The 270,436-nt window shown below is 59.8% G+C and overlaps 10 protein-coding genes across 38 annotated transcripts in view; 8 read left to right on the plus strand and 2 right to left on the minus strand.

The window, feature by feature from the left end:
* The first annotated feature begins 999 nt into the window (after positions 1–999).
* Positions 1,000–49,674, plus strand: NOTCH1 (notch receptor 1). 2 transcript variants are annotated; one of them, XM_058524463.1, is made up of 34 exons: positions 1,000–1,282; positions 2,999–3,080; positions 21,722–21,984; positions 22,653–22,991; positions 25,366–25,488; positions 25,995–26,228; positions 26,668–26,823; positions 26,993–27,178; positions 27,547–27,660; positions 28,651–28,764; positions 29,071–29,304; positions 29,380–29,490; positions 30,167–30,359; positions 31,763–31,908; positions 32,182–32,295; positions 34,133–34,252; positions 34,638–34,790; positions 35,558–35,786; positions 36,452–36,653; positions 37,330–37,483; positions 37,632–37,816; positions 38,314–38,446; positions 38,729–38,986; positions 39,071–39,183; positions 39,917–40,488; positions 40,985–41,413; positions 42,014–42,162; positions 42,882–43,098; positions 43,698–43,785; positions 43,890–44,055; positions 44,635–44,930; positions 46,163–46,310; positions 46,397–46,494; positions 47,865–49,674. In XM_058524463.1, the coding sequence occupies exons 1-34, from the start codon at positions 1,222–1,224 to the stop codon at positions 49,383–49,385; spliced, it is 7,701 nt and encodes a 2,566-aa protein (XP_058380446.1). In that variant the 5' UTR covers positions 1,000–1,221; the 3' UTR covers positions 49,386–49,674. The 2 variants fall into 2 exon arrangements, with proteins under 2 accessions (XP_058380446.1, XP_058380447.1); XM_058524464.1 differs by lacking the exon at positions 34,133–34,252.
* Positions 49,675–62,307: 12,633 nt separating this feature from the next.
* On the plus strand, positions 62,308–97,994 carry SEC16A (SEC16 homolog A, endoplasmic reticulum export factor). 3 transcript variants are annotated; one of them, XM_058524465.1, is made up of 31 exons: positions 62,308–62,498; positions 66,952–70,599; positions 72,688–72,824; positions 75,986–76,083; positions 77,192–77,315; positions 77,836–78,034; positions 78,154–78,328; positions 79,792–79,934; positions 80,588–80,649; positions 80,753–80,891; positions 81,316–81,555; positions 82,836–82,933; positions 83,357–83,438; positions 83,649–83,766; positions 83,966–84,077; positions 84,260–84,365; positions 84,983–85,123; positions 86,455–86,568; positions 86,829–87,021; positions 87,607–87,852; positions 88,421–88,503; positions 89,447–89,599; positions 91,428–91,508; positions 91,713–91,769; positions 91,900–92,011; positions 92,432–92,569; positions 92,841–92,935; positions 93,585–93,659; positions 94,183–94,242; positions 95,133–95,210; positions 96,227–97,994. In XM_058524465.1, exons 2-31 carry the CDS (start codon positions 67,021–67,023, stop codon positions 96,293–96,295), a joined length of 7,107 nt encoding a protein of 2,368 aa, XP_058380448.1. In that variant the 5' UTR covers positions 62,308–62,498; positions 66,952–67,020; the 3' UTR covers positions 96,296–97,994. The 3 variants fall into 3 exon arrangements, with proteins under 3 accessions (XP_058380448.1, XP_058380450.1, XP_058380449.1); XM_058524466.1 differs by lacking the exon at positions 62,308–62,498 and adding an exon at positions 62,944–63,095; XM_058524467.1 differs by lacking the exon at positions 94,183–94,242.
* A 986-nt stretch (positions 97,995–98,980) lies between these two features.
* On the plus strand, positions 98,981–114,527 carry INPP5E (inositol polyphosphate-5-phosphatase E). 3 transcript variants are annotated; one of them, XM_058524477.1, is made up of 11 exons: positions 98,981–99,041; positions 99,854–100,931; positions 106,043–106,166; positions 108,180–108,277; positions 109,174–109,298; positions 109,486–109,605; positions 110,003–110,110; positions 110,931–111,092; positions 111,293–111,408; positions 112,084–112,220; positions 112,785–114,527. In XM_058524477.1, the coding sequence occupies exons 2-11, from the start codon at positions 100,087–100,089 to the stop codon at positions 112,915–112,917; spliced, it is 1,968 nt and encodes a 655-aa protein (XP_058380460.1). In that variant the 5' UTR covers positions 98,981–99,041; positions 99,854–100,086; the 3' UTR covers positions 112,918–114,527. The 3 variants fall into 3 exon arrangements, with proteins under 3 accessions (XP_058380460.1, XP_058380461.1, XP_058380462.1); XM_058524478.1 differs by having other exon boundaries at positions 112,084–112,178; XM_058524479.1 differs by lacking the exon at positions 109,486–109,605.
* A 2,063-nt stretch (positions 114,528–116,590) lies between these two features.
* Positions 116,591–126,470, minus strand: PMPCA (peptidase, mitochondrial processing subunit alpha). 2 transcript variants are annotated; one of them, XM_058524480.1, is made up of 13 exons: positions 126,372–126,470; positions 124,863–125,065; positions 124,356–124,435; positions 124,028–124,110; positions 122,402–122,496; positions 121,437–121,537; positions 120,745–121,008; positions 120,312–120,404; positions 120,113–120,231; positions 119,910–120,000; positions 119,694–119,756; positions 117,798–117,942; positions 116,591–116,860 (listed from the first exon to the last, which is right to left on the minus strand). In XM_058524480.1, the coding sequence occupies exons 1-13, from the start codon at positions 126,440–126,442 to the stop codon at positions 116,691–116,693; spliced, it is 1,578 nt and encodes a 525-aa protein (XP_058380463.1). In that variant the 5' UTR covers positions 126,443–126,470; the 3' UTR covers positions 116,591–116,690. The 2 variants fall into 2 exon arrangements, with proteins under 2 accessions (XP_058380463.1, XP_058380464.1); XM_058524481.1 differs by lacking the exons at positions 124,863–125,065; positions 126,372–126,470 and having other exon boundaries at positions 122,402–122,494; positions 124,356–124,411.
* Positions 126,471–126,637: 167 nt separating this feature from the next.
* ENTR1 (endosome associated trafficking regulator 1) lies at positions 126,638–132,840 on the plus strand. 5 transcript variants are annotated; one of them, XM_058524482.1, is made up of 10 exons: positions 126,638–126,743; positions 126,828–126,977; positions 127,701–127,769; positions 128,520–128,635; positions 128,935–129,342; positions 130,376–130,449; positions 130,897–131,008; positions 131,323–131,385; positions 131,855–131,994; positions 132,551–132,840. In XM_058524482.1, exons 1-10 carry the CDS (start codon positions 126,674–126,676, stop codon positions 132,648–132,650), a joined length of 1,302 nt encoding a protein of 433 aa, XP_058380465.1. In that variant the 5' UTR covers positions 126,638–126,673; the 3' UTR covers positions 132,651–132,840. The 5 variants fall into 5 exon arrangements, with proteins under 5 accessions (XP_058380465.1, XP_058380466.1, XP_058380467.1 ...); XM_058524483.1 differs by lacking the exon at positions 127,701–127,769; XM_058524484.1 differs by lacking the exon at positions 126,828–126,977.
* Positions 132,841–135,158: 2,318 nt separating this feature from the next.
* SNAPC4 (small nuclear RNA activating complex polypeptide 4) lies at positions 135,159–158,570 on the plus strand. Of its 8 annotated transcripts, none has more exons than XM_058524476.1 (23): positions 135,845–136,234; positions 137,211–137,257; positions 138,480–138,647; positions 138,794–138,919; positions 139,479–139,557; positions 140,137–140,218; positions 141,171–141,275; positions 141,361–141,433; positions 141,791–141,955; positions 145,167–145,314; positions 145,580–145,686; positions 145,850–145,944; positions 147,906–148,000; positions 149,079–149,158; positions 149,501–149,980; positions 150,968–151,051; positions 151,289–151,532; positions 151,760–151,830; positions 152,359–152,469; positions 153,308–153,335; positions 153,963–155,695; positions 157,118–157,242; positions 158,111–158,560. In XM_058524476.1, exons 1-22 carry the CDS (start codon positions 136,105–136,107, stop codon positions 157,232–157,234), a joined length of 4,368 nt encoding a protein of 1,455 aa, XP_058380459.1. In that variant the 5' UTR covers positions 135,845–136,104; the 3' UTR covers positions 157,235–157,242; positions 158,111–158,560. The 8 variants fall into 8 exon arrangements, with proteins under 8 accessions (XP_058380454.1, XP_058380456.1, XP_058380452.1 ...); XM_058524475.1 differs by having other exon boundaries at positions 158,256–158,558; XM_058524471.1 differs by lacking the exon at positions 158,111–158,560 and adding an exon at positions 135,159–135,201 and having other exon boundaries at positions 136,089–136,234; positions 153,963–157,208.
* Positions 158,571–160,611: 2,041 nt separating this feature from the next.
* On the plus strand, positions 160,612–171,003 carry CARD9 (caspase recruitment domain family member 9). 6 transcript variants are annotated; one of them, XM_058524496.1, is made up of 13 exons: positions 160,612–161,367; positions 162,861–163,074; positions 163,475–163,612; positions 164,398–164,702; positions 164,856–165,035; positions 165,131–165,274; positions 165,609–165,734; positions 167,318–167,509; positions 167,961–168,002; positions 168,369–168,417; positions 169,866–169,942; positions 170,503–170,603; positions 170,698–171,003. In XM_058524496.1, exons 2-13 carry the CDS (start codon positions 162,891–162,893, stop codon positions 170,795–170,797), a joined length of 1,638 nt encoding a protein of 545 aa, XP_058380479.1. In that variant the 5' UTR covers positions 160,612–161,367; positions 162,861–162,890; the 3' UTR covers positions 170,798–171,003. The 6 variants fall into 6 exon arrangements, 5 of the variants coding, with proteins under 5 accessions (XP_058380479.1, XP_058380480.1, XP_058380477.1 ...); XM_058524497.1 differs by having other exon boundaries at positions 170,503–170,579; XM_058524494.1 differs by lacking the exon at positions 160,612–161,367 and having other exon boundaries at positions 162,937–163,612.
* Positions 171,004–171,034: 31 nt separating this feature from the next.
* On the plus strand, positions 171,035–173,270 carry DNLZ (DNL-type zinc finger). Its single transcript, XM_058524499.1, has 3 exons — positions 171,035–171,370; positions 172,023–172,162; positions 173,013–173,270. Exons 1-3 carry the CDS (start codon positions 171,119–171,121, stop codon positions 173,179–173,181), a joined length of 561 nt encoding a protein of 186 aa, XP_058380482.1. The 5' UTR covers positions 171,035–171,118; the 3' UTR covers positions 173,182–173,270.
* A 4,524-nt stretch (positions 173,271–177,794) lies between these two features.
* On the minus strand, positions 177,795–212,901 carry GPSM1 (G protein signaling modulator 1). 7 transcript variants are annotated; one of them, XM_058524490.1, is made up of 16 exons: positions 212,644–212,901; positions 212,331–212,377; positions 211,532–212,226; positions 202,678–202,899; positions 201,558–201,693; positions 200,549–200,691; positions 199,763–199,886; positions 199,457–199,572; positions 198,522–198,677; positions 197,484–197,592; positions 196,063–196,186; positions 189,035–189,105; positions 188,042–188,221; positions 181,187–181,343; positions 180,557–180,765; positions 179,468–180,051 (listed from the first exon to the last, which is right to left on the minus strand). In XM_058524490.1, exons 3-16 carry the CDS (start codon positions 211,873–211,875, stop codon positions 179,515–179,517), a joined length of 2,628 nt encoding a protein of 875 aa, XP_058380473.1. In that variant the 5' UTR covers positions 211,876–212,226; positions 212,331–212,377; positions 212,644–212,901; the 3' UTR covers positions 179,468–179,514. The 7 variants fall into 7 exon arrangements, with proteins under 7 accessions (XP_058380474.1, XP_058380476.1, XP_058380473.1 ...); XM_058524489.1 differs by having other exon boundaries at positions 212,331–212,402; XM_058524491.1 differs by lacking the exon at positions 179,468–180,051 and adding an exon at positions 177,795–179,453 and having other exon boundaries at positions 211,532–212,377; positions 212,644–212,900.
* Positions 212,902–232,055: 19,154 nt separating this feature from the next.
* The window catches only part of CCDC187 (coiled-coil domain containing 187), a 47,438-nt gene continuing 9,057 nt past the window's right edge, over positions 232,056–270,436 (plus strand). Inside the window, exons 1-22 of the mRNA XM_058524690.1 lie at positions 232,056–232,135; positions 232,197–232,369; positions 232,785–233,285; positions 234,588–234,713; positions 237,653–237,748; positions 238,162–238,320; positions 242,109–242,420; positions 242,944–243,998; positions 244,241–244,335; positions 247,605–248,176; positions 248,617–248,704; positions 252,878–252,987; positions 258,881–258,963; positions 259,368–259,481; positions 260,667–260,788; positions 260,911–261,128; positions 261,444–261,517; positions 265,532–265,633; positions 266,319–266,446; positions 267,295–267,382; positions 268,885–269,031; positions 270,001–270,164. Coding sequence (XP_058380673.1) covers positions 232,056–232,135; positions 232,197–232,369; positions 232,785–233,285; positions 234,588–234,713; positions 237,653–237,748; positions 238,162–238,320; positions 242,109–242,420; positions 242,944–243,998; positions 244,241–244,335; positions 247,605–248,176; positions 248,617–248,704; positions 252,878–252,987; positions 258,881–258,963; positions 259,368–259,481; positions 260,667–260,788; positions 260,911–261,128; positions 261,444–261,517; positions 265,532–265,633; positions 266,319–266,446; positions 267,295–267,382; positions 268,885–269,031; positions 270,001–270,164 — 4,607 coding nt within the window. The remainder of the gene's footprint in view (positions 232,136–232,196; positions 232,370–232,784; positions 233,286–234,587; positions 234,714–237,652; positions 237,749–238,161; positions 238,321–242,108; positions 242,421–242,943; positions 243,999–244,240; positions 244,336–247,604; positions 248,177–248,616; positions 248,705–252,877; positions 252,988–258,880; positions 258,964–259,367; positions 259,482–260,666; positions 260,789–260,910; positions 261,129–261,443; positions 261,518–265,531; positions 265,634–266,318; positions 266,447–267,294; positions 267,383–268,884; positions 269,032–270,000; positions 270,165–270,436) is intronic.

The following is a 270,436-nucleotide window of genomic DNA, read 5'->3' on the forward strand; positions in this document are numbered from 1 at the left end:
CGTAGGGACTATGGCAGGCGTTTTGGACGTCCAGAGCTTAACCTGGCTTGGCACAGGATGCCCAAATCTGGTACTGCGGCGGAGAAACAAATCACCTGGAAGGAGCACTTGGGGGGGCCCTGGGCAGCACCGGCGCTCGCGGCGGGTCTACCTGACCAGCGCGCGCTTTGCGGGGCACGTTAGGCGGGAGGCGCCAGAAGGGGCACGATAGTGACCAAGGAGCATCTAGAGGCAGGTCCCTCCTGAGGAGCGGGTGCGCAATCCGTCCGGCCAGGTGTTGGCTCCAAGCTGTTCCTTGGGGTACCCAGAGCCCCTTTCCAGAGGCTGCGGCTGCAGCGCCACCATATCTCAGGTCAAGTGCCCGGGACGTCACAGCCAGGGGTGTCTGGCCTCGGTCTCCCGGAGGCTTAAAGCTGCGACCGTGGGGCTCCTGGCAGTGGAGCCCCTGGGCGAGGGGCGCACCCACGGCTGCCGAGGGCGGGGCTGCTTCCAGAGCCCCTCTCCTGAGCCCGGGGTCCCCCCAAACTTGGCCTCGGTCGCTCCTCCCCACCTCCCTGGGCCCAGGTCCCGGTGGCGCACGGCCCCCCACAGGCTCTCCTTTCCCCACTCCGCCCGCGCCTCTTCTGCTATTGAGATGCAAATCTTTGCTATTGTCGCCGGACGCGGCAGCAGCCAGAGCCGGATCCTTCCGCAGTCTCGGACCAAACTTTTGGCCCCTGAAAACTTTCCAACAAGAAGTAGTCCCCAAGGCCGGCCCCCGAAGCCCTCCGCACCGCCGCGGCCCCCAACGCCGGAGGACCCGGGCTCCGGACGCGCGCCCCAGCCCGAAGAGGCGCAGGGCTGGTCGGAGCGTGCGGAGGGGCGCGGCCAGCGAAAGGGCGAGGGGTGCGGAGGGATCGGCGGGGGCGGGGCCCCGGGAGGCGGGGCCGGCGGGGCGGGGGCGGAGCGCACGGCCGCCTGCGCCTCACTAGTGCCTCGGCCGCGGGAGGGAGTGCAGGGGCGTGGGGCGCGGGCGCGAGCGCAGCGAAAGAACGAGTCGGGGCGTGGAGCCGGGCCCGGAGGCCGCGAGAGCACAGCGCCGCCCGCCAGCTAGGAAGGAGAGGGCAGTAGCAGGCAGCTGCCGCCCGTGAGACCGTCCGGCGCGCGCGTGTGTGCGCCCGAGCCTCGCCGGCCCGGCGCAGGAGGCCGCCACCGGGCGCAGCGGGCAGCCGGCGGGCAGGCATGCCGCCACTCCTGGCGCCCCTGCTCTGCCTGGCGCTGCTGCCTGCGCTCGCCGCACGAGGTAGGCGCCCGTGCGCCCGCGAACCCGCAACTTTCCGCGCCTTCGGAAACTTTGGCGGCGCCCTACGCGCGCGCTCCGGGTGGCTGGGAACAGGCGGCCAGGGTGGGGAGGGGGGCCGGGCGCCCCGGAGCGGGGGAAGGGGGTACAGAGTCCCGGGCTGGGAGAGAAGGACTGACCCTCCTCCGCGCCGCCTGCCCTGCCGGGGCGGACTCGCGCTGCCCGCGCCTGGAGCCGGGTTTGAAGCCCGGCGTGGGAGGCTGGGGGCCCCGGAGGCCCAGCCCTGGGCTCGCCCTTCACCAGCCGCTCCTGGGGCTCGCCGCCGGGGCGGGCGGGCGAACTGCCTACTATTTTTCGATTTGAATCGAGTCGGTTTTGGTTTCCTGTTGCTTTGGGGGCCATTTATCTTTTTTCTTCGCCTCTGGCCCGCGCCGGGAGCGGATGTTGGGGCGCGCAGTGTGGGGTCCGGGGCGCTGCGTTCGCGGCCTGGCGTGGTTGCTGAGCAAGGTGGGCAGCGGGGCGCGAGGCGGGCCCGGCCTCCTGCCCGTTCCGAGAGATCGCGCAGGGCTGGTCGAGGGGCGCGAACCCAGGGATCCCTGGGCTCCTAGCCGCCCCGCCCGCCGGTGTCCCCCACACGCCGGATGGCCGCCCCCTATCCTGGCTTGCAGACAGTTTGCGGGGGAGTGCGGGGGTGCGGAAGACTCCGCTGCAACTGGTGGGACTTTCACTTTGTCGAGTTCAAGTTTGGAAATCTTACAGAAGTGGAGAGTGGGACTTGGCAAGGGGGCGCGTATTCCTCTCTCCACTTCCCGTCGAAGGGGGCTGCGAGGAATCTAGTGTGATTAATTTTTCTCTTTCCTTAAAATGTTGGAGGTGAGAATTAGTTTCCCATTTCCAGAAGGTAGGGTTCTATGTCACACCCGGTCCCTGCCCCGGTGAGGGGCTTAATTTACACAGCCCTGGTAAGATGGGGAGGAGGGGCTTGATTAATTGATCCTTTCTTGGGGATGGGGTCGAATTCCTTCCAAATGGGGCGTTTTCATCCCCCTCCCCTGGGTGTGGCAGAGGGCTGCCCCTAAAGATGCCTGCCCGCAGGAGCAGGTATTGGGTGTCTGTGCAGGCAGGGCCAGGTCCCCAGGGTGCAGTCCTGGTGCCCCAGGAGGCGGCCCTGGCATGACAATGGGCTGCTCTGATTCCCCGGCCAGCGCTTTGTTGGCGGGCGGGGCGGCCGGCCTTGCAGCTGTCGCATTTTCCCACGAGCGGGGGAGCTGAGTGTGGCCACCCCCCCCCAGCACTGCCCCCTCGCAGAACGTGTTTGAACAGCAAGACAATCCCGGTGGCTGGATAGGGGCCCCAGCCCAGCCCAGCTCCCCAGTGAAGACGGGGTGGGGGGGCGCGGAGTTTGGGAGAATGGCCCAGGATCATCTCAGCTTTTCTCCACTGCTGTCCAGGGGGCATTTCAGGCCACCTCACCCCATTTTGAGCATGACCCGTCTACCTGCCACCCAGCCAGCCTGTTCCTCCTCTGCAGTCCATTTCTGACTACAGAACTCTGGGCAGAGTATTGAAGCCTTGGGGTTCAGGCCGGGGCTTCCTGGGGCCCCGGGGCCCAAGCAACCCCAGGACAGGGCAGAGCCTGCATGGTGAGGGGTGGGCGGTGCCCTGGGGGTGGGCCCTTCCCGGAGCTGAGGGCTGACCTCTCCTCTCGCCCCTCCCCAGGCCTGCAATGCTCCCACCCCGGCGAGAGCTGCTTGAATGGCGGGAAGTGTGAAGTGCTTGCCAACGGCACTGAAGCCTGCGTGTGAGTACGCCCCTGCGGGGACCTGTTGCTTTTGTCGGGAGCAGAGCCCCTGCCTTCTGTGGCGGCCGGCAGGGACAGAACACTAGGCCATTGTCTTCTGGAGATGGCCCAGAAGGCTGGGCGCAGTCACGTGCTACTTTTATTGGACAAAGTCTGGCAATTACTTAATCACCAGCAATTATGCTGCGTGTGGAGCTGGTCTGGCCACTGGAGGTTTGAGCACTTTTTTGTGGGCCCCCTTGGGCTCCTGGGGGGCTAGGTGAGAATTCCTGGTAACCCATTTCTTCCTAAGTCCCTGAGAAACAACTGAGCTGCCAGGAAGGCTCTGGAGCATTTGTAGAGGAGCCCAGCCCCCACCACCCTGCCAGCTGGGGAGCATCTCTCCATCTCTCTTGGGCAGGTGAGCTTCTCCCCCGGGCAAGTGATGCCTCCTCCGGGCAGGTGAGCATCTCCCCCGGGCAAGTGATGCCTCCTCCGGGCAGGTGAGCATCTTCCCCAGGCAGATGAGCATCTCCCCCTGGCAGGTGATGCCTCCCCCGGGCAGATGAGCATCTCCCCCTGGCAGGTGATGCCTCCTCCGGGCAGGTGAGCATCTTCCCCAGGCAGATGAGCATCTCCCCCTGGCAGGTGATGCCTCCCCCGGGCAGATGAGCATCTCCCCCTGGCAGGTGATGCCTCCTCCGGGCAGGTGAGCATCTCCCCCGGGCAGGTGAGCATCTCCCCCCCCCCCCGGGCAGGTGATGCCTCCTCCAGGCAGGTGAGCCTCTCCTCCGGCAGGTGATGCCTCTTCCAGGCAGGCAATGCTTCTTAGCAAGGAATTAGCTGTTTCAAAGTCAAACCCACCCTTCTCAGCGCTCTGCCTTCCCCAGCTCACTCCCCTCTGGCCTCAGGTGAGGTTGGGGAGAAAAGTTGGAACTCGTCTTGTTGGTGGCGCTGACCTCCCTGGGTTGTGGGGATGGGAGTACCTGCCAGAACTTTGTTTCCCGTCCTGGCATCTGCACCTCCAACTCCCTAACCACCTGGCCCTTCACCCTCCCAGCCTTGGGTCTTCAGCTGTGAAAAGGGGGGTGCGTGCCTGGTTCGCCCTGACTCGGGCAGGGAATCGGTTTAGAATCGCTGCCCACCTGCCCGTGAGTACCAGTCAGCCTCAGGGAAGTTTTTCTGCTGTGCCTGGTGCCCTTCAACTTGAGTTTGTTCCTGATGGGAATAATGAGGAGGTGCTTGGTGGCTGGAGAAAGGTCCCCCCCTCCCCCCGGCCCCGGAGGCTGCAGAGGAAGAAGTGGCTCCCCAGCCGGGTCGGCGCGCCCTCATTCCAACTGCTGAGGGCCCATTCCCTTGACAACCCCCAGCCCAGGCTCATTGCCTGCCCAGCCAGCGGGCAAGCAACCCCCTCCTTCTGCTGCCCCCCACCCCTACCCCACACTGAAGCCAATTAAGCAGGTCTGTGAGCAGTTTAGTGGACAAAGCGGATTGTGTCTTTGTGAAACACTAATGAATGCACACTACTTTTTTTTTTTTTTTTTGCGTTTTTGGGGCCTTTTTCTTCTCCTGCAGAAGCCTCACCGACGCTTGATGCCCTAAATCTTGTTTCCTTTCATTCAGAGACCGACAGCTGGGATTCAGTGGAAGTGCAGTGGCTATTGTTGGGGGAGGCGGATTAATGCTGTCTGATTAATTATGCGTGGCTTCCCAGAATGCATGACTCCCTTCCCCACCCGCCACGGCGCACTCCAGCTCCGACGTTGCCCCTCGCCCCTGGGGGGCAGGTGAGAGTCTCCATGCTTCTGCAGAGGCTGTGGGAGGCAGGAAGGAGAGCTGTGCTGGGGCAAGAGGGAGCAGTCCCTTCTCAGTGCCACCAGGGAGGAAGGACAGCCTGGCCCAGAGGACGCTGGGGTCTCCCTGGGCCAAAGCCCGCACTACATGCCACCTGGGCCAGAAAGGGGATGCCTTGGGGTACAGGCTGTTGCAGGGCCCCCCCGGCCCAGCGTCAGGGTAAGGCCCTTCAGGGGGACAGAGCAATGGTTCAGTGTGCTCTCCCACCCCCAAAACCTGGGCTACTTGAGGGTTCTGCCAGGCCGTGGACCAGGGCTGGGGTGCCGGCCTTGTCTCCTCCCTGGGGCCTGGTGCCCCCTCCTCCTTGGCGGGAAGCCTGCCTCAGTCTGGTCTGGCACTCAGCCGAGCTCGGCCCACAGAGACCCCATTGTGCACACCCCACAGATCCACTTGGAAGATGGAACGGAAGCGCAGTCCTCAGAGGCCCCACCTCTGGGCGGCACCGTGTGGGGGCTGGGGACCAGAGCAGGGACGGGCCCCAGCCAGGCCCGGCTGTGGAGAGGCTCGGGTCCCCACTCGCAGTACAGTTTGGGGGTGTTGTGGCCACTCCGGGTAGCGCCCCGGCTCCCTCTGCTCCTTGGGCCCGTGCTTCCTGCTTGCGCCCACCATTCCCTGGAGGCCCCAGGGGGTCTGCCAGTGTGGGAGGCCCGGCTCTTCCGGCTGAGCGGGGAGGCCACCTTTTTCCTTCGAAGATGTCAAGGGGCTTCTGGCGTACCAACTTGGATGTGAATCCCAACTCTGCATCGTCCAGCCAGGACCCTTGGAAAGTTCTTTGACTTTCCATGCTGGTTTGCTGACTCCCCGTGGACAGGGCGTGGGAAACTGATGTCGTGGTGCCGGGCTCATTAGTACCTGGTGAATCATCTCTTTCCACCCCAAAGCAGAGGAACCTTCCCCAGAAGCCGCTAGTCAGGTGGCTGCCGGGCTCGGGGTCAGAAGACGTTTCCGTTGGTGCAAATGCTTCCCAGGAAGTCACAGAGCGGCCAAGGCCTGGTCGGCTGGTGGCCGCCGAGGAAGGGTTTTGCGGCATGTCCGCATCGGCGGACTGCCGTCTCTGGTGGGAGGCTGGTGGTCCCAAGGGCAGGCCAAGCTGGGTCATTGTGGCGCTCTGCCCGTCTCCAGCCTCCTTGCCGGCCCCTCAGTGCCGAGGGGGCATACTGAAGCGGGCTCCTCCTCTTCTTTTGACTGGGGTGGAGGTGGGAGGCCTGTGGGGACTGTTGTCTGTCTGGGAGAGTCTGCATTCTCGGTCTGAAAGGCTTTTCAGGGGCTTCCCGGCTCCGGGCTGGGGCGGAGGCCCTGGGTGCCTGCGGTACTGCCCCTCCTGCGAAAAAGTCAGAATCTCACTGGGGCGTCTCCCAGGTGAGCGCAGGAGCAGCTGAGCCGTCAAGCCCAGAGCACGGGGAAGAAGGTCTGGCTGGCTGGTGGCTGGTGGGCGTTAGCTTTGGACCGTCCTGTGTCAAGGCCTGGCTCTGCCACAGTGACCTTGGGCCATCAGGTCACCTGCACTCAGATTCCTCGTCTGTAACGCAGGCTGATACAGATTGATCTCTCGGTGCGTAAGGCTTGCGTAAGAGCCCTGGGCAGCAGGCCCCGGGCATGTGTTTCCTCCCTGCCTTCTCCTTTTGAGCTGACGGTGCTGGTTTCAAGATCCTCATTCTTGAATGTTTAGTTGGCTGAACAGTTAATTCAGAGAAAGGTGCTGCCTGGTGGGCCCAGCCCTATGTACTGCCTGGGGAGGGCTCACTGATTCCGAGGATCTTATCACCCAAGACGGCTCCAACCAGCAGCCCTCTTTGCTTCCTTCCACAGACACTTCTGAGTGCCTGCTGTGTGCTGGGTTCTGTTCCAGGCGTTGGCACAGGGGTCAGACACAACCACTGACCTCATGGAGTTGACTTTCTAGTGTGGGGGAGGGCAGGAGAGGCAATAACACGTGTGACACGTCAGGTAGAAGGTGAGCACAGTGGGGAGGCCTCGCCCTGAATGTGGCCTGACGTGGCTCCCAGCAACCCTGTAACGCTCTACAGATCAGGCACGGGAAAGTAAGTGGGAGCACAGAGAAGTCAGTGCTTGGCCACGGGATCACACAGCACAGAGTAGCCCAGCCCTGCCTCTCTTTTTCTCCAAAGCGTGTGTTCCTAACCACTGCGCCCTCCTGCCCTGCCCCGCCCCGCCCCAGACCCACCCTGGCTGCTCTGTGAGGAAGCAGAGCTGGGACTAGGACTAGGACTTCCCTTTAAAGGAGGAGGCTCAGGGGCTCAGGCGGAAAGTGACTCGGCGGTGGCGGAGGGACGGAATGTTATGCGTCTTCTGTCACCTGGTCCGGCTGTTTCCATTGAGTCACCTGCCAGTCTGGGGCGAGGCTGGGGGAGGAACAGGTTAATTCTCATCCTCACCCTAGGCCGAGAGCAAGGAGGTCTGCTGCGGGACTTCCTCTGTTTATGCCTTGCTCCGCGTCAAGGACGCGGGGTTAGAAAAACACATGTTCAGTGCACAGCGTCAACTAGAAAGTCTCACCTGCTGAAACCGCCTGTGTGGAGACGTCAAGGAACACACGTTCTTTGAAGGAAGGTGCCTCCTTGGGCCAGGCCCTGCCTCTGAACAGCAGCCAACATTTTTTCCATTGAAAAAAAAATAATATTTTTTTTAAAAGAGAAAGAAAACTTTGCCCTTAGCAGGAAGAGGGTGGAGCCAGGCTCTACAGCAGGACGGCTGAGCCGGGTCTGGGCGGCTGGGGGCTCAGGCTGGGTGCTGGGACCCCAGAGGCTGGGTGGCAGGGGAGGGGGTCCGCGGGGCGCCACTGCTGTGCTCCCCCAGTGCCAGGTCGCAGCCCGAAGGCCCTGTGGGAGCCGGGACTGGCTTCCTTCCTCATTCACTGCGCCTTGGGTGGCAGACGGGGCCCACTGGGCAGTGCCCGGCCGGGCCAAGAGGTCACACCCTCCTGGGGCGGGGAGGGCACCTCTCCTGTTTCGTGTCTCGCCTATAAATAGTGAAAGGATGTGGCTCTGCAGAGCCCATTGAGCCTCTAGATTGCTTTCCTCAATAACGTAACAGTGATAACTCCGCGCACAGACAGCTGCTTTTATCCAGCATCATAAAACCCCGGCAGACAGTGTGCTCAATGGCTCACACCCCTTCCAAGTGGTGGCCAGCTCTGCTTTTTTTTAATCCCCGGTTTACAGGTGGGAAAAACTGAGGCTGAGAGGTGCAGAGGCTGGGCAAGGGGGTAGGGATCTGAGGCCAGCTCTCGTCAGCTTGTGTCTTCATGTGCAGGCATGTCCAGAACTTTCCAGAGGCTTTAATGAGCGGCTGGCTTTGGGGCATTGTGACTGTGGCCAGGATGTGTTTGATGGTCCTGAAGGTTCCTGGCGGGGCCAGGGCATCTCTGGTGGGGCATGTGAGCCCCACCCCATGCCCCACCATGGACGGTCCAGAAGATATAGCGCCAACCTGGCTCTGGTTTGCTCTGCCCCCTCAGACACGTGTCTCCTGCCTGGGCCTCAGTTTCCACCCCCGTATGTGAGGCAGTTGGGTTAGGTGGCCCTGAGCTCCCTTCCAGCTGTGTCCCTTCCAGCAGGACCCTGAGACAGGCCTGCAGTTGCTGGGTGGTGGCGGTGGGCAGCAGCGTGGTGGGGGTGGAGGTGCCGGGGAGTCAGGCCTGGCCAGGTGGCAGGGCAGGTTCTGCTGGTCTGGGGCCAGCTCTGGGCTCTGGTGTTCTCACCACCTGGCCCACCGGGCTGGGAATGCACCTGCTGGGGAGGGCGCAGTGACCCATAGGTGCTCCGGAGGAGGGACGGGCGGGCAGTGGAATGCCCTTTTCCGAAGTGGCTTCAGTCTGCTTCTCCTGGCATCTCCTTGGGGCCTCGCCCCCCCCCCCACCCTGCTGAGAACACAAGGCCGTGGAGACTAGATTTGGGCGGGAATGGATAGATACATAGGTATTTTGGTGGTAAATTACACAAATCATAAATTTTGCAATTTTAGCTTAAAATATACACTTCAACTACGTTTAGGACATTCACAAAGTTGTGCGACCATCACCTCCATCTGCTCCTGGAACTTGTACATCCCCCCAAACAGAAACCCCATACCCATTAGCAGACACTCCCTGTCCCTTCCCCCAGCCCCTGGCAAGTACTGATCTACCCTCTGTCTCTGTGGATTTGCCTGTTCTGGACATTTCCTGTGGATGGAATCATACAACGTGTGGCCTCTCTCGTCCGGCTTCTTTCACTCAGCCTGGTTCCAGGGTTCGTCCACCCTGTAGCATGTGTCCGTGCGTCACTCTGAGCACTGGACGTTACCCACCTAAGGCTGTCAGAGATTGGCCAGCGGTGGGGATCAGCGTCCAAGTCCTTGTGCAGTCTTGGACAGAAGTGCAGAAGAGGTGGGTGTTGGGGGTGGCAGATGTCTGGAAGGCTTCCTGAAAGAATTAGTGCTCATTTCTAGGCCTGTGTGGCTGCCTACATAGCACGATGGAGCCCCCTTGAGTGGGGCCTGGTGTGTCCCTGGGTGAATCAGTTAGGATGCTCTGGTGTGTCTGTGGCCCCCGGCCTGCTCAGGGCTCCGTGTCAGCTCGCAGCCTCGGCTGCTGCCCTTTGTAGCAGCTCCTGTCCCCAGGCCTCAGCTCACACCAGCCACCAAGCGTCCACTGGCCCAGAGGAGGAGCACGCAGGGCTGCAGAGCCGAGCGCCCCACATGCCTGGCGCTGCAGGAATGCCGGGGGAGAGAGTTTTTGTTGTGTGCTTGCTAGGTGCCGGGGCTGGAGGCAGGCAGGGCAGACACAGGCTCCACCTGTGCAGTGGAGGAGACGTGATGTTTCAAAACCAGACTGCAGGGCAGACGCCTGAATTGCCTACTGGCACGAGGCTTGGTGCCGTGGGAACGCCCCGCCTGGGCGCGCCAGGCCTGCTGCAGCCTTGGAGTGAGTCCACCGCAGAGATGGCAGGCAGACAGGCTGGAGGGGTCAGTAGGCAGTGCAGCCCCAGGCAGGAGGGGCAGCGAGGGCCTGGGGCAGTGCTGGGAAGTAAGGCTTTGCAGGTATGTGGGGAGCAGGGCCTGGACCCTTGGCCCCTGCCCACACCATCTGCCTGCTTCGTGGTCTTCCCCTAGGGTCGGGGGACACACCTTTCCCTAGACCCTCAGGGTCAGCTCAGAGGTGCTGGGCATGCCCCTGGCGAGAGGCACTCGGCCCTGTGTCAGATGAGAAGGGACTGGGGGCCCAGCCCGGCCCCTGCTCTGAGATGCAGACGAGGTCCCGCAAGTTGCCCTCGGGGCTCAGAGAGGCTGCAGAGCGGTCCCTCCTGGTCAGGCGGTCAATGTTAGTGTCTGGACACTTGCTCATCCCCAGTGGGATGTGGTTAGGTGGTCCCGGCATTGGAGGTTGGGGGGCTTTCTATGCCTCTCTGAGACCTGTGGAATTCTGGAAACAGAAACCTCCTCCTCAGTGTTTCTCTGTTGAGTGGTCCCTTCTTGCTGCAAGTCTCCCCCCCCCCCCACCCCTGCCCCCGGGGTGGAAGCATTCTGAGGAAGGTGGCCCGCTCAGCCTCCCCAAGCACAGGGACAGGGATGGGGACTTCGAGTCATTAACACTTTAGGGTGAATTAGTTAGGTTAGGCATTGCCCTCTCCGCACTCCCTCCCTGATGCAAAGCTGCTGTTTTGAGTGAGCGCCCGGCAGGTGGGTTGTGGACACCGCCAAAGGGCCTGGCCTCTCCCGTCAGGCAGCCCAACCCTCTCTGTGGGTCTTGGGCTCTCCTGGGCTGGGGGCTGTGTCTGGAGGGCTAACCTGGAGCCTCCCTCACCTGAGCAGGGGAGGCAGCCCTCTGGGCTCACAGCCTCCTGATTTCAGGTGGGCCTTAGGGGTGCACTGGGGAGGCCTTGCCTCCAGCGCCCATACTGCAATTCCCACCCCAAGAGTCACTTAGGCACGGCTGCCAGGCCCCGCCCGGTCTCAGTCTGGGAGTCCTCATGCAGTGAGCGCTGGGGCGGCTCAGGTCAGGTCAGGCCAGGCCCGAACACTGCCCGGGACCCTCCACCCAACGAGTTCGTCCCGCCAAGGTGGGGTCCCCCGACCACGGGACACTTGCTCACTCACCTGGCCCGCCTGCACAGGGCTGCTCAGGGACAGGTGTGCACCAGGTGGGAGCCACTCTCACCAGCGAGAGGTCAGGCTGAATCCTAGGTTGGTCACTGAGATTTTTACCAAAGAAATGGCAGTGTTACAGCTTCCTCTGTGCTGGGTCTGAGGCCGCGACAGACACGTGCTGGCCGTGCTCTAATGAGTGGATGAGAGGATTTGTCCCCGGCCTGTCCCGGCTTTCCCCGTCACTGCGCTGGGTGTCAGTCGTGTGTCTCTGAAGTGCTTGAATTGGTTGTTCTCTTAAGCTGGGTAAACTGTCCCCTTGTCAGTCTGTTGACACTGTTGGTTTGCTGAACAAACTCTTTCCCCCACAGGTAGTACCGAAGGCCAGCCTCACCCAGCCCGAGCCAAGGCCTCTGGCGGGCAGGTCTCGAGTCCTCATATTGATCTTAGCGGGAGTGCAGTGGATCCAGGAGAGGGGCTAGGGGTTTGAGAGGGGGCCACGAAACGTCTGAGACACCCCCACCTCACCTGAGGGCTCTTAGACCCAAATAGGGGGATACGCAGCTGGAGGCTGGGAACAAGCCCAACTGTGGTCTTCATGCCAAGGTGACACTCAGGCACTCAGCTGTTCCCTTCTCTGGGGACCCCTCAGGGGCTGAGGCAGCAGCTCAGCCCCTGGCCTCCTGTCCTCTTCACCCCATGATTGTGGCCCAACATGAGGCACAGCCGAGCCACAGGCGTCTGCCCAGGGGGCCACAGCTGGGAGGACCCAGCTAGACCCGCTGTGGACCCTTTGCGGACAGGCCCTGAGTTACTGAGCCCGCTAATGGGCCAAGCCCTGGGAGGTGCTGTCACCCGTTTATGCATCAGACTGGCCGCTGGGCCCCAGAAGCTGCCAGGAGGCAGCCGCACGGGCCTCGACCCTGGCCATGCTCTCCAGGCCATCGCGGGCCCACGGTGGGGCCAGGGCTGCTGCCGGCAGCCTCTGGAAAGATCCGTGCATGCGTGAGCAGCAGGGACCAGGTCGCCGGGCTTGGGGACCTGCCTCCCACCATTTCCTCTCAGTTTCAGTTGTCGATGAGCGGAAACTACACAGTTACTGGAAATGAGAGGTTTGGGGGAGAAGCCAGAGTTCTGAGTGTGTGTGTTTTTCCCTGACAGCTTTTCAGTAAGAGAAGGCTGGGTGGTGGGGAGGGTGCTCAGGCCCAGTGGAGACGGCGGCAGGGGACAGGCGGGGGCCCCGGCCGCACTTCCGCCCCTTGGGGCCTCTGTCTCCTCCTTCTTCCACCAAGGGCCTGGGTGAGGTGACTGCCTCTGGGCCATCTGGGCTGACCTCAGGGTCCTTCCACCCATCAACCAGGCTGGTCCTGGCTCCCGGGGGGTGGCCCACAGGCAGGTCCCCACCCCTCACTTCCCCCTCCAGTGGTCAGAATGAGGGCAGCCTCAGCCCTGTCTGATTGAGAGCCAGCCGGGGGAGGCCAGGCAGGGCTGCGTGTCCCGCCGTCCACGAGTGTTGGGGGCTCAGTCGTGGTGGCATCCTCCCGCAGTGGTCCAGGGCCCAGGGTCTGGCACAGCACAGGTGTGCATGCCTGGGCCTGGGGCAATGATGGGGGTGGGGGCTGGAGCCAGGTGGGCGCAGAGCCGGAAGTGGAGGCAGGAGGCAGGTGGATGCTCCAGGTTTCCAGGTTTCTGGAAGGCTTGGCCTCCAGCCTGCAGGGAGACGCAGTCCAAGCTGCTTGCCCCACCCTGGGCTTCCCGTTATAGCACGCTGCTCCCGCCGGGCCAGGATGGTGCCGCGTCAACAGCACGGGCTGTGGAATCTGCTTCCTCCCACCATGTGGGCTGTGTGGCTTCGAGCTGCTCGCCCACCTCTCTGAGCTCCCCTTCCTCCTGGAAGGATGGGGACTTGGCCTCGGTGAGGGGCAAGGGAAGCATCCAGGGAGCTCCTGGTGGGTAAAGGGGCGACCTTACTGCTCGTCTGTTATTTGTAATTCACATCTTGTTTTGAGATCATGTAGGCTCACGCGGCTGTAGGAAGTCACACAGGTCAGTCCATATGTTGCACTACTTGTTTCCGCGATGGGAACGTCAGTGAGTTTTACTCCACCCTGGAGCCCGTTCCTGATGCTCCAAGGCCCGTCCAGAAGGCTCTCCCAGAGACCAGCCCAGCCCTAAAGATTGGGCAAGGTCATGCAAAGGCAGAGGGTCAAGACAGCCCGAGAACCTCGCACTTGCCCCACAGGGAAAACCCCCCCTAGACGGCCCGAGACCCATGCCAGTTGGCCCAGGATGCCTGGGTGTCCCCGAGGTGTGACAGTATCCCCGAGTGTAACAGTGCAGGCCCCCCGGGCCTGGGCGCAGCTGGCCAGGTGCACTGTGGGCCTGTGTGCAAGCCCAGGGACATGGGGAGACCTGGGGGTCTGGTGGGGGTGGGGTGCTCAGCTGGTGTGAGCTCGAAGAGGAGGCCAGAGAGAAAGGGGCTGGTGACCGTTGCAGGATTGGGGTGACCTCTGGAGCCACCACTGAAGCCTGCACCCCATGCTGCAGCTTTGAGGCAGTCCACAGCCGGTTCTGCCGGCAACCTTGCCTCACGCCATCGAGGGGTGTCCTGGAAGCGGTGGAAGAATGCATGGGCGGCTGGCCAGGTGGGGGCTCTGTCCCCTTGTCCGCGGTGCCAATGGACGGGTAGAAAGGCCATGGGGGCACTATGGGTCAGGGTGGTGACAGGTGTCCAGTGCTGATGTGACCCTCCTACTGGACAGAAGGGGTTTGGAGGAGCCAGGGCCCAGGATTCCCAGGCCTCTCACCCAGAACTGCCCCCAGCCGGGGTGTTGTGTTTCAGCTGAGCTTGTGGGGATGTAGGAATGCATTGTCTGCTCCAGCCCCCCTACCCATCCCCCATATGGGGAGGGTCTGGGGAGATCAGATGGTCAGGTGAGAAATCCAGGCCACCAGGACGGGGCCGCTGGGGTGCAGGGGACACATACCCTCCCTCCTCTACCTGTGGAGCTCCTGCTGGCCCCTGAGCTGCCTCTGAGGGGGTGGTCCTGCTCTGACTGTCCTCATGGGGCCAGCAGCTGGCCCCTATCGGTGGCAGGAGAGGTTAAGAGCTGCATTCAGATCCAGGTGTCACCATGGGCTTGACCTGCCTGGGCCCCGGTTTTTTCGGTTTTCTCGTCTGTAGAATGGGCCTGTGCATGCCTGCGGGGCTTCTTCTCGAATCCAGTGACATGAAGCCGGCGGGGGGTGGGGGAGTGGCCCCATTTTCTTCATTCTGGGCCCCATGTGAGGGGTCCTTGGTGTCCTCCCCCTGCGTTCTCAACGAGACGCCGGACACGGAGCCAGGGCTGCCCCTGAGTGTCCACCCTGGTTGGCCAGGGGAGGACTGGAGCGTCGGTAGGCAGGCCTCTCCTTCCCCACACCCCCAGAGACAGCATCCACTCCTGCGAGCAGAGGCGAGAAGTTGCCAGAATTGTGTCTGGCTCTGGCTGGGAGCTCAGTCTGCAGTGCTGACTTAATTAATCGAGTTTTAGATTAAGCCCTCCATGCAGCCCCCAGTCTCACGCGCCTATCGATTCCTTCATGTTGTTGAGCGTCCAGGGATGCGGGGCTGGGCTCCTCCCTGCTCGGGAGCAGAGGCCCCATGCAGTTGTGGGGTCCCTGGCGGTAGGGGTGGCGGGCCCAAGAGGCTCGTCCACCTGGGTCTCGAGAGGCCGTTTGGGGTGGCGGGTGTTCAGGAGAGCCCAGGGGAGGGCACACATTCCAACTTTGTCTCCAGCTTCAGGCTCCATCTTTGGGGGACCGGGTGGGAAATTCCCCCCCAGTGCAGAGGGCAGCAGGCGTTTCTCATGCCCACTGGCCGGCCCATGGGGCTCCCTCACAGTAGCCGGTTCCCGGGAGACCCTGTGCTTGCTGGCTGTGCTTTTCACAGTGTTGGGAGGGGCTGGCCAAGCGGCGGCCCTCCGCACCCCATGGGTGGGCCTGGGTGGCCTCTGCCTACTGCAGCTGGGCCATCTCTGGGAAGCTGCTTGACCTCCGCACCGGCCTTGCCTTTCCATGCCTGCAGACGGGCACGCCACTTCCCACATCGAGGGTGGGGCAGCTCTGAGCGACATGGGGCACAATGAGCGTCGGGGGCATTGTTTTCCCTGCAGTGGGAAAGGTGGCTTCCCGGGAGGCCAGCTTCCGTCCCCCACACAAAGGGCTTCCCCGGAGCCAGGGAAGGAAGCCATCGCTCTTCCTGTACTTCCTGTTTCCAGCATATTTTAAACCATCCGAAGATGGAACCTGGGAAAAAGATTCAAGACAAAAGAGCTGAGAGTGCTGTGAGCAGCTGTTCGGGCCGGAAAGCCTGGCCCCGCAGCCCATGGGCATGCTCCCTACCCCCACCCGCCTGGACCCCACCGGTTCCTCCCATCTGCTGCCACCATTGTGCTCGGTGGAGCGACTCAAGTTTGGGATTGGGGTCTTTCTGCACCAGGCCTGGTGGCCCCTCATCTGGCCCCCGGCACCTGCAGCCCCTATGCCCGTTTCCTCCTTCCTGAGGCCCTGGGAGCCAGGGACAGGGCCCCCTGCTTGGCTTTGAGCGGCCCCAGCCAGCGGCTACAGAGACTGGAGGGGAGACCACAGCTCAGCCAGGCGCCGGCTGGTCCCTGCTGTAGTCACTTCCTGGGGCAGGAGGGGCCACACTGCAGCCCCCAAACCCGCACCTGCCCTGGGCACCCCCACCTCCGCACGAAGGGAGCCAGAAGCAGGAAGGGGAGAAGACTAGGAGATTGCAGAGGGCCGTCCTCTGGGTGCCCCTCGGAGCACAGCAGTCAATGGCCCAGGTCCTAGCCCATGCCTTGGACAGGTGTCTAGACAAAGGCTCCTGCAGGTTTGAAAGGAGCTTGGGGACTTCTCATGCTGTGGCTCTTTGTCGGGGGCTATGGGGAGGTGAGGGCAATGGGCAGTGAGGAGTTACCTGGGGCTCCCTCGCCCTGGTTCTCACATCTTCTGGGGGCTTTGTTCCCTGGAGCTGAGCTGTCCTGGCTATTGCCAGCGGGAAAGGACCCCAGGACCCCAGGTGGGGCACAGTGCGGGTGGCAGGCAGAGGTCACCACGCCCCCTGCCCAGCCTGCCATGAGCTCATCATCCCTTAGCAGCCCCTGCCTCCCGGAAAGCAGGTGGTCCCCTTGGGGTATTTGGACTGGCCTCTACCCAAGGAGGGGCTGAGGTCCCAAAACCCTCCTCCAGCCTTGGCCAGGGACAGAGTTGGGCTCTGTGTCCCCACCAGCTCTGGGGCAGGAGTCTGGGGACCCAGGGCCTGGTGCCCCTCTGACCTGCTCTTTCCTGGCCTTAGTCTCCCCCTTTGGCAAGGGGTTAGGAGCCTCCTCCGCCCGGTCTGCAGGTGGCCCCATTTGCCTGGGCTAGGACATGGGTGGTTCTGGCCTCCCCAGGCCAGGGGTCTCAGAACCTCCTGGCCAAGCTGCCCAGGGTGGGTGGGCCTGCGTGCCTGGCAGTGCCCCTGGCTTGGTGCCTGGTGTCGGTGGTGTGGGTGGAAGGCAGCGGGCCTCAGTGGGTCTTTGCCTAGCAGGACCAGGCTCTGGGGGAGGCCGAGGCGGCACCAAGACATCCACGCTGCCCCACCCCTTGTCACCAGCAGGCCCCAGAGACGATGAGTTGGTTGGAGTACAGAGCAGGAGCCCAGGGCCCCCAGGCTCTCCTTCCTGGACAGAAAGCTCGTGGAGGGGAAGCAGTGCCGCAGTGGGCCGGGCTTCTAGGCAGGCACTCCGCTGCAGGCAGAGCCGGGGCCTCTGGTTGTGGCAGGTGGGATCCCCAGGCCCCGCCTCCCCCTGAGCAGGCAGCTTCGGGACGGGTGTCTGGGGAAGAGATAGTCCCCCTTTATTGCTTGTGAGTAACCACTCTGCTACGGTGGGGTGGGGGGCACGACTTGGGACTTCGGAGGTGGCGGGAAGATGGGCTAAGAGTAGGCGCTGAGGAGGTGCACAGGGAGGCCCTGTGGAGGGGCAGGTGTTTGGGGCAGGTGTCTTGCCTTCCCTGCCGTCCCTGGGGGCAGTTCTGCTCAGGACAGGTGGAACTGGTTATGGACAAGACAGCTTATTACAGCCAGGTGCCTCCTTCCACCACAGTGCCCAGGGGTGCAGTCTGCCGGGCGGGGTGTGCAGGGGGCCAGGGACGTGCAGGGCTGTCCTTCTGCGCTAGGAGGTGCGGCCCCTGCTCACCTTTGGGATGTAGGCCCTGGGCCCTGCAGACGACGTTCCTTGCACACGGCTCTTCTCCTGCATGTTCTGGGAAGGCTTTGTGTCCCGTGGCTTTCCTTGAAGAGGTGCACCTCCCACGTGCCGTAAACATGTTCCCAGGGACTCGTCGATAAATTGCGGGGGAATCAAATCCAGCATTGGTTACAGGGGGAGTTCCCTCCACCAGGTGGTCAGGTCACCAGTGATACCTCAGATATGCACAAGGGCCCTCCGTGAGCACATGTGGTCCCCTTAACCCCCCACTGCGCTCAGGGGAAACTGAGGCCCAGGCGGGCAGTGCCTGTCTGCACCACACAGCGGCTGGTGGCAGAGAGGGGTGGAGGGCCCCTCTCCCTCCCCCAAAAGCTCCTCTGATGAACTGCATTTCACCTGTCCATCTGCGCAGGCCCCAGGAACATGCCCCCTGGGGTTCCTCCTCTGGATGGAAGGAGGGGCTGCATGTCCCTGACTCCCCAGCTGCCAAGGTATGGGGCCGCACTCCACCTTGCTGTGCCCCTTGCTCTGCCCAGCTGGACCGTAAATTCCTTGAGGGCAGAACTAAGCAAATCCCTCTTCCTCCTTACTTAGTCCCTCCCCTCTCTTTCCTCATTTGGGGCAGAGGGAGCTGTCATCTGTCCCCTGGGGGTGGCAGATGGCCGCTTAGCTTAGAAAGGAAAACAGCACAATTTAGAATTAGTCCCGGGTGAAAGGTCGCAGCAACATCTGCCTCCGGATGCATTCTGGAGTCGCATTTCTATGGAGCACGCTGGCGGGGGAGGGCGCTGGCGGGGAGGGCGGGAGCCGGCACAGTGGAAATGTTGAGGCTGAGAACAAAGCGCAAGGCCGAGGCTGTGGGAGAGCAGGCACAGCAGCCATTTGGCACTGCTCCTGGGGCAGGCTTCTGCCGGAAGCCCGACCCCCTCCGCAGCCCTTCTCCTGGAGCCCCCAGCCCCACCTATCACTCACCTGCTGCTGGCCAGGACAGGAGTGTGGGATGGGAGAGAAGGCAAGTGCAGGAGCAGATGCTGGGTGACCTCCTTCAGGAGGGGAGCAAGGAAGGCAGAGCCATCAAGAGGGCCCTCTCCCACTGGCCACTCCCACCTACCTGCCAGGACAGGCGTCAAGGGTGGAATGGCCGTGAGGGGCTTGGTCACCAGCGCTGGTGGCCCTAGCCATGTCTGAGCAGGGGCCTCCCAGTCCCTCCGCCTTCTCAGGGAAATCTGGGCGCTGTGGGCAGAGGAGGCAGCAGGTGTCTGTCCTTGGGAAGCTCCTGTGCTGTGGCCACGTTGGAAGACAGGTGCAGAGGAGAGAGGTGGCACAGGCTGGAGGTTGCCCAGAGCTGGAGCAGGAGCCCAGGAGTGGGGGCAGGACTCCCCCAAAGTGGGACTGGCCCAAAGCTGCCCCCCACCTGCCCTCAGGCCCAGACCCCGCACGCCAGACCCTGGATGCACCTTGCACCCGGCGCTCCCCCACCTCCAGGGCTGCCCCTCCCTCATGGCCCTGTCTGTCCCACAGCTGGGGTGCCGGTGGTGGCTGGCGGCCGTGCCCAGCCTGAGAGCTGGCCCAGGATGGGCAGCGTGCCTTCCTGGCCGTATCCGCCAGGCCTGGGCGGCAGTGGGGAAGACAATGGGCCCTCTCAGCTGCCGCGTTCCCCCACGGAGGAGCCTCCTTGCCTCTTGCCCCACCCACCGGGGTTGGCGGCCCGCCGCGCCCAACCAGGAGCAGCTGCTGCCCGCGTCCCCGGTCACAGGCGCACCTGCTCCCCAGCCGCCCTTTGTCCATGCTGCTGATGCCTGATTCATTGGGCGTAGTTTCCCTCTCGCTGGCCCAGCATAATGCAGCCTCGTTGGCTGGGATGCGCCCGGTCCAGGCGGATTCTCCCACAGTCCTCCACGCTGGGGTCCCCAGGCAGGACGGAGGGTGGTGGAAGAGTGTGGGGCCGTTTGCGGGGACACTGCCCTGTGGCTGGAGGGTCCAGGGTGTGCCTTCTGGTCCACTTGAGGACACCCAGCGCCTCCCAACACACTGGGGCACTGAGCAGAGGATTGCTTTAGTGGTGGGGGCCCCAGGGTGTCCCCTCAGGAACCAGTGATGAAGGCCCAGCCCACGTGAAGGATGGCACTGGGCAGCCTCATGTGGATTCCTCCCAAAGTCGGGGGTGGGCTTGCCCTATCTTGCCCACCCGGGTGGGCTTCTCACCCTTCGGAGCCGGCGGGGCGGGGGCCGTGCAGAGAGCGAGAGGGAGGCGTGGATGGGGCGAGCTCCCACCTCACTTCGATGACCCAGCCCTCTGTCCGGCACCACCGCCTGCCTGCTCCGTCAGCGGCTGGGAAAGAGAAAAGAGCCTTTTCTCCAAGTGGGAGCGGTGGCCAGCTCCTGCCTAACAATGGAGGGCATTGATAGGTTGGGGGAGGTGCTGCCTCTGTGTCATCGTCCTCACCCTCCGCCTATGCTCCGAGTTCCCAGTGCCGTCCAGGCAGGGACTAGGCGGCCAGAAACTGGACCCACGCGCAGTGGGGGCCGTGCCACTTTCCCCAGACTCCTGGATTGTGGCCTTGAAGGAGCCCACGGTCCAGGGCAGCCGGCTGCCCTCAGGGGTGTGCTCCCAGGGTCTGTGCCCATCACCAAAGCCAGCCGCCCCGCTTCCTGAGCAGGCTGGGCGGGAGCCACTGCTCAGGCCTGAGTTACTCCCGAGTTACACTCCCGAGGAGGGCAACTTGTTTTCTTTAAGCAGTTGGTTTGGGACTTTTGGCTTCTGGCAGCAGATGGTGGGCCAGAGTGGCCATTTTGCGTCTTCCCTATCCGCGCTACCCAAGCCGCAGCCACAGATAACAGCCTTCAGGGAGACAGAGGCCTCCCAGGCCACAGGAACAGGGGAGCAGCCCAGCTGCTGAGGAACATGCAGACCCCAGCCCCCCAAACCGGCGCCCCCCCCCCCGGGGGAGGGCCTCTCCAGGGGCCACCCAGCAGGCAGATTTGATTTTGGCCCCTGGAGTGGGTGGCGGGGGAGGGAGTGAGGACTGGTGGGCTGGCATCTATCAGGTGCCAGTGCTGAGGGACGGCTCCCTCCTGGGTGGGTTTGGAAGGCGAGATGGTTCCATCCTCAAGAGAGCCCCTTCTTCATCCAGGGGACCTGAGGGCCCCCGCCAGCCGCCCCATGGCTGTCAGGCAGGAGGAGGCCCTGCCCACTGAGAGCTCAGAGCTGTGGGTACAGCATCACGGCCGCCTTCCCAAGCCGCCGTGGGCCGAGGGCTGGGCCGGGGGCACGTTCTGCCTCAGAGGCTCCGAGGCTGGGAAGAGCGATGCCTGGCTGGTCCCAGAGCCTGTACTGAGCTCTCCCGTGAGGACAAGGCCACGAAGTGACCTCAGCGGGCAGTTTACAGCCCAGGCTCTAGAAGCTGGACCAACAGGTGTCCAAGGGGGCTCCTGGGGTGAGGCACTGAGCCCGGCCCTGCAGGGAACACGTAAGACCGGGTAGGGGAGCAGAGGCAGCACACCCGCTCCGGCTCCTCTGCCCTTGTCAAACCTGAGCAGTGTGTTCTGGGGGAGGACACAGACCTTCCAGACATGGTGGCTCTCGGACCCCCGGGCCAGCCCACAAAGCTCAGGAAGGATGCTTCTGCTGGCACCTCGACTCCTCCAGCTGTAGAGTGGTTGCAACATCTGTCCCCCGCTGATGCGGCCTGGACACCTGTTGTGAAGACTTGACCCAAGAGGGAAAAGCCAGGTCTGGGCACTAAGTGTGAGTGGGGAAGGGGTGCCAACCTGCACTCCCACGAGATCCCCAGGGTGTAAGACCCCTGACAGGAAGAGTTCCACGTGGAAAAGAAAGTGGGAAGCCAATCCATCTAGTGTCTGCAGGCCTTTCCACGTTTGCTGTCGTGTTGGTAGTGAAAGGAGAAAAAAGTTGTGAACTCTGATTACCCAAATAATGCATGTTCATTACAGAAAAGCTAGAGAGGCAAAAAGCAGACGAGCCCCAAAACAAAAGAGTGTACGGAGTGCTCATTCTCATCTGCTGGAGAATGGCTGTGGCTGGTCCGCGTGGCCCCTTCTCTGTGGCCCTCTGAGGTGCAGGCGTGGATGCCTCTGAGTGCTGAGATCCAGGCGGGTCCTGCTGCACATTTTGGTCTCTAGCCCGTTCTCCCAATTAACATAATCATTCTTTTCTTTTTTTATTGAGGGGAGATTCACTTAATATAAAATTAACCACTTTAAAGTGCAGCTCTGTGGCATTTGGCTCTTTCACAATGTTGTGCAACCACCACCTCTGTCTGGTCCCAGAAGGCTTCCATCGCCCCTCAAGGAGCCCCGAGTTCCCCCCCAGCAGGAGTCGCCCAGTTTTATGCTTGCACCTGGGTTGGGGCCCGGCCACAGCTGGCGCTCCCAGGGACAGCTGTGGCCCCGACGGGCGCGGGTGCTGGGTGGCGGGGGCGGTGGTTGGGGAGCCGGGGAACTAACCACTCTGGCGTGTCTGCACAGCTGCAGCGGGGCCTTCGCGGGCCAGCGGTGCCAGGCGCCCAACCCCTGCCTCAGCGCCCCCTGCAAGAACGGCGGGACGTGCCGCACAGCGGACCGCGGTGGCATGGTGGACTACGCCTGCAGCTGCCCCCTGGGCTTCTCTGGCCCCCTCTGCCTGACGCCCCAAGACAACGCCTGCCTTGCCAACCCCTGCCGCAATGGCGGCACGTGCGACCTGGTCACGCTCACCGACTACAAGTGCCGCTGCCCCCCAGGCTGGTCAGGTGAGTGCGGCGGGCGGACAGGCAGATAGTGGGGTGGCTGCCCTGAGGACTTTCAGCCCTCGTGAGGGGTGGGCAGACCCTGGCCCTCCCCACCTGCCCACGTAACATGATATGCTTGGTAGATGCCAGGCCCCCGGCTGAGAGGGGGTTCAGGGCTTTCCTCAGGCCATTGGGGTCTCTGATCCAGAATAACTCAGAACTCCCTCCCCTTTCCCTTTCTAGCACTGGAGTTGTCTGGTTTTCAGTTGCTCGCTGCAGGGCCCCCGGCCCTCACTCCCTGCCTCTGTGTCCTACCCGGTCCCCACCGTTTTGCCAGGGCTGCACTGGCTCTGTCAGGAGCTGTGATGTTGGGGCAAGGCCCTAGAACGTAGTTGCAAAGAGCACGGGCTCTGGAGGGAGACAGAGGGGTCAGGTCTCCAGGCCACCTCACCCCCAAACTGGCCGTTTGCCCTGGGATGGTTACTTAGCCTCTCGGAACCTCGGGTCCCTTGTCTGCAGAATGATGGCTGTGTCCTGGGCGGCAGGGTCCTGAGGATTAGACATGACACTGTCAGGTCCATCCCAGGCTGGCCCCTCCAGGGTGCCTGGAAGCTGCCCACGGCTCTGGAGGCCCCAGCCGTGGGGAGCAGGAGGCCGGCATGACCCTCTCGCTGCCCCTCACCCACCAGGGAAGACGTGCCAGCAGGCTGACCCCTGCGCCTCCAACCCCTGTGCCAACGGCGGCCAGTGCCTGCCCTTCGAGGCCTCGTACATCTGCGGCTGCCCAGCCGGCTTCCATGGCCCCACCTGTAGGCAGGACGTCAACGAGTGCAGCCAGAACCCCGGGCTCTGCCGCAACGGCGGCACCTGCCACAATGAGGTCGGCTCCTACCGCTGCGCCTGCCGCGCCACCCACACTGGCCCCCACTGCGAGCTGCCCTACGTGCCCTGCAGCCCCTCCCCCTGCCAGAATGGAGGCACCTGCCGTCCCACGGGGGACACCACCCACGAGTGCGCCTGCCTGCCAGGTACTGCCCCGAGGATCTCCCATGTGGGATGTGGCCGTGTCCCCCGCTGCCCAGGGCAGGCCCCAAGGGAGGGCCAGGGTGCAAGAATGGGGTGCCCAGTGGGCAGGCCGGGCCAGGTGGGATGAGGGTATGTCCCGCTGAGCCTGAGGGGTTAGGAGGCAGCCTTGGGTGTGGTGTGGGGGGCGGATCTGGAATGGGGGTACCGTTAGGGGGAGGCACTACCGAAGTCCCCTACCTGCCCACTTCTGCCCCGGCTGGGGCCTGCTGTGACCAGACAGCTGGGCCCATCACCCCAGTGCTCCTTCCCTGTGCCACGGACCCAGGGTCCCTGCATCCCCAAGGCGAGCTCCTCGGTGGGCTACAGCCTGGGCGAGTCTGGATGGATGGGCATGCTCTCTGCCCCGGGCGCCCCTGCCCTCACGGCCCCTGGCACCTTGTCCCTGCTCTGGGCCTCCCAGGGCGGTGGGCACGATCCTACTTCAAGCCACCCTCGAGTCCCCCTCATCTTGCGTTTCCTGAAATCTATGAGCAAGTTACAGAACTCGCTGCTGCTGCTGGGGGCACCCTTGCTGTACGACCCCGGGGCTTCCCCTATTTCCTGGGGTGGGGGAGCAGCGGGGCCGGGCTGGACTTACCCCATCACTTCCCTTCTCCTGGCCCCACTCGTCTCCTGTGGGGGGTGGAGGTGACGGGCAGGCACAGCCCCCGGGCCCCCAGCGGCTCCACTGTCCCTGTGGTACGTATCAGTCTTTCCACCGCAGTTTTTATTTGAGTAAATCTTGCTGCTGATGATCTAAAAATAATAGTAATGACGAAGAGGTTTGGAAACCTCTAGTCTGTCAGCTGCACATTGTGCGGTTAGGCCGGAACGGAGTGGGGGGGACAAGGAAGGGGAATTGGTGGGGGGAGTCCTGGGGTTTGGCTGCTGGGGGCGCACAGGACCCACTGACCTGGAGGTGACCCAAGGGTTGCCCCAGCCCCCACGCTGCCCCAGCCCGGCCCCTGCAGAGAGGAAGAGCTCTGCCCGCCGGCCGGCCAGCCGCCAAGCCCTGGGCCTCTGCGTGCAGACACCAGGCGCGTGCGTTTCCTGCGTGTCGCTGGGCCCTCCCTCGCCACCAGCCTGCCCCGGTGCTGCTGGGCGCTCGGCCGTCTCTGGGGGACTGAGGGCTGAGCTCTCTTGCTAGGCCCAACTCTGGGCTCTGGGTTCACATGTTCTCTGGGTGGCCATGTGACCTCGAGCTTAGAACCTCATGTCCGGCCTCATGGGTCAAGAGGGCCCTGCCCTCGTGGGGCCCTGGTGAGGGCTGGGGGAAAGGGGGTGTGTGTGGGCCCCGCCAGAGGACGCCCCATGCATGGAGCTGCCATTGGCCCTGCCTGGGGCAGGTGGGGCGAGGACCTCCGGTGAGGGCGAGCCCGGCCCGTGAGCCCCACCCCACGTTACAACGACACTCTCCGAGGCGTAGGGGCAGTGGCACTCAGGACCCACCATCACATGAGTGGGGCCTGGAGCCCGGCTCTGATTTGGGGTGCTCCCCCCAAACAACTGTCTGATTTGCATTTTCATTCTTACTAGCTGCCTGCTTTTGCTCCAGGGTAGCTGCTGGGGTGGGGGGGGCCTCTGAGGGAGGGGCCTGAACAGCTCCGTTCTCCGAGGGCAGGAGAGAGGTTCAAAGGCACTCCGGGAGGGGCGTTAATTAGTAACCGGCTGCAGGTTTGGCCATTGCCTGACGCACCTTTCTGGGTTGATCATTGAACCAGCGGGAGTTGGGCGGATTAATGGCTGAGTGACTGGCCGAGGAGGTGATGTGGTGGAGGCTGGCCCCAGGCTGGGGGGAGGAGGTGGGCACCACACATCTGGTCCTGGGAAGCTGGGGCTGTGTCTGCACTCCCCCCAGGACTGCCCACCTGGGTGCTGCCCCCTCCAGATCCCAGCTCGGAGGCCTCCCCAGCCCCAGTGCAGCCCTGTAAGATGGGGTATTTGTGGCTGCCCACTGGGGTGTTATAGAGAGCCCCCAGCACAGTGCCTGGCCCGTGGGCAGCGCTCAGTTACGGAGCCGCTGGGACTCTGTTGCACGGAAGGGTTTTTAGAACAGAACCTCCAGAGCCCAGTGTTCCTGAGTCGCTGGTCTGTTCAGCCAGCCTTGTACAAAATGACTCTTCAGAGAGGAGCGGGGCGGGCAGGGGATGGGACGTGGACCCCAGGGGCCCCAAGGTGGTGGGCATCAGAGGGCAGCTATGGAGGGCGGCTCTCCGTCCAGAGTGGGGTGTCGTGCGTCCAGCCAAAAAGAGGCTGGAGCGCAGCGGGGCGGGCAGGGGCCTCGGCACGTGCTGCCCGTGGGCGGGGCTGACTGCCTCCTGGCTCCTCCTGCCGCAGGCTTTACTGGCCAGAACTGCGAGGAAAATATCGACGACTGTCCAGGAAACAGCTGCAAGAACGGGGGCGCCTGCGTGGACGGCGTGAACACCTACAACTGCCGCTGCCCACCAGAGTGGACAGGCACGGACCAGGGAACACCACGCGCTTGCTACACCACGTGCCGGGAGGGAGTGGGGGATGGCCCGAGAGCCTGATTTAGGCCTGAGGATGACGTGACCTGGGCAGCCTCTCTATTCTGGGGGTCTGAAGCCCCCACCCCAGTGGTCAGCACAGACGTGGCATCAGCTGGTCTGTGTGGGCCGTTTGCAGCCTGGTGCCAGGCAGCTCTATGCCAGAATCAGGTCCCCAGGTTTGAGCCGAGCTTGCTGGGCAGGATGCAGCCCCTGCCCTCAGGGGCTCACCTCTGGGGATGGACAAGCATGTGTAGACCCCAATGCACCTAGGCCCACAATGAGAGCAGCGAGGCAGAAGCCCCCTCTGGTGCCGGGAGTGCAGAGGAAGGAGTGATTGATTCAGTCTGGTGGTGGGTAGAGGAGTCCACCTAGGGAGGCTTCCTGGTGGAGGCGGACCCTGCACCTTGTGGGCGAGGGTCTCAGCCTATGGCTGAGGGGTCCCGGCCCCCACAGGTCAGTACTGCACCGAGGATGTGGATGAGTGCCAGCTCATGCCCAACGCCTGCCAGAACGGTGGGACCTGCCACAACAGCCACGGGGGCTACAACTGTGTGTGCGTCAACGGCTGGACGGGCGAGGACTGCAGCGAGAACATCGACGACTGTGCCAGCGCCTCCTGCTTTCACGGTGCCACCTGCCACGACCGGGTGGCCTCCTTCTACTGCGAGTGTCCCCACGGCCGCACAGGTGAGCGCCCAAGGCCCGGCCGCGGACAGGGGAGCGTGGGGGGATGCAGGTTATGGTGGGTCTCGCTGCCCTTGACTGAGCGCCCGGGGCTGGGTGGGACAGGTGTACGGCACCTGCCTCCGTGGGCTCTCGTGGGCCAGGCCTGGCGTGCATGACCTCGCTCAGACGCACAGACTGTGGCTCTTCAGGGCTTCCAAGGTTAACCCGAAAGGGGCCTTTCTGGCCTCAAGAGGCCAGGGCAGTGCCCGCGGTCGGGCCTGCTGGTGACGAACCTCCCGGAACAGCCTGAGTGTTGTGGGATGCTTAACGGGGCCACTCGACGGCATCGCCGTGGAGGCCCCTCCCTTGGGAGTCTGGGGGTGTGGACCCCAGCTGTGGGCAGCTCACCATTCGCAGGCGGGGGTGGGGCAGTGCCCTGCTGACCACAGCTGCCCCCCAGGTCTGCTGTGCCACCTGAACGACGCCTGCATCAGCAACCCCTGCAATGAGGGCTCCAACTGCGACACCAACCCTGTCAACGGCAAGGCCATCTGTACCTGCCCCTCGGGCTACACGGGCCCGGCCTGCAGCCAGGACGTGGACGAGTGCTCACTGGGTACGCACGGGGCGGGGTGCGCCGTCGGGAACGGCAGGGGCTGGGGGTCCATTAGGAAAAGCTCCGCCCTCAGAGGGTCCCTAGTCTGATGGGGGAGGCAGGCTCGCCTGGAGTGTTCTGGAGGCTGGGGTGCCCGAGCAGCCCTCACCTGTGCTGTGCCCCCGCCCAGGTGCCAACCCCTGTGAACACGCGGGCAAGTGCATCAACACTCTGGGCTCATTCGAGTGCCAGTGTCTGCAGGGCTACAGTGGCCCGCGCTGTGAGATCGATGTCAACGAATGCGTCTCGAACCCGTGTCAGAACGATGCCACCTGTCTGGACCAGATCGGGGAGTTCCAGTGCATCTGCATGCCCGGTGCGCGGCCAGCCTTCTGCCGTCGGGCTGACGCAGCCCGACGTAGGGAGGGGAAGCTGAGTCGAGGCAGACAGCCCCTGGGATGGCCCCCAGCTGTATCTCTTCCTCTACGGCCTCCATGCCCACCCAGGCCACAGCCTCCACGGGTATCTGGGGAAACCGAGGCCAGACCCACAAGACACAGCCGAGAGCGGGGCCAGAGCTGGGTAGATGGTCGGCCCCGGGTGCCAGGGGAGCTGCAGGAGAGCGGGTGGGGGGTCCGGGGCCTTTGCCTCTGCCGGCGGCTGGAGCTGGGTGTCGGGTCTGTGTCCTGAGCCCTTGGCTGTGGTGGGGGCCCTCCAGCCCCCCTGACCGTCCCCCACCCCCAGGCTACGAGGGTGTGCACTGCGAGGTGAACACGGACGAGTGCGCCAGCAGCCCCTGCCTCCAGAACGGCCACTGCCTGGACAAGATCAACGAGTTTGTGTGCGAGTGCCCCACGGGTGAGCCTGGCCCCACGTGTCCGGCAAGCCCCACGCCCCCTCCAGGAGTCCCCCGAGGGGCTGCCGCCAAGCCCCACGCCCCCTCCGGGAGAGTCCCCCGCGGGGCTGACGCCGAGCCCCACGCCCCCTCCGGGAGAGTCCCCCGAGGGGCTGCCGCCGAGCCCCCATGTCCCCTTCGGGAGAGTCCTCTGCAGGGTGGTGGACCCAGGCCTGGGCCTCGTCGTGTAGGAACCCCTCCCGCTCTCCCTGAGGAGTACCGGGAGGATCCCCAGGGCTGGGTTGGGGAGCAAGGGTGTCACCTCGGGAGCGGAGGGGTGTTTCCGGGCTTCCCTCTACGGGCAAGGCCAGGCCAGGCAGGGGTTCCTGGCCCCCACCTGGCAGGGTGTGCTTGCCCAGGGCCCGGCCAGCCGCCTTTTTGCTGCTGGGGTTCCCCTGGAGAGAAGGAGCAGCAGTGTGCTCCCTGGGCCCCTGAGCAGCTTAGGCGGGAGGAGGCGTTAGCCTGGCTCTCTGAGGGCTCACGGCTGGAGGGGAGCCAGCTTGCCCTGTCTGCCTCGCTGGCCTGTGGTGGACACAATGGCCAGAGGGCTTGAGGAGCCTGAGGAAGCCCCAATCTATTGCAGGGGAGGGCTGGGGGGTGCCAAGCCTGGAGAGGCATTGTGGCTCAGAGCCTTGGGCCTCCCGAGATGGAAATCAGCTGTCCAGACACTGAGCAGGGGAACCCCATTCACAGCCAGCACAACTGTAGCCATAGCAACGGGAGTCAGTCTGGGGAGAAGACCCTTCTCTGAGGGTGCTGGGAGGGGTTTGACCCAAAGGGCGGGAGCTGAAGGGGCAAGAAGAGAAATCGGGCGGGGAAGGTCTGTCGAGTCCTGGCCCAAGTGCGCTCTCAGGGAGCCCATCCAAGCATTCCCTGCCCCGGTCTGGCCGGGGCTCGGCCGTGGGGCCGCCATGCCTGTCACGTCTGACTGCCACCCCTCTCGCTGGCCGCAGGCTTCACTGGCCACCTGTGCCAGTATGACGTGGATGAATGTGCGAGCACACCTTGCAAGAATGGCGCCAAGTGTCTGGACGGGCCCAACACCTACACCTGCGTGTGCACAGAAGGTGGGGGGGCTGGGGAGCTGCCCAACTGTCAGGCCAAGGGAAAGGAGGAAAAGTGGGCCTGTGAGGTCCAGGAGAGGCGCACAGGAGATCAGGGCCCCTCGGTCTGGGGTTGCTAGTCCAGGAACCAAGTGCACGGCTCAGCTCTGACCCTGGGCAGTAGAGGGGCATCCATAGATGAAAGGCACCCCCAGTGTTCCCTGGCAGGAGCACAGGTGACCCAGGTCTGGTTGGTGGTGTCTCAGGGCAAGGAAGGGCCACCTGCCCAGGGGGCGGCCACCCTGAGCTCCCCTGGCACCCGCCCTGCAGGCTACACGGGGCCCCACTGTGAGGTGGACATCGACGAGTGCAGCCCCGACCCCTGCCACTACGGCTCCTGCAAGGACGGCGTGGCCACCTTCACCTGCCTGTGCCGGCCCGGCTACACGGGCCACCACTGCGAGACCAACATCAACGAGTGCCACAGCCAGCCCTGCCACCACGGGGGCACCTGCCAGGACCGCGACAACGCCTACCTCTGCTTCTGCCTCAAGGGGACCACAGGTGCCTGTCCAGGGCTGGGCGGGAGGGTGGGGGCTCGGGGCTCGGGAGCTGACCACCGTGTGCCCCCACCCCCAGGACCCAACTGTGAGATCAACCTGGACGACTGCGCCAGCAACCCCTGCGACTCGGGCACGTGTCTAGACAAGATTGACGGCTACGAGTGTGCGTGCGAGCCAGGCTACACGGGTGAGTGGCCCCAAGGTCGGGAGCCAGCCAGGCTCTGTCCCTCCGAGCTCTTGTCACAGCCTTACCGCAGGGGCCAAGGCTTTGCTCAGAAGTCAAGATCACTGACGGCCCAGGGCCCTGACGGACCACATCTCGGGGGCCCGAGGACCAGGTGGCCCTGGCTCTCAGGCTGCCAGCCTCGGCCGACTGCAGCAGAGACGGTGGGAGGACTGGGGCTCCGGCCAGCGCGGGGACGGGCATCCTCGGGCCTCCTGTCCCTGCTCAGAGCCCAGCAGGCTTAGCGCGGAGCCAGGCCCCGGGCACATTTCTGCCCCTGCTCTCGCCCCTGAGCACGCCCCTGGCCTTTCTGGGCCTCAGGTTGTGTTCACTCAGAGCAGATACCACGGTCTCTGCCCCTGGGGCGGCCGGAAGGAGGATTCGTGTGAGTGCGCAGCAGCGCCGGGCAGAGCGCGGGCACAGGGCGCGGATGGTGGAGCGCTCACGCGGCATGCTGTCGTGCCTGGTTTACTCCTCCGGAGGACCCGGGGAGAGGCGTTGATGCTCGTCCCAGTTCAAAGATAAGCTGAGGCTCAGAGGGGCTGTAACCTGCTCGCTGAGACGCCTCCTCTTCTGTGGGGCCCTGGGCGTTTGGGGGGGCCCTGGGCGTGTGCGTCTGAGCGCCCGCCCCCGCCCACAGGGAGCATGTGCAGCATCAACATTGATGAGTGCGCGGGGAACCCCTGTCACAACGGGGGCACCTGTGAGGACGGCGTCAACAGCTTCACCTGCCGCTGCCCCGAGGGCTACCACGACCCCACCTGCCTGTCCGAGGTCAACGAGTGTAACAGCGACCCCTGCATCCACGGGGCCTGCCGGGACAGCCTCAACGGGTACGGCACGCGGGGCGGGGGCGCGGGGGCATGTCCACCCAAGCGTTGCGCATCCGTGGAAGCTCTGCCTCAGGAGGCGGCTTGCGTGGTGACGGGCGGGGGCCGGGCCAGGGAGGTGCCTGGGCAAAGCTCCAGACGAGCCGGAAGTGGGCCCGGGCGGGGTGGTTGTCTGTAGCCTTGGGCTGCGTGTCATCGTGGGCACACCGTCCGCTCAGGAGGCAGGTCTTAAGTGGCCCCTGGAGCACGTTTGTGCAGCCAGCGAGCGTGTCTGTGATATTGTGACATAATGGGAGATCAATATTTTGGTCTTTATCTTGGCTGTTGAAAGAGCTCCAATCTATAAAAGCAGGAGGAGTGTCTTTCACCCATCAGAGGCCCTTTCAGCCACACCTGAGTTTATGTTAATGAGGTGGCTGAGGTCTCCTGCCATGGGGCTGGGTGGGGGGACTGGCCCGTGATTATTGGTTCCGCCTTTCAGGAGGGGAGTGGGCTGGAGGTCGAGCTAGTCACCGCCAGCCAGGGATTTAGTCAGCCTTGCCTACATGGTGAACTTCCGTGAAAGTGCTGACTGAACAAGCTGGAGCTTCCAGGCAGGACCGCAGAGGTGCTGGGAGGGTGGTGTGCCGCGAGGGCAGACGCTCCTGCGTCTCTCCCATCTGGCTGTGCCTGAGATTAACCTTTTATAATAAACCACTAGTCCAGTAAGTAAGCTATTCCCGAGTTCTGTGAGCCGTTCTAGCAAATTCTCGAACTTGTGGAGTGGTCTTTGGAATGCCCAGTCATAGCTGGTCAGTCAGAAGAGCCGGTGACAACTCAGGACTGCGATGGGCATCTGATGGGGGTCAGTCTGTGGGGCTGGACCCTTCACCTGTGGGGTCTGTGCTACCTCCGGGTAGTCAGTGCCGGAAATGAATTGTAGGACAGCTAGTGGGGGTCCTGAGAGCTGGAGACGTGGTTGGTGTGGGAAGACTCCCACGGGTGGTCTCGGAAGTACTAGAATGTAGAGAAGAAACAGAAGCTTACCTTTCGATTCCGACACCCACTATGTGCCCAGCACTGCTCTGTCCAGATGGGGTCGTGGACGTGGGCAGGGACCCCATGTCTTTGTTTTGCACACAGAAGGTGAGCACTTTGTTCAAGGCCACACAGTGAGTGGGTGGTGGAGGGCCTTCTGACCACTGCTCTGGACTGGGTGCTGTCCCAAATCTAGTGTAACCAAACCCTAGCCACCGTCTTGGGCAAGGTGAGTGCTATTGCCTCCACTGTAAAGGACTCTGAGGGTCAGAGTGGACTGGTGCCTTCATATCATTGGACCATAGGATGGTGGCAAAGCCAGGAGTGCCCACAGCCCAGGCCTACACTTCTTGGGCCACACCTGAGCTGCAGTGTGGTCACCTCTACAGATACAAGTGTGACTGTGACCCTGGGTGGAGTGGGGCAAACTGTGACATCAACAACAACGAGTGTGAGTCGAACCCATGCGTCAACGGCGGCACCTGCAGAGACATGACCAGCGGCTACGTGTGCACGTGCCGGGAAGGCTTCAGTGGTGAGCAGGGCGGGGGGGCCTCTGCTGCACAGCGGCCCTCCTAGGGGGCAGTGCAGAGCCAGGATGCAGGTCCAGCGAGCGCCACCCTCGGCGTCTCCCTCCCCTGAGAGACGCCTGCTGCCGCTGGTGCAGACCCGCTGGGTTTGGCTGCAGGCCTCACGGCTCAGTGCAGAGCTCTTCCTCTGCTTCAGGAGACGAGGAGGGGCCGGCGGCGGGGCCCTGCCGCGGCACCCGGCGTGGTGGACACGCTGCCTGCTGTCCCTCTCTCTCCAGGCCCCAACTGCCAGACCAACATCAACGAGTGCTCGTCCAACCCGTGTCTGAACCAGGGCACGTGTATCGACGACGTGGCCGGGTACAAGTGCAACTGCCTGCTGCCCTACACAGGTGGGGGCAGGGCCTCTGCAGGTCCTGGGCGGCCTTAGGGAGGAGATGGCTGCGGGTGCCCTGGTAGCTAAGAGGTGCGCAGTGGCTGCCTTGAAGCTGGCCTTGTCTGCGTTGCTCACCAGGCGTTCCCGTGGGTTCTGCTCTGTGCTTGGAGCCTTAGGCCCAGCCGTGTTCAGGCTCACTCTGCGGGTGCCACTGCCACATGAGCTCACGAACATACAGGCTGCTTGGGAGGAGGGTGTAGTATGAGTCTGTCCCAAACATCTTATGTGGCAGACCCACCTGGGAGGTGGGGAGGTGGGACCCTCGGCGGCACAGCCGGGAGCTGGGCCTGGGCTAGTGGCCTCCATGTTCTGGTGTCCACACTGCCATGGGCCCTCGGGGCCAGGCCGCCCTCCCCATCCACTGGCTAGGCCTGAGGGATTCTTTTGACAGCAGGCCCTCTTTGTGTAGGGGAACAAGGAGCCCTCTGTTCGCACTGAGCAGGGGCGGGAGACGTTTTCCTGGGCGGCCCAGACCCTGCGATTGGTTCAGCCAAGGGGATCGTGGGAAATGGTCCCGTCCGTAGAAGAGATTTGCAAAGTGTCAAAAAATAAAAGTCTACAACCTGTAGGGCCACCGAGCCTCACTGGGAGTAGGCAGGGGGTGCTGCCCCTGGGGATGGTTATAGACCTTGGAGGTCCCAAGAGGACCCTGCCTGATCCGGCAGGCCTGGGTGGGGGCCCAGGCATGTGGTTTCCGTGACATCAGGCAGCCTGTGGGCAGAGCAGTGTTTTCTTTGACCAAAGCCTAGGGACCTGGGTTTTCTCTCCTGTGTCGGCGAGGAAACTCCCCCCTGGTGGCCGCCCAGGGGCCTCCGCGCCCGGGGTGCAGCCGAGTCCCTTTCGGACACGTTGATATCGGAGGCTGGAGGGCCTGGCGGGGAGGAGCCGGCCTGTGCTGACCCGCTTCCCGTCTGCCCGCTTCCTGCTTCCCTTTGCACAATTGTCGGAAACTCTGGCGAATTTCCTGCCTGCCCAGGTCACCGTGGAAACCGATAGAAAGAAAGGCTCTGGAAAATGGCAGCAGCAGGCCCGGGAGATAACGGGAGGCAGGGAAGATAACACTTCCTCACTTCCTCGGGAATCAGCCCCCACGGGCCGTAAACAGGAAAGCCATCCATCGCGCTTTCATGGGGAAAAAGTCGCCTGGGGTGCACTTGATCCTAGCCAGACTCCCCACCTGGTCCCAGAGCTCCTAACACTGTGACCGATGCTCCCCAATAAGTAGGATGTGCTTGGGGCTGAGGCTGGCATGTCACCCCCAGCAGAATGGAGGGCTTGTCCCCTGCTGTCTCAGCCTTTGTTCAATGGCCTCCTGTGATGGGGCAGTGGCTGCCTGTGACACAGAGCCACGGAAGCTCCCTGGCTTCCGGCTCAGTGCAGGGCCCTTTGCCCCCGGGAGATGGACGAGCAGCAGGCGTGAGGACGGGAGCAGGCCCCAGGCCCCTGTGATGTGCTGGAGGGGCTGCCAGCCCTGGGCTGGTCCTTGCCCCTCCGGTGCTCCTGGTGGGTGAGGCCCAGCTGCGTCCTGTAGCCGAGGGGGGAGTCTGGCGGTTCAGGAGCCAGGCTTTTGTCTGGTTTGTCTTCAGCCCCCAGTTCGGGTCCTGACTCAGCCAGGAGCTCACCCAGGGTCCCAGTGCTGGGCCAGTTGCGCCCCCGCAGGCCCAGCCGAGTGTGCTCTGACAGTGGAATGACCAGCAGGGGGTGCCCACAGTGGCCTCTGTTGGGAGATGCTATGGGGGGTCGACCCACTGGCCGGGCTCCCTGGTCTCACTGCCTGTTCCTCTGCCCCTCAGGGGCCACATGTGAGGTGGTGCTGGCCCCGTGTGCCCCCGGGCCCTGCAGAAATGGTGGTGAGTGCAAGGAGTCTGAAGACTATGAGAGCTTTTCCTGCGTCTGCCCCACGGGCTGGCAAGGTGAGGCCGGCCTGCTCCCTGCAGCCCTGGCTTGGGCCAAGTCCCAGGAGGGGCTGGGACAGGGAGGGTAGGAGGTCCAGGGAGTGGCTCCAAGGCATGAGGTAGTGAGCTCCCCATCTTTGGAAATGAGCAAGTGGGCAGCAGAGCCACCTGCAGGGGCCCTCTAGAAGCAAGAATTGACCTCGCAGGGCGTTTCCCTCTCTGGATTTCTACACCCTGCTTCGCCCAGAATTGGGGGACATCAAGTCGGGAGCCCTTCCTTCCTGGGGTGTTCCCAGAGGACCAGCCTGGGGCTGAGAAGGCCCCTCTCTTGGGGGGGTAATGGGGCAGAGGCCTGGGCGGGGGGGGGGTGCTGAACTGACGGCCCCCTCCTCCTCCTCCCCAGGGCAGACCTGTGAGATCGACATCAATGAGTGCGTGAAGAGCCCGTGCCGCCACGGCGCCTCCTGCCAGAACACCAATGGCGGCTACCGCTGCCACTGCCAGGCCGGCTACACGGGCCGCAACTGCGAGGCGGACATTGATGACTGCCGGCCGAGTGAGTGCCCCGGCCAGCCAGGGCCTGGATGGGTGGGCAACAGGCCCGCCTTGTGGTGGCCAGGCCAGCTGTGTCCCCCTCTGAGATGCCTTCAGACCTGTTTGCCTGGGCGGACATCAGGGCAGGGAGCTTGTCGGTGTCAGACGGGAGAGTGGAGGTGGCGCTGTGCCAGCCATTGCGCCCTGAGAGGCCAAGCCCTCGGCTCGGTCCTGGCCGGCAGGGAGCCCAGGTCAGATGCTGGAGGAGGTTCTGGGGAGGTGGCTGCTGCTTACAGAGCATCACTGTGGGCCTTGTGTGGACTGAGTGAGGTGGTTCCAGAAGGCTCCGGATCCAGGCTGTCTGGCTTCAAGCCCATCCCAGAATCTCCCAGCCGGATTCCAGTAGCTCTACCCGCCGCACAGCACCTGGTCTCAGGCCGCGTGGTCCTTATTAGACCTTGTCGTGACCCAGTGAGGAGCAGCGCTCTCAGGCCCCTGCCCTTGGTCACAGAACACTGAGAACCAGAGAAGCAGAGTGTCTTCTCTGGCGTCACCCAGTGAGCAGGGAAGGCTGTGACACCCACCTCGCTCGGTCTGACTGTTAAACCTGCACGTTCTCTCCCTGCCCTGCAGCCTGGGGCCTGGGAACATGTGGGGGACCGTGCCCCCCAAGCACGAGCGAAGGGCCGTGATGCAGCCTGGCAGTGCCGGGAGCCATCCCAACCTCAGTGCCCCTGGCAGTGGGGGTGGCACCCGCCGCTCAGGCCTCCCCCCCCTGTTTCCTCCCAGACCCGTGCCACAACGGGGGCTCCTGCACAGACGGCATCAACACGGCCTTCTGCGACTGCCTGCCTGGCTTCCAGGGTGCCTTCTGCGAGGAGGACATCAACGAGTGTGCCAGCAACCCGTGCCGCAACGGCGCCAACTGCACCGACTGTGTGGACAGCTACACCTGCACCTGCCCCACGGGCTTCAGCGGGATCCACTGCGAGAACAACACACCCGACTGCACGGAGAGGTGTGGGGGCGCGGTGCGGGGAAGGAGACAGGCCGTGGGGCCATGCACAGTGTCTGGCAACCTGATGCACCAAGCAGGTGTCTGCCTGGTCGGCACTGGGTGCTGGCTGAGTCGAGTCAGACATTGTTCATTGTGTTGCAGTGTTGCTCCTAAAAGGGCCATTGTCCCTTGGCCATTGTGAGAACCAGGAACACTCGTAGTTTATTCTGAAGAACTGGTGTGCTTCTTTCTATCGGACAAGAACTTTGTAACGCATCTTGTTTTCTTTTCTCCTTGGCTGCCAGGAAGCTCAGCATTGAATGTTGTTCTCATCCTTGGTTTCTGACATAATTATTTCCCACACTATCTATGCAGGTTCTGGTTTCTTCCTCGTTTTATCTTAAACACTATCTACCTGTGTGTGTTATAAAGCTCCTCTGAGCAAGAGGAGAAGGAAGGCGGAGGAAGGGTGTGTGAGTGGTGTGAGAGTCTGAGGCCCCTGGCCCTGTGTTGGAGCTTCTGGTGTTGGCCTCCCTGAGGTCAGCCAGGCTACTCCTGGCCTGTTCTGGCCGTCAGGCCCCTTTGGCCACAGTCCAAGTCGAGGAGTAGCTGTCCGAGTGGGAGTGCCTGCTCGGGCAGGGTCCCGTGCACCCCTCACCCTCCTTCCTGCTGCCTGCCCACCCCAGCTCCTGCTTCAACGGCGGCACCTGCGTGGATGGCATCAACTCCTTCACCTGTCTGTGTCCTCCCGGCTTCACGGGCAGCTACTGCCAGCACGACGTCAACGAGTGTGACTCGCGGCCCTGCCTGCACGGCGGCACCTGCCAGGACAGCTACGGCACCTACAAGTGCACCTGCCCACAGGGCTACACCGGCCTCAACTGCCAGGTGAGTGAGCGGGCGGCAGGGGCCCGGCAGGGGTGGCCGAGGCGGGACACGGGCCTGCAGGATGTCACAACAGCCACCCTCCCAGGCCCACTTGCATCGGCTCAGCGTGAGGGGGAGCCAGGCTGAGGGTGGGGGTGGCCATGGTCACGTGGCTCCTGGGGTTCTGGATTGCCAGCCCCGTGCCCAGCCCTGGGCTGTGCTGCCACCTACGGAATCAGAGGGGGCGAACCGGGGCTGTCCAGGTCGGGTGGCAGAGGTTCACGGAGCGAGAGCAGGGACTGGGTGACTTGGGGGAACACAGCCTCGCTGATGATTTTATGCAAAACATGTAAAAGTATTAAGGATTTGTGTCTATTGAAGATTTTCACATAAAACATCCATTACAAAAACTTCAACAAAGTTGTGTACTTCTGGAAAAAATCTTCCTTCAAGGAAAGGCAGCTGTTGGCCTGAATCTGGCAAGGGCACAGAGAGAGACCCCTGCCCCAGCCCCAGCCCCAGGCTGTTCCTGAGCCAGGGGAGCCCATGGTCCTCAGTTTCCACTTCTGTAGGATGGGGTCCGCCCCACCTTGGGCTGGTTCTCTGGCAGACATGTCTGTGCTGCCGGGTGGGCGGGCCCCGGTCAGGAGCCAGCCGGGTGGGGAGTGCGAGCAAGGCCGACCCCTGCCATCCCCAGAGCCTTGTGCGCTGGTGCGACTCCTCGCCCTGCAAGAACGGCGGCAAGTGCTGGCAGACCAACACCCAGTACCGCTGTGAGTGCCACAGCGGCTGGACCGGCCTCTACTGCGACGTGCCCAGCGTTTCCTGCGAGGTGGCCGCACGGCTGCAAGGTAATCAGCTGTGTCCCAGCCTGGCCCGGCTTCCCTGCACCCACCGGGCGTCAGCCACCTGAGGTCGGGAGGTTTGCTCTCTGGGCCTGAGGTGGTCCCCCAGGAGGGGAGCCCCGGCCTCACGCTCCCTCCACTGCGTACCCCGCAGACGTCAACGTTACCCACCTGTGCCGGAACGGAGGGCTTTGTAAGAACGAGGGCAACACACACCACTGCCACTGTCAGGCGGGCTACACGGGCAGCTACTGCGAGGACCAGGTGGACGAGTGCTCGCCCAGCCCCTGCCAGAATGGGGCCACCTGCACTGACTACCCTGGCGGCTACTCCTGCGAGGTGGGGACCCGGCCCGGGGTGGGTGGTGTGTGTCTGGTGTGAGTGTCATTGTGTGCCAGGCCTTGGGCTGGGGGCCAGCGTGGCAGGGAAGGCTAAACCCGACAGATGCGTACACCTTTCAGTCCCATTGAGAGCAGGGGTACTCAGGGAAGACTGCCTGGAGAATGTGTCCTGTGGGGGAGACTAGAAGAGGAAGGATACACTGAGAAGTGGGATAGGGTTTCCCTTCCCCCATATTGCGTCTGGGCTCAGCTGACCCTGTCCTGAGACCCCCACCTCTATCCCACAGGAAAGGGTCTACAACCCCTCTGGGCAGTGAATCTCAGCTTACCAGGGCCCTTCCCAGGGTCAGTGGGGCGGGGGCTCCCTCCATGTGAGGAACCCAGAGCTTCACTAGGCAAGAGGGCAGCTCATGTGTCTGCACAGGGTCGGGGGGGCCGCATCCCCACTGCCCTCTGAGCCATAGCCCCCCTCCCCTTGCCTGTCTCCCTGCACAGTGCGTGGCCGGCTACCACGGGGTGAACTGCTCTGAGGAGATCAACGAGTGCCTGTCCCACCCATGCCAGAATGGGGGCACCTGCATCGACCTCACCAACACCTACAAGTGTTCCTGTCCCCGGGGCACGCAGGGTGAGGGCTGGAACCCCAGGGACAGTGGGCAGGTCAGATGCCCTGCGACCGGCAGCAGCATCCAGCACCCAGCCAGAACCTCCTCCTCGTGGGGTGACAGGGAGGGAGCCTGGCTGGGCCACTGGGACATGGCAGCGTGTGGGGCATGGCCCCATCCCCAGCGTCCTGTTTCCTGGGCCTCTGTTGGCCCCAGTCCTGCCCACTCGTGGGGGGAGTGCCCTCGGGAGGGGCCAGGCCCACATGCGGCCAGCATAGGCCCCTGATGTCACTGGTTCCCTGCAGGCGTGCACTGCGAGATCAACGTGGACGACTGCAGCCCCCCCGTGGACCCCGTGTCTCGGGGCCCCAAGTGCTTTAACAACGGCACCTGTGTGGACCAGGTGGGCGGCTACAGCTGCACCTGCCCGCCCGGCTTCGTGGGTGAGCGCTGCGAGGGCGACGTTAACGAGTGTCTCTCCAACCCCTGCGACGCCCGAGGCACCCAGAACTGTGTGCAGCGTGTCAACGACTTCCACTGCGAGTGCCGCGCCGGCCACACCGGTGGGTCTGCTGGCTGGGGCGGGGGGGCAGGAGCAGGCAGGCACCGGGCAGGAGCGAGCTCCTCACACGCACACTCGTCCCCAGGGCGCCGCTGCGAGTCGGTCATCAATGGCTGCAAGGGGAAGCCCTGCAAGAACGGGGGCACCTGCGCCGTGGCCTCCAACACGGCCCGCGGCTTCATCTGCAGATGTCCAGCGGTGCGTGACCCAGAGGGCCAGCGGCCTCACCCCCAGCCCTGGGCAGCCCGAGGGCCCCCTGGTCTGAGGGAGGCAGGAGAAGCTCACTGCCACCTCGCACTGCGGGCCGGGCCCCCACTCAGCGCACCCAGAGCACCAGGGGGCCCCGAGCCTGGGCCTGCAGCCTGGCAGAGGGCAAGGCCGGCTTGAGCCTCTGGGCTCCATCATCCTTGTTCCCCTTGACGTCACGTCTTTTGTCAATAAGCTTTATCTTTAGAGCAGTTTTAGGTTTACAGAAAAATTGTGCAGAAGGTAGCGAGTTCCCATGTACCCCCTCCCCCACACAGCTCCTCCCCACTGTGTTAGCATCTGGCCTCTGGGTGCTACATTGTCCGGATTGAGGAGCCCCAGCTGGGACTGATACATTGTTACTGCTCTGACACACTGTTCTAAGTCAAGGCCGGTCGTATAGGTCAGGGTTGCTCCCGGTGCTGTGCAATCTTTGGATTGTCCCACGTCCACCATTACAGTATCATGCAGAGTTTCTCAGGCCCTAAAAATGCCCCGTGCTCCGCCTGTACGTCCTCCCTCCGTCCCTCCCAACCCCTGGTCCCCTGAGCTTTCCGTGTTGTGAGAATACTTCTTTAAAGGGTCATGCTGCCCAGGGAAAGGCTGCTGACCCGTCTCCCGGTGGGTGGTGCCGGCCCCCGAGGTGCCCAGGGAGCCAGCCCCACTGACCGCCCTCTCCCGGCAGGGCTTCGAGGGCGCCACGTGTGAGAATGACGCGCAGGCCTGCGGCAGCCTGCGCTGCCTCAACGGGGGCACCTGCATCTCGGGCCCGCGCAGCCCCACCTGCCTGTGCCTGGGCCCCTTCACCGGCCCCGAGTGCCAGTTCCCGGCCAGCAGCCCCTGCGTGAGCGGCAACCCCTGCTACAACCAGGGCAGCTGCGAGCCCACGCCCGAGAGCCCTTTTTACCGTTGCCTGTGCCCCGCCAAGTTCAACGGGCTCCTGTGTCACATCCTGGACTACAGCTTCGGGGGTGGCGTGGGCCTCGACATCCCCCCGCCGCAGATCGAGGAGGCCTGCGAGCTGCCCGAGTGCCGCGAGGAGGCCGGCAACAAGGTCTGCAGCCTCCGGTGCAACAACCACGCGTGCGGCTGGGACGGCGGCGACTGCTCCCTCAACTTCAACGACCCCTGGCAGAACTGCACGCAGTCGTTGCAGTGCTGGAAGTACTTCAGCAACGGCCACTGCGACAGCCAGTGCAACTCGGCCGGCTGCCTCTTTGACGCCTTCGACTGCCAGCGCGGGGAAGGCCAGTGCAAGTAAGGCCAGGGGACAGCCGCTCCTCGCCACGGTGCCCGGGGTTCACGGTGTAGGGAGAGCCGTCCTCTGTCCTGCAGTACAGGGGGAGAGCTGTCCCCTCTCCTGCGGTCCAGGGGGAGAGCTCTCCCCTCTCCTGCGGTCCAGGGGGAGAGCTCTCCCCTCTCCTGCGGTCCAGGGAGAGAGCTGTCCCCTCATGGCGCAGGGAGAGCCGTCCCCTCTCCTGCGGTCCAGGGAGAGAGCTGTCCTCCCGTGGAGCAGGGAGAGAGCTGTCCTCTCTCCTGCGGTCCAGGGAGAGAGTGTCCCCCCATGGAGCAGGGAGAGCAGGCGGAGGAAGGACCCTGAGCTCAAATGCAGAGCAGCATGGGCCCTGATGCTGGCCCAGGTCCCCGTGTGGACAGGGCGGGCATGTTTCCCTGGGTGTGGCCTGGGGAGGGCAGAGGGATGGAGGTGGCACGGGGCCCCTGGAGGGAGCCTGAGCGTTCCCTGCACCTTCAGCCCATTGTACGACCAGTACTGCAAGGACCACTTCAGCGACGGGCACTGCGACCAGGGCTGCAACAGCGCTGAGTGCGAGTGGGATGGTCTGGACTGCGCGGAGCACATGCCCGAGCGCCTGGCGGCTGGCACGCTGGTGGTGGTGGTGCTGCTGCCGCCTGAACAGCTGCGCAACAGCTCATTCCACTTCCTGCGGGAGCTCAGTCGCCTGCTGCACACCAATGTGGTCTTCAAGCGCGACGCCAACGGCCAGCAGATGATCTTCCCCTACTACGGCCGCGAGGAGGAGCTGCGCAAGCACCCCATCCGACGCTCTGTGGATGGCTGGGCTGCGCCCGGCACACTGCTTGGCCAGGTGAAGACCTCGCTGCTCCCGGGCGGCGGGGGCGGGCGCCAGCGCAGGGAGCTGGACCCCATGGACATCCGCGGGTGAGTGAGCTCCGAGCACCTTTCCTGGGACAGGCCCTCCCTGAGCCTCAGGGCTCCCCGCCCCGGGGTAGGTGGTGCTCTCCCCACTTGATGGTAAAAGAGACCGAGGTTCTGAGAAGACCTGGGACTTCCTAAGGCCTGCCACAGGTGAAGGGCAAAGGCAGCATTCCCGCCCAGGGCTCTTGACCCCACAGCCCACAGTCTGGGGCCTGGGGTCAGCTCCCGGAAGAGGGTCAGGCTCCTGAGGTCTCTGTCCTTCTGAGCTGAGGAATAGGGGTGCTTATGGCACATAAGAGAACCACAGAGAGTAGTAGGGCCAAAGTGGGAGAGCACTTTGAGGGGTGTCTGTGACGAGCACGTGCCGTGTGCCCGGCTGATTCTGTGCTTGACTCGATGGGCTGCCGGGGGTCCCTGCACCTCCGGGGTGCTTCCTGTGCAGACCCGGCTCCCTGCTGCCCCCTCGGGTTCTGGAAGCACACTCCCCGCACCTGTCGGGGTGATGCCGTCAGGGGCCAGAGCTGGTCTCGGGAGGCAGCCCACTGGGCAGGTGCAGGGAGGCAGCCTGTGGTCCGAGCCTCCTGACCTGGGCACATCCCCCAGGTCCATCGTCTACCTGGAAATTGACAACCGGCAGTGTGTCCAGTCGTCCTCGCAGTGCTTCCAGAGCGCCACAGATGTGGCCGCGTTCCTGGGCGCACTCGCCTCGCTGGGCAGCCTCAACATCCCCTACAAGATCGAGGCCGTGCAGAGTGAGTGGCTGCCCTGCTCCCCCAGCTGACCCCAAGGGTTGGCTTGCTTGTGTTTGGGGGGAGGCTGCTGGGAGAAGTTAGGTCCCCCAGGCCCCAAAACTCTCTGGCTTTTTGTGCCTTTTGCCACCAACGGGTGTACATTGTGCCATCCAGAGTCTGCAAAGTGCTTTTCTGGAATTTTCTGTTTGGCATGCCCTCCGTACCCTTAGTGACAGTTGTGGGTGTGGCTGGCCCCGGGGACCAGCACATCTCCAGAAAGGGGGAGCCTTTTTCTCTCCCCACCCATTTCTCCTGATTTTTCTTTGTTGGGTATTATTTCGAAATCATTACAGCTTTTTTAAAAAGAGAGCGAGGAAGAGAGTGAAGAATTGATCGGTGTCATGTGAAGTGTTGAAGTTTGTGTCTCGAAAATCCCCCTAAATCCTTTGTCTTAACAGCTCGATGCGAGCGCAGCGATTTGAAGTTGCTAATCCTCCTCCCTTAGAGAAGAAGAAAGTAAAAGCCGTCTCCAGATAGTCGGCTGGTGCAGGAGAGAATTTAGCGATAGTTTGCAATTCTGATTAATCGCGTAGAAAATGACCTTATTTTGGGGGGTGGGATGGAGGAGGATGGGTGAGGAGGTGCCCGGCCGCTGAGCCAGCCTGCTGCCCCCCGGCCGCTGGCCTGCCATAGCCGCCGCCTGATGTCCGGGCGCCCGCCCACGGCCCCTGTGCCCGCAGGTGAGAGCGTGGAGCCGCCCCCGCCCCCGCCGCTGCACTTCATGTACGTGGCCGTGGCCGCCTTTGTCCTGCTCTTCTTCGTGGGCTGCGGGGTGCTGCTGTCCCGCAAGCGACGGCGGCAGCATGGGCAGCTCTGGTTCCCCGAGGGCTTCAAGGTGTCGGAGGCCAGCAAGAAGAAGCGGCGGGAGCCCCTGGGCGAGGACTCCGTGGGCCTCAAGTTAGTGGACGCCACTGCAGCTTCTGGGGGTGCGGGAGTGTGGGGCCTGCCACTCCAGAACCACGGGCCCCCCCCCACATGCCGAGTGTGGTCTGGGGGGATTGGGGTTGTGGGGTCTGCCCCTCCAGACCCACGGTCCCCACCCTGCATGCCGTGTGTGGTCTGTGGGGATTGGGGTTGTGGGGTCTGCCCCTCCAGACCCACGGTCCCCACCCTGCATGCCGAGTGTGGTCTGGGGGGATTGGGGGTGCAGGGCCTGCTCCTCCAAACCCACGGGCCCCACCCTGCATACCGAGTGTGGTCTGGGGGATTGGGGGTGTGGGGTCTGCCCCTCCAGACCCACGGGCCCCACCCTGCATGCTGAGTGTGGTCTGGGGGGATTGGGGGTGCGGGGCCTGCCCCTCCAGACCCACGGTCCCCACCCTGCATGCCGAGTGTGGTCTGGGGGGATTGGGGGTGCAGGGCCTGCTCCTCAGACACACGGGCTCCACCCCGTATGCTGAGTGTGGTCTGAGGCACGGGCGGCCGCTTAAGCCATGGCCTGGGGGGTTTCCTGGGGAGTCCCGCTCAGTCTCACTTCCCCAACCCCTTGCCCCCAGGCCCCTGAAGAACGCCTCGGACGGTGCCCTCATGGACGACAACCAGAACGAGTGGGGTGATGAGGACCTGGAGACCAAGAAGTTCCGGGTGAGTCGGGCAGGCTCCAGGGCTTCCCTGGTGTCCCGTACCCTGCCTCCCGACCTCCCCCATCTCCGGCCCAACATGACTCTTCACTCAACCCCCTTGCTTAGTTTGAGGAGCCGGTGGTTCTTCCCGACCTGGACGACCAGACAGACCACCGGCAGTGGACCCAGCAGCACCTGGACGCCGCTGATCTGCGCGTGTCTGCCATGGCCCCCACGCCACCCCAGGGCGAGGCTGATGCCGACTGCATGGATGTCAACGTCCGCGGCCCAGGTAGGTGCTCCGCTGGCCACCCGCACCACGGCCAGGGGAACTTTTGTCCAGCAGCCAGCATAGCTTCTGACCACATAGCCCGCCTACTGCTCTCCCCTGAGCCCCCAGGGTCGGTGTTCTGAAAGCTTAGTGTGGGGCACAGGGTGCTCTCAGTCCTTATAGCAGGGGGAGTCCCAAGAGTCTTTCTGCCTTTTAGCTAGCCCCCTTCTCAGGTGTCTCTCCAGGCTCACTCTGCGCCGTAAGTTAATTTCTTCTGACATGCATCTTTGGAGGCATCCAACATGTTGATTTCCCAACTGCATGTTTGTTATGTTGTTTTTGTCTTGTGTGGATTGTCAGTGAAGATGGGACAGGTCAGGAAGCAGAGCCACGGGGGTCTCCATTGCCTACTGGCCAGTTGGCAACTGGACTTGGCTCTGTCCCTTGGGAAGCTCAGGTTGGTTTCGGTGGCCCTATGTGCATGGTCCCCGCAGGCACGACCACCCGCCAACTCAGGACCATTGTCAGGCTCCCCAGAGCCACTGCTGGCGGCCAGCCTTCCTGACTAAGTCCCCGCCCCCATCTCTGCCCTCACTGCAGATGGCTTCACGCCCCTCATGATCGCCTCCTGCAGCGGAGGGGGCCTGGAGACCGGCAACAGCGAAGAGGAGGAGGATGCACCGGCCGTCATCTCGGACTTCATCTACCAGGGCGCCAGTCTGCACAACCAGACCGACCGCACCGGAGAGACTGCCCTGCACCTGGCCGCCCGCTACTCACGCTCCGACGCGGCCAAGCGCCTGCTGGAGGCCAGCGCCGATGCCAACATTCAGGACAACATGGGGCGCACCCCACTGCATGCGGCCGTGTCTGCCGATGCGCAGGGCGTCTTCCAGGTGGGCAGCTGCTGCTGTGCACGCACCCTCCTGCCCACCCCAAGCTGCCTTCCCTCCTCTTGGTCTGGGCTGGTGACGGCTCACGTGGGCCCCGAGTGCTGGTCCCAAACATAGCCTAAGCAGAGACAGCTGGTGTCTTCATCCTCAGCCTTTGCACTGTGAACGGGGCACGAGGGTGTCAAACCCTGTCCATTGTCCTTGCAGGAGGCGGTCCAGCAGGGGCCGGGGACCTGCAGGGGGAGCCAGGCTGGAGGCGGTCCAGTAGGAGGCCAGGGACCTGCAGGGGGAGCCAGGGCCTCCTCACCGCCTACCCGAGACAGGCTCCCGGTCCTGCTGCAGCCACCCCTCACAGCCTCACGCCTCCTTCCGAGCCTTGGCCGGAGGCATAGCCTGTGGCGGTGAGAAGAAGGGTTTAGAGGCTGCTCGCAGCCTGCAGACCTGGGGCTTTGGCCCTCCCGGGGAGCCTGGGGCAGGGGTGGATTGAGGGATTTGGATGCCTGGGTCTCCAGGGAGTGGCACTGGCTGAGGCTCCTTTTGCAAGCCGCCAGCCAGTCCCCTGCTGCACGTCCCCAGGCTCGGGGCAGCCCTGCCTTGCACGGACGGGCAGGTGTGGTGGGGCACAAATGGGGGGAGTCATCACAGCTTTTGATGTGATAATTTTTAACATGTTGTCCTTGTACAGAATTAAGAAGTTGTGGTTAGCTGAAAGAGGACAGTGTAAATGAGCCCCCGGAGGAGGCCCAGCCGCGTTTGCTGCGGCGGCCTTTCTGGCAGAGAGAGACGTAAATTCCCCCCAGAGTGCTGTGCGGGAAGGAGGCCAACCCTGCACGCTGCTGGGTGCCCAGCTTTTTTCACCCACCAGCAAACGGTGACCATCCTTCCCTGTGACACAGGGTGGGGCAGCATCTAAAGGGCTGCCCGCACTTCTCCCACATGCCTGGACGGACACAGTGTGCTCAGCAGTTCTGAATGTAGCTCTGCTTCCTGTGGCCAGGCAGGGTCTTGACTCATCTGTGTCCTGGGGTGGTGGTGGCAGCCGGGCCCGTGGTGAGGATTAGATGAGGCCACACATGGTCGCCAAGGGGTTGGTCTGTGGGCAGTGCAGACTGCACTCTGCTCCGTGACTGTCCAGCCTTGCTGGAACCACTCAGACCCCTGGAGAGGCTTCATCCGTGTCAGACATTGGTTCCAGGCTCACGTTTGCCAAGCCTGAGACCTTCCCTGTCACCTAGATCCTGATCCGGAACCGAGCCACAGACCTGGACGCCCGCATGCATGACGGCACCACGCCACTGATCCTGGCTGCCCGCCTGGCTGTGGAGGGCATGCTGGAAGACCTCATTAACTCGCATGCCGACGTCAACGCCGTGGACGACCTGGGTAAGTTGGGGTGCGGCCTGGCCCTTGGTGGTCAGGCTCTCTGCCGACTGATCTGCCCCAACCCTCCCTCTGCTTCCCCGACGCAGGCAAGTCCGCCCTGCACTGGGCCGCCGCAGTGAACAACGTGGAGGCTGCCATCGTGCTCCTGAAGAATGGGGCCAACAAGGACATGCAGAACAACAAGGTGGGCTGGGGGCAGGTGCGGGACTGGGACATCACTTCACCCAGTGCCACTGCTTTCTGTCCTGGGACCCTCAAGCCGGTGACTTAGCTCCTGGGCCTCAGCATCCTGACCTATGAGGTCCCGGTGAGAACTCCTGGGCACGTAGACGCAGACCCTCAGCTCGGTGCCTGTGCGCCATAGCTCCTTCCTGCATTCAACCACTGTTCACTGATCACCTTCCAAGCCCAGGGCTGCCACCGCGGCAGGGCATGCGTCCCAGCACAGCAGATGGTGCGGCTACAGCTGTCGTATCTGTGTCACGTATCTGTGACGTGGACCTCCCCTCTGTCCTCGGCTGTCACCAAGCAGGGCAGGGTGACCCAGATGGTGCAGACTGAGCCAGAACGCTGGTGGGTTGGGGGGCTTGGTGCATTGTGAGGCCCCCAGATGTAAATGTGAACAGCCACCTTCTTGCATGTGGACCCGCCCCCTCACCTCGCTCACCATTGCCATGGTCTGTCCCCTGAGGCTAAGGAAGCTCTTTTTCCCTCCCCAACCCCAATCTGACCCCGTGGCTCCTGAACCTGTCCCTGGGTTCCCCTGGGCACTTGGCACAGAAGTGCAGGTGCCGCACCTGGCCCGTCCACACTCCACTGACCCCCAGTTGCTTTTTAAGCCGGGTCTCCCGCTCTCCTAGGTGAGGGGGCAGCAAGTGTTGGGCCCCAGGGGGCATGGTTGGACCCAGGCTCCTGAGTCCCCGGTGGGGCCAAGTCGTGACCCCACCTTGGTTGGGGAGACTGCCCTTTGGAGATGCAGGGACTGGCCAAAGGGCCTCGGGGCTGTGGCCAGTGCCTTGTGTGTGTGCCAGGCAGGCACCATCTAAGCCTTATCCCCCACGCAGCAGCCTTGCGGGGATATGTGGCATGTCCACTGTACAGACGAGAAAACTCAGGCCCAGGGAAGGAGCTAAGATGTCAGGGTCACTTGGGACCATCTGGATGGCGACCTCCCACCCCAGTGCCCATGGCTACGCTCGAGGGATCCCCAGACCCCTGAAGTTGCTGCAGTGTTTGTGTCTGTGCGGTGTTGGAGGGAAGGAAGAGACGCCACAGTTGGTTAGATTTCTGGTGGGGGTCTGTGACTCTCATAAAGGTAAAGCCCTACTGAGTTAGGGTATAGGGTCCCACAGACCCCCTCTGAGAGGGTCTCAGAAAATGTATTTAAAGTGTTTTTTAAAAAACAAGACGACTTAATCGGGCCAGGTAAGGGTAGGGCGCCGGGAGAGGTCGAGATGAGCTTCCACCCCTGAGGTGGGGGTGGGAGTCGAGCCGTTGGTCCCTCTGGTGACAGGACGTTGGTGAGGGTGACCCCTCCTCTCCCCGTTCCCCCAGGAGGAGACACCTCTGTTCCTGGCCGCCCGGGAGGGCAGCTACGAGACCGCCAAGGTGCTGCTGGATCACTTTGCCAACCGGGACATCACCGACCACATGGACCGCCTGCCACGCGACATCGCGCAGGAGCGCATGCACCACGACATCGTGCGGCTGCTGGATGAGTGCAGCCTGGTGCGCAGCCCGCAGCTGCACGGCGCCACCCTGGGCGGCACGCCCACCCTGTCACCCCCACTCTGCTCACCCAACGGCTACCTGGGCAACCTCAAGCCGACCGTGCAGGGTAAGAAGGCCCGCAAGCCCAGCACCAAGGGCCTGGCCTGCGGCGGCAAGGAGGCAAAGGACCTCAAAGCACGGAGGAAGAAGTCCCAGGATGGCAAGGGCTGCCTGCTGGATGGCTCGAGTGTGCTGTCGCCCGTGGACTCCCTCGAGTCGCCTCACGGCTACCTGTCGGACGTGGCCTCCCCGCCCCTGATGCCCTCCCCGTTCCAGCAGTCTCCATCTATGCCCCTCAACCACCTGCCCGGCATGCCTGACACCCACCTGGGTGTCAGCCACCTGAGCGTGGCGGCCAAGCCCGACATGGCAGCGCTGGGCGGGGGTGGCCGACTGGCCTTCGAAGCAGGTGCCCCGCGCCTCTCCCACCTGCCCGTGGCCTCCAGTACCAGCACGGTCCTGGGTACCGGCGGCAGCAGTGGGGTTGTGAATTTCACCGTGGGTGGGGCCACGGGCTTGAGTGGCCAGTGTGAGTGGCTGTCCCGGCTGCAGAACGGCCTGGTGCCCAACCAGTACAACCCGCTGCGAGGGAGCGTGGCGCCAAGCACCCTGAGCACGCAGGCCCCCGCCCTGCCGCATAGCATGATGGGCCCACTGCACGGTGGCCTCCCCGCCACTGCCCTGTCCCAGATGATGAGCTACCAGGCCCTGCCCACCACACGGCTGACCACCCAGCCTCACCTGGTGCAGACCCAGCAGCTACAGCAGGTACAGCAGCAGCAGCAGCAGCAAAACTTACAGATGCAGCAGCAACAGCAAAATTTACAGATGCAGCAGCAGAGCATGCAGCCGCAGCAAAACCTGCAGCCGCAGCCGCCCCAGCCGCACCTCAGCGTGAGCTCGGCTGCCAACAGCCACATGGGCCGGAGCTTCCTGGGTGGAGAGCCGAGCCAGGCGGACGTGCAGCCGCTGGGCCCCAGCAGCCTGGCAGTGCACACCATCCTGCAGCAGGACAGCCAGGTCCTGCCCACGTCACTGCCGTCCTCGCTGGCCCCGCCCATGACCACCGCCCAGTTCCTGACGCCGCCCTCCCAGCACAGTTACTCCTCCTCGCCCGTGGACAACACCCCCAGCCACCAGCTGCAGGTGCCCGAGCATCCCTTCCTCACCCCGTCCCCCGAGTCTCCCGACCAGTGGTCCAGCTCGTCGCCACATTCCAACATCTCCGATTGGTCCGAGGGCATCTCCAGCCCGCCCACCAGCATGCAGTCCCAGATCGCCCACATTCCGGAGGCCTTCAAGTAAACAGCCGGCGCCCTCCCGGGACCCCGAGCTTCCTTTCCCAAGCCTCGCTGGGGTGTTTGTGTGCGCTCCGCAGACGTCGGGACCCACCAAAGGAGGTTTTTTTTTTTTTAAGAAACGTGTTTTTATACAAAATAAGAGAACATGGATTTTAATTTTTTTTTTTAGTATTTATTTATGTACTTTTATTTTACATGGAAACACTGCCTTTTTATTTATATGTACTGTTTTCTATGGCACCAGGTAGCGAGTTTTATCTGTTCCAAGAAAATAAAGTAGTTCTCAGTTTTGACTTTCCTTACATATTTCTAAAACATAAACAAAGATTCATGATTTATAAATGCGATTTATTTATTTTTTTTTTTTTCAAAATCCGAAAAGAAATGATGTCGGAGAAGGGAGGTTCCAACTAGCAGTGTCCAAACACCTCCCGGGTGTCCAGGCCTGCTTCCGTTGCCCTGGAGCTCCCCACGCCCACGCCTCCCCAGACCCGTGCCCCGGCCTTACCGGCCCTCTGTGAGAGGATACACCTAGGGACGGGCAGAACATTCGCACCTTCGGCACACGGATTAATTTGCATCTAAAATGGGAAAATAAGGGCCGGCCCTGTGGCTTAGCGGTTAAGTGCGTGTGCTCCACTGCTGGCGGCCCGGGTTCGGATCCCGGGCGCGCACCAACGCACCGCTTCTCCAGCCATGCCGAGGCCGCGTCCCACATACAGCAACTAGAAGGATGTGCAGCTGTGACATACAACTATCTACTGGGGCTTTGGGGAGAAAAAATACATAAATAAAAATAAGTAAAATGGGAAAATAAGATGTAAAAGGATGAGGTTTACACATTGTGGTGTTTTCTTAGTGATTTTTAAAAAACTTGTTCTTGGGGTGACCTGAGAGTCCACTTCATGGTACAATCATGAATCTTTGTTGCAGGTTCAGTATTACGTAGTTCTTTGATCTCATAAGCTCCTTCCTTTTGGAAGCTCCTCTACCCCACACCCCCTTGCTGTTAAGCCTCATGTAGGGTGAAGAGTCGGAAGTGCGGCTGTGTGGTGCCCACCTTGGATGCCACATGGAGGAATCCTACCCTTTTCTGGGGAAGGACACTGCCTGGGCCGCCCCGTTGGAGGCCCAGCATCTCAGCTTGAGCAACGCCTTCCGGATTTGGCGGAGGACGGACTGGCGCTGTGGGGGCCTGGGCTCGGCTCGCAGGGCCAACTGCTGAAGGGCCCTGTTTTTATAGACTTGCCAGGGCAACCTACACTGAGGTTCTAGAACAACATAGCTGTGTCTGGCCTCGGTGCGTGGAGACCGCCCGTCCCAAGGCCTGGCACGGCTTGGTGGGGCAGTGCATTCGGGGTGACAGGAGCCTGCTCTCAAGTTGAGGGAGCATGTGCCCAGGGGAGGAGCAGGTTCTTGTGGTATCAAGTATAAGCCTGTGGCACAGTGTCTGTAAATACAACTTTAAAGGTGGATTTTGTTTAAAAAATCTGAATGGACAAGTCTGTCGGGGGTCATGCTGATGAGGGATGTCGGAACATGGCTCCACTCACAACCCAGGCCTCGGGACCCGGAGCTCCTAGGAGCGGAACGAGGAAGGTTCTGCCTCCGCCCTCGGTGCTCGGGCAGCCTCTCGGCGGGGGCAGAGGACGTTGTGCCGGCCCTAGTGGGCATGACCAGACGCGTCCTAACGTGTTGATTTTCAATGTGTTTATAAAATAGAGTGTAGTTTACAGAAAAAGGAAACTTTTTAAAAAAAAAGTTATCTACATGCAAAACTGTAGGTAATGAAAATGACGTATTTTTTTTCATCTTTTTTTTGTTAACTGATTTGCAATAAAAATGATGCTGTTGGTCATCCAGATTTTGCTAAACTCGGCTGTGGTGCGGGCTCACTTTCTGGGAGGGAGGGCAGGCCATTCTGCCCCTTCTGGCAGGAGAGCAATGGAGACACGACCGAGCCCTGGCCCACAGGTGCTGGGGCCACCCTGTCTCTTTCTTTTTTTTACTTTTTTTTTTTTTTGTGAGGAAGATCAGCCCTGTGGTAACATCTGCCAGTCCTCCTCTTTTTGCTGAGGAAGACTGGCCCTGGGCTAACATCCGTGCCCATTTTCCTCCACTTTATATGGGACGCCGCCGCAGCATGGCTTGCCAAGCGGTGCGTCGGTGCGCGCCCAGGATCCAAACCTGAGAACCCTGGGCTGCCGCAGCAGAGCGCACGCACTTAACAGCTTGCGCCACCGGGCCGGCCCCACACTGTCTCTTCAGAAGTTCTAGCGGTGTCTCTGCATCTACTGGGGCCAGGCCCTGTGCGGGGAGGCGGGGACACGGCAGTGAGCAGGGCCTATGCAGCCCATCGCAGGGGACTCGTATGTCTGGGGTGATGCACGTGGGGACACCAGGTTCTCGGCTCGCCCACCTGTCTGGACCACAGAAGGGTGAGGCACCACTTACCCAGCCTAGGGAGGCTGCCACAGGCAGGAGGGGCACGAGGAGTGGCCTGCAGGCCACAGGGAGAAATCCACACTCTAACCAAGGGCAAAGGGAGCCACAGAAGCATCCGAGCAGGGGCCTCTGGGGGTAACACGGCGAGTGGGGAAGGCTCCATAAACCCAGGGGGCCCCTGGCTGAGCAGTACTGTTGACTTGGGAATCCGAGCAGGGCCATCAGACCCAGCCCCTGCCAGGCACCCACATGGGCTTCCCCTTCTCCTGCCTGTGCTTCTGTCTCTACCTGGCCACACCCCTCCTCCCCATGTGGCCACGCCCCCAGACCGGTGGATTGAAACCATATCAGCAAAGCGAGAGTGATATGCCCCTTCTACTGCACTGGACCAGCCTATCCACGTGCAGGTGTGAACCCAAGGTTTCCTCACTGAGTTGGGATGCTTCTTTCCTGCCCAGCACAGTGCTGGGCACCAGGATATGTGGATGGGACAAGAGATCCAGGAAATGAAATAGGGCCAGTGGCCCAACTTTCATCTTTAGAGGAAGTGGACTCCGCCTGAATTCTGCCCAAAGAACTGCCCTGGAATTCCACTCCTGGGTGTGCACCCAAAAGAGGTGAGAACTGACTCAAGTCCACGTCCACACACGTTCACAGCAGCCAAGAGGTGGGAGCAGCCCCAGTGCCTGTCAGCTGATAAACGGATGAACAACATGTGGTGGATCCACAATGCCATGGTTAATTTTATGTGTCAGCTTGGCTGGGCCATGTGGCAAAACATGAAAGTGTTTCTGGATGAGATTAACATTTGAACCAGTGGACTGAGAAAAGCAGATGCCCTCCCCAATGTCGGTGGGCCTCATCCAATCAGTCGAAGGCCTGAACAGAACAAAAAGTCTGAGAAAAAGAGACATCCTCCTGCCTGACCACTTGAGCTGGAACATCAGTTTTTTCCTGCCTGTAGGCTTCTACTGAAACATCAGCTCTTCTTGGGTCTCGAGCCTGCTGACTTTCAGATTAAAGCTTACAACCATCGGCTTTCCTGGTTCTCAGGCCTTCAGACTCAGACTAGACTATACCATCGGCTCTCCTGGGTCTGCAGCTTGCTGACCACAAGGGACTTGGGACTTCTCGGCCTCCATAGTTATGTCAGCCAATTCCTTACAACAAATCTCTTTATATATACATACATCCTATAGGTTCTGTTTCTCTGGAGAACCCAGACTAGTACACACACAATGGACTGTTATCAGCCATGAAAAAGAACGAAGCACTGACACCCACTAGAGCATGGCCGAACCTTGAAAAAAAACATCATTCTGAGTGAAAGCAGGCAGACACAAGAGGCCATATAATGCGAGACTCAATTCGTATGAAATGTCCAGAACAGGTAAAATGTCCAAATCGGTAACAATAGAGACAGAAAGCAGATTGACGGTTCCCTGGCTGGGGCGGGGGGATGGGAAGCAACTACTTGACGGGTCTGGGGTTTTACTTTGGGGCGAGGAGATGTTCTGAACTCGCTAGAGGTGGTGGTTGCACAGCATTTTGAATGTACTAAATGCTACTGAATTGTTTGCTTCAAAGTGGTTGTTATGCTCTGTGAATTTTACTTCAATCAATTATTTTTTAAAAAGAGAGAAAGAACTCCTAGCACTGTTTGAACTTCCAAGAAATTCGTTCGGATTGTGGGATTCCCACAGACACAAGAGGCTGGGCCACGGGGAACTCGCTGGTCTTAAGGAGAATCTCTCTGCTCCCCAGAGTCTCTGGAGCCCCCAGCAGCCGGGAGGAAGCCCACAGAGGGGAACAATGCCATCTCTGAGCCTCAATCTTCTTGTGTTTGAGCTGGGCATGCTAAGAACCGAGCCCTGCACATCTCCTGGCAGGCAGGGACCTGGGGGAAGGCCAGCTACAGAGGGCTGCCCCGTGTGGAGCGGCGTGGGGAGCCTCTAGGCAGACAGGCTCTGCCCTCCCCGCTCAGCCCTCCCAGTCCTTCCTCAGGGACTCAATCCTTACCTATCCCCTGGGCTCTGAAGCACTGGTGGAGATTCCCTGGGCCCCAGAGGAACCCACCACAGGCTGAAGGGAAACCTGAGACCCACCCATTTTTCCCACCCATTTTTCCCACTAGGGCCCGGAGCTGCTCCCGCTGCCCCAGCTCCAGAGCCCCTGCTGCCAACCGGCCTCTGCCTCTAATTCCTGGACACAAAACCTGAGTCGGCTTCTTCCACCAGCTGCCACCCTCGGAAGGACCCCTGCCCAACCACCATGGATTTCTCAGGGAGGACACAGCCTCTCCCTCAGCGCTAAGCTCAGCCAAGACACCCCTAACTTGGGGGTCTGTTATGGGCTGAATTCTGCCCCCTAAAATTCATATGTTGAAGTCCTAGCTCCCAGGACCTCAGAACATGGCTCTATTTGGAGATGGGGTCTTTAGAGAGGTAACTAAGGTAAAATGAGGTCTTTAGGGTGGGCCTTAACCCAATCTGACTGGTGACCTTATAAGAAGAGGGGATTAGGACACAGACACACACAGAGGGATGACCATGTGAGGACACAGGGAGAAGACAGCTGTCTTCAAGCCCAGGAGAGAGGACTCAGGAGGAACCAGCCCTGCTCACACCTTGATCTCAGACTACCAGTCTCCAGGATGCGAGAACATTGATTTCTGTTAAGCCACCTGGGCTGTGGTACTTTGTTATTGCAGCCCCAGCAGACTGGTACAGGGTCCCCTTCATACCTCTCCAGTGCCAAATGCATGTCCCAGGGGCCACATCCCAGTAGCACCAGCCAGCCAGCCCAGGTGTCTGCCGTGGTTCCCTCTCTCTCCTCAGGGGGTCACACCCAGGAGGCTGGCATCTTGCTGTTTTCAGCACTCAAAATGCAGGCAGTCAGGACAAGGGCTGCCCGTCCTGATAGGCATGCCTCCTTCATGACTGCTCCCGTGGGGGGCTTTCCTCAATGCCTCAGGGATAATTAGAGCCACATCTTCCAACAGAAATATAATGCAAGCCACGTATGCAATTTTAAATATTTCAGTAGTCACATTACAAAAAATGAAAAGAAACAGGTGACGTTTATTTTAATAATACATCTTAGTTAGCCCAATGTATCCAAAATGTTATCGCAACATGTAATTGACATGGAAAGTTAATGAGATAGGTTACATTCTTTCCTTTTTGTACGATGTCACATTCTTTCCTTTTTGTACGATGTCTTTGAAACCCAGCGTGTGCTTTAGGCTTACAGTGCACCGCAGTTTCGACACACACAGTTCAGGTGCTCTGCCGCCACACGTGGCTCATGCCTAGAGCATTAGATGGCGCGGATTTAAATGATCAACGTGGCCTCCGGGCACCTCTCAGCACCACAGGGAAATCCGAGGCGTGTCATTGGCGTGGTGTCTTGCTCTACATTGTTCCAGAGTGAGCCCCAAATGAGGCTCTGGCCAGAGCAAAGAGGGGACCCAGGAGCCAGGAGGGCGGCACCAGGGCCCACAGGTTAAACAGACTGGCAGAGCTGCCCCGTGCTGAGAGACGAGCAGAGCGTCATGGCCTCAGCACTACTCAGCAGACCGTCAGCAGCCCGCTGCTCCCTTCCCCAAGAAAGTCTCCCTTCCAGAGAGGCTGCTTAGCAGTAGAGCTTATCTCCGAGTGCGGCTCCGTATCTCATCAGGGATCAATGATAAATCATTTGTGGGCCAGCCCAACCCAGAGACCACACCCAGGAGCCTTGCTGGAGGGGACAGAGCTGTCAGCACAGACAGACCACGGGGAGCTTCGCAGGGTCACTTCCTGTGGTGAATGCCCCACCACAGGGGTCCCTGGCATAACGCCAGAGGATTATTCTGTAAAAGTTTCAACCAGAAACCTAAACAATGTGGTCCAGCTTGGTCCCAGAACAAGTGGAGACCTAGAAGCACTGTGTCCCGAGGGGTGTTTGGTGGGAGGTCGGTGGGTTTGGGAAGCCCTGGGTCAGAGGATCCTTGACTGCAGGACCCCTTGGCCTTTGAAATGCTCGTGTGCACCGTGGGTCTCTAAGAGGGGAAGCTTGCGCAGCAGTTCCCAAATGGGCTCACCCTCGTTGCAGATAAAGGCCTGCTCCGAGCATCTCCATCTTAAAGATGTCCCACCAGGCTGCCCAGCTGTGCTTCCCCATCTGTGTCGTTCCACTTCTCACCTTCCCTGCAGCAGCCGCTGGACCCTAGCAGGGACTTGGCGTCCCTGAGCCTCAGTGTTAAAGTGGGTAAAGTGGGAACCACTCCGAGCCGACCTCCTGGGCTTGCAGTGGGGACCCGTAAGGTCACCAGCATAGAGCTCCTGGCGCACGGTAAGGGCTCAGGGATGCCACAGCCGTTGTTATCATTACACAATCTAGACCTGCGCTCTTTGCGCTCCCCCTGCGTGCCTGTGTGGGCTCGCTCAAGCCAGGCAGCGGCCCATTCAGTAGATTCTGTCACCATCCCTGTCCAGGTCGGAGAAACCCCGGGCTCAAAGAGGTGACAGTCTGCGCTACAAAAGCGTTATTTATGCATGATACAACAGGTGCCTCACGTGCAGGGCCTCAGAATTAAATTTTCGACATTTTTGACACAATCTTGGATGGATTTGTGGCCTGTTCCTGGACCACACGGCTTGTGATGCGTTACCAATGTTTATTATGAATCTATCATTTTTTATAGATGCATGGTATTTACTATGAATCTCTGTATCTTCGGCGAGATTGCATTGCATTTTGTGGAAAGTGTCCCCAGCCCCAGGTAACCATTTCACGACACTATAGCTCTTGCCACCTGTTTTGGCATTTCTTCATTTAAAAAAACAAGCCTTAGGGGCCGGCCCAGTGTATAGTGGTTAAGTTCTCGCGTTCTGCTTCGGCGGCCCGGGGTTTGCGGGTTCGGATCCCAGGTGCGGACCTGCACACCTCTTGTCAAGCCATGCTGTGGCAGCATCTCACATACAAAATAGAGGAAGATGGGCACAGATGTTAGCCCAGGGCTAATCTTCCTCAGCAAAAAGAGGAAGACTGGCAACGGATGTTAACTCAGGGCTGATCTTCCTCACCAAAAAAACAAAAAACAAAAAATGAGCCTCATAAAAGCGTGTGGCTTTAAGTTACTTATTCTCCACCAACCATTTCCTCATCTGTAAAATAAAAGGAACAAAAGCACACTGACCCTGCACAACATGCTCCCTGCCACACCCTGCTAAGGACCGCACCACTTCCCAGTGCCCCTAGTGGGTGTAGGATGATACGAATATGGATCCTCTTTATTAAAGGGCAACACTTACCAGCCCCCACAGCTGTGAGGATTAAATCACTGAGCACAGAGCTTGAAAAATGCATGTTCTCTGTTATTCCATTTATGGAGCACCGCTGGGTTCAGTAGACCCCCACCCCCAGGAGTCCAGAGAGGAATGATCCCGTGGAGAGGGCTGCAGTCGGGAGGTGATGTGGGGAGCCAAAAACTCCTCTGGCTGCATTGGAGCCAGATCCTGAAGGAGCTCAGGGTGTCCCAGACGCCAGCACCCTGAAGCCCAGAGCTGCCGCGGTTCTGGGAGGAGCCGCCAGCAGGGGCCCGAGGATTTGGAGGAGGCTCTCTGTCTCCCCCTACTGGCAGCGCCCTGCCAGTGCCCCCTTTGGCAAGCTGGTGGTCCCCATAGGGACTTCCACCAGGCGGCTCCACGGTTTATGCCTGCGCTTCACCTAATGCTCAGGGCCATCCCCTGCGACAGTGTTATCATCCCATTTCACAGATGGGGAAACTGAGGCTCAAAGAGGTAGGGGACGTCCTCAAGTTCACCCATTTGACCCAGGGCCGTGTGACGCCCCGGTCCATGTTCCCATAACCATCTGAGGGGTCACTTCCCCTCAGAGGACTGGGAGGGCCTGTAAAGCCTATATGGCTCAGCCCCCTCACTTCTCAGACAAGGACACTGATGCTCAGGGAGGGACTTGCCAAGGTCACTTTGCCAGGAGTTAATGCTGCAGCCAGCCTGGCACTTGGCAACCTGCAGATGTCGAAGTTCTTCCGGGTCCCACCCTAGGCCCTCTCCTCTTCCCAACCCACAGTCCCCCCAGGCCTCCAAGTCCACGCCTCTGACTTAAGTCACCACCAATGCTCCGGACTCTTGCCCTCCTGTCCCGTTCGTTCCTCGGCTGACGTGTGGAGAACCCATGCCGTGCCGAGGCTGTGGATGCAGCTGGCAGCAAGGGATCCCAGTTCTGCCCTCGGGGTCATCAGGGGTTCGGCTCTCCCCCGTCTGGTCCCAGCAGCCTTGCCACTTCCCTAAGGGGCCCAAGGCAACCTCTTGGGCTCCTGGCTCTTGCCAGCGCCTTGCCAGAGAGCCTGAGGGAGGCTAACTTCCTGGCTGAAAGCCCCTCAAAGCTTCCCTCACTATCAGAAGTCAGGTGCAAACCCCCTCGCAGGGCCTGCAGAGCCCCACGCAGTGCACACCCTCCAGACCCCACACTGTCTCCCGCTTTCTGGGTTTCTGCCCCTTGCCACTAAAGAGGCTTCTGTTTGCTTCAGCCATCAATGCTCCTTCTCCTCCATCCTTGCCTCTGCCCCATCCCCAGCGGGTGGGATTCAGGCCTTGCCGGGTGCCCTCACGGTGCCTCCCGCCCACACTGGGCACATGAGCAGCTGTCTGGTGTCCATGATCCCCAAGGTAGAGGCAGGCCTGTCTGTCCCACAGCTACAGCCCCAGCTGCTGGCAGTGCCTGGCACAGAGCAGGGCTCAGCAAACGTCTGCATACAGTGTTGTGAAGGTCTCCCAGGATTCTCCAGGGCCACACTCCAGCTCAGGGGACACTACGTAGTTTTTTCCGTGGCTCTGATTCTCTGTGGCCCCGGGTTGGTGTGGAATCAGTCCTGCCTTGGCTTTCTACTTAGACCCTATTGCTTACTTATTGCCTTATATGCTTAGCACTTGGCTCAATGATTAAAAAAAAATTCTCTGATACCTGCAAGGTGCCAGGCATGTTTTGAGATGCTGCAGATGAGAGGCAGTGCCATGCTCGTGCTAACGATGATGCTGACGGTGGTGACATTTGTTAAGCCTGGCCGGGTCAGGGCTTGGCCTGGACGTGACTTTCCTCCTGCAAGTGCCCCCAGGGGTCCAGGATGGCTCTGACAGTACTGGCTTTACACCCTGGGTCTGTACCCTCACGGAGGTGCCTCCTTTGCCCCACACTTGGCCTGGCCACACGCCACCAGCCAACCTGGAAGCACACCACCAGGTGCCCCACATCGCAGAGGCCTGATGCACAGGTGCCACAGAACAAACTCTAACGCACAGGTGTCTCTGCCTCCAGACCCGCTTTCTCCCAAGGGCACTGGCTCCCGCCCCTTTCGCTCCGACCACTTAGTCATCCTCAGCCCTTATCGCCTCCTCCTCCTAAAGCCCTCCCTGCCAGCTCTTTCTACCTCTGAGGCCCTAACACGCTTATTGCCTGGACCAGTCTGCAAGCCCTGTCTCACAAAGGCTGCCCCTTCCTCTCTTCCAGGCTGAGCTGGGCAGGCCTCCCTCCCGTGCCCGCAGCCTCAGCGCCCAGGACTGAGAGTGTGTGTCAGGGGCTGAGCAGAGTGCCTGGCGTGGAGCAGGCCTGTCCCACATACGTCCACAGGCCACACTTTATGTGGCTACTTTATGCCCAGAGGGAGTGAGGGGCAGAGGCTCACGGACCTGGGCCATCTGACCTTCACCTACACTGAGGCCCCCACCCCCAAGGGCTCCTTCGAGGACTGCCTGGCTGGTGGGTGGTCAGGAGAGAGCCACTCCACAATCTAAGAGACTACGAACCCCAGGCTGGGGCTGCTGACTGGAGGGTCCCCCTCCTACGATGTGCTCGCCGTCTAGACAAGCACCATCCAATGGAAATATAATGGCAACCCCATACGGAATTCTAAACTTCCTAGTAGCTACATTAAAAAAACAAAACACATAAAATAAATTTCAATAGTTTTATTTCACCCAGTATATCCAAAGGATTATCATTTCAACATGTAATAAAAAGTTATCAACACGATGTTTTACATTCTCGGCACATACCCTACACTGGGAGCCCAACTCGGTTTGGACCCGCCACCTGTCAGGCGCTCAGTGGTGGCCTCCTTGGACGGCACAGGCTAGCGGGGAGGCCGACTGACGAGATACCGAAAACAACATGACAGAGTGCAGTAACGACGAAAAGGAACAGCAGGGTTCTCGGGCACAGCCTTTGCCCACGGTTCCAACACGCGCGCAGCTGTGTCCTGTGTGCTCTGGGTGACATGACCACAGCTCTGGTCGTGGAGCTCCGAATGAGGAGCTACAATTGTGCCCCCAGGAAAGAGTGACTGATTCTAGCCCACCTAGGAGGGCTTCAGGGAGGTGGTGACATTTGTATCCAGGCTCCAAGTATGAACCAGAGGAGGGATCAGGAGAAAGGAGAGCAGAGTGGACATTGCTGGCAGAGGGAAGGGAGCCTAACCAAGAATAACGACGGCTGTCACGGCAGCACACCTCCTAGGCCCAAGCCCCTGCATGTTCTGTAGCCACAGTCACCCTATCTCCCAATTTGCCCTGAACAGTCGCAGTTCATGCCTGTTGTCCCAGCATACCCCTTTTCAGTCCCCAAATTGTCCAAATGCTCACCCTGTTGAACCCCAGGCTGACGAGGACCTGAGGCTCACGGAAGTTAAGGAAGCTAACAAAGGGCACACATCTAGGTAATAGGCTGGGCCTTAAAGCAGAGGGTCTGCGACTCGGAGCCCTGGCCTCCATCACCCAGAGGCTTGCTGGCTTGGCTATGGGCCCAGGAACTCTCTCCTCCACACCAGGCTACAAACGGCTGAGGACCTGAGGTTTTCACTCAGAGACTTAGCAGGAGAGAATAAGAGAGAGGAAGAAAGACCCAAGGCCCTTAGATCACTGTGCTGATCACAGCCTTCCTTAAAGCCACCCTGTAGAAGTCAACACAATGCTGCCTCTTTAAAGTCTCTGCCCCCGGGGCCCAGAGGTCTTGCATTTGCCCAGGGCAGGTTGGTTTCTGCAGTTTATGTTGTGTACAGGTTAGAGCCCGCCAGGGCCGGCTACAAGGTTAATCAGGACACCAGAGGAGCAAGTCCAGGCTCGGGCTCTTGGGCTCTTGGAACTCAACTTGAGAGTGAAGAGGAGCAAGCCCTGAACCTGAGAGAGTCCACGCCTTCGCCTCTGCTTTCCTCTCTTTGGGGAGGGTTACAATGACATCTCTCCCTGCTCAGTGGTTTGTTGGGACAAAGCGACTGCAGAGCAGTGACCACCAGGAAGAAGTGGATCAAGGCAGTGGGGCCCAGAGCTGAGTTCCACCACCACGTGTTACCTAACTGTGCTGAAACAGATTGGGAACTCGATTTCTGCAAGGCAAATGTTAGCTTAGCAGAGCGGCCACGTCAGATGGGCTGAAACTCTCCCCACACCCACCTGGGGCTAGGACAGCGTGGCTGCTCCCTCGCCAGCGTCACCGCAAACAAACAGCCGAATCACACTCCTTCCTTCTTCCCGGGCCTCTGGGTCCCACGGGTCACGAGGTGCCCTTCCACCCCTGGCAGGCCTCAGGTGCTGCAGCAGCAGGAGCAGCCACCGCCGGGAGCTCGGCTGCTGGGGGATGCAATTGGACAGGCACACTTGCCACCCTTCCTGCCCTCTGGAAGGAGCTGGGACAAGTGGGGCAGGCTGCTACTCTTCCCCGCCCTTGCCAGGCAGGTGTGCAGGTGAGTGCGCAGGGCCTGGCTGGCTGCTTCCTCACCTGCTGAGCCTCCCTTTTCTCACTGGGAAAATGAGGATACAAATGGCGGGCCCCTATTCGCTAAGATCCTGCATGGGGGGCCTCAGATGGTGCAGATGGTGCCTGCTGGGCGGGCACCGGGATGAGGCAGCAGCCTGGGGGAGGAGCTGGAGGCTGGGGCCCAGCAGCCCAGCCTGTCACTCAGTACCTTGGGGTTCGCGCTCAGTCAACACGAATAGCTACTCACAACGGCTGGGGAACACCGAATAGAGCCCCTGGCCTCGGTCCACCGGGCTCGGCGGTTTAGGGGACACGACTGGGCACAGAGCGGCTGCTCTCACTGGGAGAAGAGTCAGGGGCCTCGAGGGGCATCACGGCTGGCAAGAGGGCCGGGCGAGGCCGGGACGGAGTGTGTGCGCGGGGAGGCGCGGAGGGGCCGGCAGAGCCGGGAGGAGAGGGACTGGGGGGGCTGGGGGCTGAGGCCGGCGGCGCCTGTCCCTCCAGGGATCTGTGCGGAGCGGACGGGCACCGCTTCCCGAGAGCCAGGTGTGGACGGAAACGAAGCTCCGGGGCTGAACGCGAACCACCAGCCGTAACCAGGCAACCGGCGGGCCGCCGCGAGGTGCGCACGCGCAGTCCCTGGCGGCGGGCGCATGCGCGGTCGCCTCCCGCCCATCTCCCAGCCTTCGCGTGAACCCAACGGCAGAATGGGAGGAGTGCGCCTGCGCCGGGGCGCCGCTCGGGTTCCTGGCCCAGCCCAGTGGCCGTTCTCGATGCGTGCACCTGCAGGTTCTTCCCAGGGGGTCTGATTGAAGAATCCCGGCTCTTCTCACATCCTGAAACGAGAAAATCCTGGGAGAAGGAGCCCGCGTAACCGCGGCGACGTCCCAGGGCGGCCCTCGCGCGCCTGGCCGGGCAGGTGGGCGAGGGGCGGGGCCAAGGGATGGGCAGTGAAGGATGAACGCAGGCTGGGGGCTGGACTACGGGGCACGGGACGAAGGGATGGGGCGGTGAAGGACTGGACGCCGCCGGGGGGCTGGGCCAAGGGGCGGGGACATGGGGGCGGGACGAAGGGATGGGCGGTGCGGGAAGGACGCTGGAGGGGGCGGGGCTAATATAGGGGGCGGGGCGAAAGGATGGGGCAGTGAATGACTGGACGAAGGCGGGGGCGGGGCCAAGGGCAGACGGAGAGATGGGTTGGGAAGGACCGGAAGCGGGCTAGGGGCGGGGCTAAGGGGTGGGGCGTGGCGTCACGAGAACAGCTGCGGTGGGCGGGGCTGGTAGGCGTGGCCAACGGGCGTGGCGCGCGCTGACGTTGGGGCCGGACACGTCGGCGGCGCAGCGGCCGCGGCGACCGGAGCCGGATGTGCCAAGATGGTTGCTTCGGCTGCCGTTTCTGCGCTCGTCGCGACCGCCGGGCCGGCTTCCGCCCGCGGCTCCTGAAGGGTCGGGGCCCGGGGTCGCGGAGGGGCCGAGCGGGGGCCGGTGCGGGTCTTTGCCGCCCCGCGGCGCGCCGGTGAGGGCCGGCGTCAGGTGGAGGGAGGCTGCCGGGCTGGGCCCAGCCCCGAGCGGCCGGCGCGTCTCCGGGGTGCCGCCGGGGGTCGGGCGGGGGCGCCGGGGCCGGACGGGGGCCTGTGGGACCGGGGGTCCGGGGGAGCGGCCTGCCTGCTGCCCTCCGCCCGCTTGCTGCCCGGCCGTCAGGCTGACGTGGACCCACCTGTGTGGCCGGCCTCTTGGCGAGTGCCGGTCGGACTCCGCGGCGTTGACACTTGTCTTAGCTGGGACGGCCTCGGTGCGGGGTTGTGCGGGAGTGGCTGGAGGATAGGCCTGAACTGCAACTTTTTAAAGAGTAGGAACATTAGGAAATTTCTTTAACAGTTTAGCGTGTCCGTTGCGTCCTCGCTGGTTGAAAGGTTTCTGCTGAGCCGGGCTGGCGATGAGATTGATGTGCGTTTGAACCGAGGAGCAGCGCTGTTGCTATTTGTCGGTAGTTTCGTGGCAAGGTGACCAGGATGTTGCAACGGAGGTCGAGCGCTTGTGTTTCATATCAAGGGTTAGAGGAATGTGTAAACCAGCCTGCCCTTTTTGTGGTGAAAGTATAACAAATCGAGCGTCTGGACACGTCGCAGCCATTTAAAATCAGTTTTTGCGGCTTCACCTAAAAACACTTTTAAATGGCTTGGAGATTGAGCCTGTGTTGCTTATTAAGATTTTGTTCAAATACATACGATGCAAGTGTAAACCAGAGAGGTATTTCCCACCCTGGGATATGGCAAGAGGCAAAGTCAGTCACAGACAGTTGTTCCCAGAGTGATGCTTTTGCAGGTTTCAGCACAGCCACCCTCCTTGCAGTTTGTTTTCTCTGCCCTTGCTTAGGGTTCTGGGTGCTGTTATCTTACAGAGATAAGACAAGAGGCAAATAGCGCTTCCTTCTTGGTCCTTGTGACTCATTCACCCTTTATACCAGTTACTGCAGTAAGTCTCAGAATTGTACTGAAAGTTTTCGTTAGGGTAGTGTATAAATTTTAGTATGATTCCTTCTTCTGTAAACATCTTTCCTGAGTGTCAAGGTGTCCTTTTGGATCTGTCATTTTAGCAGTGTTAAGACTACCCCTTCTCTTTCAAAAACATCTAAATGTATTTGATTCTGCACTCAGGAAAATTGGAGTTTATTGTGTCTTTGTGTCAGATGTCCTGCAGTCTGACAGGGACATCACTCTAGCGGTCACGGTGAGGGAGATTGCAGGCAGAGGGTAGACTCACAGGTGCTTCTTGGCACTCCTGTTGGTTTACATACATACAGCTTGAGGCAGCGGCTCTGGGCAGAAAGGAGTGTGCGTCAAGCATCTCAGTTTAATAGCCAGGAATTTATATTGAAAATAAGTTGTGCATAAGTATTTCATATAGATACAAGGCAGTTTAATTGAAGAGCTAGGTTTATGAATAATGCATGTTTAAGAAGATCGGCTGGTCTCTTTGAAACAGTCTGCCTTTTTTAAAAAGTTAGATGACTTGAGGCTGCAGAATGAGTTAGTGGACAGAATAAAATTCCCTATAGTCGTGAAATAAATGATATGTGGTTGCATTGTTTTTCTACTGGTGAATAGAGAAAAAAGATCAAAAGAATAACATTCATGTCGCAAGATTGTTCCAAGTGAAATTGGTATATTGCTGAAAAGCTCTCAATTGTGAGGGGTGGGGGAGTAGAGGATGCTACTTTGTAGGGGAGTGATAGTGTTTGCTTATAAAACAGTCCTTACTTAGTCCAGGAGTTGAGAAAGTGATTTTAAGAAAGCTTCTTCAGGGAAAACATTTAAGTATAAACATGAAATTTAGATTTTGATAAGATTTCCTTATTAAACAGTGGCAGGGATTAGGGCATCCCTTAATCCACTGTGAGTAGAATTTCATAAGATTAAACCCAGAAGGGACCTTAGAAATCATCGTATTGATTCTCTCATTTTATAGATGAAGAAACTGCGTCACAGAAAGAGAAGTGGTGTGCCTGAGCCACTCAGCTGGAATCCCAGTCTTGCTCTCACAGTGACACCTGATGAAGTGATCCTCTAGGCCTGTGCTCAGTAGTGTTTGTCTTTTTTTGTTTTTTTTTTTTAAGCTGCTTAGAATGCTTGAGGGTCTTCTGCTTAAGCCTTACAAGGAGGAAGTCATGTCTTGGAAGATGTCTGTTTCACAAAGGGGAAGGCTCTACTTGTTCTTACCCTCCGTCCATATAAAGCTGAACTGTAACGTTCTTTGTTTTAAAACGATAGCTTAGAACCAAATGAAGCCTCTAATGCTGTTCCTAATATATTCCATTAAATTTGAGTGAGTTTCAAGCGCTTGTCCGTCAGAGAGTGTTCCCTCTTGGCCTAGGACAGAGTGTGTGTGGGCAGGAATGTAACAGATTAATAGGTTCATAGGACTAGTTTTCAGGTAGGGATAGGAACTTGCATTGGAAAATAACTTTACTTAAAATAATGTTCATAAGTATTTTATCTGAATATCAGAAAGATTTCCAAGGACGGAAACATTGTACAACTGCAGAAATGTGTGGAGTGAGCTCCAGAGTCCTTCCAGCACTTCTCCCTTTGCTGTTTACCCTTCTCTGGGATTGGTCAACTTCACCTGTTTGTTTGTGAGGGTGGTGCTGGGGAGAAGGACTGCTACATAGAAAGGACTTTGGAAAGAGATAGTACTTGGATTTTTGTCTTAAAAGTACAGGGACAGCCCGGTAGCACAAGCGGTTAAGTGCGTGCGCTCTGCTGCGGCAACCCGGGGTTCGCCAGTTCGGATCCCGGGCGTGCACCGACGCACCACTTGGCAAGCCATGCTGTGGCAGCGTCCCATATAAAGTGGAGGAAGATGGGCATGGATGTTAGCCCACGGCCGGTCTTCCTCAGCAAAAAGAGGAGGATTGGCAGATGTTAGCTCAGGGCCGATCCTCCTCACACACACACAAAAAAGTATAGATTAACTGTTCAAGATTATACTTAATGTATTTTACTAAAAAATAAACATCAACAAAAACGCTATAAAGAAGATTTTTGCCCCTTTGTTTTTTATAAAAGATCTGTTGGCACTCTGCCTATTATTGAAAATTTTTGAATCAAGTCAGCTGGTCAATTTTAAAGCTGCTTTGGGGTTTCCTTGGGATTTTCATTCCCGGCATAGTTGTTAGAACTCCACCAGTCGGAGGCAACTTGTTTTGCTAGTGGTATTCAACCAATCACAGTGCAAAAACTGAGACATTTTAGATAAATATATTTCTCATATTGAGTTTGCAGCTTCTGTTACTCTGTCCTTTATAATGCTGTTTCATTACAGAAAGTATAAGAGCAAATTTTAAACTCTTGTGTTCCTTTTGAGATTTAAAATTAGTCCGTATGAGAAGTATGATATGCAGTCTTAATAGAGGAGTTGGCTCTTTCTGGATCAGGTGATAATTTACAGGAAAATGTCAGGGAACTACGTACCTAGTAGTAAATCAGACTGGCGGTTAGGTTCTGCTTCGTTCCTGCCAGCTTGGTGAGGGCATCCTGGAGGCAGCGGGCATTCCAGGTGGGTCCTTCGCTGGGTCACATAACTGAATCCCAGAGAAGGGCAGTGACTTGTCTGAAGTCACTCAGCCACCTCAGGGCACAGCCAGCTTCTCCGCTCCTGTCCAGTGTTCTCACTCCGTGCACTCCTGCCCAGAGCATCCTGGAACAGGAGCTCCTCAAGGACGCGGTTCCCTGGGGAGGGATGTATCATCCCTCAGGACTTAACTGACGTGAAATTGTTTTCAGTCTTTTTCTTTTTTCTTAGTTTTCCTCATTGTAGCCAGGACTTTGAATATATGGATTTTGTGCTAATTTTTTCTTTTTCTTTTTCAGTTCAAATTAAGGAAAACCTATATCCTGCTTCTTCCTGTAAGCATCATCTAATTGTGCAAGAGCTCAGACATGCAGCCGCCGCCCCAGGCAGTCCCGGCAGGCATGGTCGGGCCACCTCCAGCCGCGAATCCTCAGAGCATGTTCTGGCCTAACAGCCCATATAGGAGACAAGCGAATAATAATGCACCAGTGGCTCCCATAACTTGCCCGTTGCAGCCGGTAACGGATCCATTTGCTTTTAGTAGACAGGGGCTCCAAAATACGTCTTTGGGCGGTTCGTCCAAAAGCAGCCTGCCCGTTTTGCAAGGCCCGGCCCCACCAGCATTTCTTCAGCGCCCTGGTTTGCCTGTGCCTCACACAAATGCCAGGGATAGCTCCCAAGGACCTTGCGAGCCTCTGCCGCGACCTCTATCGCAGCCCATGGCAGATGCCAGTCCATTTCCCAGTGTGTTGACCCCTTCAGCACCACCTGGGCCCGAGATGAACAGGAGTGCTGAGGTCGCTCCCAGCTCAGACCCTGAAGTTCAGACTCTACCGTGTCCTCCTCAGTACATTCCAGGAGTGAGTCCTGACAGTTCTCATGGGGGCCATCTGCAAGGGAATATGCCTGGGCCTGACAGACCTCTGAGTAGGCAGAACCCACACGACAGTGCTGCAGCACCAGTAGCGTCCCCTTTCTTCCCTCAGCCTCGTCAGCAAATGCCAGGGCAGTGCGGGCCAGTGCAGGGAGGCCCACAACCCTCAGGTCAACATTATTGGCCCTGCCCAGAAGGACCTGTTCGGAGCACAGTGCCCCATGCCTCCAGTGTCTCTCACTTCCCTGCTCCATCCAGCACGCATCAGGGTCCTAGCCACGAGCAACACAACCCACCAGTGTCTTTCCCAGGACCCTTGGCCAGTGACAGAAGAAATGAGATGGCCCACCTGCAAAGTGGAAACCACTCAGCCAATAACTTTGATCCTGAAAATGGGTTCAGGCAAAATTCCAGAATTGGGAATACTCGGGCAAGCCAAGAGTTCAAGCCGAATCCAGGAGTGAGTAAAGAGCAATTGCCAGATCCTGCTCTTGTTAATCCTCTCACTCAGGAAAGTAACCCAGAAAGCCATTTACACTATCTGCCAGGGGGCGGGACCAGCTGGGCCCTGCGTGAGGCAGACTCGGGAGCTCTCTCCGTGTTTTTCCAAGGGGGAGAGGCAGAAAATGAGGAGAACCTCTCATCTGAGGAAGCAGGCACTGCCGGTCAGTCTAACTTGGCTGGTTTCTTCCCCAGCCCTGGACTTGGCCGTCCTGCACACGTGGGAGCAGGTGGCATTGATCAGGCCTTTCTCAAAGCTTCCAGCAGTGAGACCGTGCAGCAGGGAGGAGACATGCAACCTTATTTTTCTCAGTCTGCAAGCATCCAGCAGGATAAACAAACCACTAAAAACGCTGCCCTTGACATGTGGGGTGACATAGCAAGTACAGGGGCTCGCAACACCAGCAGCTCACAGTGTGAGAATGTCGAGAACTTAGAGTTCGTACAGAATCAAGAAGTTCTGCCAAGTGAGCCCCTGAGTTTGGACCCTTCCTGCCCAAGTGATCAGCTCAGATATGGGCCTCTTCCTGGGCCAGCTGTCCCCAGGCTCAGTGCTGTGGGCCACGTTGGAGGTGGGGGCCCAAATTTTGAGGCCCCGGACGCAACACCGCACCCTGTGCGATCCGATAGCGTGTCATCCTCTTACAGCGGCAAGAGCCACAGGAGCCTTTCAAGCGCAGCCAGGCCCCAAGACTTGGTGGCCACCTTCATTCAGCAGGAAGTTGGAAAACCTGAAGATGAGGCTTCAGGGAGTTTTTTTAAGCAAATTGATTCTTCTCCCGTAGGAGGTGAGACAGATGAGACCACCATGAGCCACAGCAGCCTGTCCCAGCCCTTGACCCCAAGCCCCCCAAAACCTACAGGAATATTTCAGACAAGTGCAAATAGTTCTTTTGAACCAGTGAAATCCCACTTAGTTGGAGTAAAACCAGTTGAGGCAGATCGTGCCAATGTGGTGGGTGAAGTGAGGGGGACCCGTGCCCACCAGAAGAAGCGCAGACCGGCCACTGCACCACCCGATGCCTCCCCTGGCAACCTAGAGCAGCCACCAGACAACATGGAGACCCTCTTCACACCCCAGGTCTGCCCTCTGCCTTTCACCACACCTATGGAAGCCTCTTCTGGGCTTTCACACGCTGGGGGGCTGCCACTGGAAACTGTGCTGCCAACACCTGAAAAAAGGCCCCCGACCAGGGCTCAGGGAGCCGTCAAGTGTGAGAGCCCAGCAACGACTTTGTGGGCACAGAACGAGCTGCCAGATTTTGGAGGCAACGTCCTTCTAGCTCCAGCTGCTCCTGCACTTCACGTACCTGGGAAACCTCAGACATCGGAAGTCATCCAGCCTCCAGACGAGGGGGTGTCCAGTCAGCAGTCTCTTCAGAGTGGAGACAGCATTGGTGCTTCTGAGAACCTCGAGAATCCTCCCAAGATGGGAGAAGAAGAGGCCCTTCCGCTGCAGGCAGGTTCTGGTTACGCCAGTCTGTTATCCTCCCCGCCCACAGAATCGTTGCAGAATCAACCAGTCTTGATTGCCCAGCCTGATCAGAGCTATAATTTGGCTCAGCCCATTAATTTCTCTGTGTCCTTATCAAATCCTGATGAGAAGACTCTGTCCTGGAGAGAGGGTTTGGTGGGGGATAAATCCACGATAAGCAACTGGGCTGTTGGGAGTGATTCTGGAGAAAATGCTCCTTTGTCTGGAATTCCAGCTGGCTCTCTCATCTGCTCGCCTCTGCCTAACAATCTTGCCCAAAGTAATTTTCCACAAGTTTCTGGTACTTCTGAAATGGTTTCTAATCAACCTGGTAATTTGTTGGTTCAACCGCCATCTCATCCAGTTCCAAAGAATTCGATTCCAGAAAGTCCAAAGATTCATACTGCAGAGAAGGTCCTTCCTGAGTTGGTGAATAGCCCAGCTGGCAGCACAGGTGTGATGTTAGTGCCACCCACAAACAGTACCTTGGTGCCTAATAGTAATAAGGCACATCACTCCAGTCATCGGGAAGAAACTTTGGGAGCCCTGGACTTTACATTAAATAGGACTTTGGAAAATCCTGCAAGAATGTACAGCCCGTCCCATTCTGACGGCCCAGCCTCTTGTCAGCAAACCGTCGCCAATCATCCTAGACACCCTGGGTCTGGGGTGCATAACCCAGACCATTTCTACCAACAGGTGACGAAAGATGCCCAGGACCAGCGTGGCCCAGACAGAGCCCAGCAGGAGCCAGTGCCTCCTCCCCTGCAAGGGCCCAAAGCAACATTTCCAGAACTGTCAAACCCAGGAAGTCCACTAGTGCAAGGACAGCCCCACAGTTCAGCCCAGCCACCTACAAGTCCGGCTCCAGCTGACGCGGGTCCGCAGCCGCTGCCTCGGCCACCTCGGTCCTCCAGCGCATCAGTGGTGTCTACCAACTCAAGCCAGGCAGCCGTACGCTCGGACCAGCAGTGGCTGCAGCCGCCGCCTCCAGACTTGGCGTCCTACTACTATTACAGATCCCTGTATGACGGCTGCCAGTCCCAGTACCCCTCGCCGTACCCGCCGGACCCTGGCACAGCCTCCCTCTATTACCAGGTGGGCTTGAGCTCTCAGACTGTTGAGCCCTTTGACCAGGGTTTCTTTCTCTCGTGTTGTGCTCGGCAGGGTTTTGGTGGTCAATTCAGAAGTAAGCTGTAGTCCTGCCGCTGTGCAGAACGTCAGTCCCGTGCACTGTGTCATGAGAATAGTGCTCCTGGTCACAGCTTGCTCTGCCAAGCACAGCCCATCTCACACTACGCATTAGACCGTTGATACGCCTAGAATATCTGCTTGATTTTTGCCTAACACAGCATGCCCCAACTTATGTGATAGAAGGGCCCTTTGTTTCCTGTCCCACCTGTTGGCACTCTGTAGAACCAGAGTTCTGAGTTGCACACTTTGGGAAACTGGGATAGCCTCTTGAAGCTTCTGTGTGGTTTTGACATCAAAAACTTACCTAAGGGGGCCGGCCTCATGGCATAGCGGTTAAGTTTACGTGCTCGGCTTCGGTGGCCCGGGGTTCACTGGTTCGGATCCTGGGTGTGGACTTACGCACTGCTCATCAAGCCATGCTAAGGTGGCGTCCTGCATAGAGCAACTAGAAGGATGTACAACTATGACATATAACTATCTACTGGGGCTTTGGGGAGAAAAAAGGAGGAAGATTGGCAGCAGATGTTAGCTCAGGGCCAATCTTCCTCAAAAACAAAACAAAACCTAAGAAGCAACAGGAAAACTGTGGTCTTTTAAATCCGTCCTTCAGAATAAAAATATTTAGGGGAAAAAGTTAGGTGTGGAGTGTAATCCAAGTGAAACAGCCAAGTGGGGTGAATTCCATACACTTCTTTCAGATACGTGGTGATACGACAGCAGCGTGAGGGGCCCTGCTGTGCTGCACAGAAGACTCTTGCCTCTTTTCACAGTGACGCAAGCTCCTGAATGGGCTTTAAGTTAGGTCTATTGAATCCTGCATCAGTTTGAAAAAGTGTGGTCCACGTGGGCACGTTTGATTGTTACCTGCTTTTCATTACCCCCGAGGCAGAAGGATTGTGGACTAGGGAAGTTGAACACCACTGTCTTACAGGAGGCGACTGCTGGCCCCTCCAGAGGCCTTGCGGTCGGAAGATGCTGGGGGAGCAGGGCTGTGAAGTGCTGGGCTGGGTGGGGCGGCTGCCCCTGGTGATGAGAGGCCTATGCCCCCGTTGTGGGCTCTGAGCGTCTTTGTATGTGTGAACAGTTACACATCTAACCACTGGGACCTGTGAATTCCAGGTTCTAGAAGGAGCTCATGGGCTTTTCTTTCCACAGAAGAAAATTAAGCTCTGCTGAGATCCCGGGGGGTGCAGGCAGAGCATGTGGAGAGCCATGTACTGCTTGGGGTACTTTGTGCAGCGGCTGCTTCTGCATCCTGGGAGTTCCATCTGGGAGCCTGGCATCACTTCTCTGGGTGCCCACATCCTTACCCCTTGTCTCTGTGTCACCACAGTCTCCAGTAGCCGTCAAGAATAAGTCCATTTTACATAATTTCTTGTCCTCTGCCAGGTGACGGCAGAGAGTCAGGCTCTTAGACACGAAGGACTGATTCTGGCTTGTGCCTGAATCACCTCATCTCTGCTTCAGGTCTTCACGTGGCCACTCCTTAGAGACCGTGTGGCCACTCCTGAGAGACAGGGCTGTGGCGATTCCTTGCTTTGTAACGGGGCAAAAAGCCTTGTGAGAGTAAAGTATGATCCTCTTTTGGAGGCTGCCCGGAGTTTCAGGACCCATTCGAGTGGAGCCGGATTCTTTTGCTTACCTGAGATGGGTCTGAGACAGGACACAAGCCTGGTGAGTCATGGCATTCAAGACCTCGGGAAGCAGAAGCCTAACGGAGCCCTTGAGAGTCACTGTGGCCCTTTGGGGGTGCCTTCAGACATGCTGGCTGTCTTGTGGGCAGGGCCAGGGCAGTCCACTTTAGGAAGCTCCTACGGCCTGCCTGTGGCTGTGAATGTCGTCTTATAGGTTTTCTGTTGTTTTGCGTGGAGGAGGCCCCCAGTCCAGTGCTTTGTGGAGAGCTGTCGTCTGTCCTGTTTTGAGCTGTGCTAGTTGCTTGATGACTTGGCTCTTTATTGGTTTCTAATGTTGCACAAACCCTTCCTCCAACAGGATGTCTACGGCCTCTATGAGCCCAGATACAGGCCCTACGACAGTGCAGCGTCTGCCTACACCGAGAACTACCGCTACCCTGAGCTTGAGCGGCCCAGCTCCCGGGCAAGTCACTGCTCGGACCGGCCACCTGCCAGGTGAGTCATGTTTGTGTTGCTGGCTGTGGCAGTAACTTAGTGATTTGAAAAAGGCTGTGTTTGTAAAGAATTGTACAAACCTATTTATATGGGGTTACGTTTGGTCAGTGTAGACAGATTGCAGGATGCTTTTTTAAATTGATAAGCATGAACTAATAAGCAGGATGCTTTTTTAAACTAATAAGTGTGTTGGGCTGGCCTCGTGGCCTAGCGGTTAAGTGCGCGCGCTCCGCTACTGGCGGCCCGGGTTCGGATCCCGGGCGCGCACTGACGCATCGCTTCTCCGGCCATGCTGAGGCCGCGTCCCACATACACCAACTAGAAGAATGTGCAGGGCCGGCCCAGTGCCTTAGCGGTTAAGTGTGCGCGCTCTGCTGCTGGCGGCCCGGGTTCGGATCCCGGGCGCGCACCGACGCACCGCTTCTCCCGCCATGCTGAGGCCGTGTCCCACGTACAGCGGCTAGAAGGATGTGCAGCTATGACATACAACTATCTACTGGGGCTTTGGGGGAAAATAAATAAATAAAATTATAAAAAAAAATTAAAAAATAAACTAATAAGTGTGAACTAATAAGCATGCAGTCATCATCATACTGTCAGCTAGCATTTGGTCAGGCCAGACCCTGTGCAGCACCACCGGGAAGCCGCCACTGCCCTTGTGCAGGTTCCTCCCCAGAGTGGGCGATTGTCCCATCACCGAGGCACGCCTGTGGCTCTGGTGGTTTGCTGACGGAATGTTCAGGGTCCTTTGACTGCGGCAGCTTTTAACCCATGCAGACTGTTCCCCACTACTGGTCACAGAGATCCCATGACTCTTAGGCCACAATGCAGAGCTGGCCCATTGGCCTGAAACCCCTGTTCTTTCCTCAACACTGTCTCCTGTGCTGGAAGGCCCCTAGACGTCTCTGTCCTGCTTCTCTCTTACACTGACCAAGCATATCTCGGTTTTGTGATTACAGACGAGGGATTTTAAAAGAGCCCTGGCATCGTGCCCTCAGCCGAGTAAGAATTTAAGCAGGTCAGAGTCCTCCCACTCAGAGATGTTGGTAGAGTTGCAACGAGGTGGCGGGGCATGGAGCTTAGTAGCTTGTTCTGCTTTGCCTCCTTCCAAAGCCTTTACCTGCAACTGCTTGTGTCAGATTGGAGGAATAGCTTATCTCACGGTGTGGGTTTTGCTACAAGGATATATAGTTTCTTAAACTCATAATAGTCCGATCGCTGATGAAGACTTGCACACGCACTGCCTTTCAGTATCGTGGGCTCCTTGTGCTCGTTCTCAGAGTCTTTGATAGCTTGTCTGGAGACAGGCTCTGTCGCTGTGAGCTTTTGCTCGTTCAGCCGGCCTCTCTATACGTTGCTCCAGGGACACACTGACCTGCCGGTGGCCCAACATTCTAGATGCTGTGTGAGCAAGTTCCCACGGTTTTAGCTCCTCTGTATCATCGTATCACCTGGGAAGCGAGGTTTACAGTTAAAATAAGCATTCTGATTCAGTGAAAGCAATGGGCAGGCATTTTCTAGAACCTCTGAGAGGCCAGGGAGCGCAGAGGAGGGTGGAGCCAGGGCACGTTTGCCATTCAGCTTTCCCTCTGCTTGCCCGCCTGCCGATTTGAGTGGCAAGAGGCCACAGGGGGCTCCGTGTTGTTCAGAAGGCACCCAGCCAGAGGCTAGGGCAGCTTATGTAGGAGAGGTTGTGTCACCTGTCTGCAGGTTCTCCATCCTCGCAGTGTCTCATCACTTACTTCTGACAGCTCTGGAGCGTAACTTCCCCTTTTTCGTGCCTCGCTTTGGCTGGGGGTTGTACGTGCATGTGTCCGTGGGTGTGTGTGCATGTGCGTGCGTGCGTGTGTTGCACACAGATGTTTAGCATTAGCTTGTCTTTTGTGCATGGTGTGATCACATCCCTGTGGGAACTGCGTGAGGTGAGAACATACCTTTCCTCTTTGTGATTATCTTTCCCAGTAGGTGAGTGGGGTTGGTGAGGGCAGCGAGGAGGTGGCCTGTTCTGGGCTTTGCACTATGTCAGATCGTTCTTCCCAGTCCACCAATGGTGTGTGCAAGTGCTCTCACTCTGTGCAGAGGGGTGCGGTCCAGATTGCTCCTGTCCAGGGCCCTCGGGCCCGACAGGTGTTGTTCCTGTACCTGAGCAGCGGCAGGGATGCTGGGCCGGAGGGCCAGGCGCTCCTCACAGGCAGCAGCCCCACCGCATTCTCGGGAGCTGCGCCAGCCAAGCCCCCAGGCTCAGCTGAGTGAGACATTCCTGAAGGGGCATGAGAAAAGTCACGTTTTAAAAATCAAGTATTGTCTGAAACTTGCTATTAGAACAAAAACGCCGTTAAGCCCTTCCAGGAGTCTTACTGCCCCCAAAGTTCTGATACCTGATCTTGCGAAGTTCCGCTTTTCTGTGGTGAGGGTCAGAGTGTGGCTTGCCCTGTGAAGCCGGCCTTGATCAGGCACATGTTTCGAGTCCCACACCAGTAAGCGCTAAGGGACACGAGGGGCTGAGCCAGCCCAGGTGAGCACCTTAACCCACTCAGAGGACACATGGGGCATCTGTGTAGAGGGTATTGGAGTCGGCCTTAGGTTGGTTTTGATAGCTCTGTGCTTTTGCTTCTACTAAGTATGACATCAAACACTTGGGAACCTACCTTAGCATTGGGTTTTATAGGATATAGCACTAACACAAGAAAGGGTCAGTTCTTTTATGCTGAACAGCACTTAAATACTTGTTTTGGGCCGGCCCCGTGGCTTAGCGGTTAAGTGCGTGCGCTCCGTTGCAGGCGGCCCAGGTTCGGATCCCGGGTGCGCACAGACGCACTGCTTCTCCGGCCATGCTGAGGCCGCATCCCACATACAGCAACTAGGAGAATGTGCAACTATGACATACAGCTATCTACTGGAGCTTTGGGGGAAAGATAAATAAATAAATAAAATTATAAAAAAAAAAATACTTGTTTTAAGAGATACATTTTAATTAGCTATATGGTAGGGCATCCCATAATCTCATCATTACTGTTTCGGATCTTCTGATTAGAATTTTTTCACAACCAAAGTATGCTAACAAATGCCTGTTGCTCTGGGTATAATTTGTATTGACCGATATCTTGTCATACTTAAAGAAATAGGTAATTTTTTTTTAACAGCGTTGTGTGTTTTTTCAGGCAGGTGTATCCTGAAGGTTACTATAATTCCAGAAGTGGATGGAGCAGTCAGAGTGATTGCTATGCAAACTATTACTCCAGCCAGTACGATTACGGAGGTACGGTCGGGAGTGTGTGTCCTCCGCACCGCCAATGTAGCCGGGTGCAGTGGGCACCCTGTGGGGCTTCCTCAGGAGACTTGCTCTGTTGTTAGTCTCTTTATGCTTTTGTCCAAGAGCCAAAGTAGTTTAAAATAATCTGCATCTGGAAATAGTTATATTGCTATTTTTATTAAGAAATCATATCTTAATTATAGGATTAATGTGTCTTTATCATATTAGCGGTTTTCTTTGATTTTCTAGAAAAGCATAATTATCAGTAGTTCTAGAGCAGCCTTATCCATATGTGACTCTTTAAATTGATTCAGAAAAATATGATGAAAAACTGGCTCCTCAGTTGCACTGGCCACATGTGGCTGGCAGCTCACACGTCGGACAGTGCAGACATAGGACAGTTCTCATCAGTTCTGCAGGCGCTGCCCTGTCCGTTTGGATGCTTTCCTGTCAGGCAGTGTGTGCATTTCGGTGGCATGTCCCCTGAGCTGCCTTGCTGGTCACTTCTGCCGGGCTGTGTCCTGTGCTCTCAGTGCAGTGAGGCTCCCAGGCCTGCAGCCCCTTGGTTATCCCACACGGTTGCCCCGCCTTCTGCTTCCCACAGGCATCTTTTTCCTCTTTTGTATTTGCATCGCTTTAAACATAAAGTCTGCACACAGTTGCCCAAACCGGTACATCCAGTTTATGTATAATGTTATTGTGCTTTTTTAAAGTAGACTTTTAGTTTTGAGAGTATTTCTTAAAACTTTCACATTAGAGAAGAGAGATATAAGTAAAATTTATAGTCATGGGATTAACTATTAAAAAGTAGTAACTATGAACAAGAATTTAATGAAGATGTCTTCTGGCAGTTTTTTTTTCTTTTCAATCGTGTGTATTGAGAGAAAAACAGCCATTGGCCAGTAGGTATTATATGTATAGGCAAGACACAGCTGGGGGTCCCCGTTATCGCCCAACACTCCCCAGGCTCCTGCTAATATTTGGGAGGACAGTTTGGTTCCTCCAGAAGCTGTGAGGCATTCTTCGGTGCTGGGGTGGCATGGCTTCTCCAGTAAAGGCCAAAGGAGTGCCTTCTTTTGCATGTCATAGTAACCCATTCATCCCTTGCTTACAGATCCAGGTCGCTGGGATCGGTACCATGGGTCTAGATTCAGGGATCCCCGCACCTATGACCGGAGGTATTGGTATGATGCTGAATACGATCCATATAGGAAGGAAAGCTATGCTTACGGTGACAGGTTGGTACCGTACACTTTGATGAGGAGGGTTGGTTGTAAATCAGAGCCACATTATTGCGTTTCTGCCCTCGTGTCTTTGTCATTTACCTAAGAGCTACGGCTGTGTTTGGGTTCCTGGTGAGCAGTGATGTTGTGGTCTCTGTATGAAAGAGGACGATGAACCAGGCCCTCCGGTATTGCTCACTTTGGGCTGTTGGAGGAGGACCAGCCTTAGAATGAGCGTCTGGGAGTCAGTTCATTCTCCTCTTGGCCATGTCCGTGAGAGGCGTGGCTGTGCTTGGGATGAACTTGCAGCATGTTTCTCTCAGTCTTCAAGCAGAGTCTGAAGTGGGGCTTGGAATACGGCAACTCCACTCGAGGGTGGGCTTTGACCAGTGTTTTTCAGATCACGGCTCAGGAGGCATGATGGGAGGGTGAGGGGGCAGTGGTGACTTGGTAGGGGCTCTATTGTTGTGGAGTAAGTGAATGTCTGCCCTCCCAGATGCCCCTTTCCTTGCCTCTGCCCTGTTGCTTCCTCTAGGCCCGAGAAATACGATGACCACTGGAGGTACGACCCTCGCTTCACTGGGAGTTTTGACGATGACGCGGAGCCCCACAGGGACCTTTACGGGGAAGAAGTGGACAGGCGCAGCATCCACAGCGAGCACTCGGCGCAGAGCCTGCACAGTGCGCCCAGTGTGCAGAGCCGCCGCAGCAGCTTCAGCTCCCACTCGCATCAGGTGGGCTGGCAGGGCGAGACTCTCCCGTCAGCACGGTTCTGTTTGGAACCCAGTTATCCTCCCCCTGGAGCTCTGGCAGCGTGCCTGAAGTCTTCCCTGTCTGCTTTGTGTTTTCTAAGAGTCAGATTTACAGAAGTCACAATGTGACGGCCGGTTCCTATGAGGCCCCGCCTCCACCAGGCTCCTTCCATGGCGATTATGCCTATGGCACCTATGGCAGCAATTTCAACGGTGCCCAGGGCTTCCCAGAGTACGGCTACCCCACTGACGCTGGCTGGCCCACCGTGGAGCAAGGTGTGTGTGGTCAAGGCCCTGCGCGCTCACAGGTGCAGAGGGATGCCAAGTCACACCGAGGGGGTGGCTTCACACCAAGGGGGTGATGAGAAAGAGGGAGTGAGTTATAACTGTGATAAGAAGCTGTGATGGCCTGGCTTGGTCTTCCCTGCAGAGTAAGGACTGCTGTGTCACAGCATGTCTGTCCTTTGAATGACAGAGCTTGTCACAATGGGCTGATGGCATCCCTCAGGCTGCAGTTCGGCTCACAGGCCTGAGAGCTGCGCTGCCTGTCCATTATGTCCATTTCCGTGCAACTCTGAGTACAGGCTCACTGCCACGGGCTGGAGTGGGGCCTCATTGTGTCCGCAGTGCCGACCACACGGGTAAGCAGTTTTTGGAAGAAACTTCTAATTCCCTTTGCAAAACTGTCCATAGATGTGTCACATGTGCCACATTCTCAATTCCCTTCTAAAATGTTTGATCAAATACTGTTTCTTGGAAAACATACGTCAAGTTCTTATAACTGGACTTTCTTCTTAAAGTATTATTTCAATTAAAAATCTTACTTTATTTTTGACTTGAGGTGTTTTGCTTCTGATTTTCATTAGTGCTCTGTGGTACTCACAATCTGAAGCTGGGTTTGTAAAGGAAAGTGAAGGAGCACCCAGGAGGCGCGCACGCTGCTTCCGTGTAAAGAGTGCTTTGTGGTGGTTTTTTAAAGTGGGTTTTCATTTTAGAAGAGTTCTCATTTTTAATGACTTAAAATTTTTTCTGACATACTTAAGCTCTACTTTTGTGTGTGTGTGTGTGAAGAAGATCAGCCCTGAGCTAACATTCAATGCTAATCCTCTTTTTTTTTTGCTGAGAAAGATTGGCCCTGGGCTAACATCCGTGCCCATCTTCCTCTACTTTATGTGGGATGCCGCCACAGCATGGCTTGACAAGCGGTGCATCGGTGTGCACCCGGGATCCGAACCTGCAAACCTTGGGCCGCTGAAGTGGAGCGCACGCACTTAACCGCTGCACCACCGGGCTGGGCCCTGAAGCTCTACTGCTTCTTTTTTTGTGTGTGTGTGAGGAAGATCAGCCCTGAGCCAACATCTGATACCAAGCTGCCTCTTTTTTCTGAGGAAGACCGGCCCCGAGCCGACATCCGTGCCCATCCTCCTCCACCCTATATGCGACGCCGCCACAGCGTGGCTCGACAAGCGGTGTGTCGGTGCGCGCCTGGGATCCGAACCAGCGAACCCTGAGCCGCCACAGCGGAGCGCGCACTCAACCACTGGCGCCCCCAGGCCGGTCCCAAGCTCTGCTCCTTAATAGGATATTTATCAATTATTAACTTCCAGCTGAAAGGCAGTTTATTGTGATTCATCTACGATTCCAGCCATATGGGCACCTTGGAAGTTGAAGCTGTAGAGCTAGTTCAGAAGCATTAAGAAGTGACACTGATTGCTTCTTTTCACTTTATTTACATGCAGCTCCATCAAGACCGACTTCTCCTGAGAAATTCTCGGTGCCTCATGTCTGTGCCAGGTTTGGTCCTGGGGGTCAGCTCCTTAAAGTGATTCCAAATCTCCCTTCGGAGGGACAGCCTGCGTTGGTTGAAGTTCACAGCATGGAGGTAATTCCATGGGTGGAAATGCCACATCACAGTTCAGGCCGCACCCATACACTCTGTGCTTCACAGTTTGTGGTCTTCAAATTGTGCATTGTTGTCTCTGAAAACAAATGACCTTGGAAAAGGTTTGTTCCCATGAATCGTCAATTTATAGGGGTTTTTGTTGTATTTGATTATATGTCTTTCAGAAGTCAGCATTTAAGCATCTGCTTTGGGTATTTTGTTAGACTTGGGTTTATTGTATATTCATTTTCTATCTTATTTGCATTTCTGATTTTGGGGGAGGACCCTGTTCATGTTCATTTTACTGGTGATTTTGGATAATGAGTAGGGGTGCGTCATGATCTTGTGGCAGGTGCTGCTAGAGGCTGATGAGGGCGCCCTGTTCTGCAGCCGCAGCAAGCTCTTCTGTCACACAAGTTAGGGCCCTGCTTCAGCGTTTGGGGGGAACAATGGTTCTCGTTGCTTAAAATGAAGTTTGACAATCACTGTTGTGGACCAAACGTGCCCACGCCTGGGGATGGAGCCTTGGCCGCCCTGCATGGAGGGCAGGCATCCTCGGGGACAGCGTCTGTAACTCAGTCTGCCACTGTGGCCAGAGACGTGGGTCAGGCATTGACGTGAGCTGCTCTCTCTCTGCCCGCTTTCTTGCGCAGACCCTGCTGCAGCACACGCCGGAGCAGGAGGAGCTGCGGTCCTTCCCCGGGCCTCTCGGCAAGTACGTGCCCATGCGTGTCCGCAGCGCCCGTCTGCTGGCAGTCGCTGAGCTTGGCCTGGTAGCTGCGGTTGTGCTGTCCGCTGAGTGTGTGTTCTTTTTGCAGAGATGACACCCATAAGGTGGATGTGATTAATTTTGCACAGAACAAAGCTACGAAATGTTTGCAGAACGAAAATTTAATTGACAAAGAGTCTGCCAGTCTTCTTTGGAATTTTATTGTTCTATTATGCCGACAGAATGGGGTACGTTTCTTTACTTTGAGAATGGCTTTTCTGGTTGGTCTTTAGTCTTGGGAATCCTCGGTTCTCCCGAAGGAGCTGGGCGGGATTTCTGTCCCAGGCTGTGCACAGGGAGTGGTGCTGCTGTCCAGGGCTCACTCAGGAAGAGCATCTTAGCAGTGATTTGGGGAAGTGGGAGACGGGAAGGGTGTGTGGTCAGGGCTGAGGAACGCCGTTGTCAGCCTGTCCAGTCATATGTGGTCTGTCCATCTTGCTCCTGGCCGTGTTGGGAGTGGTGGTTTGTGCCCATGGTTTCATGTGCTCATCTGGGGAGACCTGTTCGGGGTCCTCACCTGAGCAGGACCGGGACCATCTTGTCACCCCTGTGGGAAATTCTCTTCGTGGTGAAGTCTCTCATTCTCTTTCCTGTCCTTGCTGACTCTCGCAGACCGTGGTGGGAACAGACATTGCAGAACTTTTGTTACGAGACCACAGAACAGCGTGGCTTCCTGGGAAGTCCCCCAATGAGGCCAACCTGATCGACTTCACCAACGAAGCCCTGGAGCAGGAAGAAGAGTCTGGGGAGGCTCAGCTCTCGTTTCTCTCTGACAGTCAGGCAGCCGCCACCAACACTCTTGAAAAGGAAACTGAGAGGTTCAGAGAGCTGCTGCTGTATGGCCGTAAGAAGGTAAGCAGGCCTGGAAGCTGTGGACTCCACAGGCGTGTCCTCTCGTCCACCACCAGTGGCATAGGTGCCAGGACACGGCATCGGCATCCTTACTGGAATGCAACGTTGTGGGTCTTGTTCCATGAAGAACGTCTGCCACCTTGTACGGCATCTCTCTGAAGGTGTTAATAGAGGTTTTCTTCTAAATATTGCCAGTGTCAAAGACTTGCAAGTTCAGTTTTCATTTATTCAACCAATAAACACATTTATTGAGCTCAGGCTATGCCCCCGCTGTGTATAATAAGTCTCAGGGATAAACATTTGCTGAGACAGAAATTAAACCTGTCCTCACAGTTAGGCATAAGCTTACAGTCTGTTAAGTGAAGTGGGTGCTGGGTGGGAGCATGTGCCGAGCCCGAGCTGGTCAGAGAGACACTGCAGGCAAGAGGGGGGCCGGGTGTTGACAGGATGAGTGGAGAGAGTGCCTCAGAAGCCACGCACAGGCATCTGCAGCATGGAAGCTCACTCTAGTGCAGATGGAGGAAGAGGTCAGACCGCCTGGGTTGGGACGGTGCATGCACAGGAGGGTGCGCCACGTGCTGTGGGCACGTTCCACGCATGCGTGGCTCTGGCGGCAGAGCTCTGGGAGGCCCAGAGTGTCTGGTGCTTCTCTGTCATGAACTGAGAAAGCTCATGTTTGATAAATAAATTATCTTAATGTGGATGATTTATAAGTGATTGAAATCATATGATCTGTTAGATTTGATGAACATTTACCCCGGCTGTGGCATTTTTGCCTTCCAGTCAGAAGTTTTCTAAATTATACCCCAGCTCATTTTGGATAAAGGGGAGGCTGCATTAGTAAAGGCTCTCTCCATGTTGAGAAGATGCTCATGGAGGCCTCACGTATTGTCTGGAACTGGGGAGTTAACGTTCATGTGGCGCTTCTTCCAGTGGAAAGGACAGTTTGGGGATGGCAGTACTGCTCTGTTGTCCCTATTTCTGATTGGTGGGCTTATTCTTTATGCTGCAAATAGATAATAAAAGCAGTGTGTATACACACAAACTTACTACCATGGAGACTTTGCAACTATGGAAAATAAATGAAAAATGGACTTTTCTTTCATTTCTGAACTGTGAACAAGTGTGTTTGGAGGCCTTTGTTTCATTTGCTTTTTATCTGCAGTTGAGTCCTGTCTTCTTTCCTGACAGCATGTAATGACACACAGTCCATTCCTTTTGTTTGCTTACATCACGGAAGCTCCTCTGATAATTCAGATACCCACTCAAATGCTTTGCAGGATGCTTTAGAGTCTGCGATGAAAAATGGCTTATGGGGTCACGCTCTGTTACTTGCAAGTAAGATGGACGGCCGGACGCATGCCAGAGTCATGACCAGGTAAGGAATCTGGCTGTGTGGACTGTCTGCGGGCATGTCCTGCTGGTCCAGTTGCAGAGCCTCGTCAGCTCTTGGAAGCACACAGTCGTTTGTGGTTCTTGCTGGAGAGAGCTGGGGCATCTCTGCACTGTGCTGTTGTCACACAAGGACACGGGCTTACTCGGCCCTCTTCCTTGAGTCGTATTGCTAAGGGATTTAAAAAAACTTTTATTATCTGCATGGTTTTTAATTCTATAAAGTTTCAGTGAATTCCTTAGCCTTCAAATCTTTCCCAGCTTTTCTTTAATATTGAGATGGCGCACTTGGCCTAGGTTGAGCATCAAGTCTGTCATTGAAGGGGCTGAGATGAAACCAGACTTGTTTTTGGATTTTCCTGTTTTTAAACCTGCCAAGTAAGCTCTGTCTGTCTTCCTGTCTGCCCAGGTTCGCCAATAGCCTTCCCATCAACGACCCTCTACAGACGGTCTACCAGCTGATGTCAGGCCGGATGCCTGCTGCGGCCACGGTCAGTGTGTGGGCCTCAGGCCGGTGCCCCCGCAGTGCAGCCTCCTGTTGGGTGCTAGCCCTTGGAAAGATTTCATCATGGGATAGAGGCCTGTGCTTCTTTCTCACTGTTGCTTTCTCGTGTTCCTCATTGAGCTCAACCATCACAAAATTAAGATGACACTCTTCCAAGGATAAGGGTTTATTTTGTTTTGCTTTTTTCTGATTGTAGTGTTGTGGAGATGAGAAGTGGGGAGACTGGAGGCCGCATCTTGCTATGGTTTTGTCCAACTTGAACAACAATGTGGATGTGGAATCCAGGACGATGGCCACGATGGGTGACACTCTAGGTGGGTCAGGTGCAGACATGGAGGTTGGGCCGTCGTGCAGTGGAGCATGGAGGACTTAATTGTGCCAGCGGTCGTCGGGGTGTTAAGGGCCACAAGACTTTTCCATTCATCGGCATATCTCTGGCGTCTCTGTTGGCATTTTTTGATCTCTGGGAGAACTCCCAGAGACTAAGACTTGCCCTGTTTTTTGTCTCTTCAGTTTCAAAAGGCCTCTTAGATGCTGCACACTTTTGCTACCTCATGGCCCAAGTTGGATTTGGGGTTTATACAAAGAAAACCACAAAACTTGTCTTAATTGGATCAAACCACAGGTGAGGAGTTGAGTAAACATAGTGGTATCTGTTTTCCTTTAGAAAGGAAACGTCCCCTCTTTTAGCCAGCCCAGAAACGGCACACGCGGAGCTGGAAGCAGTGGCCTCGTGTCTTTATCACGTGGTCTGACACACTTCTGGGTCACTTGCACAAAGATTAAAATAGCTCATTTCCTCAACAGTTTGCCATTTTTAAAGTTTGCGACCAATGAAGCTATTCAGAGGACAGAAGCCTATGAGTATGCTCAGTCCCTTGGGGCACGGACCTGCTCCTTACCCAGTTTCCAGGTACGTAGGAGCCATGCCAGTCTTCAGCGTTAACCTGGGGCTTTTGAACTCTTACACAAAAAATGACTCAGTGTTTCTGGAAATCTTGGGGAGACCTTGGCTCTGTGAGGCTCAAGAGCTCAGCTTGCTGAATTGAGGACTTGGTGTTTGGGTCTTACTATTTTACAGACTAAAAACCTTGAGTGTTCAGTTTCGAGCACTTTTCTCTCAGCTGTTTTTAGTATTACGGGGAGAGTGTTGTCTGACCCAGGATGGTGTGTGTGTGTAAAGCATCTGTGTACTGAAGTGCTCCTGGAGAGTGGTTACTGGGCAGTTTGCAGCTCCGTGGGAGTGGTTGTCCCGAGTGCTTGTTGAGTCCTGGCACTCGAGTCATGGGCCTGGTGGCTCTGCTAAGGGTGTGAAGAGAAAAAGTGAGTTTCTTAGAAGCTTTGTTGTTTACTTTGATTTGAAATATCTCAGGGATTGAGGACTAGTACTGTTGTGGGCAGGCATGGGGGAGACACAAGGAGCTGCATGAAACATCCAGAATAATCCTCAGCCTGCAGGGTGACTGTAGAGTGATGTTAGGAAGTTGAGGAAGACCCACATGATGGCTAAGCTTTGTTTGTTTGTTTTAGGTGTTTAAGTTCATCTACTCTTGCCGCCTGGCTGAAATGGGGCTTGCCACCCAAGCCTTTCATTACTGTGAAGTAATTGCTAAGAGCATCCTGATAGAACCTCACAAATACTCCCCGGTGCTGATTAGCCAGCTGGTCCAGGTAATGTCTTCTCGCGTGTCTTTCTTGCGTGCTGGACTGTGGGGAAGGTGTGGCACATCAGGATTGCTGGACCTGGGGGTGAGCTGTGATCATTGGGTGCTCATGACTATAGCACTGACTTCCAGAGCGAGTTAAGATACTTGAATGTTCTCAGGCAGGTATTTGGTGTTCCGCCTCTTAGCATAGGAATTCTTCAGATGCCTCATGCCAGTACAGAAACTTAGCAGTAAGCCTCAAAGTAGGAAGGACCCCGACTCCAGGACATTCGTGTCTCGAAGCAGTGAGTCCGGCGGTTAGCAGCGTAAGCCGTTCTCAAGTCCAGGCGCCTGGGCCTGGGTCCTGGCTGCACCACTGCCAGCCTCAGTTTCTTTTTTTGTGTGTGTGAGAGGAAGATCAGCCCTGAGCTAACATCTGCCAATCCTCCTCTTTTTGCTGGGGAAGACCGGCCCTGGGCTAATATTTGTGCCCATCTTCCTCTACTTTATATGGGATGCCTCCACAGCATGGCCTGACAAATGGTGCATCAGTGCACGCCCGGGATCTGAACCTGGGCCGCCAGCAGCAGAGTGCACACACTTAACCGCTACGCCATGGGGCCGGCCCCAACCAGCCTCAGTTTCTTGCTCTGTAAAATGGAGACGGTGTGACTGGCCTCCCAGAGCTTCGTGAGGTGTAAATAAGCCAGGAATGGACTGCGGCCAGCATGTTGTGACCCCTGGCACCAAAGGGCCGCATCAGTATGTCCCTCCCCCCAGGAGCTTCGTATTTGAAAATGTGCTCTTGTGATACCTAAAAAAGTTTTTTATTCTGGAAATTTTTAGACATCTACAAAAATAGAATAATGAATGAATTCTTGTCCTCGTTCTGCAGCTTCAGCAGAGGAAACAAGACCAAACTTGTTTCATCTGTCCCTGCCCACTGTCCCCTTCCATCCCCCCAGCTTACCCCCCACCGCCCGATCAGAGTGTATCCGTTTCTAGGTGAGTTCAGCGTTTTGGTCAGTAAAGTCAAGGCTGCGTAGTGAGGTGGTGGCAGCAGGCAAGGTCAGTTGCGGGTAGGCCTAGGTACTGCTGATCTCCACACACGAGTTAACAGATCACCTAGGGTGAGTCCCGGTGTTCCGGCTCTCTTTTTGATCACTCAGCATCATATAGGAATGTTTAAGGGCATGCCACAGAAGCACACTTCAGAAAAACTTACGTAGCTAATATAACTGTATCTCCAGTTTAAGACTGAAGATGCATTTGTTCCACGTTAGAATAGATGTAGAAAACACTGTTTTGCTTGCCATCCTTGGTGGTAATAGGCCTTTATTTTTCATGTGTCTCTAGGTTGCTTCCCAGTTACGACTCTTCGATCCTCAGCTGAAGGAGAAGCCGGAGGAGGAGTCCTGTGTGCAGCCTGCCTGGCTGGTCCAGCTGCAGCACGTGGAGAAGCAGGCCAAGGTGTGACTTGCTTTTAGTCCCGGGCCTGGATGGGGACATTCTGACGAGGCGGCTTGTGCCGTGTCGTTTTCACGCTGAAGGGCTTAGGTGTCAGCAGTACAGTCTTAGAGGTGTGAGTGTGTGTCAGAAGGCCCTCACTCCCAGGACAGGAAAGGCTGTCCTGAAGCGCAGACAGAGTGAGTCGGTCGGTGGGGATGGGTGCCGGGACGTGCTCCTGCGGCATCCGACTGTTGGGAGAGCGTGAAGTGTTTCTCCCCTAGGAGGGTGCCGTGGTGTGGACTCAGGACGGGGCCTTCCCCCAGCGCTGTCCCAGCACGCCGAGCTCCGAGGGGGCACAGTATGACAGCCCAGGACTCACTCAGCCACCGGGCCTGGGCACTGACAACCCGCTGCTGGTGCCACCTGTGCCCAGTGCTGACCGCTTGAGCCAGAGTGTGCGGCTGCTGCCATCAGGTGAGCCCTGCTCTGCTGGAGAATCAGTGGGCCCACATACCTTTCTCTCACGACAGCTGCCCCCAAACGTGGAACATTCTTGTTCTGCTGTCAGGAGAATCAGGGGATGTTTTGCACCATCACCTCAGTTTTCTCCTTCCTTCTCCCTTGGTGAGCCCATCGGTCTCATGGCTTTAAACATCTGTAGGAGTAGGTGGGTGGCCTGTTTGACCCCCATCCATGGAGGAAGGTGGAGGAGAAGACTCAGTGAATACAGGGCTCTGTGCCAGGTGGCTGCTGCCGGGGTGTGTTGGGGTCATGCTGTGGGTTCTGCTATGGGTTCAAGCCCATGCCCCCCATTACATTTAACAACGCCTCCCCTTGGCCCTAAGAAGTCTATGTTCTGCTTCTCCTCAAACCGCTGATGCCCCAGCGTCTTCTGCACTTTCTGCTTTGATGATTGGCTCTCCTGTCCCTTAATAAAAGAAATGTGGCTATCCAAAATAACATGTACTGAATCGTTCAGTAACACCAGTCGGCTTCTTCATGTGACTAGAGGTAGCCTCAGTAACCTTAGACTCTCTCTCCCCCACTCTCTCCGTGCAGCTCCACCAACGCTCCCTGATGACCAGCTGGCCGTCCCCGCCAGGGTGCCTATGTTCCCAGTGCCGCTGCCCCCGGGCCCTGTTGAGCCTGGGCCTGTCTGTGGATCCCCAGGGTCTGCACTTGGCTTTCCAGAGCCCTCTGGGCCTGATCCTGCAGCCCTGTACGCAGGGCCTGGCCTGCCACCCGGCGAACCATCTCTCCAGGAGAGTGAACCCCTGCTCCAGGATGCCAGGAGCCAGGACCCAGGTAGGTTTGCTGAGATGCCGTCCTGAGAGCAGAGCTCAGTTGGGTTTGGTATGGAAGGAGGAGATTGGTGGAAGCGACTTCAGTCTTTTTAACTTGAAATAAGTTACATTACTTAATGTATACTAAAAATTCTGGAAGTTTTAGGCTGAATGGGTTAACTGAGTATCAGTGCTAATTTCTTTTATGACTTGGTTCTTTGTTAGGATGTGAAGTGTAAGTGGATGTCCAGGGCATGTCAGGCTGGCCGTGAGGTGTGCCCTGGCTATGACCTTGTAAAGTCACCCTAACCCTATAGGCCTCCGTCTGAAAGTCATAGTTGGTGGTTCTTGTCCCTTGTCTCTGCCTGTCTTTTGTCTACTTGGACAAAGCAAAATGTAGACCAGGCTTTAAAAAAGAAACTATGTCCACATATTGGGGAACATTTTCAGTCTAAGTTTCTGAAGCGCTGGGGAGGCAGGGGCGAGGCGGGGAGCTGTGCCCTCGTGAGTGTGTCACCTCAGCGTCTCACTTCCTTGTGCTGTGTGCTCAGCGGCACTATGATCACAGTGGTTCTCTTTTTTTTTGGCAGGAGTGATGCCACAAGAGGCACCTGCTAGAAACTCGCTTTCAGAGCTAAGAGGAGAGGATTTTGGTGGAAAATTTGCTAATCTGGTATTCTCACATTTTTTTTTTCTAAGCTTTTTATTTTCCGTAAATTTATTGATTAGGTACCCAAACTCATTGTTCTTAAGTTCTAAGTAAAAAGATAGTAATGAAAATTGTGAGATTATTTTTCAAATTGTGTCTTGAATCCTTAAAATATGGAGTTGGTGAAAAATATTAATAGGGAAAAAGATAACTTAATAGTGTAAAATAGTTACTTTAAGGAGAAGAAATGCCCATCTATAATGAAACTGCCATGTTAATTTTAACTTTTCTAAAATGGAGAGCTTCCGTGATTTTTGCATCTCTTTTTCTACAGTAGAATCCCTAAAATTGTCACTGGTTCTCTTGAAATTGAGATTCATTTCATCAGACATGTTTGATATAAATACCACCTCTGTTTGCTCTTATCCCCACCAAGAGGGACAAACATCTTGATACAAACTGCATTCTGGGACCTTTTTTACAGATACCCAGCTTTTTATGGACATCCCATTAGTAGGCGATTGCTCTAGTATAAACCTTCTTTATGTGTTATACCATTAAAATATCCTGTCCCTGGAAAGGTAACAATAAGAGCTTGACTATATTGAAAACAGTGTCTTAACCCAGGGATAAATACTTTTAAAAATAATTATGTTTTCTAAAATTCCCACTCCCCTGCTCTAACCAATCTTATTCTCAGAGCATCTGCATATTCCATTTCTTCCAGCCCAGTAATTCCACTGAACTCCAGAATCCATGTTTCGAATACTGTCATGCTCCTTGATAAAGTTGCTCATTAAGTACGGGCTGGCTTTCCTTCAGGCACGCCCAAGGGGAAGCCAGGGGCTGCTCACACCAGTCCCCTCCTCACTTCACTCTCGTCGCTGTGGTAATTTGTCCACGGTGATGTTTTAAGGCTCCTGGGCAGGGCCCCCAGTGAGCCTGCTCCCCTGTTGCCTTGGGACAGGGCTCCTCCAGGATGTCGCAGGACTCTGAGGTCCCTCCAGGGTGGGAGTGTGCCAGCTCGGGTGCTCTGCAGCCTTCTCCATCTCTGACCTGCACTCCTGAAATGAAGAGACCCGTACAGACAGCCAAAAAAGAGGTCAAAGAGCCTAAGAAGGTAACATACAGCCCATCTCCAGCTGGGCGGGGGACTGGCGGCCCAGGGATCCCTGGATGGGGGCCCAGCTCCCACAGACAACTGTCCTCATACACTGGCAGCAAGGAAAATGCATTTGTTCCTTGTTTAATGAAGCCAAAAGTTTTTTGAAGTATAATAAGTGTGCAGTAAAGCATTTAAAACGTACACCAGCTTGATGGTCGTTTATGTGTCTGTGTCCACGTGTCACCACCACCCAGAGCAGAATTAGAACAGTTCCAGCCTCCCAGAGAGTCCCGTGTGTCCATGACTGTCAGTACCCACCCCCGAGGGCGACCTCTCTTCTGACTTCTGTCACCATCCATTAGTTTTGGCTGTTCTTGAACTTCACATAAGCGAAGTTCACTCTTTCTGACCGTGTATAGTGACATCCATTGTATGCGTGTGCCGCAGTTATTCGTGCTTTCCCCTAGTAGTGGACGATGGGTTTGTTTCAGTTTGGGGTTATTATAAATAAAGCAATTTGAGCGGTCTTGTGTGTGTCTTTTGGTGGCAGAGGCCCTCGTTTCTCTTGGGTAGTTGCTTAGGTCACAGGACATCTGATGTCTAGCTTTAGGATATGCTGCCAGACGGTTTTCCTAGGTGTTTGTACCCAGTGGCCCTTCCAGCAGCTGAGTGAGAGAGGTCCAGTTGTTCCACACTGTTGCCTGTGGTCCAGTCCTTGTCCTGTGTGCGTGCGATTGCTGGTCCTTTTCATTTTAGCCATTGTGCTAGAAGCCATGATACTTCACTGTGGGTTAGTTTGCCTTTCCCGATGGGTGGCGATGCGGAGCGCCTTTTCATACCGGTGACTACCCCTCTGTCTTCTTCTGTGTAGTGCTGGCTCTGGTCTGCTCCCATTTGGAATTGAGTTGTCAATAATTTGCAGGCGTTCTTTTTGTATTGTGGATACCAATCCTCTCTTAGATGGACGTACTGCAAATACCTTCTCCCAGTCTGTGAATTGCCTTTTTACTCTCTTAATGGTATCTTGTGAAGAACATGGTTCTTAATTTTAAGAGTTCAGCTCACCCAATTTTTCTTTAATGGCTAGTGTCTTAAGTGAACATAAATTTAATTCAAATGTGCACTAATCGTGAGACAGGATGTGGCACTTCCCAGAAGCTGTGAGCCCACAGGTTACCGCGGCCCCCAGTGCAGGTCTGCCTCCTGCTGCAGAGCTCAGAGAAGCAGAGGGGAGAGGGCGTGCATAGCTGCTGCTGCTGCTGCGTTTTCTTTCTGTTTTGAAGACGTGAAGTGTCCTATATGAAGAGTAAAGTCGATTTCCCTAACGCCTGAGGAAATTCCCGAATTCCTCCCTCATGGCCACGCAGAGGCACTTGTTTTGAGGGGGTCCCACACGGACTTTCCCAGCCCGCCTGCCCCTCCTCAGATGGAGAGAATGTCAGAGACTGTTCATCTGTCAGTATTTAGACATGAAGAGCTCCAAAAGGCGCTTTATTGTTCTTACTTTTTTTAATTGTGGTAAAATATACATAATTTACCACTTTAATGATTTTTAAGTGCACGGTTCTGTGGCATTAGATACATTCACAGTGTTGTGCAGACATCACCTCCCTCTGTCTCGAGGACTTTCTCATCTTCCTAAACTGAAACGCTGTCCCCGTTAAACACTCGCCCCCATCCCCTCCCCCAGCCCCTGGCACCCCCATCCCACTTCCTGTCTCTGTGGGTTTGACTCCTCTTGGTCCCTCGTATGAGTGGAGGCCTACAGGATTTGTCCTTCTGTGTTGGGCTCATTTCACTCAGCATGATGTCTTCAGGTTGTTCTGATGGTTTTTCTATTCAGAGTAGTGAATCCTGGTTCTCTCGTTGGCTACCTGGGAAAAAAAGGACAGAGGCTTATTTGCCAGATGACAAGAACAAATCGGTGAGTGTCGTAAAATGTGGCACTTGAGGAATCAGTATGTATTTTCATGATGTACTGTTGGTGTTGTTTGCACAATATATTTCATCTTCAGAATGAACCTGAATAGATGTTTTCTGAAGTTTTAAAGTGTCGTAAGTAATCAAACTCTAATTCTGTTCAGCTTTATCTACTGACTTATTTCTTTGCTTTTCACAATCATGGCAGATTGTCTGGGATGAAAAGAAGAACCGATGGGTGGACGTAAATGAGCCAGAAGAGGAGGTAAATTGGAATGTTAGGTATTTGCTATGACTAGAAGGAAAGCTCCTACAATAAAAGCTTCAGTCTGTGGAGTGTCCCAGTGGGTCTTGGGGCCATGAGCAGATTTCTGAAGCAGTTTTTCCCCCTGCAGAAGAAGGCTCCGCCCCCACCTCCAACCTCACTTCCCAAGGCTCCGCAAGCTGTCCCGCCAGGTCCTGGAGGGCCCCCCAGAGCCTCTGTGAACATGTTTTCTAGAAAAGCAGGTAACAAAGTCAAACCGGAAATTAAAGTTTGTTTGGATAATGTATTTGTCCTACAGATACACCAGAATTTAGTGGTTGTAACATATATATCAGAAGGTGGTTTGTCACGTTACAGAAGGGAATGCTAGTTTTATGCGGATAAATCCATGGGGGAAGATGCCAGTTCTCTAGAGCGTTAAAACAGTCCTCAGCAGACCGTCCGCTCTTAATGAGCAGAGCAGAGTCCCATCGATCAGAAATGCAGCACTGTAGCGTCATGGTGCGAAATGAGAACCTCACCCCAGGGCAGAAGCCAGGCAAATGTGCTCTGTGGAGAGGCGCCCTCTTCACGGCTGGGCCACTGCGGGCGTGAAGATGGAGCCAGGTGGAAGCCGGGTCACGTGGTGTGCCGACCTGAATTTGCTGCTCTCCCCGTCGCAGCTGGCAGCAGAGCACGCTACGTGGACATCTTAAACCCGGGGGGCGCCCGGCAGACTGAACCAGCTCTCGCGCCCGCGGAGTTGTTTGCTCCACTTGCTCCACTGCCAATCCCAGCTCACTTGTTTGGACCAAACCCAGGTAGGCAACACAGGAGCAGCACGTCTGCCAGCCACATGTTGGCCTCCTAAGCTGTGACCCTCTGTCTGAGAGCCTCCGGCCTTAATCTCCCTGTGAGAAGCATGGCCCAGCCAATGCGCAGAGAGCCCGAGGTCCGTCCTGCTCGTTGGTGGGCTTGTTCCCTTTTCCCCGGTGAGCGCGCAGCGTGAAGCTCTTGCCCGTGGACTGTTTGCACTGACACCCCAGAGATGTTCTGGACAGAACCAGGGCTCCCGCACTGTCTCCTTCACAGATGCAGAGGAAGCACCGCCTGCAGAGGGGGCCAGCAGGGAAGGGCAGGCACCAGCTGGGGGGCCGGCCAATCCAGAGCCTGCCTCAGAACCCAAGGTGAGCAGGTGCAGTGGGACAGGGGCGCTCAGGGAGAATTTGCCTCTTCACCCGGGAAAGTTGGCCCTAACCTTTTGTGAGTTATCCATTGTGTACGTAGAATCCTCCATTTCTGTCGGAAATCTCTTTCCTATTAAATATCCTTTAGGGAGTTGCAAGTTATAACCACGTACATGTTATGTGATAGTTTTATCTTACTGAAATCATACTAGTAAAGATTTTATTTTAATGTTCAAAACTTATATGTGAAATATAATCATTTAGAGGGTGGTCTCTGACGTTGGATAAACCTGGATTTCAATGCTGGCTCCCCATTAATTAGCTGTTTTAAGTTTAGGAAAGTCACTTAGCTTCTCTACGCCTCAGTTTCCTGCTCTGTGAAATGGGATAACAGTTACACCAGGTCCCAGGGCCATTGAGGGTCACACAGTAGGTGTAGCTGTTGCTATTGGAACCTGTCGGACATGTGACTATAATCTCCAGGCACACGCAGAGTATTTTCTTTCCGTGACTTCTCAGAAGGAGCAATTATACGTGGAGTAGACGGGTTTGTAACGTGGCCAGAGCAACGTTCCATGATATTCTGCCTTGTGTGGAGACTGATTCCCTAGAACTTGGTGGTTGCTGCATTTCTCCTCTTTCTCGGCAGGTGTCGAGTTCTGCAGCGTTGCTCCCTGGCACTGAAGTCCTGCCCTCTCGAGTGGACAGCTCCCAGGGAGGAGAGGTAAGGGGCGCCCAGACGAGAATGTCTGCCTGAGATCTAGGCTGAGGAAGCCCGTTTTTATTGTCCAAATGGATTCTTCCTTTAAAAACGAATGTTAATGAGTAAGAAAAGGCAGTTTAGAAACTTTTTAGAACTTGAAAGGTGTTGTATTCCTTAAAAAAAAAAATCATAGGTGTTTGAGCAAAATTGGGAGCTCCAGACAGAGCGCAAGGTTTGGGTTCTTGTCCCTCAGCCGCCTCCCTTGGCGTGGCACGTCACCTCTGGGATTTCTCAGGCGGCAGAGGCCAGGCTGGTCTAGGCCAAGGGCTGGAGAGACCCCCTCCCCCCCACTAATGTTTCTTAATGAAAACTGTACATTAAAATAGGAATTTTAAACTAACTCTAGCTTTTTTCCCATTTGAATTGTATTAATTCTAATGCCATCATAAAGCTCTTTGGAATTAAACTGACAGCTTGGAGCAGTGACATGCATGTTGATTTTTTTATTTGTCTGTATTTTGTGTGTGTTCTTGCTGTTTTGTAGCTTTCTCGCTGTAGTTCAATGAGTTCATTGTCACGTGAAGTAAGCCAGCATTTTAACCAGGTACCTATGGCTGGCAGTTTTCACTGAACCAGAGTTGAGTTGGGTCGCCCTTGTTTTCCTGTGAGAGTGCTGTGCTGGCTGTCAGTGTGCACTTTTTCACTAACGTCACCCACGGTCTCCCCAGCCAGTACGCGACCAAGGATGCAGTCTTCCTTTCTTTACACATTCTTAAAGGCGTCGTTCAGTATCCAGATACACGGACGACTGAATTGACGCCAAGATGCTCGTAGTGAACGGATGAGCTTTGTAACTGTGCTCTTTCTGAATTGGGTTTTTCCAATGCCTGGCCTTGGGTGGAGCCTCACCGCATGTGAGTGTGTTTCAGAAGCCCACCTGTGTCAGCACGCTCTCATTTGGAAGGAAGAATTGCTTTTCCTGAGCAAGCACAAGAAGGTTTATTTTGGGCCTGGCCGCGTGTAGCAGTGACCGCTGTCTTGTGGCCAGTCTGGGTGGGGACTAAAGGAATACTTCATCTTGTATGTGTGTCGTGGAACAAGCTTCTCCCATCGGCTCAGCAGAAGGGCTTCATCTGACTTTTATGTGCATATTAAACACTGGATTTTGTGCAGGATACTTGAGGTCTGAAGTAATCAAAATGCCTACTAACTGCTGACCTGACGCCAGTGTGGCGTCCTGGTGCTGTGCACGCCTCGTGTTTGCATGCTCTGGTTTCTAAAGCGTTTCACTCTGCATGGTGCTTTGATTTCTACCACTTTTCTGTGAACCATTAAATAATTAAATCCAGTGTTGTAAGAAGTATCTTCGACCTGCTTCTGTGCCTTATTTAAAAGTATTAGAAAACCTTATTCAGAAATACTGTCTCTATCTGCAAATGAAACAAACTGCTGTGTGACACTGCGTTGTTGAGATGGACTCTCTGTGCTTCTCAGGCTCCTGGTGATCCGCCCCCTGCAGGAGCCCTCCCTGGAGGAGCAGTGCCCTTCTACAACCCTGCTCAGTTTGCACAAGTAAGTGTCCTCGCTGTCTCCTCGGGGCGGGAAACGGGAGAAGGCCTTTCCTCCAACCCATGGCCCTAAGCTGCCTGCTGACCCCTTCTCCCATCTCTGCCGCTGCCCTTGGGTCAGTGCTCTGCTCTGGGTCCTGTGGTTTCCTGCTGACGTGCCCTGGTGTGGGTCTGACTCCCTCCCTGGTGCTGGCCTTGGCCGCCCTTCACCTGGTACCTCGTGTCCCTCCATCGAGAATGTTCTTGAATGTTTCCTTTTCTTTCTCTCCCTCTGCTTCCTCTCTTCTCCCTTCCTGGCTCTTGCCTGTAGGGTACTGACTGGCTGCCAGTGTGGGGGGAGCTGCATGGGGGAAGAGGTCGTGGGGGGAGGGTCTTGGCATTTGGAATGGAAAACCTCACCTGACCCCTGGGCTGTCCTGAGGCAGACCCTGCCCTTGTTGCCTGCTGTGCCTGGCCTCCTTACTCTGCACACGCTTCCCCCGGCTCCTGGCTGTCCTCTGCTTCGGGGCATCTGTAGCTGAGGCTGTTTCTCAGCCTGCCCCCAGGACTGCTGTGCCCCAGGTTAGCACCTGGTCGTCCACCTGCCTTCCCGCCTCGAGACTGGTTGTTGTCTTCTTCCCCCCGTTCCTTTACCTGTACTTGAGGCCTTTACAGAAGTCCCTCGACTTCCATTTCAGTCAGGATTTGTGGGGGAGTGAGAGTGAGGGCCTGTGTTGTGTCCCCTCTTTCCCTGGGCATTGTTCCCTGTGTCTTCCCTGGAGTCCTTAGACACTCCGCCCTGGGGATCGGCCTCACTTCTCCCCTCCCTGACGACACTACAGACGCCTTTCCAGGGAGCGCCAGGATTGGGTACTGACCTGGTCAGTTGTCATGGACTTGCAGAGACAAAGCAAGCAAACCATGCCGATTTGTTGAGATCAGTGTCTATTCTGGCTTGTTCCATGGACCTGCGTCCCGGGTTCTGCCCACCTCCGGGGAGGGACCTGCGGAAGTCACTGCTGTCTCCTCATCTTGTTTCAGGCCCCCACCACCTCGGCAGGTTCCAGGACTGGGAGGATTGGCCAGAGGAAATACCCAGCGTTGAGCTAGAATAGTCCCTGTTCTGCAGTAGCATCTGGAACCCTGAAATTATTCTCCACCAAGAACTCGGACTGATTGCCTGCGACCTCCCTCCTGTTCCCAAACGGACACAGCTGTGATGCACAGTGGTTACACTCAGCATTGCCTCCTCACCTCCTGTCTTTAGGAAGTCAATTCCACAGTTCCTTTAAGACGCTGGGTGAAGAGAGGGAATCTTTGACTCAGAATCTCTTGCCTGAACGACTGACTTGAGGATACAGCATTCTTAGTCATCTAAGAATGTTACGCCAAGTGAAGCTGGAAACGTCTTTGCTGCAGGAGGGACTTTGCTCTTCAGTAACCAGAGCGTCTCTCAAAACCTAGCAGTGGATTATCGCCACAATAGTCCCCTGGTTCCTTAAAGATGTGGGAAGAAAAGAGTGAGCCTTTGACTCCAGAGACAGAAACACCAGCGACTGCTCTGCAGCCAAAGGTAGTCAGCTCCCTGCCCGCGCTGTTTCTGAACCGAGAAGAGTGACTTAACGGGTCACAGTCTTCTTCAGTGTCTTAGAGGAAATGTGGAGCTAATTGAGCACTAATGCAGTTAGGTTCTGAGAGAGGCCCTGGGTACTGAGGTGCATTTCTCTCCTGTAGCAATGACGTTTCAGCTTCACTGAATTTTCTGTGGCCTAATTAGGACCATGAGGAGTTCATGAACCAAAGGGACTGGCTCTGCCCACTCACGAGGGCCGGCTCCACTGCTGGAAGAAGCCGTAGCAGAACTTGTGTTCTTAATGTGACTCGTCCAGATTAATCAACCAGTGTTAAAACTGTGACCGTAACTGATTTGATTTGGATTTTTTCAGAATGTGCACAGCCTGGTTAGACTCATTGTCAAGGAAACTGTATGGATTGCCATGCTCTTTCTAAAGTAGTGGATGCTGTACTTTCTCATGGCTGGTTTCTCTAGGGCAATCCAGTTGACTTACTTTCTCTCACCTGGTTGACCTCATTTAAGGAGTTGGTAACATCTTGAAGAAAGTGGCTTAAAATAATTCTTTGACAGAAGCTCTGGGATGTGATTTATTTCTGCCCCTGAATTTTTTCCACACTAAGATCTTCAGTAGCTAATATGTTGACTATCAGCCATATGAAACTGCAAAAGAAGACCTCCTCTTACTGGACTCCAAGCTTTAAGGCTGCATCGACTGTTCTTAAAACTGTTCACTTTCTTGTTGTCTGAAGAGACTGAAGAAAAGATTTAAATGTTTATAAAAATCATTAGGAAATATTTCTTTAGGTTCTGCTGGGGGCACATAGTTTGCTTGGTACTTTAAATCTAAGTGTAGGAATTGTGTAAATGTGGAATTAGCCCAGGTCCTTCCCATTTTTCTGGTTCACCTGATCATCTAGGAAAGACCCACAGATGTTTTCCAAAGTGTTTCATAGGTTTGTTGACCAGATCCATTTGTTCTTGTCACTTCGAGAAAGGCCGGCCTTGCTGACGGGCAGCCTCCTGTTTCCCGTGGTCAGCTCAGTGTGATTCCTGGGACCCGAGACGCTCCTGGCGCCCTCGGCTTCCTCCAGTCCAGCCCTGCCCTTTGTTCTCCGTCGACTGCCAGCCACTTTTGATTCAAGAAGCTTCCTCTGAGGCAGGAGCTGCTATTTTTCCTAAATGCAAATTGTTACACTGCAAATTGTTAAATAAAATATTTTGCGCTCTCAAGCACTTTCTCCTGTCGGTCCCTTTTGTTTATTGGCAGCGAGTGAGCCTCCCGGACCAGGGCACCCTAGGAGCCCCACCTGCACTTTTTTTTCTTTTTTTATATTCAGTATTTTATTTATTTGCCCAATGCCCCTGTAATCAGTGTCCCAGCCAGGATGCTGCTTCCTCAATCCTGCCATCTCCTCAGCCTGTAGCTTTCCAAGGGAAAGAAAAGGGTAATGAGTAGTCATGCTTTTTTTTTTTTTTTTTAATTATTGAGGTCGTTTTTGGCCTATAACATTGTGTAATTTCAGGTGTGCATTATTGTATATCAGTGTCTGTATAGACTGCCTAGAGTTCACCAACAGTCTAGTTTCTATGATCACCATACACACGTGCCTCTTTACCCCTTTCGCCCTCTCCCGGCCCCCTTCCCCTCTGGTAACCACTAATCCGTTCTCCTTACCTATGTGTTTATCTTCCACATGTGAGTGAAATCTTACCGTGTTTGTCTTTCTCTGACTGACTTTGTAAGACTTGAAACCTTACAACTCACCTGCACTCCCATGCAGCTTCTCCAGGAGGACGGGCTCTTGATGGGCTGGCGGGGAGGAGGGGCTCGTCTCCGTGATGGCGGTGGGTGGGTTTGCTGTGAAAACCCATCCTGATGGCAGTAAGCAATGAGGTCTCGGGAATACCTGCTCCCCGGGGAACCTGGGCAGCAATATGCGGAGTAGGAGGGTTGTCTTAGGATTTCATTGATAGGAAAGGTCAGAGGCAAGTCTACAGGGGCGGCCAGTAAATCAGGGGCTGGGGGCGGGGTAGGGTGGGCGGTCGCGGCCGCAGCCCCTGTGGCCCCAGAGAGGAAGGAAGCCGGAGGTGGGGGGTCCCCGGCGCAGGGCCCCCTGGCGCCCCTGGAGTCACCCTCCATTCTCGCGTTGCCAGGTGGGTCCTCCGGCCACCAGGGGCCGCCAGGGGCCGCTGCGGGCGCCGCGTCTGGGCCGCCCTGCCCGCCGGTTGCCGGGGAGCTGCCGCCCAGGCCCGCGGTCTGGGAGCGGGCGCCGCCGAGAGGTGCGGGCACGGGGGTCCTGGGCGCGGGGGGACCCCTGTGCAGGGGCGCAGGGTGCGGCGCGGAGTGACCCCTGGGCGCGGAGTCGGGGCGAGTTCAGAGCGCGGGGTCCCGGCGCGCGGTCGGCGGTCCTGGGCGGGGTCCGGCGCGGGGTGACCCCGGCACGCGGGGGTCCTGGGCGGTTCTGGCGCGGGGTGACCCCGGGGCACAGGGCGTCTTGGGCAGTTCTGGCGCGAGGTGACCCTGGGGCGCGGGGGTCGTGAGGCGCGGGTCTCGCTTACCCCACCGGCCCCCCAGCGGCTGCGCCACGGTCGTTGCACTGGAGAGCCCCGAGGCCGGCCGTGCTGGACCCTCAGGTCCTGAGTCGGGGCCTCCGCAGCCGGGGCCGCGGAGCTGCTCAGGGTCGCCCGCTCGCGGGGCGGGTCTGCGGGCGGCGATGGCGGTGGGCCGGCAGGTGAGCCAAGGGCCGCCGCCCAGCGGAGGAAGAGGCAGGCGGGACCCCGTCGAGGCAGCGCCTGTGAACTGGCCTGCACTGGCCTTCACCCTGGGGGCGGAATTCTTACTTGGTCATGCCGCTAGCACCCCACATGAGGGGCCAGCGCCCCACTGGGATGGTGGCCTCCGGTCTTAAGATGTGCGGCTTTCACCCACCTCCTAGGAGGAAGCAGCAGGGCGGAATGTCTAAACGCTTGTTTTTGCTGGACTGCTGCTGGCCTGTCCATTCCGTCACCCTGCACCATAGCTGTCCATTAGGAACATTAAATTGACATCAGGGCCACGGTCATGGACAGCTAATAGCACGGTTTCCCTTTAGGTACCTGTGAGGGGCCCCAGGACTTCAGAGCTTCCAGCCATGCAGCAACTGGCCCTGCCCCTACTGGACCACCCCAGGCCTGAAGGGGAGCCGCTGCCCGTTCTCTCCTCTGCGCCTTGCCCGGCGACATCTGACCACGCAACCCTGACGCTGGGCGTTGCCCGCAGCCCCAGGAGGAGCCGTCTCTGGGGTCGGCGAGGCTGCCACCTTCTGTGACGGCTGACCCCTGGACTATGCCGTCCAAGCCGGCGGGCCTGGGGCACTCAGAGGCGGTGCCCGAGCAACCCACCGCCCATGGGCATCTGCAGCCTGAAGGCAGAATGCTCAAGGGGCAGCTTCCAAGGACAGACGGAGACCTTGCCCCCTGCCCGGAGGAGCCCCTGCCCACTGACAGCTGTCAAGGCCCAGAGAACAGTGCAGTGCTCCCTCCGAACATTCCAGCAAACATCAACAGTGAGAACCCACAAGCTAAGACAAAACCCTTGACCCCAAAGCCGCCGACGAGGCCCAGGCTGGAGAGAGCGCTGTCTCTGGACGAGAAGGGCTGGAGGAGGAGGCGTTTTCGAACCAGCTACGAGGACCTGGCCGCCCGGAATGGGGCCAGCCCCTCCAGGGCCTCCTCCCAGGAGGAGGCCCCCGGGCCCCCCTCCCCCAGTGGCCCTCCACCCTGCCTGAGCACCTCCTTGCAGGAAATCCCTCCTTCCCGCAGGGCCCCGGGTGGTAGCCCCTCCTCGTGGGGTAACTGTCTTTCTGGAATGATCAGCACTTCCCTGGACCTCCTGCACCGGGATGGGGCTGCGGCCGGGAGCACCCCCAGGCTGGCCAGCGTGCTTCCCCCACGCCCAGCGCCCGCCATGGACCGGAACATGGTCTCCAACTCCCTGCGGACAGCCAACAAGGTGGACCCAGATCACGCCGACTACAAGCTCCGCCTGCAGACCAGGCTGTTCCGGGCCCACAGCAGCCTGGGCCCCGGCCGGCCTCCGAGCCCCCTGGCCTGCGATGACTGTTCCCTTCGCTCGGCCAAATCCTCCTTCAGCCTCCTGGCGCCCATCCTCGCCAAGGACGTCCGGAGCAGGTAGGGCTCCCAGGCAGGCGGCACCATGGCCTCTAGTTCAGCGTCGTAAGGTGAGGCATGCGAAGGTGTTCTCCTAAACACGTGCAAGGTGCGTGAACATGGAGACGAGAGCAGATCTTCCCTCACTAACCCCCATCCCCCAGCTCCTTCCAGAACTTTCCCTTGTATCTCAGCACACACTTGGCCCTCGTACCTGTGACATACGTGGTTTAGATCCACGGGTCACCTACACACCGTGCTTGGTCTTGTTTCCTCTTCCTGTGTCTTGCCGTGTCTTGGACAGCCTCTTTGTCAGTGTCTGCCCCGTGGTCTGTCCCGCTGCAGGACTGATTCTAAGATGCACTATTGAGCTGGGCTGTTACTTAACCTCCTTGCTAAGGACGAGCATTAGGGGGACACTAGTTGGTGAAGGACGGAGCACAGCAGCGAGCAGCCATGGATGTGCCCCGTGCATGCGCGTGCCGGGCACTTTTCCAGGACAGAGAGCTAGAAGTGAAATTGCTGGACAGAGAGTGAGGGCTGTTGGTGACTGTGACCAAGCCACACTGTGGGGAGGGTCCCTGGGGTCCACTCACTGGCAGGGAGGGGACAGCGGGCAGGGCCTGATCTGCTGCACTTTGCCTCCAGGAGTGTCCTGTGACTTCTCTTGTGTCCTGGGGTTCAGTTTGCTGAGCGCCCCATCGATCGGCCTCCCACTGGGCCCCCACAGCCCCGTGGACAAGGGAGGGCTCACATCACAGCCGATGCTTGGTTTCCGGGCATTATGGGGCTTTAATAATTAATCCATACTGACTTTTTTATGGCTTGAAAAGTAGCTGGGTGCTGCCCCCGATGTCTGCCCTCTGCTTGTGACTCCCAAATGCGCACTCACCCCTCCCTAGGCCAGAGCCATGAATCTGCCCGACTGGCGTCCCAGACACTTTTGGGCCCAGGGCATCCAAACCTGCGACCTCTTCTCTGAGCCTGGCCTTCTCCCAGGCCCCTCTGAGTGCCCGGGCTATAACTCAGAAAGTCGTCTTCCGCCCTCCCTCTCCTTCCTCCCCACAGTCCTGTCCATCCAGGCCAGCCGGGATGACAGCTCTCGAGGCTCCTGCTTCTCCCCACACCCCTCCCACCACGCTGGCCAGGACTCCACCCCCTACCAGGGCTGGGGGTGATGTTCCAAACATACATGAGGCCATGGCCCTGACTTGGGGGCCCCATGCCGCCCACTCTCTGATGTGGCACCCAAGGCCCAGGGTGAGCTGGCCCCACTTCCCTCGCCAGCCTCTTCTCTCATCGCCACCCCTGCCTGCCACACCTCCATTCTGGACTAGGCCAGCGCCAACCCCGCTGGACATGGGGCCGGGGGAGGGAGAGTGTGAGATGGTCGCTGTGTTGGTGTCCTGGGGCTGCTGTGACCACTTACCACACACTGGGCGGCTTAAAAGGACAGAAATTTACTCTCTTACAATTCTGGGGGCCCGAAGTCTAAAATCCCAGTGTAGGCAGAGTGGGGCTCCCTCCAGAGGCTCCAGGGTAGGACCTTCCTGCCTCTCCCAACTCCTGGTGGCTCCAGTCGCTCCTCTGCTTGTGCCGCATCCCACCGGTCTCTGCTCTGTCTCCACACTCCTTCTCCTGTGGGTGTGTCCTCTCCTCTTCTTAGAAGGACACCAGTCACTGGCTGTAGGCCTCACCCTAATCCAGGAGGATCTCATCTCAAGATCCTTAACTAATTACATCTGCAAAGACCCTTTTTCGGAATAAGGTCGCACTGGCAGGTTCTGGGGTGAGGAGGTGGACGGAAGGTAGTCCTTACCTCCCTCCGCCCTGGTGAGCCCAGCAGTGATGGCCAGGCAGGTGGTCCCTCTCCAGCACTGGAGTGAGGGCCCCTGCCCCCCACACTCCCTCCATCAGCACCGGAGGGTTGTTTATAGGACAAAACGGTGCCTTTGTTAAAATAATTCGTGTGTTCCTTGTAAAGAGCGAAATCTCTTCATGCGTTTGAAGTATTATTACACTGTTTAAGTTAAATGTAGTTTCTGTCGACTTGCCTGTTATATAAAATGAGAAGCGTGTCTCAGAATTGGACCCCCATTCATTGTTTTCAGACGAGCAGCAAACACTGGGTTGATGGGGGTTTCCCACCCCAGTTCTGCCTAAAGTCCCCCTGTTTCCAGACTCTCCTTGTGTTCAGGGGTCGGCACGCTTTTTCTGTAAAGGGCTGGATAGTAAATATTTCCATTTTGTGAGCCATATGGTGCCAAAAAGAAAAAAAGCAGTCACAGACCACACATACACCAACAGCCGTGGCTGTGTGTCAATAACAGTTTATTCAGGGACACTGAAATTTGAAGTTTACGTAATTTTCCTGTGTCATGAAATACAGTTTTTTCCCAGCCATTTAAAAGTGTAAAAACGATTCTTGGCCCGTGAGCTGTACACAAACAGGCCGGATCCGGCCCAGTCAGAGCCTCGAGTCCAGGGCTGGGAGGGCCGGGGGCTTTGGGAGACACGAGGAGCAGACGGGCTTGACAGTGACGCTTTCCCGGGAGCAGCGTGGGGCAGCGTCCGGCCCTGGACGCAGGAAAGGACTGTGTGGCTGCTCTCGGGTTTGGAAAAGAGAGCACCCCAGGCAGGGGAGCCGCAGCCCCAGCTGCCTGCTGGTGTTAGAACACGGTCGGCCTGTTAGGATTCTCAACGTGGAGGGTGTTTGAGGAGGTTCCCCCCTCCTGACATCATTTAATTTATGTCTCCGAAGCTTGGCAAGGGTTTGAGAATTTCTCACGCGAGTTCCTAAGATCCGGACTCTGGCTTTCAGTCGGTCAGCCATGGAGCCATGCCCCTAAGTGACCTTCAGAAATTGGTTCCTCTTTGCAAGACTAAGAAATAAGATTTTCTTAGCGAATTGGAATGAAAAGTCTAAGTCGGAAGTTTGAAAGACACTCTGGGTGTCTGTGAACTGATGATAGATTGACTCCACGCGTTCCCACCCCTGAGAACTCGATCCTGCCCGGTCCTGGCAGGATATCAGCATAAGCCCACAGTGACGAGAGCAGGGACTGGGGCATCCACAGGTGACAGGTTCTCCTTGTTCCAGAAGGTGGAGGCAGGAGGTAACTGATGTGCCAGACGGCTTGGGGGGTGCGTTTGGGGGCGATGCCCCCCGACAAGGGTGGGAGTGAACCCTGGGGCAGAGGTCCCAAGTGATCGGTTACACCAGGTCGTCCAGCCCCAGGGAAGAGCCCTCCACCTGCGCTGTTCCGAGCCCACCCTCGCAGCAGCCAGCTGCCCACCCTGTCTTCCCACACCGAAGCCCCCAGGGGCCAGGCCTCATCACATCACAGAACCCACTCAGCCTCTGGGGCTCCCTCTCAACCGACAGGACTGGGAGGGCCCGCACAGCGGGAGACGGGGGAGGCCTTGGAAGAAGCAGAACTTGCTGCATCTGTGAAACCAGAAAGCACGTCCTGCAAAGAGCAGCTGTTTGCAATTCCTGAAGATAAGTGGGATCCCACGTGGCTATTGGGTGACGGCTGAGAGGAGGGACATTCTGGTGGACTGATCAGGCCAATGCCATCTGAACCCACCAACCCATCTTGGTGTCACTCGGGGGGGACAGGACGCATGGAGCTTGTTGGGGCACGTCCGCCTGGGTGAGGGCACAGAATCTAATCAGCCTCCGGACGTCACAGACGCTCCGGAGACTTGTACAGGACGGATGGCCAGTGTCCCCAGTAGACGGGTGGCATGGGGGAAACAGGCCCGTCGTAGAGCTGAAGAGACCTAAGAGAGAAAACAGCCAGAGACGGAGGGGCCGCTGTCTGGGTCCTGACCTCGCGCTGGGTTGGATGAGGGCTCTGGAAGGAGGGCTCCGAGGAGCAGGAGGGCCGCGCGCAGTGCAGCTGGAAACACCGGAGGCTGCTGCGGGCCACTGCTGCGCGAGAAGCAGAGGGACAGTCAGGAGGAGCAGACAGCGCCACCTCCCCAGCTCGCGCCCCGCTCACTGAGGCGGACGCCTTTGAGGGACGCCTTCGAGGGAGCCGGGAAGGGCGGCAGGGGCCTGGGGGAGACCGAGCTGAATTTCTTCTCCTGCCACGACAGACAGCAGCGCCCGGGGCCATCTGCCAAGACGCAGCGCGGCGTGCAGACATCTTCTCCAGGGCGGGTCTGGTGGGACGGCGTGGGCCAGTGCCACCGCAGCCTGTTTTTGTGCAGTCCGCCAGCTAAGAACTGTTTTACGGTTTAAATGGCTGGAAAAAATCAAGACATTACAAATAATATTTCACAGTAAGTGAAAATCACATGAAAGGCAGATTCCAGTGTCTGTGAATGAAGTTTTACTGGCACACAGCCGCGCCCTCTTCTTCCATGTCAGCGGTGGCTGCTTTCAGCAGAGTTGAGCGGCTGTGGCAGAGACCGATGGCCCGAAAAGCTGAAAACACTACTGTCTGGCTCCTTACAGAAGAGTTTGCTGACCCCTGGAGCAGAGGAAACCAGTGTTGAGCGGGACGCTCCAGGCCAGGGCAGGGCCAGGGTGAAGGTTCTATTGTCTTCTGTTCTGGCCTTTGCAACACTATTTGACATTTTTAACCATTTGCATGTGTTATTCTATTACAATCTTAAAGTCGGTGGAAACTGTTGGGTCGCATGAGGATGGCTGTAGCCTGTGCTGCTGCTACGACCTCCCCGTCCTAGACTGCGAGATGACAGCCAGGGCCTCGCCCCAGAAAAGGTTGCATGTCCTCCCCCAAGTCGGCCTGTAGTCCAGAAGCCCACCTTGACCTCTACACCCCCGCTTGCCCTTAAGAGGTTCCACCAAAAAAGCCCCAAATGTCACCTTCTCGTCCCTTCTTGGGGGCAACTGAGAAAAGTTGAAGGCGTGCTGGTGTTTCTAGAACTGCACACGGCGGGTTTTCCAAGAGAGCAGGTGGACCACAGCGCTGTGCTCCATGAGAGCCGACAGGGTCTTTAGGAAACCCTGGCTCTGGGAGAGAGGCTCCCCAACTTGGGTTCCATGTTGCCTGGGGCCGAGACCCACAGGCATAACCCCAGATGTGTGTCCTTGCAGCCGGCCCCTCACTGGGTCCGTCTGCTCCGTCCCCGTGCTTAGTCTGCCCCTCTCTCCACAGGAGCTACCTGGAGGGGAGTCTCCTGGCGAGCGGGGCCCTGATGGGGGCGGAGGAGCTGGCCCGGTACTTCCCAGACCGGAACATGGCCCTCTACGTGGCCACCTGGAACATGCAGGGCCAGAAGGTAAGCGGGCCGCCCCACTCCCACTCGGGACGAGGCTGGGGTTCCTTCTAGATTCTGTCCCGGGGCCTCCAAGCCGCATGCTCTCTGCCTGCCCCTTCCCCACCTCCCCGGTCACCCCCAGAGAAGCCTCCTGGCCATAACACGGCTCCCTCACCCACCTCTCCACTGCCCGAGGGGTGTTAATGTGTTCCTTTCACATGCATGCTTTATTGTTTAGAGCACTTTTAGGTTCACAGCAAATTTGAGAGGAAGGTACAGACATTTCCTGTAGACCCCCTTCCCCCAGCCCCCAACAGCCTCCCCACTGCCTACACCTCCACAGGCCCTGGTTGCTATGATCGATGGACCTGCACTGACTTGTCACGGTCACCCAGAGCCTGTAGTTGACCTTGGGGTCACTCTTGGTGTACATTCTGTAGGTCCTGACAAACGTGTGTCAACCTTAAAAATAAAACAGCCAGTTATTTTACCAGCAAAAGGAGTTTATTTGGAAATAGCCAAAGAATTGCAATTCTCTGCTGCAATGCTATGGCAGCCCACAGGCAAGTCCAGCCATCAAAGGAGAGGAACGTCATTTTAAAGAGAGAAAGGAGGAAGCTGGGAGGGGCTGTTGTGAACAAAGTCCACTGGAGAAAAGCCGAGTTCAGGGTGGTGATGGTTTCTCGTTGGCCGAGTTGCTGGGGTCCTGGATTTCTGTCTGGGATGCAGTGACATTTCTTCCTGCAGTTGACCATCTTCCCGTGACTGACCTCGGCCCGGCTGCATGGGGCTCCCCCTTCTGGCTTCCTGACTCCATTTCACACGAGGTTTCCCTTGACTAATTCTCACTCGTGTGAGGACATGTGTCCGCCGTCACGCACCGGAGTAGCGTCAGGCTCGCTGTAGCGTTATCTGTGTCTGTTTCAAATTGTGGGTCTCCCGCAACAGCTGGCGGCTCCCCACCTGCCTATTCCCCCCAAACCCGCCTGGAGTCGCCTGCGAGCTGGGGTGCTCAGGAAGGCTTTGTGGATGAGATGAGAGGGAAGCCTCCAGCCACTCTGACCGCCACGGTCAACCCAGAGCTGGACAGGCCGGGGGTGGTTCGCATGCTGGGGGCGTTTGCTTCTGGGGGTGTCCCCATCCCTATCGGCTTTCTCTCCAGCTGACACAGTGAGGTCTGTGCGCAGGCTAGCAGGCTCCCTCCCCCTGCATGTGGGTGCTCTGATTTCTGGGCACCAGGAATGGACTTTTCTAGATGGGTGATCCTAATGCCCGGTGGAGTGAACGAGGTGATTGTTGCCACAAGTGGGGTCTCGGGCCATTCCCCAAGCACCTCCTGTCGCCTACGTGTGCCAAGGTGTTTAACAAAGACAGGATGGAAGGACTTCCCTTCCTGCGGCCGTGTCCCAGGCTGAGGTTCGGGGTGACAGGTGCTGGGGAGAAAACACGGCAGGGCTGCCATCAGGACAAGGTTTGGCTGATGTGACCAGAAGCCTGAGGAAACAGCGACCTGAAGGAGATGGGAGTAAGAGGAGGCCGGTGCCCAGGCTGGTGGCTCCGCCGTCCTCGGGGAGCCACCCCGCCCGTCCACGAGCGCGGCCCTCGTCCAGGGCCAAGAGGGCCAGAGCCGGGCAGCAGGTGGCGTCACTGGCAATGGGCTGGAGTGAAGCCACATGGTGGGGCAGTGAAGACAGTTGAGGGGTGCTCCCCTCCAGGACCCGCTGTGCCCCGGGCTGCAGTGAGGGGGACGTGGGGGGAGTGTCTCCACCCCATGTGCATGTTGGGGTGCACGTGCAACAGAGCAAACAGCAGCGTGCACAGGGGGCTCGTGGCGAGGGAGGCGGCACAGACACGGCCTTGGCGACGACAGACTGTGGGGTGGAGAGGCGGCCTGCCCCGACCCAGGGCTCCCTCAGACACATCCTGTCTGCAACCTCAGTTCCCCTCCTTCAGGAGAGGCCACGGGGCCCCAGGCCCAGGGTAGCCCGTGCGCTGGGCCTCTTTTGGCCCTTGCTAGGCGCTGCTTTTCCGCAGGAGCTGCCCCTAAACCTGGACGAGCTCCTGCTGCCCGCGGAGGCCGACTACGCCCAGGACCTATATGTCATCGGGGTCCAGGAGGGCTGCTCTGACAGGTAGGGTGCCCCCACCGCCTCACGTCTCCCTGGGAGCGGTGGTTCTGGGGTGGCCTTTGGGGCTGATGCCGCTGTGGCCCGAGACCCCCGTGTGGATGAGACACAGCCGCGGTCAAGCCTGGGCGGCATGCGGGAATCACTCTCTTCTCAGATGGAGACTTGGAGAATTTACAATCAATGAGATGACCTTGTAATAAAATAACTGATTAAGAGAGTACAAAGGCAGCAAAGAGCCGCTCGTCACTTAGTCCTCTCCAGGCTCCGAGCCTGACCCCTGCATGGTGTCGCTGACCCGCCCTGGGGTCCGTGGGGGCCGCTGCTCACCTGTTGTAGGTCTGGCAGTGTGTCCTGCGGGAGTTTTGTGAGTTCACCTGGTGAGGGGAGCGGCCTCTGGGTGGCGCACATTGTCCCGGCTCCTCATGCAGCAGCAGGAGGCCTGGCTGGAGCAGAGGTGCCCCGACCCTCGGGGATGCTGGGGGACGGGGCTCTGCTGCCCACAGGCCCTGGCCTTCAGGTGACGTGGCCCCGCTTCTGCCTGGCCTGGAACTTCTCCCTGGCCTCTGCCCAGGCGGGCCGGCAGCTCTTGCTCGAGCCTCCCCCCGGCTCGGGACCCGGCTCCGTGTGGCTGGAGTCTTTTCAAGGTAGCGGGTGACCCGGGCCTGTGCCCGTCACTGGGTGTCCGAGGAGGCCAGGCCTTGCGGGGAGCCCTGTCTCTGGCCCAGCAGGCCCAGCGGCCCCTGGTGTTGCTGCTCCGCCCTTGTCCCTGCAGGACGGGGAGGCCGGAGCGTGGGGCTCCGTCCCGGCGGCTCCTCGAGGGGCTCTCTGGGCGCAGTCCCGGGCGGCAGAGCCGGGAGGCTCTGGTCCCCTTCCCAGGCGGCCTCCGCTTCCTCCCGCAGGCGGGAGTGGGAGACGCGCCTGCAGGAGACGCTGGGTCCACACTACGTCATGCTCTACTCGGCGGCCCACGGGGCGCTTTACATGTCCGTGCTCATCCGCCGGGACCTCATCTGGTTCTGCTCAGGTAGGCCTCCCGGGCACCGAGCCCCCGTCACTGCGGCCCTGCCAGCCCTCGGCCCATCCGGGGCCGTGGACACGTGCGCACTGGACGCTGGCAGCGCAGCCACTCTGGGGGCCTTGGGGGCTACGGTGCAGTGGGCCCGACGGCAAGAGGCGTCCTGGCTGGGTCAGCCTGCCTTGTCCCCCTGCAGAGGTGGAGAGCTCCACGGTGACCACGCGCATCGGGTCCCAGATCAAAACCAAGGGCGCCCTGGGTGTGAGCTTCACCCTTTTCGGCACCTCCCTCCTCTTCATCACGTCCCACTTCACCTGTAAGTCACGCGCACCGCATCCCAGGCGCTGCTTAGGGGCACGCCTCCCCTCCCTGTCTGTCGAGAGGTAGTAGCCTTAAGAGGCGGTCTGGACGGCAGAGGGTGCTGGGTCCCTCAGCAGCCCCAGGCCCCACGAGGAGACCCTGGCACTGGCGACAGTGGCTTCCCGTCCTGCCCGGCCCCATTCTGAGCACTGAAAGCAGATCCGTCTGAAGGAAGGCGTCAGCACCTATGCAGCAGATAACTCGGTGGGCTGGGTCACTGTGTAGACGCTGCATGATTAGACCCTGCTGCGGGGCAGTGGGGGGTCATTACCCAGGACTGACCACCCAGGCATCCAGCCTGTGTTCAGAAACCTGCGTCTCGAGAGGTGCCCCCGCCCGCTCTGTTCTTGCAGCCGGAGACGGGAAGGTCAGCGAGAGGCTGGTGGACTACGCCAGGACCATCCAGGGCCTCGCCCTGCCCAAGAATGTGCCGGACACCAGCCCCTACCGCTCCGACTCTGGTGAGCCGTCGGGGCGCCTGGGGAGGCCTTCCCTTCCCCTCAAGGGGTGGCAGTTTCTGCCTTGTTCTCCAGATAGTTTAACAAACTGTTTAGAGCTTTTGAGAATCAAGGTCAGAAAAGTCTGGCAGGTCAGTAGCCAACCGAAATAAATTCTCTCTGGAAGGAGCTTGGCGCCCAGCTCCTCACTAGGGTGACCGCGCTGGCCCCCAGCGGCTGGGCAGACAGGTGTCCGCGAGGCCCCCAGCGGCTGGGCAGACAGGTGTCCGCGAGGCCCCCAGCGGCTGGGCAGACAGGTGTCCGCGAGGCCCCCCAGCGGCTGGGCAGACAGGTGTCCGCGAGGCCCCCAGCGGCTGGGCAGACAGGTGTCCGCGAGGCCGAGTGGCTTCTACGCAGAGCAGGCAGCGCTGGCCTGGGTCCTCGCCCCCCAGCCTCCTTCCTCACGACAGGGCCTCCTGCCCCCTGGCTGTGCTGTGCGGAGCTGAGGAGGGACGGAGGCGTGGGAAGTGTGTCCGCTCACTGTGAGCGTTTGGGCCTCTGTTTGCGGCTGAGACCATCTGTGAGGTTTCAAGATCGTATGTTGCTGTTTGAAATGAAAAAGAAAACCATGAACTCGAATGTCAACCCAGAAAGCTTCGGAGCACATGCCCCCCATGGCCCTGAGCCCCTGACAGACGGCCGGGGCTTTGACCGCATCCCTGGGGCGTCCTTGCCTCCTGTGGCTCTGGGGGTGGGGAGTGGGGGACACAGACCAATCCCTGTGCCTAAGGCCGGGCGAGCTTGGGAAGGGTCGGGCTCACGCATTCTCCGGCTCGTGTCCCAGCGGACGTTACCACCCGGTTCGACGGAGTCTTCTGGTTTGGAGACTTCAACTTCCGCCTGAGTGGGGGGCGCGTGGCCGTGGAGGCCATCCTGAAGCAGGACCTGGGGGCGAACGTGCCGGCCCTGCTGCAGCACGACCAGCTTACCCAGGAGATGAAGAAAGGTGAGGCCCCCTAGGAGGTGCAGACCACGAGGGAGGAGGTGTGGACTACCAAGAGGGAGGTACAGACACCCCTGGAAGGGGCAGTCTCCCCGGGGAGGAGATGAGGCCCCCACAGCACGAGGTGTGACCCCCACCCCGGAGGAGGTGCAGCCCGCAGCTCCATGCCAGCTGGGCTGAGGCAAGGCCGGTGCCTGCCCCAGGGTCCATCTTCAAGGGCTTCCAGGAGCCGGACATCCACTTTCTCCCATCGTATAAGTTTGACATCGGGAAAGACTCCTACGACACCACCTCCAAGCAGAGGACCCCCTCCTACACGGTGAGCCCGCGCCCGCGGCGCCCCCCCACCTCCCTGCGTGGCCGGCTCGGGGGCGGGGTTTGGACGCGCTCCTGTTTCAGAGCAGGGCCCTCTGTGGGCCACAGGCTTAGGACTAAAGTCAGGTGTGAGAGCGGTACTCCGGGAGCCCTGGGTGTGGTGCTCAGCTCTGGGCCAGGGACTGCACCTCTCTGGGTCTCGTGGTGTTGGGAGCAGTGCCCCTTCCAAGGGTTGTTCTGAAGGCTGGGACGCTGGCCCCTGCTGCTCTCAGAGGAGGCCTGGCATGCAGCACACGCCCCACACTCGTAGTTACTTGAGCCATTTGCTCGGCGCAGCACACTCGAGCCATTCGGGCGCAGTGTGCAGAGGGAGGCGGCCCCCACCAGACCCCAGGCCCCAGGCTGGGCATCTGCGGCTGGCTCTGGGCGAGCCATGGAGGTGGGGTGCAGGGTTTGCCCCTGGCTGCCCCTGTCTGCCCCACAGGGCTGGGTGGGGGCACACGTGGCTGGGTGAGGGGAAGGCACCCAGCACACCGAGCCCCTCCAGCGCCCGATGCCCCTCAGTAAAAGGGGCTCCCCAGGGGGCAGAGCTGACTCGGGGCGGGAGCAGCCGGGTGAGGGGTGGGCGGGCCAAGCTGTGCAGCACCGCATCGTCGGCCTGCCTCCGGCCTTCGTGCAGGACCGGGTCATGTACCGGAGCCGCCACAAGGGTGACATCTGTCCCATCAAGTATTCCTCCTGTGCTGGGATCAGGACGTCCGACCACCGCCCCGTGTACGGCCTGTTCCGAGTGAAAGTGAGGCCGGGGCGGGACAAGTCAGTATCCTTGTGGCACTGCCTCCCTCTCGGGCTCGGGGCTGGGGCTCAGGGCGGGGGCAGCGAGCACTCCGGAGGGTGTGGCATCCTTGGACCTGGGTGCACACCACTGTCTGGTTGCGTCCTGACACCCCAGATAGGGCAGGGTCTGGCAGCCCCACACAGGGGTGCTGGCTTTGGTTGATCTGAAGTGGCTGTCATGAGAGTGACTCTCAGAGGGTGGGGACCTCGCCTGGCCCCGTGCCCATGAGGCTGGCTGGACCCCCTCTGGGGCAGCAAGAAGGCAGCGTGGGCTATCCTGGAACTGGCCACAGGCGCAGGTGCAGGCCTGTTCAGGGCTAGGTCCTGTCTCTTCCTGATGCGACACAGGGCTGGCATGGGGTCGAGAGAGAGCCCCGCTCGCCCACAGCGTCTCTGCTCAGGGCCATGCCAGCGGTGTGGGTTTGGGGCGGCCTGGAGGGACCGGGGCCCTAGCCCTTCCCAGGCGCCGTGTGCTTGCAGGAAGCACCCGACTCCAGGCGGCCAGTGTCGGGGGCGCCCTCCTGACGGTTCTTTCCCCCACAGCATTCCGCTAGCTGCCGGCAAGTTTGACCGAGAACTGTACTTGATAGGAATTAAAAGACGGATTTCCAAAGAGATTCAGAGGCAGCAAGCACTGAAGAACCAGCACTCCAGCACTGTCTGTACCGTTTCTTGAGGAAGTTTGCGCAGGAGGGTTTGTCACCTACAGCCTGGGAGGATTTCTGATCCCAAAGCCCTGGCAGACGGAAGAGGTTGCAGTTCGGGGCGTCTTGCCCTTTTTGGGGTGTGATGAACCACTCTGTCGGCCGTCCTACCTTCTTACCAAGAGCCCAACAGGAGGCTGTGGCCTGGAGCGAGCACAGCCCTGAGGGACCAGTGTCCCTTCCTGGAGGGAACCAGCCCCTGCTTGTCCGCAACAGTCCTGACACGCCCGCGGAGCCTTCCCTCAGGGCCAGCCGACAGCTCCAGGCGCTCTGGTGGCAAGTCAAACGCCTAGTCGCCTAGTCGCCTAGTCGGGGTTGACCTAGAGCAGCGCGCGCTCTGCAGCCAGTGTTCTGCAGCCGCGCTGACAGACCCTCCCTCACGTCCTGATTGGTGTCTGCTGCCCGGGCCAGAGTTCGCAGCTGCTCCAGTCTGTAGATCTGCGTCCTCCCAGCGGCCCTCCTCTCCTGAGCACAGGTGGCCCGGCACCGGGGGAGGCTGCTCAGGGTCGGGTGACCCTGGGGCCTCAGATCCCACGGGGGCACACCAGGACAAGGCTGAGGCTGAGTCAGTAGAAGCCAACAGGAGGCCAGAGCCAGCCGACCTCCCAGGAGGGAACGCGGTGCCCAATGCTGGGCTAGGACGAGGAGGGCCCCAGCCAATGTTTCAGGGCCGCCTCCTGGTCTCGGGGGGCTGGGCTCCCCTCCAGCCACAAAACCACCTCCCTCTCCTGTCCTGGTTTCAGTGACTTCAGACCATTTGCTCAGCTAACATCAGCCACAAACGGCGTTCCTGTAAGTGGTGCGTTTCCTGGCCTGAGAAGCTGTTAGAATGTCGCCACCTCACCAACCTAGGCTGGTGCTCACCAACCACATCCTGGATGTCTTTCTTCAAGGGTTTAGGACCCATTATTGCTCTTCGCATCTTATCCCATCTCTTGAAAAAAACATAGGCTTTGAATGTGGGGAAAGCTAGGGGCATTCAATCTAGCCTTTTAAATTATTTATTTTTCCATATTTATATTTTTAAATAAATGCATATATTGAATCTTAAACTCTTCCTGGCCAAAGATTGAGTCCTCAAAAGAAACAGTCTGCATGCACACCCTGTTCTTACAATGTTCTTGCGAGAAAAGGCAGGATGTTGCTCTGTGTCCATCCTCTGCCCCCGGGCAGACGTGAGCCAGAAAGGGGCTTCCAGAGAAGCAAATACTTCAGACCTGAGGGAATCGTGAGGAAACGAAATGACGATTTCAAAGAATGGTGTATCCAACTTTTATTAGCGTCTGCTTCCAAAATGTGGAGTGTAAGTTTTAAAGCAATACACACTCAACCTTTTGATATGAATGGGAGAAATTCCATCAATGAGACGGCACAGCCAATCCCATCTAATGTCAAGAAACTTCAGATTGTACGTATGTGTAAAATTTTGCTCAAACCAATGTGCCATGGAGTTTCGAGTTAACTGAAAATCTGTTTACAGAGATTTTTGTGGTAATGAGGCTTGAAATGAGGATTTGAAGGACTCCTGCCAGGCATTCTCTCTGACCCACACCAGGGAAGCGATGTCAGTGTGACACGGTGCGGGGGGGGGGGGGGGGGGGGGTGTTCTGTTCGTGTGGCTCGAGGCCGAGCTTCCTGTCTCTGGGGGGCCATCATACACATCTAACTTTAGTCCCAAAGTTCAGCCAGGGACTAAAACCAGCCACTGGGTTTAGATCAATGGACTTTCATGTGGGAAGTTAGTTTAAAATGCGAATTAATGCAAATGAAGTTGGCCAGTGTCTGGAAAATAAGCTTCATAAAGAATTGTGAAACACGACCGTGTGAGGGTGGTTTGTAAATCCTTCTCAAACACGCTTCACTCCCGTCACCCCTCCAAGTGCATGCCGAGTTCCTCACAGGCCGGCTCTGGGGCCCAGGGGCGCGGGGGCGGCGGTGACCCAGCCAGCCTGTCCTCATCCTCGGTTAGGCTCAGAGCGGGTTGTGCAGGGGAGGGAAACGATGACAAAGCAGATGGGGGGAAGATGATGGGATGGGGGCTGGAAGGGTGGCCAGGGCAGGCCCTGAGGGCAACCTCTGGGTAAAGGGGCAGGAGGGAGGGAGAAGCCTGGGGGATGGTATCCAGGGAGAGGGCAGGGGCGGAGGCCGGCAGGGAAATAGAGAACGCTTGTGTTAGCACCAGCTTCCAAAACAGACACGTGTGTGTGGTTAGTGGCAGTTGCTAGAATGTTCCTCAAGCTGCTGGGGGGTCAGAAGTTCAACTCCAGCTCTGCAGGAGCTCTGATGGCCTAGGTGGGGTTCACCTCCTCATCTCTTCATGAACTATGTTCCCACCTTAATGCACATTTGCTGTGCAGCCAAACGTCTGCTGCCAGGTACCTGTCCCAGTGTGGTGACCAGGGGGAAAGTCTGTGACACCTGACAACGCACACTGTTGGACCACCTGCCATTTGACTCGGGCTGTCTCCCTCGGCTCCGCCCCCTGTGGACTGGGCATTACGCCCTGCGGAGAGCAGTGCAGGGCCTGGGGCAGACGCAAACAGTCGCTTAGTCTGGAATGTGAGCTGCAGAGGTAGATGACAATAGGCCCAGGCAAAACAAATGCATTAAGTAACAGGAGTACCGTTTAAATGTTTATTTGACTTCCTTTAACCTCCCTCCCTCTCCCATCTGTACTGCAGAGGCTGGGCTCTTAAAGTATGACTCGGCGACCACGCGCTTCTCCAACAGACGTGTGCAGCCCAATTCTGTGCCAGCCACTGCGACCTGACACGGTTTTGCAGCTTCCCAGGCCCCAGGCTCCCCTACATGGAACCCCAGGGTTCTATGGGTGTCTAACTTTGAGAACCACGAAGCTATCCTATATTACCAAAGTCATCTGACCTTTTGGTTCTCCCGAAACATCTGCACACCCACGGAATCTACAGCTCTTTAGTCTTCTCACCTTTTAAAATGTTTCCAGCCTTTGCTGTTACCACCCACCACCAATTCCAAGAAACCCCAACCCCGCCTCCGTGCATTCTGACACCTCTGAAATCAGAATGAGTCTTTCCATTGAAGGCAAGAGGCTTCACAATATTGGACAATTCTCGGGGAGAAAGGTCTCACTCACCCACTTCCGAGCCTTCTCTGTTTTAGGAAAGTTGCGAGTTACGTAACAATCCCTCCTGTAACCGAGAAGGAAGGAAACACTACCATCTTATCGCCACAGTGATAGCAGAGGGCCCCAGGGCACAGGCAGTGCTCTGTGAAGCGAGACATGCTCCTGCCTCACCCTGGGACCCGCCACGGTGGTCAGTGACCATCATGAGAAGCGGCAGCTTAGTGGGGGCAGCACAGGCCTCCCAGGATGCCAGGCAGGGTGACAGGCCCACCGGCCTCTGTCATGAGACCGCTTGCACCGACCCACTGAGTGACCGGTATAGCCTCAGGGGACCCACAGCGAGCCCGCCTGCTGAAACTCACGACCTGGGTTCCTACAGCTGCGCTGAACCTTTCTGCACTCCACCTTGTTTCTGGCTGGACTTAAGGTAAACCTTCATCTTTATTCCACTGATTGGCACATCCAAGCCTGAAGGAATGGAAACTGAGCTGTGCTCCAACGACATCCAATCTGTTCAAATTTGAGAAGAGTCCCACAGTCTGCACCGTTTATGAGTTTTTGCACTAAGTTCACATCCAGAAAACCTGTATAAAAATGCGCTCTATCCACAGCTCTCAGCCCGCGTGGGGTCCCGGAGGGCCTCTACCGGAAGAGCCGGTATGTCCTGGGCAGGCGCCCGTCTTTGCTCGACAGCGCCGCCTGGATGTGCTCGTAGGTCGGCAGGTCAGTCAAATCACCCAGCGCGGCCATGGCAGGCTTCCTGCGGAGCATTTGAGAAGCAACTCTCTTGATGTCTTCTGGCTTCACATTGCCTGGCACGGAGAACAAAGAGATGTCAGGGGACTGCCAGATGCCCACACTGACTCCGTCTGTCTCCAGGTCACAGCTGTGGTCACTAAACGGACTGAGTGGGGGGGGGGGTCACCATCTGCCATTACCCCCACCTGCGAGGGAGGGGTGCTGAGGACTCCAGAGGGTCCAGATGCAGCCGTGTGTGGAGTGCATAGGGAGTCAGGGGGAAACGAGTTTTTCTTGGTCAACAGGGACCATCAATGGTTTAAAATTACTCTCAAATGTGGAAGGACGTGCCACCCCAGGAGAGTTAACATAGTTAACAAGAAAGAGCTCCCCGTCTCATGAGTTAACTATATGATGGGTCTGCAGGGAAGGAAAACACAACAACCCTCAGGGCTGCAGGGACAGAAGGGTGAGGTCAGAAAGAGGGGCTGAAGGGCTGTGCAGCTGCACGTGCGGCCCGGCCTGCAGAGGAGGGCGCCTGGGAACCACCCCGGGAACACGCCAACCAGTAGGTGTTATTTTGCTACAGAAGACGAGGCCTTAGGGAACTGGGTACTGTCACACTCGAGGGTCTGAGGGGGTTCCCCAAGGGAGGACAAGGGTCCAGGCGTGGGGGGGCAAGCGCTGTCCCCAGCAGGACTCCAAGCCCAGGCGACGTGGACCTTTGAGAATCTGATGAAGCTAAGACAAACCTGTCCACACCGAGTCACAAGCAATAAAGTTTGACATATAACTGGAGAAAGTTCAAGTTCCTGAAGGTCACTCGTGGGAGGCCACGGAAATATGGGGCTGAGACACCTGCCACAGAGCCACAAAGGACAACAATCATCGGAGCTACTACCTCTCCACGTGCAGTACAGCACCGCACCGAGCAACTGTCTTCTGGGAGGGAGAGAAGACTCATCTGAGCCAAGTAGGCGTTCTCAGGCCCCAGGGGAGCACAGTACTCACGGATGAGCGCGCACAGCTCATGGGGCAGCTTTCTGGAACATGTGGCCAGCACTTGTCTCCCCACGTCCTCGAAGATCACAGGCCTGGACTCCAGGTTCATCATGAGCATGGACATCAGCTGCGTCTTGGCTCGCTCCAGCTCCACCTGGGGTCAACAACCAGGCCGCACGGCTCAGTGCACAGCGGGCTCACGCACCGTCACCCAGTCACTCAGACGCCTCGGCCAGCAGAGCAGCTGACGAAAGGCGTCCTGGCCACACTTTACCCAAGGCTGAAATAAGGCAAGACGGGCTCCACCACCTGCTGGGCTCGCAGGCCCACATCACGAGCAATCCTGTCTGCTTCCTCCGCAATTTCTGGGTCAGGGCCTTTGCCACATTTGAAATAAAGAAGTGTGCTTCCCTTGAATTCTTATTTACTGTTTAAGGAGTTTGCCATGCAGCATGGGAATAGTAAAGAATCAAATACCCAAACTCCAGGACCCCAAAGCTGATCACACGTTGAAATCATGAGGAAAATAAAATCAACACAGATCCTGGGGCTCCACCCAAACCCCAGGTGCAGGGCCCAGGAAACTGTGTTCCCCACACTCCCTGAAAAACTCTGAAGGAACCAACTCAATCCACCAAGTCTGTATCCCGAGCCTCTCTAAGTATGAAATTTAAACACCTGACCAGTGAATTACGTTCATGAAGTCCAGCCTGGAATGAGGGCACAGAAAGGGCGCTGGGTGAGAAATTAACCTGGGAGCTATCAGACTTTAAAGAACAAATACTAGAAACCATATTGGCTGCTGAGATTCTGTACCTTTTTTTTTTTTTTGAGGAAGATTGGCCCTGTGCTAACATCTGTTGCCAATCTTCCTCTTTTTCTTTTTCTCTCCCCAAAGGCCCAGTACATAGTTGTGTATCATAATTGTAGAGTGGGATGCCGCCTCAGCATGGCTTGATGAGTGGTAAGTAGGTCCACGCCCAGGATCCGAACCAGCGAACCCTGGGCCGACGCAGCGCAATGTGAGAACTTAACCCTTAGGCCATGGGGCCAGCCCCTGTGACGTTTCTCAAGTAAAATAATTCCTAACTTAAGACAGGTTTTTTAATTTTTGCGATTTCAGGCAAATACTTGAAATGTACCTCAAGTTGACTTCACATTAGTGGAAAATACTGTTTTTCTAGCAGGACACTAATGGAACCATCAAGTGTTAATTTTTAAATGCATTTTTATTTTTTAAATAATGCCTTCTTTTTCTGATTAAAAAGAGATTATGTGATTACTGCAGAAAACACAGAACATGAAAAAAGAAGATCTAAAGATGAAGCCCGTGCGCCAGCCCCCAGAGGCATACGGCTCACGTGCTGGGTTTCTCTGTCTGGTGCTTTCTCTGTGCATGTGCACATGCACACACTTCTATACACAGCACGTACAGAACTCTGCTTATTTGTACCAGTTCTGGTCTAGGAAGTAGCAAGGTTTCTAAACATCTAAGGTATCAAAAAACTAAGCTTAAAAAAACAAGGAAACAAAAACTTAGGTTAAAACATAAAATGGAGCCAGGGAAAAGGCAGGAAAATGCCCGAGTGGCTCATTCAGTACGATGCTGCCCTAACTCACATCCTTTTAAGGGCTGAGAAGGGGGCACGGACTTCTCCACAGTAGCTCCTTCAGGGAAGCAGAAAACGGACACGAGTAGTCACAGGACGCACCGGTCAGTCAGATGCAGACCGAGTGCTGGGGAAGCACGGCACATGGTTCTCAGGACTAAGCCCAGGGAGGAGGGGCTCCCCACAGGCTGGCCTGTCTGGCTGGGATACTGGTGTTGGGGGCACCCTGACAGAGCAGAGTTCCCTGCTGTCCAGCGCTGTGGGACGCTGGGAAATGGCTCCAAGCCCTACTCACCACATCCACAGTTCCAGCCATCAGAATGAACTCCCTCGTGATGATTTCCACCATTTCTCGAACCTAGGGAAGAGAGCACAGAGATGAAGAGCAATCTCAACCCGCCAGCCTGTTCTGGTCCCAGCAGTGAACTGCCCTGCTCTGAAGGAGTAGCTTCCTGTCCTGAGACCTGACCTGCAGCAGAAACGAGGCTGGCAGGCGCAGCCCGGCCCTCACCTGTCTAGGGTCGGCACTGGCGTGAATGCACAGAAGGCCCGTGTCCTCGTAGCTGTGGTGGTAGGAGGTTGCGTTGTACATCCAGTGGTGCCTGTGGGGAACGTAGAGAAGGGGACACGTGGAAAGTGGCATCACAATCTAAAAGCACCCTCGGCTGGGCCTGGCAACCCTGAGGACAGCCAGGTGAGAAGCATCCAACCTACCTGTTGAGCACATTGAGGTAGAGCCGGGTGAACATGCCCTTGCCAGGCCCGCCTGCTGAGAAGGAACCACCTCCTCCCATCATCATGTTCAGCACAGCAAAGGGGATGAAGTCTCCCTCCTGCGGGAGACAGAGGGCAGAGCTCAGCCGAGAGAGGCTCCCGGCCCATGGACGCACCATCTGACCCCGCCGGGACTTACCAAGAAGGAGCAGCTCTCCAGCCCTATCATGATGTGCGTGAGCTCGGGGAACGGGGCTGGGCCCAGGCTGACACTGGACATGTCTTTTTCCAGCTGTAACCAAGAAGAGTGACCGAGTGTACCCACATGAAAACCCACCAGGGTTCGCAAACATCTCGGGTCAGATGACCTTAAAAACGCTTCTACAGAAATCATACACAAACGTCAGCAAACTCCCTCTAGAGGCAAGAACTATCCCTGACCTTCTGCCAAAGCTCAACTCAGTCCTGACAAGCTCTCAGCTCCAGAAAAGGAACACGCGTCAGGCTCTGAGACCAGAAGGTGTAATAGTGAACTCTAACACCGCAGACTACGTATAAGAACACACCAAAAACAGAAATCAAAGAAAGCATCTATCCCCCAAGGTCACGGACCTTTTCCATCACCGGTTTACCTTGACAATCCCCCCAGTGTACTGTGCTACAGATCTATCAACATCGACGGCCTTCTCACTTCCCCAGGCTGGTTGGGTTCCCAGGAGGTACTTTCTGGCGCATTCCACCAGGTGGTCATGCTCGACTCCCACCCCAGCCAGCACCATGCGGTCTGGGGTATAGTAGTTTCTCAGGTAGGAATGAAGTACTTTTCGATCAATCTTTGCGATATTTTCTGTGGGGCAGAAACGGTGGAGGCCAACTGTGTTTCCCCTGTAAGCAGCCTAATAAAGGAAGCAGAGAGAAGCACAAGTTGCAATGGGAACACAACTAGGTGTCCTCGAGCAAGCTAGGCCTGCTGTACCCCGCCAGGCTCAGACAAGCTCACTGGTGGCTTATTTTAGCTACAGTTTGGTGCCAGCAGCTTTGTGTGTTTATAAAAATAATACAATCTACCTCTCCAGTATGAAAACCCATAAAATTGTAAAACAAAAGGCTCATTCTAGAAATGGAGTGATAAAGATCCTGTTACTGTAAGAACTGGAAAATTAAAAACTTGCAAAGATAGCAGATTCAGAAATTAAGAATGTTCTGTCAACACTCGTAACCTGTGAGGATGACAACAGGCAGGCCAACAACCCCCTCCCAACTGCCCTGGTGTCAGGAGGGCCACTGCCATGGAGGTGGGGCACCTGTGGGTTTTCTGCATCACCTCGTGAATCATCTCGGTGAGAAGTGGTTCTGGGTCAGGCCGCATGTTGACATCCTCCAGCTCAAACTGGACAGCCATTCGAGTCATCTCAAGTTCTTCATCTGCAAAGACCGAAAGACAAGGCTCAGACTGCATGGGCAAGGACGGAGACCACACCGAGCCCGAGTCGCCAAGCGGGGCCGAGCGTGGTTGGTTGGTGGACGTCGGCAGAGTCTCCTCTGCCTTCATCCGGGGCAGACCTGGGGTACTTGTGTGAGGAAGTGGGTGAGCGCCAGGCGGGCAGGGGCCTGGAGGATTCGGGCCTCTCTTCTGGCTCTGCCACGAAGCAGCCACATGGACCTGCTGAGCCTCAGCCACCTCCTCGTAAGAAGCACTCAGGTCCTGACCTGTCTGTCCCAGTGTGTTGCTATGAGGATAAAATGACCCTGGGTGGGACGGCACTTGGAACGCAGAGGCACAGACCAATGGCAGGGGTGCCATTTCATCAGCTAACTGGAACAAGGACCAGAAAGATCTTAACCTGGAATTGCAGCCTTGGAACACCAAGGCCAGGCTGCTGTGAAACAGAGCTGGATTAGACCCACTGAAACAGTCAGCATGGCCCCTCTCCCAGCCCCCTCCTGGCAGGGAGCTCAAAGTCCTGCCATTGGCAAGGCCAAGGAAGGGAAGGGAGACAGGACGTGGAAACTTTTAGTAGCATGTTAGTCAGGGTGTTTAAAGACAGTCTGAGATGACTTTCTGAAATGAAAGAACGAATTTCACTAAAAATGCCAGAGTGCAGAGAGATGTGTGAAACTATTAAGCATCAAGGACTTTTCCAACCAACAGCACTATTTCCAATGAAATTGTGCCAACTGTCACTGTAGGTGAGCCCAAGGGCCCCAATAACACAGGGCTGTCCCCAGGGGCAGTGCTTCAGCACCCCTCCCAGGATCCCGGCCCCCTCGAGAGGCCTGCGTGCTCACCTGTTAGCCTGGGGTGCAGGACCACGTCAGCCAGCAAGCCAACCACGGTGTCTAGGCCTTTAGAATCAGCAGACACAGCATACATGGTGGTGTCTCTGGAAAAAACCCACACTGCTGGGCACTGAGGTCACAAGAGGTATACGCCAGTGGGGATTTTCATCATTCTGCACGAAGGATCAGCACACACGTGGTGCTTTTTCCCTTTGCCCGTCTAACAGAGTAAACTCCTGGCAGGCAGGAACCACAACTGCACGCAGGTTACACACTGGACTAGAAGACAGCATCCAGCCAACATGGAAGAGAGCCAGTTCCGAGAGGTTTTCACAAGCACTGGCTCCCTCCAAGGTGAACCACTTCATCCTGTGCTTCCTGAGCGTCTGCCGTATGAACTGAGTGGTCAACATGGGAATGTGCTTGGCCTTAGATGGTTGGGGCACAGAAACTGGTTGTAGCATTAGCTTACAGCACGAGGCACTGTGATCAGACATGCACAGAGTCAGCCAGGGAAGGCAGAGCATGACAACCACAGAACCCCGAGATGGAGCACAGTCAAGCAGGAGACCGTGCAGAACAGACACAACTGCCATGCAGACAAGAGTGAGCCCCCCAGGGGGACAGGGCCACCAGTGTCTTTGAAGATGCACGTGGCAGAGCAGCAGAAACAAAAGCCTGAGCTGACAATTAGTGGGCTCTGTTGGAGTCAGGACACTGGCCTGTCTGACCAGAGGGAGTTCCCTGGGGAGACAGAGGAAGAGATTTGAGGCGAGAACATGCAGGATCTAACACTAGGCAATGAGTGTGGACTTCATTCATGGGCAGCTGAGAACTGGTGGTTTCTGAATACAAGGTTTTTGAAAATTTGAATATACTGCCTCCCTCCTAACTCTAATTCTTGGCATTTTAGCCATCTTTTACATGTAATTTTTTAGCATTCAAATTTAAATAACTGCTTAGAAAATTGTCATCTTTGTCCCCCCTCCTCACATTGCCCTGAACAGAGCTTTCTGAATGTACCCCACACCTGGCAGACAAACACCACCTGCCGTCATCCACAGCAGCTCCACCCCATCTGCGCTCCAGCTACACACTGGACTACTCCCTGTCCCCAGATGGACCACTGCCTCTCCCAGGTTGAGCCTTTGTACCTGCTGCTTGCTGTCTCAGCTGCCTCCTTCCTTCATCTTCCTGGCAAACTCCTTCAAGAACCAGCCCCAGTGTCGAGTTGCCCGTCATTCCTTTCCTGACTCCTAGACCAAGCTAGCTGCTTGTCCCCCACGCTCCTACCACCCTTGGTTCCTGGCTCTTGTGTACATTACCTGTGGTGTGGCCCTCTGCCCGACCTGTGAGCATCCTGGAGACAGGGCCTGCTCTGCAGCCCAGTGCCCGGCCAGCAGCCTGGCTCAAATGACAGGGTGAGCACCCTGCTGGGGACTGCTTGGCCTTGGAAGCCAAGTGTGAGTGCTGCCACCTGTGTTTTGCCCAACTCTCTGCCAGGCCAGGGCTCACTTCTCACCGTTAACCCCCACAGCCTCTCCAAGGGGCAGGGCCCAGCAGGACTCTAACCAAGGATGAGAACAACAGTTCTACACGAATGCAAAATAAGCCTGTAGGTAAAAGCTGGTCTACCTTGATGTCTGGCAGTCACAAATACCTCCATGCTTTTCCAGGGTAAGCAAGATTTCATCTTTGCTGTTAAATCGATCAGTAGACTAATGGAAAAAAAAAATAAGAAAACCTAAATAAGCAATCCAAAACAACCTGTCATATACTATTTTTAAGAAGAAAATTTACTTTTGCTTTCAAAACACATGAACTCAAATTATCTCTTAACTTAAAAACCTTTTATTAGCATTAACCTGGCAACTTAATCTTTTATTAAAATAACAGCTCTAGAACAGCAAAACTTGATATTCTTCCCAACTATAGTTTCAAAAATCAGAAATTGTACACTGACCGAAAATGCCAATTTTTCCAAAAAGTGAGCAATTCCACTAAGATATTTTGCTTCATATCTTGATCCTGAATTAATAAGAACTGGCAATAGAAAGAAAATTGACAGATTAAATCAGATGTTCAAAAGGGAAGATTTAATCAAGAGAAACTTGTTAAAATCGTGACTATGGCTAAATAGCTAGATTTAACTATTTAAGGGTGATAGATGTTTGTTATCTTGATTATCATGATTTCACAGCTATAGACATACATCAACATTTATGGGACTGTATGCTTTACATTTGCACTGGAAAATTTTTAGAATTACAGAAAGGTAGAATAAGGAAAATACCCAACACTAAAACAGCCACTGTCCATACTCTGATGACTAAGTTTTCAGATTCTACACCATGCTCTTGCACTCCGGATACAATTCATAAATGATGTACTGATTACAACTGACAGTCAACCCGAGCACCTGCGAGCTCAAACAAGTGGGACCGCGCACAACTCTATCCACAGTACTTACTTCCTACCGTACAAAACTGTCCAAACTTATTTTGGGATGCCACGCGAAGCCCATTATCCAGTGTGGTAACTTTGGTTTCAAACTTTTCCTGTCCATCGACTGTAGCAAAAACAGGCTTGGGTACTCCGGGTAAGGGAGAAGAGAGGGGGATGCTGGGATAGGCACCGCCACTACTGAACTGCCTGCATGCAGGGGCTCCGAACCTAAAACAGAGAAAGTGGCCCAGTTACAACAAACTGGAGACACGGAACCTGCGGCGACAACTCAGGTGCAGTTAGTTGTGTTTTGTCCGTATTAAAAGTCAACACCTCCCCTTCTGAAGGATTTGTTTCTAGACGCCTCAAGAAGCAGAGGAGTGATCAAGAGCACCACTGCTGAGTACAAATCCCGGCTCAGCCCAGGAACCTGCAGTGAGCTAGTTCAGTTCTTTGGGCCTTAACTGCCACCTCGGTAAAAGAGACAGGAATAACAACCCCTCACTCTCAGCCGGGTGGCCAGTTAAGTCAGCTCCTACAGACGCAGCACCAAGCACAGCTCTGCCCTTCGGCAGCCACACTGGAGTCTAAAAAGAAGCCACACCCCCTAACCTGGCCCTGAAGGCCCTGCAGGTCTGGCTCTGACTCCCTCTCCAAACTCATCTCCTAAAACTCGTCCCCCCAGCCCCCAGTAGGTCCCCGTCACAGTGGCCTGGGGGCCCACTCCTGGAACACACTTGGGTCCTCATCCCCAAAGCTTTTGTCTCACTATTCCAGGCCTGCGGTGGCCTCACCCGCACACACGGACCCTTCTCTCATCCTCCATCTCTTCCCTTAATGTCGCGTCCTCAGGCTACCCCTCCTCGTTCTACCTCAAGTTAGCCTCTCCTGGCACTTTCTACCACTGAACGCTGCTCTTTACTTCAAAGCACCTATACGATCGCTGATACTTTGTGCTCGCTCCTCTCTGTGTCCACTGCCTGGGGACAGCAACGGTGTCTCTGTTCCCGCCACATCCCTGCGCCCGATACGGCGCTTGGATATAACGAGGGGTCAACAGCTACCTGTTGCTTGAGTGCCCGCGCCAGTGTGGGAAGAGACGGGCCCGGCCCCCGGGGCGGACGGAAAAACCCAGATATCAACAGGCGAGGGGACAGAGCAGGGTAGTCAAGGGCACGGCTTTGGGGCCGACGGAGTCCGGGCTCTGGGCTCTAGAGGGCCGGCCTCCTAAGGGGCAGCGGCAGGAAGGGGCCAGGCGGGAGGACACGTGGCCTCAGACGAGCCCCGTGGGCCCGAGAGGAGAGGGTGGGAGAGGGCCCCGCAGCCGGGGAGAGGAGAGACGGACGGGGATCGAGGCCCGGGGTGCCAGGCGGGGAGGAGCCCCCGTCGCCCCGGGGACCAGGCCGGGGTCCTGCAGCCCGAGCGCGACCCCCCGGCGCCGCGTCCGCGCATGGGCAAGCCAAGGGCAGAGCGTCCTGGGAGACGCGGGCCGCCCCGGCCCCCGGCCCCCGGCCCCGGGCCCGCCCTCGCTCACCTCAGCCGCGCGCCGCCCCAGGGGCCCGGGCCCCGCAGCAGTCGCGTCGCCGCTAGCACCACGGCCGCCATCTTGGGTCTCCGCCCACCGCTTCTGTCGTCACTTCCGGGCGCCCCGCCCTCCAGCCCGGCGCGCGGGGGCGCGCTTCCGGCGCCCGGAGCGGAAGCCACGGCGAGGGGCTGGGAGCGGCGGCCGAGAGGCGGGCAACGGGGCGGGTGACTCGGGCCGCGGCCGGGGCGGGCCGGGGCCATGGGGCCGCTGCTGCCGGGCTAGGGAGGGCGGGCGCGGCTGGGCCCGCGGCGATGGCGGGCTACGCGCGCCGCCCGGGCGTCCCCCCGCTGTCCCGGGCCCGGAGCCTCGTCATTCCGGACGGTGAGCCGGGGCCCGGGAGGGCAGGGGAGGGGAGGACCAGGCGGGGAGGGCCGGGCCACGGTGAGTCGCCCCTGTTTATTACAGCTCCAGCGTTCTCTGAGCGCCGGTCCTGTCTCCCCCAGCTAGACTGTGAGCGCCCCCGTGGCGGGGACCTGGACTCCCACTTCTTCGGCATTCGGCCGACGTTTATGTGCTATGTGCCCAGTCCGGTGCTAGCTTCCGTGGGAGACACAGGTGAGAGACGAGCCGCAAGGACCCGGGTGCCGGCACCACCTGTAGGTAACTCTGCTGTAGCGTTAGCTCATCCCTTGACCCAGCGGTGAGCGCTGGGCGCCACTGTGTGCCGGGCACTGGGAATACAGAGGTGGAGAGCGGTCCCACCGCTAGGAGCTCACAGTCTGGTCTTGGGGAGACGCCCCCAGACAGTTCCAATACAGGCTGGTAGGTGCCGGAGTAGAGGTATGTCCAGTGGGAGCACAGGAAACCACCTCCTCCTTCCAGATGGTGGGGAGGAGGGCAAGGGAGCCTTCATTCAGAAGTTGGTGATTGGAAACAGCTGGAGCAATCCTCCGGTCACCACGGCCCGGCAGTGCCAGCTTTAGTTCATCCTCATTTCTCCTGAGCAGCTGCATCCAGGGTGTGCAGCGAGGGATTAGGTGGTTACGTCAGGGTCTGAGAGGCTAATGGCAACCCACGAGGGCATTCAGGGGCTGTCACAAGACAGAGGAGGATGTGCACAGCCCCCCTGGGCATCCACACCTCTGGGAGCTTTTTCAGAGTCACAGATGCCGGAGCCCATGCAAATCAGACTATTCCCTGGGCAGGAGCCTGGGGGCTGGTGTTTTAGAAGTTCCCCAGGCTACGAGAACCACACCAGTAGAGACCACATGTTGAGAAAAACGTTGTGGTCATGAAGGATTACCATGATCACAGTGAGGTGACAATGTCTCTCTGCAGATTTTGGCTTTGGAAAGGGGAAGTGTACTAAGCAAGGTCCATCGGGAGCCCAGGAGACACATTTTGGAGGTAGAGTAGTTCAGTAATCCTTTCTTTTTCTCTCTGTCCGACACTCAGTGCCGGGCACGTGCCCGGTGGCGGGGTTGTCAGTTTGACAGCATATAACCGGTACCTGGATCCTGAAAGAGCAGGTGGGGGTAGAATCCCACGAACTCAATCTTGACCCTGGGGGAGAAGAAAGGAGAGCACAAGGTCTAGAGAACCTGAGATGTGAGGGATGGCCAGGGGGCAGGAAGTCACACCTGAGGGGTCTGAGGGGACAGCAGGAGCTGGGAGTACAGGAGCCAACTTGACACAAAGTTGGCACCTGGTCTCGGTTCACTGGGGGGCCGAAAAGACTGCGGGGTGGCGGTTAGGTACTGGGAGAGCAAGAAGGAAGAGGATAGAGGTGGAGCAGTGATTCCCAACTGGGCCGCACCACTGCAGCCCGGACACCCCCAGGGCAGGCGGTGCCCCAGTCGGCCTGCGTGGGAGCAGAGGCTCGTGGTAGTCTTGATGACCCCCCGGTGGTTCCCCTGAGCAGCAAGGCGTGGGAACCAAGGGGTTGGGAACGGGAAGGGTTGTCTTGAATGCAGAAGCAGATCTGTTTTATTGGCCAGCTTTCTCATTTCCTATTGTCACTGAGTTCTGGTGGAATGATGAGGTGGCATTCCCAATTTTAGATGTGATCGTGTTCTGGAAAGAGAAATGAATAGGAAAGTTCCCTTTTAATGACCTTCGCAGGACTTTTTGCATTTGTGATGTTTGTTATTATTTCAGATGATAAACTTGATGATCTTGAAGAGACAAATCCATTCTCCTTTAAAGAGTTTCTGAAAACTAAGAGCCTTGGCCTGTCAAAAGAGGACACGACCAACAGCAGGATTCATTCAAAGGTAAATCTGAGGAGTTGTTTGCAGTGACTTGAGACAGGAAAGTCCTCCAGAAGACGTCTCTCTTCTGATTTGCAGCCTTCCTTTAGAGAAGATGGTGCAAGAGTTGTGGGGCAGCGCGAGGCCGCTGCTAATGCTAGTGGAGGAATTGTGTGGGTTAAGAAGCTGTTGGGATCCTCCCTGGCTCTCGTCTCTCCTGGTGGACAACATGAGGCCTTTCTTATGTTCCAGTGTTGAACATCTAGGAAGAAAGGCCTGCAGTGGCTCCTGGGCCTGAGCCTTCCTCCCACTGTTTCCTTTAGGAAACCCCGAGGCACTCACTGGGACGCGACCGCGACTCCCCAGCCTCTCAAACCGGGGCGTACGGCCTGGAATATCAGCAGCCGTTCTTTGAAGACCCGACGGGGGCTGGTGATCTCCTGGACGAGGACGAGGATGAGGACGATGGGTGGAACGGGGCCTACCTGCCGTCTGCTGTGGAGCAGACCCACTCCTCGAGGGTGCTTGCCAGCATGTCGCCCTGCAGCACATACGTCTCCTTTTTCTCCAACCCGTCGGAGCTGGTGGGGCCCGAGTCTCTGCCCCCCTGGACACTCAGTGACTCCGACTCCCGCGCTTCTCCATCGGGGAGCCCCAGTGCAGACTTTGCCGCCCATGAAGAGTCTCTGGGAGACAGGCACCTTCGGACGCTGCAGATAAGTTACGAAGCAGTAAGTGCCGGGGGGCTGTGCGCCGGTGCCCTGGTAAACAGCTCCTGTCTGAGCAGTGTCACGGAGGAAACCTGGAGCCTCTGTGTCCTTGATGGCCAGGGGTTTGGGCTCCAAGGACAAGCCAGTATGTGTGCAGCAGCCTGCTGCGGAGTCTCCGTGCAAAGCGCTCTCCCCTCTGCTACCCGATTATGCTGTGAACGTAACAAATTGAAAAGCACCGTGCAAGGCTTATGAGAAATGGCCTGTCTTAGGCTACACTGGAGCAAAGATGAGCCCCACAAAGGGCTGCCCCTCAGAAAAGGATCTACTCCAGCCATCAGCGCAGGGATGTCTCGCCAAGTGTTCTGAGTAGGGGAAATTTTTTTGTTTTTTGTGAGGAAGATGAGCCCTGAGCTAACATCTGTTGCCAATCCTTCTCTTTTTGCTGAGGAAGACTGGCCCTGGGCTAACATCTGTGCCCATCTTCCTCCACTTTATATGGAACGCCACCACAGCATGGCTTGATAAGTGGTGCGTAGGTCCACGCCCAGCATCTGAACCCACGAACCCCGGGCCGCGAAAGCGGAGCGCACGAACTTAACCGCTACGCCACTGGGCTGGCCCCTAGAGGAAAGTTTTTTTTTTAATTTATTTTTTTTTTCCCCAAAGCCCCAGTAGATAGTTGTATGTCATAGCTGCACATCCTTCTAGTTGCTGTACGTGGGAGGCGGCCTCAGCATGGCCGGAGAAGCGGTGTGTCGGTGCACGCCCAGGATCCGAACCCGGGCCGCCAGCAGCAGAGCGCGCACACTTAACCGCTAAGCCACAGGGCCGGCCCAGGGAAGTTTTTTAAAAGTTATAATCACCTAAAAAAGAGTTAGAAGATGTGAGTAAAATTGGAGTCTGTGACCATAAGCCTCTGAAAAATAGATAGCTTCGTTCCCGGTGGTTCTCTGAGTGGCCTCTAGGTTGACTCAGAGCCAAATTGCAGACATGCAGACCCCTTTTGAGTGCAAGACCTTGAGTTTCTAATAAGGATTTTCTCTCTCTACAGCTGAAAGATGAACATGCTGAGCTAAGAAGAAGGCTGACGGAGGTCCAGAGCTTCTCTGAAACTCAGACAGAGATGTACGTAAGCTTTTAGTTAGGGTTGCAGTTTAAAACAGCTCCACTCACAGCAGTCAGTTCTGGAACCATCACGAAGTAACCTGAGTTGAACTGAGTCTGGGGTTTATTGTATGTGGAATCCTCAGTATCGAACACTTGTGTTTTGTTTCTTGTGTTTTGTGTAAGTTTACTTTAAACATTAGACCAGAATCAAGCACACCTGATAACAGAGCAGCAGAGCCACCAGTCGGCTCCCCGCTGCCCTTGACCGTGAGCTGCTGCCCTTGACCTGAGCTGCTCTGGATCCCGCCCTGAGGGTACCAGCTCAGGCCTTTGCCCCCCAGAGCTTCCTTCTGAGACAGTGGGCTCTTGTGGTTTTTATCTCATCGACCCAATTACAATGCCTTTTAGAAGATTCTTAGAATTAGTCATGTGAGTTATTCATAACGTGGGTGTTTCCTTTAAAAGGGTGAGGACCCTTGAGCGGAAATTAGAGGCAAAAATGATAAAGGAGGAAAGTGACTATCAGGATCTGGAGTCCGTGGTTCAGCAGGTGGAGCAGAACCTGGAGCTGATGACGGTGGGACACAGTCTCCTCGTTTGGAGGCGGGGGGCAGAGCTGCTGTCGGGTGGAGATTGTGAGGTGCTGGGCGTGTCACTCCCTGGGCGTTGTAGCCGAGCCCTGTCCTGGGGGCACCTGTGGGGGGCACAGCTTCTGCAGGAAGAGGTCCCTCACAATGGGCTTCTGACCCAGGGCTGGGCCCACCTTGGGGGGTGGAGCGCCTGGTTGGGGGGAGCTGGCCCGTGCTCCTGGGTGCGGGCAGAGGGTCGGGAAGAGGGATGTGTCTTGCTTCCATAGCACCATGTCAGTGATGGTTTTTTTTTGGCTAACAGAAACGGGCTGTAAAGGCAGAAAATCACGTTATGAAACTCAAACAGGAAGTAAGCTTGCTCCAGGTAATTAGAAGGTCTTCAGTGTTGTCACGTGCATGCAAATTCCAGTGACTTCCAGAAAAGACATGACAGAACCTCTGCTGGGGTTCTTCCCTCCCCTGACAGATGAAGCACCTAAAATCACAACAGCGTGAGCTTGCCCCTCGGGCCGTAAAGGAAGGAAACAGCTCAGTCCTCCTGGTCCTGTTTCTTCTGCTTAACAAGAGAGTCATGGCTTTACTGTGTTGTCTGGGTTGGTACGTGCACTTGCACGAATCTCTCTTTTGCAGAGCGGTGCTGAGGAGGGACTGAACTCAAGGGACCAGCGTTAGGCCCATGTCCCTCAGGAGCCCCCAGTTAGGAAAGAGTTCCTGCTGTCGTGGCCCCAACCCCTCGGTTGCTCTTCCAAGGGTGCTGTGTTTGCTTCAGTGGGACTGCATTTTAGCTGCTCTCCTGTTCAGCCATAAACGTCCTTCACCGCTCCCACCCCCAGGCGCAGGTCTCGAACTTCAGGCGGGAGAATGAAGCCCTGCGGTTGGGCCAGGGCGCCAGCCTGGCGGTGGTGAAGCAGAACACCGAGGTGGCCCTGCAGAACCTCCACGCCGTCATGAACAACGCACACTCATCCATCAAGTGAGTGCCGCCGGGAGCTGAGGGCCCTGGCACCGTGTGGGGTGAGGCGGAGAGGCCCTCAGCCCCTGCGTGGTTCTCGGGGGCTCCGGGGGAGGTGCGCTTGCGGATCCTGTGAACCCTGAGGCCACGACCGTTCTTTACTGGGAGGTGTGGACGTTAACGTCAGACACACCTGAGTCCTGCTCCTTCACCTGCTCGACACCCGAGTTCTGGGTGGAGGGGAGTAACGACATCCCCTCTTGTTGTAAGAAGGCCCCTGTACTGCTTGGCACAGGGGAGCCCTGGGGAGACGTCAGTTGCCGCCCTCATTAATATTTGCCATCGTCCATCTCTTCCTGGGTGGGGCTCTGCAAGGACGGCCGTGTCCAGCCACGGCCTGAGCACTTCTAGGGAATAACGAAGCCTGTTCTGAGTCAAGTATGAGAGTCTCTTCAGAGAAAATATAAGATGTTAAAAATCGGTGCTTTTCACTCGGGAACTTGTTTGCTTTAATGCTTCTGTTACTGCTATTGGCGAGTTGTAGCAGCAGCCTGTAATAGCTGTCTTTTCATTTTAGGCAGCTGGTTTCTGGAGCTGAAACATTGAATCTCGTTGCTGAAATCCTTAAATCTATAGACAGAATTTCTGAAATTAAAGGTGAGGAGGAGGAGCCTTGAGAACCACCGAAACGCTCCAGCTCGCAGCCTGTTTACATCCTGACATCACTACTCGCTGGATTTAAAAATGCCGTTGTGTCTTTAAATATGCAGCCTCACCCGTAGTAAACACACTCCTCATGAGATGCTAATTTCATGACCTACAGCAGTATTACTTCTCCGCCTGAGGAGCAGCTCCTGTGCGTGAGCGCCCCCCCTAACGCCGCTGCGTTACAGACTAATAAGTTATCGGAAGACATTTTTATAAATGCCGGTGATTTTTTAAAGTTACTAAACATGAAAACAGCAGTTGTGTAATAAGTGTTTTCCATTACATTCCAGAACATTATTTGTAAGATAAGTTCGCTTGATCGTCCTTGACTTCGTAAATAGAGAAAAACACTAAGTGAGCCGTGGTTTTGGTGGTCGCCTTGGATGGGGACTTGTGCCTTTCCGCCGTCGCTCAGTGCCCCTCTGGCTCCCAGTCCACGCCGGCAGCCTTCACAGGGGTGGCTCCTGTGGTTGGTGGCCTGAGCACGGACGCCCCACATGGTGGATGCTGCCGTCCTCCCACAGGGACCAGGGTCTGCACAGGCATTCTGTGGGGTGAGGCCGTCTACACATACATCTCTCTGGGCCTTCAGATTTGAAAAACTGCTTTTGGCTGGAGGGTTTTGATAGACGCTTCAAGTGGCATTTTGTACAGTGAAGCTTAGAGCTGAGGAATGCAGAGTGTGTGCGGAGCCTTCCCGGGTTAGCTCGAGTTGCCCAGGTGCCTTTACACCCGCTCTCCCACATGGGCGGGCATAACATGCACTGTGCGCCTTTCTGGCTCTTTTCCTGTAGATGTTATTTTTTTAAATAAATTTACATTTTCCCTCCTGTTAAAATTGAGAGCTTTCTTATTTAATAAATTCTAAAATTCACGTGCACTATCCTTTTTTTCCTGACTCAGCCAGTTCTTGACGTTTGAGAATCATGCTACTGTCCCCTAACACCAGGGCATGGGGCTTGTCCTTGTCATGACGGGTGATTCATGCTGATAGTTTAAGGGGTCAGTCCCCTGGTACGTGTGGTCAGGGTAGACTCAGACCACTGCTGCCTGGGCCCAACCACAGTGACCAACATACCGTAAACACGCAAGTCATGGAGATTGTTTGAGATCATGTGGTTGAATTTTCAAAAGATTTAAATTGCTAGACCCTCTGTCTTAGCTACAGGTAAGAACCTTCCAGAAGTTACCATGAACATGTCCCTTAGCTTACCCCCCCATCTCATGCCCCTGCCCATTGGTGAAAAGCTGCTTCCAGGTTCTGTCATCAGAGCAGACTTCAGACAGGGTCGTCTAGTAGCAAAGTGCACGTGACAGCTGGGGAAACGTGCAAGCAGGGCTGGGGCTGCCAGGAGGACGCATAGGGCCGCAGCCCTGCACAAGGCACCGCATTTTACAGAGGGTGGGGGATACGCAGGGCAGATTGCCAGCCTGGCGTCCCCTCCCCCACTGCCCACAGGCCAGGCTGGGCCCAAAGCAGGGTGGCCACCCAGAGTAACCCTCCAATGTTCACCTGCCCCTGCACTTCAGCCACTCCGACTGCTGCAGCCGCAGGGCGGGGGCTCTGGATGAAGCAAGGATGGACACACAGGCTGTTACTGCACTGTTCTCTACGTGTATGTGGGAAGCGCTCCACAGTAAACACAGGTGCAGTTCACGGCGACTTACCCTTGTTGGGCATCCACCTCTGCCTCCGGAGGTGGAGCACATGTGGCAGGTCCCGGCTATTACAGGACGTGCTCAGTAAGCACTGGCGCAACAGGCAGCCTGGTGGGTCCCTCAGCCCACTCGCACTTTCAGAACCACCCCCAGCTCCACGCCTCCCGGGCTGGACTGCTTCTTGGCCGCCGATCCGCACCTTCTCGTCACTAGAGGGAGGTCCGCTCACAATTTCCCAGCCGGCTGTCCCTCATCTGAGACTCAGCTGCACACCACCCCTAGGAGGACGCCCTCACGCCGGGGTGGGAGGTCGGGCCCACGTGGCCCGAGCGCTGAGAAGCCGACTGCAGACAGGCTCCCGCCGGCCAGGTGCGCGCAGGTGACCGGGTAGGGGTGTGCGGCCCCTCGCGGGCTTTCCACCTTATGCCCTAGGCCTTGAGACCGGGCAGGACGGAGCCGAGCACTTGCAGGCGTCGTGAAAGCCCGAGACACCAGCATCAGGAGGACACCGGCACAGAGACTTTCGGAAGCTGCGGGAGGTCACACCGCACGGGACCCCCCTCTCACCGCGCTGCCTGGGCCAGGCTCGCGGCAGCCGGACGGCGACTCGGCGACCCCGTGACCTGGCAGGGGCGGGGGCCTCACCATCGCGGCGTCCAGCCGACCCAGAGCCTCAGCCCTGCGGCGCGCGGACGCAGGCAGTGCCGAGGGCGGCCGCGCGGGGGCAGCACCGGCCCGCCCGCCTCCCGAGGCCCCTCCCGGCATGCCCCGCGCCCTGTCCGCGGCCGCGGGGGCGGGACTTCCGGGGTGCCGCGACAGAGCCGTGCGGCCGCCGGAAGCGCGGGGTGCGGAGCCCGGCCGGTGAGAACGCGGGGCGCGGAGAGCGGCGGGGGCCTGTGCCGCCGAGGTCGGGGGCTCTGGGGCGGCGGGGGCCGCCCGCGTGTCCTGAGGCCGGGCTCCGGGGAGCCGCGTCGGTGCCGAGCGCGGTCTGCGCACGCTCGGTGAGCGGGCCGGTCGGCGGGGCAGCCGCGCGCGGGCCGGGGCCCTCCTGCGCGTCCTCGGCTCCGGCGCGGCGCTCGTGCTCCGGGGGTCGCCCTGCCGCGCGTGCGCTGCGCCCTGTCCTTCCCCGGCGTCCCGCCCCTGTAGCCTTCCCAGACCGGCGCTCTGAGGAAGGGAGGTTGTGGTCCTTCAACAAGCAGGGTTCGGTGTCGGACGCTGGACCCGGGCCGGTGCTGTTCGGGGTCTGGAGACAGGCCCCGCCCGGGGGCTTCCGTGCCCTGCTGTGAGTGCGGCGCCTGGTCAGTCTGTTCGCTGCACGCCTCCCAGGCACTCTCTGTGCGTCCAGTTCTGCGCCTGCGGCTCTGGCGTCAGATTTCTCGCGGCCGTGGGCCGCCTCCTTGTCCTCCAGGGAGTGCCGCCACAGCCTGCTCTTTCTGCGCTGGGCAGCCGGCTCACTCGTGGCTTGGTGCGGGAGACGGAGACCGGGCGGTTGGGCCATGTTGGTGCCCGTCACTCTCCCCTCGTGCTGGTCGCAGGCTCGGAGCAGGCGGGATGCATTCCCGTGGCTTCAGCACCTGACACAGCACAGAGCTGGAGTTCGTGGGGCCAGGGAGGGCGTCAGACCTCAGCCTCTGGGAGTCCAGGGCCTGCCTCGGGCAGGCCTCTGCCGTCCCCTGCAGGCGTGCATGTCTGGAGGAGAGTGGGACCCCCTGGCACGCTTGTTTTCTCACAGCTTGTGATGTGTTTAGGAGGCAGGCAGGAGTTATGGATATAGATGCGGAAAGAGAGAAGATAACGAAGGAGATCAAGGAACTGGAAAGGATTTTGGATCCCAGCTTCTCAAGTATCAACGTGGAGGTCTCGGAATCAAGTCTCGATTCAGACTCGGACGCAGGTAAGACCCCACGCGCCGTGGTGAGAACAGCTGTGTCTGCCCTTGGGCTCCTGCTAGCCGCAGTATGCGGCAGTGCTGCTGGGATCAGGCCCTGCTTCCTCGCCAAAACTGGCCTCTGCCTTTACTTCACTGGACAGTTTGTTACCATGCCTCCTTCATCAGCCCCTGGACCTGCTGTCTGTGCGTGAGCACCCTGCCCAGCGGTGGGCATCTGCAGTGGGCTGTCCTAGGAGGGGGAGGCGTGTTGCCCTCCTCAGGAATCAGAAGGTTCCAGAGCTCAGCTCGTCAGCCACCGCCATGCCTAGACAGTCACCACAGCTGAGACCCCCACCAGATCTCTTCTCTGGGCTCGTCCGACTGCCCTCTGTGTGAGACCCCTGCTGCCACTCTGCCACACGTTCCCCTCGGTGCTTCTCTGGGCCCTGAGTGCTCTTGCCGCAGCTCTGAATGGAGGCCTGCCTGCAGTGGCTGAGCCGTCCAGGGCCCCTTGGCCTGCCTACCTCTCCCGGGGCCCCAGGTGCAGCTCTGAGGTTCCCAACCTTTCACGCAGGGGCCTTTCCTTTCGCTGTTATCATGGCCTCTGCATCTGTACCCTCCCGCCTCTGACCAGCTCCGTCTCCTGTGGAGCCTCCCCTGATTGCAGTCACCATGCCCTGGGGGCACTTGATGTTAGGCTGGTGTCTTCCCTTTCTGTTTGCCCCTGCCATTGGTCCAGTACCCGCCCCGCCTGGTCAGTGAGTGGTGTCAGCTGCAGAGCGCTGTCGGGAAGGGAAGGTCCACGCACACAAGTCTTACCCTGAGGTCTTTCATCTTCTCTGAGCCCACCAGGCCTCAGTCCCTCCCTTGTCTGCGGCTGCCCTGCAAATGGGCCGTGTGCTGCACCGGCTGGTTGGTCTCCTTGGCGCCTGTGGCATCCCATCGCCAGCCACCCATTTCCATCACTGGTCACCAACACGGTGTGCTTGTGTTCCCACAGATTCGCTGCCCGATGAGGACTCGGACGCTGCTGGTCCTGCGATCTCGGTAATTCCTGGCCTGAGCTGGCTGTGCCCACTGAGGCAGACACACCACCCTTCAGTGGGCCCGGGACGGGGAGTGCTTTGAGCTCATCTTGGTTTTTTTGAGTTATAAGAGTAACACGTGTTTGTTATTAAAGATGAAGTGTCTCAGAGCATTTATCATCAAAATTAAAATTGTCCCTAGAAACAACTACTGGTACTAGCTTGGTGTCTATGCTTTCCCGCTGTGTTGAGCTCCTGCTGACATGTGTTCGTCTCGACGTGACGTTGCACGTGGAAGGCAGTGAGCAGGTGGCCTGGGTCCTGCCGGTTGTAGCTCACCTAGAGAGTTGCAGCACTAGCAGTTTGCATATATGAGTGCCTAGAACAGTGCCTGGCAAGTAATCACAGCTCTGCCAGTTAAGACTAACCGTTTTTTATTTTGGAATTTTACGTTATTTGGGGAAATTTTTACAACTTGGTTTGTCTTTTTCTACCAAGTCAATGAGTAGAGAGTTGCCTCCTTTTTTCAGTGGCCAAGTGGTCCCCCTGGCGTGGATGTCCACAGTTCCATAGCTCTTTAGACTCAGCGCCTGCTGGTGAACATTGGGATCATTTCTAGTTCGTGGTTTTGCTGGCACCACCACAGCCGTCCTCACACCCGTTCTCCTCACTGTCTGCCAGCGATGGAGGTCACACGAGTCTGTTATCATGTTCAGATGTCACAGAAACGTTTGTTGTAGAAAGTGCAAATGCATCTGCTCACGTTTCCCCCACTTGAAATACGTTCCTGGAAGTTGAGTTTTCTCGTGTTTTATTTTTAGTTTTAGTTTTATTTTTTTTTGTGAGGAGGACCAGCCCTGAGCTAACATCTGCCAATCCTCCCCTTTTTTCTTGAGGAAGATTGGCCCCGGGCTAACATCTGTGCTCATCTTTCTCTGCTTTATATGGGACGCCACCACAGCATGGCTTAACAAGCGGTGTGTCAGTGTGCACCTGGCATCCGAACCGGCGAATCCCGGGTTGCTGAAGCGGAGCTCGCGCACTTAACCGCTGCGCCACCGGGCCGGCCCCTCTCATGTTTTAAATTAGGGAACGTGCACACACGCTGCGCAGCTCTGCATCAGGGTGGTCCCGCGCCTGTCCAGTGGCCAGAACGTGGGCTTAGAGACTTGTCACACAGCGCGCCCTGAGGACGGGACAGTGTGCGCCTCATTTGTCATCCACGGTTTCCCACTTGTAACCAGGAAGAAGACAGAGGGGGTGAAGCCAGCAACGATGAGGACGACCCCAAGGAGAAGGCCCTCCCTGAAGACCCCGAGACGTGCCTGCAGCTGAACATGGTCTACCAGGAGGTCATCCAGGAGAAGCTGGCAGAGGTCAGCCTGCTGCTGGCCCAGAACCGGGAGCAGCAGGTAGGACGGGGTCTGGCCCTAAACTCCCCACAGTCAGGACCCCAGGACCAGGGCTTTGGGTCTGCTCCCCAGCTGCCCGGGTCCCCTTCTCCACAGGGAGAGTCGCCACTGCCTGGCCCACAGGTGGGCCCTTGTGTCTGCCGCAGGAGGAAGTCACATGGCACCTGGCGGGGTCCAAAGGCCCCGAGGGGAAGGACGGCAAGAGCCTGCCCTCCAATCTGTACATAGGGCACTTCATGAAGCCCTACTTCAAGGACAGGCTCACCGGAGTGGTGAGTGGCCGGGGCCCCGCTCTCGTCAGCAAGGGGTGGGTCAGGCTCCGTGGGAAGGGGTTCTCGTCCCCACAATTTGCTGTGGGTGTTGTAAATTCTCATAGGTTCTTCAGGATAATAATATTCAATCTTCTTAAAACTCTCTCCCAGGTCTAGTAGTGACAGTCAAGGACTTGTTCACTGGAATGGGGCAAGCTGATCTCTGCTCCAAGGATAAGCCCTCTGGGGCATTTCCTTGAGAGGTGGCCCCACAGGTGGGGCAGCTTGACAGAGATTATCAGTCCTGGTAGCGCAGGGTCCAGTGTTGCTAACTGCAGCCCTGCCCTCCTGTCACCTCTCATGGGCTCATGGAGCCCACCCTGTGCCAGTTGGGTTATGCCCCGGAGTCGCTCACCAGGCAGCAGCTCTGGGTCCAGGCATCCGGTGCCCGGCCTCGCACCTGGCAGGGCTGCTCAAGGAGACTTAGGGGAGGGAGTCCTGAGTCCAGTGGGGACCCTGGAGGGACGTGCTGGGCCCTTCAGGTGGGCAACCTGGATTGTGATGCTGCGTTCTCTGACAGGGGCCTCCTGCCAACGAAGACACACGGGAGAAGGCTGCCCAGGGCATCAAGAGTTTCGAGGAGCTCCTGGTGACCAAATGTAAGAGCCCAGGCCCGGCCCTCAGTGCCCGCCAAGCCTGGGCACTGTGGAGGGCTTTGCCACACCTCTGCCTCTCCCCAGACACGTGCTGCGGTTCTCGGGCAGGTCTCCTGTGGCTTCATGGGCTCTTTCGGACCTTGACTGCTGGGACTGGCCACTCAAAGCCGCTGCCTTTCCCACACTGAATGGGGTCCTTGCGAGGATGCTGTCATGAGGGGCAGGCTGGGGCCACCACCCCCGTGGCTAACTCCAGTCTCTCCCCACCGTCCCGGAACACGAAGCCCCGGGAGGCCCTGCCACAAGCTTGCGCCAGGCCCAGGTGGAGTTGTGCTCCCTGGACGGAGGGCCCAGCGCCTGCGGCCTGGCTCCCTTGCTGGCTCATAGCTCGGCCCGCGTCCTGGGGTATCAGACAGCACAGCAGCATCCTTGCTTCGCACCTGGAGGGGTCATTCACACTCCGCGTCGTGGTGTGGGAGCCAGAGCCAATGGTGTGCGAGGGCTGTCGAGAGGATTCCACTGGAGAACATGCGTTCTGGGGAAGGCACCCGTGTGAGCGCCCTTGATGTCATTTCTCCTCAGGGAAAAGCTGGGAAAAGGCCTTGCTCCGAAAGTCAGTGGTGAGCGACCGCCTGCAGCGTTTGCTGCAGCCCAAGTTGCTGAAGTAAGTCTAAAACAACGAGCGAAACCAGTCATCCCCGGTGAGCGGGAAAAGTCCCAGCTGGCGGGTTTTTGAGGGGCGAGGCTCGGTTTAAGCTGTGCCCCCTGCTCACAGCAGGAGAGGTGCTGATCCCTGAACTGTCTCCCGAAGGAGGCAGCTGAGCATCAAGGTGTGAAGTGTGTGAGAGCTGAGTCAGGCTAAGCGGCCACGTTCAGTTGTGAGGCTCAGGCAGTTTGTCTGGTCTGCGCCTCGGTTTCCACCGGTGAACATGTGGACCCTTTATGATACTTGCTTTACGTGTGCGCTGATGGGGTGACATCACATGACATAATCGCAGCACCCGTGGCCAGGCCAGGGGGACCCAGGGGCCACCTGCTGCCTCAGGGGTTGATGTGCCGGTCAGGATTAGCTGCGGGGACAGTTGGGTCCCTCGTCAGGCTGTGGGAGGTCTGGGTTTCTTCCTCCTGGTGTGTTCCAGAAGTAGTTATTTACTGTAGCCAGAGACTGCAGCCTTAAGAAGTAGCTTTTGACCTCATTGCCGGGCACGAGTCAGGATGTTCTGCCCCGTGTGCCCAGCGCAGGGCTGGGAGCTGGGACACCAGGCTCCAAAACATGGGGGCGGCTGGCAATTATTACCATCTGTGCCAGCAAACTCATTGCTGCACTAGCCGCTGATGTGACTGTGGTGACAGCCTGGAGAGGGGTTGTGGCTGCTTTCTCTGTGGGCGAGGAAGCCGAGGCAGCTCAGAGAGACTGAGTAACTTGTCTGCGAAAGGCAGGGTGGGGATTTGAATGAAGCTCTGAGTGCGTGCCCCCCGCCGCTGTGCTGGGCTGTGTGGAGTAACCAGCCTTGTGGGGTGCCCACCTGGATCCACAGGAGGGCTGAGTCAGCCCACGTCCCCCGAAGAGTGCACATTGCCACCGGTGACCCTGGCGCCTCTGCTCTGCCTTCCAGGCTCGAGTACCTCCAGCAGAAGCAGAGCAGGGTCACCAGTGAGGCGGAGAGGCAGGTCCTCGAGATGCAGAGCAGGGAGGCGGAGAGTGAGATCCAGGCTATCAAGTGAGCTGGGTCCTGCAGGGGAGGGTGTGGTCCAGGGTGAGCCAAGGGGGCCAGATGTGACCGCCGTGCCCTCGTTGCTTTCCAGCCAGCTGCCAGAGGAGGCTTTGCTAGGGAGCAGACTAGACAGCCATGACTGGGAGAAAATCTCCAACGTTAATGTAAGTTGCGGGGAGCACTGTCCTGGCAGCCAGGGGTGTGGGTTGGAATTGACAGGGTCAGCTTCAGATTAAGGTCGTGTCCTCTGTGGCCACCAGACCTGCCGTGACCCCATCTGGTCAAGTGCGTGTCCAGCAGTGTGGAGTGGCTTCGTGGGGCCCTCACCGCTGGTGCAAGGCACCTCTTCTGAGATGGGTGGTTGCAAAGGCTTCAGGCTTTGTATTCGGAGCCAAATCTACAGTTTGGCTGCGTAAGCCTGGTGACCTGGACAGAGGTCCCACCTACTTCTCCCCGTGTGCCAAGCTGCCGGCTGTCAGAGTGTGACAGCGCCCACAGGCTGCGTTTCTCTGTCGGCACAGTTTGAAGGAGGCCGCAGTGCCAAGGAGATCCGGAAGTTCTGGCAGAACTCTGAGCACCCAAGCATCAACAAGCAGGAATGGAGCGGACAGGAAGTAGACCAGCTGAAGGCCATCGCGGCCAAGCACGGCCACCTGGAGTGGCAGAAAATCGCCGAGGAGCTGGGGGTAAGGACCTGAGGGGCCTCTAAGACCCTGAGGGCAGTGTGGGTTCTGTGGCTGGGAGGCCGGGTTTGGGGTCTCTACGGGCTGTGTGTCATACCACGGCCGTGCTGGTCCCTCAGAACCTTCAGATTTCTTCATCCTGCTGCTTTTGAGGCTGTGGCCCTCAGGGAGGGTAACCCCTCCCCACCCTCTTGGGCTGAGTCTTCAGATGCTTCGAGCTCCTCAGTCCTTGTTGCCTCGTCTGTTCCCCTCCCTCCCTTGTCCCTCTTCCTCTCTCTCCCAGTCAAGCTCAGGAGTTTGTTTTGGTACTGTTTGAGAAGAACACTTGCCCTAGTTTCTTTTGGGTTCTTCTATTTTTCTCATATCCTTAGGTGAGGCCTGAGTTCTTCGTTTGGCTATGGTCTTTAATAATGAAAGCATTTAAAGCTTGGTTTTCTGAGAACAGCTTGGTTCAGAACAGAAGGAGCAAATGTTCTCCTTTTTATAGATTTTTAGAGTAGCTATAATTTCAGTTTTTGTTGCCTCTTTGGATCTTAGTTTGTGTAAGAATATGTTTTCTTATTTTTAAATAGTCAGGTTTCTTGGAATCCTTTTTGTCCTTCAGTTTGATTTTTATTGGCTCATGACCTGGGAGCGTGATCTGTAAAATCTCCATTTTTTAATTTGTCACTTGTATGACCAAGCACGTGGTTGCAGCAAACCAGACTAAACATACCAAAGCCAGTTAAAAACAGAAGTGTGTTCTGTGCCCTGAGGGTCTAGGATTCCCTGTAAGCTTATTAAATAGACTTTGCCTGTTATTGAACCTTGCTCTCCAGAGCTGTTCAGTTCTGGAGGAGTTGTATTGATGTAGCTTGGATAAAACCTGACATAACAGTATTAAAAGGTCATTCTCTCGTTGTGTCTCTAATAGTTTTGCTTTATATATTTAGCTGCTATGTAATTTGATACACATAACTCAGCTTTTACTTAGTAAATTATGCTTTTTAAAAAGTCACTTTGTGGTTCTATGTCCTTTTTTTTTTTTAAGACTTTATTTTTTTTTGGAGCAGTTTTAGGTTTGCAGCAACATTGAGAGGAAAGTAGAGATTTCCCATATGCCCTTTGCCCCCGCACACACACAGCCTCCCCCGTTATCAACATGACTTACTAGATGTTCCATAGTTTACATTGGGGTCACTCTTGGTGGTGGACACTCTGTTTGGGTTAATGTATAATGACATGTCTCCATCATCGTGGCACCGTGGAGAATAGTTGCACTGACCTACAAATCTCTGTCCTCCACCTGTCCGTCCCTCCCCAGTTTCACCCCGACAGCCACCGAGCTTGTTATTGTCTCTGTAGTTTCAGCTCTTCTGGAATGTGGCAGAGTTGGAGTCATACAGTGTGCAGCCTCTGCAGAGTGGCCTCTTTCACTGTCACATGCTTTTAAGGCTCTTCCGCATCTTTCATGACCCGATAGTTCATTTCTTTTCAGCACTGAATAACATTCCATTGTCTGGACGTACTACAGTTTCTCTGTCTACTCACCTACTGAAGGACGTCTTGGTTGCTTCCAAGTTTTGGCAATTATGAATAAAGTTACTATAAACATCCCTGTACAAGTTTTTGGGTGGATAGAAGTCTTCAGCTCCTTTGGGTAAATACCAAGGAGCATGATTGCTGGATCGTATGGGAAGATTGTTTAGTTTTGTAAGAAACTGCTAACCTGCATAGCAGCCGGACCATTTTACATCCCCACCAGCAGTGAAATTCTTGTGGCTCCACATCCTCGCCAGCATTCGGTGTTGTCAGTGTTCCAGGTTTTGGCTATTCTAATAAGCATGTAGTGGTATCTTGTTTTAATTTGCATTTCCCTGATGACATATGATGTGGAGCTTCTTATTCTCAGATGCTTATTTGCCATTCATATGTCTTCTTTGGTGAGATGTCCATTAAGGTCTTTGATCCAATTTTTTTTTTTTTTTTGTGGGGAAGATCAGCCCTGAGCTAACATCCAGTGCCAATCCTCCTCTTTTTTGCCGAGGAAGATCGGCCTTGGGCTAACATCTGTGCCCATCTTCCTCTACTTTACATGGGATGCCGCCACAGCATGGCCTGACAAGCAGTGCGTTCGTGTGCGCCTGGGATCTGAACCTTCGAACCCCGGGCTGCCAAAGCGGAGTGCACACACCCAACCGCTGCGCCACCAGGCCGGCCCTCTTTCGTCCAATTTTTAATCAGATTGTTTGTTTTCTTATTGTTGAGTTTTAAGAGTTCTTTGTATATTTTAAGTAACAGTCCTTTATCAGATGTGTCTTTTGTAAATATTTTCTCCCAGTCTGTGGCTTCTCTTCTCATTCTCTTGACGTTGTCTTTTGCAGAGCAGAAGTTTTCAATTTTAATGCAGTCCAGCTTCTCAGTTGTTTTTTTCACGGGTCATGCTTTTGATGTTGTATCTGAAAAGACATCACCATACACAAGGTTGTAGCTCAGCAGACTGCACACGTCCAGCCATGCCTGTTCTCTGTAACTCAAGAGTTTGCTTTAGGAAAAAGGAGGGTTCCAGTACCATTAATCAGCTCTTGGAAAACCCCTTTCCCATAAGGAAGTGAATGAGGGGACAGAGTCTCCTCTGCAGTGTCTGTTGTGTAGACTGAGGGTTTATTTGCTGAGCTGGAACATGAATGGAAGCTGGAAGACAGTCACTTGGGAGCTCTCTCTATGAGGGCGTCTCCTGAGACATGGATGCCACCCCAAGAACTGTCCCAGCACCTTCCCCCACGCATGCCCCTCTTCGCTGCCGGTGATATAGCTCCAGAGAGACCAGTTTAGAGCTGCAGAATCAGAGCGACAGTGCTGGCAGCCACGTTTAAGAGGCTTGTGTTGTGTAAGGTGGCCCTTCTCTCACACTTTGCTGAGCTGGAAGTTTCCTTCGAGTATTTGAGTTTGCAGTAGTTTTGGTGTCATGTCAGTGAAGTATTCTTGTGAGTTTTTCTGACCGTATTTCCTCTCTGTAAACTTGTCAACTGGTCTTTCATGGTCCTCTTTTGTGGGTCGCAAGTTTTCTGTCGTGGGGATGCTCTCCACCATCCCCACAGGGGTCTTGTGCGAGTAAGGAGGTCACTGTTCACAGAAGCGCGTTACTGTGTGGCGCTTAGGACCCAGATGTGCCTGGACGTCCCTCTGTGTGCTCCCAGTAACCCCGTTTTGCTTTGGTTTGGGCCTTGGGAAGACCAGCCGAAGCGCCTTCCAGTGCCTGCAGAGGTACCAGCAGCACAACACAGCCCTGAAGCGCAGGGAGTGGACGGAGCAGGAGGACCGCATGCTCACCCAGCTCGTCCAGGAGATGCGCGTCGGCAGCCACATCCCCTACCGGAAAAGTGAGTCTGTGCCCCTGCGCCCTGCGCTCCTGGGTTCTAGGCCGCTGGGCTTCCAGGAACGTCCTGTGCCCTCGGCCTGAGTCCCCTCACATGAGAAAGCAGAGATTTGCGGGAGCACCTCACTAATTGTAGTTGTGAGAGGCTGGAGGAGGAAGTAAAGGTGTCACGTAGTCCCGAGCATCCCACCGTTCCCTTTTCGGTGGTTAGAGTGACTCCTCTCTGGGGGACCCAGAATGCAACACCCACGCAGCCCCTCTGCCCCCAGTTGTCTACTACATGGAGGGGAGAGACTCCATGCAGCTCATCTATCGGTGGACCAAGAGCCTGGATCCCAGCCTGAAAAAAGGGTTCTGGGCCCCGGAGGAAGATGCGGTAAGATTGCAGGCCCTGAGGAGAACCGTCCTCTGGGACGTTAACCTGGACGCCAGGAGTGGCCCCTGAGCCCCTGACGTCCCCTTCTGAAACAGACTGAATTGAGGGTGGGGAAGTGGCGACTATGCCTGCAGAGGTTCCATCTGCTTGTCCCTTCCTGCAGAAGCTGCTTCAAGCGGTTGCCAAATACGGGGAGCAGGATTGGTTTAAAATCCGGGAAGAGGTGCCAGGTAGGAGCGATGCCCAGTGCCGAGATCGGTGAGTTGGGCGGTGCTGGGCGAGGGAGGGCTTGCTGGGGTTGCTTCTGTGTGGCCAGAGGGTGGGCTGGGAGACCGCAGCCCAGGGCGATCAGCTGGTGGGGGAGGAGGACGTGTCGTGAGAGCTTGGGGCACCAGGGTTGACCCAGGCACAAAGCAGGATAGCTGTTTTTCAAATCAGAGTTTTATATGGGCTCAACTTGACATGGCCCCTACTTGGCAGGTTCCCTGAGTCCTGTTGTCTAAACTGCTCTCCCAGATCACTGATGGGCAAGGTCCCTGGCAGGCAGCCTCAGCTCTCTCCTTTTCCAGCTTGCGTTTTTTTCAAACAGCTTTATTAGGATGTAATTTACATACCACATTTACATACCAAGTTCATTCATTTAAAGTGTATAGTTCTGTGGTTTTTAGTGTATTCATTGGGCTGTGCAGCCATCACCACAGTTAATTTTAGAACATTTTGTTCACCCCACAAAGAAATCCTATTCCCCAACAAAAAAATAACTCAATTCGAAAACAGGCAAAGGAGTTGAACAGATATTTCTCCAAAGAAGATATGCAGAGTGCCAATAAGCACATGAAACAATGCTCAACATCATTCATCATTACAGAAATACAAGTCAAAATCACCATGAGATACCACTTCACGTACATTAGGGGATTTTTTTTTTTTTTTTAACGGAAAATAACAAGTGTCAGCAAGGATGTGGAGAAATTGTGCACTGTTGGTGGGAGTGTAAAACGGTGCAGCCACTGTGGAAAACAGTATGGAGGTTCCCCAACAAGTTGAACGTAGAGTTAGCGTATGACCCAGCAGTTCACTCCGTCCCCCGCAAGAGCTGAGAGCAGAGACGCAAGCAGGTCCCTGCCCACTCTTGTCCACAGCAGCCAGAAGGTGGAGCAGCCCAAGTGTCCGTTGACGGATGATGGGTAATCAAAGTGTGGGTCTAACATCGTATGGACAATAGGATATTATTCAGCCGTAAAAATGAGTGAAATTCTGACGCATACTACAACATGGATGAACCTTGAAAACATGAACATTTGTGTACAAGTTTCCGTGCGGACAGATGTATTTGTCTGTCTCTGGAATTGTTAGGTCACGTGGTGACTCTGTTTTTAACCTTTTGAGGATCAGCCAGGTGTGGTCCACGGCGGCTGTCCCATTTACACCCCCCAGCAGTGCAGGGGGTGCCATCTGCACGTCCTCGCCAGCCCTTGCTGCTGTCCCTCTGCTTCCAGCCCTCCCAGTGGGTGTGAAGTGTCACACTGTAGTCTTGGTTTGCATTTCCTGATGGCTAACGATGCTGAGCATCTTTACTTGTGTTCATTGGCTGTTTGCATGTCTCCTCTGGAGAAATGTCTATTTGTGTCCTTTGCCCATTTTTATTTATTTATTTATTTATTTATTGATTTTTTGTGAGGAAGATCGGCCCTGAGCTAACATCTGCCAATCCTCTTTTTACTGAGGAAGACTGGCCCTGGGCTAACATTCATGCCTATCTTCCTCCACTTGATATGGGAGGCCGCCACAGCCTGGCCTGACAAGTGGTGCGTCGGTTAGTGCCCGGGATCCGGACCGGCGAACCCCGGGCTGCTGCAGTGGAGCGCGCGCTCTTAACCACTGGCACCACTGGGCCGGCCCCTCTTTGCCCATTTTTAAAATTGAGTGATTTGTCTTTATATTGGTGACTTGTGAGAGTTCTTTATATATTCCAGGTACAGGTCTGTTATCAGGTACATGATTTATTTTCTCCCATCTGTGGGCTGTCTTTCCACTTGCTTGGTGGTGACCTTTGAAGCACAAAAGTTTTTGATTTTGATGAAGTCCAGTTTATCTGTATTTTTCTTTTGTTACCTGTGCTTTTGGCATCCTGTCTCAGAAACCATCGCAGAGGCCAGGAAGCAGCAGGAGGACAGCTTAGCCTCTCAAATGTCCGTTTGTTTTCATGTCACTTTCAGATATCTCAGAAGGCTACATTTCAGCTTGAAAAAGGGACGCTGGAATTCAAAAGAAGAGGAAAAGTTAATGGAATTGATAGAGAAGTATGGTGTTGGTAAGTTCTTGTCGAGGCTTTGGCTCTCCTTGGGTTTATGATAGCTTTGAGTTCAGGGGGGCTCGGTCTGCTGGATCCCAGCTGCTTCCCTGGTCATCAACTCTCCTGCCCTGTTTTTCATCATCTCAGTAGATGGTAGTGGTTTTTGCATTTTTCAAACCAGTTCACGTTCATTCTAGAAAATGTAAACATGGAGATGTAGAAAAAGAAAGCGAGTAACGTGACTACTCTGATGTCCTGGAGAGGACGGCCAGCAGCTGTTGTGCCCCTGCCCACGCCTTCTCGCGGCAGGTTGCTTCTCCAGGGAGAGGCAGCTTTTTTAAATTGGATCTTTTTTAAAACTTAATTTCATTGAGCCAGCTATTTTTTACTTTACGATGTGTGATTATGCTCTGTTAGGAATATTTTTGTATATCTGCACATTTCTATGTTCTGCCCTTGTTTTCCATACCCACGTTCTATTTCCCTCAATAGTGTAGTGCAGAGGTTATTCACTAATTTTGTGTTGATGGACATTTGTGTCTCAGTTGTTGCTGCAGGGCTGGAATGAGCTGAGGGTTCAATGGCTAAATTTTTGCTCATATTTGTAATACCTCCTTAAAAAAAATCCTAGCTGTGGCATGGCCAGGTTCAAGGGTATGCAGAATCCTAAGCTTCTGTCACGTAGTCAGACTGCCCTGTGAAAGCAGCGCTCCAGTTCCCTACCACCATCACTGTCTAGAAGAAAACACCAAATAATTTGAAATGTCTGGTTTAGAAGCCTGGGCACAGCAGATATGCAAGGGCCATTTTTACATAAATGTGGTTGATTTTTTCTCTCTTGGTTGTACATTTGCTAGAACTTTCCTAAGGGGCTGATAATCCATTGAGAATCAGATGCCAGCTTCTCCACGGGCTCCTCAGCTGTGGGGGGCAGTGTGGGCGTGGGCAGCAAGCCCCGTTCTGGTGGACACGATGCAAGGCTTTTGAGGAGAGACAAGCACATCGTAGAGAAGAGCCATTTATTCCAAGTTGATAAACTTACATCTTTATAAACTATTTGTAATGAAGCAACTTCCATGTTGTTTTGCTTTTGTAGGTCACTGGGCAAAAATTGCTTCTGAACTTCCCCATCGGACAGGCTCCCAGTGTCTAAGCAAGTGGAAAGTCATGGTCAGGGTGAGGCTTGACCCAAGTTGGTCAGAAGGCCCCTCACCTGGCTTAGCGTCGCCCCTGGGCAGGTCAGGGGAGCGCAGGGGGAGGGAGGGAGGGACGTCTGGTTTCTGGCCCTGGCATCTCTGCTTCCTGGAGGCCCAGGGCAGAGAGAGATCTGGCCTGGTCGGCAGCCGCTCTTGCCTCAGAGCAGTCGGGAGGGCATGTTCCGAACACAGCGTGTGCAGGTTCCCCTCGGGCCCCTGGGGTGTGCCTGCGTGGGGCCCTCCCCAAGGGGCTGTCCTGCCTGCCTGTTCTCGGCCGTAGGCCCAGGGAGCCAAAGCCTCCAAGTAGCCTCTCCTTCCACAGAAGAAGCAGAGTCGGGGGAGGAGGAGGCGGCGGCCCCTTCGCAGCGTGCGGTGGAGCTCCAGCAGCGGAGACTCCAGCAGTGGGGGCAGCAGCAGTGGAGACTCCAGCAGTGGGGGCAGCAGCAGCAGCGAGAGCAGCGAGGACTCAGAGCCAGAGCCGGGGGAAGCCCAGGAGAGTAGCCAGGCGCTGCTGTCAGCACAGCACACTGTGCCAGACATGGACTTGTGGGTTCCGGCCAGGCAGAGCACGAGCGCACCGTGGGGACGAGCGGCAGGGAGCTGGCCAGGACGCTCTGCTGCCTCCCCCAGCCCTCCCAAGGGCTCCGATATGGCCCAAGGTGGCGGCAGGGAAGCTTGCACCACAGAGGAGGCAGGCCAGGCGCAGGCCCCCTCCGGAACCCACAGTGCCAGCCTGACAGGCATTGAGTACCCATGCTCAGCAGACACTCACCCCAAGAGCTCAGAGGGGCCAGCAGACGAGGTAGGCCACAGGCCTGGTGGACCTCCAGATCGGGGCAGGGGAGTGGATGCTCTCCTGATCGAGGGTCACTGAAGCTGGCACTCAAAGACAGTGGGCTAGCCTGGTCTCGTGCCAGCCATGTTTCTGGGCATGGGGAGAAAACACCCCCTCCTTGCTCACTAGAGTGTTTGTTTTAGGCCCATTTCAGGGGACTGGTGCTCAGGGCAGCAGCCTTCCTCATCAAGGTCGGCACACTCCATTTCCCTCAATTTGTTTGCTTTTAAAGCCACGTGGGAGCACTGCTGAGGGGGCACTTGGACTTGGAGCCATTTCTGAACCGTCTCACCCCTGAGCTGGGGGGAGGGTGGTGGGGACAGCGAGGAGGAGCCATTTCCTCCCGGCCTACACAAGTCAGGAGGTCCCCTGTGGAGCCCTGCTGTGGCGCTGCTTGGGGCCAGCTTGGCTGCACACACGTGTGTGCCTGTCCGGGGTAGTTTTGGGGGTGTTGGGGCCCCGGGCACAGGAACAGCTCTGGCTGCGTCCGAGTGGCAGTCTGAATTGAACAGCTGGTCCATCATGGGAGAGATTGGAGGTCCCACCTGACACCCGAGGGGACAGTGGACTGTCCGGATAGCTGGCAGAGCACACGCCCACAGCTCCCGTGCTGCCCGGGCTTGTCTCTCCCTGAAGATATAACTACAGGGTCCTAAGCCCTGAATCCAGAGGTTGCTGCCCATCAGATTTATCTCAAGTGTTTGGTACTATGAGCTCAGGGAGCTGGCTGGGGAGAGTGTGGGCCCTCTGTTAGTCCTGGATGCAGCAAAGCCAGGCAGGCATCTCGGAGCCAGGCCTTAGGGACCTGCCACCCTCCTCTGGGGGAAGCCTTGCCTGAGGCAAGCCACGCTTCAGAGAGCATTTCCCACCAACCTGGGGTGCTGATGCGGTGCACTTTGGAGTCTGGGCAAGGAGGTGTGCATGCCTGTCCACCTCACGGCACCTTTTTGTCAGGGCGGGAAGCGTCTGCTGAAGGTGCCCCTGGAGACCGTGTTGCGGGTGCTCAGGACCAACACAGCCACCCGGTGCCGGACACTGGTAAGGCCCGCCTGAGGCCACGCGCAACAGCCCAGGCCGTGTGTGTGTGTGTGTGTGTGTGTGTGTGCGCGCGCGCGCACACTCACCACCTCGATGACCCTGACTCCACAACCCCTCACCCCACCCCCGCTCCCTCTCTCCAGTACACGAAAGGAGGGGAGGCCAGCAAGGGCGGGGCATGGGCAGCCCCAGAGCTGAGCGTGGCCAGGAGGCCCAGGTGCCTTTCTTCCTCCACAGAAGAAGCTGAGGCAGCCGCGCCTGCTCGGCGCGCCCCTGGAGGCCAGCCCCGGTGGCAGTGGTGTGGCCAGGCCCCGTCTGCGTCAGCTATGGCACGATTCCGTTGGGAGCAGGCAGCGGCGCCGGGGACACGCCCTGCAGAGGAGGCTCCTTGAGCGCCAGCTTCTGATGGCTGTGAGCGCGTGGGTGGGAGACATCGTCCTGCCCTGCACCTCCCGGAGGCCTGCCGTGGTGCACACTCGAGGTGCTGCTTCCGGGGCTGCTCTGGCGCCTCCTGTGGGGCCTACGGGCAGGGGAGAGGGCGGGCAGCAGGGGGTGACCTGCAGGCACGTGGCGGTCTCCCTGCCCTGTCAGGGAGGGTGGAAGTGGGAGGGCTCCGTGGGGCCCTCTCACTGGTGCCCAGTCTCACGGCCTGAGGGGAGAGTGCCGTTGGTAGCTGGAGCCACCTTGCACATGTGCTTGTCCCCTCAGCCGACAGCGTGAGGGAGCAGCTGCAGGAGGCCCACCTGGCCAGCACCCCGGTGTTCACCCTCTTCCTTCAGGTGAGCCGCCCCATGTGGTTTTCTTCTCTTGTACTTTGTTTTTTTTGGGGAAGTTTTGAAGTTTGCTTCTTAAAGTCTGGCTTTCTAAAGTTGGGGGTCCTTGAAAACGGTCTTTCCGTGGCTCACGACTCTTCGAGGGCACGTTATTGTGGAGGGGGCAGCCGCAGGGCAGCGTCCCTGCCTTTGTCGGTTAGAGCCTGTTTGGGGAAGGGTGGGGCACCAGGAGCCCCAGAGTGTCAGTGGAAGTTGAGGGAAAGAGAAGCCGGGGTCACAGTGGGAGCACTGTGCGGGGTGTCCTCGAGCATCTGAGTTAGAGGGCAGGGGGGACCCGGGTCCAGGCTGGGGCGGGAGCGCAGCACTCACAGCCTCAAAGGGGGGCTGCACCACGCTCCGGCCACTTCCTCTGGGGCTTTGGGTCTGCTCCGGGAGAGCAGCTGGCCCAGGTCCCACTGCAGACACTTGCATCGCCTCGGTCCTCTGGGGCGGTGGGCCTGCTGTCACCTGTCGTGTATCACACGTGTCCCTCAGCTGTTCCAGATCGACACTGCTGGATGCATGGAGGTCGTTCGAGAGAGGAAGGCCCAGCCACCTGCCCTGCTCCAGGCTGGCGCTTGGGACCCGCTGGTGCGGCTTCTACAGGTGAGAGGTGAGGGTGAGCAGCAGGTGTGTGCTCGCCTGGCTCCCGCTCCTCCCTTCTGCCCAGCAGGCAGCAGTGCTGGGGGTCAGTGACATTTGTCCAGCTAGTGGGTGAGGTGACACCAGCTCTTCCAGAGACAGGAGGCGTACCCGGGCCCCACAGAGGCTGAGGTCAGCCCCTGAGAGCAGCCCCTGTGCGCTTCTGGCTCCTGGCTATGAGGTAGCCCCTTCCTCCCAGCAGCCGTCCTGGGAGGTGTGGGCCCCTCTCAGCGAGGGCCTGGAGGCCTGAGGGCCTTCACAAGTCCAGGGCTTACAGGGCCTGCACCAGCACTCATACCCCCGGCCGCCCACGTGTGCTTCTCCCCCCACACCCCATGCCACCCCTGGGCGGAGGCGGGGGGGACCTTGGGCGCCTGCTGCTCTGGGCACAGGCCTGCTGATGAGGTGCCTCGTGTGGGGGCCAGGCCCTTGGGGTCCGTCAGCGAGAGGCCATGTCCCTGAGCCCAGCCACTGCTGGAGGAAACGACAAAACGGTGCTGTAGTTTGAGCCCTGTGGAGCCCAGCCAGGCTGTAGAGCCTGTGTGCCCTCCTGCTTGGCCAGCCAGGCCCCCACCTCTCCCTGCAAATCCCATATGGCCCTGAGCCCCTGGGCTGTCCCAGGGGGCTCTAGGCAAGGCTGTGTCAGGAGGGAGGCGGGCCCTGACACTTGGAGCCTTGTCCCTTCCGCAGGCAAGAGGCAAGTGACAGTCTTGCTGGGGGTGGAGAAGTGGCTGCAGGCCCCTGGGTATCTCCCCCCCGGGGACCTCCCTGAGGTGCCATCTCTCCCTCCCTTCTTTTCCAGATGCCCTCGAGCGCCCAGAACACCCCAGGTACCACCTGTCTCTCTCTCTCTCTGGCTTGGCCTTTGCCATCTAGTGGGGAAAGGGGCAAACTTGTCACGGGCAGCATCCGTGGCCCCTGGTGACGAGTCTTGTTGAAATCCCATGGCAGGGACGAGAGTCTGGCTGTCGTGAGCTGCTGGGGTAGCCCCACTCCCGCCCGCCTTGCACAGCAGGTCAGCCCTGGGCTTCGCCAGCACAGACCTGGGAGGCAGGGGGCCTCCCTCAAGCCCTGGGCATTGAGCAGGGGCCTCTCCCCACACCAGCAGGCTCAGGCGAGGGTCTGGGTCCTGAGGGGATGCAAGGAGGGGAGAGCAGTGGTGCCCAACAGTCCTTGTTGTGACAAGGTTCAAGATGTAGGGCCAAGGTGCGGGGCAGGCATGGGCTGGGCTTCCTCATGGTGCCAGTACTCGACGGGCCTGGTGCTGCCCAGGCCATGGCAGTGCGTGGAGCGGTCTGTGCACACGCAGCCCGACTTATGAGCCCTCTTGGCCCAGAGGCCAGGCTCCTGCTTCTGCACTCCCAGCACCTCGAGAGCCCTCTGTACGGGGCACAGGGCGAGGCTTGTCTCTGGCCGGTTGCTTAGAACTCATCAGCGTTGTTCTGTCCTGCCTGCAGGCTGCCTCTTCCAGAACGTGCCAGCCCGAGAACCTGCCAAGAGGAGCACCAGCCACAGAGGAAGAGGCGGGCTGCAGGCCTGCCGCACCGAGTCCACGCCACAGGCACCTCCGCCAGCTCCCTGCGGGCCCCGGCCCAAGCCCAAGACTGTGTCCGAGCTGCTTCGGGAGAAGCGGCTGCGGGAGGCCCGAGCCAGGACGGCTGCCCAGGGCCCCGTGGTTGTCCCACCCCCGCTGCTAGGCTCCTCACCTGTGACCCTGAAGCTCCCTCTACCACTGGCCCCCAAAGGCCTCACAGCCTCAGGTCCGATTATCTCAAATGTAGCACCCTGTGGGCCTGGGGCCCCTGCAGCAGCCAGTCCAAGTACTTCAGGCTCCTGGGCCTCAGCCAAGGTCGAGAGACCCCCCACGCTGCAGGCTTTGGGCCTGGCTGTGAAGGCCCTGGCTACCCCTGCTGCCTCTGCTACCTCCGGGGCCCCAGCTCTGGGTTCCGCCCAGGTCCCTGGGGGCTGCCCTCTGAGCAGTCTTGGACAGTCTCAGGCCCCCGCCACGTCCCGGAGGCAGGGCCTGCCCGAGGCTCTCCCCTTTCTCCCTGCAGCCCCCAGCCCTGCTCAGCTGCCTGTCCAGCCCCTCAGCCTGATGCCTGCTCTGGGCACATGCAGGGGTGGGCCACAGGTGTCAGTCAGCAGCCCTCTGCCCGTCACCTGGGTGCTCACAGCCCAGGGGCTGCTCCCTGTGCCTGTGCCAACTGTGGTGAGCCTTCCCAGGCCAGCAGGGATCCCTGGCCCCAAAGGGCTGTCAGTGACTCCACTGCCCTCTCTGACTGAGACACAGGCAGGCCAGGGTCCCAGGCTCCCTGGGCTGAGCCACCCTTGGCAGCCCCCAGCCAACGTGGACACAGAGTTAGACCCTCCCGCCAAGACAGGCTTCTCCACCCTTCCCACGCCCCCCCCATCCCAAAGCCCGGCAGAAGTGGACAGCGACACAGCCCGTGCTCCTGGGGGACTCTCCTCCCCTGAAGAGGCCCAAGTGGCTGGGGAGACAGCCGCTCCCAGGACATCCTCCCAGGCCACGCTCCTGGCTGACCACCCTGAAGCCGAGCCTCCCCAATCCAGCCAGCTGCCTCCACAAAGTGGCCCTGGCCCAGGGGGGACACTGGGGTCTCCCTCAGAGCCAGGGGAGCCCAGGGGGCCTCTGGCCCTGGAGAGGCTGCCCGCACCCCGGCCTGGGCCTGAGAAGGGTGCCCTGGACCTGGGCCTTCTCTCCCAGGAGAGTGAGGCAGCAGTGCGGGAGTGGCTGAGGGGGCAGCGAGGGGTGTGTGTGCCCGCCCTGGGGAGCAGGCTGCCCTACCAGCCCCCCGCCTTGTGCAGCCTGCGGGCACTGTCTGGCCTCCTGCTCCACAAGGAGGCCTTGGAACACAGAGCCGCCTCCCTTGTGCCCGGCGGGGCGGCCGGAGCCCTGCAGACCTCGCTGGGGCGGGTGCGGAGGCAGTTCCAGGACAATCCAGCCTACCTGCTGCTGAGGGCGCGGTTCCTGGCAGCCTTTGCCCTCCCTGCACTGCTGGCCACCCTGCCCCCCCACGGCGTCCCCACCACCCTGTCGGCCACCACGAGGGCTGACTCTGCGAGTGAGGATGACAGCCTCGGGGAGCTGGAGTTCACTGATGGTGGCAGGCGGCGGGGCTGCTCAGTCAGCAGTCCCCAGGCAGAACCAGCGGCCACAGCCCCCATTCAGGTAGGTGGCCATGTGTGCGGAGCCCCCGCCCACTTCCCTGCAGCCATCTGTGGCACCCTTGCCCGCCTGTGGGTATCTGGCCTGCCCAGAGCAGTGGGAATGGGGACCGGGGACGGGAGCAGGTGGAAGTTGTGGCCAGGAGAGTTGGCTGGCTGGTGTGTGAGGAGGAAGAAACTGGCTCCAAGCCAGCCCGGTCACGTGTCAATTCTGTGTGCACAAGTCACCTGTCCCTTCGGCCACTGTGGAATATAGGAGAGGAAGGAGCCTCATGGCTGACGTGGGAGCCCCTCAGCCCTCCCAGAGCTGCCACCCATCCCTGCAGCCTTGTCTGAGGGAGCTGATCTCAGGCTCCGTGCCCCCCTCGTACGTGCACACACATGCACCCTCCCTCCTGTGGTGGGCCATTAGCTCCACAGAGAGTGGCCCTGCACCTGCACCTGCTTCTCTGTAGACACTAAGACCCCTCCGGGTGTCAGCTCCAGTACCCTTCACATCAGGAGAGTAGTCCGCGCTGTGGAGGCAAAACCGTTTTCCTTATTTCCTGACAAGAACCCAGTATAGACACGTGCAGGAGTTGTTCCCTGCAGCCTCTGGCTGCGTGCGCCCGGGGAGCCCCCAGCAAGGCCGCCTCTCCCCGTTGCTTGGGGCCAAGCAGGAGAGCTGTGCCACCACAGGCGTTCTGTACCGAGTCAGGGAAGTGGTCAAGGCGCCTTGCAGGTGGTGTTGGGAGCACATGGCCCAGGGAACCCCCCAGAAGCAGTCCCTCACCTTCCCACCTGGGGTAGCCGCGGCTGCTGGAGCGGTCGAATCAGGACGGCAGGGAGGCAGGGGTGGTGGCTGGTGGCTGTGCCACCCTCCCTGCAGGCTCATCCAGCCTGGGCTGTGGGGGAATGTCCATCTCCCTTCCCAGGGGCACTGCCCTCAGAGTCCCAGGGCTGCGGCCAAGTAGAAACACTGCTGGACCCCAGATACCGAGGGGAAGAGGCCGCCTGTGCCCCACCACGTGTGCAGCCTCTCCAGCACCGCCCTCCCATGTTGTCGGTCGCTGCTCTGCTGGCCCAGCTGGGGGAACCGTGACACAGGAGGCTGCCTCTGAGGGGGTTGGAGCCCCCAAGTGAGGGAGGGGTCAGCAGGAAGCCAGAGCCCGTGTGTGGCCTCAGGAAGAGCCATAATCCCCCTTTCCTTGCCTGTCGTGGCCCCTGTATGTGGCAGTGACCCCAGGCCCAGCCTGGCATGGCTTTCACTGCCGAGGCCTCAGCTCGCCTCGGGAAGGACAAGCCTGAGGAGCTGCCCGTCCCTAGTGCTCGGCCGTGGCATCCGCAGGGCCCTGTGGCCTGCTCGCTGCTCCTCGCTGCCACCTTATCCCTGTCTGTCCTGGCTGGAGGCTCACTCTTGTTCCCTTCTGTGTGGATTTTGTGTCAGGGAACTGCAGAGCTTGGCGGGGGCTCTGTCCCCTCCTTCCTGGACAGTTCTGACGACCTCGATGTGCTCAGAACCCGGCACACCCGGCACGTCCGGAAGCGGAGGAGGCTGGTATGAGCAGCAGGGTGAGTGTGGGGGAGGTGGGAGCCCTGGGAAGAGACGGGGCCTTTCCCTGGGCTCTGCACTGGGCACACAGGGGCCGGGCCCCCTCAGCCTGGGAGCCCGCTGCTTTCCAAATGCAGGCTGGGCACCCCAGGGGCTGAGTGACACAGCCCTGTCCTCAGGAGCTCAGGTCAGATGTGATGGTGTTGGGCGGGATGGGATGTAGGCATCCATGGGCCTTGGGGGGCCAGCCCAGCTTCATGGAGGCCCTTCCCCTCGCTCTGCCTTCGCCTGCTGGGCTCCACACCCCAGCCTCTGCACTTCCTTCCTGCTGGCCCACATGTGCCACAGGGCCTTTGCACAGCTGTCCCCTCTGTCTGGCGCTCTTTTCCCTGTGTGTCTGTAAGGCCTGTTCCTCCCTCCATTCGGGTCTCTGCTCGGTAGTCAGCTCCTCAGAGATGCCCTCCCTGACGGCTCTCCTGAGGCGACGCCACTGTCCCAGTGTCCGTCTGTCCTCCTTGACGTCTGACGTGGTCTCTCCTATTTGTCCGTTGTCTTTCCTGTGAACGTGAGCTCGCAAGGGCGGGCCCTGGGTTTCCTGTGGCTGGGTCCCCGTGCCCAGACAGCAGGCACCAAGGAGGCCTCAGCACAAACTGATGAGTTCATGAAGCTGAGACCAAGTCGAGGAGGGTGTCCCGGCCAGCAGGTGTCCAGAGGCCAGAGCTGGCTCTGAGCAGTGTGGGCTGTGCCATGAGAGGGTCTGGGTCCTGGAGTGGGTGGAGGGAGCAGGGGCTCTGGAGAGGTGGGGCACCACAAAGGGATGTCAGGATGGTCCCGTATGCGGCCCCCCTCAGGCTCCAGAGCCTGACCTCAGCTCGCCCCCTTCTGCAGCCCACAGCTGGACGGCAGCAGGACCTCGCTCTGCCCCACTCCCTACAGGGCATTGCCACCTTTGGTGCTTGTCCCTCTACAGCACCATCCATGGGGTCTGGCTGGGGCCAGGGCGCCCCACCATTGGGGTGTTCTTGTGTTCCAGGACGGCCCTGGGCCCGGACACCCCTGGCTGCTGCTGACAGGAGGTGGGACCCGCGCTGGACCCGGCAAGCCCACCCGCCCTGGCGAGCCCGCCACTGACCCCAGAGGGGAGAGCAGCCAGAGGTTGGGGAAGGCTCTGCCAGCAGTGACTGCGACGTCACAGGGGCTCGCTGGTCCCCAAGTGCAAATCGAAATATCTGAAGAAATAAACAGCCTACTTTTTAGTCAAAAAGCAAGCTTGTGGTCTTGTCCTGGGACACTGGGCGGAGTGCAGAGGGATCGGGCCTTTCTGGGGGTATGGGGGAGGAGACAGAGAAGCAGAGGTTTGCCCTGTTTGCGGTAGCTGTGGCTCTGGCCTTTGGGCTGAGGGGCACGCTCCAGCAGAAGGCAGCCCAGTGCCCTCCCAGGCGGCTGCCGGCCCTCTTGGTGCCCCTGCAGGGACAAGGGTGGGCCTACTTCCTCTGCTGTGTAGACCACACAGGCCCACCCAGGCGGGTCCCTAGAGCCAGCACAGCCGGGTGCCCCATCGTAGCAGTGGCCCTGCTGGGCGGCTCCAGGCCAGCACCGCCTGCCTCTGCACGGCGTTCCTTTGGCTTGAGACCAAGTCCAGCACCCTCGGCGCTCCCACCTCAAGGACTAGGCCTCAAGTTTCCGTTACAGCCATCGAGGCACTCGGCTCCCGGGGCTTCGTTCTCCTTGCTTCCTGCTCCACTTGGTTTCACTTATTATGGAAAGTTCCCAACATACAGAAATAGAGCAAGTGTGCCCAGCACATGTCCTGGCCTGGCCTCAACAGCAGTCACCGGGGCCGCCCGTCCCCTCTCCCCACCCAGACGTCACAGGTCACGCCTGCCACGGGCTGACTCAGTCTCCTGTGTGCATGGTCTTGGTTTTTGCTTTGTGCCCAGTACTTGGTTAACTAATTTCTAGTTTTCCTTGTGACTTCATCTGACTGATGGGTTATTTTGTCAGTGCCGTGGAGTGGATTCCGGCTCCTAGACCCCGTGGACAGCAGAGGGAAGCCTGCCCTGTCTTTCTGCGCCATCTCCTCCCCTTCTGCCACGTCAGACAATGCTCCGCTGCTATGCACAGGCTTTCCGATGTTTCTACGTGGGTGGCCAGGTCCTTCTTCCTAGTCTATCTAGTCGGGAAGCTCTGCTGACACCCGTCCACTGTGGTGACCTTGCTGGTAACGGGTTACTGAGATGTTTGTTATTTAACGTCCAAATATCAAGGGATCTTCCAGATATCTTTCTGTTACTGATTTGATTTTTTTTTTTTTTTTTTTTTTTTTTTGTGAGGAGATCAGCCCTGTGCTAACATCCGCCAATCCTCCTCTTTTTTTGCTGAGGAAGACGGCCCTGGGCTAACATCTGTGCCTATCTTCCTCCACTTTATATGGGACGCCGCCACAGCATGGCTTACCAAGCAGTGCGTCGGTGCGCGCCCGGGATCCGAACCAGCGAACCCCGGGCCGCCGCAGCGGAGCGCGCGCACTTAACCGCTTGCGCCACCGGGCCGGCCCCTGATTTGATTTTTTTTTTTTATAATTTTTATTTATTTATTTTTATTTCCCCCAAAGCCCCAGTAGATAGTTGTACGTCATAGTTGCACATCCTTCTAGTTGCTGTATGTGGGACACGGCCTCAGCATGGCCGGAGAAGTGGTGCCTCGGTGCGCGCCCGGGATCCGAACCCCGGGCTGCCAGCAGCAGAGCGCGCGCACTTAACCGCTAAGCCACGGGGCTGGCCCTCTGTTACTGATTTCTAGCTTAATTCTGATGTAATCTGAGAACACACGTTTTTATTTAATTCTTAAACACACGCCATGAGGAAGACACCTTGATCGGCCTTGTTTACCGAGCGGGGAAGTGTTGGGTCGTCGAGGGCCCAGCAGTGGCCGATCCATCACGTGAGAGCAGAGCTGCAGCCCGGGCCCCTCCCTGCTCGCCTAGCCCGGGGCATGAGCCCCCAGAACGCGTTCCCCCAGGGTCCTCCGGACTGCTCCCTGCTAGAGGGTGACATTGGGCCTCTGTCTTCTCGGAGCCTGCAGGAAGGCCAGGCCGCCTCCACGACTTACCCTGCCTGGTTGTGCCAGGACTCCTGAGGTTTCGGCCGACCAGGTGACCGCTGTGGGCCAGGGGCAGAGGAAAGCCCAGGGACTGAGGACCGAGCCCGACAGGAAGGGAGCCGGTTAGGCGAGAGGCAGCTGCCTCGGAAGGCGGAGCCAGGGCACGGGCAGGCCCTGCCCGCCCGTCCAGCTGCAGCTCCTTCCCGGAGCTGTTGCCTCATCCAGCAGGGCAGGTGGCAACTCGGCTCAACTGCTACGGCTACACCGGCGAGGCAGGGGCTGGGAGAGGCCACGTAGTCCACGGAGGACTGCTGCCATGACCATGGGCCGGAGCCTTGTCCTGCAGTCAACTGCCATTCTGACACCGGCTTGTGGGACTGCAGGCAGTGGCCTCGGAGTCCCGGGAGCCTGCTGTCACTGTCCCACGTGTCCTAGTGGAGAGGGCTGCAGAGTGGGGATGCTCCCAGGAAGGGAGGAGGATGTGCTAGCTGCAGTGGGCTGGCGGCCAAGTGAGGCAAATGTGGCCGGGGCCTGTGGCCTCTTGCAGGTGGCAGGGGCCTCCCCAGCCCCATGCCCTTTTTGGACACCACACTGCAGTCCTTAGGCGTCTGGGCCAAAGCAGACTGGATGGTGGATCAGCCACACCCAGCCCCTGGGTGGGCCTTCGCCCGCACTTCCACTGTGCAGGGTGCCGGGGCTGGGCCCCCAGGGCAGGCCCGGGACCTTGGCCGCCAGGCAGGCTGGGAGGGCTCCCAGCAGCTTTCCTCTGAGAGCAGACGACTTCCACTTCCCTCTGCCCCGCCTCCTGGGCCGCCCTGGCTGGGCGAATCAGAAGGCAGCCACCAGGGACTGTCCCCCTGCGGGAGGACCGGCTGGGCCTCTGTGGAGTTGCCCAGAACCATCAGGAAGTGCACAGGCGTCCCGCTGGGCTCCACCCTCCCTCAGGCCCCTGGCCGCCAGCAGCACCTCCTGTTGCTCATTGATCGGGGTGGCCCAGGCTGACCAGCGTCCAGCTGTGTGGGTGCCCCCTCGAGGACCCTGAGGTAGGCTGGTCTGGGGCCCTTTCTGAAAGGTGATTGGGAAGGTGCCGTGGCTCTCTGCTCAGGGCTGCTGGGGCAGGGAGCCGGGTCCTGGAGCAAATAGCCCAGAAGGGTACCCAGTGGCCTCAACTCTTCTGCCCTGTCCCTCTTCACGGCCACTGAGACCTGCTTGTTCATCTCAGTGGAATTAACAGCGGGGCATCAGACGTGGGACCCGTGGCTTTTAGGCTAGAAAGGCGGGAATGGGCCGAAAGTTCCCAGGACCGTCCACCGGGTTGCTGGTATCTTTATTCCACACCTTGTCTGTTGCTGGGCTGGATGGGAAGGCCAAGCTCTGTGGGAAGTGGGAGGACCTCCTCCAGAGACCAGGCCTTCTGTCACCCACATCTCTAGGATGTGGTCTAGCTCCTGTGGGCTAGAAACCAGAGTTTCCAACACAGCTGAAGGCTCTGTCTGAGGTGGCCGAGTCAGGGTCTCCGTCCCCACCACCCAGAGGAGGCACGACCACCTGGCTTGGCCCAGCCCCGGAGAGAGTGATTTCTCGCCTGCTGGTGGAAGGCAGCAGCAGTGGCTGGTCCCAATGTAGGTGGTCCCCTCGTCAGAAGGCCAGCGTGCCAGTCCCCCAGAGTGTGACCAAGAGCAGGCCTCATCTGAGAGGTGGGAGAGGAGCCAGAGACGGCTGGGTCCCAGGACCTGAGAGCCCGGAGGAGGCGCCCAAGCAGCATTCCAGGCTGGCCGTGGGCGACACAGCCAGGCCTTCCCCTAGTGCCCAGGCCCTGGCCCTCCTGTGGGCGGTCAGTCACCCTTCCCGAAAGGCACAGTGTCGCTGAGCCTGACTCGGAGCAGGCCAGCTCCAGGCAGCTGCTGGGAGGCTGTTGCACCACCAGCCGGCCACGGAAAGAGAGGAGGGGCTGGGGCGGGGACCTGAGCAGACGCTAAGTTGGGAAATGAGGAAGCCCCAGACAGCATGGTCCAGCATTGCGCAGGTGGGAGGTCACTTGCCTCGTGCCTCTCGCCCCAGCCTGGGCACTGGCCGGCCAGGGAGGTCGTGCCAGCGGGTGGCAGCAGCACAAATGGCTCCTCCTGCCCCACAGGTGGGAGGTGGCCATCCCTGCCAGCCCCACGACACTTGGGGGTCTCCCGGGGCGGGCAGAGGCCAGAGGAGAGCCATGGTGCAGGGGATGTTCCTGCCCCTGGAGCATCTCCACACCTTCCCCCGTACTCACCAGGGTGACTCGGGAGAGAGAAAGCCCAGGGTGGCCCAGGGGGCGGGAGCAGGGCCCAGGTGAGGCCGAGGGCCACCCAGTGAGCAGATGGGCAGCAGGGTCCCTGCGCAGCTGCTGCTTCCCTCTCTAGGTCGCCGAGATGGGAGGGCAGGGCCTGAGGCAGCACACCTCTCTCCCGAACACCCCTGGGCTGAGTTCCTGGCTGGGCTCCTCGGTGGCGGGCCTGGGGCCTAGCTCAGCTGACAGCTCAGCGAGTGGTGTCCCTCCCAGCCGCCCTCCCCGACTCTGGCCGACCCTGCCATGTCGGACTATGAGAACGAGGAGGAGTGCTGGAGCGCCCTGGAGGGCTTCCGGGTGAAGCTCATCTCCGTCATCGACCCCTCGCGCATCACGCCCTACCTGAGGCAGTGCAAGGTCCTGAACCCCGACGATGAGGAGCAGGTGCTCAGCGACCCCAACCTGGTCATCCGCAAGCGCAAAGTGGGTCAGTGCTGCCCCGCCCCCGAGCTGGCTAGGAGCCTGCCCAGAGGCCGCTGTGGGCTTTGTCCCCTACCCTTGTCCCCAGGAGGCCGAGCCCCATGCAGCCCCACGGAGTGCACCCCAACCCCAACTGCAAGCACGTGGACGAAACCCCCGGCACCCCTGCACCCGTCCTGTTTGCCGGGGGCCGTGGTGCTTCCATGCACTGCTGAGGCCTCTGGGAGAGCCAAGGGGTGGCGGGTGGCACTTGGACCCCGGCCTGCAGCGGCTGTCCACGTCCCAGACCCATTTGGCTGCGGCCAGACCTGGCGGGGGCCGCACAGCCTTGTCCCCCGGCCCAGAGCACCCATGCACGTCCCGGGACGCTGAGGCCCGGGCGCCAGCCAGGCCTCTCTGGGTGGCAGGCGTGCTCCTGGACATCCTGCAGCGGACCGGCCACAAGGGCTACGTGGCCTTCCTCGAGAGCCTGGAGCTCTACTACCCCCAGCTCTACAAGAAGGTCACGGGCAAGGAGCCCACCCGTGTCTTCTCCATGATCATCGGTGAGGAACGGGACACCGGGCATGGGGGTGGGGGACGTGGGGGGCACAGGGCCAGGATGGAGGGGTGGGGTCGGCATGGGGCAGAGCCAGACATGTTGGGAGGGCAGTGGCATGGGGACAGGGCAGCAGGCACCTCCCCATCGGGTCTCCCGACCGGGTAAATTGGGATCAAGGAAAGTGAGTGAGCTGCTCGTGGGCAGGGTGCCGGCGTGGGAGCGGGGCTGGTCATCGCTCCCGTCCCGCTCTCCTCTCCGAACACTCGCGGAGGGAGCAGCGGCCCAAGAAAAGGGGGACCAGACCTCTCGGGGAGCAGCAGGTCGGAGGCGTGTGCAGGTGCACAGGCTGACTCACAGATCGGAGCCCCTCCTGCCCAGAAAACCATCCCACCTGCAAAGCCCCTGTCCCTGCCCTGGGCCACAGACACTGCCCCTGAGAGGGCGGGGCCTGCCACTCCCAGGAATGGCGAAGCAATGCTCTCCTGGCCCCGGACTCGCGTCCTCTTGCCTCTCAATCAAGATGATAAGATCAGACAAAGGGAGACAGGTGCCTGGCCCTGGCTGTCCCCTGTCCTGGACGGGCATCGGGACAGGGGCCGGGGAGGTGAGTGAGCATCTCAGTCCATTTCCTCGACGAGAAGCAGCAGCCACTTGGACTTGACCCCTTGGCCGGGCTCCGCATTCCCTGGAGCCACGCGTTGCTGCTCCTCCAGTGCAGGGCCCTGGGAGGCGGTGGGGCAGGGTGGCCGTGGGGGACAGGCGACAGTCTGACGCTGGCCCCGTCTACAGACGCGTCCGGGGAGTCGGGCCTGACGCAGCTGCTGATGAGCGAGGTGATGAAGCTGCAGAAGAAGGTGCAGGACCTGACGGCGCTGCTGAGCTCCAAGGACGACTTCATCAAGGAGCTGCGGGTGAAGGACAGCCTGCTGCGCAAGCACCAGGAGCGCGTGCAGCGTCTCAAGGAGGAGTGTGAGGCCGGCGGCCGGGAGCTCAAGCGCTGCAAGGAGGAGAACTACGACCTGGCCCTGCGCCTGGCCCGCCAGAGCGAGGAGAAGGGCGCCGCGCTCATGCGCAACCGCGACCTGCAGCTGGAGGTGCCCTCCGGTCCACGGGGCGCGGGGGTGGGCCCGTGGCGGTGTCCTGGGCGAGTCGCGTGGCCCCGAGCCTCCGTCCTGCAGAGAGGGCCTGGCAGGCGTCGAGGGCCAGGCAGTGGGTGAGGCCGCCGCGCTGACGGGGTTGTCCCGCAGATCGACCGGCTCCGGCACAGCCTCATGAAGGCGGAGGACGACTGCAAGGTGGAGCGCAAGCACACGCTGAAGCTCAGGCACGCCATGGAGCAGCGGCCCAGCCAGGAGCTGCTGTGGGAGCTGCAGCAGGAGAAGGCCCTGCTGCAGGCCCGGGTGCAGGAGCTGGAGGCCTCCGTCCAGGTGGGGCCTGCGGGGCGGGCGCCGGGGCAGGTGGGCCGTGGGCCTCCCCCAGCAAGGTCGCTGCCCTGCTGCCCTCTCCCCTTCGCCACCCGCAGGCTGGGAAGCCAGAGAAGAGCAGCCCCTACATCCAGGTGCTGGAGGAGGACTGGAGGCAGGCGCTGCAGGACCACCAGGAGCAGGCCAGCACCATCTTCTCCCTGCGCAAGGACCTGCGCCAGGCCGAGGCCCTGCGCACCCGGGTACGCAGCGGGGGCAGGTGGACACCGCGCCTGGGGCCAGGCTGGCTGCGTGGGCTGAGGGACTGCCCTGTGCCCACGCAGTGCCTGGAACCGGGGGGCTCTCAGCTCTCAGCTCAGTCCCTACTGCACCCCGTTCTGGAGGCGTAGGGCCGGCCTTCTCACCCACTCCTGCCCTCACTCCCCCAGGGCAGTCAGGGCCAGCCTTGGTCTGGAAGCTCAGGGCTGGCAGGGACCTAGGGGCTCAGGCAGCCTCCCCCTCGTCCCAGCCGGGCCTGACCGGGGGCCAGAACAGGGGCCACGGGCGGTGGGGCTAGCTAGCTGCCGTCTCCCGCAGTGCATGGAGGAGAAGGAGATGTTCGAGCTGCAGTGCCAGGCCCTGCGGAAGGACTCCAAGATGTACAAGGACCGCATCGAGGCCATCCTGCAGCAGATGGAGGAGGTCGCCATCGAGCGGGACCAGGTAGGCGCCTCGCCGCCCGCCCGCCGGCAAAGAACAGCCTGCACTGGGTGAGGGAGTAGGAGGGGCGGTCCCCACGTTTGTGTGGGCTGCCAACGAGCCCTTTAGGGGCCGTTGTCAAAGTGGTCTTTGAATGACAGAAGCAGTACGTGCTCATTTAGAAATGTGAGCAGTAATGAAGTTGATCCCCAACCCACCTCCACCCCAGCCCCCTGCCCGCAAAACCACACTCCACCTTCCGCTGGACCTTCCGGACTTTTCTCAATGTCCATCTATATTTTGTTTCTGTTTTAGAAAAGTGGAAGCTTTCTGTCTTGTTTTGCAAATAGCTTTTTTAACTTAGAAACCTGTGGGCACGCTGGCCGGCCGCGTTCTTGTGGACGGGAGGCAGCTCCTGAGTGGGACTGCGTCCACTTCTCTACTTCCCATCTCTTTCCTGTCACGTCACTGCGGTCCTTTCTAATCAACCACAGTTGGTGCTTCTAGTGACGTTGGCAGGGTAACTGGCCATCTATCAGGAGCCTTAAAACGGAGACTCCTTTTAACCCAGCAATCCCACTTCTGGAAACCTCTCTCGGGAATAACAGTAATGCAGAGAAAGCCGGTAGTGTGGGTGCTGATCTCAAAGCTGAGGACAACAGGAGACCAGGAGAAGCACCTGTGAGCTGAGTGCAGCTCGCTAGCCTAGGAAGCGAGGGCTGCTCACCGGAGCTGGGGGACAGGGAGTCCCACCCTACTCCGAGCAGGCACAGGAGTGCCGAGCCTTAGGCACCAAGGCAGGCCGCGGGGGGCCCGAGAGGCTGCGGCTGGGGGAGCTGGGGCCAGGCAGCCGAGCTGAGTGGTAGCGTTTTCTCCGGTTGGTCCTAAGCTGGAAGCAGGGACGACCTGGCTCTTTGGGGCCGATGGTCTAGCCTCCTGGTTGTTTTAGACGGCTGGCTGCCTGCACGTCTGACAGCCGCTGCCCCCAGGCCGGTCACTGTAGGTAGCGGGCTGGTCTCCGGGCTGGTTGCTGCAGGGTGCGGGGCCGAGTCCTGTCCTGACACGTGGCCTGGCTGTGGTGTTCCATCTCTCACACTCACTGTCCCCCGGGGGCGGGCATGTGAAGCTGTGGTGCGTTTGTTTTAAAGAGCATTACGCTGCCATTAACAATCATGCTCTTGATGTCAAGCCACACTCCAAATTTACAAAACCTGTGTGGGGGCGTAAACGTGTGCTGAACATCCACACGTGGGTGGAGGACTTGGGAAAGGACGCAGGGTCAGCAGGGACTATTCTGAGGGTCGAGTGTGCAGATCCTTATCTTCCCTCTATTTTCTGAACTGTCCGCACTTCTCCTCACGAGCTTTCTTACGGTCACGATCCCCCAAACACGCGTTTACATCCCTGGAGAAAAAAGAGGAAGAGGCCAGTATCGGCCGGCTTGTTGTTGGAAGTCCCGCTGGCAGCATTGCTAGAAGTCAGGGAGCCACGCTGGGAAGTGAGAGCCCGAAGGGAGAAACAAAAGTACCCGGGGTGCGCTCTGCAGCGCTCCCCCTCCGAGGGCCGCCCAGGAGCCCGGCCGCACCTGCCCTGTGCTGTCCCCACAGGCCATTGCGACGCGGGAGGAGCTGCACGCGCAGCACGCCCGGAGCCTGCAGGAGAAGGATGGGCTGCGGAAGCGGGTGCGGGAGCTGGGCGAGAAGGCCGACGAGCTGCAGCTGCAGCTGTTCCAGTGCGAGGGCCAGGTGCTGGCCGCGGAGGGCAGGCTCAAGCGGCAGCAGCTGGAGACACTCGTCCTGGTGGGCCTCCCTGGGGGCTGGGGCCTCTGTAGTGTCCGTCAGGCAGAGCCACAGCCCTGCTGCTGTGGGACACGGGAGTATGGCAACTTGGCAGCAGGCGTGTCCCCAGATCCCAGAGGACGAGCCACCAATAGGCTCTGCTGGTGGCCCTGGCAGGTCCCCGGACCCTCCTGAGCCCCCTCCCTCCTCTGTAAGGTTGGCTCCTCCTGGCGAGCCCTCCTGGTGGTGGGTGCCGGGTGTGGCAGAACTCGGCCTGGCAGGCGCTCTGGGTGTGGTGAGGGGGAAGGAGGGTTCTTCTGGGCAGGGGCCAGGACAGCTGTGGGCTGGAGAGGGGCCTCCCTGGAGGACAGAGGCGGGCCTGGGACCCTCACCACACTCCACCCCACCCCATGCCTGGGGACGGCTCAGTTGCCCCACAGCCTGCTGACCGATCCCTCTTATGTGACCACAGAGCTCTGACCTGGAGGACAGCTCACCCAGGAATTCCCAAGAGGTAGGTGTGTCCCCCAGGTTGGGCGCAGGGCTGGCCTCACCCAGGGTGCCCAGCTGCAGCCTCTGTCAGACCACAGCCCCATACACGTTCCTCGGAAGCTCCTCTGGTGAGCTAGGCTGTCCCCTCTCCTCCCAACGCCCGGCCAGGCAGCGGGAAGAGGAGCTGGTGCAGCAGAGGCCTCCATGTGCTCAGGGCAAGACACGCCCTGGAGGCAGGAGCCTTCTTGCCCAGCCTCTGGCCAGGCTGGGCAGCAGAGGGCCCTGAGACACTCCAGCCATGGAAAGCAGCACGGGTGGGCGTACAGCGGGTTCGGTCCAGTCCCGGGAGGGGTGGTGCGCTAACCGGTGCCCTGGCTCTCTTTGGAAGCTCTCGCTCCCCCGGCACCTGGAGGAAGACACACAGCTCTCAGACAAAGGTGAGGAGGGGAACGCATCCTTGTCGCCCTACGTTGGCGACAGTGCTGATCCTCGGCACACATGGCCGTGTGGCTAGTGCCTGAGGATATGTGCTCTAGCCCCGTGCCACTGACGCTCACGACCCCACTTTACAGATGGGAACAGAGGCTCAGAGTGATAAGTAACCCCCCACAGTCCCCCTAGTGAGCACACGAGACCCCCATTCAAACCCAGGGCCCAGGAGTGCAGGGTCTGTGACCCAGCTCCGACCTTGAGAACACATCCCTCCATCAGAGCCCAGCCTAGGCCCCAGGAATGCAGAGTTGAGGCATCCTGCCCTCCTTGAGCTTCCTCTGGAGCAGGAAGCAGGGAGCAGGGGAGGAGGCAGTTGGCCGGCGCCCAGGTGTGCCAGGCTAGGGAGTGTGAGCAGAACGGGAAGGAGGGGCCATCTCAGGGGAACGGGGCACTGAGGGCTTAGGGTGGCAGGGCAGGATCGCTCTGCCTGCCTGGACACAGGGCTGGGCAGGGGTGGCCAGGAGGTGGCCCCGAGGGGGTGACAAGGGTGAGGGGCTGCTCTGAAGGTGGGCGGCAGGCGGGAGGTTGCGAAGTCCAGAAGACCCTCTGCTGGGTGTTGGGGGGGCGGGGCACATCGCAGAGGTCGCGTGGGAAGCCAGACAGACTTCCTCAGCATCAGGCCTGACCCCAGCTTCTAAAGGGGGGCAAAAGAGGAAGAAGAGGCAGCAAATGGAGAAGTGAGGGGTTGGGCCATCTGCCGCTGTCCAGACTCCAGGCCGCCGAGCCCCCTGTGGGGATGGGCCGTGAGACCCAGCAGGCAGTGATCAGCGATTGGGAGGGGAAGGCCGCAGGCCCAACCTGCCGGGAGCCCCAACCCAGGGGTAGTGCGGCCCCCCCGCAGGAACCAGGCAGGCTTCAAGATCAGAGGCCAAGGAGGGGGGAAGGTGTCAGCTCCAGGCAGAGACCTGGGCCTGGGCCTCTCCCACCACAATATTGCTGAGACCTGGACATCCAGAGTCCTTCTCATGGACGGTTTAGGGGAGCCAGCCCATAAGAGCACCTTCCATCCAAGGGTCCTGAGCCCTTGGCCCGTCCAGGCCCTGGCAGATCCGGAGGGGGCCAGCAGCCTGGAATGTTCTGCTCCCAACTGCTGCAGCGCCCCAGCCCCAACCTAGGAAGGGCCGAGCCATCTGCTCCGGAGGAGAGATCAATGGTGGGAGCATTGACCTGGCTGCGTGCCCCAGAGGGCCTCTACTTGGAGCGAGGAGTGGGAAGTGACGTCTCTGAGTCCTAGTCCCCTTGTCTATACAAGGGGGGTCCAAGTGAGGACCCAGGAGATAGCGCAGGACTGGCCGGCAAAGTCAGGGGTGAAGAGGTGGAGGTGTCGACCACCAGGTGCCAAGCGTGGTCCTGGCAGGTGGGCAAGACCCACAGGCACCACTCTCCTTTCCAGGTGGCCCGACAGACAGGGAGAGCCCAGAGCAGCCATTTGCAGCTCTGCAGAAGGAGCGGCTTTCACTGGCCTCCAACGTAAGGCTGCCCTGGGGTCCCTGCAGCCCTGGGATGCCCCTGGGGTGGGGGAGGACTCAGCGTGACTGATCGCAGCAGACTGATTCCTCGACCTGGACGCCTGGGGCGTGATCGCAAGGGTCTCTGCCCTGCGGGCTCTTGGGGAGCAGGGTTTGCAACATGAAGCTGAGCCCCTCCCTTCCTGGACAAAGCAGTGGGCAGAGGCGCGCGCTGTCAGGACGCGGGGCGCGGCAGCCACAGAAGCCTGTCTTCTGTGCGGGCGCAGCGTTACCCTCGCTGTCCACTGCACCAGAATCCCGACGGCAAAAGGGCGGCCTCGGGCGCTGTAGGAGAAGAAACTGGCCGGGAGCGCAGTCCCGGCGTCCTGGGCCTGTCCTGTCATGTGAAAGGCGGGACCCAACCGCTCCCCTGGGGTGCACGCAGCACGCAGATGGAGAGCCGGTCTGCGTGATGAGCTGAGCTGGGGCTGTGGGCTCCCGGCCTGGCCCCCCGTTTGCAGTCCCAGGTGAGGGGGTGGGGCCCCCGGGGCTGGCGGGAGCCTGAGCCTCGCCCTCCCCCAGGACGCAGGCCTGAGCGGCGGGGAGCCCCCCGAGAAGGAGCGGCGGCGCCTCAAGGAGAGCTTCGAGAACTACCGCAGGTGGGCGGCAGGTTGCCCAGGCAGGTCCGGGCAGGGGCCGGCGGGGAGGGGAGGAGGGGTCGCAGCCTCCCAAACCCGCGGACACCCGCACAGACGCGCGGCGTCGGCGTCTCCGCAGGAAGCGCGCGCTCAGGAAGATGCAGCACGGCTGGAAACAGGGGGAGGTGGACTGGGAGAACACCACGGGCAGCGACAACACCGACACCGAGGGCTCCTAGCCGGCCGTGGGAGGACCCCGCGGCGAGGACCGGGTGCACGCCGGCGCCCGCCCCGGACTGTCCCAGCCGCGCGCTCTCTCTCTGTAACGCACACCTCGCCGCGTGTTAGCAATGCAGCTCCGTAAATAAACGACCGCGGTCGGTCCGGGCACCGCCGCCTCCGATGGATGGCCTGGCTCCCGCGCGCTCCTTGCATCTCCGCCCGCCGCCAGCGCGCGCCGCCAGCGCGCACCGCCCGCCGCCAGGAGGCAGCAGAGCGCGCACCGCCCGCCGGCGCCGGAAGCCGAGGAGGGCCGCTTCCGCCGCGTGCCCGCTTCCAAGATGGCGGCGGGGCGGGGCGATGGGGCGGGGCGGCCGGGGCCGGCGGGCGGGATGCTGCGGGCGGCGCTGCGCCGCGTGCCCACGCTGTGGAGCCACGCGCGGCCCCGGGGGCCCTGCCTGAGGCGGCTGTGGGGGCGCGGGGCCCGCCCGGAGGCCGCGGGGAGAAGGCGAGCCTGGGGCTGGGGCTGGCGGCGCTGGAGCTCCGAGCCGGGGCCCGGGGCGGCACACTACCAGCTCGTCTACACTTGCAAGGTGGGCGCGCGGCGCGGGCGGGGCCGGGCTTGCACCTGGTGGCGGACCGCGCTGCGGGCAGAGGTGGTCGGGGTGCGGGGCGGGTCCGCGTGTAGGGGCGGGGGCTATTTCGCAGGAGGCGGGGCCTCCGGAAGGTGGGTGGGGCTATCCCCCAGGGGCGGGGCTATCCAGGAGTCAGAGCCTTCCGGAAGATGAGTGGGGCTATCCCCCAGGGGCGGGGCTATCCAGGAGGCGGGGCCTTCTGGGAGATGTGTGGGGCTATCCCCCAGGGGCGGGGCTATCCAGGAGGCGCGGCCTTCTGGGAGATGTGTGGGGCTATCCCCCAGGGGCGGGGCTATCCAGGAGGCGGGGCCTTCTGGGAGATGTGTGGGGCTATCCCCCAGGGGTGGGGCTATCCCCCAGGGGCGGGGCTATCCAGGAGGCGGGGCCTTCTGGAAGATGGGTGGGGCTATCCCCCAGGGGCGGGGCTATCCAGGAGGCGGAGCCTTCTGGGAGATGGGGGGGCGGGGGGGGCTGTCCCTCAGTGGGCAGACGCGTCCGGGAGAGGGCTGGCCCTGCCCTGGGGTGGAGCTAATCCTCAGAATGGTCGGGGCCTTCCTGGGCGGGGCTGGGCCAGGCGCTCTGCCTCACCTGTGCTCTGTTTCGCCACCAGGTCTGTGGGACTAGGTCCTCCAAGCGCATCTCCAAGCTGGCCTATCACCAGGGCGTGGTCATTGTGACCTGCCCTGGCTGCCAGAACCACCACATCATCGCGGACAATCTGGGCTGGTTCTCGGACCTGGATGGGAAGAGGTGAGGCCACCTCGGCAGGGTCGGGGGCGGAGGCCTGTGTCCCAGGGCTGGCCTGGTGGGTCCTGGGTCAGAGGCCTCACCCAGCCCCCCTGGGGTACCCTCTCCCTAATGAGGTTTATAGAGCGCACCACTCCAGTCGTAGTACAGGAGAGCGTTTAAATTTCAATTTCAGGTAAACCACAAGTAGGTTTTTAGTGTACGTATTCTCAAGCATGGGTCGTGTTTGTATTTGCTGAGTCTTCTGCCCTAGCTCAGCCCCCTGTGGCCCTCCTCACTGCCTGACCTCCGCCCTCACTGACGTGCTTCGGGTCAGGCAGACCCCGTCACGTGTCAGGGCCACAGGCCTTCTCTAAAGTGAGGGGTCAGACTAGGTTGACTCCTAAAGCAATGACTTCTTTTCATCTGTGGTTCCTTCCTTCACTCTACAAAGATTTCTCAAGTGCCTGCTACTGGGCAGCGGTGCTAGTGTCTCACTTTCCCGTCCTCTGCCGACACCGACTGGTTGACCACACCAGACTTGGGGGTGGATGTGACCCTGGGCCTGCAGGGTCAGCCTTACCCTCATGGAGAGCAGTGGGGGCGGCGGTCAGGAGCCTCCTGGCTGGGTGGCCCTGGGCAGTTCAGTTTGGCTTCTGAGCGAGCGTTCTCCCCTGAGAATGGGATGGTCATAGCAGCTGCCTCTGGGAGCTGTGGAGAAGGTTCCATGGGACCAGCGTGTGGTGGCCCTGATGCCACACCAGCGTGGTGACCCGTGCTCCTGGCTCGAGCCTGGCCTTGGGATGCCCTCGAGGGACCTCGCTGCAGGACAGGCATGGGGCCTGGAGTGTCATGGCACCTCCATCTCTCTCAGGAATATTGAAGAAATCCTGGCGGCCAGAGGGGAGAAGGTGTGCCGAGTGGCTGGCGAGGGGGCCCTGGAGCTTGTTTTAGAGGCTGTGGGGGCCCCCAAATCCACTGCTGCTCCGGAAAGGGGTGAAGACCAGGATCCCACCCACCCTGGCAAGACAGAGTCCAGCTGACCCTGCCTTCTGCCTTTGAGAAGAATGCTTCAGCCCTGGGCCTGTGTGGACTTGGCCTGTTTTCTGTCAATAAACAGACATCACTGGCAGATGCTGGGGTCTGGGGCTCTCCTTTGTCTCTGGTTCTGGAGTCAGAATAACTCACAGGAACTCCCTCCCGGTGCTGCTGGCGGGGGCCTTCTGCAGCTGCAGGACCCCGCCCACCACTGCTGCCCTGCACAGAGGAATCGTCCCTGTGCTTGTGTGATGCAGGCCATGTCCAAGTAGGAAGGGGCTGGACGTGGAATCTGAGCCCCTTTTGGCTGTGGCTGTGTGGCCTTGGGCAGGTCACCTTGCCTCTCTGAGCCTCTGCTTTCCCATCCACAGGTGAAGAAGCTCATGGTGCCACCCTGTCAGGTGTACCAAAGGAAGAGAAGACTCGGGACAGGCATGGGGTGGCTCAGTCGTACCGGATCTTGCTGGCTCAGTGGGGAGGCCTGGAAGGGATCGCCAGTTAGCCACTGTTCTCCCTGGGGGCGGGGTCAGCATCCCCCTACAGGTCCCATCCCTTTGGCCAGACACAAGGAGGCCTCACAGATCCTCTTTCGTCCTCTGCCACGTGTTGTCCCCCAGACGCCCCATAGACAGCACTGGTGAGCCAGTGCCAACCTCAGCCCTGACCCTTGGCCACCGGCCAAAGTCAGCAGACCAGGTTGCGCTCCGTGGCCACAGGCGGGCCAGGAGGCTGTGGCAGAGAGGGGAGTGGGCGCCAGGACTGCTGTCTGGTGGGCCGGGGGCTGAGTGCCCCGCAGGTGCCCCCCCCCCCCCGGGGCTTGTGATTTGTCTCCCAGCCTTGTTTGACTGCCTTCTCAGGATGTTCCTGTGTTTATGAAAGTGAGTTTATTTCCAGAAGTGTTCTGGGCTGTGTGACCTTCAGCATTAATCACCGGCCACAGTCTCACAGGGTCCTGGCAGGATCCCAGCTCCTGGTCCCCGCCTGTGTCGGCACTCCGAGCGCTGGCATTGTTCTCCGGGGCGTTGGCCGTTTGTACTTTGACTTGATTACCCCCTGTCCTTCCCTCTGCCAACAACCCTCTATTACTCCCACCCAGAGCCTCCTGTGCCATTTGTGGGGACTGTCGTTGTTCTGGGGCTGAGCCAGCCCCGGACCTCCTCCACAGGGGCACCGAGGAGATGGCGCTGGGCCTTGGCCTGGCTGCCTCCCTGTCCCCAGAGGGTTGGGACCAGAGTTTGGGGAGGCCCGGGGAGTGAGAGTGCCAAGCTGGACCTAGGAGGGCCGCCCTGGCCAATTCCTCCCTCTGTGGATGGGGAAACTGAGGCCCGTGTGTGTCAGCTACGTCTTCTGCTGTCTGTATTTCTGAGGCTTTGACAGCTGTCCCTGCTGACCCTGGAGGGACGGCCCCTCCCGGGAAGGGTGGTGGGTTCCTAGAGAGTGAAAGACTCGCCCGTGCATGCACCCCAGGGCTGGGTACCACACTAGGGGCAGCCCCGATACCTGGAGGCCTGGTCACTCTGCTTCCCGTATCCTCCCTTCCTGTGGGAGCCACAGGAAAGGCTCTTGTGCATATTCTCCCCTCCCCCACCTCCCGACCCACCCCTGTGCTTCCCGGTGTGGTCCCCACGGCGAGGCGTGCCCCCATCTTAAATTTTCGAGTATCCCTGACTGTCTTTTCAGTGGCAGCCGTGTCCTGATCTGCTGGCCTCACCACCCCTGAATAGCGATAAAACCTGCCTTCTAAAACAGGTGGCTCCTGCAGGCTTCTGTTGTTCTCCAGTCCCCATCTTGAGGCACTGTCGGGCTTTCTCTGGTTTCTGCCCTCCCCTCCATCTTTCCTCCCCTAGCCCCATTCCAGGACCCTCTCCAAAGGGTCAAATTAGGGAGTCGTGCGTCTGGGCCAGCCTCCATGATCCCACAGTGGCATTTCCAGAGACACAAAGAGGCGTGGACTGGGTCAGAGGACACTAAGCAACTTTCTCCCTGCAGGACTTCTCAGAGCCTTTAGCGTGCTGACCTGGACGTGGTACCCAGTGCTACTTGACTGCAGAACCTTCTTCTGGGAGCACTGAGAACTCTGGGGGGCGGGGGATCTGGTGACAGCCCCCTGGGGCTCCTTGCTCAGGGCCCCTCCCTGTTGGACCGCACCCTCACCCACTGTCACCTTTTCTTCTCCATCTCAGGAGGAACAGTAGCCGCCTTCCGCTCCCTGACCGCCTCCTGCAGCCCCTGCCTGCAGACTTTCCCCTTCCGACTAGCTTTCCCCAGGGCTGCCCTCACCCCTTGGGGGCTCCCCGGCCTCCTGGGGTCGGTGTGGCTCCCTGCACTGTGGGTCACTGACCTGTGCGGGGCCTCTCCTGTCTCCACCCCGCTCCCGGCCCTGGGTGTTTCTGCTACTGGGGACATGGCCCCTTATGACGGCTGTTGGTTTGGGGTGTCCGTATTCGTGCGGTGTCGTCCCCAAGCTGGTTCCTCAGCTGCACTTTCACAGTCTGTTTCATTGCGTTCACCGGCCAGCAGTACCTCCCTTGCTCTAAAGTGGCCCGTGGGTCCTGTGCAGGTCCTGGGTGGGTGGGCCACAGCTCTGCCGGCTGGCAGGACTGGGACCAGAAAGGCAAGCGCGTGCCCAGAGTGTGTGCGCGAGTCCAGGCCCCAGGGGAGGCCGACGTAATCAACCTGCTGCCCAGTGGCTGGCTGGCTCCGTGCAGGCCCAACCATGCACTCGCACTGCCCCGAGGGTGTGGGCACCTGCCCTGGCCAGGTCGCCTTGGTGAGTGGGAGCCCTGACCAGGCCCACCCTGCTCGTCTGTCCACCGTGCAGGTGCTGGGCTGCCGTGCCTGGTCACTTGGGGCAACTTCCAGGGTGAGGGCTCTCTCCTGGGTGCTAACTGGTGCCACAGAAATCTTCACGCCTGTGCCCGCTCCCTTCCACGTGCCTCCTCTCAGAGCCCACACTCCTCCTCCCAGGCCCCCGACCGCGTCAGGCCCCCAGCCCCTGCCCGTGCATTCTGACTCGACCGGCTCTCCATGCTCAGAGCAGGTGACCGGGCATGCTGCCGCGGGCTTGCCCGTGGGGGCTCTCGCTCTACTGTCCTGCAGGGCCACCCCGAGAGAAGCTAGGGTGCAGTGAATGTCCCGTTCCGGCTTCCCCCTCATGGTGGGCCATACTCGGCCTCTCCTCGGCCCGGGGGTCGAGCGCCCACAGCCATAGGAGCGGCCTGAGGAGCAGGCGCTGTACACAGGGTACGAGACCGGGGCCTTGCTCCTGCTCCTCCGAGTGCAGTGCTCCATCCACCTGCGTCTAGTCTGGGGAGCCCACCTCGTACAAGGCCAGGGTGCCCCTGACTTCATAGCGGCCTCCTCCAAACGGGCGAGGGCCCCGGGACAAAGGCAGCTTGGAATGCGGGGGCCTTACGCCTCGGGGGCTCAGCCGCTACTAGGCCTTGGCCAGCTATTCGTGATGGTCTTTTGTTTTTGATGCTGTCAGGAACACGTGTAGTATGTGTGACCCTCTTGCGGCCTTCTGAGGGTCAGTCTGCATCCCTAGCGGGCCCTTCTGGAGTGGAAGTCTCCTGTTCGCTCCTCAGCCCGCTGGTCAGCCTCCCCCTAGGCCTCACTGGACGGGCCCTCGGCCTCTGCCTCGTGGACCCCTGCGTCCCCTCCAGGGTCACCTGTCCCCCTCTGAATGCCAGGGGAGCCTGGGCTGTGTCTCTCCCAGGTGTGGGTCCCTGAGCAGACCAAGGTGGGGTCTCAGCCTGAAAAGTGGGCTCCAGTTGGCCTGGCCTGAGGCGCGGGTGCTGAGGGCCCCCAGACACCATGTCTGTGGCCGACTTCAGAACCCAGAGATGCAGGTGGGGAGCCAGGCTGCTCCCCAGTTTCCATCTGTCCTTGGTCAGACCCCGTCCTGTGAGTGGGGAGGCAGTGGGGTTCCCAACAGGGCATTGGGTCAAGGCCAGGAGGGTGCATGTGGGGGCGGCCTTGCTGGCACACACCCCAACTGCCAGCATTGCTGTGTGTCCCCTAGACGTGAGCCCCCCATGGAGCACAGGCCCCAGGGCTCCTTGGCGCCTTTGCGGTGTGGACCAGCCAGACTCCGATCCCCATGCAATTGGTTGCCTGAGACAAAGCCTTCCGCGTGGGGGCAGCAGCAGGCTCAGTCCGTGAAAGGCTTTGTGGATAGCCATGGGGGCTGACCAGGGGGAAGGCTGAGGGGTCCACCTGTGTCTGCTCGGGAGGGCCGGCCCCCACAGCACACTCCACGTCTCCAGCAGCCGTGTCACAGCATCAGAGCAATCTCCACCCTGGTTCCTGTGCCCTCTGCTCCCGGGAGGTCGGCAAGGGGCTCAGGGGGGAAGGCACCAGCTTTGGGAGACACATGGGCTCCAAGAGCTCCTACGCTGGCTGTGTGTTCCTGGGGGTGCGCTTAACCCCCCTGAGCCTGAGCTGCCTCACTGATGAAGTGACCCCTCACAGCAGAGACCCCCACCCCCGGATGTCTCCAGGGACCAAGCTGATGTGTGGGGGTGGGTGGGTGCTGCCTGAGCCCCAGGCCTGTGCCAACCCAGTGAGGTCAGTCATCCGGAGCCTCCCGAAGGACCGACACCCCCTCGCACCCAGCACTAATCCTGACATGGACAGCATTCACTTGGCAGACTTTATTTTTCCGGGAAAAACAAATGTACCTCTCGGGTCTGAAAGGACCTACTGACAACATGGCAAACACATGTGTGAGGAATAAATAGGCATGTACATTCAAGTACGGGGGCGGCTGAGCAGAACCGCGCTCTGGCAACTGACCCCACACCTGCTGGCCCGCCCTCAGGGGCCCCCCACGCCCCCGCAGAGCAGTCATCACGCTGAGCTGAGCCCCCTGGGCTGTGCTGTGGGGCAGGGCTCCCGCCACCTCCCCACACTCGGAGAGCAGGACTGTGGGGCCGGGCTGTGGCTCCCTCCCAGGAGTGCTCCAGAAGGGCCGGCAGCAGGCACCCCCAGGTGGAGGGGGGCCGAGGCAGGGTCTGAGTGAGAGCAGAGGGCCACGGTCCCCCAGGGGCCCTGACTCCTGCCTGATGCTGAGGGCCAACTCCACCCGCCCCATGGAACAACACAGTGATGTCGTCTTCCCCAGCTGCTGGGAGTGAGGGCTGGGTGCTCACGGGGGGGCCTGGGGTTGAATTGAGCTGACCCTCGATGCCCCCATGGCCACAGAGCTGGAGACCCCGGGCCTGTTGCCCGCCCTGGCGCCCTTGCCGCTAGCCAGAGTGTCTGGGACCAGGCCGCTCCATCCCTGGGCTGCGGGGCTTGGAGTTGAGGAAGGTGGCAGCGCATCCCCACCCTCCCTGCCACGTCAGAGACAGGGCGGCCCTGCCTGCTCAGGGCTGTGTGCCTGGCTGGGGGGGCTCTGTGTGGGGGCACCTGGGCCTGCCTCCGCTGCCTCGTCAGGCTCTGGGCTCTGTGGCTGCTTTCCTCCTCCTCCTCCTCCAGCGGGGTAGGAGCGAGGGGAGAGGGCTGGAGGGGGCCCTCTGGGGGGAGAGGCCGGGACTGGGGGGAAAATGTCTGCGGGCAGCTTTGGGAGGACAGAAATGCCCCCGGAGGAGAGGCCTCAAGGACACCTTCCGGGGCTTGGGGGAGGTGGCAGGTTTCACATTTGGCCGGCAGGACGGAGCCGGGCAGGGGGCCAGGAAGAGGGCATGGAGGGTCTGGACAGCACCGGGGTTTGGGGCCAACATGCTGAAGGCCCGGCCTGGGGCAGGGGCAGGGGTGAGGGCAGGGCTAGGTCGGGCAGGCCTGCAGGACGCCGTGTACCATGTGGGGGCTGGCCCAGGACAAAAGTATGCCCTTCCCCAGAAAAGGCTCTCCAGAGCTGCTGGGCCTGCCGCCCTGGGGAGGGGGACGCATGGCGGCTGTGTGCCCAGCGTTGGGCTCAGTGGGAAGGGCTGGGGGCCTCAGAGCCTGCCCTCAGCCATGGCCCTGGGAGGATTCGGCTTCTTGGGGGGCCATGGCATCCTGGACGGTGGTGAGACGCCCCCTGGCGTCCAGGAGTTGGGGCGGGCCTGGCTGTGGGTGTGAGGCTTTAGCTGGCACCAGGCTGGCACTGTTGCCGGGGCTCAGGTGGCCCGCCCACCTCCTGCTCCGGGCTCCCGGCGAGGTCCACCCGCTGCTCGTCCATGCGCTTGGCCTGCACCCTCTGGATGAGGCTGAAGAAGTCCTCGTCGGGCATGGTGGGGCCGCGGGGCAGCACGTCAGGTGGTGGGCAGCGCTGGTCGTCTATCCTGGAGGACTGAGCAGACACGGACACGCTGGTCGGGGCCTCGCCCTCCCCAGGCCCTGGAGGGCCCGTCTCAGCACCTGGGCCCAGTGGTGGTGGCCCCACGGACAACTCCGAGGCAGAGGCTGCTGTCCAGCGGCAGTGCCAGCTCAGGAGGGCTGGTCAGCCCGCGTTGGGCCTCCCAGGATCCGCCTGGGAAATCAGCTCTGGGGCGCTCTGGCTGGGTGAGACCCCAAGAACAGCCACCCAGCGAGAGTGGGTTGAACAATGGCCACTGGGCGTGGGGCGAGCCAGGCCGGGAGATGGAGCTGCTGGGCGGCCTACCAGGCCTGCTCCCAAGACCACCCTGACTGGTGGGCTCACAAGGCCCTGGGACAGGGCCGGGGGCCAAGGCTCCTGGGGCCTGCAGTGCGGAGCTCCCCAGGGCCCCCCGTGGGGCCGAGGGGACTGAGGAGGCGTTTGGGCTTCTCTGCAGGGTCTGGCGCAGAAGGGCTGGAAGCCGGCGCAGCTGCCGGAGCATGCGTGCGTGTGGACGGTGGGCTCGGGGGTTCTCGGTAGGGGCCGGGTTTGAGGTCCCTCGGACTCGCCCAGGGCTGCGCTTTCCTCTTCTCTGTGGGAACGAATGTCAGACCTGGAAACTTCCAGCTCCGTGCACAGTGGCCACGCTGCTGCCCCCTCCCAGCCATTTCTCTGAAGGTTTCCTGACCCTGAACCCTGTCTGCAGTTCTGCCCTGCCCAGACCAGTGGGTGGCTGGACCCCGCTAGGGACGGAGAGACCCCGCCTGCTCTCCCTTCTCTGGGTGTGCTGCCTGGCCCTTGGTTTTCTCTGTACAAATGTGGAAGGCAGGAGGGATCCCCAAGGCCACAAACTTGGGGACCTGGCGACCCCTGGGCTCTGAGCTCCTGCACTGTAAGGGGTGGCCAGCCTGAGTATGTCCTGGGGTGGCCTTCTCGGGGGGCCCTGGCGGGGGGTCCCAGGAGGCGGGCCGCAGGTCTGCGCACCTGTGGGTACTCGGTGACACTGGCTGAGCCAGTCTGTCGTTCCGCTCCCCAGGGGCATCCCCCAGCCCCAGCCTGGGACAAGGGATAGGAGCCCCTGTGGCCTGCAGGCCTACCTGGCACTTGATGAGCATGTTGAAGAAGTCGTCCCCCGGCTCCTGGGGGTCCCCATCGCCGCGCAGGTGCCCCAGGTTGTTGTGGGTGATACGCAGTCCGGGCAGGCTGCCCACGCTGGCCCGCTGGTCGTCCAGCCGGCGGCTCTGGGAGCTGGCGATGAGGTCGAAGAACTCCTCGGTCTGGGGGGAGGCTGTCAGCGAGGGCTGGGCTGTGGCAGGGACCCACCGCCAGTCAAGCCAGGCCGGCGGGAGCCCTGACCGCTGTGAGCCCAGCCCAGCCCTCCATGCTCCAGGGGGCACAGGGGCTCCCAGCTGCGTCTCCAGCGACCCCAACCCCCAGCTGCTCTCAGCTGCCCCACTCCCACCTCCAGGGGCTTCTGGAGGTGACAGGAGGCAAGCCTCACCTCCCACGCCCCCTCCGAGACGGCTGATGCGCCTGACACAGTGTGTTCCGGAGGCAGGATGATTACATGTTTCCCAGGATGCCACTCTGGGCGAGGCGGCGGGGGACGGGAGCTCATGGTGACAAGGGGCACTTTGCAGCTGCTCTGCCCCGCCCCTCAGGAGCAAGGGCTCGCGGTGGGGGGCCCCCCACACTGGAGGGAGGCGCTCCTGCCTGGGGCCACTCACCGATCCTCTCCTCCAGGCTGGGGGCGGCAGTGGCCTCGGCGGCCCCGGGCTGGCCCTCCTCCAGGGGACAGCGCTGGTCGTCCATGCGGCTGCTCTGGAACTTGCTCAGCAGGTCAAAGAAGCACTCCTCGTCAGAGGATGGGGCCCGAGGGATGCTCTGGGGGTGGGGGTGGGGGCGGGGGCAGTCAGCGCTGGCTCTAGGCCAGCCAAACTGGCCCCTGCTGTGGTCACCAGCCCCTCACAGACGCCTGCACATGAGTCGGGGGCTGCTCAGCCTGGGTGAAGGTCAGGACCCCCATCTGCCACCTGCTGGCCAGCCCGCCCCAAACCCGTGCCCCCTGGAGCGGATAGCTGCCTTCTCCCACCGCCCCTTCCTCCTCCTCCCAGCACCACCCCCCTCCAGGCCTCCGTCACCCTCCCCAGACATGTCACTGCCCCTCCCCCGGCCACCCGCACCCTGCCACCATGACCCCCACTCGCCCAGCCTGGAATGCTAACTCAGTTCAGCGGTCAGACCACCTCCCATCAGGTTCCCTGTGCCCCTTGCCCCCAGGAGGCCTCCACTGGGCACTTGTGTCGGCCCTGCAGTGAGCTCTCCCGCGCCTGTGCACCTCTGGAGCCCTGGCCCCTGTGTTGCACTCAACGAGTGTCTGCTGAATGAACAAACACAAGTGAGTGACAGAGGGAAGGACTAGGCCCTCAGCAGGCAGGGAGCCTTGCTGGCCATCATACACACTTGCAGTGGTTAGTGCCAGGGCCCTGGCAGTGATGATGGTGGACCCAGAGGTGCCAGTAATGTCAGGTCATATCACCAAAGGCAAGGAACCCGAATTGGGGGAGGTGAGGGCTCCTGTGTTCCACCCCAGGGCCACTCCTCATGGGGCTTGGGCAACATGTTTACAAGGTCCTAGACCAGTGGGAGGCCCAGAGGACAAGTGTGTGGGGGCCAGGACCCTGGGTGTGGGGCGTTCAGGCTAGAGAGAAGGTGCTAACATCTGCTCTGGGTGGCTCGGGGCCCAGAGCCTGGACACCAGGCTGGGAGTACTGGGCTGCCAGGGACTTGGGGAGACGCCGTTACTGTGCAGCCTGGGTGGTGGGCTGGGCTGACCATGGGGTGACCCTGCCAGGCCTGGGCAAATCCCACTGGTGATGCTAGGATGGGCGGGGAGGGCGGCCCTTGGAGGAGCCACAGTTCCAGAGGGATGGGAGGTGGGGAGAAGCTGGCTGAGTCCCACTGGCAGGTGACCTTGCGCAAGCCCCACTCTGGGCCTCAGTTTACACATCCACGGGAGGGGAGGCTGGAGGGCATGGTCTCAGGGCCCCCTCAAAGGACAAGAACAGAGCAAGCCCACCCCCACCTCCAGCCTCGCCAGGCCTGGGCCAGGGCCCTCAGGGCCGACAGTGGATGGGTGGCTTCCAGAGGACCCTTTGGCTGCAAACTGGCGCCCCGTCCACCTCCCCTCAGAAACCAGAGTCCCCTGCCCAGCCCTGGCCCGTCCATCTCTCAGCTGGCAGGTGGCCTTTTCGGGGCCCACTCAGAGCTGGGCTCATGGAGAGAACACAGCAGCAAAGATGTCACCTACTGGGTGTTGGTGCTGCCCGAAATGCGTGACTTCTAGAGCTCCCAACAACCCGCCACCAGCCCGTTGCACAGAGGAGGAGACTGAGGCCCGGAGAGCTTGCACAGCCTCCCAAGGTCACACGGTGGAAGGAGCAGGGCCAGGACTCCACCAGCAGCAGGCCCAGCCTGGGTTCCCAGAGCGCAGCCAAGGGCTCTTCAGAGCTGGGCTCAGGCTGTGGGGCAGCTCGGTCTCCAAAGGCCAGGAGGACCCCGTGGGGTGTCATGGGCAGGGAGGGACAGCTGGGAGGAGAGACACCCCAGCCAGGCTCTGGGCTCTCAGGTCCCCCCTCCCCACCTCTGCCCCACCGGCAGACCGCGCCCCCCCCAGGGCTCTGCTCTCCTGCGGCCTCTTAGCCCGCCAGAGCCTGGAGGGAAGGGAGAGCTGGTGTGGAGGAGCCCCAGCTAGGGGGCTGCACTTGATCAGGGCCTCCTCGGGGACCTGCAGGCCTGGCAGAAGGCGGCTGGGAGCCAGCATCAACCTGGTGGGGGCGTACAGATGCCTCCCCCAGGAGGTCATGGGCTCTACTCCCAGGCTATTTGGGGCTGAGTGGCTGGGAGGACCCGGGCTCAGCCAGGTGTGGGGTGAGCACAACACAGCCCGGTTGCAGGGGACAGTTCCTTCTCTCGGCCCGCAGCCCCAGCGTCCGGTCCCAGGTGGGGTCCCCCAGGTGGACTGTGGGCCAGGTGAACGAAGCCAGGCCCTTCCCAAGAGAGGTGTGACCTCGGGGCCCCACTGCTCTGGACACAGGTGCCCCAACACTCCTCCAGCCTCCCCTGGGCTGAAGCTCAGGGGGTCCACCTGAAGGAGAGTGGGGTTTGCCCTGAGGCCTCTCGTGGCCCCATCAGCACTGTGGCCGGGGCTGGGCTGAGGGGGCCTCCACGGCCGTCCAGGGAGGCTCTGAGGCACCATGGCAGAGCCTGTCTCCGGGACTGAGACCTGGGACTGGCCCGGGGCCTGGCAGCCTCCCCCTCCCAGAGCCTGGGCCACCTGTGAAGGGCTGACACTTCCCTTGTGGGGGAAGTTTGGGGTCTGAGGCCACAGGTGCAGAGTGAGGCTCTGGACAGCACGAAGGGCCTGCACTCCTCGCTCAGGACCCCATCCGGGGTCCCAGCAGGACACGTTCAGGGGACCTGGGGGCTACCCCCAGACTCCAATCTCCCCTTTGCCCCAAACTCGGGCTCCTTCCATCCCAGAGGTCTCAGAGCCCCTCCTCCAGCCTCACTCCGTCCCTCCTGCTGGGGTTTAAGCCCAATTTCCCTAGGAAGGAAGGAGCCAACCCCAGGCACAGCTGCCCCTCTGCAGCCTGCCTGGCCAGCCCCTCAGAACCGCGGCTGCCATGGTCCCTGAGCTGCCCAGGCCCGAGGGCAGGGGCTGAAGACAGAGGGGCAGCGTACAACGTGCTGGAACTCACCCCCACGGCACTGGTCTGGGCGAGCTGCCAGGGAGCTGACCGCTCGTCCCCAGGCCAACGACACAGCCCCGCAGGGAACTGCACACCCACCCGCTGACCATTCACCTACCCCGGCCCCCCAGGAGGAGAGCTCTGCCCCGAGCCCAGCTTCACACAGGCCCGTGTGCACCCCGAGCCTCCACCTGCATCGGGGACCCCACACTCACGCCAGATCCGCAGCTCTTAACCAGGCGCTACTTGGGGTGCTGGGCCACGTGGAGCTGGAGAGGGATGCCACGGTGCCTGTCCACCACCCTGCCTGTGGCACCCGGTGCCGCCTCGCTGCCGAGACCCACGGGGCCCGTTAGCTTGATGCTTAAATAGGACCCAGGGTGATGGCCCCTCCCCGTCCCCGCCTACCCATGCTGCGCTTGCTCTCACACACACACACACACACACACACACACACAGGCTCAGGCACACTCACACACAGACTCACACACACACATAGACTCAGGCACACTCACACAGGCTCACACACACACACAGGGTCACACACACAGGTTCAGTCACACTCACACATAGGCTCACACACACACACAGACTCAGGCATGCTCACACATACAGGCTCACACACACACAGGGTCACACACACACAGGGTCACACAGGCTCAGGCACACACACAGGCTCACACACACACAGGCTCACACACACACAGGCTCACACACACACTCAGGCAGGCTCACACACACACAGGGTCACACACACAGGTTCAGTCACACTCACACATAGGCTCACACACACACAGGCTCACACACGTACAGGCTCACACACACACAGGCTCACGCACACACACACAAAGGCTCACACACACAAAGGCTCAGGCACACACACACAGGCTCACACACACACAGGCTCACACACACACACTCAGGCACGCTCACACACAGGCTCACACACACACAGGCTCACACACACACACTCAGGCACGCTCACACACAGGCTCACACACACACAGGCTCACACACACACACTCAGGCACGCTCACACACACACGTGCGTGTACACACACACAGGCGCTCCGTAAGCGCCTGAGATGGACTTCCCCAAGCACAGCACAAGCCCCTCGCTCAGGGCCTGTGGACAGTCACACAGGGGACTGGGGTGGGGGTGGGAGCCTGTCTGGAAAGCATTTTTCCTCTGACAGCAGGCCCCCGCCTTCCTTCCAAAGCCAGGCCAGCCTGGGAGAAGCTGCCTCTCTCTTGGCCCCGATTCCTGAGGCTGGGGCTGCTGCAGCCCACAGCCCGCAGCCCAGCAAGGGGCCACACAGACTGGTGTCCTTTCCCATTCTGGGCCTTGGTGGCCCTTGGCACGGGCCATGTGGCCTGACACCGCCCCTGCACGGCCACCTCCTCACATGGCCCCCGGCCTCTGCCCAGCCTCACGCTGCCCACCTCACTGTCCCTTTCCCGCTCTAGGAGGCCTGTCCTCCAGCTGGCTCCCAGGACGGGCCCCACCCCTGCTCACAGCACGACCCTCAGCCCAGCCCTGAGGCCCGGCAGGGCCGACCACACGAGGCGTCTGGGGAAGCTGGTGTGAGCCCCCACAGGAGAGGTGAAGAGAACGGGGGACACCAGAGCCCCCTCCGAGGGCCCTCTCTGTCCTGTTCCTTCCACAGGAGCCCAGAGCTGCCTGGCCGGCCCCCTCTCGTCGTATCCCCAGGGAAGGAGGGGGTCCCGCCAGAGCCCAGGCCCGGCCCCCCGACGCTGCCTCCTGTCAGGGGAGCTGGGCCCGGCACCTGGTGAGCAGGGGGCTCAGCCCACCGTTGGGGTCCAGGCCTCCAGCTGGGGCCAGCTCAGCACTCTGCCAGAGGACCGTGGCCTGAAGCCCCATCGAGCTCTCCACAGGGGCCACGCTGGGGCTGCCAGGAGCTGACCCCACCTCAGAACCACAGCTCCAACTGTGCCTGGTTGGACGCCCTCGGGCCAGCTTCTTCACCACCCTGTGCCTCAGTTTCCTCTCTTAGAGCTGCTATTAACTCACTACATGTGAAAAGCCTGAGCATCAGCCATTGTCTCTTTGGTGGAAGGGGCTCCGGGACAGCAGCACCAGGAACGCAGCTGGGGCCAGAACCGACGTGGACAGGAGAGCGGGTCTCACTGTGCTTGCTGATCTGCCGCACGGGTTAGCCCGGTCGGGACCCGGAGAGCTTGGCCACCAGGAGCCACGTCCCGTCTCAGCTTGCCTGAGCTCCACCTTCCCAGGTCACGCATCTGGGGCCCAAGGTTCCGAGACCCCCGGGACGGGAGGGTGGGGGACACACGGCTTTGCCTAGGTGGTCTTTTTGGAGAGACTTTAAAAACAGCCCTCATGTGGGGAGGCTGGTATGGTTGTGGGGTGTGGGGGAATCGGAAAGACAAGTCTCTCCCTGCTCTGCACCCGCCTCACTGAGCCCCTGCTCCACAGCACGAACAACGGCGGGTGTGGCTGCGCCGGCACCTGGTCAGGATGGTCCCTCATGGAGAAGTGGGGGCAATGGGGGCCATGAAGCACAGGCCAGGCCTTGCCCGCCCCCTGCTTGGCCCTGGGCAGGCCCGTCAGGCTCCAGAGCCCACTGTGGCTCCCCAGGGCCTGGCGTTGGCGTCCTCCCCTGCCCAGGCTCTTTCTGGCCGGCCCCCCAAGACTCCTCTGGCTCTTACCTTGGGGGCTGGCCCAGCCCTGCTCTCCAAGCCCCGCCCCAGGCTGAGTTTTCATGGCCCCTCAGACCCCAAAGATTCCATTGTGCTGGCGGCGAGGCCCCCACATTCTGGGCTTGGGGTGGGAGAGAGGGTGGGGCCAGCCCCCAACAGTGTCAGTACAGCCCCGTTCACCTGGGCTGACGGGTGGCCCCCGCACCGTGCAGGGATCCCCTCCCCTTCCCCGGGGGCAGCCCGGCCCCTGGCACCCTCCTCCCCCCCTCATCTCTCACTCCACGGACACTAACCCTGGCCGGCAGTTGGCCCGTCGGACAAGGAGCACTGGGGTCAAATGGGGTCGGCGAGGCGTCCTCAGGCTCGTGCAACAGATGGGCGCAAAGCAGCCATCCGGGCTAAGAATACGCAGCCCAGTGCCCACACCCCTCGCAGGCTGGGAAGGTGCTGATTAAGCCGTTGGACAGAACTATTTTTAGACTAATTCCCAGAGTTTTGGACCCAGGTGTTCTGCATGGGGTGCTCCAGGCTGACCTCTGAACCTAGTCTCGGCCAGGCACGTGGGTTTACCCCTCTGTGCCCCCAAAACCTTGACCAGTTCCTGAGAGTCTGGAGAGGCCAGCCCAGGCTCCTAGGCACAAGAGGCCCAGTCCCTGTCCCTCCATCCTCCATCTGTCCATCTACCTGACCACCAGTCCACCCATCCCTCATCCTCATCCATCATGGAATCCATCTGTCCCCCATCTCTCCATCCCCCATCCATCTGTCTACCTAGCCCTGCTCTGTCCATCCATCTCTGTATGCTGACTGTGTCCCCAGAACGGGGCTGCTGGCCGGGCCTGAGGACCTGAGCTGCCCACGCCCAGCTGTCCTGCAGCCCCTGGATGGGCTGTCTGTTGCCTCTGCACCCACGAGGCCTCAGTCCAGCTCCTTGTGTGGTCTGGGGTCGCTGAGGCCGGTGCAGTGTCCCTGCAGCGAGTACCCTAGACTATCGAGTAGGTCCTGTGCCCACCAGGTCCCAGGGGACAGCACAGGGCCATGACCTCTGCCCCCTGGAGTGGCCGGGCCCGGCCTCCCAGGCCTGCTGCACAGGATGGGTGGTGGAGGCCCCAGCCAGGGCTCCCTGTTGGCCCCCAAGGAGAAGTCACCTACCGTGCGAGGCACTTGCACCCGGACGTCCGCACTGTCCAGCAGGGGGTGGCCGCCCTCCCGGGGCCTCCTTTCAGTGGCGTCTGGCCCTTCCTGGTACTTCCTGCTCCTCACGGGGAGGGGGAGCAGGTCCCTGCCCGGCCCCCGCCAGTCCCCCGCATGGTGGCTGTCTCCATTCTGCTCCTGGGGAGGGGGCGGAAGGCCAGGCGTGGGCAGGGGCTACTGGCAATTCTGAACCAATGCTGCCCATCCCAGGACCCTCATGGGGGCCAGGCAAGGCAGGGCAGGGTGCTGGAGGAGGTCAGGGCCCAAATGTTGACCTTCCCACACTAAGCAATGAATGACTGTAGGCACCCCTGAGCCTTGTCCCCTGTAGGCACCCCATGGGCATCCACAACTGAAACCAGTCTACACTGGAGAAACCAGAGGCTCAGAGAGGTTTGGCCACTCCTCCAGGGCCACATAGCACCTGCCCCTGGCAGGTCCAGAGCAGGCCCAGGCCCCACCCAGCCAGCCCCCGAATCCATTTGGGGGCTCCGCGCCCTAGCTGCTCCACCAATGACAGCTTTGTTCCCCCATGGGGCAGAGTCCGACGAGCAAGGAGCAGACAGGAGTGAGGGCCAGCCAAGACACTGAGGACAGTGGCCAGGTGGGGGCACGGAGGTCTGCAATGTGTAGGGACCATGGCTTGTCCCCGGGGCACACAGCCAGCAGGACCCTGCGGTGAGGTGGGAGCGAGCAGGCACGGGTACCGCAGAGCCTTGTGGGGGCCTCTTGGAGGATAGACGGCCTGTCTACGGTCTCAGGCCGCAGAGGGCACAATAGTCTCCCAGGGCAGGGGACGCGATGGAGACAGGAGCTACAGGGGCAGCAGCTCAGCAAACACTGCCCAGCCTCGTGAACCCGCCACCCACGCTCTGCGTCTAATTGCAGTGGCTGCTGCTCTGCTGATGTCGTCCCCACGTGTCCCCAGCTGCCTGCCCGAGCCCCACTCACCCTCTCCAGGGGGAGCCTCAGCAGGTCCCAGGTCTCCGCACTCAGCCTCTGCGTCCTCTTGGGCCTGGCCCCTGAAAGACAGCGGGCCGGGTCAGCTGAGCAGGGACCCGTGGCCTCAAGGTCGGCTGGCCAAGGCCAGGACCCTCGGGGAGCTGAGGATCAGCAGCCTGCACCCGGGGGCTGGCGGATGAGCTTTCCACCTCACGGCCCCACGTGGAGGCAAACACAGTGTCCGCATGACCTCTGCGCGCTCCGCTCCGTGTGACCTCTGCGCCCCCCAAGTGGACAAGCGATCAGCGTTGAGGTGGGGCGGACCCTGCAGGGGCCTGGGTGGGGTCTGGCTTTGGCGCTCCCCGGGAGGCTCCAGTTCTTGAGTTCTGGACCTGGCTATCTTCCCACCCACGACCGGGGCTTCCCCGCTGGCCTTAGCTCACAGTTCCCTCTCCTGGAATGCCCTTCCTGTGTCTGTGCGGCCATAGGCCTCCGACTCGGCTGGGCTGCCCCTGTGCCCGCCTTCAAGGAGCGTCGCTCACCCCCGCCAACCAGCTGGCACGGTGGGCAGCCCAGGTCCTCCCGCAGCCGAGTGACCCGCCACCCGTAGACATGTGCTGGAGGAGCTCTCAGCCGAGGGTCGGGCCATGCAAGGCCAGGAAGAGCAATGCGGAGAGCGAGTGAGGCCTCTGGCATCGGTGGACGCTCCAGGGGTCCCACCTTGGCACCCCTGGACCTTGGGCCCATTCTCCACCCTCTGGAGCTCAGTGCCCCCTCGGTCAGATGGGGCTGGCAGCACGTTGCCGTCTGTGCGGGGGAAGGCTATGCACAACTCCTGGCACATCTTGGGCGCCACAGGTGATGGTTTGCCCTGAGGTCACCCCCAGTGCCACACACGGCTCCACTCGTGAAGCCAGGCTGCTCTGCAGACACCTGCGGCGACCGCTGGGGAGCCGGACTCAGAGTCTTCCCGTCCAGCCCCCGGCTGCGGACGGCGGCAAAGCAGCGCAGCCCGGTGCACGGCCAAAGCTGGTGGCGTGGGGCGCGGGCGGGGCCCTCAGCACGGCACCCCGACCCAACCCTGGGCCCACACCCACTGCCCGGGACACAGTCCCCAGAAGGAGGGGGCCGGCTCCGGCCGTCAGTCACTCAGACCAGCCCAAACCAAACGTCCAGGGCTTCAGAAGAACTGGGCAGGTGGTGGAGAGCCGGCTGGAGAAGATGCTGTAGGCAGCCTGTGCCTTTCTCCCTGTCCTGGCCTCCGGGGTCTGAGCGAGCCACGCCCCGTCCCCCTGCTCCCCAGAGCCATGAGGCGGCCTGGGGCGGAGATGCAGCGATCCTCTGAGGGGCGTCTGCGGCTGCTGTCCCAGGAGATCAGGGGGCAGCTGGGCAGCTCCCGGAAGCACGAAGGTGGCCCCAGGGGTCCAGGACTTAGGGGCGTCTGCTGCCCCTCCCGCCCCCACACAAACGCCCCCGACCAGGGCTTCTTGCCCCCACCCCTCCACCGTGGTGGTCGGTGCCGGGCCCACCTCCGTCCCCTGAACACAGTCCCTGGCCGGCAGATTCGGCCGGGCACTGAGGTGGAGAGGTGCGGCCTCAGGGCACGCAGCCTGACCTGTGTTTCGAGGCTGAAGGAGGTGGGGCAGCGAGTGGGGTTGGGGTCCTCCCCTGCCCACCTCCACCGCACATTAGGAAAGCGGCTCTGAGGAAGAAACGATGGGATCATTCCAAAATCAAATGGTGCTCGGGGGCATCGCCCGCCCATGTGCAGCGATGGGAATAACAGAGGGGCACCTCTGACCCGACGGCTGACTGGCCCCCAGGACAGGCAGGACTGTGCAGGGTCCCCTACTCACCACAGCCAGCGAGAACCCTGCTCCATCTCCCGCCATGGGCTGGCCGAGGGCATCTCCCTCGGCTGCCCCCTGACACCCTGGGGGCCTGACTCGGTTTCCCCACCTTGTCCGCTGGGCCCCGGGCCCTGCACGGCTGCTGCTGCCCCGCCTGGCCCTCCACCAAGACGTGGCACGGTCGGTCCCGGACGGTGGCGGAGGCTGAAACGCCCCTCTGAGACGCAGCTTGCGTCAGGCTCCGGGGCGGGTCCCCACGTGGCCGGGGCGGTCGGCCAGCTAAATGCGCCCTCTGTCTGGAGAGTGGGCCGAGGCATCCTGGACCCGGCGGCTCCAACGGCCCGCGCCTTTGGCTCAGCCGCCCTGACCACTGGCTCGCTTGCCGCCCCTCCCACCAGAGGGTGAGGCTTGGAGACTTCCCTGAGCACCGCCTCACCCCTGCCAGGTCTGACCTGCACCCTCGTCATCATTTCTGTCCCCACCAGGAATCAGGACACGCCCCATCCCAACCTGGCTCAGATGGGCCACTCGGATTTCCAGCTGCTTGGGCCGCGCCCCCAGCTCTTTCCTTGCCTCCACTCTCCACTTCCAAAATCCTGGCAGCTTCAAGAGACTCAGAGTCCAACCCCTGCTCCCCTCACCTGGCTGGGACCCTCAGCTGCCTCCCCGCCCCAGCTCTGCCCTGTACGTAATCCCTTCCCCATGCAGGGGCCAGAGAGATGCTCTTAGGATCTGGGTTAGATCTTATTCCTCCTCTGCCTGACCCTGCAGGGGCTCCACTGGTGTGGATGGGAGGCTTACACGAGGGCCCATGAGGCCCTCCTTCAACCCCATCCCCCACCTCTCCCCTTGCTCCCTCCGCTCCCGACACAGCCTCCCACTGTTCCTCCCCTGCCAGGCTCCTCCTGCCTCAGGGCCTTTGCACAAGCTGTTCCCTCTGCCTGGACTGCTGTTCCCCCATTTAAGCTCATGGCCCACTCCCTCCTCTCCTTTAAGTCTTTGCTCAGGGCCGGCCCCGTGGCTTAGCAGTTAAGTGCGTGCGCTCTGCTACTGGCGGCCCAGGTTCGGATCCTGGGCACACACCGACGCACCACTTGTCTGGCCATGCTGAGGCGGCATCCCACAAACAGCAACTAGAAGGATGTGCAACTATGACATACAACTATCTACTGGGGCTTTGGGGAGAAAAAGGAGGGGGACTGGCAATAGATGTTAGCTCAGGGCTGATCTCCCTCACAAAAAAAAAAAAGTCTTTGCTCAAACATCACTGTCATTGACTGAATGTCTGTGTCCCCCCAAATTTCATATGTTGAAGCCCAAGCCTCAGTGTGACGGTGTTAGGAGGTGGGGCCCTAGGGGCTGATTAGGGTGAGAGGAGGTCATGAGGGTGGGGCCCCCGTGATGGGATTGGTGCCCTTATGAGAAGAGACTGAGTTCTCTCTTTCTCTCTTCTTCTCCGCACCCCACCCACCCCCTCTGTAAACCCGGAAGATGGCCCTCACCAGAACCCCACCACGCTGGCACCCGGATCTTGGACATTCAGCCTCCAGAACTATGAGGAATAAATGTCCGGTGTTTAAGCCGCCCGGTCTGTGGCATTCTGTTATGCAATTCGAGCCGACTGAGACAGTGGTCTCCACGAGGCCGACCTTGGCTGCTACACTTACTGCTACCTCCTGCCCCCCAGTTCTGGGCAGCCCCCAGTGTGTTTTCCCTCCAAAGCACTTGTAACACGTGACACGTCCTTTACCTTGCCCTCACTGCTTCTCGCTCCCTTTGCCTGTTTTGTTTGCCAATGTGCCCCTAGAGGTCCAGCAGGGCCTGGGCGTCGTACGTGCTTAGCAAGGACGTGGAATTAGTGGAGCTAGTGACAACTGAGCACCTACCGTGTGAGGCCCTGTGTGCAGTTTCCCGTGCCCTGTCCCCTCCGGGCCGTCCCCAGCATAAGAAATCATGGCTGCCCTCCCAGGACTGTGGCCGCTCAGGGAGGGCGGCCACCTGGCCAAGGTCACGGAGCCTGGAGGGGCAGGGCCAGGGGCAGGATATGGGAAATCAGGGCTGCAGTGTGCCCGCATGGGGCAGCGGTCATGGGAAGTCAGCTCACCTGGCGAGTCCCAGAAGGTCCAGTGGAGATGGCCGGAGAAGGGACAGATGCAGGACAGATGAGGGCCCCCTGCAGCCCCCATGTGTCGTCACAGGTGCCAGGCACGTGGTGGGCTGCAGGCCCAATGCTGAGTTCGAGGATGGACGGCGAAGCACCCACATCTTCAGACCTCCCTGGGGGCACAAGCTGTGCCCTCACCCTGCCAGGACCTGTTCCTAGGATGACCAGTGGACCCACTTCCCAGAGGGGGACACTGAGGCACAGCTGGGTCAAGTCACTTGGTGAGCCAACCAGGACACGGCGGGTGGAGCCAGGGCCAGAGCCTGCAGCCTAAACTGCTGCTTGGCCATTATACCACGTGCATCCCAACCTGCCAAGGTGGCCGGATGGGTGTCTAGGCGACTCTGGCTGCTCTGTGCCCAGGACGCCCAGAGGGTGAAGTGAGCCGCAGAACAGCGTGAGCGGGGACAGCGGGGCAGCTCACACCTTGTGGGACAGAGGACAGCCTGGCCCATCGGGGACAGGCAGAGGGACGTTCACAGAGGGTCAGGTGGGCAGCCCCCAGGGCTCAGGGCTGGCTCCCTTCTCCTATGCACCAATCACACCGCCCTCTCTAGGGGTGCGGTGGGACCTCCGTCACACGCCCCATCACCCTGTGCTCGCTGGGATGGGCGGGGCACACCAGCAGAGGATTGGCCCGGCCCAGGCCGCAGCCCCTGGGAGGTGTGCCCCCCAGACCCACTCTAGGGCCTCTTTGCTGGGGCAGGGCAGTGAGGGCTCTGAGGACACACAAGCTGAACCGCAGCGGGCTCTGGTCCTCCAGCTGCATAAAGGGCCCTTGTTTCTATCAAGACAGCAAAGACAAGCCCAGAGCCTGGCCTCCTGCCAGCCAACACCACCGCACCCACCGGCCATCGCAGGCCACGCCCATCACGACGGCCACGCCCACGGGCTCCCGCAAGGCCCTCCTCCTTGAATTCCTCCTCGTCCTCCCCTGGAGGCCTCCTCCTCCACACCGGCTGGGTTAATGCCCCTCCAGGGTGCTCACCTGGCCCCCTTCACTCCTCACCAAACTGACAGGCTCTGGATGCGCAGCTGCCCCCTCCCCACCCCCAAGGGACAGTTTCCGGAAGGCAGGCGCTTGGTATGCACTGAAGGAATGAGTGAATGAATGATGCTGCCCCTGCAGAAAGCCCTGCACTAGCTCCCTCCACAAGGCCCCGCTGCTGCCAGGCTCCCCAGAGCAGGGGTCTCCCCCAGGGCCGCCCAGACTGAGGGCGCCGGCCTGCCTCCAGCAGCTGCATCCCAGGGCTGGCGTCCACCAGGGCTGCCCGGGGCCCCCAGCCCTGTCTCTCGGGGCCTAGGCAGGCTGCACCTCCCGGGAGGATGGCCTTCTCCCGGAGTCTGCTGGGGGCCCAGCGCTGGTGGCCTGGTGGGGAGGAGGCTTCCGGGGGCCCTGGCTGGGAAAGGGCAGAGCCAAGAAGCCAGTGTGGGACGGAGGACAGAGCCGCCTTGTTCCTGCACGGCCCGGCCGTTTACCCACCGTGTGCCCCACTTCCCTCAGCTCGGAGAAGGGACACGTCAGGAAAGCCCGGAGCTGGGCTGCGCCTCCGAGGGAGCCTTTCCAGACGCTGGCCCAGCCCCGCCCCCATGGCTGCTGGGGCTCCAGGGGTGGCCTCGCAGGGCCAGGGGCTCTGGGCAGAGCTACCCACCCTCGGACAACCCGGCCTGAACGGGAGGTACCAAACTGTACCTCCTGGGGCACAGTGGGGGGCAATGGGGGGCCACACTCCATCCCATCCCTATCGGCCACAGCACCCCTAAAACAAGGGAAGCCGAGGGTCTCAGAAGCCTTTGCTCCCTCCCTTCCATCCTTAGCCTCTGAGTATGGGTGACATGTGCCCCCTGTCTCCCAGGACACGCCATTGTCAGAAACCCATGAGCATTATGGCATGGAGACCCGCCACCACAGCTGGGACCCGCTTCCCCGGCCTGGCTCTGGGCAGGCTTGGGGGCTCTGGAGGCTGGGGCAGGGTGGGCACCCATGGGAAGGCAGCCATGAGGGGGCTAGGGCCCCGGAAACTCATGGACCATGGGTTGGCAGCCGTGTGGGCAGGGAGGGGGCAGCTAGGCCACTGCCCAGAGCCTGCCCCACACCCACCAGCAGCTGCCTCGGGAAGCCAGCTCAGGTGACCCCTCTTTACCCCCCTCATATTTATTAATATATTTGCTTTGCAGGGAACATTCTGTCCTTGTGTGCACAGCATCACAGACCTGTGACCAGCAGCCTGTGAACGGGGTCACTATAGTGACCCCGTTGGCCACAGCTGATCCGAGGGCCTCACCTGACTAGTATCCCATGCACAGCTCCCTCCACCTCTTGGCTGACCAGCCGCCAGTCCTCCCAGCAGCCCCCTCCCACTCCAGTCCTACTGGAAGCCCAGCCACCAGCCTGGCGGGGGTCCTCAGAGGGCATAGCAGCCAGGGAGGGCAGTGAGCAGCCCTCTCCTCCTCTTCCTGCCGGTGATGGTACCACCAGGTGATAAACCTAGATGCTCAGCGTGACCACAGGCCCTTGCTGCCCCAGAGACCATGAAGAGCTGGCCTGAATGCCCCAGATTCAGGCCACTCCTTTGCCCATGCTGCCCCTGCCCCCTGAATGCCCATTTCTATCCTGCGCCTTCTAGTCTCCCCTGATCCCTGACTTGCCCCGGGGAAGCAGGGCCCCCCGTCTGCACCCCAATACCCTGGACACCGTGTTACTCCCCTCCGCCGTGAACTCCAGAGCAGGACAGAGAAGGGGCTCAGATGCTGACATCTCAAGGACAGGGGCTCACCACCTCCTGAGGGGCCCTGGCCCTCACTAGCAGCTCTGTCAGCAATTCTCCTGTTTGGGGCCGGAGTCTACCTCCTGACCCGCACCCAGAGGCCCCAGCGCAGCCCTGGGGCCCAGCATGAGCCAGCGCCCCCTCACCCAGGGCGGCCCTCCTGCCACACCCCTGACCACCGAGGCCCCTGCACCCAGGCCAAGGTCTGAGCCGGTGGGGAACGGGACCCCTCCCACCCCCAGCCCAGGGACTCACCTTGGGCCTCGTAGCCAGCCAGGTCGGGCTTCTCCGCAGCCGCTGGGCTGGTCAGCCGGCCCAGCGCCAGCTGCAGCTGCGCCACGTTCATGCGGGCCGTGAGCTCCCCGTTGCGGTCCCCGATCTGCAGCCGAGCAGGGCCAGGTCAGTGGGCAGGCAGGCTGGAAGGCCCTGCTGTGGGCTCCCACAGGACGGTCACTGACCCCTGGGCCTCCAAGGGAACCAAGCCTCAATGTGCCCCAGAGGTGGAGGCTGGGGGTCTGTCCCTGGGTGGGGGTGGCCTCACATGCCCCAGGGAGTCCCCCTACGTCCCAGGAACGCTTGGGACCCCGGGTAGCCTGGCCCGGTGCCCCGTGGAGCTCTCCTTCTCGGGCGCCCTCTCCTGGGCCAACGGCCTGCTCTGGGCTGCACCCTTCCCAGCCCCCGGGGCTTCACATCCACCCCTCAAGCGCCCGCCAGGCTCCTGGCTCCTTCTTCCTGGCGCCCAGCTCAGAGCAGAGGCTCAGCGGGAGGACCCTCGTGGCACAGCGGTGATGAGCGTCGCTGAGGAGCAAGCCAAGGAGAGGCAGGCTCGGCAGGCCTTCTGCATGGAGCTCTGGGCCACTGCTGCCCTGCGTGTGCTCAGAGGGATGTGCGGGCTGGCCCTGCTGGCCGCCCCAATCAGGGGCTCTCCAGGCTGGACCTCTCCCGGCCCGAGCTTTCCTGCTCCCCCACACCTCCACCTGGGCACCTGTGGGCCTCGCCTGCCCACGGACATGGGGCTGTGGTGGGTCTGGGCGGGCACTAGGGGTGGGCTGAAAGGGAGTGACGTGCCCTTCCTTTGGGCTGCTTCCTGGAGACAGGGTGAAGGCCCAGGAGCAGGACAGGGGAGAGGTGAGGAGAACTGGCCAGGAGCTGGGTGGCCGGAGTCCACCTGTGACAGCCCTGCAGCACCCAGGTCAGGGCTGCCCTGACCACAATGGGACAGTCCTGGGTGGACAGGCCCTCGGAGACCTTGCCCACCTTCCCCAGGAGGGCCTCTGGCTGGGGAGTCCCAGGGGAAGATCTATGCAGGGGCGGCCATGCCTGCCTGCCCCTGGGCTGCCTCTGGCAGGTCATCTTCTCCTTGGGTGTCGGGCACAGGCATTCCGTCCAACAGGAGGACCCAGTTGTGGACCTGCCCACTGGGGACACTAACACCCTGGGGGTGGAAAGCAGGCCCCTGCTGCCCCCCGAACTCCTGGCTACGGCTGACAAGCAGCCTCCGGGCCTGTAGGCACAGGGTGCTGGGCCCCGGCACAGCATGCAGCAATAGCCCGGAAAGAGCCCAGGACACACGAAGGCACCTGGCTGGTCTGGAGTGGGCTGGGCAGTGCCAGGGGTGCCTCCAAGGCCGGCTAAGGCAGCCATTCGGGGCTGAGGGGTGGGCGGGCCCGGCTCACCTCCTGGGAGATCTCCAGGTGCTTCTTGGCGAAGGTCAGGGCCTGCGCCGGGCTCCCCATGGACACGTAGGCGTTCCCCAGACTCCAGCACGCCCGGCCCTCGCCCACTCTGCCAGGGAGGGAAACTGAGTCCACATCTGCGCCCCCTAGGCCTGCCAGCCTGCCCGCAGCCTGGCTGTCCCAAGCCCCCCAGCCTCCAGGTGGTCAGGCCCCTCGTGACAGAGGAGGCCAGGGGGTGGGCAGGTCGGTGGGTGGGGGGTCATGATGGAGTGGAGTTGGAGGGGGGCACTTATGGCTGTGAGGGGGGTGGTTCCCGGCATGGCCTCACTCGCCCCCTAGTGGCCCGTGAGGCTCTCACCTCTGTGGCTCCCTCCACCCTTGGGGTCAGTGACACCAATCCCTCGGTCATTAATTTCTTAATTGAGGTAAAAATCACATAAACGTAAATTTAACCACTTTAAAGTGCACACATCTGTGGCGCTGTGTACATTTACAATCTGTGACTGTCACCACCACCTAGTCCAGAACATCTCCATCACCCAAAGGATAGAGCATGAACATACAGTTCCCTGGGAGGACACCGTCCAGAAGCTTCTCTCCACCACCTGGAGAGGCCCACGCCCTGGGGCTCTGAGCTCTCTTGCTCCAGCCACTGCCCCCCAGACCAGTGTGTGTGGCTGTTTGGCAGTCTTTGGTCTGTCTGTCTGTCTCTCCACAGAGACTGATATTTACACAGATATGGGGGGTGCTCAGAGGGGCGATGGACGGGTGACGGGGGTGCCCCCTCGACCAGCGTGCACCAAGGGTGGTTGTGAGCTGCCGGCCCAGCATCCACCTGGTCTCACCTAGTCCCAATTAGGGGGCAGTGTGGCCAAGGATAGGAGGCTGAGGCCCAGGTGGCCGCCCCACTCGGGGTGACTGGGTGGTTGGTGGCAGAGCAGGGCTGAGGCCGCAGCAATCAGCTAGAGGTTCAGCCCGCAGAGGCTGTCGGGAGCCCTCGGGCCGGGTCTGCCCCGCTGCCTGCGTCCACGCGCGCACCTGTCGGCCAGCTCCTGGGCGATGAGCAGGTGCCGCAGGTGGTACTCGGCGGCCCGCTCGTAGTCCTGCAGCAGCGTGTAGGTGTTGCCCAGGCTGTAGCAGGCCTGCGCCTCCACCGCCTGGTCCTGGAGCTGCCGTGACAGCTGCAGCGTCTTCCTGCGGAGGGGTGGGGGGGATCAGCACTCAGGAAGGAGGCTTCCAGTGTCTCCTCCCCTGTCCAAGGGGGTGGACAGTGGGTGACGGGGAAGCAGCCCACCTGCCCAGAGGCCTCCAGCCCAGGATCCGGCCGAGGTTTCTCTGGGCCCGGCCTCGTCCCCATCCTCAGATGGCTACAGCACCTGACTCTGCTGGAACCAGACAGACGGGGCCCCACCGGGCTCTGCCCACGCTGGCCAGTCCCCTCACCATCCTGAGCCTCCACCCCTCCACGGGGGGCACGGGGTCCTGAGGGCTGGTGACCCGGTCTCTACCCGGCGGCCACTGCTCTGCTACTCAGGCCAGGAGGGAGATGGCCCAGAGAGCGTCCTGCCGCCACAAGTTAGGGACCCCAGGAGCCCTCGTGGTCCTTACCCTCCCGAGTGCACATGGGAGTGGTTACACGTGCACCCAGAGCCGTGGTGAGCAGCACAGACAGCTCTGGGTACCCCCAGTACCCAGCACGGGAGGCCTCAGCCAAGGCCACTGTGTGCTGCCAGGGCCTCCGCCAGTGCTGACCCATGAGGGCGCTGCACTTTCCCCGTCCCTGGTGGCCCCGGACACCAGCTTTGTCAGTCTACACTTCTGAGGGGGCCAGAACCCCACGTGGCCCTGGGGAGGCTGGGAGGTCAGACTCACCCCTGCCTCGGAGCCGGTGCCTCCTTGCCCTGGTGTCCAGGTGCCCCACCCATGCCCTCCTCAGGCCCCCTTGCCCTGGCTCGGGGTCAGGGGGTACCTACTTGTAGTACTCGGCGGCCACGTCAAAGCGCCCCAGGAAGATGTGGGCATTCCCCAGGTTGCTGTAGGCTCTCCTCTCAGCTGCCTTGTCGCCAAACTCCTTAGCAATGGCCAGGCGCTGAGGACAGAGACCCAAGACCCGGGGGTCACAGAGCAGCCCCAGGACCCGACGTGGACAGCACGATGGCTGGTCCCACGTCTGTGTCCAGAGGGAGCAGCCCTGGGAACCCCAGTACCAAGGCCAGATGAAGCACGGGGGCTGGGGGGTGCCCCCACCCCTGCCACTGCCCACCCCACCAGCCACTCACCTCCTTGTGGAAGGTCGTAGCCTCCACGAAGCTCCCTAGCAGGTAGTGGGTGTTGCCCAGGTTGCCGTAGGCCCTGCCCTGGGCCGCCCGGTCCCCCAGCTCCTTCACCAGGGACAGGTTCCTCCTGGGGACCGAGTCCGTCTGAGCTGCAACCCTCCCACTGTGAGGGAAGCCGGGACCCAGGGACCCCCCTCCCAGGAAAGAGGATGCTGCCCCTCCCCCGGGGCGCGTCCTTCCCGGGTAGGTCCCTCCCTATGCCACAGAAAGATGGCAGCTCGGCCCCTTATCTCCACAGCCGCTGGAGCAGGTGCTGTGCGCAGGCCAGGTGTTACTGAGCGGCTGCTGTCCGAGCTCCAAGGCTCAGGTCAGGGGTTCCCCCCACGCCCGCCTCTGGTTCTCAGGTGCAGCCTCTTCTCCCAGGGAAGGGTTCTCCCACACCCAGGGGCTCAGCCCACTGTCCGGCCCTTTTTCTAGCCAATGTCTTTTAAACGCCACGTGTGGCTTCAGCTCAGCAATTTCCCCGCTTCTCTCCACCGCTGTGGACGAAGACACAGAAACACGGTGCCTGGAGGAGTCCCACCAGACCGTGAGGACAGGTGCTGGTGGGGGCGGGCAGGAGGGCCAGCCTAGTTGTCACCATCTGGGAGGTGGGAGGGCCCACGTGGGCGCCCTGTGCCTGGGGCTGCCGCCAAGTCCCCGTGCCCAGCAGGCGGCGGCTTGGGAGGTGTGTGTGGAACGACGGACAAACCCCGGCCTGGGCCCTGTGGGGCCGCGCCTGCCACTCACTCATAGAACTCGGAGGCCCTGCGCAGTGCCTCGCGGGCGTCGGGCGGCAGGTGCCCGGGGTCCTGCGCGGCGTTCCAGGACAGCTGCTTGCCCTTGGCGTGGTACACGTTCCCGATGTTGTAGAGCGCCCTCGCCTCCCCCACCTGCGGGCGGCACCCAGGTGGGGGGATGCCTCTGCAGCCATGGCCCCCAAGGAGCCCGCTGCCCTGGGCAGCTGGGTGGGGATGTCACCCCGAGGCGTGCATGCAGAGCTGGTGCACCCGCCACCTGGCCCACCATCCCCACTGTGCTTGGGGCCCCAAAGGCAAGGACCTGAGTGGGGGCATCACCAAGTCCAGATGCTGATGTAGGGGTGGGGCCCCAAGGAGTCGGGGGAGCCCAGCTCTGCCCCTCCCACCACCCCTCTCTCCTCCGCCCATCGGGGTGGCCAGGCCCCTCTCTGACACGCAGGGGTAGGGGCTCCTGGCTGAGGGCTGGACACTGGGGCTCGGCCACCTCTGGCTGTGACCTGGGACAAGTCACGTCACCTCTCCAGCCTCGGTTTCCTCGTCTATATTGGGGACAGGATGCTTATCGCCAGGGTTACAGGGAGGTCACAAAGCAGGATGGTCACGTGTTGGCACAGGGCTGGACCTCCCACTGTCCTATCCGCTGTTGCCATTTCATCAACGTCTGCCTCTCCAGCCAGGCTTCCTGCCACAGCCTTGCCACCCTGTCTCCCTCTGGGCCCGGAAGAGTGACTGGGGTGTTGGCAAATTTGAGGGGAGGTTGGTGAGAGAGGCAGAAGATGGGGGGCTGGGGACTCCAACTTAGGGAGCCGGGCCTCAGCCCCGTGGCGTCGGCACAAGCCGGAAGCCCCTCATTTCTGAGGGGGGCCGTCCTCCCGTCTTCCTCCCACGAGGGACAGCGTGGGGCTGCGAGTGGTACGTCACCCACCCAATCACGGACCCGGACGGCAGCCACAGGTCAGGGGCCAGAGGGGCAGGCAGCCAGGGGGCCAACGACCCACCTTGTCCCCCTGCTCCTGGGCGATGTCCAGGTGCCGCTGGCAGCAGACAACGGCCTCGTCGAAGCGGCCCAGGACCTTGAGTGTGTTGCCCAGGTTCCCACTGGCCTTCGCCTCCCCCATGCGGTCACCGATGGTCCTGGAGAGCAGGAAGGAGGGAGGGGCCAGGCTGAGGACCGGCCAGGACCCTGAGCCCAGCAAGGAGCCCGGGCGAGGGCAGGTCAGGGCCTCGGAGGACCAGCCCCCGGGCTGACCAGGAGCCTGTGGCCACTGAGCTAAGGCTGGGCAGGGCTCCTGTGGTGGGCGGGCGAGGCCCCCATGGGCAGGGTGCCCAGCTCACGATGACTCCTCTGCTGGGCCAGGTCTGGGAGAGGCCCCAGTGCAGCCTGCAGCTGTCAGGGCTGGGGGAAGACCCCAGACGGAGACAGGGAGATTGGGGACCCTCGCAGTGAGAATTAACTTTACCACGACTCATCCGGTGAATATCTGCCGGATGCCTGCCCGCCCACTGGCCGGGCGCTCAGGACACGATGCTGGCTCGCTGGCCGCAGGGGAAGGGCTGTGGGCAGGGTTGGTATGGAGCCCTGAGAAGCTCTGCCCCAGCCTGGGAGGTCTGGGCTGCTGAGAAGGGGCTACATACAGGCCTGAGGTGGGCAGGGGCACAGGGAACAGCAAGAGAAGGGTGTCCAGGGATGGGAACAGCATGGGCCAAGGCCTGGAGGCCGGAGGAGAATGGAGACACTCAGGAACACGTGGGCAGGAAGGGGGTGGTCACCGACCCAGACACACACAGTCCCAGAGATGGGCACACGCATGTGGACAGACAGACAGACACGGAATACTGGGCCACACCATGCTCACACACGTGGAAATGTACAGACACGCTCACACGTGTCTCAGCTTAAAGAAAGCCCCCCTGGGGGCACGTGTGGATCCCTCGCCCTCTCCCAGGTTAGGGAAGCCCCCTCTGGGGTCCCTTGGACCCTGAGAGCCCCGCCACCGTGCTCGCATGTGACTGCCACCCTTGTGGGCAGGGCACCCGGACGCCCGCCCAGTGACCGACTGGCAGGTGAGGGGCAGCCACGCCCGCCCCCTGGTGCTGCCACCCGCGCCCCCGGCTCACCGGGCCAGCAGCAGGTCGTGCCTGTGGTAGTCCAGCGCCCGGGCGTACTCCTTCAGGTAGAAGTAGGCATTGCCCAGCTGGCTGTAGATGGCGCTCAGTGTCTTCAGGTCCTCGGTGCCCACCTGCACGGCGGCCTCGAAGAAGGCCACGCCCGCCTTGAAGTCTCCGGCCTTGCAGAGACGCTCGCCCTCCAGGGCCAGCTCCAGGCACGAAGCCTCCATCCTGCCCAGAGACAGAGGGGTCACAGCCTGCCTCTCATGCAGTCGCGCCTGGGGGACCTGTGTCCCTCCAGGTCATCACTGCAGACCACGGGGCCTCTCGCACGGTCCGTCCCATGCCTGAACCTCCCTGCATGCACTCCTCACTGCCAGGGCTCAGGAGCACCCAGGACGACGGCACGAGTCGGCGACAACAGCAAGACCCTCAGTGTGCAGTGGCCGGGCTCCACACATTGCTTCCCCTCAAGTTCCAGCCAGCCGGGCGGGGTCCACCCCTGGGGCAGGCACCACACACCATCCTCCAGAGCGGCCAGGGCAGCCTGGGGCTGGCCCTGATCCCCGCTGCGGACAGACGACCAAGGCTCAGAGAGGGTCAGCGAGCGGGTCAAGGCCACACAGGCAGGATCTGATCCCAGCACCGCCCCCATCCCGCATCCTAGAACAGACCCCACAAGCTCTCGGTGGGGGGCTGGGGGCTCAGCCATCATCTGTCCTTGCCTCCTGTCCTCTGGGGGGCATGGCTGCATCTAGGCCCCTCCCTGGTGGACCCCCACCCCCAAGAGCTGAGAAGCGCTCTGCTGGCTGCTGGCCAGGACTGGCCTGAGAAGCAGCTGTTCCCATGCTGCCCCCCACAGCAGCGCTGTGGGGGGAGGCGGACAGGACCACATCCTAGGATGAACCCAACCTCTGGAAAACCGATCCAGGTTCCTGCCCCGTGAATCTGGACAACTCCGAGGGCTCAGGGCCCTACGTGATCGCCAACGCCCCTGCTGGAGGCTGTGCCAGCCCCTGGTCCCCACACCCTTGGGCAGGGGCTTCAGAGAAGAAGTCCCTCACCCTTGGGCCCTGCAAAGCCCCCTGAGATGGGGTCCTGCTCACCAAGGGCCTCCACAGCCCCGGGCCCTCAGGCGAGTTGCCTTCAGGACACGGCTGTCGGGGGAGCCACGTGCATGGGGATCACTCAGTCCGGCTGGCCCTGGCTCTGACCCTCCCTGCTGTGCGGTCCTGGACAGGACGCTTCGCCCCTGAGAGCCTCGGCCTCCTCCTCCGTCCTCTCCGGCTGGTCATGTGGGTCCCAGGCTGAAGGCCCAGCCCGTCGCCCTGCCCTGGGACGGGAGGGCGGTCAGCAGGGGACACCACAAACAGATGCCAGGGGGGCTGGGAGAGCGGGGCCTCAAGCTGGAGGGCGCCCTGGGGTGGGAGCGGTGGGGCAGGCAGCAGGAGGGGCCCATGAGTGGCCCTCCTGTGAAGGCGGGTGGCCCCCAGCCCAGTGACCGCACACACAGGAGTGCGCCCTGGAAGGGGAGAGACGTGTCCTGTGCGGTCGCAGACCGGCCCTGACCGTCCTCGTCTTATTTCCACTGCTTTTTGATTATCAGAGTTCGTGGAAAACCTACAGAGTGGCTTAACAGCCCACGCCAAAATGGCCGTGCTGCACCCCAAGGCACTGGCCCCCTCTCTGCATTGTGAGAATTGTGCAACAATCGGGAGTTACTGGAGAGAAACCAACACGGTTCCTTAAACAAAGTTGTCCAGGGCAGGGTTTGTCAACCGCTCTCACCACATGCCACCTTAATACAAACCACAAAGCCCTGTTTGCTCTGTTCCCGCCTTATCGAGAAATAGGGCACGCGGACAGGCTGGGGCAGGGCTGGTGAACCCCTCAAGGAGCAGGCTCAGAGCTTTCTGCTGGGGAAGCCCCCACCTTTGCCATGCCCCTCACCCAGCCACGACTCCCCAGCATCAGGGTTAGTCCTCCTGGGGAGAAGGGGCTCCTCCCTCCGTGGAGGATGCAGGGCCAGCGCTTTGGGACCCCACCACCTCGCTGCCTCCCCCCAGATTCAAGCCGAGCTCGTGTGGCCTCACAGAGAGCCGGGAGTCAGGATGCCAGACCCTGGGGCCTCCCACCCATGACATGCCTACTTCTTGGCAGCCATCTTGCCCAGCGCTCTGGAAAGGACCATCCAGACGCCACGTCGCAGGAGCCCGACTCCCATGGCCAGTCCACGCACCAGGCTCCTTAATTAAGGCCCACATGTCCCTCACCAGCTGCCCACCCAGCCGTCCGACATGGAGAACTGCCCTCTGCTCCCAGGTGACTTCGGAGGAGAGGACACCTAGGGTCTGAAACGTGGGTGTTTTTGGAGCCCAGCGCCCCACTGGCTCTGGCAGATCTGATTACAGGAGCAGCCTCCCCCAACCCCATCTCCCCACCCCAAGATGTGGCATCAGCAGCTCAGAGCAAAGGAGGTTTCTGGCTTGGGAAGGGCTTGAGGTCAGAAGTCAAAGGTGGCAGGGGACACACTGATGGGGCTTCTGGTACAGCCATCTCGAACCAAGGATTGGGGGGATCTAACACGGGCCCCGGCAACGTGGGGAGAGGCCCCAGACAGGCGTCCAGAGCCAGAAGCCCCCACCCTTCCACTTATCTCAAGATCCTCCAACTGCACCCTGACCTCCAGCCGGGCGCCAATCCTCCGCCCCGTCCCGGCCTGTCTGCCCAGATGCCCTCCCAGGGGCCCGCCACACCTCTTCCTCTGCAGGTTGCGCATTTTCTGCACATACAGCCACAGCTCCAGGCCCACAGGCAGCAGCAGCGGGCGGGGACGCGGGGCGCCATACACCACTTTGCACACGGCCTTCTCTGCCAAGCTCAGGGCCACAGGCTGGTCCTCCGTGGCGGCAGCCCGCATCATGGGGCTCCAGGCCTCCCTCCTGGCCGGCCGGCCCTCACCTCGCCTTGGCTGTTGGTCCTGGGGGTGCACTGGCCCCGGGGTTCCCCTGCCTCTCCCCACCCCAGAGTGGCGGGCTGAAAGCCCTGGCGGCTTCGGCTCCAGGACACCCCAGGCCCTCGGCCAGCTCGTCTGGGGCCTCCCAGGGCCTGAGATGGATCAAGGGATCAAGGGCAGCTCAGAGCGGGGGATCAGCACCGTCAGCGGGTGGGGCAGGGCCCGGGAGGGGGATGGAGGGGTGGGAGAGCTCAGAGGGAAGCCTCATCCACGCGCTTCCTTGGGGCCAGCACACACAGCAACACAGAGGCAGGGCCTTCCCTCCTGCTTGCTGCCCACTGCCCACTCCTCGGCAAATTTTTACCCTCCTCTGAGCCTGCGACCAGTTCTGGGCCAGAGCCCAGTCCCTCGGCACAAAGCAGCGCCGAGCACTAGCAGGCGCTGGGTCAACGTTTGTGAATGAATAGAGGAAGGACATGTCAGAGTGTGCTGGCTGCCACCCCACAGGGAGAAGGCCCGCAGGGGCAGGCCTGGGACTCCGGGCAGGGTCTGCACTTGGCCCTGCCCCCGACCTCCTGGAGGCCATGTTTCTGGTCTGCTCCACCCCTGCCCTGAGCCAGACTGTGTCCCCCCAGGACGTGGCGGCCTGGCCTGGCACGGACACATGGTGCCTGGCACACAGCAAGGGCAACAGATAAGGCACAGGACAGAGTCCAGATAGGTGTGTGAGCCCCCCGATCCTCTGGGGGGCTGCCGGGCTTACCCGAGCCTGACCATCAGAGGTGAGCGCCAGGCCCCAGGTCTAACCCCTGTGTGGGGCCACGAGGGATCTGGGGCATGGGGGGGGCACTTGGCAGGAACAGATGCCACCCCTCTAGCTCCTTTCCTGAAACTTCTCAGTCCCCTGGCCACCTTCTCAGCATGGCTCCTGGCTCCTCCAGCCACCCATGGCCAACGAGGAGGCCGGATAGTGGGACCTTCCCCAGGCAAAGGAAGGAGCCTTCTGGAGTAGTGGGGGTCACTGCCAACGTCCAACCACAGAGAAGGGGCCACAGGGGCTCAGAGCAGCCTGGGTCCCTGGTCCAGGCCCATCAGGGCACAGCAGTGGGGGGAATCCAACAGCTCTCCCAGGAGCCTCCCCGACCAGCCCACCCTGGTCCCTGGGTGCTGCCCCCTCCCCAGGAGCCCCCAGACCCAAGGAGCCCCTCACAGAGGCTCCTTCTGCTCCACTCGTGAGCAGCCCCTCCTGCCGGGCCTCTGGCCCTTCTCAGCGATGGGCATCGGGCATTGGGAGGGGGCTCCGAGGCTGTGCAGTAGGGACCCTGGGACAGAGAGGGAGGTGTAGCTCTGGGGTCAGAGGGAACTAGAGAGCCAGGGTGGGCCATGCTCCCCGAGACCATCCTAGGGTCTGAGTAGAGGCAGGAGCCAAGGACGAGCGAGAGGATGTTGAGGCCCTGGGGCAAAGGCCGCTCAGGATGCAGGATCCCAAGGCCGGCGTCAGCCCAGGAGGCCCTGTGGGCACTGCCCACTCTGGTCGGGGAAGAGTCCCGGCAGGGGCTGGGTGAGTGGACGCAGAGGCGGGAGGATGGGGTCCCAGGCTGCCTGCCTGCACCAGGCCCCGCTCCCAAGGGTGTCCAGGCCAGTGTGCTTTCCTCTCTGCCCTGAGGCCTCTGTCCAATGCCACGTGTCCACCCCCCAAGACAGCTCACTGAGGGGCGTAAGGTAGAGCCTGGGCTACCTCCTCCTTGTCCCCCTCCTGGCAACAAGCTGAACCCCCAAACTCTGCACCTCACGTCAACCCCAGGTCCCTCCTCCGCCCCCAGGGCCCACTATCTGCCGCCTGAACTGCAGGCCACCCTCTCCCGTCCTCTGAAACCCTGCCCAGCCTGGTGGGCCCACTTCCTTGCTCAGTGAAGAAGATTCTGGAACCTCTGTCCCCCACACCACCTCTCCAAGCCTGTGGGTATTTGCCCTGGCACCTGGCAAGCTGCCCGTGTACCCCAAGGATGCACTGGGGCTGCAGCCACCCTGGTTGCCCACTCCAGCATCAGTCTGCCGAGCCAGCCTTCCTGTCTACTGCCTGTGCACCCACCCTGCAGGACTGCCTGGGGCCTCCAGAAGGCCTGTCCACCCCAAGGTCTGCCAAGAGCCCCACTCTCAGGGCACAATACTAGGGCTCCCTGGGGCTCTGGGCTGGGCTAGCCAGGGGTCTCAGGCCGCTGGGGCTGTGGTCTTAGCTCCCCCCACCAGCCTCACCACCCAAACCCTGGGAGGGGGCAGCCTTCCCACCTGAGATTTGCCACCTGGGCTTAATAGAAGCTTAGTCTTTAATCTGCAGTCCTCTACCTCCCAGGGAGAGACGCGGCCACCGCCTCAGAGACCAGCCTGCCCAGCCCCAGCCAGGGCCACATCCACCTGTGCCAGTCTACTCTCTAACACTGTGACTGCCCAGCGCATCTCTCCTTGCAAGGGGCAGACCAGGGCCGGCTTTCCCAGTGGCCAGACCACAGCAGCCAGGAGGCAGGACGCTGTCTGCCAAGCTCCTGCTGCCAGCCCGCTGGCTTACTGGTTAATGAAGTGGTTATCGACTCCCAGTGGCCAGCCTTGCTGCTCTGGCCGCCACGTCATACCCACACCTCTCCAGCCTGGCCTTGGCACCCGAGTCAGGATCCCGGGGGAAACCATCAGCCCCACCTGGACCAGAGTGCCCTGTTCTCTACCCCCACTGGCTCCCCATTGGGGTCATGCCCCCACCTATCTGCCTCACCAGACTCCATAGCGTCCTCTGCTGCTGACCACCAAGGCTAGCCTCCAAGCCAGGCCTCCAGCTCCCACCACACACGGCTAACCGGGGGCTGTGTCTCCCTCAGCCCCATTCTCTGCGGAATACAATCCTCACCATCCTCCCTCTCGCTCTGGGCCCCTGGCAGACGCTCCAAGGCCCCTGCTCACCCCTGTCCCGCTGCCCCCAGAGCGAAGCCATGCTGATTCCCCTTCCAGGGGGGCACCGAGGGGCAGCATGGGGCAGGCAGCGTGGTGGGAACAGGAATCGCTGGAGAGGAGGAGCTTGAGTGTCACCCAGCATGGGAAAGTGCCTGAGGGTCGTGCTTCCACGGAGCCCTGGGGCCAGGCCGTTATTCCCAAGGCCTAGCCAGGGCCAGTGCCTGGGTAGGGACCTGGGGAGGTAGCTGACTAGGAACAGGCGGGTGGCATGGCCATGTCGTATGGGGACACACCCCACACTTAGGGATGCCCCTTTCCAGATGCCTGCTGCTTGGGGCGCATCTCTAACACACCCCACTCCCACCTTCCCAGTCCCAGGCAAGAGCACTCAACCGCTGGCCTGAAGGGGGCCAGCGGGCCAGGAGAAGACCACCCATGGCTTCTCAGCCACCTGCCTATCTCCCACCCAAACCCCTGCTCCGGGCACATGGGCCCAGGCACAGTGGACCAGGATTCTAAGCGCTAACCACCCCCAACACCAGCCCACCGGCTTCTGCCCCCCTGCCCAGGCTCCCCTCTGGGGACTTGGTGGTCTTACAGGCACACTTACGCTCAGGCCGTTCTCAGTGTGTGCTCCAGGCCCAGGCCCCCCAGGCCCCCATTTTATAAGAACTGAACTCATCTGTCCAGGCAGGAATGTCGGTGCGGGAAGGGGAGCCACTAGGGGTGGGGGGCAGAGGAGACCTGGCCTGGTCCCAGGGAGCCCACACACACATGGAAGTTCCCTCACAACAGCCATCGGTGGGGTGCTCAGACCAACGTGATCCTGTCAACCAGGTATCCACGTGCCAGCTGCCCGCACCCCTTGGCGCCCAAGCCGCAGGTGGCCACGCGGCCTTCAACGGGGCAGATGACCTTTGGCCGTCTTCTTCCAGGCCCCAAGTGCCTGGCCTGAGGCTGCTCGATCTGCAGAAGCAGCCCCCTCCTCGCAAGCCCCGCAGCCCCTACCTGTCCAGGAGGCCCCTGGGCACATCTCCCCAACTCCTACCCCTTCCTGCCAGCCTCTGAGAGCCAGCTCTGACCAGGAACTGCCCTGTCCACACCCGGCCATGGCTACATGGTCAGGAAGGCTTGGAGCCACGCACCCCAAATCTGTGCTGGGCTTGCCCCTTCGAGCTCAACTCGGGTCTCAGCTTGCAAAGATGCCAGGCTGGACTCAGGGCCTCTCCCAGCGTCCCCTCTGAGCTCTGTCCCTGCCCAGGGATGGCTCCCCCAGGCCAGGATCCTGTCTGGTGTGTCCCCGCTGGGCTCGGGCACCAGCCCACACCCAAGGCTCCCAGGTCAATCAAGCCCGTGGAGTGACTAGCACGATGTGGACTCCATGCTCGGCTAAAGCCCTGGACCCTCCTCCACCCACAGCTCCGCCCCCACATACACACACAGCCAGCGGCTGCCAGATCAACTCCTGTGTTCTTTGGGACGACACCCCCTCTGCACTGAAGAGACAACCCTGGGGCAAATCCGCCGTGTACAGCTCTCCATTCCCATGGGGCCGTGGAGGGGATCCGAGGGCAGGCCTGCAGCTTTAGCTGCCAGCAAACCCACCCGCACGCCCCTCCCCCCGCATGGGGCCCAGGAGCCCGGCGGGGGCACAGCGCTAGATCCCCGAGACCACACAATGGGGGCTGTGTCTCTGGCCAGCAGCAGAGACCAGACCGAGGTGGGAGGGGCAGCAAGGCCTCCTTCAGCCCGCCAGCAGGGCCCCATTCTGCACATCAGGGAGCGTCAGGCAGAGGTTTGCTGCTGACGGATGGCCCAGCGGGGACCAGAGAATCCTCGAGGGCCAGGCTAGGCCTCTTGAAGGCTCAGTAGCCGGGGAGGCCGCCAGGTCTTAGGGACGGCCAGGGGGAGCCGGGATGATGACGTCTCTTCCAGTCGGGGGCCTGTCAGCCCATTATAGGAGCCAGGCCTGCCTCTGGGGGCTGCTGCCGGTAAGCAGCCCCTGCCCAGCACTCATGCCCGCTCCGCTCTGCCGGACACCGGCAGGTGTCCGGCAGAGCCCAGGCCTCCTTGGAGGGCCTTGTGCCCGCCTGTGCCAGGCCCAGGGCATCACCTTGTGGGACACCCTCCACAGGCCCAGAGTCACCAAGCAGGCATGCAGCCCTGGGCAGGGCCACCTTGTCACCTCTGACAGGCGTGGGGCACAGAGCCCAGATGGCTGGCCCCACTCATGGGTCTGCCCAGAGGCGGGTGCCTTTTCAGGCCGGCACACACCCACCTGGCTGGCTGGCTCTCTAGCCTCAACCCAGTGGGCAGCAATCCGCTGGACCCCAGGCACACAGGTCGGGGGCTCTGCCTCACACCGGCTCACCGGAGGCCGGTGACACAGCCTGGTCTCCTCAACCTTGCTGCCCGCTAAGTACCCGGGCCAGGGCAGAGGGGAGGTGGTGCCAAGCTTGGGAGGGAAGCTCCTGGCAGCCCCCCTACACATACCTGCTGTGCCAGAAGGCCCAGCTGCCAGGACAGCAAGGCTGGAGAAGCTGCCAGTCTCCCATCCCCTGTCCCCCGGCACTGGGCGGGGGCGGGGGGCTGGGCCTGGGGCGTCCGGCAGGCAGCAGCCCATCCTGCCCACCCGTGAGTCCCCGGGCTGTCATGGGGGGAGGAGGGGGAAATGGGAGCCTCCAGCACCCCCCACGCCCCCGTTCGCACTCCCCGGCGCCCCTTCAATCCCGGCAACCGTGCCCCTGCATCGCCGTCCCCGCGCCCCTGGCGCCCCTGCGCCCACACCCCCGCCAAACCCGCAGGGAGGGCGCGTCCCCGCCACGTTGCGCGCCCGCCGCCGCCTTTGTTCCGGGCCGGCCGTCTCCCGCCTCCCACCCGCCCTCGGCCCCGGCTGCCCGTTCCCGCTGGTCCTCGCCCGTCCCCGCCGGTTCCCACTGGTCCCCGCCGGTGCGCCCAGCCCACCTGGAGTAGAGGCGCCGTGCAGGACCAGGCAGCTCGTCGGTGGCGGGCGCAGCCGGGCTCGCCATGGGGCTGGGGTCGCCGAGGACCGGAGCCGCGCACTCCTCGCTCGCACTGCCGTGAGCGTCCACTGTCCACCGCCCACCGTCCACCGTCCGTCCGTCCTCGCGGCGGGAGGCGCCGAGGAAGTGATGTGCGCGCGGCGCCGCCCCTCCCGCCGTGGCCGTGATGTCACCGCCGCCCGCGCGCGGGGAGGGGGCGCGGACCGGCTGCGTGTCCTTCCTCCCTCCTCTCGCACCGGGGAGGAAGCTCACAGGGGCTGCCATGGCGGGGAGGGCCCGCAGCATTTGGGCCTGCGGCTTGTACAGCGAGTGGTGCGCCCCCAATCCCCCAGGGTCCAGTGCAAGGAGGGGCTTGGCCTTGGCATCGCTGTGTGGCAGTGCTGCCCTGCTGGCCTCCCGCCCCCTTTCTTTGGCCCTCACATGAGGGGCTGTTTGAGGCCTCCCTGCCTTTGTTTGGCAGGCGCCCCGACGTTAGTAGTCCTCTGCTCCTCTCCTCCTGTCCAGCCCCGACATGCCTCACCCCTTCTCCACACTGGCAGTGGGTGTGGGGCCATGGGGGAGGCCCCTCTGCCTACTTTAGAGAGACCTAGGGAGCTGATGACAACATCTCCTGTTCCCGAATGTGAATTCGTGGGTCTGCGAGGAGCCGGGAGTGAGGAGATCATTTACCAGGACGAGGGTGTTGGGTAGCTGGCCCAGAAAGCTGTGCAGGGTAGCAAGCTCCCACTGCCGTTTCTCACCTCTGAGACCTTGGACCACACGCGGCCCCTCCCAGCCTTGGTCATATCTGTGAAATTGGGAGGACTGAGAACCTGGAAGGATGCAGGCAGAGCAGCTGGGCTGTGCCCACCCCCATCCCGTATCCCAGCGCCCAGCCACCCCCCCACCCCCCAGATTCTGGGAGCCCTGATGCCCTGGACCGTGTCATGTGGCCTCGTCTCCACCCACCCTCAGCTCTGCTTGCTCTAGCACCTTCTCCCCTGTCTGGGGGCAGCCCAGCTCCTGCGCACAGCCAGGCACACAGCAGGCCCTCAGGGTACGTGCAGGTCTTACCTGGTTCTGTCCTTCTCCCCTTCTCAATCCTGACTTTCCCAGTGAAGCCAGAAGACTCCAAACCCTGGAAAAGTTGCCTGACCCCACGGGACGAGGACAAGTGTGCGAGCAGGAAATGGGCTCCTTTCCTCAGGAGCACCCCACCCCATCCCTGGAGAGCTGCCCTAAGGTCAAGAAAAGGCCAAGGCCTCCCCAGCCAGACCCTCTGCAAAAGGCAGCCCACAGGGCGCTGGCTGCAGGCGGGGGAAGACAGACGGAAATAAACAGGAGATAAAAAGGGCCTGTGGGCCCCAGGCTGGTTTGTTTTTCCTGTGGGGAGAGGGGAAGGCAGGCAGCAAGCAGAACGAGAACCATCTGTGCCCGGAGCGCGGCGGCCCGGCAGCTGGTCCCGCGCACTCTCCTTGGATGACCACAGGAACTGGGCAAGGCCTTGCTCCCAGCCTTGGCCGTGGCCGCTGGCTGGCCCCTGCGGGGTGGGTGATACAGTGGGCAAGGCCTGCCTCCTTGGGACGCCCCCTGAGCTGGCACCACTGTAAGGGCAGGGGCTGCTGAAGGCTCCCCCTATGCCAGGTCTGAGCTCAGCGTCCCCAAGAGGCCACCGCTGCAAGCCCCCTATGAATCCCTTGGGCCAGCACCAGGGGTCTGGTGCCAAGAAGGCCCCAGTAAGTGGTGTGACATTCATAGCGGAGTGAGGAGGAGAGTCATGGCTCCGCAGTGGTCCCACGGGGAGAGCATCTTTTTTCTCCTTCCTTGCAGTGGGGAGACTGGGCCACCGGGGTCCCTAGGCTGGAAGAGTCTCAACTTTGTATCAGACCTCTCTGGGGGCGCCGGAACCCTCTCCAGGGTGCTGGCCCAGGGCTCGGGCTCTGAGTTGGGCCCAGCAGGACTGGAGGCTGCCCCCGCCCCCGCCACTGTGTGACCCAGCATGAGTACTTTCCCCTCTGAGCCTTGGTTCTGCCACCTGTCAGTGGGGTTCAGCAGCCCGGTGCTGGAGGGATTGTGAAGGGTCAGGGGGTCTGGACGTGGTCACTGTGCCCAGCACACAGGAAGAGCTTGGGGAATGTCAGCTGTTGGGACCCTGCTGCCTGTGTAGTTACCCCAGCCCCACTGGGTCCCTGCAGACAGTGCTGGCTGGATTGGGGGGACACCCCCCCACCCCACACTGTGCGGACGTATATCTTTTCCCTTCCAGATTCCCAACTCTCTCTCGTCAAGAGAACCTACAAAGGAAGGTGGGGTGTGACGAGGGCAAGCACCGGGAGGCAGGCCCATGTGTCGTCCACATGGCCACCCAGTCGTGAGAATGGGTGTGCCTCTGGTCCACGGAGAGCAGGGGGCTCCTGGCTGACAGGCCTGGGGGCAGAGGAGCTCCTGAGGAGCACCAGCCCTCCATCACCTCCTGCCCCCTGCTGGCGCTGCACACCCCCCCCCTCTTTCCCCATTCACTCTGGCTGCTCCTCCCTCCCCCTCGTCTTTTGGGGGGACTCGCTGCCTGCGCACACCTGGGCACCTCGTTATATTCTGTCTTGTAAATTCCTCCTGTGATGCTTTGTGCACCAGCATGGACAGAGTGCTCCTGCGGAAGGCCGAGAGCATGCCCCCTCCATCCTCCCCTAATGGGCCTCATTCCCGAAGGAGCATTAGAAGGAAGAAAAACAGTTTCCCATTCCAGACACATCCTTCTGGCCCCAGTCAACAGCACAGGGAGCAGGGAGAGGATGTGACAGTGATGCCAGACCTGGCCCCGGGAGGCCCCACCTCTCGTGAGCCCACCTCCTGCATTCCAAATGCCAGGGATTTAGCGTCAGCACGCCTGGGGCCCTGCTCTTGGTGGCTGTCAGCAGTGCCACCTCCACCGGAGGGCACCTGCCCCGTGCCTGCCCACCATCTCTCCACCCTCCCTGGCATCCTGCCTCATCTGCATGCCCCTTCCATTGCACAGATGGGCAGACAGGGCAGTGTCCCCCCAGGTGCCGGGCTGGGCCAAGGGGAGCTGAGGTCATGTGCTGGTTTCCTGACTTGAAACCTTCCTCTTCTTGGACCTGTTCCCCTGGACAGGCCTCGAGGGAGACGACAGTGGATGGTTGCAGGGCCCTTGCTGAGCCCCTGGGAGTGGGGAGGTCTGGGCTTCTGGCGAGAGGCTGACACTCAAGGCTAGCATGGGTCCCCGATGAGGGCCAGGCCAGGGGAAGGCGGCCAGGCTGCCCGGAGCCATCCCTGGGGCAAAGAGCCAGCACAGGCGCCTCAGCAGGACATCGGGCCTCTGAGGCCCACCTGGGCATTTGCCAAGACCGAGGTAGATTGGAGTATTCCTGTGGCAGCTCCCAGCCCACGCCTCCCAGACCCTACCTTCCCCCTCCTCCCTCCTCCCCTGCGCTCCCCAGCAAGGCTGCTCCTGCAGGGCCCAGTGCCGCCCACAGAGGCACCAAGCCCAAGCCGGGACCTGAGGGCTCCTGGCCAACCTCCGCTGTGGATTCCAAACCAGGGAGGGAAGAGGTGGATGGGGAGACGAGAGAGACCCCAACACACACACACACACACACACTCACATACAAGTACTCACTTACATAAAAAGAACACTCAAGTTACCGCTGTTCCCGACATCTCGTCACCCTGAGGAAGAACTCATTTTCTACACGGGTGGAGGGCTCGTGCTCCCCCTATTGCCTGAGGCCCCCACAGGATCACCCACAGCCGTTTCCTCTCCCTGGGGACCTCGACGGCCCTGGAGAGTGGGGGCTGCAGGGCAGGTAAAGGGGTCCACGGGCAGCCTGAAGGCAGGAAGCAGTCTGTCCACCCACGGGCCCTGAGTGCCTCCCTGGGAGATGACACAGGCCCGGGAAATAGCTGGAGGTCGCGGGAGGCTGTACGCCACCACGTCATCCGGTGACACCTGGCCGCGCAGCATTCCTGGGGCGCTTGCTGGTGGCTGCTGGCTTTGTCACCCAGCTTATGTCCCCAGGGCCTGTGGGAAGGAGGCAGGGCACCTGTGCAGCAGGCACAAGTTTGCTTGTCCATGGCAGGTGGGTCTGTGGGGGCCCCTCCTTGGCCTGTGTGACTAAAACCCCTGCCCCCTGCCCTATCTGTGCCCCCCAGGCCTGGCAGACAGGTGACACTGGAGTGCTGGAGAAAGGCAGATAGAGAAAGAGAGAGAGAGAGAGAGCGAGAAGAACAGACAGAGAGACAGAGAGAGGGAGGGAGAGAGAGACAGAGAGATGGGCATGAAGCTTGCAGGGCAGAGTCTACGCAGGCTCCGGGTTCCCACGGTGGCTTCAGGCGCCCCAGGACTCGGGTGTGGGGTGGGAGGGGGAGTCTTTTCAGATTAGCCTAAACCAAACAGAATTAGGAAGGCAAATCTGCCTCCCCAATAAATCCTAGGAAGCCCCCCAAGGCAAACAGAAAGTGCAATAGATTTTTTCCCTTTTGGGGGTTCTCTGCCCACCAGACAGCACGCCATTCCAGGAGTGTGACCATGGAGTGTGGACCTGGAACCCTCTTGGGGAGAAATGCTGGGGTTGAGTCAGATGCCTGGGTCCACATTCCCCCTGCCCCCGCAGCTGTGCGACCTTGGGTAAGTCCTCGTCTCTCTGATACTCACCTCCTGGGATCATCGGGAGCCTGCACACATTAGGGCAGTGGCCTGAGGCTCAGTAAGTGCTCATTAGATATACCATCACGGGAGGGGGGAGGCAGGCCTCCGTTTTAGTCTCCTAGGGCCTCCTAGCAAATGACCACAAGCTGGGTGGCTTAGAATGGTAGAAATTTGTTCTCTCATTTCTGGAAGCCAGAAGATTCAAGGTGTCGGCAGGGCCACACTCCTCCCGAGGCTCTGGGGAGGATCCTTCCTGCCTCTTCCGGCTTCTGAGGGCTCCAGCCGTCCCTGGCTCGTGGCCACATCCCTCCATCTCCACCTCCGTCTCCACGTGGACTCCCCTCTCCTCTGTGTCTTCTTCCATTTCTGTTCTCCTATGAGGACCTGTCATTGGACTTAGGGCCTGCCCTAACCCGAGATGGTCTCATCCCGAGATCCTTAACTTATTTATATCTGCAAAGACCGTTTTTTCCACATAAGGTCATGTTGACCGTTCTACGTGGATGTTTCTTTTGGCGACCGCCATTCGCCCCACTGCACTCCCCCTCAGTATTTACTTAACGTTATATTGTGCGCATCACTGGCGTCACGGGAAGGTCTTCGCAGACACACAGGGGTGGGGGCTGTGTGACAGTCACCTTGTGGCTGTGCTGCTGTTATTTAACCGGCTCTCACTGCAGACATGAGGCTGCTTCCTCTTTTCCCCTCGGTCCCGTCCAGAAGGCCGGGCTGAGCACCTGTGAGCTCCAGGTGGGCAGGGACCAGCTGGGACTGCTGTAGGTCCTGGAGCGAGGCCGACACACCAACGCGCACTGACTGATGAGAGAGCCTCTCTCTGTTTGGACCCCGTCCGTCTAGAATGCAAGGAAAGTGTGGGGCTTGGGACGCAGCGGGGCCACGCCTATGTGGCCACGAGAGCAGGGGACAAGCTGGGGCACCAGCTCACGCCCAGCTCAGCTGCTCACAGGTTGGGGCTGCAGCCCTTCTCTGGGCCTCTCTCTCCTCTCTCAGACGGGAGCCTGGAAAACGAGGCCTTGCCTGCGAAGCCCTTGGCCTGGGCCTGGAGCATAGCAGACACTCTGCAAGGGACAGCTGTCACCGTGAACCTTGCATCTGCACTGACCCCCTGCAGCCACCTCGGGCTGGCTCCTCCTGCCTGGCTGGGAGCTCTGGGCAGAGGGAGGGGCCTCTCCAGGCACAGGCCTCGTGTGTGGGCCAATGGGCCGGGAGTTTGCCTGCCCCTCTGGCACAGCTGCTCCATTTGGCTGCAGGACCCAAGAGGGCCCAGGTGCCTCTGGGGTCACCAGGCAGAGGGCAGGAGCTGGCCTGCTGGCTGGGAACCTGGGAAAAGCAGCTGGAACAGGAGGAAGCCCCCCTGCAGCAGGTGGCTCCACCCTTCAGCGCCCCCCCCTCCTTCCCCCGGCCTTGGCCCCTGAGCACCAGGTGCTCACCACCTGTGTGGGGTGTGGTCACAGAGCTAGGATGCCTGGTCCCCACGGGACCCACTCCCCCCTGTGGGAGCCCCCCTACCAACCTGCCCGGGCCCCTCCCCTGAAAGTCAGACTCCTGAAGGCTCCACCCACTCCAGCCACCACCCTTCCCCTCTGACACCGTCACCCCTGGCCACCTGCTCGTCAGCCAGGAGGGCTGGGGGGCCCGTGCCCACCCTGAGTCCTGGGGCTGGGGCTGCAGGGGTGCACAGTGGGGTGGAGGGAGAATGGAGAGGTGCTCAGAGGACGCCTGGCCACTTCACTGAGAGGACGGGGCCCAGGAGGCAGCAGGCGGGGTGCTGTGCCAGGTTAGCTGGCACTCGAAGGCATTGTGGGGTTACTTGGAGGGCACAGGACTCGGGGCAGGGCTGGGAGGTGGCCAGCTGTCCAGGGCACAGTGGGACCTTCCACCCCCTGGGGAAAGTCTAGTGTAGGCGTCTCAAGGAGCCCTAAGCACCCCTTCTCCATGCCAATAAGACCCACGCCTGGACTTGCTGCAGGCAGTGGGTGCTCTCGGCCGCCGGGGAGGGTGTGAGGCATGAGGCAGGCCTGCGGCAGCCAGGAGAACCTGGGGTCACCTCGTGGGGTCCCCATGCCATGTCCATCTGTCCATCTAGCAGCGATGAAGCTGAAGGAGAGCAGGAGAGTGGAGCCACACTCCCGCTGGCCCCCCACCCCACCCTCGTCCACACGTTGGGGGGGTCTCTTCCCTGAGCCTCTGCCCAGTGGTTCCCAGCCCAGGTGGCTGATGGTTGCCATGGGAACCCCCGCATCCTCCTCAGAGCCCCTTTCCTGGTGCTGCTCTCCTCCCTCCGCCCGCCTGATCTGCATTAACTCAGCCAGGCGGCCTCCTCTCCAGCCCTCTGAGGGGTGAGCGCTGCAGGTCCGTAAGGGCTGATCACAGGTTGATTCTTCACAGCTGCCCTGGGACAAGGACAGCCGTCCTTCCTAATTTCCGAATCATCTGGCCAGTCCCTTGGAGAGAGGGAGGGAACCTGGAGACGCTGGGCCCTGGGGTCCCATGCATGGTTTTCAGGTTCCCCTTGGTGTGGGGCCCTGTGTCCATGGCCCTAATTAACCGAGGGGCAATGGTTGAGGTGTCCAGGGGCCTGCAGCCTCAGTGCAGCAAAGCAGGTGTCCATGCGAGGCCCTAGGGAGCCCCAATCAGAAAAGCGTCTGGAATCATACTGCTCCCATCTGTGGGTCAGGCACCGCCCCTCTTCAGACTGTGAATATCCCAGGAGGGGAGCACGGACACTGCCCTGGGCCCTGTGCCTCCAGGGTCCCTCCCTCTCCCTGCAGGACTGGCCAGAGCGCAGAGCCTGGCTGACTCAGAAATTAGGGAAAGGACCTGCTGTGAACTGGTGAAAACGCCCCCTAGCGACCTGCAGTGCCTGGGGGGCTGGGGGTGGCAGGAGCCTGATCTGAATGTAGAGCCGGTGCTGGGGGGGAAGCGGGGTGGGGTGGGTGGGGGTGCCACGACCGTTTGATGTGCTAAACTGCCGACTTCTGGGTGGGGGACAAACTGACCAGTGCGTTTACTTTTGATCCCTGGAGCCCCATTCAAGTGACAGCAGCAGTTTCTTTGTTTGTTTGCTTTTTTAAGTTCTAAGTTCCTAAAGACAAAGAGAACAGGAGAGGAGATGGGAGCATCCCGGTTTTGGAGGCTGGAAAGCCGTGGCTGAGTCCACAGGCCCGAGAGAGGAGCACAGAGAGGCATGTCCACCAGCAGCTGGGAGTCGGCCCTCAGGCACCACGGCGGGCAGGGCGGGGGCTGGACTCGGAGGTGAGGTCCAGACTTGCTCAAGGGGCTCGGCACAGTGGAGGACTGGCCTGAGGGCCTGCTGCGGAGGGTGATGGACGAGGCCGTGCAGAAAGCCAGGGAACCGGAGGTTTACATCCCCAAGAGCCCAGAGCCCCACCCTCCTTCCCACCCTGCCCCCAAGCAGGAGATCCGAAGAGTCTTCTGGGGTCTGAGCAGCCTCTGAAGGTTTGCAGTCAACACGTCTGCCCCTCCCTCAGAGTGACCTGCTTGACCCTGGCTTGTCGAGGGTGGGGTTTTCTAGAAGCAGACAGGTTTACCATGTGCTCAGGGACCAGCGCTTGGTGGATGGGGAGGGAGGAGCAGGACTGCCCTGTGGGAGCTCTGGGGCGAGTGCGGCTGTCAGAGAGGCCGTGTCTGGCTGAAATGGCTGGACCTTTGTACCCTGCTGTGCTCAGTCCCCAGACTGGGCTGCCCCAGGAGGAGCATCACCCTGGGCGATGCAGCTTTCTGCAGCTGAGGGAGAGCCGGAGGGGCTGAGGGCTGGGGTGTCCGCTGACCACGCCCCTGCAGCTGGCCCACTAGTCCTCCCTTTGGGAGAGTCTCCATGCTTCCAGCAGCCCACCCCTCCATCACTCAGAGCCACAGCCAGAGCAGCTCTGCCAGGATTCCTGGGGCCTCCGTCCTGAGGGCAGCTTAGGAGGACGCTGGGGGTGCAGACTGTAGCTTCTGCCGCTGCAGAGCCCAGAGCTCAGAGAAGCAGCAGGTCCCCGGTGGTCATTCCGGGTGATGGCGATGGGGTACCCTTGCTCCCCCACTTTGTCCCCAGGCCCAGGTGTCCCTTCTGCTGGGGACATGTGCCCATCCACGTACCTTTGCCAAGACCCTGTCGGGGGAAGAGGGAGAATCTCCCTCTGCCCTTTCCCTTAAGGTTCTTTTGGCTGGCCAAATAATCAACAAGACAGGTTAGCAAGAGAAAATAATACCAAGTTTAATAACATGTATACATGGGAGAAAGCAGGGACACTGCGTTTCTCAACACAATAGCAGAAATTCTCGTCTTAAATATCATTTTCAGCCAATGACAAAGGAGGATTTTGGGGGTGGGGGAGTCAGTTACAGGAGATTACCACTAAAGCACAGTAAACAAGAGTAAGGTTTATTATACAGCCCCAAGGCCTCATCTTCCACATTGATAAGTTACTAGAAATGAGCTCACCCCCCCTTTTTCTCAATACAGAGAGGGAGATACCTTTACAAATGGAGACTTCCCTTGTAAATGATTGTCTGACAACTCCTCGCAGGGCCATCCAAAGAATGTGGCCAGAGAGACAGGACTCCCGATAAGATGGGCTTGTTGGTGCCTTTTCTATTGTAACCTCTATCCTAAATTATCTTTTACAGCAGTCATGATAATAACCCCTTCCTAAAACAGTTTTTTTTGGTTTTAAATTCTTTAGGCAGTTTGGGAGGGGAAACTCAAATATTTTTCCTGAGCTCTCTGAGTCCTTATTGTCTTCAGCTCGAAATAATCCGCATACCAGAGTGGTGCTTCCTGGGGCAGCTTGCCCTGAGCACCATCAGTTCCCTCCTCTGAAACTTCCCTAGAAGTTTCACATATTAAAAGCTGAGCTGGTGACTGTGGAGAGAGAAATCGTGTTAGTACCCGGGTGATAAGAAGTCTGCAAAGAGAGAAAAGAACATAGATTAGAATGCTTTCTCCCATGTATACATGTTATTAAACTTGGTATTATTTTCTCCTGCTAACCTGTCTTGTTGATTATTTGGCCAGCCAGAAGAACCTTAAGGGAAAGGGCAGAGGGAGATTCTCCCTCTTCCCCCGACAACCCCCTCTCTACACAGTTCACTCTTTTCCTTCTGGACCTCTCACCAGCTGGGAGGCCATTTCCCACTGCCCCTCGGGCCATTTCTCTTCCCACACAAAGAGGGGGACCAGGCGCAAAGCTCTCCACACTGGAGGCTGTCCTCTCCCCCTTGCCTTTCGGCCCCCGAGTGAGACCGACGTGCGGTCACCATGCACACGCAGTGCACCAAGCTGCCCCTTGTCAGCCAAGCTTGGAGAGCCCCGCTCCTCCAGCTGCAGCCAGACGGGTGAGCTGAGGGGGCACGTGCCACAGCGGTGGGGCCGTGGGACCCGGACCACCTGCTCAGGCACGATCCTGCCCGTGCTCGGTTCCGCGTGTTGCATCTTCTGTTTCATGTGGGCTGTGTGGGCCCACTCCACCTTGTGACTTTTTTAAAAATTTTATTTATTTATTTTTTCCCCCAAAGCCCCAGTAGATAGTTGTACGTCATAGTTGCACATCCTTCTAGTTGCTGTATGTGGGACGCGGCCTCAGCATGGCTGGAGAAGCGGTGCGTCGGTGCGCGCCCGGGATCCGAACCCGGGCCGCCAGCAGCGGAGCGCGTGCACTTAACTACTAAGCCACCGGGCCGGCCCCCACCTTGTGACTTGATGGCCCGGCTGGACCCCACTCACCATCAGCAGTTCTCGCCACGTGGTGCTCAGTGCCGGGCCATAGTGGGACTTATTTTTCGAAAGGCGTGTGTCTAATCAGCTCGAGCTGTGTAATAAAAGACCACAGACTGGGCAGCTTAAACAACGGGCATTTATTTCTCACAGTTCTGGAGGCTGCAAGTCCAAGATCAAGGCGCCGGCCGACTTGGTTCCTGGTGAGGACTTTCTGGCTTGAGACAGCCACCTTCACTGTGTCCTCATGTGGCCTTCCCTGTGTGTGAGCATGTTGTGGTGGGGGAGAGCGAGCTCTCTCGTGTCTCCTCTTTTAAGGACACTAATCTCATGGGATCAGAGCCCCACCCTTATGGCTCATTTAACCTTAGTTACTTCCTTACTCCACATAGGCCACACTGGGGCCTACGGCTTCAACGTACGGACTTGGGGAGGACACAAACCTTCAGTCCCCACAGCATGAAATTCTCTCCTGCAGACGGCGTGCCCTCGCTGCAGAACCCCCGGGCCTGGGCCGTGCTTCTCCTGCTGGGCTTGCCACCAGCCCCACAAGCCTTGCCCATCACTGGTGCAGGCAACACCAGCCCACCTGCTGCAGGGCCTTTTCCTGCTCCGGGTCCCCCTCCAAGCTGGCAGCCTTCCGAGTCACCCGGTAAACGGCCAGAGCACATCCCCAGCTGTGGGCCGGGCTGCCTCCAGAACCTGCAGAGGCTTGCCAGGCATGGTGCCTCCCTCTTCGTGGGAGAAAGTGCAAGATGCAACAATCCGGCCATTGCTTTGGAGGAACGCCCCTTTCCACCAGACCTCTAGAATTTTTATGAGTGTGGCAGGCCTCCGAATCTTTCGAGTCTCTGGCCATGGGATCTGCTGCTGCCTGAGGCCACCCTCTTGAGTGTACACGTGTCACCACGGCATCTTGCTCAGCCAGCCCAGCAACGTCACGTCACTGATGAAATGGATCGAAGAGATGCCATGAAGAACGTCCCTGTGGTCCAGGGCAGGGGAGTTATACACAGCCCTGGGCAGCTGCATGTATGTGCTGTGTCCATCCCACATAGAGAACACTGTCTGTGATGGGGATGGAGAGTGCACCACACCGCAGGCCTCGTGTCCCTGGGGCCACGTCACTCTGCCCTGGAGGCTGTGGTCACCCTCTGGGATCTATTCCCCTTTAGTAGGAACTGGACTGGTGAGTGAAATGGAGGTATGATGGGGACCAATGCCCCTGCATCCTTCCGATCCTCCCGGATGGCACTTAACCTTCCCATTATGATCACAACGATAGCTCTACCCGACAGACCAAAATCCCATGTCGGATATGCCAACTATTGTTCACAGAGCAGAGAAGTGGCCACTGGGTGGGTCTGCAACCCAGTGGACCCACTGTAAGCTGGACCTTGGGCAGACTGCCATTGATTGCCACTCTAACAGGGGTCTCTGGGTACCAGTGTCGCCCTGGCCCGGTGTCCTATGGCCCCTAAAATGTCTGGTATCCCCCTTCCCCAGTGCAGTTACGTGAGGTCCTCCTGGGGAAGCAAAACCAGGCACCCTTCTCACACGGTCAGAGTAAATTAAGGACGGGTGATGGACAGGCTGAGGTGGTCGCCCCACTGAAGAGCACAATCCCAGGCTTGGTTAGGCACTGAGCCAGCTGTCGGGCCTGGAACCCATTGACTGAAGTGGGGCCAGGTGGCCAGGAGAGGGGTTTTAAAGCTTGGAGACTCATCTGCATTGGCATAGTTCCTTTTAACAAAGAAAAAACATTTTAATTTGTTCAATTTGTGGTGCTTTTTGGATCTGAAGTCTCAACTCAGAATTCCAGCTCAAGGTGCTCCCGGCCCTTCGCTCTGCACAGGCCAGGGTGCCCGCCCAGGGCAGCAAGTGGATACCCACAGCGTGGTGCCAGAGACGGCGGATGTGCTGCCGTCCCCTGCGAGAGCTGGGTTTTTTTTTCCCGCAGATTTGGCGTTGGAAATGATGTTCCAGAAACTCTCAGGGAGGAATTCCAGCTCCTTCGTGCAGGCTCCAGCCTTTGTGTGCAACCCTTGGGCCTGGACGCCTTCCCGATTTCTCTGACATCGATGGACCAAGTCAGCCTGTGCCCCAGGACCAGCACACACCTGACCTCATCCACTTTCAGAGGCCAGACACTTGGGATCCAGACACAGCCCTAGTCTGGGACATCTCCTGGCTGTGGTGGCTGAGGCAGGTCCAGGCAGGTGCAGAGCTTGAGCACCACGCCTGTCAGTCAACAGCAGGGGTCACCCCTCTCCCCACCCTCTGGCCCAGGGACAAGGCCGCCTCCAGCAGGGTCTCGTTTGGAGGGCCCGGCTCTGGTCCGAGGTAGCCTTGCCAGGTCGCCGGCTCTCCTGGGACAGTGTCCAGCAACTCCCCAGGGGACCAGGGGCTGCTGCCCCTCCACACCACCTCCAGGACGGCAGGCATACCCCTGCTCTGAGTCTCTGCCCCCAAATCCAAATTCCCTGAATACCAAGGGAGTTTCTTGGCAAGAGTGTTCTACTCGAATGTTTCTTAAGGGGAAGGGACACAACTTCTGGGGTGGGGTGGCGGCAGAGACAGCAAAGTTCCGGGTGACCCCCTCCGCAGTACCCCGTGGGGCGGGGGCTGCCTCCCCCGGCAGTGACGGGGACAGGGCGCCACCTGCTGGCATGGCCCCACAACCGACCTGAGTCGCCCTGGGAGGACCCCAGATCTTCATCAGCCGGCTGCCGCCCCCAGGACTCCTAGGGCCCCGCGCCCGCCCGCAGGCGCGCGTTTGGAGCTGGGCGGGGGTGAGGGCGGCTCGCCCTCCCTACACGCTGACCAGGTCCCCTAGTCGAAACGCTCGTCTAAGGCCCACGGGGTAGCGCGCAGATCCTAAGCCGAGCAACCCAGGCCCCGAGCATCCGCACGCGCGTCCAGGCACAGACGGCCGCCCTCGCGCCCCTCCGGTCGCTCCTCCGCCGAGGCTGCCACGCCGACTCCCAGGACGCGAGGGGCTTCTCGGGTTTTGAGTTTGGCGCTTCCGGACCTCGCCGCCGCTCTGCCTCCCGCCGCCGCCCACCTGGCCTGTCCCAGGTGTCCCTCCCCCACACACGCCGTGTTTCAGAAGACCGAGATGGCCCCCGTCCGCCTCCAGGACCCTGGCTCCCAGCTGCCGGAGACCCGGGGGGCGCTGCTGGGGGCTCCCTGGGGAGGAAGGAGAAAGCAGGGACAGCGGGCTCCGGAGGCCGGCCCGGCGACGACGCGTGGGGGCAGGGCTCTGGACCGCGCCTCCGGAGACCCTCCCTCGCCCCTCCCTCGCCAGGTGCGTACTGCCCCTTCCCCAGCCGGGGCGGGGTCTAGGCGGTGCCCGGAGACCCTTACCTGCCTTGCCCCTTGGGCCCGGCGGGGAGGAGAGCCGCAGGTGTGTGCCCCTCGCGCAGGTGGGGCCGGACGCGCGGGGGAGGCCCCTGGCACGTGGTACTGGTCCCCCGGGCTCCGCGGAGCCACCTGCAGGAGGAGCCCGCACAGATGGACGCCCACGTTTCTGTGGCAACGTCAGGGCGGGCCTCCCGCCCGACCTCCCGCCCGACCTCCCGCCTACCTAGAGGCCGGGTGCCCGGGTCCCTGCGCTCTGCTTGCGGCTGGCCTTTGAGCCATGGCTGCTGCCTGGTGCCTTTCTGCAGATAGAAAGGCCTGGAGCCTTCCAGCTGGTGAGTACCCTGGAGGGGCTCTACCTGAGCCCTGCCCAGAGCGCCCAAGGTGCCTGGCGGAGGGGTTGGGGAGAGGAGGGTCAGGAGGGGCCAGCAGGGCCTGTGGATAGGTATGGAGGCACAGGCAGGTTAGGGAGGGGGCTAGCCTTTCCTTCTTTCATGGACTTGGCTGGGTGAGGGCTAGCCGCCCCTCCTCTGTCCTCCTTCCCTGGGAAGGGGTCTTCCTGTCTGGTGGCTCCCTCTGAGGGTTTGGGGCCTCCTCAGGGGCAAAGCCAGGCTGCCCCTGGGAGTGGGACCCTGCTGGCCCTATCCACTGGGATGTCCTGTCTCTAGGCTCAGGTCCTGCTGTGGGTCCGGTACTAGATTGTCACCTAATGAACTGTCCCTCAGTTTCCCCATCTGTAAAATGGGGTAAACACAGTCCCAGGCCCTGAATGGAGCTGATGAGTGGCTCTGCGTTTGGTCCCCCCTGGCAGGTCCATTGTCCGACAAAGGGCCAGCTCAGCATGGACCCCCTCTAGCTAACTCTCCTTGGGCAAAGGGCCTGGGCCCCCCAGCAACACCGTCCTGCTGGAAGGCTCCCGTCGAGGAGTGTGACTTAGAGCAGGTGAAAGGAGACCCAGCGCTGGGTCCCCCAGAGGCCATGGCCCATATTGACTGCTCTGAGCCCTTGGGGAGGGTTTTGGTCTGCAGGGAGGGGGTATCCGTGTCCACAGGCTCCTTTCCCCGGGGTCTCCATGTGGAGGTGGGATCCACGGCTGTGTTGCTGCTCTTGGCATTCCTAGTTTGGGGGAGGTGGTGCCGAGGGCAGGTCTCTGCTCTGGTGGTGTGACCGTGGGCAAGGTGACAGCGCCTTCCTCATGGGCTGTGGTGAGGAGCCCCACGTTGCCTGGGGAACATACTGGGCACAGGCCCTGGCCCCTGGCGGGGTGCCCCGAGCGGTGGCCGGCTCAGGAGACGTAGCTCTCCGTGGCTGGAGTGCTGGGTGGCCTGCTCTAGGGGCTGGGGCTGACTGTGGCCTTGGAGGAAGCCCACCAGGTCTGGGGGCGGGGGTGGGGGAGTGCGGGATTGGGAGAACAGGGAGGTGGCAGGGCCTGGGGCCTTGTACTTGGGCAGGCCTGGGGGTAGGGGGAGCCCCCTGCTGACCTCTCTCTGTTGGCGTGGCCATGAGTATCTCCTTGGCGCGGGGGACAGTGTCCCTGGGCCCCCTGGGCAGGCTGCGGGCCGGTGGGTTTATTTGGGCTGCTGCCTCCTAGTTCTTGGTTGCTTAGCCAAGGGGCCTGCAGCAGCTGGGCCCCAGAGGCTGGGGAATGCGGGCAGCTGTGCTCGCATCTCCTCTGGCTGCAGAGCCCGCGGCTCTGCGCCTGGCCATTTGTCCACATTTGTCCACGGTGTTAGTCTCTGCCTCGCTTCACCCCTCAGCGCCTCCATCTGTTTTCCCACACCACACCCTCCCCCCAGCCTCCACCTGTGTTCCCAAATCTCTGCCCGTTGTGTCACCTGGTTCCCACTCTTGCATCTGCCACCTCTGTGTGGCCCTGAGTCCCCTTGGGGCCCAACCACGCCGAGGCGTCGGTCGGCCTCCCTGGGGAGAAGCTGGTGGAGACGCTGTGGCTGTTGGCAGAGGCTGGGACACCGCCCTGACCAGACCCACACCTGAAGCCTGTTGGCACCCCAGGTGGCCTGCCCTGGTTGCCCTACTCTGCAGACCCTGGTTGGGGGTGTGTGTGTGTGTGTCTGTGTGTATGTTGTGTGTATACATGTTGTATGCCTGTGTATATGTTGTGTCTGTTGTATATCCGTGTGTATGTTGTATGTGGGTTGTGTGTCCATGTCTATGTGTGTATGTTGTGTGTCTGTGTGTTGTGTGTCTATGTGCATTGTGTCTGTGTGTCTCTGTGTGTCTGTGTGTGTTGTGTCTATGTATGTTGTGTGTGTTGTGTCTGTCTATACGTCTCTGTGTATGTTTTGTGTCTGTGCCTGTGGATTGTGTGTGTTGCATGTCCGTGTCTGTGTGTGTAGATGTTGTGTCTCTGTATGTTGTGTGTCTGTGTGTATGTTGTGTGTGTTGTATCTCTGTATGTTGTGTGTCTGTGTGTATGTTGTGTGTGTGTCTGTGTGCATGTGTGTATCAGAGGGGAGGAATGTGCTTTGTGCAGCAGGGCCCAGCGTGCCCAGGTGCTCTCATTTCCCCAGCTGTGGCCAAGCCTGGGTCAGCCTTTGGAGCACTTCCGTTTGGACCCTCCAGCTGCCCCTCCGCACCCCCCACCCCCTCTCCAGCCTCAGGGCACAGCCTGCTGCAGCTGAGACTCTGATCAGGGTGCACGGCCGTTTGGGTCTGTCCACTGCGGGGACTGCTGCTTCCCCAGGCTGGGTCTGTGCAGGTGGCCGTTGGGTGCCATGCCAACGTCCAGGCTTGTGCCCGCTGTTGTGCTGCCGAGTTCTCTGTGGTCTGGAACCCCAGGGCCTGGAGGCAGTGGCGTGGCAGGCCTTTCTCCTTCCCATCCACTGACTGTCCCTGAGCCTGTCCAGGCTTGCTCAGGCTGGCTCTGCTAGCAACGAGGTAGGGAGGGGTAAACAGTGTGGCTCCTTAGATCAGAGCCTGCTAGATCCTTCTAGAAGGAGGCCACTCTGCCCCCAACTGCAGCTGCCTAACCCCGCCAGCCAGCCCAGGCTGGAACATCACGTGCTCCTCATGGTGCAGCAGGCTATGGTGCCATGGGTGGGCACACCCGGCCCCCCGGGCGAGGGGCAGCCCTGGAGGCAGCGAGGGACAGAAACTGCTGCCCTAGGGAGTCACCAGTTTCAGGTTGCACTGTGCAGGTGCCTCATGACCCCAGGCGGTGCATGGGGACCTGGCCTGGCGGTCCAGGCTCTGCGGTGGCTGAGTGAGGACAGAGATGCCTGGCTTTCTTTTCTTAGCGTGTGCCCAGCCCCCGGTGACACTCTGTGTTCTGTGTGTCTTTGGGCCCTCACAAGAATCCTTTCAAGTGGGGGCTAGTGTTCTGCCCACTTTCCTGAGGAGCAAACTGATGCCCAAGGGCTCAATGACCTGCCCGAGATCACTGACAGGCCCCTGCATGTCTGGGAGTCAGGGCTCTCCACCACTGTGTCCACCGTGTGCCCGCAGGGGGCGTGGGCTGCTCTGTTGGGTCTTCGCACTGGCCTCTCCCGGCCAGAAGCCTTGTGACCCGCCCACCCCGTTGATGGCTCGGCATGGCCGCAGGGGCCACCCTGCTTCCTGGCCCTGGGAGTGTGGCCAGTTGTGGAGACTCACCATGCCGGCTTCTGGCCCTGCTGGGACTCCGGACGCAAGACTGTGCTGAGCCTGTGGAACGGAGCTGGACGGCGTGACGTGAATCCCGTGTTCTGCATAGTGTCCTACCTCTCTGGGGGCTCTTACAGCCACGCGCATTCGCACACGAGGCCACCCCTGCCCCAGCAGTCCCCGGCCTGTGGGGGAGGCAGATGGGTGAGAGCGGCACGGGGGTCCTGCTCACACAGCTGGGTGAGGGGACCTGGCATCAGGCAGGCTTGAGCTAGGGAGAGGTCAGGAGGGGAGCTGCGTGTGCCTCACCCAGCGGGGGCAGGCCTCCAGCTGGACCTGCGGTGGGGCCCATGGTTAGCTGAGATGCTGCTAGGGCCAAGCGCAGGCCTGACCCGGGGGGACGTTCCTCGACTCCGGGCTGTACCTCTGCCCAGTGGTGTTGTCGGAACCTTGCTGTTTGTGACCCCAGGCGAGAGCTGATGCTGCTGTTCGTGGCCTCCGGGGTGCAGCCCAGCTCAGAGAGCCTTAGTCGCCCTAGGGGGTGCCGAGAGGCTGGGGCCAGCAGGGTGACATCAGCAGGGGTCTGTGCAGGGGGAGGGGGTTTCCCTGGGCCTGTCTCCCCTCACAGGCCTCTGGGAGCCACATCTGGAGCCCTGATGGTGAAGGAGGGGGCTGCGACAAGGCCCGGCAGGGCTGGGAGGAGAGGGAGGAAGTTCCCTGGCTTGTCACACTCACAGGGTGACGGGGACCCTGTCAGGTTTGTCTTCAAGTTCACTACACATTTGTTTTCATGATTTTGCTTTTATCATTTAAACTGATGGTCCGTCATGTTTATGACGTGGCTTCTTCTTGGAGAAGAGAGGGTCTCCGCTGACTGCTGGGACAGCTTAGTTCCTGCGTGGTGTTCCTGCTAACAGGAGAAAAGGGCCACCAGGCCCTTCTGTTAGGAGAAACTTCCTGGCACTCAGCTCCGCAGCTTCTGCTCAGAGTGACCCTTTCCCTCTGCCCTTTCGGGAGCAGGGCTGGGGAATCCAGGAGGACACTGGGGAGAGTGCCCCCCAGGCCCACAACTGATGTGGGGGCCCGGAGGGCCCAGCAGGAGGGAGGGCCTTTGTAAAGGGGCCGGGCCTCTGCATGGCTGGATGCCCTGGGGCCACAGTGGTGGGGGTCCTTCAGCTTTTATTTTTGTCAAGGCTGCAGAGAGATTCTGCCCAGGTGCGGGGAGGCTCTTTGGGAACAGAAGGAGGTCGAGCTGTCTGCGGGTGTCCCCTCAGTTGTCCAGCCTCTAAGGGTGGTGTGGGGGATGCCGTGGTCACCCCCTTATTGTGTCCCCCCTAGCTTGCTGCAATGCCCCAAGAGCTGGTGTAACCCTACCCCCCGTTCCTGGTGTAGCAGGCGCCGTCTGCAGGCCGAGTGTATCCCAGCACATCACAGGAACACGCCTGTGCTCCGCAGCCCACGGAAAGGGCCTGGGGCTCCCCTGTGCGGCCCCGGGTCAGCTCTCTGGGATGGCCGACCAGGGGCAAACACACGGGTGGGATCTGCTCCATTCCAGCCTGGCCGGGCGATGTCCCTAGTGTTGCAGGCAGGCTGGGCAGGGCGGGACTCCTGGCCAGGCGGACGGGGCAGAGCTGGATGGCCGCCACGGTGCTGCCAACAGGGGACCTGGCCACATAGGTAGGTCATCTGTCTGGGCCACTGGGTGTGGTCCTGGGCCCTGGGGCCAGAGGCTGGATTTGGGGTCCTGCTGGCTCTGCACTCTGAGGCAGGCACGTCCTTCCCCTCATCCGAACTATAAGGGAGGCTGGTTGGGGGTGGAGGAGGTGGCACCTCACATTCCGGGCAGGGCCTGTCCCCGGGGTGACTCCTCCCCCTGTGGGCGGCTACCTGTGGGGCTGCCTCCACCATGTCCAGGGCCCCGATGGGCCCTCGCGCCCTGTCCAGATGGCAGCCGTCTCCTGGCGTCCTGGTTCCCAGGACAGGTTCTTTTGAATGAGCCTTGGGGGCGGCCCTCCGGCCCTCCATTCTCCATGCTGCCCGGAATTAGGGCCTTTTGCTGCAGACCCCCGTTTCTCTGGGGCTGCTCTGGATGGAGCGCCTGCAGGGCAATTGCTAAAACTAGTAAATACCCCTGACCGCCTCAGCGCTCCTGATCTGCGGAGTGAACTCAGTGAGGCTCACGATACCCACTGGAGGTGGATGGGGTAGGGTGCTCTCCTGGGAGCGCAGGGCTGGGGAAACAGGCCTGGGATCCAGGGTGCTTGGGTGTCTATACTGACTGTTTTTATGGGCAAAAGGGGGCCCTGAGCACATGCCAAGGAGAGCTGGGAAGCCAGCGCCTGCTTCCCAGACCAGCCCCAAGAGGCCAGAGGGCAGGGGTGAGGCGGCTGATGTTTTCTCGTTGGTGCCAGGGCCGGAGCATTCAGCCCCTCGTCCGGCTGCTAGGGACGGCCTCGAGCTGCTCCTCTCTCCTGCACCCGGCTCCCGGCTGACCCTGCCCAGACCGGATCTTTTTTTTTTTTATAATTTTATTTATTTATTTATTTTTCCCCCAAAGCCCCGGTAGATAGTTGTACGTCATAGCTGCACATCCTTCTAGTTGCTGTATGTGGGACGCGGCCTCAGCATGGCCGGAGAGGCGGTGTGTGCCCGGGATCCGAACCTGGGCCGCCAGCAGCGGAGCACACGCACTTAACCGCTAAGCCACGGGGCCAGCCCTCAGACCGGATCTTGATCCTGACGGTCAAGCCTGGGGTTGAGCCCTGCCCCTGCCGCTAACACTGACCCTGGGAGCCACCCCTGCTCCTAGCCCCTCACTGCACCCCCACTGTGGCCCAGGCCGAGCCCAACCCGCCCCCTGGCCAGCTCACTCACCATGCACGGCAGCCACTGGCCCCAGCGCCCTGGGAGGACTGGGGTGGGACACTGCCCAGAGCCCCAGAGCCCCGGCGGGAGTTGAAGTCCTCGCCTCTCTGTCGCTGAGTGACAGAGGTTATTGTGCTGTCACGGGGCCGCCTGGAACTCTGTCCCACCTGCCGAGAGGCAGCTCATCAGGAAGACCCGCTCAGGCTATCAGCCCAGGGCCCAGCAGCCCACCATGCCCACCCAGTTCCCATGAATGTCCTGAAGGTTTCCATCGCAGGCCGGGGACCGGGACAGGCCAACACCTGGAGTGGAGCGGTGGCCGGCCCGCTGTGAGCAGGGGTGGGTGCCGGGACCCTGAGGCTGCTCTGTGAGCGCTCCGTCTGACCCCAGGGCTCCTGGTGACTGTGAGCTACCCCGGCTCCACCCTCGCTCCCCGCCCCTCGGCCGTGTCAACCCTGCCGGCCTGCAGGAGATGATCCAGCCCCGCCCTAAAGATAGCCAGAGGCACTGCCCCCTCTCCCTCGGGGGCCGGGGAGACCAGGGAAGGCCAGCGCCAAGCCCAGGTAGTGTTTGTGACGTAGGCGGCTGTCAGCACAGGGGCGGGTCAGCGCTGCTGGAGATGGCCATGCCTTCCCCTGGAGGGCCGGGGAGCCAGCATGAGGAGTGAGGATTGGGGGCCAGAGTGCCTTTGCTGCTGCCTTCTCCTGAGCTTCGGTTTCCCCATCTGTACATTGGGCTGATCGTGGTGCCTACCTCAGAGGGGTGAGGTTGGGTCAGAGAGAGAATGTCATGGCACCGCCACGCATGGGGGCATGTTATTGGTCCCCTGCACCTCTCTCAGTCTGTGGATGTTCTGAGACAGAAGGACAGGGAGCAGGAGGTGCTGGGGACAGTGGGGGCGCAGAGTGAGATGTTCTGCTCAGCCCCTCCGGGTCTCCACGCTGACCAGCCGTGTCTGCTTCTTTCTCCCAAGGTAAGGCGGGCTCCGTCCACCTGCGGCCACGGATGACCTCATGGCTGCCCTGAGAGGACCCGGGCCCTCCCAGCAGCCAGGCGCCCCACGGGGAGCTCCCCCCGTGGCCTGGTCTGACTATACCGAGGAGCCGGCCCCCCGGGGGAAGGCCTGCAGCCACCCGCTGTGGTCAGCAGGTGAGGAGGCCAAGGACGGGGCCAGCTCAGTGTCATCTGGCCGCCTCTCTGGCTCCTCAGGGGGCCACCAGTCGTGTGCACCTCCCCATGGGCCCTGGAAGGAGAGGCCCCCCCAGGTGCCAGGGCCCCGGCGGCAGCCCAGGGAGAGCAACCCACGGCTAGAGCAGCTGAGGGACAAGATCCGGGCCCAGGTGCGGGGGCAGGCAAGCTGTGCCTCCCTGGGCAGCTGGACCCCCTCCAGTGCCTCACGGCTCTACAAAGGCTCCACGCCAGCCCCCCGGAGGAAGGCCCGAAAGCTGATGAACCCCCCTCCAGCCCCGGCCTGCCCAGGTCAGTGGCAGCTTTCCCTGGCGAGGGGCTGGCGGGTGGGAAGGGGTAGAGAGTGGGTGGGACGGGGCTGCCGCAGGCCAGGCTGTGCTGGGCCCCTGGGTGGACCCGCCTGGGCCGGTGGCCAACTGGGGAGGGGAGTGCAACGTGCTGCCCGGGCCCCGCTAGGGGCTCACAGCCTGGAAGCCGTGTGGGGGTTAGCGTCCTCCCGGGAGGTGCGTCCCAGCTGGGCTTAAGCACTAGAAGACTTGACTCACGGATGGTGATGGAGACAGGCTGGGGAGGCTGATGGAAGCAAGAGGGATGATGCGATGGAGGCAGGGTGCCTGCAGGGTGTGCCATGAGGCGTGGAAGGGACCGGGTCCCCTGGGCCTGGAGTGTGCAGCCCTGAGGGAGAGGGCTGGGGTGGGCGGGTGGCGCTGTCAGGTATGTGGAGGCTCAGGTCAGGCGCACCCTGAAGAGCCTGCAGGGGATTTGTAAGGTCCTCAAGACCAGGCATGTTCCAGCCCCGGGGCGTGGGGTCCAGGCCAGGGCCAGGGTGGGGATTTAAAGAAATATTCAGCACAGCCTCTCTGTTGGACAGACGGTAGAGACAAAACCTTCTGGCTTTTCTTTCCTTGGAGCTGCATAACTTTTCTAGGAGACAGGAAAGATGTTTTCTTTTTTATTATTTTTAAGATATACTCTTTTGTTTTTTAAAATTGTCATAAAATATATATGACATAACATTTACCATCTTAACCATTTTTAAGTGCGCAGTTCAGTGGCATTCAGCACATTCTCATTGTTGTGCAGCCGTCCCCACCATCCGTCTCCAGGACTCTCTCATCTCCCCAAACTGAAGCTCTGTCCCCATTAAACACTCACCCCCACCCCCTCCCCCAGCCCCTGGCACCACCATCCCACCTCCCATCTCTGTGGGTTTGGCTCCTCGAGGGCCCTCACAGGAGTGGAGTCCTACAGGATTGTCCTTCTGTGACTTTTTCTTAAAGGAGGCAGCACTGCTGCTTTGTCGTCTGGAAAGCACGAAGAATGACACGGAATGGTCACTGCTCCCAGTGTGCCTCACTCCCCTAAACTGCCCCAGTTAACACTTTGGGGTGCGGCCGCTGCCGGGAGACAGTTGTGCTGGTTCTGGTTGGGAAGCTGCGCCGCCGCCAGCCGGCCAGCTGAGCACCAGCATGTGTCCGGACCGGCCTGTGGGATGCGCTCAGGCCTGAGGCCTCCATCAAAGGCGTTGTGTTTAAAAGCTTTTGAATGGGGACCTTTTCCTGGAAATTCTTCACGGAATCTCTCTCCTTACAGTGCTCCCTCGTTATCACTCTGCTCCAGGCTTAGGCGTCCTGAGTGCAACTGAGCACAGAGTCAAAGACAAGGCCATCCCTGGCCAGGACCGTGAGCCCTCCAGAGTCTCCCAGAGCCAGGCTTCAGGTGAGTGGCTCTGCGGCTGGCCACGCTGGCACCCCCAGTTGGATGCTCAGGCCCCAGTGTGGGGAGCACGGTTCTGGACCCAGCATGCTCCATGCAGTTCTCTCTCCCCCTGTATGATTGGCTCTGTTATGATCCCCACTCAAAGATGAGGACACTGAGGGTCAGGAAGGACCCCAGCCATGAAGGGGCCAAGCAGGGATTTGGAGCCAGCCTGCCATTCTCTGGAGCCAGATTTCTCACCCTCTGCCTCCCCAGCAGGGAAGGAATCCAGGCAGGCCCTGGAGGGCGGGCTGGGGCTTCAAGGGCAGAGGAGCTGGGCAGGGGCGTCTCCTGGCTGAGATCTCCTTCACGAAATAGGTGAGGTCTTTCCTGCATGGTCACGTGCGAGCCACAGGGACTGGGCCTGAGGCCCTCCAGGTGCTGCCAGCTCCTGGGCTCCCCGTTCCATCTTGCAGGCAGGAGGCACTGCCCGCCTGTCCCCCCGATGTCCCCGCCTCGCCCAGGAGGTGCTGAAGGGTTGGCAGTGGGTCGGCAGACTTCCAGACAGGTGGGGAAGGGTCCAGGGGCCGAGGGAACCACTAGGTTTTGGCTCACTTGCTCACTGAACACACGGGAGGGGTAAGGATGGAGAGGCGGACAGGAGCTGCTCCCGGGGCCTGGAGGGCAGCAGCGTTGAGGAGCCTGGACTGCATCCCCGGCAGCGGGCCCCAGTGGAGGTTTAAGCAGGAGCCACGGCGAGTTTGGGCTTCGGCAGACTCGCTCTGCAGGATGGGGAATGGGGGAGGAGGCTGTCTCCACAGTCCAGGGAGAGGCAGCCCCACTCCAGCAAGATTCCGGAGACCCCAGAATGGGGTGAGGGAAGGACTTGGGAGCAGAGGTCAGCTGCCCCAGATGCCCCAGGCTGCTGGGGTCTCCCGCCCAGGGGAACAGGGTGGGTTTTCCACGGGGCCGTGGGGAGGATGCAGTGAGAGTCGGGTGCCCAGGGGCCAGTTGTCACCCGTCCCACTGGCATCGTGGTGGGGAGGGTGGGGTGAGGGTTGGCCGACACTTGAGCGGGGACCTCACTGGGCAGCAGCCACACAGACACGCTTTCTGGTATGTCCAGTCCCAGCAGGATGTGTGAGCAAGTGCAGACGCAGCTGAGGTCTGAGGGGCAGAGTCCTCTCCTCGAGCCCAGCTCTGGCCCAACCACGGGCACCGGCAGCTCCCCACAGGAGCTGGGGCACTCCTGCCCTGTCCCTTTCGTGCTGTGGCTCATGGCAAACGCTCCTGTCTTCCTCCTCCTCCATCCACGAGGACCCTGATGGCCTCAGCTCATCCAACTGGTCACCCTCCCTGTCCCCACCTCGCGGAGGCCGCTGGGGCCCGTCAGCCAAATTTGGGACTCAGCCATCAGTCACTCAGGGACCTCAGGACCCAGTGTCATTGGTCACCAGCTCCTGGCAGTCACATTTCATCCTCCCAGTTTTAGAGCCTTCTGGAAGCAGGGTGTGGGGGCAAGGCCTGGGTCTTTCTTTTTTTTAATTATGGTAATCTACACATAACATAAAATTTGCCATTTTTAAGTGCACAGTTCAGTGGCATTAAGCACATTCTCATTGTTGTGCAGCCACCACCACCACTATCTCCAGAATTTTCATCTTCCCAAACTGAAGCTCTGTCCCCATTAAACACTTGCCCCCAGCCCCTCCTGTCTCTGTGTTGACTCCTCTCGTCTCTCACATGAGGAGAGTCCTAGAGGATCTCTCCTTTTGTGCCGGCTGGGTCTTTTTTTTTTTTTTTTTTTGTGAGGGAGATCAGCCCTGAGCTAACATCCGTGCTCATCCTCCTCTTTTTGCTGAGGAAGACCGGCTCTGAGCTAACATCTATTGCCAGTCCTCCTCCTTTTTTTTCCCCCCAAAGCCCCAGTAGATAGTTGTATGTCATAGCTGCACATCCTTCTAGTTGCTGTATGTGGGACGCGGCCTCAGCATGGCCGGAGAAGCGGTGCGTGGGTGCGCGCCCGGGATCCAAACCCAGGCCGCCAGTAGTGGAGCACACGCACTCAACCGCTAAGCCACGGGCCGGCCCCCGGCTGGGTCCTGAGGCTCCTCCTGCCGTCAGGGCCGGGGCGCTGAGGAGGGAGGGTCAGGCCAAGGCTAGGACCCAGCGCACTGGAGGCCTGGAGGGTCCTTCGGGCCAGTCTGTCCCTGCCGCCCCGGCCCCGCGGGGACATTGCGCCCGGGCCCGCCCTCACACGCCCCCTGGCTGGTTGGCTTTCTGGTGCTTCACAGATGCAGCTCCTCCCCCAGCTGTGGACAGAGACACATGAGGCCAAACGGCGCAGGGAAAGGCGACCACACTGGTCCTCAGGAAGTCGGTCCACGCTGGTTGGCCACTGTGCTTGCCGGGGACTTGCACAGCCTCCTCCCCTCTGGGGGTCTCCGTGTCCTCACCTGTTGTGCCAGGGGTGGACCCTGCCGTGGGGAGGCCCCTCCAGCTCTAACTCTCATTCTCCCTCCCCCTGCTGAGCTGATGTTCAGTCTGGCTGGCTGCCATGCCGTGGGTTCACTTGTGGGCCCATTCAGTCATTTATTCATTCAACAAACATGAGTGCCATGGGCCAGCCCTGAGCTGGGTGCGGGAGACCAAGATGGGAGGCTGTTCCTGTCCTCGCGGTTCTTGGCCTCCAGACGCCCGGGAATTTGTGCAGTCAGGGTGCGCTGTGAGGGAGGGTGTGGCGTGCCCGGTCCTGCTGGGGGAGAATGCCTCAAGGGGTCAGACAGTCAGGTGTGCCCCCTCTGGCACTCGCTCAACCGCCAACACTGGCGGGTAGGACAAGGGAACAGGCAGGATGGCACATTGCTCCATGGGTCCGGGGCGGCAAGGCGGCCGTTCTGTGTGCTGTGTCACTACTCACCCTTTCTCCCTTCCTTCCTCTCCCACCCCTATTGCTAAAGTTCCACGGGAAAAAACCAGAAGGATGAAAGGTAGTTCTTGCAAAAGAGAGAAGGCCCCCAAGTCTCCCACCCCTAGAAGAGCCGCCAAAGACAAAGGTAAGGTTTGCTCGTTCAGGTCCCCGGCAGGGCTTGGGGGCACAAGTGCACTGTCCCGGCTCACTAGGTGGGCAGTAGCTTTCGTTTCTAGTGCCAGGATGGCTGGCTGCCTGTGGTGTCTGGAGCACTGTGGGCGCAGGGTTCGGGGGGGCATCTGGGATTGGCAGGAGCCGGGCTTGAGTGGGGATCTGCGGTGCAGGGAGGTGGGCAGCATGGGCGTCTGTGTCTCCGGTGACTGTAGACCCTGGCCATCACTGGAGTGGCAGGTGACGGCCGGGGCAGGGGGTCATCCGTTGTGATGAAGTGAAAGTCTGCAAACCCATGTGCGGTTAGCCATCCTTTCAACAGTCCTAGATAGAGAACATCTATAATGACACAGAGCCACTTGGCCACGCTTTAGTACGCATTTGTAGTCTGCTGCTACACGAGTGTTGCCGTGTCTGAAACGGTCCATGAAGGCAGGCGGCCCGGAATGTGTGTGGTTGAAGACATGTCTGCTTTTCTGTTACACGGCATTGCTTACCGAGTGTTCCTGTTTGCTGCCTTCAGCAGCGGGGAGTCTGGTCGAGGGCGTGAGTCTCCCTGCCACCCTGGTGTGGGATTTAGAATTCCAGGCAGCGAGCCCATGGTCTCCTTTCACCTGAGCACTTGGTGACGGGAAAGGCCTTGGGCAGTGTCCACTCTCTCCAGCCCCTTTAGCACTTGGAGCTGTCATGCAGGGGTGCAAATCAGCTGACCACTTGTGTGACGATGGTTTCATAAATGTGTCCTGGGAGAGTTCTATTAAGGGGTCTTGGCAGTGGTGGGCCTGCAGTCACAGAGCAATTTCTAGTTCGGGCGTCTCTTCCCTGATGGCTGGGCGGGGAGTGGCGCCCAGCAAGGACCTGGCTGTGTAGCCTGGATGCTTTTGTGGAGCTTGTGGGATGAACCCGAGAGGATCCATCCACCCCCAGGAAGGGCTGGGTGTGGGTGTGTGGGGAACGAGGGAGGCAGCGTCCCTCTGGGGCTCTCCTTTAGAATGTTCTCGGCGGTCAGGGCGGAGTCGCCATACACACTGCCTGGCTCCTTGTGTCCCGTGCACTCTACGGACATGACTCACGTGATCCTAACAGCTCCCTCTGAAAGGTTGCTTCCATTTTATGAATGAGGAAACCGAGGCTCAGAGAGGTCCAACAGCCTGCCCAGGGCAGCACAGGCGAGCCCAGGTTGGGTCCTGACCTGTCCAGCTCAGGCCTCTGCTCCTCACCTGAGAGATCCCAGCTGTGCGTACCTGGGACCACACCTGGGCACCTTTTCAAGGTCCTCTCATGGGTCCCGGGCTCTGGGACCACCACTTCACAGGGTTTGGGGACACCACCAAGAGCCCCCAGGTGGGGAGAACCCTACCCACTGGGGCTGAGCTCGGCTCTGTGGGGCCCTCAGTCTAAGAGTATGCAGCACTGGGGTGCAGCTTTCGAGCTGCTCCTGCACATCTCTATGCCTCAGTTTCCCCCATGGCATGAGATCACAATCCTGGACCGAGAGTGGACGGTGTGTGCTCTGCCCAGGCCCAGGCGCCCGTGTTTCTGCCCCACGTCATCAGACTCCCGCCGCCTCTGCTCTCTGGGAGAGCCGCGGTTCCAACAGAATGAATGGATATCTTCCTTGTCCCTGCCTTGTTGAGATGGGCCCTGAGTGACGGGGGGAAGCTTGGGCAGGGCTGCGTGGCACTGGGACAGATGCTTTTATTTAGCTGGGTGAGAGGGGACGTGGGAGAGGAGGGGAAACCTCCACTGGAACCAGAGAGGGAGGGATGCTGGGAGACACAGAGAAGGTTACGGAAGGCCCACTGAACATGCACAAAATATAACAATTTTCTGCATCATCGTCTTCCCCCTCCCTCAGCTTTTTGGTTTGTTTTATTTTAATGGCTCACTTGAAAAATGACCTGCTTTCTGCCTGACACTGGGTCAAAAGGGCGTGCCACGGGCTGCATTCATCATCGTAACCACCGTGTCACCCTGACGGAGCTGACCATTAGTTTCTGTCAGTGACGAAGTCACAGCTGGGCGAAGGAGAGATGAGTTTGGGTTCAGAGGTCAGAGCCACAGGACTTGGGAATTGGATGAATTGGAAATTTGCTGTAGTTAACAAAAAATTAAATCTCAATAGTTATAAAATATTCATCCATCCGGGCTGAAGGAAAATGAAGCCCGATATTTAATTTCAGATTATATCACCTCACTTTGCATTTTCTATCATAGATTAGGTCGGCCCTGGAACTTCTGACAGGGCACTTGGGGACTTCATCCATTTCCACAGATTAAAAATCCTCTCGTAAAAAAATTAATTGCCATTAAACCGCTCAGTGAGAAAAAAATGTGCCCATCAGGACCCATTTATTGACCTGGACCCCTCTGGCGGGCTAACGGGGGAGTTGAGCGGCCAGTGATGGAGGGGCCTGTGGGGCGGGGGGTGCTGAGAGGGGCCTGGCCAGCAGGCTGCCCCCTCCCCACCTGGCGGGGTCCCTGCCCAGTGCCCCAGCCGAGGCCAGTTTTGTGCAATTCAGCAACCATAGGGCAGGACGGAGGGCCCTTGCTGGGGATCCCAGCCCCACCGTCCCACTCAAAACCCACATGTGGCCAGGTGGGCAGTCCTGGCCTCAGCCCTGGCCTTTGACTCTGCCCTGAGCCAGCAGAATCCTGACCCTTCTGGACCCAACTCCTGCAGTGATAGTGACCACTTTTTCATCCCTGTGGCCCTGTGGGGAGGTGCTTACAGATGGCGAAACTGAACTTAACAGAGAAATTAAGTTCCTTGCCCAAGGCCGAGAGCTAATGATCAGCAGAGCCGGAATTTAAACCCAGGTCTGGGGCTCCTGAAACCAACCTCTTAACCTCTGGAGTCCCCCAGGGGCCTGGCAGTGGAGGGTGTGGCCTCAGCGGACCTGTCCCAGAGGGGCGTGGCTTAAAGAGGGCGTGACCTCAGTTCCTGTCCCAGCAGGGGATGTGGCCTCAGGGCGTGGCCTCAGGGGCCTTTCCCAGGGGTGTGGCCTCTGGAGGGCTTGGCTCTGCATGGCCCCTTCCCCTTCCTGGATCTGCAGCCTCAGTCCTGTGGCTGATGTCTCTGGGTCTGGGCATTGGGGAGGGTGCCATGTCTGGGGGGCAGTGTGTGCTAGGGATGCCCTAACCCTATCTGTTGCCCGCCCACTCTGGATGTCGGCTCTCTGGATGGTCTCTGCTGGAAGGCACCCTCACTTGGCAGAAATGCCCCCTCCTTGGGGGGCAGGAGAAGTCTTGGCCTGGGTGGTGGTGTTTCCGGTGGTGCTGCCGTGGGCTGGCCCCCTGGGGGAGGTGCAGCACGTGTGTGTCTGTGTGTGTGCACAAGTGATGTGAGCTAAAGGCCAGCCACCACCCGCTGCCTCTCCCAGGGCCCTTGTGGATGGGTTTGGAATGACAGTGGGGCTGATATTGGCATTTGGTGAGCGTAATCTGGATTATGAAGTAAAACCTCGATAAATGGCCTTTATTATGTGGCGACATCTATTAAAGAAAGCTCGTTTGTGTTTGGGGGGTGGGGGCCTGCGCATTCTGGCCTGGGCATCTTCATTGACCACCCCCCCAACAGCTTTAAGTATCACCAGCTTAAAAATTAATCTTCTCCAGCCCAGTGCAAATGATCAGCTATAATGTCACCCACCACTTGCCCTATGGTGATGTGTGTGCTGGTGGATCGTTATTATTACTGTCACCTTAAAAAGCAAATTCACCTATTTTATCCTCAAAACGAGTTTATTTGGGAATAGCCAAAAGAATAGCTATTCACGATGTGCATGCTTTGGAAAACCACATGCAAATCCAGAGAACAAAGGAGGGAGCTGCTTTTATAGAGAAAAAGGGCAAGAGGGTGAGGCTGTTCTAAAGGAAAGTCCATTGGGGGAGAAACAGATCAGGGCGGCAACGGATTCTCATTGGCTGAGCTGCGGCATTTCTGATTGGCTGGGCTGTGGTGTTTCTGATTGGCTGGGCTGTGGTGTTTCTGATTGGCTGACCTGTTGCCAGGTAGAGAGAGAAATCTTCCCTCAGGAGTAAAGTAGTTGTACTTCCTATTTGGAGTGATTGACCACATGTTATGGGGTGAGAGCTCTCAGCTCCAACTGAGTTGAGGTTTGTGTTATTAATTTCTATGTTACTATCATTATTTTTGGCCAGCACGCACTGAGCATGTGTGGTGTGTCTGGGCCCGTGTTGAGTGTTTTACAGACAAGCCGTAGGGAACGCATTTTATTACCTCTGTTTACTGAAGAAGAGACTCGAGGTCAGAGAAGTCAGGTCACATTTCAGGGTCATCCTGGGACTCAGCCCCTCCTCTTGCTGGCTAGTGGCTGAGGGTGCAGCTCTGCCCCAGAGGGGCCTGGATACTAGGGATGTCACCCCGAGCCCCCCAGGAGCATGTGAATTGGTCTCCTGGGGCTCCATGAGGTGCCAACCTCCTCATCTGGGCTGGCGTTCGGAGAGCCCTGGACTCCCAGCTCTTGGGTGTGTTTTCTCTGTTCAAGACTCTGAGTTGGTTGGTGTTTCCGCCTGGAGAAAAGGACCAGCCCTGGTGAGGGTGCTGCTCGGGCCCCCTCCCGTCATCCCCAGGCTCCAGAGCAAGGCGCCCTCGGGAGACCCGGCCCCCGCCGCAGAATTAGGTACCTCATGCCTCCGCCTGGGGCTCTGCCCTCCTCTGCTGTGGCACCTGGGGGTGGCACGGAGGGAGAGACGCCTGGGAAGGAGGTGGCATTGGGTGCAGAAGCAGCACTGCCCTCCCCGCGACCTGTCAGACGCCCTCCAGGCCCCCATCAGACGGGACTTTGGGAAGTCATTTTGTTTAAAAGCCTCAGAAAAGGATTTCTGTCCCCGAGAGGCGCTGTTTTGGCTCCCAGGAGGCAGGGCTGGCCATCGAGGCTTTGCCGACTTAGGGCCGTAGAACAGGAGCTGGCTTCTCCAGCAGACGCCCGTCACACCCCATGTGTGCTCAGTTTCACCGTGTCCAGAGCGGGCAGTTCTGTGCCAGGTGCCCAGGCACAGCCTCGGGTCACCCCAACGTGGCACCTGTCCCCAGAGGGCTTCTGCGGGTGATGAGGGGTGCGGAGGCGAGAGGGCACCTCTCTGGGGGCGGACCAAGGGTCCCCCTGGGTGGAGGAACTGGCCTTGAGCTGCCTGTCTTTGCAGGAGATAGCAAGACAGTACGAGCTGCTGAGAGCTCCCCTCTCCTCCCCCGCGCACCCAGTCCAGCCTCTGTCTGCAGTGGCCCGCAGGTGACTGTCAACACGCCCAACCTGCCTTCCTGCCATCAGCCCATGACCATCCACACTGCTACGGCCATCCTTCGAGACCTCCGCCAGCAACTGCAGGTTGGGCTGGAGTTGGCCCGGGACCACCACCCCAGGGCCGGGCTGGAGCTCGGGCCCTCAAAGCTGCGGCTGAAGGACCTGGCTGGGAGGAGGCAGCAGGGCCCCTGGAGCACTCCAGCCGTGCAGGGCTCCTTCTCGAAGAGTCCTTGGGCCACAGTAGGGGGGCAGCCCTCCTTCCAGAGGGCTGGGAGCTTCCCTACCGGGCAGCGCTGGAGCGCCCCGGCCCGGCAGGCCTCCTGTCCACAGAGGGCCTGGGCGGCCCAAGGACGGGACCTCTCCTTCCAGCGGCCTGGGAGCCCCTCTGAAAGATTGGGCCCCTTCCCGCAGCGGCCGTGGAGCGCCTCGGCCCGGCAGGCCTCCTGTCCCCAGAGGGCCTGGGCCACTCGTGAATACTGGGAGGCCGCTGCCCGAGGACCACGGAGCCTTCTGGAAAGGGCAAGCCCTCCCGCCCAGTGGCCCTGGAGCGCTTCCTTCACACAGAGGACCGGCACCCCCTGCAAAGGCCGGGGCTCCCTCCTGCCGCCCTCGGGAGCGAAGCTTGCCTGGCTGCCTGCCCGCAGTGCCTCTCGGAACACACCCGGGAAGGAGAACGAGGGGCGGGCACCGCTGCCCTGCCCGAAGCCCCGGGGGCCCCTGGGCCACCCCTACAGCTCCGAGTCCTTGAGGGACTTCATGCGCCAGAAGACGCGGGCCAGGCGGCAGCAGGCCCTGCAGGAGAAGGCCTCGGCTGTGCGGGCGCTGGAGCAGAGGAGGCAGAGGCTGCAGGCGGTCTACAGGAAGCAGCGGGAGGCCGTCCTGCGCAAAGCCGTCCCTGTGGTCTCCCAGACGACCCCTGGCATCGTGACCTTTGTCCCGCATGCTGCACAGTCCAGGGTACGTGTTGGGGTGCGGGTGAGGATGGGGGACCGACCAGCTCAGCCACTGAGCTCCCCGGGGTCCCCACACACCTGCCTTCCTGGGTACAACAGGGCCCTGCAGGGACCCCATTGCCTCTGACGCCCAAGGGGTCCCGCCCGAGACCCCCGTGGAGGCCAGGGCCAGCTTTGAGGCCGAGACAGACTTTTGGGGTCTTCTGGTCTGGGGTGGGGCTCTGACTGCGTCCTCCCCTGCTTTAGGCCCTGGAAGCCCCTGGGAGCCTGCGGTCGCCCGTGCTGGAGTGGAGCAAGGTGACCTCTGGCATGGTGCTGGGGGACCAGGAGGCCCCGGGCAGGTGGGTAGCAGGCGTGGGGTTGCACTTCCTGGGCGGGGCTCCCCCGGGCAGGGGTGGGCGTCCTCACCCTGTGCTGCGCAGAGCAGTGATCACGGGGTATCTGTTTCATTGAGGTAAGAGTCCCATCACACAAAGTTAACCGTGTGAAAGTGAATAATTCGGTGCACTTAGCACATTCACAGTATTGTGCAGCCACCACCTCTGTCTGGTTCCAGAACATTTCATCACCCCCAAAGAGAAACCGCATCCCCATTAGCGGTCACTCCTCACTCCTCTCCCACTCCTGGCAACCCCCAATCTGCTCTCCATCTCCGTGGATCCATCTGTTCTGGACATTTCCCGTAAATGGAGTCCACAGCATATGACCTTGTGTTTGTCTCCTTTCACTGAGCATAATGTTTTCTAGGTTCATCTCTGTTGTAGCGTGTGTCTGGACTGCATTCCTTTTTCATGGCTGAGTAATATTCCATTGTGTGATATTGCACATTTTGTTTATGCACAGGGCAGTTGATGGATACTAGGCTGTTTCTCCCTCTTGGCTACTATGAATCATGCTGCTAGGAATGCACTGTTTGAGTACCTGATTTCATCTCTCCAGGGTGCATCCCTGGGAGGGGAATTGCCAGATCATATAGTAACTCTATGCTTAACTTTTGAGGACCTGTGGACTGGTTCCTGCCTCAGCCACACCATTTTGCATCCCACCAGTGGTGTAGGAGGATCCCCGTTTCTCCGTTTTCTGTTTTTCCCTTGCTTTGCTTTTGTTTTATTTTTACTACCATGTATTTTAATTTTGCCGGGGCAGCTGTCCAGAAGGTCCTCCCCCAGGCAGCATCTTGAAGCATGGGGTCGGGGAACTTCCTCCACTCTGCTTGGGGGGATTGAGTGTCGCCGCCCACTAGAGGCTGGTGTTCCCAGTGCCTGCCCTCCCCTGGGAAGGGCTCCATGGAATGCCACGTGGGCCTCAGGCCAGTGCCAGCCTCTCCCTGGCCACCTGCACAATGAAGGGGAGAGGGCGGCATGACAAGGAACTCACGGCCAGGCTCCCTGTGCACGATCTGTTCATGGCAGGAGTGGGGAGCTGGCCCGGAGGCTGAGGACGGGGTCCCCCTCAAGATGCCACCGACCAGGAGCCTCCTGCCCTGGGCTCACTCTGGACCTGGCCCCTGGATGTGGCTTTGGCAGCCAGTGTCCTGCGAGGGGGCTTTGGGCTGACCCCCTCAGTGCTCAGCTCCCACCCCACTTTGCAGCTCTCCACCCCCCATGTGGGATGGACACCCCTCCCCTGGTCCCTGGAACTTTCTCTGGCTCCCTTTTGTTTCATTTTGTCTGAAAAGTACACATTCTTGGGCCACTCCCCAAGATCTTGGGTAGCCCAGGAGTCTGCATTTTAACCTTTTTCAAGTCGACATCTGGTAACATCCAGACAAGGACACAGGTCCTAAGTGTGCAGCTCAATGGACGTTCGCACACTGAGCACATGTGTAACCCGCACCCGGACCCAGAAACTGAGCACGCCCCGAGGGCAGCCGGCGGAGGGCTCCTGGCTGTCCTGATGCGATGCTGGGGGTTCATCCTCGTGGATGCAGAAGGCTGTGGGGTCTTCGTCTTGCTTCATTGTGTGCTGCTTCTTTTTTTCACAAAAAAATTGTGGTAAAGTACACATGACATAAAATTACCATTTTAACCTTCTTTAGGTGTACAATTCAATGGCATTAAGCACATTCTCATTGTTGTACAACCGTCAGTACCATCCATCTCCAGGACTCTCATCTTCCCAAACAGAAACCCTGTCCCCATTGAACACTCACCCCCATCCCCTCCCGCAGCCCCTGGCACCACCATCCACTTCCTGTCTCTGTGGGTTTGACTCCTCCAGGGCCCTCAAATAAGTGGGATCCTACAGGATTTGTCCTTCTGTGACTGGCTTCTTTCACTGAGCACACTGCCCTCCAGGTTCATCCAGTTTGTAGCATGTGTCAGGATTTCCTTCCTTTTTAAGGCTGAATAATGTCCCACCATATATTCACACCACATTTTATTTATCCATTCATCCATCAATGGACACTTGGGTTGTTTCCACCTTTTGGCTCTTGTGAATAGTGTGCTGTGAACATGTGTGTGCAAATGTCTCTTCAAGCCCCTGCTCTCACTTCTTTGGGGTGTATACAGGCGTGGATTGCTGGGTCACATGGTAATTGTATGTTTACTTTTTGAGGAGCCTCCACACTTTCCACAGAAGCTGCACCATTTCACGTTCCCACCAACAGTTCACAAGGTTCCAGTTTCTCCAACACTTGTTATTTTCTTTTTTTAAAATTTTATTTATGTATTTTTAATTTTTTGTTTGTTTTGTTTTTGTTTTTTGTGAGGAAGACCGGCTCTGAGCTAACATCCGTGTCCATCTTCCTCCACTTTATGTGGGACGCCGCCACAGAATGGCCTGTCAAATGGTGCATCCGTGCGCGCCTGGGATCTGAACCCGGGCCGCCAGCAGCGGAGCGTGCACGCTTAACTGCCATGCCGTGGGGCCGGCCCCCCAACACTTGTTATTTTCTGTTTTTATTATTATTATTATTTTTTTTTTTGTGAGGAGATCAGCCCTGAGCTAACATCTGCCAATCCTCCTCTTTTTCTTCGCTGAGGAAGACGGCCCTGGGCTAACATCGGTGCCCATCTTCCTCCACTTTATATGGGACGCCGCCACAGCATGGCTTACCAAGCAGTGCGTCGGTGCGCGCCCGGGATCCGAACCAGCGAACCCCGGGCCGCCGCAGCGGAGCGTGCGCACCTAACCGCTTGCGCCACCGGGCTGGCCCCTTATTATTATTATTTTTGACAGTGGACATCCTGACGGGTGTGAGGTGGGATCTCATGGTGGTTTTGATCTGCGTTTCCCTGATGATCAGTGACATTGAGCATCTTTCCTGCGCTTCTTGGCCATTTGTGTATCTTTGGAGAAACCCGTCTTGGCCATTTGTGTATCTTTGGAGAAACGTCTGCTTGGGTCCTTTGCCTGTTTTTTAATCGGGTTATTGGGGTTTTGTTGTTGAGATGTAGGAGTTGCCCACATCCTCAACCTTTCTGACAGTTGTGTGCGGCCCACTGTGTGGACACCCCGTAACCAGCCCCCTGGGCATAAACCGACGTGTAAACAGACACTGGGCCTGTCACAGAAGCTGCCACCGTGCCCATCCCTGCACACGTGTGTTTCACACACGCCACCGGGGACGGCTGCACCAGGCCTGACTGTCGCCCTCTCCCTGCAGCTTCTGCCTGTGTTTGAACAGAGCCCTGCACCACGCTGAGACTCTGGGGACGGGAGGCCCCCAAAATGGCTGGGGTGGTGGCCCCCTGCTGATGGGCCCCCTGAAGCTCCAGGACCTGACCACCCGCTACCCGCGCCCGGAGCTGTGCATCTACCTGGACCCCGAGGAGGCCGAGCGCCTCGGCACGCCGGGCCCCCTGCACTTCCGGTACAAGCAGGCCCGGCTGCAGGCCCTGGAGACCATGGCCAACGTCCTGAAGCAGCGGATCGACATCCTGACCGCGAAGCTGCAGGAGTCCGAGGCAGTGGGCACCCTCGGGGACCCGGTCTCAGACCTGCCACCCTCCTGCCCCAGCACCGAGCCTGCTGCCCCCACGCCCGCAGCCCCAGCCTGCCCTGGAGACTGGATGCCCAGCGGGGGCAGGGGGGCGCCCCGGGACTGGGAGGACATGCAGGCCAGGCCGCTTCTCTCTCCCACCCGCCTCCCGGACGACGAGACGCTGCCGTGGAGCCCTGGCTGGGAGTGGCAGCAGAGCGGGAGCCTGAGGGGCCACCAAGCCAGCAAGCCCCAAGGTAGGGCTGCCCCCCGGGCCGCGGATGGCTGCCAGCCCCGACGGTGGCCAAGGGGACCTCACTTTCTCCCTGTCCCTTGGTTTCTTCTCTTGAGAGGGGGGATATAATGACAATGCCATAGCAGTTGTCCAGGCCATTTGAGGAGGTGACGTAGGTGACAGTCCTGGCACAGTGCAGAGCACATGCTGAGTTTTCCATCAGCCTCAGCCACTGTCACCGTCTTGGCTCTGGCTGGAGGAGGGGTGAGGCCTGGTCCTGAGACTCATGTGACCGCCACCTCCCTGCCCTGCCTCCCGTGGAGGGACAGGGAAGTGGGACGAGGCGCCCAGGGCCCTCCTGCTGTGGGGTGGGTGCCCCCCGCCCCGCTCCCCACCGACCAGCAGCCCTTCCACTCCTGCCGACGTGTGGGAGGTGCAGTCCTGGTGCCCATCTCTCCAAAGGTTTCATGGAGGACGGGCATTCGGAGCTGGACAAGAGGCTGGCGAGAAACGCGGCATCCTGCCAGACCCTCGGCTCCTTCACAGGGAGGTAAGCCCAGGAACACCCTCCTTACGCCCTGGCCGTGCCGTGAGCTGTTGGGGGCTGCCTCTCGTGCCCCTCGGTGCCCAGCCTGCGCTGGCCAAGGCCAGGAGTCTGGGGGCAGCCAGGCCTGGCAGGGGGGTGACACAGCTCCTGACCCGTCCAGAGAAGCCCCCAAACCTGAACCAGGTCGTGCTGGCTCTGACGCTGGCCAGGGCCGGGCGGGCGAGCCCCATTCACGCAGTAGCTCCCAGACACCTCTCTGGCTGGGCTGTGCGCAGTAGGCCCTTGACCAAAGGCCCCCGTGCTGTCCCCTCCTCGCCACGCTCCTCTGCACTGGCTCAGGGCCCGGGGGAGATACTGTGGCCAGGCTTGCCCATGGGGTTGGCAGGCTGATTGTGTCCAGAGGACACTGATGGAGGCAGTCCTCCCGTCCAGTCCTCCTGTCCTTCTTGTGGCTTCCGTCCCCAGTGCTGGCTGTGGCCTTCTCTGGGGGCTACTTCACTCAGGTCCCTTTGCATGGGTCCAGGGGACACAAGTCCAGTTGCAGACAGATGACTGGCCTGAGGCTGGGGCACTGGGGGACCTCGGCTGCCCCACTGTCCACCCGGCCGGCCCAGCCTGGGGGGCCTGGGATGTGGCACGAGCAGCTGCTTTCCTTGGGACCTTCTGCTCTCCCCACTCTCACCCCAGGACCTCAGAGCCTCAGCCACCCTCCCCCAGCGGTCCATTTGCTGTCACTTCCTGTGCCCTGCTCTGTGCCCCAGCCCCTCGCAGTTCTGCTTTTCCCTCTGGAGGGGCGTCCTTCCTGCCCCTGTGGCCCCTGTGGGCCCTCTAGTCCCTGGGCAGCCTTGTCCACGAGGGCCTCTGCAGGTCGGTCTGCGCAGGGAGCTGCCCCCGGCCGATATCTCACCTTCGCTGAGCAGCTGTGGCCCCAAGTCCTGGGTCATGAACATGTTCTCCTGAAAAGACCCCTCTCTGCCACCCCAACAACTATTCCTTCAGCCCCATCGTCTGCCCACCGGCCTGGCGTCTCCTTCCCGTGCCAAAGCAGGCACGGGCCCTATCCAGTCTTCCCCAGCAGCCAGAGCGCCCTCCTGGTCCCCAGCGCCACCCGGTCCTGCCCATGGCTCCCTGGCATGCCACCTGCTCCCGGAGCTTCTGGGACCACCCCCGCCCCTCTCACCTCTCTCTCCTGGGTCTGATGCGCCCTGGGGCAGTGGTCCCCAGCTTGGCACCCGGGTCAGGGGGCCTTGTGGGGCCGGCCTGCGGCTGTAGTGCCTATAACAGACGGGGGGGACTGCGGGTGGGCCACAGGGTAGCTGTGCAGCAGGGAATCCACGTGTGGGTGGGTTGTGTTTCTGAGGAGAGGGGGCCTGATGCCCCTTCACATAGAGCTGCCCCAGGGCATCCTGGGGGTCCCTGCAAACCAGGGTCTGGCTTAAAGCTGTTGACCTTGAGCAGAGTCTCATGCCCAGGCAGCCTGAGTCCTCCCTAGGAAATGGGGGGGGGTGTCCACTTTGAAGAGGAGGGGCAGTTCCCCCCATCATCTCAACCCCTCCCTTCCGCCTCGCCTCTGCTCCCCTTCCCCTCCCTCCCGTCTCCCCACCCCCAGCACCCCCAGGGCCCAGCCTTGTCTAGTTGGTGGAACTGAATTGTTGCCACCAGTAGGGAGCAGCATTGGGCTGGACGTCTGTTCTCTGCACACACTTGCATCTCCTCCACTGGACCTGGAGAAGGGGCGAGGGATGGGGAGAACTCTCCAGAGGTTAATTTTGATGCCCCAACGACCCAGCACCCTTGTGGCAGGAGATCAGGGCCCCTCAAGGCCTGGGCCTCTCCGGGCGTCCAGGAAATGTGCCTGGCCTGTCTTTCCTAAAATAGCAGTCGCCACTCACCACTTCATGGGGCTCTGGCTTTGTGGCGGTGCCTCTGGCCAGTTTCTGAGTTGGGGTGGGACGATTTCCTCCCCCCAGTCCTTTCCCTGCTGGGACCACGGTGCTCAGTGGTGGAGTGGGGGCCCAGCCTGTTACTAGCATCATGTAGTGAGGATGCAGGGGTTTCCCACCCTCCAGGGGCTTGGGCCCCAGGATGCCCCGGCCACCCCAGCATCTCTGGAAGAAAGGGTGCTGGAGTGTGTGCCACCCCGTGGGCCTTCCCGTGCCTCATGCAGTGCTTTCAGACCCCGTGAGATGTGTTCTCATCCACATTTTACAGATGGGGAAACTGAGGCTCAGAAAGGAGAAGTGACTTTGCCCAGGATCACCCAGCTTGTGTGGGGGCAAGCCAAGATTCAGACCCAGGGCTTGGAGTCAAGAGCCCATGGTTTTTCCACGATGCCCATTTCCTAGTCCAGAGGTTCTCAAACTGTTCCCCGGGAACTCATTAGAAATGCAGAGTCCCGCCCACCCTGGCCTTCCTGAGTCTGATACGCTGGGGGTGGGCCCAGTGGTCAGTGTTTTCCCAAGTCTTCTGGGTGATTCTGGTGCACACTGAAGTTTGAGAACCACTGCCCTAGAAAGTCTAGACCAGTGGTCAGCAAGCCACAGACCCGAGGCCCACCACCTGTCTTTGTCAATAAAGTTTTATTGGCATACAGCCCCGCTCATCCTTGACATAATGAGTGTGGCAGCTTTCACGCTGCAAGGCAGAGTTGAGTAGTTTCCCCAGAGATAGAGACTGTGTGGCCCACGAAGCCTAACTATTTACCATTTGGCCCGTTATGGGAAATGTTTGCTGACCCCTGCTCTAGATAACTGAGGGAGACACTGGTTTATCAATCGATGGACCTGCTGGCGTTCCCTTTACTAAGCCCTGGAGGAGGTGGCTCCTTCCTGCCGTTTTTCATCTGCTCGGTGGGGGTGAGCAAACTAAGTTCGGGATCGGGATGGAGGGAGTGAGCCTGAGCCCAGAGAAGACCTGTAGCCGCCTCGTCCCTCCTCCCCCTCCACGGGCACACGTTCCTGGAGCAGCCCTGGCTCCAGCCCCTGGGCCCGTCCCTCACCTCTTCAGCCCCAGGGCTACTCCCTCTTTCTGGAACACTCTTTTCCACTATCTCCCCTGCAAGACTGTGAGCTGTGGGGCGGAGCCCGGTGGTGGGTCACCCCCAGACCCCACACAGCACCTGGCACACAGCAGGTGCTGGACAAACACCTGTGGCCCGTGGGCCCCAGTGCTGCTGGAGGAAGGCAAGTCCCTGCCCCGGGCTCCACGGCCCGCAGGCGTGGCTGGCGTCATCTGTCACTGGAGCAGGTCCTGGGTCGCTGCGTGTCCTAATGAGAAACATGAAGCGAGGCCGGGCTGTGTGCACCCCGTTTACACATTCATTTTCTGTGCCCCCAAAGCCCCTACTCTGGGCAGCTGCTGCTCACCTGTGCTCGGCGGCTCTCCCGCCAACCTGGGTCGCTGCCCTCTTGGGAGAGGCCCGATGTCACGCCTTCCTCCTAATCCTGTTGTCGGATATGCTGGCCAGCCTCGGGTGGGAGCTGAGCTCACCCTGATGGAGGGCAGGCCTCTGGGTCCTACCAGCCTGGTCTGACCCCTGCCTCCTCAGTCACCTGGCCAGCTCAGGTCCCCCAGGGACGGGCAGCAGTGTTTGCCTGGAGAAGATGGTGGGGAGGGTTAGAGCTGGTGTGTGGACCCCGCTCCGCTCTGGGCCTGGTGGACAGTGCCCCTTCGCAGACGGCAGAGGGGCTGACAGAGATGAAGAGCCTGTCACTCCCAGAGCAGCCACTTGCAGCTTTCCCCAAAGGGCCTGGGGCAGGAGCAGACCCAGGGCAGGTGTGGGCTAGCGGGCAACGGGCACTCTGATCCCAGCTCTAGCGCCCAACTGTGGAAGCCAAGCCTCAGCCGCCCTTGCTCTTGCCAGGAGCTGGTCCCCCCAGGACCTGAGTGCAGAGCCCCTAGCCGCTGCTTCACAAATGAGGCCCTGCCAAGCTGGGGGACACTGTGAGTGTCGGCATCTAGAGGGGCCACCGGTTCACCGCTGCCCTCCTGGCCCTCTGGTCACAGGCCCAGGCCTCATAGGCCTCTGGCTCTTGGGTCCCGCCCTAGACACTGTGTGGGTCTGAGAGCTGCTTCAGGCCCCGGGAGCCCAGATTCCTGGCCCCCAGTCCCCCGGCTGCCTCCTACCTCGTGGATGTTCACTGCCCGACCCTCCTCACGCGTGTTTTGTGTCCCCAGCTCACGAGGAGTGCCAGCCACACTGGACCCCACCTGCGGCTCCCTGCGGCCGGAGATGCCATGGGCCAGAGGGGCGGGCTTGGTCACGCCCTGGACTGTCCGGAGCTGCGGTAAGGGCGAGCCTGCGGCCAAGCCCTGGGCTGGCTGGTCGGGTGGCCGGGGAGGTCCACTGGGGACCGCCTCCACTGCCCGACGCTGCGGCGACGTCCTGCGGGTGTAGAGAGAGCCTTTTCTACTCTCTATGCGTGGAGAGCGTCCACGCGTCAGTATTAAAGTTTTTAGGAGGTGTGTGGGATCCAGCTGCCTGCTCCGTGCTCTTGCCATGCCTGTGCCATGACTGACAGTTCCTCCGAGGGGGGCCAGTAGCTTATCTCATTACCAGCTGCTCCTGGGGCTGCTCTGCAGACGTGGGACCCCACAGACACTTCCTTAGAGCCCCGTTGGCCCAGGCTCTGCCTTCTGTGCTGCTGAAGGGTGTTTGTTCCCGGGTCACAGAGGAGGGGACTTGCTGAGGGCCCTAGAGCTGGTGTGTGGCAGGGGGCGTGGAGGTGGTGCCCCTGCTCAGTGCCCACTCCCCTCTCCCAGGTTTGGGGGCTTTGTCCAGACAGCAGGCTGGGCCCGGGCCCCGAGGGCCTGTGCAGTGGGACATGGGCTGGACGTAGGGACATTTCTGTCCAGTGTGGGTTGGGGGGGGGCAGTTGGAGGGGCCGTCACAGCAGCTGGGAACCGAGCGCCGACTCTGAAAGGCCTGGGATGGACTTTTGCTGGTTAATCGCCGTTTTTCAGTTGGTTTTCTTCTAAAGTTTTAAGAAAATGGGAGTGAAACACGCTCATGTCCGGCTGTAGAATCAGACACTGCGGGTACATTCAGAGTGAACCCCCCAACCCCACCCCAGCCACCCGGGGCAGCCCCCGATAAAACCTGTACCTCCTTACAGGCAGGTGGGGGCTGCCCATCCCACAGGGAACAGTGAGGCTGTGGGACCCAGTGGCCTGCGAAAGCCCAGGGGGGCAGTTAGCAGCCCCGCTGTCCCCTGGTGCCTGGGGGAGGGCGGGGAGGAATTTCAGCCCTGGGCTCCGTAGTCCCACAGAGCTGGGCTCAAAGCTGTTCCTCCACGGGCAGCTGGGAGTGTGGCAGGCGCTTCCCGGATTGGGACCTGCAGTGTGCCACAGCAGACACCTGGCCTTCCCTGGCAGACTCAGGACCACAGGCCAGGGAGGGCAAAGGGGCTTGTTTCCGGGTTGGGGGCAAAAACCCTCCAGGGGCTACCAAAACACGCCTGCAGGGCCAGGCCTCCTCGAGCCCACCCAGGGGGTCGTGTGTGAGCTGTGGACGCATGTGCAGTGTGTGGGTGTAGAAGGGGCCTGTCGGGCTCACACCTGAGCCCTCTGAGGGAGAAAGAGTTTGTGCTAACCCCTCCCACGGTCAGTCTCTCCCTCCCTCCCTAGCCTCTTATTCTGGGAGACTCTCCCAGTCTGGGGTGGGGGCTGCAGGGGATCCCAGCCTGTGGCTCTGCCCAGAGCCTCAGTAGCCTCCCAATGTCCTTGTTCATTCCTCCCTCCCTCATTCGACACACGCTCGCTGGGCACCTGCTGAACCTGGCTCTGACCCAAGACCAGACCCTGTCCTCGAGGCACCTGCCTTTTTGGGGGGGCGCTGGGTCAGAAGATGCACAAGTGACAATACACAGCACGTCAGGTCCTGAGGGATAAGTGCCAAGGAGGAGAATCTACCAGAAGGGGGTAGATTCCCAGCTAGAGCTTCCAGCCCCTCCTCGCCCCAGAAAGTGCAGCCCAGAGAGGGACAGTGAGCTGCCTGGGGGCACCCAGGGATGGCTGGGACCAGAGCTCAGACCCAGATGCCAGTAGTCTGTCCCCCCTTTCGCTGTCTTTCCAGAAGGCTGGCTGAACAGGGGGCAGACCAGCCTCTGGAAGGGTCAAGGACAATACCTGACCGCAGCAGGGTGGCTGCCTCCTGGCCAGGATCCTGCAAGGGGGTCAGGCTCTGGCCTTCCCCTCGGAAGGGGCAGCCCTCTCTTTACCAGCACCCCCGTTCACATCACTGAGGAGACGAGCAGTAGCAGGCTCCCTACTCTTGGATGGGCCACGATGCCAGAGCCCCATGGGAGGCTCTGCCAGGGGTGCCCCTGCAGCAAGGTGAGGGTGCGGGCCTGGGAACCACCTGCTTCGGCGGCTTGAGGGGAAAGAGCAGACAGCCCCTCTCTCCACGGCCTCCGCACCTGGGCCCTTGGCTGCCTGAAGACCTTCGCCAGGGCTGGTCTGACGGCAGCTGGGGCAGCTGCTGGGAACCTGGGCACAGCTGTGTGTTCTGGAAAGCTGGGAGAGCTCAGGCAGCCCCGGCACCTCCTGACCATCGGCTCCCCCATCTGTCAGATGTGGTGATGTGACGACTTGGGGAGTTAAGACAGCAGGCCAGTCAGCTGTGAGGACAGCCACGAGTGCTGGGCGTGCGATGCCCGTGGCGGGGGCCTGGAGGTGGTACGGCATTTCGGGGCAGGCAGCCCCTCCTGGAACCCGTGGGGAGGGGCAGAGAAGGACACCCTCTCTGCATCCCCCAAGGGAAAACTGTCAGTCACTGGCTGGAAGGATAACATCCCTGAACTGTGGACCACAGATCCCGGGTCTGGAAGGTGCGAGCATTCCCACGGGTTCATTCCCTCGAGGCACGTTCAGGGGTGACAGGGCCAGCACAGACAAGAACTGACATCATCAGCCCCTTCTTGCAGAGCCGCCCCCTCCCTCGGGTGCCTCTCAGCTGGACAAGGGCCCGGGCCACAGAGCTCCTGAGAAAGGAGGGGCCTGGTAAAGGGTGCACCAGCCCAGCTGCCCTGGGGCCTCGGGCTCCCCAGGGGCCACCCACACTGCTGTGCCTTCCAGAGAAAGGGAACAGGGCAGAGCTGTCCCTCCAGCCACCCGCCTCAGTGAGGACGTCCCTCCTGGAGCCCCTGAGGTCTGGTCTGGGTGGAAATGTTGGCCGGGGGTGCTGGCAGCTGCTACAGGCTGACCCTGAGCAGGCCAGGTGCCAGGCCTTCCAGAAAAACCTGCTCCTCTCCCTGGACGTGGGGAGCAGGTTGGGCGATGGGGCGAGGGCTCACCCCAAGTTCTCACCCTCCTGCGTGAAGAGGCCGAGCCCTCAGCCAGCTGCCCTTGCACCCCCGTCAGGCTAGGCAGGGTCTCCTCTCTGCGTGTGCGGACTGCAATTCTCTGACAGATCTCTTTAACCTGAGACCACAGGCAGCCCCAAAGAGTCGTTTGAAATCCAAGCTGTTCCTGCTTGGAGTGCTGAGCAGGACCTCTGGGAGCCAGAGACCAAGCAGTGAGCACCACCAGGGGTGCCTGTGCTGGGCTCGCGTCAGACGCCTCCTATAGGAAGCCTCCCAGATAACACTCAGGCTGGGTCAGGTGCTGCTGCTCACCCTGTCAAAGCCTGCTCTGTGGGTGTTGAACTCATGTTTGTGCATCTGTCTCTGGGCCACGTCCAGACTCTGAGAGTCTGGTTCTCATTGCAGCCCCGGCCCCTGGAACAGCCCTGCCATGCATGGGGTGCCCGGGGAACAACTGCTGAAAGCATGAATGAACTACTGAGCGCCCCAAGTACCCCTAGGCCAGGCCCTGCGTGTCACACAGCGTCTCGGTCTCGCCGTGCCTCAGGGGTGGGTCCCATCCTCACGCCCATGTTTATGGAAGAGGAACCCGATGCTCAGAGAGGCATCTGTCATCTCTGACCAGTAAACAGCAGAGCAGGAATTCCAACCCAGCTCTGAGTTACTCGGCTCCAGCGTTTACCAGTGGAGGCGACGCTGTCCAGTAGAACTTTCTAGGCTCAAACATCTAGACCAGCAGTCCAACAGGACGTTCTAGACTCAAACATCCAGCACGGTGTTATCCGATAGAACTTTCTAGACTCAAACATCTAACACTGTTGTCCAACAGAACGTTCTGCCATGAGAGGAATGTTCTAAATTCTGGGCTATCCAGTAGGGTAGCCACCAGCCACCTTGGCTGTCCAGCCATTGAAGTGTGGCCAGCGTGACTGAGGAGTGGAGTTTGACATTTTATTTCCTCTTAAGTTTAAATGGAACCAGCACGTGTGTCTGCCGGCTGCCGTGCTGGACAGTGAAGCTCTCCCTCTCAGACGCGGGGTCTCCCACCCGGGGGGGCGGGCCTTCAGCTTCGCTCTGACCTGAGGCTGTGATTCCCCGGCCCCAGGCCCGTAACGGAGAACACCCCTGGTTGTCAGCGTTATCAGCATCATCACTATTGGCAATAACAACAGCTTCCAGCTGCTCGGCGTGTATTAAACCATCTCCTTGGATCCTCAGCTGCTGGGCACTGTGGGGCAGTCTATGGTGCTGGATTCTTGGGGCTCTCACCAGTTGTCATTAGAGGAGTTGGAGAGCGAGACCAGTGCCATCCTCTGCTCAGCAGGGTGACTCTGGCGTCTCTAGGGGCCGGCCAGGGCCATGCCCATCTCGGGGACAGCTTGCTTTCTCCTGGGTCACAGCTCAGAGCTCAGGGGCATGCAGCCTGTGTCTCCCTGGTGACCTGTTGGGGGTGCTCCTGTGGCCAGAGATGACCAGGAACCCTCCCTCCTCAGCCACAGGGCTGGGGCCTCGGGCCTCTGCAGCTACTGGGTGCCTGAGGAGGGTCCGCGGGAGCTTCGGCCGGCGGGGCTTGGTGGACGACTGGGCCCTTTCTCTGGCTTCAGCCTCTCTCGAGGACCACAAAACCAAAGCACGGGAGGGTTTTTCCCTTCTCGAGGGAACTTCAGCTCAGAACAGACACTTTAAACCAATTCCTGAAAGTGTCTTCATTTCCCATAGTGGCAAGGTAGTGGGGAGGAGGAGGGAGCGCTCCAAGCATCACCCAAGTGCTCAGTACATGTTCGGTGGCCAGAGCCCTGCTTCTCACCTGGGCTTGGTGCTTCAGAGTTTTCTCAGCTGCTGTGGAAATGCCCAGGAACTGGTTTAGCTATTGTTCACAGCTCTTTAACCACTCTAAACATGGGGAGCTGAGCTGCTCTGTCCTGGGAAGGAGAGCACAGGAAGAGGATGCTATTCTCTGTGCATACTCACCAGCTTATCCAAGGAGTCATCAGGAGGGCCCCACCATCCACAGACTGGGGGCACGGGGCCTGAGAGCGAGCCCACTGTCCTTCATGCCCTCCCCTGCTCGCTCTCACCAGGACCCAGGCCGAGAAAATGGAGAGTGGGGCAAGGAAGGAGCACACTGGCCTCCCCTCCGACCATGGCATCACCCCTAGAGGCAGCCTCCACGGGCCGAGGAGCATCAACTTTCCCACCAAGGGGAAAGAGGAGTCCCTGGGCTGCCCTCGGGGACTTCCCAATCCTGGGAGGCTGAGGTTTTCATGCTCACACTCCGGAACAATCCCAGAGATCCCAGGAGCCCTCTGGCCTGCACCTCTCTGCCTGTGTTAGCGCGCACCCCCCAGCCATGGTCATTACTATCGCCGTGATTACAGTGTGCACCGTTGAGCATTATTAAATCATCTCGCTACTGGGGAGGTGGGAACCTCCATCTCCCCACGGAAGCTCTGGTAGGTTGTGATCTGTTCCAGGTTACCTGGTGAACACATGACGAGCCGAAGTCTGCCTGGTGGCAAAGCCCCCAACACTCCAAGGTGTTCTTGGCCCCTGTCGTCTCTGCAGACTCGGGTCATTGCTCCTGGGGGGAGTGTGGCCGAGGGTCGGGCAGAGCAAGCCCCTGGGGGAGGTCGAGGTCATGAAACAGCCATCTGTCTCTTTCTGCGGCCACGGCCCCTTCCAGGCCTCCCTGGACGTGCGGGAAAGGGGCCCTCCTCAGGCGTGGTTGGCGCACAGCCCAGCCCCCTGCCCCCAGGAGCCAGCGCCTGGACTCCTCCCACAGTGCCTGTTTCCCTGCCTGTCAAGAGCACTCAGGCTGAGCAGGGGGCCCAAGGGCGCCCCAGGCCACTCACTGCCCGCTTCCCCGTGGTTTCCGCAGGTCAGTGGGAGCCTGGCGGGCTGCGTTCGGGTCACCTGGCTGCCATCCAGCAGAAGTCTCTGAGCTTCCTCGAGTCACTGAAGGTGTGTCCGCCCCGTTCTGTCAGGCTGATGACAGCTATGTCCCCTTACACCACTTCTGTTTGGGGTGAGCTGGGAGCTCTGTCCCCCGAAGCTGAGTAGAGGAGGCTCCACGGCAGGGAACTGTCGAATTTAGAGCCGGGCAGCTCTTCAGCGGGGGAGGCTGTGAGAGCAGGGAGGAGAGCACGGAGGGGGAGAAAATAGACCCGCCCAGGACATTCCCAGCTGGGGGAGGGGGGCGGGGTGGGGGAGGCTCCAGGCAGGAGGAGCAAGTCAGGGGGCTGGAGGGAGGGCCCTGCCATGTTGGGGGGGCACCCATCTGCCTTCTCCGGCTGAGGGCTTGCCGGGAGCTGTGGTGGGTAGCAGGCTGGGTCCCAGGAATCCTGAGGCCTGGGCCCTCCCTGCAGCTGGCCCAGCAGAAGCAGGAGCGGGCACTGGCCCTTCTGCGGCAGCGCACAGAGCTGGAGGTCTGGGAGACGCAGAAGGCCCTGGACGAGCTGCTGTTCAGACGCCAGCTGCAGGTCAGCCGGCCGGTCCTCCGAGGGCTCTCATGAGCATGCCCCGCTCCCTGCCAGCCGAGCCTGAGGCCTGTCTAAGGGGGATGCGGCTCCCTCGCTGCGTGGGGGCCACCTGCCTTTGAGGAAGGTCAAGCTGGGGGTGGTGCAGACATTCTGCTAATGAAGTGGGGCCTTGCCTGTGCCCCGAAGAGTGGAGCACACTGCCTGCCAGGGGCCAGCTCAACAGGCTGTGCGAGGATGCTCATCTTAAAGCAGAAACAGGAGGTTTTGGCCCACTTATGTCCTGGGGGCACCTGGCGGGGGGGACAGATGACCGCCTGAGCCTCCCACCTGCCCATGTCCCTTGTGGGCTTGTGGGCATCTGAGCTGCGGGCTCTCCGTTGGAGCTCACGGCTGAGGTGTATGGCTGCTGCCCGGGAAGGGAAGGGGGCCCACATCTCCGAGCCCGTCTCTGCCCAGCCCCCTGTGCCGGCATCGTTGAGCCCATCAGACAGGCAGCATTCGCTGGTCAGGGTGGCCCAGCACTGCCCCGCGAAGGGAAAGATGGTACCCAGCCCAGGGCTGGTGGGTGAGGACCAGGAGGCTGACGTCTGTGGTCTGGTTGGATGTGATGAACCTTCGTGGAAGTGACTCTTCTGTGTCCTTGGTCCAGGGACTGTTGGTGGGATGTACTGACTCACAGTACATTTAGGGAGACATTCCCACAGGAGTGACTGAACCCGAGGGAACATGTGTGCGCACGTGTGCACACATGTGCTTGTGTATGCATGCATGCATCCACAGCAACACGGACACACTTGGCCCTGGTTTCCCTTCCCTTCCTCCTGTTTCCAGCATCGCACCTGCTGGGTAACTGTGGCCGCTGTGGCCGGGACGCGGGCTGTGGTTCCCCAGGGGTCCTTCCCACAGCCAGCCCCTGCCGTCTGATGCCCCACGTCTTGGGATGCTCCAGCCCCGGCCTTGCTCTGTGTCTGCTGAGCCCCCGCCAGCCTTCCCCCACTGTGATGCCCAGCCCTCCCCAGGGGGCAGGGAGGCAGCTGTCGGCCTTACATGGAGGATGGACTCACGAGGCCCCTGAGGTTGGAGACTTGCCTGGTTGCGGGCTCCTCCCTGGGACCCGGCCTGACCCAGGTTGTGAGGCTGCCGCGTTCGAACCCCACAACGCACACCGCCTTCCTGTACTCACAGCGGCTCATGGAGAAACACTCCACCCGGGCCAGGTCCAAAACGGCTTCAGAGCCTGAGCGGCTGCAGGTGTGTGGGAACCCGGAGCTGATGACCTCTCGGAGCACCGTGACAGCCAGACCCAGGTGGGGCCCGAGGCGGGGGCCCATGGCCCCTCCCATCGTAGAAGCGGGCGGGGTGGGGGTCAGGACAGACATCGGGGGCTGGTGCTGGAGCTGTGAGTCTCCAGCGCTTTCTCACCCAGCAGATCACACCCACCCCTGGGCGGAGACACTGCTGTGCCCTCCCCAGGTCCCCAGGAAGGACAAGAGAGTCAGGCGGAGGGATCAGCTTCTGCAGGTGAGAGTGGCCTGAAAACACCCACACACCAGGCGCTTAACCCCGTGCCTGCCGGGAGGCAGAGTGCCTTCCCTGCATGGACCCCGAGGGGGCAACTGAGTCAGGCTCACAACGGAGAGGCCCAGAGTGAGGGGTGACTTGCCCAAGGCCACACGGTGAGGGCAGAACTGGGATTGGAAACTGAGTCTGATGCCAGAACCGTGTGACTGACCATGGGGACCACTGCCTCCTGCTGGGAAGGGCAAGCTGGGCGTCCACAGAGCCGGCAAGTGGACATAGTGGCCACCGTCCCCACCCACACAGACCTGGGGGACAGTGAGCCTGGATTATAGCAAGAAAGCTTTCGGTTAGACACTCGGTGAAGCAGCCCAGCAGCTGGGGCCGTGGCAGAGTAAGAGCGTGGGGGTGCCATCCAGCCCTGTCCACCCTGCTCTGGGACAGAGGGCGCCTCAGCTCCTCCAGCCCGCTCCCAGCAGACCTCCAGGGTGGCCGTCACCATCCCCCCGAAGCCCTGGGTACAGCCTGTCTCAGCCCCTTTGGGAGCAGGGACCCCTACACTCTTTCCAGGCCCATCCACGTGCCCACCTCCCTCCCTTTGAACGGTTTTCCCTGAGGCCTCTCAAGTGCTGGCCCCGCAAGTACCCGGACCAACTCCCCTTACTGTGTGTCCGGTGTCGGCAAATAAGGGTCCCGGTAGGGAGGGCCTCGCAAAACCTCTGAGAGCCTCGAGCTCTCGGTTGAGCTGCTGGTGGCGGACTGTGAGCCGATTGCTTTGCTCTGAGACTCCGCGCCTATCAGTCCCTGGTTTAATTTCATCACGGTCAGAAAGCACTATGTTATGACCCTGAATACATTGAGACCTGGGTTTTTCCCAGAATCTGGTCTGTCTTGGTGCATGTTCCCTATGCTCTTGAAAAGAATGAGTATTCTGCTGCTGTTGGGTGGGGTGTTGTTCAAATCTACTGTATCCTTGTGGATTTTCCTCTGCATTCTTGAGAAAGGGTACTGAAAAGGCCGCCCGTAACTGTAGATTTGTCTATTTCTCCTTGCAGTTCTATGAGTTTTGCTTCATGTATTCTGAGGCTCTGACACAGGCACGTACACATCTACGATTATTATGTGCTGATGAATTGACCCCTTTATCATTATGTCATTATGAATAACCCTCTTTACCCCTGGTAATAGGCTCTGCTCTGAAATCTGCTGTCTGATGCTAATCCAGCTGCTCCAGCTTTCTCGTAACTAGCGTTCACGTGGTGCATCCTCCCATCCTACTTTTTTGTGCGTGTGTGCGAGGAAGACCAGCCCTGAGCTAACATCTGATGCCAATCCTCCTCATTTTTGCTGAGGAAGACTGGCCCTGGGCTAACATCTGTGCCCTTCTTCCTCCACTTTATATGGGATGCCGCCACAGCATGGCTTAACAAGCGGTGTGTCGGTGTGCGCCCGGGATCCGAACCGGTGAACCCCGGGCCGCCGCTGCAGCGGAGCGCGCGCACTTAACCGCTTGCACCACCGGGCCGGCCCCTCCCATCCTACTTTTGACTTAGCTGTGTCTTGGTATTTTAAGTGTGCTCCTGTAGGCAGCGGAGAGCTGGATCTCGCTCTATGTTTTCTTATCTGATCTGGCAAACTCTGCCTTTCAGTCGGAGCCTTACACTGTGTGCATTTAACATGACTATCAGACGGGTAGGTTTGAGTCGTCATCTTGCTATTTGTTTTCTTTTGTCTCATCTCTCCTTTGTCTCCTTCTTTCTCTTTTTCTGGCTTCTTTGGTTAAACAAGTATTCTTTCAGGATTTCATCTCCGTGGTTGTCTTCTGAGCCATAACTGACCACTATGAGTGGTCACCTGCGCTCATAGGGTCTATGTGGCCTGCCTTCCAGTGACGGTCTACCACTCCACCTGCAGGAGACGGCTCTTCCAATACTACGTTTCTCCTTTTCTGGACTTCCTGCTCTTCTTGTCATGCATTTTACTTTACATGTTTTATAAACTCCACAATACATTGCTGTTTGTTTAAACACTCAGCAATCTTTTAAAATTTGTGTATATTGGGGCCGGCCCGGTGGCACAAGTGCTTAAGTGCACGCGCTCCGCTGCGGCAACCCGGGGTTCTGCGGTTCGGATCCCGGGCGTGCACCAACGCACTGCTTGTCAGGCCATGCTGTGGCGGCGTCCCATATAAAGTGGAAGAAGATGGGCATGGATGTTAGCCCAGGGCCAGTCTTCCTTAGCAAAAACAAAAGAGGAGGATTGGCAGATGTTAGCACAGGGCTGATCTCCTCACACACACAAAAATAAATAAATAAAATTTGTGTATATATAGACGTACACACATGTAGACACATATATATATGTAGTTAGGCCTGTACATTAGGCCACTTGGAAGCTGTGAGCTCAGGAAGCTCTGTTCTTTTGTGTGTGTGTGTGTGTGTGTGTGTGTGTGTGTGTGTGTGTAAGGAAGATCAGCCCTGAGCTAACATCCGTGCTAGTCCTCCTCTTTTTTTGTGCTGAGGAAGACCGGCTCTGAGCTAACATCTATTGCCAATTCTCCTCCTTTTTTTTCCCCCAAAGCCCCAGTGGATAGTTGTATGTCACAGTTGCACATCCTTCTAGTTGCTGTATGTGGGACATGGCCTTAGCGTGGCCGGAGAAGCGGTGCGTCGGTGTGCGCCCGGGATCCAAACCTGGGCCGCCAGTAGCGGAGCGCACGCACTTAACCGCTAAGCCACGAGGCCGGCCCTGTTTTTTTCCTTTGGATTCTTTTTCCCTCTCTGTTTCTTTCAGATAGTTTCCATTATTTTGTCTTCAAGTTCATTAATCTTTTCTTCTGCAATGTCTAATCTGCCATTAATCCCATCCAGTGTCTTTTTCATCTCAGATGTTTCAGTTTTCATCTCTAAAAGTTCCATTTGGACCTTTTTTATATCCTCCAAGATTCTATCTAACTTTTTAAACATATGGAATACGGTTATAAAAACTTCCAATGTCCTTCTCTGTTAACTGATCAGTTATTCTCATTATGGGTTGTGCCTCCTGCTTCTCAGCACGCCTGCGGATGCTGTGAAGTTCACCTTGTTGAGTGCTGGATGTGTGCTCCCATGCGCAGTGGAAGCTCTGCTCCAGGAAGCACTTACTCAGAAGCAGTCTGATCCTTCCAGGTCCCGTTTTTGATTTGTTCGGCGAATTCAGAGCAGGGCTTGGTCTGGGACCAAGGCAGGACCTTGCGTGCACTCTGCCCTAAGACCTGTGAATCATGAGGTTTCCCAGCCTGGCTGGTGCATTCCGGCATAGTTTCCACCCTCTGCTCCTTCCAGATGCTTCTTACCCCAGCACCTGTGTTTTCCCTACATGCATTCACCCATCAGCTCTCTACTGGTGGCTCAAGGGGGACACTCCACAGATGTCCTGGTTCTCTCTGTGTGGCTCTCTCCTCTCTGATACCCTGCCCCACGTGCTCTCGCTGCCTTGGTCTCTCCAGACTCTCAGCTCTATCTCCTCTACCCAGGGGCCTGCCAGGCTCTGCCTCAGTTTCCCCTCCTTGCACTGCAGCCTAGAAGCACGCTGTGGCAATCAGAGGTCTCACCTCACTTGTTTTCTGTCTCTCAGGGATTGCTGTGCTGTGTTGCAGTGTCTGGAGAACCATTCTTTCATATCTGTGTCTGTGTATATTTATGTCTGTATATACACATATACGTTCATACTTTTTTGTTTAGTTGGTTTTTTTTTTTAAGTTGTTTTTTTTTGTGTGTATGTGAGGAAGATTGGCCCTGAGCTAACATCTGCCAATCCTCTTCTCTTTTTGCTGAGGAAGACTGACCCTGGGCTAACATCCATGCCCTTCTTCCTTCACTTTATATGGGACGCCGCCACAGCATGGCTTGACAAGCGGTGCGTCAGTGCACGCCCGGGATCCGAACCGGGGACCCCCAGGCCACCGCCGCGGAGTGCGACCACTTAACCACTTGCACCACCGGGCCGGCCCCTTAAGTTTTTTTTTTTAGTGGGACAGTAAATCCACAATCCGATCGCTTTACTCTCTCTCAGCAGGAAGCTCAAGTCCTCAAACGACCTTTTTGAAAGTATAGGGTCCCTTCTCCATCCCACTCAGCACCGCAGGGTGGCCAGCAGAGGTCAGTGGCAAGGTAGCTGCTTAAGCTGGGAATCTGGGCTCTGCTGTCCCCCAGCCTGCTTGGTGCTGGACCTCGCACGGGTCATTTTCTCTCTCTGGCCTCAGTCTCCCCTTCTGTGTAAGCGAAGCAATTGGCCTGTCACCCCGAGCCCCTCTGCCTTGGGTCTGGTCTCTGCAGGCTCAGTGTGTTCGCACACCAGAACTTCACATCAGGGGGAGGAGACAGTTAATTCTTCTGGCTCGGCCTTGTGAAGATCTGCTGTGAAGCTGTGTGCATGTGGGGGCATTAAACCACCCACACATCCACCTTTGTGAGGCTCTCCTGTAGAAAAGGCCCGTGGAAACCCTGTGTGACCCACGGCTGCTCAGAACCCCTACGTGACCCGGCCGGGGGTGCTTTCTGTCCTCAGAGCCCGTGCAGGAAGGGAGGCCAGACCAAGCCCCTGCCCAGGTGCCCCTGGCCAGGCTCCACCCTTGGGACAACTCCACCCACCAGGTACAGAGAGAGGTCCCCTAGGGGGAGGGCACAAGAGTGGGGTCCAGGGGAGGCACTGGCAGGTTATTAGACCCCAGTCCCCCCTCAGCTGCCGGGGCAATCAGGTGCTGGGGCCTGCCTCTCCTGGAGCCTGTGCCCAGGGTGTCTCTGCTGTGGCTCCTGGGCTGGGGGGGGGCACTCCCTGCCATGGGCATCACCCACTCTTCCAATTAACATCTGCCCAGGCCCCTTCCTCCCCCCCCGGGTGGTAGGTGAGGGCAGGCATTTCAACAGGCTGCTTCGGGCAGGGCTGGCAGCTGCCACCCAGGTTACACACTTCAGGGCAGGTGGCCCTGCCTTTCCTGGACCCTCTAGAGCACAAACAAGTGCCTGGCCTGGGCACAAGGCCAAGATGATGAGGACCCCCCACTGCCCTCTGGAGCTCACAGTCGGAAGGGGGGTACTCCCCTCCGGGAAGGGGGACACGACATGGGGATGCGTGGGGCAGGCAGTCCGGTAGGGCTTCCTGGAGACAGCGGCCTCCTCCCCGGGACTGGCGCCCCTTCCATCGAGCGAGGCCGGTCCTAAGAGCGGCCTGGAAGCTCGGCTGTGGTAATGCAGCCCGGTGGGTATGCCCCGCCCCGGTGGAGCCCCGAGGGGGTCCCAGAGCACCAGGCCCGGGGCCTTCATCCGGTTCACGCTCCAGACGCTCGAGCAGAGCCTGCGGGAGAAGGAGCTGCGCGCGCAGCACCAGGCCAGGCTGCTGCGCCTGCGCGAGAAGGCGCTCGAGGAGAAGATGCGCGCCGAGCTGGCCTGGCTGGAGCATCAGCGAGGGTGAGCGCATGCGCGCCGCGCCGGCCCCGCCCGCTCAGGCCCCGCCCCGCTCAGGCCCCGCCCCGCGGCCGTCCTGCTCCGGGGCCGGGTTCTGACAGCCTGGGCCGGAACGCATTGTGCTCACCCAAGTAGTGATGGGTGTTTGCAGAAAGTTAGATAAAGCAGTAAAGTACCAGGAAATAAGTACATAATATTAAAGCCAGCCTAGTCCCACCTCTCCGAGATCATCTCGGCCTGTTTTCCAGTCTGTCTGCCCAGCTCTGGTTAAAACCTTTCCGGGTCCCTGCGTCACCGCTGCAGCATCCAGGGCGCCCAGCGCAGGGAGACCTTACAGATCCCTTAGCCTGCCCCGTAGCTGGACCTTCCCATTGCTTCCAACTTTGTGTCACTAGAAGTGAACGTCCGAGACGTAATTTCCTTAAGGTAAATTCCCAGAGGTGGAATTGCCGTGTCAGCGAGAGTGCATTCTTTTCAAGCTTCTTGATATTCCTGTACTGGCCTCCAAAAAGGTTGTTCCAGTTAAGATCCTCACCTGCAGTTTACGAGCCTGCCAGGCTGTGGGTGTTCTGTTCCATGATGGCCCCCACCTCCCCCTCCCCAGAGGGCCCCCAGGCTGAGCGGGGGCTCCAGGGTTGGGGGTGGTGCCCCCCCTTCGTCTCTCAGGCCCAAAAGTGGTCATTGGGCGGGAGAGGGATTCCCCCAGCCTGCCCATGCGTGGCCACCTCCTCCCAGTGCCTGCTGCAGGATGAGGGTGTTCCGGGTCCACTGGGCCGCCAAACAGATGTCTGTGGTTTTTCACATCCACTTGCTGGACTCGAGGTCGCTGTCGATCCTGCCTCCTTCTCCAGGTGTCTGGGCAGCAAAGGGGATGACGCTGCGCTGGTGGCCTTGGTGGAGAAGCAACAGCAGGCCCTCAGCACCCTTGAGCAGGAGCAGGTAAGGGCCGGCTTGACCCCAGTCGGTGGGTGGGCAGCCGACACCAAGGTGGTCCTGCCGCCCACCTGCTGGGAACGTGACCATCCCACACCATAGCTCGAGAATTCCCGAGCCCACGCCACCCTCTAGAGCTGCTCAGGACCCTGCAGTGTGCGGGGATCATCCAGTGGCCCACGGGGGCAGTGTGTCCTGGATGGAGTGCAGCCCTGTTGTCCTGGCTCCTGTGGCCTCTGCAGAGTGGCTTGGCCTCTCAGAGCCTCGTTGAATGGGAGAATGACAGCAGTGTGTGTTTCTCGGGGTTGCGGAAGAATTGAGTGCAGCCAGCACTGGCCGGAGTGGGTGTGCATGACCTCGGAGGGGATTCCCAGCTCCTCCGAGCCCAATTTCCTCATCTGGAAAATGGGGTCAGGGCTGCTGGGCTGGTGTCCTCTCATCTCAGTCCCCTGACACGCTGTGGGGTGAGGGCTAGTGTTAACACCCTTTATACAGAGGAAGAAACCGAGGCCCAGGGAGTGGGGGGCTTGCCTTGCTTGGGGACCCTCAGCCGGGGAGTGAGGGGCCTTGCTGGACTTTGGGTTGACGGAAAGCCCAGGCTCCTAACCTCCTCCCTGGATGGACTGTGTGGACTGGGGAGGTAGGGTGGCAGGCCTGGGGCATTCCAGGCAGAGGGGCAATGGGAGGAGACCCAGGCTGAGATCCGTGTTCTCCAGGGCGTGCCGTGAGGACATGCCCAGACCAGTGAACTGTGCAGAGGGCTTAGGAGGGGGTCCAGTTATCAAAAGCAGTGAAGGTGGCTGAGGGAACAGGCTCTCGGGGGGGGCTGCCCCGGTCTCCCACCTGCGAGCAAGCCCTGGCGAGAGGGTCTGGAGCTGGCCAGGGGCGGGAACGAGCACCGGCGCCTGGGGTCCGGTGTTGCAGGTGGAGACACTGTGGCGGAGACTGGGGCCTGGGGCGAGGGAGCCAGCTCTGCGGAGCCTCAGTGTCCTTGTCGGACCTATGAAGGCTGCCACCTCCTGGGGTGGATGTGCAAAGACCCGAGCGGAGCGTGTGCTCCGGCTAGGTGGCTCTGCCGAGGGGTGTGCCGTTGAACGCAGTAGAGGACAGTCGGGGGCCGTTTAACAAAGGGACGAGTTCCAGGGGGCTAGGACAGCGCGCAGAACCTGGAGAGAGGGAGCTCTGCCTGGAGAGAGCAGGGGCGTGGCCAGCCTGTGCCAGCCCCACTGTGGGGGGCCCGGGGATGAGCGCTCCACCTTCCCTCCTGCCTCCTGCTGGAGCCTCCTGTTGGCCAAACCCAAGTGGAGCCAAAGTGCGTGGGGGCTCGTGGGCACGCAGGGTGAGAAGCGCAGGGGCATCTGGACGAGCAGAGGGGGCCCACACAGTGCCAGGGCCAGCTGTCCCCCCAGACACCCCACACCCCATCCATCGTGTGCATTTCTCTCCAGTGTGTGCCTCTGTGCGGGGTGGGGTTAGCCTGACGTTTCTCCTGTGGCTGGGCTCCTCAGAGGGAAATCCAGTACCTGAGGGACGTTCACTTGTTCTTGCACCAGGAGAGGAAACTGCTCCTGCGGCATCAGAGGGATCTCCTCTCCACGCAGGGGTCCGTGGCTTCCCTGCAGCAGGAGCTTCCGGCCCGGACCAGGCCACCTCGGGTGGGCACCCTCACCTGGGCTGGCAGCTTGGGCAGCAGCCAGGAAACACTGTCACCTGGCTGCTTCATGGGCATGTGCAAGTCCCTGTAAAAACACCTGTGACCCAGGGTGGAAAGGGACTCTGGAGGGGTACAGATGGAGGGCAGGAGGGGCGGCCACCTGCTGGGCAGCCAAGGAGGTTTCCTGGTCAAGGTGGCTCTGGCCGGGCCCTGGAGAAGGAGCCAGACCCCCAGTGGTGGTGGAAGGTGCTCCAGGCCTGGAGGTGGAGGTGGGGAGCCCAGTGGGAAGGAGGGCGGTAAGGCTAGAGCTGAGGGGCCAGAGCATGTGGGGGGCAGTGGTGGAGAAAGGGTCCCTGCAGGGCCAGTGGGGGCCGGGGCAGGAAGGAGAGGATGGCCAGGGCCTCCTTGCAGAGGCCAGCCCTTGGGGGACCCCAAGCAGCAAGGGCATCCTTGCTCCAGCTCTCCATCCCGCCCGCCGGCGCATGAAGGAAGCTGTGTGGATGCTGGGTGGGGCAGCTGTCCCCTGCCTAAGTGTCTCGTCTGTGAGTTGGGGTGCCCATGGTCTCACCTGGGGAGTGAGGCTGGAATGACCTGGGTTCTATGAAGCACCTGGTGTAGGTGAGCAGTCACCCTGTGAGATGACCACCAGGGCCTGTGCTGCCTGCCCCAGGCCCACCTGCGGGAGAGGGGACCCACGGCTGCCCCATGCCAGAGCACAGCCTTGGGTGCGGGCCAGCGACTCCCTGCTCTGGCCTTGTGTCTGCGCCTGTCGGGGCACTGTTAGCACCAGGGTTCAGGGCTCCTGCACGCTAGGACCACCTGATGCAGCCCGGCGCCCGCTTGCGGGAGCATACCTTACACCCCGCCACCCACCGCCCACAGTGGCTGCCACATGAAGCCTGCCACCGTTTTTCCTGAGGAGATGGACAGGAGGTGCCCACGCCAGCTCACCCTGTGCTGTTTCTCATAGAGCTCCAGCCCTGAAGTCGAGGCTGCCCGGGCAGAGGGCTCTGAGACAAGCCAGCAGCTGGAGGGGCCTGCGCAGGGCTCCTCGTGCCCCCCGACACCACACAGGACTGGCAGCCCCACGAGCCACGCCCCACGGGGAAGTCCCGAGAGCCCACGAGGCCCACAGTGAGTGGTCACGGGGTGGCCCTAGCTGGTGGTCACCATTAAAGCCTTTCCTGTGCTCGGCAGCCAGGGTGTTTGTGGCTGCTGGGCCCTGCGTCACCCGGCCCTGCCAAGGGGGGTTTTGGGGGCACTGGGGGGACCCTGCTCTGGCTGGCTAGCCCATGGGGTGTGGGCAGAGACCAGAGCTGCCCTGGCCCAGTGGAAGGAGCACAGGCACGTGCTGGCGAGTCCCCAGCTGGGCTGCTGGCTGGGGTGTGGCCCTATGGGGTCCTCCC

This window comes from Diceros bicornis, chromosome 28 (genome assembly GCF_020826845.1).
Source record: "Diceros bicornis minor isolate mBicDic1 chromosome 28, mDicBic1.mat.cur, whole genome shotgun sequence".
NCBI classification, from domain to species: Eukaryota; Metazoa; Chordata; class Mammalia; order Perissodactyla; family Rhinocerotidae; genus Diceros; species Diceros bicornis.

Coding starts and splice junctions, on each gene's coding strand:
- NOTCH1 (XM_058524463.1), top strand. CDS start 1,222: ATGCCGCCACTCCTGGCGCCCCTGCTCTGCCTGGCGCTGCTGCCTGCG. Junction 22,992..25,365: donor CGAGTGCGCCTGCCTGCCAG/GTACTGCCCCGA, acceptor CTCCTGCCGCAG/GCTTTACTGGCCAGAACTGC. Junction 42,163..42,881: donor CAAGATCGAGGCCGTGCAGA/GTGAGTGGCTGC, acceptor CTGTGCCCGCAG/GTGAGAGCGTGGAGCCGCCC.
- SNAPC4 (XM_058524471.1), top strand. CDS start 136,105: ATGGATATAGATGCGGAAAGAGAGAAGATAACGAAGGAGATCAAGGAA. Junction 137,258..138,479: donor CTGCTGGTCCTGCGATCTCG/GTAATTCCTGGC, acceptor ACTTGTAACCAG/GAAGAAGACAGAGGGGGTGA. Junction 152,470..153,307: donor CGCTGGTGCGGCTTCTACAG/GTGAGAGGTGAG, acceptor CTTCTTTTCCAG/ATGCCCTCGAGCGCCCAGAA.
- GPSM1 (XM_058524490.1), bottom strand. CDS start 211,875: ATGCTGCGGGCCCTCCCCGCCATGGCAGCCCCTGTGAGCTTCCTCCCC. Junction 200,692..201,557: donor CCCAGGAGCAGGGGGACAAG/GTGGGTCGTTGG, acceptor TGCCGCCCGCAG/GTGGGGGAGGCGAGGGCGCT. Junction 199,573..199,762: donor CTACGACCTTCCACAAGGAG/GTGAGTGGCTGG, acceptor CTCTGTCCTCAG/CGCCTGGCCATTGCTAAGGA.
- SEC16A (XM_058524465.1), top strand. CDS start 67,021: ATGCAGCCGCCGCCCCAGGCAGTCCCGGCAGGCATGGTCGGGCCACCT. Junction 91,509..91,712: donor CAGATGACAAGAACAAATCG/GTGAGTGTCGTA, acceptor CAATCATGGCAG/ATTGTCTGGGATGAAAAGAA. Junction 92,012..92,431: donor CATGTTTTCTAGAAAAGCAG/GTAACAAAGTCA, acceptor TCCCCGTCGCAG/CTGGCAGCAGAGCACGCTAC.
- PMPCA (XM_058524480.1), bottom strand. CDS start 126,442: ATGGCGGCCGTGGTGCTAGCGGCGACGCGACTGCTGCGGGGCCCGGGC. Junction 119,757..119,909: donor CCAGTGCCGACCCTAGACAG/GTGAGGGCCGGG, acceptor TCTCTTCCCTAG/GTTCGAGAAATGGTGGAAAT. Junction 116,861..117,797: donor TGAGCTGTGCGCGCTCATCC/GTGAGTACTGTG, acceptor TCTCCGTGCCAG/GCAATGTGAAGCCAGAAGAC.
- INPP5E (XM_058524477.1), top strand. CDS start 100,087: ATGCCGTCCAAGCCGGCGGGCCTGGGGCACTCAGAGGCGGTGCCCGAG. Junction 108,278..109,173: donor CAGGAGGGCTGCTCTGACAG/GTAGGGTGCCCC, acceptor TTCCTCCCGCAG/GCGGGAGTGGGAGACGCGCC. Junction 110,111..110,930: donor CCCCTACCGCTCCGACTCTG/GTGAGCCGTCGG, acceptor CTCGTGTCCCAG/CGGACGTTACCACCCGGTTC.
- CARD9 (XM_058524494.1), top strand. CDS start 163,021: ATGAGGAGCAGGTGCTCAGCGACCCCAACCTGGTCATCCGCAAGCGCA. Junction 163,613..164,397: donor TGTCTTCTCCATGATCATCG/GTGAGGAACGGG, acceptor CCCCGTCTACAG/ACGCGTCCGGGGAGTCGGGC. Junction 168,003..168,368: donor CACCCAGGAATTCCCAAGAG/GTAGGTGTGTCC, acceptor TCTCTTTGGAAG/CTCTCGCTCCCCCGGCACCT.
- DNLZ (XM_058524499.1), top strand. CDS start 171,119: ATGGCGGCGGGGCGGGGCGATGGGGCGGGGCGGCCGGGGCCGGCGGGC. Junction 171,371..172,022: donor AGCTCGTCTACACTTGCAAG/GTGGGCGCGCGG, acceptor TTTCGCCACCAG/GTCTGTGGGACTAGGTCCTC. Junction 172,163..173,012: donor TCGGACCTGGATGGGAAGAG/GTGAGGCCACCT, acceptor CATCTCTCTCAG/GAATATTGAAGAAATCCTGG.
- ENTR1 (XM_058524482.1), top strand. CDS start 126,674: ATGGCGGGCTACGCGCGCCGCCCGGGCGTCCCCCCGCTGTCCCGGGCC. Junction 126,744..126,827: donor GAGCCTCGTCATTCCGGACG/GTGAGCCGGGGC, acceptor TGTTTATTACAG/CTCCAGCGTTCTCTGAGCGC. Junction 127,770..128,519: donor CCAGGAGACACATTTTGGAG/GTAGAGTAGTTC, acceptor TTATTATTTCAG/ATGATAAACTTGATGATCTT.